This window comes from Balaenoptera physalus (genome assembly GCF_965194825.1).
Source record: "Balaenoptera physalus genome assembly, chromosome: 13".
NCBI classification, from domain to species: domain Eukaryota; kingdom Metazoa; phylum Chordata; class Mammalia; order Artiodactyla; family Balaenopteridae; genus Balaenoptera; species Balaenoptera physalus.
In genome coordinates, this window is record NC_138892.1 from 4,375,717 (window position 1) to 4,645,746 (window position 270,030).

The window sequence follows — 270,030 nt, forward strand, 5'->3', positions numbered from 1 at the left end:
CCACCCATCGGCCGCAGGGGCGGGCTGGGTAGCAAAGGTTAGCTCCGCCCGACTCCGCCAAAAGGGAAGTCAGGCGGCGAGGGGTCCCCAGGGTCGGAGGCGCCTTCTGAGGGAGAATAAGGGTGGTGACCATTCGGGGGGCTCCCTGTGGGACCCGGTCCCCGAGTAATGCCCCGAACCCGCGGTCTGCGGGTTTCGCGCCTTCTCCAGCCCTGCGCGCGGGTCGCCCGAGGCTCTGCAGGTCGGTGGCTAACTCCAGGTGTGTCCCGGGCTGCGACCTGGCTCTGCCCTCAGGGGACCGCCAGTGGGGCGGGCAGCGGACAGACTCCACCAACATCCCAGCGTCCGTGGAGGGGGATGAACCCGGGAACCCAACCGCGGGGAGAGATTCTTTTTGCCGGAGAGGAAGCAGCCTTTGCGCTGGGCCTGTGTAGGAATTCATGGCTGCAACCAGTCGGTGGTTACTGAGGATGAATTAGTCCGTTGGGACCATAAATAGATTTATTTAAAAGAAGAAGAAAAACAAAAACAAAACGTGTGCGGGTGAAGATGGGGAGCAATGGGGTGAGACCCACAGGAACACCATTAGCCAAGTGTAGGGGTCCCCTGACCCAGCAGAAAGGCATACACGTGTCGTGCAGTGTGCACCAAGAGACAGAAAGTCCTGTACCAGAGTGTTCACTGCAGCGTAGTTCATAACGGCTTCCAACAAGGAAGGCCCCAACCTCACCAGCAGCATAATGAAAGCACTGGGCAGTCAGGTTGGAGCACTACACAGCCCTGAAAAGTGAGAGCTCTACAACCCAGGCAGCTACAGGGAGGCTCTCAGACACGTGCCAGACACTGAAGAACGCTTCCTGCAGGATTCTGTTGTTATGAAGAACAGGAGCAAGTTAGAAGTCAGGAAAGTGATGACCCTGGGGATGGGTTAGGCACTGGAAGGGGTATGAGGCAGCTTTCTCTGGGCCAGTTAGGATGTTTTTTAAAATCTGTGTATTGGTTTCAAGGTTGGGTTCAGTGTGTGAAATTTTATGAAGCTGCTCACTTATGACATGTGCCCTTTTCTGAATGAATGATAGATTTAAAAATCAAAAACAGAAAGACAGAGCTTCCCTGGTAGTGCAGTGGTTAAGAATCCACCTGCCAGTGCAGGGGACACGGGTTCGAGCCCTGGTCCGGGAAGATCCCACATGCTGCAGAGCAACTAAGCCCGTGCACCACAACTACTGAGCCCACGAGCCACAACTACTGAAGCCCGCGTGCCTAGAGCCCGTGCTCTGCAACAAGAGAAGCCACCGAAATGAGAAGCCCCCGCAATGAGAAGCCCGGGCACCGCAACGAAGAGCAGCCCCTGCTCCGCAACCAGAGAAAGCCCGCACGCAGCGACCAAGACCCAACACGGCCAGAAAACAATAACAACAACAGAAAGACACAACACTCATCTCCCCACAGGTTACCTCCTAAGTTTGAGGTTTGCAAAGAGCCCAGAAAAGCTCATGAAAGGGGCCCGCTTGCTAATGGCCTCCCTGGTTAAGGAGGCTTCCCAGAAAAGGGACGTGGGACCGGCCCTTGAAAGACGAGCAGTAGAGGGAGAAGGGTTTCCTGGGCAGAGGGAGTAGCATCTGCAAAGTGTGGAGGCACCAGAGACCCTGGGCAGCTCAGGAAGATTATCCGGTCCATTTTGACTGGACGATGTGGGTCCCTGAAGCCCACAGATGTGCTATGGTGAGGCCCTGAAGGCAGTTGGATAAAGGGTGAGTGGGGAGCTCTAAGCTGGAGGCAGATTGGAGACTCATTAGTACTTTAATATTAATTTGATGTTTTTAAGCCACGGGAGAATCAGGGTGCCATGGAAGGAGGTTAGAGAACCAGGGAAAGTGTAGTGTGTGTAGCAGATTATATGCTCTTATGTTATTTCATTAATACAACAGCCCCAGGAGGCTTTAGTACCCCTATTCTGCAGATGAGGAAACCAAGGCTCAGAAAGGTGAGGTCATTGGTCAAATTCTCATGACCAGTGATTGGCAGCTCTGGGATCTGAATCCAGGCCATATGACTCCCAATCCCGGGCTCATCTGTATCCAGGGTTCTGTTTTTCACCGAACATTATAGCATAAACATCCCCCCTCTTATTAGAAATCTACATTATACATCCAGTGAGTGAATAGTATAAAAGTTGTACACACGTTTACTTAACCACTCTCCTATTATTGGACATTTAGATCATTTCAACATTGGGGGTTATAAATCATGCTGCAGTGAAACCTGTGTGCTCTGGGCTCAGCTCCCCACAGGGATACACTAGAAGAGCAGATGCTACACCCAGGAATGGGCTAATTCACATCCCCAGAGAGAGACAGGAGCTGAGCCGTGGGTGTCTCCACCTCCTCTCCAGCACGAATATCTTTGTTTAAGCTGGGCTATTTCCACAGTCAAAAGGACGGGTGTCTCGATGTTTCAATGTATATCTTTAATCATCACAGAGGTTGAACATTTTTCATATTTGTATTTCTCTTTCATAACTTTTATTCATTTATTTTTTATAATAGCAGAATTGTTTATTCCAGTGAAAATCTAGAAAAAATGCAATGTCCGACAATAGCTTATTTATGGTATGTACGACTGAATTCAACAATGTCAACAGTCAGTGATTCAACAGAATATTGTGCCATAGTTGAAAGGGCTGAATACAATGCTTTAGTAGAAATATGATCTTTGTGAACTAATATTATGTAAAAAGAAAAACAAGATTGAGTGTGAATGTATAGATTCACACTGCAGTTATGACTCTGTAAAAGCTATAGTCATGCAGCTAAAGATCAAAAGGGAGCTAAATGAAAGTGGACGTTGTGTCTGACTAGTGAAAATGTTGTTATTTTTAATTTTTATTTTTTAGGATACAATTGAGACAGGGAGGAATAATTGTACCAGAAACCTGGAGTGATATAACTCCTGCACATAAACTTGACTCTGAGTTTCTTGGCAACCAAAGCAAAAATCAAATTATGATCACTTATGCAGTCCCTGTTTTCTGACCAAAGGAAATGTATCATTTTATCTGGAGAGACAAGTTTCTTTCTGGCACGAAATTCTAATCATTTTCTTTCTGGGTCTTGAGGTAAGAGTCAGGAAACTTGCTGAGCTGCACATTTGCCTGTAGTTTGTGGAAGATGGGATGGTCTTCAGAGAGGTTCCACGGGGGGAATTAGGGACCAAGGGGGCCCCCCGCCACCTGGCCCCCAGTCCAGGACAAGATGACACACACCCCTCGGATTCTGCTCCAAGCAGGAAGTCATCCGTTATGTCCCGTTGTGACAGTCCAGCTTTCTCCCATCTCTGAGGAGCAGAACAAATGCTTGCCCTCCTCCCCATAACAAATAATTCTCCATTTTGTTTGAAAGATCGTTGTTGGCACACGTGGACTGTTTTTCCCTAAGTCAGAAAGCAAATGTCTTTGACACTGCCCAGCCCCTGGAGGACAGGACCGCTATGGTTTCTCGCATGAGGTGCTGCTACCCAGCCGGGTGGTTTTCTCAGGGCAATGGCTGCCCTGGCCCCTGCCCACCGCTCCACGCTTATCTTGGCCCTGCACCCCTCACGCCCTGGCAGCAGCCCCCTGGCCTTTGCATGGCTCCTAGAACACCCCAGCTCCTCCCCTCTCTTCCTGCCTCTCTGCTGGGCCAGCCCCGTCCGGTCCTTCAGGTCTCAGCCAAGATGCCACCCCCTTCATGACACCTCTCCCTTTCATACTCCTTTCTTTCTTTGTTAAAGTGTTGGTTTTCTCTCCGCCCACTAACCCACTAGCTCCCTGAGGGCAAGGACTGTGTCTGCACACCTTGGGTGCTCAATAAATCCTGTCGAGGGACTTCCCTGGCGGTCCGGTGGTTAAGACCCCGCGCTTCCACTGCAGGGGGCGAGGGTTCGATCCCTGGCTGGGGAGCTAAGATCCTGCATGCCACAGGGCAGAGCCAAAAAACAAATCCTGTCTAGTGTGTGAATGGAGAAGCGGCCTTTCCAGCAGCTGGCAGTGCAGCACGGAGAGCAAGCAGGGCTCTGAGTCAGAGCCACGCCCAGCATCACAACCTCCACTGAGATGGGCATCCTCTCCCCCACGTGACGGCTGGGGAGACTGTGGCTCAGGGGGGTGGCAGAGCTGGCGCCCAGTGTGGCCCCAGACGCCAGCCTGGGAACTGGCCCAGGGCTGCCATCCAAACACCTCCGCTCCTGAGCCCATTCACCGCCCCCTCTGGGTCCCTTCTCCACTCCACTAGCGTCTTTCCTCATACAGAAGGTATTCCTCAGAGGCGCAATTGTGTGACTAGGGGGACGAGCGCAAAAAGTCCCAACCCTTCAAGTGGGCTCCCAAAATGAGAGCTTCCAAATTGTGCCAAGTACACAAGCTGTGGAGAAGCCCTGGGCTCTCCCGGGCCTCCCACAGACGCCTCTCTCTCCTGACTCTTACACTTCGAACCTGTGCCCCCCACGCAGCAGGGCAGCCCCCGTCGTCAGGGCCGCCAGCGACTGGGAAGTGACCGGAAGTCCCTGCCTGGGCCCGTCTCATTCGTCCACCTCCCCGCTGACGGCGAAGGATGTAGTTCCCATCTGTCCTGCACCTTCGCACGTCTCCGCCTTTGACCCCATTTCACTCTGCATGAACCCTCTTTCACAGCAGGGGGGGGCAGGACCATAGAGGAAACTGCCAGCCTCACGTGGGCCAGCAGCAGGGCCAGAACGCTCCCAGGCATGCCTGGGTCCTGAGCCCACACATTCATCACCAGCCCACGGTGCCCACCAGCACGGTGGCAGGTAGTTGGTGAGTGAGTGTCCTGGGCTGAATTGAGTCCCCCACAAAAGTCACAAGTCCTAACCCCCCGTACTTCAGAATGTGACTGTATTTGGAGACCAGGCCACTGAAGAGGGGATCACATTAAATGAGGTCATTAGAGTGGTCTCGCATCCAGTAGGACTGGGGTCCTTAGAAGAAGAGGAGGTGAGGACACAGACACACACAGAGGAAAGACCATGTGAGGACATGGGGTGAGGAGAGCCGTCTACACGCCAAAGAGAGAAACCTCAGAAGGGACCAGCTCTACCAACACCTGGATCTCGAACTTCTGGCTTCCAGAACTGTGAGGAAATACCTTTCTATCTTTTAAGTCCCCCAATCTGTGGTACTTTGTTATGCGGCACTAGCGGGCTGATACAGTTAGAGAGGGGTTTGGAAGAGGTATTCCGTGTCTGTGGTCGGGGACTCTGTAAATAGGCGTTGGGACCAGGGAAGGAAGCAGGTGGGGGCACAACAAGGTCCGAGGGACTTTTATTACCTCAGCTGTCCTGGAACTCTCCGTAGATCAGAAGAAGAATTATCAGGGCAAATTCAAATAAAAACCGCCATTGTTTAATTTTCTGTGAAAAGATAGTTCTCGAGGAGCTGTACTCTGCTTTGCAGACGATATAAAGCTGCTGCCTCGCACAAACGAAAGCCCAGCAATCAGAAAAGCCCGTGATGAGAGCCTGACGTTGGGGGTAGGGGTATGATATGCGGCTGTCCTGAGAGCAGGGAAGTGGAAATGGGAAAGGTGATTGTTATAAAGATTAAAACCATTGGAGCCCCTGTGGTCAAAGAAGAAGAGAAGGAGGAGGAGGAGGAGGAGAAGTCATTCCATGGCTGAAGCACATGTAATTTTGTTTTGACAAAATGAAACTCTAACTGCTGAGTTTCTGGAAAACCTCTCTCCGGATGCCCTGGGGGCAGCAGTGGAGGTTGGGAAGACTTGAGTTGGGATTTTTGCTTGCTTCAGGGCAGATTTGCATTTCTTTCGTTGTTGGCCGCACACAAAAGAATGATGATCTTTAAATTTCCTGCTAGTCCAGAAAAGTGAATGGGATTATAATAGGCATCTATCCGTTTTCCACCTTTGTTTGAGAGATTCCCCACTTTAGAGCCTCACGGGGAGGCACTGCTTTCTTCCCACTGCAGAAACTAAACCCTCACGTCCCCACAGCAGCCTCCCTTGAAGCTAGGGTGCTGGCCTGTGACCAAGGCGAGCCAATCTCATGGAACTGCCCCAGATTTTGTAGAGGCAGCTGGTGATGGAAGGAAACGAGGCTGGTGGCGAATCCATTTTGTTAGCAGTTAAAAGCAGCAGCAGCAAGAACATGGAATTTCTAGGGTCAGTGCTGGAAGCAGAGCAAGCCGTGGCATCCGGTGCTGAGTGGCATGGTGGTAGCTGGCAGTGACATCACCTGACTGGTTTTGTGCCCTGAATTTGGCTGTAGCCCTGGCTTTACTCCAAGTGTCCCCGGTCTAGCCCAGGTTTAGGCTTGGTCTGCAGTATTTTTGATAATTCTACAAGCTACCCAATACCATTTCGAAAAATTTGTTTCTATTTACTTCAACCAGAGTTGGTTTCCACAGCTTGCAACTAACAGTCCTGATTGATACGGGGATTGTTACAGAATTAGTGGACAGTCCCCTAAGGATGGTGGACGCTGAACAGGGGCCTTAATTTGATTGCATCTGGGTGTAACATCTGGACATGAGGTTGGTTGCCTCTGGGTGGGGGAAAGGTAATAACTTTGTAGTGGAATGTGAGATAGTTGGGTTGAGTTAAGCAAAAACGAGTTTGTATGTAGAGAGCAAGGGGATATGGGTGTATTGAGTAGCCAAGGGGTGGAATGTGGTAGGCACCTTTGAGAAATGAAGCCCAGCCCATGACTCCCTCTTCTTTGAGAGCTGCAACTTTTTTTTTAATATAAACTTTACTATTTTAACCTTTTTTTTTTTTTTTACTTTTTTTTGGCCACGCTGCACAACTTGTGGTATCTCAGTTCCCTGACCAGGGATTGAACCCAGGCCGCAGCAGTGAAAGCACTGAATCCTCACCACTAGACCACCAAGGAACTCCCTGAGAGCTGCAGCTTTTATTAAAATTTTGCAGTTTTTTTTTTTAAAGTGCAGATCTTACATCTTAATTCTTTAGTTCTGAGCACTTTATATTTTTTATTGTCATTCTGAATGGAATATTTTTCCCATCACGTTTTCTAATTTGTTACTGCTGATGGAAAGGAAAGCTATAAGTTTTTACATATTCATTATGGACAACCATGTGTACATTATGTACAATTATATTTATTACCATGAGATTTATAATAGAAACATAAACACAAATGGAAACATAATAACTAGTGTGTAGTATAGAGGAATAGTTAAGTAAATACATGACAGATCCCCACTATGGAAGATCATGTAATTGTTTTTTTTTTTTTTTTCATTTTTATTGGAGTGTAGTTGATTTCTCAGGGAACTATTAAATTTAAACTATGAAGACTGTTGCAACAGAGGTGCTTGTTTTTTAAATAAAATTAAAAAGCAGAACTTAAAATTGGATATACACCAGACTTTGTTTTTCTGTGTTTTTTTTAAATTAATTTATTTTATTTATTTATTTATTTATTTTTGGCTGTGTTGGGTCTTCGTTGCTGCACGCGGGCTTTCTCTAGTTGCGGCGAGTGGGGGCTACTCTTTGTTGGGGTGCGTGGGCTTCTCATTGCAGTGGCTTCTCTTGTTGCAGAGCACAGGCTCTAGGTGCGCAGGCTTCAGTAGCTGTGGCACGCAGGCTCAGTAGTTGTGGTGCATGGGTTCAGTTGCTCCGTGGCATGTGGGATCTTCCTGGCCAGGGCTCAAACCCGTGTCCCCTGCATTGGCAGGTGGATTCTTAACCACTGCGCCACCAGGGAAGCCCCAGGCTTTGTTAAATTGTATATAAATATGAAGACTACTGGAAGAAAAAGGCAGTGTCATTAGGACAGTGGCATTTGCTGGTCTTTCTGCCCTGCATATTTGTTCCTCTGTACATGTATCACTTTTACATTAAAGAAAAAAATCTAAGGCCACACGAGTGGTTCTGTAGAACTTGTTTTTACAAAGTTGGATGTTCTATCTCTACCCTAAGAAAACCAGCCATTGTTTCTTTGTTTTGAGTTTTTTAGGTTTATAACATACTTTTAACTGTAACCACATTGCAGAAGATTGGGAAGACGGAGAAAAAATTTACCCATAATCTCATCCTCTTGACACAAGTAGAATGGTGGTACATTGAGTTCCAGTGTTTTATATGCACAGTTTACGTAGCTCGTCTCGGGGCACATGGTTTGCAGCCTGATTTCCTTAATTAACCTCCCCAGCCATCCTTGCCAGTGGCCGATAAAACGCCATCAAGTTGGGGAAATATCATCAGCTCATCCCCTGTTGGACAGACAGGTTGAGTCCAGTTTCTTTGCTGTTATAGGAAATACTGCAAGGACTGTTTATTTGTTCGCGAGCCTTTCCATATTTGGGGTTATTTCTTTAGGACAGATTCCCAGAAGTCAGATGAACAGGTCAAAGGGCACATGCTGCTCTAATGGGCATCTCTTTCTAAGTTGGCCCAGACACCTGCCGTTCGCTGGAAGGACAAATGGTTCTAATTAAATAAAGGCCTGAACTTTCTTCATAGGTTCCAGCTGCGTGTACGGGGGAGTCGCCGGGGTCTTTGTGACCAGAGCAAACTTGTTAAACTAAAAGGTGGGGGCAGGGTATCTCTGTAGGTAGTGTTTTTCTAAAGGAACACAACAATCTTTTGATTGTATGGATTCATATTTTAGGACAATCTGTATAGCTGTGAGCCTTACCAAGTGTCTGCTTTGCTTAACAAGGAGCAGACCCACCAGGCCTTCCCTGAAGCCACCATCATTCCTACTTACAACTCAAAGTTTATGAAGTGCTTCCATCTCTCTTTGCCACAAATTGCCCCCATTCTATGGATGAGAAAACTGAGGCCAAGATAGGTGAAGGGACTTGGGAGCACACAGCAATTAAGTAGCAAAACCAAAGCTCAATCTCATCCCTCCAGCTCCAGGGCCACTTCAGAATCAATCCATGTGGGACTGGATTTGTTCATTCACAAACACTGAGCACAAATCTGTGCCAGGCCTGGAGGTGTCCGGCCCGGCTCCCAGGAGCTCACGGTCTGGGGGAGGCCACAGGTGCCCTGAGAAGACGCAGGATGCAGGGAGCAGGGGGGCTCTCAGGCATGCCCAGCAGAAGTTTGCCGGGTGGGCAAGGAAAGAAGGAGGAGAGTGGGTGGTGCATTTGGGCAAGTGGGCCCTGGGCCTGGTTTTCAAGAAACTCAGCTCCAGGTCTCCCGGATGGAGACAGTGTGTGAAGCAAACCCTAAAGGAAGATGGTCAGGATTCCCCTGTACACATAGAGCACCAAGGGACAAGGTTAGAGGACGCCGCAGCCCTGTCTAGCCCCGTCTCACTCCTGGCAGGGTCTCCTGATGACTAAGAGCAAGCTTTGACCTCACAGACCTCTGTTAAAACACTGCCTCTGGGACTTCCCTGGTGGCGCAGTGGTTATGAACCCGCCTGCCAATGCAGGGGACACGGGTTCGAGCCCTGGTCCGGGAAGATCCCACATGCCGCGGAGCAACTAAGCCCGTGCGCCACAACTACTGAGCCTGCGCTCTAGAGCACGCGAGCCACAACTACTGAGCCCACGTGCCACAACTACTGAACCCGCGTGCCTAGAGCCCGTGCTCCGCAACAAGAGAAGCCACTGCAATGAGAAGCCCGTGCACCGCAACCAAGAGTAGCCCCCGCTCACCACAACTAGAGAAAGCCCGTGTGCAGCAATGAAGACCCAACGCAGCCATAAATTTAAAAAAAAAAAAAAAAAAACACTGCCTCCACCCCTCACTGGCTGGATGCCCTTAGGCAAGTCACTTACCTGCTCTGAGCTGCAGAGGCTTCTTTATAGAAAAAGGATATTGACATCACCCTCATACCGGTGCTGGGAGGATTAACTTGGATACCATTGTGAAGCTTCTAGACCTGTGCTTTGCACACGGAACCATCTGATAAGTGTTAGCTCTGATGGAGGAGGAGACGAAGGGGGTGGGGGAGGAGGATGTAGCAGGGAGAGCTGGTCTTGGAAGACTTCATGGAAACTTGAGCTGGGGAGAGGATGAAGAATTCCATGGACAGAGATGGGAGGGGAGAGACGCCCAAGGCAGAAAGAACAGCAAAGGTTTGGAGAGAGGCCTCGGCCTCTGCAGGTGGGCCTGGCGTCTCTGTATGTCTACATCCTGGTGTGTCTTTATGGAGCCCTGACCAAGGGCCACGTCCTGTGCCGCGTGTTGGCACATCATCAGCTCAGGTCCTGCTAGAAGCCGGTGCGCTGCGGAGCTGCCGTTTTACAGAGGGAGGCCCTGGGGGTTGGGTGACCGCCGGCATCCAGGCGCACGCCGTGCTCACGGCACAAGGTGGCCTCCTCCGATGTCTCCACCTTGGCTGCTGGGCCTGGCCCCTCACCTTCCTTCGGGCAGCCTGGCTTTGCTCAGGATGGCTTCCCGCTTCCTCTTGCCGTGTGGCCATGTGGTAGGGGTGGCCAGGAGAAGCCTTGCACGTACCACAAGCTTTACAGCAAGAAACCAGGCCAGGCCCCTGGGCTGTCCTGGAGGGCTGCGATGTTTGCGGCTGTGGCCATGGCACTGCCCAGGGTCCAGTCAGCCCCACGCCCGCTGCTCCCCGCCACAGTGTCGGGACAGTGGGCAATAGCAAAGAGACCTTGCTGCATCTCTGCTAGCTCCTCACTGTCTGCAGGACCACGTCCAGGACCTCAGACTGCCAGATGAGGCCCCTGGACAACCTGCCCTGTTTCCTTCAGTTTCCTCTCCAGCCTCTTCTCTCTGCACACCCAGCTCACTCATCCATTCACTCGCCAAGTATTTTATTGAGCACCTACTACTACGTGCCAGGCACTGTCCTAGATGCAGACATGAGCCAAACAGACAAAATCCTGCCTTCGTGGAGCGGCTGCTATGGGGGAGGGAGTTTCCATTCAGACACGAAATATCCCTCCTTTACCTGAGCTGACATTCCCTCCCCTGCAGGCCCTCCTCCTGGCAAGCCCATTCTCATGCTTCAAAAGCTACCCCATGTGTCCCGCCGGTCTCAGGAACAGTGTAATGAGGGGGTGGGCCACCTCAGCACCGCCCCTCCTGGCCCCCCGGCCCTGGCCACAGACAGAAGCTTCGGGATCTGAGAGAGACATCTGACAAGGCACCAAGTGACCGCTGCAGGGGGCTCCGACTTTATCTTGGGTTTTAGTTTCAGTCTTAACATGAAAAGCGCAGTGTTTACCCCAACATGGGAAAAAGTCAGCCTGTGTCTTGGATTTCACAATTTACGAGGCTGACTTCATTTATGAACACACTTTACATGCTCTCGTGTTTCACACCACCAAACACCTTTCACTCCCTCTGGGATTTTGGGGTTTGACATCGGTCGAGGTTGGGTGGTCTGTGGGCCTGGTGGGATGCAGGCCTCCTCTCCCCCGGCCCTCCTCGGGATATCCCCGGGTCCTCTGCCCTGGCTCTCTCACTGGCCAGCCTGTCCTGGCGCCGACCCTTTGCCCATCTCTCTCACCACTGGGTGGGGCCCCCCTCTGCTCCTCCCAGGGACCCCAGCTCAGGAGAAAGTGCACGTTTGTCCTGCGATCACCCATGTGTAGTGTCCCGCGCAAGCGTGGGGCGTGAACAGACGGGCCTGACTTGTGGATGTATCTGATCAGATCAGCCCAGCACGGCCCGGACCACCTGTGCGTCCCTCCACCAGCGGCCTGAGCCTCAGCAGCTGCCATCCGCTCACGCCCGTGGATCCCAGGGCTCGAATGCAGACTCAGACAAGCTCTGGCCAGCCGCACACAGCGTGGCCCTGAGTCCTCACCGACACTGTGAGATAGGGATACTGTGCCCACTTTACAGATGGAGAAACTGGGGCTCAGGAAGGCCAGGGGCTCGCCAGGCATTGTGCAGCCCCTGAGAGCCACGCCTCGTGCTCCCCTCTCCCCAGCTCTCCTGGCTCCAAGCCTAGAGTTCCGTCTACTAAAGCACCAGGGAATGGGCAGGAGACCCACTGGGTCAACGAGGTGACTTCTCCCCAACTTCTTTAAGAGTCTCAGTGAGGAGGAAGAAGGGGCCAGACAGGTGTCCGAAAGAGCAGGGAATGGATGGGAGGTGACGGAAGGGGCCCATTTCCAAGAACCTGGGACACCATCTTGGAAGCAGACCTCAGGCGGAGCTACACAGCCAAGCGTGGATTTCCAAAATAATATTTTTGAAAATTCTATAAACCACATTTTAATCATATTAACAGAAATCAGAAGGCCAAGAAAAACGGACAACCCCACTGCCCCATCCCATTAGGCTCATTTTTCTGCATTCCTCTCTAGTTCTTGTTCACTTGCACGAAGGAGTTTTACAGCTGTAATCACAGTGTCGATACAATTGCGTATTTAGTTTTTTCACTTAAGCATGACTTGTATTTTTAAAAAAAGCAAGTATGTGGATAAACTACGTAGGAGACATTCTTTTTCTACTTTTTAAACTGGAGTAACAGGCCAATGTTCCCATCGCCTCAATTCGAAAAGCTGGATAAATTGCAACAATCATATTTTTAAAGGCACCAGAGAGTCATGGAAGCAATGAGGCTTAGATTAGATTAAATTCTAGCGCCGGGAGACCCTGAGAGGAGCTGACAATCTCTAACCATTGTTCTTTCTGAGGACTGAGGATGGGGCTGCTCTTGGCTGGGAGGCTTGGCCAGAGGAAGGGGAAGCCCATTAGTATCCGGTGGTCACATGGGAGAGCGGGGCAAGGAAACTTGAGGGGGTTTGGATTCACAGCCCATTTTTCCTGGGGGGGCGCATTTGCTGAGTTCTGGGGCTGTGCAGGGGTCCAGGGAACCAGGAGGAAATTGGAAAGGCAGAGTGAGGCTTAGAACACAAAAGCCCAGCGTGGGAGGAGACCTACGTCCAAAATGCAGCCAGCCTCCACGTACCATGTAGTAGTGGATGTTGAAGCTACTTGGGCAGGATGTAGGAGAGCTGACTGTCCAGTAGTCTCTCGGGGCTGGGAGACAAAGCCCAGCAGGTGGCGAGTTGAAAGTTCAGGAGGGCATGATCTGGGAACAGGGACGCCGTGGAGACAAACTGAGTATGACTCAAACTGCAACTCAGCCCCTTCCCTGCTCAGTTTCTGGTTGGATTGAGGTGAAAAGGCTCTCATACCATTTATCCAATAGGGAGAGTTTTTTGGTTTTTTCTTTTCTTAATAAATTTATTTATTTATTTATTTATGGCTGCGTTGGGTCTTCGTTGCTGCGCACGGGCTTTCTTTTAGTTGTGTTGAGGGAGGGCTACTCTTCGTTGCGGTCCGTGGGCTTCTCATTGTGGTGGCTTCTCTTGTTGCAGAGCACGGGGCTCTAGGCACGCAGGCTCAGTAGTTGTGGCTCGCAGGCTCTAGAGCACAGGCTCAGTAGTTGTGGCGCAGGGGCTTTGTTGCTCCGAGGCATGTGGGATCTTCCCGGACCAGGGCTTGAACCTGTGTCCCCTGCATTGGCAGGCAGCTTCTTAAGCACTGCGTCACCAGGGAAGCCCAGGGACAGTTTTGTATTTAGTTTTTTTTCACATAAGCAGGAATATTTTTAAGAGGTGAGGAGAAACCATCCCTAGAGGAGAATAAAGTCACTTGGAGCCTCCTTGCTTTCCAGACACAATGTTCAGCTTTCAATTAAAATTACTATACCTGAAAAGAGTGAAGAAAATATGACAAGGAATGAACAGAAAAGACAAGCAAAGGATACATAACCACCGTTGATGCAGATATGGAAGTTAGCTGACAAGAACTTTAAAATAATAATTATGCATATGTCAAGGAAACTGAAGGAAAACATAGGAAAAATAATGAAAGGTAGATTTTCAATAGGAAATTGGACTCTTTAGAGAAAAAAGAACCAAATAACCAAACTGACATTCTAGAACTAGAAAATTAAGAACTCAAGGGAGAGACTTCCCTGGTGGCGCAGTGGTTAAGAATCTGCCTGCCAATGCAGGGGACATGGGTTCAATTCCTGGTCGGGGTGATCCCACATGCCAAGGAGCAACTAAGTCCGTGCACCACAACTACTGAAGCCTGCGTGCCTAGAGCCCGTGCTCCGCAACAAGAGAAGCCACCGCAATGAGAAGCCAGTGCACCACAACAAAGAGTAACCCCCGCTCGTCGCAACTAGAGAAAAGCCCGTGCGCAGCAACGAAGACCCAACACAGCCAAAAAAAAAAGAACTCAAGGGAAAGGTTCAACAACAGATAAGACATAGTAGAACACATGAAGAATGAAATCAAATATAAATCAATAAAAGTATATAAATTGAAGCATAGAAAAAAATAGAAGAATGGATTTTAAAAGAGGATAGAAGACCTATGGGACATAGTCAAAAGGTCCAACATACATGTAATTGTAGCCCCAGAAAAACAGGGGTGGGTGTGGGCAGCAAAAGCAATACTCAGATTATGGTCAAGAATTTCCCCAAAACAATGAAGGATGCCAACCCACAGACAGATTCAGGAAGCTCAATTTATCCAAAACAGGGTAAACACAAAGAAAACCACATTCTAAATACCGAATAGTCAAACTGTTGAAAAACAAACACAAAGAAAAATATTTAAAGCAGCTGTGGGTATGAGTGGGGATGGGGGAAAATACATTATCTTCAATAGAACGTTGATAAATTGGGGTGGGCAGAGGGAGGGGCAGTGGGGACCCAGGAACACCCTGTTCTGATCACAGAGACACAGTGATGCCTGGAGACATGGTCCCTCCCAAAGGAGCTCACAGGCTATGAATGCAACAGGATTGCAATATCATGTGATTTGTTTATGGTAGATGGACACATGGGGAACCAGGAGACCCAGAGGAGAGGAGACAGGTAACCCAGACTGGGGGACAGGGTAGTCTTCCCAGAGAGGGAGCATCTGACTGGAGTCCTGAAGAACAGGTGAGAACCACCTGGGGAAGAGAGAAGACTGTTCCAGACGGAAGCCACCAGCAAGTCCTCTCTGCACCAACCTCCAGGCAGTAATCCCCACCCCACCGCGAAGGGCCTCCTAGAGGGTAAGGTCCCTCCACTTCAGCATTCCCCAGAACTTCCCTTGGGATTCCACTGCCCCCAGCGCGTTCTGAGGGAGGAACGGGGAGTGGCGCCCAGGCCCCACCCAGGAACTCAGCAGCACCAGACTCTCTTCTTGCTTTTCTGGAGTGCCTTCCTCCAGGCAAGGCAGCTTCTTAGATTTCAAGGCACTACCTCTGCTCAGAGTTCCAAAAGTCCATCTTGGAAGTGAAAGACAGCACAGCATCCTTTGCCCTGGGGTATGAATCCTACTCTTGGGGACCCATCCTTTTAACACGCCTCTTAATGTCACATGCTTTCAAATCATCCATTCAGCTGATATCTACTGAGCATCTAACGTTGTCTGATACTGAGCTAGGGACTTCAAATTAAGAAATGAGGGCTTCCCTGGTGGCGCAGTGGTTGAGCATCTGCCTGCCAATGCAGGGGACACGGGTTCGAGCCCTGGTCTGGGAAGACCCCACATGCCGCGGAGCAACTGGGCCCGTGAGCCACAACTACTGAGCCTGCACGTCTGGAGCCTGTGCTCCGCAACGAGAGACCACGATAGTGAGAGGCCCGCGCACCGCGATGAAGAGTGGCCTCCGCTCACCGCAACTAGAGAAAGCCCTCGCACAGAAACGAAGACCCAACGCAGCCAAAAATAAATAAATACATAAATTAATTAATTAATTTTAAAAAAAACTAAAAATAAAGTTAAAAAGAAAAAGAAATGAATGAGTCCTAGTCCTGCCCTTGGGGAAGGTACTTAATGAGAAACATTTAGAGGCCAGTCATTGGGCAGATTGCTTTCAAGCCAATGTGCTGTAATGCTATTTCTTTTTTTTTTTTCTTTTCCCCTTAATGGGGTTAAGCTTTAGAAGTATGTTTGGCAAGTACTTTTAACAACCTACACTGCTCCCAGCCCATGATCATTACTGGCGTTAAAGAACGCTGGAACTGAGACTATCCAAAATGCATGAAAAACTTTGGAGGTATATGATCTCATAATTTTCTGCCTAACCTCAAATACCAGTTTTCCATGTTTAAGTTTTGGCAATTTAGAATCACAGTGGGGACATAGGCCAAACACACAAAAAACAAGCCCAAACCAAAAAAAAAAAAAAAAAAAAGTGTATAAATTAAAGACTATCATTATCTATGCAAGAGTGAACCCTGAAATCAAATCTGAGACATTCCCTGGAGTATGTGTGTACTTTTTACGGCAGGTTTTATACATGTCTAATCTTTTTCTGCACACAAAAATCACTTTAATAAAACTTCCCCGCACACTCACGTTCTAGAAAGAGAGCATCTGTTGGCAATTCTGAGGTCTTATGACTTCATTCTGAAGCCAGGGAAAATTCAAAATATATTTTTTAAACTGCGATGGAGAAATGAAACAACCCATAAAGATAGGAGATGTACTTTAGAGAGACAGGTAAGGATTTGTTCAGAGTTATACAGAATTAGTAAGACTTTAGATCTGATCTGCCCCACCAAAAAAAAATTTTTGTTTGAAACACTGAAATCACCACCAAGACTTAAAACTACGGGCCATGGTGCCCTATGACCCTCTGTGCTCTAGTAGGACAACATTTTAACTCCCTTTAAAAACACCACGCAGTAACCACTCATCGATCAAGTGTGTTTGGAACAAAGCCAGTCCCCACATGAGCTATTTTTCCCCAGTTTTGAAGCTTATCCCTTCCAGCAACAAGACTTTGCTTCTTTATTTTGACAGTGTTGAATGGAAAGATTTCCAAAATGTAGAACACATTTCCTTCCTTTTAGAAACAGAGCATGAGTTAATTTCATCATGTTTTTCTTTGATGGTTTCTAGTCTTTATGTTGATGATACCCAGTTCTGAGTTGTCAAAAGCAGCCAAAGTTTGTGGATTGACCCTTTCTATGAGTGAGACTCAGAAGATGAAGAGACAGGGGAGAGTCGCTCCAGCAGCCTAGGAATGAATGACTACAAGTACTGTGACCTCTTCTCAATGAATCTGCCCCCCAAACCCTGGGGGGGTGTGTGAGCAAAGGCACCAAGAGAGAGAATTCCAGCTCATGCGCACTTGTGGCTGGCTAGCCAAGAAATGCTGCCCCAACACTTTACACTGCCAGCAAGAATCCTAGCTGGGCCTGGATTGATAAGAACATCACCAAGCATTTCTTATCTCTCTATCCCTTTAGATAAGTCCCTAACACTTTGCTGGGCAATGGCTGCATGATGTCATAACTCTCCCCTCCCCAACTTTCTTTCTAAACATGCTCATGCTTTATTGGAAGCCTGCAATCCCAGGGTAGGAAGAGTGAGAGAGACGAGAAATGAGGCAAGATAAGAGGGTGAGTCAATGTGAGGAGAGCACCAAACAGAGCCACATCTATACATTTTAAATTTCTCAGTATGATTCAGCTCATACTCTGTCCTCTACCGTCGTCTCCATGTCTTAAGAAAATATGGAATTAGAAGTGTTTATATGAGTTGCAAACCAAAGGTCTACAGGCAAGATCCACAGATAAGTTTTTTAAAGTTTGAATTTGTTTTCTAAAAAATTTATATTTTTGAAGTATAGTTGATTTACAATGTTGTGTTCATTTCTGCTGTACAGCAAAGTGATTGTTATACATATATATATTCTTTTTCATATTCTTTTCCATGATGGTTTACCCAGGATATTGAATAGAGTTCCCTGTGCTATACAGTAGGACCTTGTTGTTTATCCATCCTATATATAATAGTTTGCATCTGCTAATCCCAAACTCCCAGTCTGTCCCTCTCCCAACCCCCTCCCCCTTGGCAACCACAAGTTTGCTCTCTATGTCTGTGAGTCTCTTTCTGTTTCGTAGATAAGTTCATTTGTGTCATATTTTAGATTCCACATATAAGTGATATCATATGATACTTACCTTTGTCTAACTTACTTCACTTAGTATGATAATCTCTAGGTCCATCCATGTTACTGCAAATGGCATTATTCCATTCTTTTTATGGCTAAGTAGCATTCCATTGTATATATGCACTATAGCTTCTTTATCATTCATCTGTCGATGCACGTTGAGGTTGTTTCCATGTCCTGGCTATTGTAAATAGTGCTGCAATGAACATTGGGGTGCATGTATCTTTTCTAATTATGGTTTTCTCCAGATATATGCCCAGGAGTGGGATTGCAGGATCATATGGCAACTTTATTTTTAGTTTTTTGAGGAACCTCCATACAGTTTTCCATAGTGGCTGCACCAATTTACATTCCCACCAACAGTGTAGGAGGCTTCCCTTTTCTCCACACACTTTTCCAGCATTTGTTATTTGTAGATAAAGTTTGAATTTGAATGTTTTGCTTTTTAGCCACAGACCCCACCACTCCCTATAGTACTCAGCTGTTTCACCTATTTGTTACTGGCCCAGTCTTGAAGTCATCTGAACTTGCAACCCTTGGTCTAGAAGCACAAATTTATTCATTCCACATGTACTAAGTACCTACCATATTGACAGAGGGATGGAGGGTTAGAGGGAAGATTCAAAGATTAATAAGTGAATTATATCAAACATTTAAGGAAACAATAATATCAATTTTATACAAACTCTTTCAGGAAATAGAAAAGGAATGAATACTTCTCAACCCATTACTCTCTTACCAAACCAGACAAGGGCACTACAAGAAAAGGAAATTGCAGCTCAATATCCCTCATGTATATAGACACAAAAATTCTTAACAATATACTATCAAATCAAATCCAGTAATATATAAAAAGTATAATGCATCATGACCAAGTTGGAATTATCACAGAAATACAAGATACGTTTAACATTTAAAAATTAATCAATATAATTCACTACATTGACATAAGCCATATAATCATTTTTATATATATGTGTATATATATATATATACACATATATATATATAAGCATTTGACAAATTCAGCATCCACTTATGATAAAAATCTCAGCAATCTAAACAGGAAGGAAAAGGAACTTCTCAACCTGATAAAGATCATCCACATAGACTGACAGTGAACATGCTCAGAGAAGGTTGAAGAACATCTGGGCTGTTTCTGGGTTCTGGTCATTAAGAATAAAGATGTTATAAACATTGGTGTACAGGTTTTTCTGTGAACAGAAATCTTCATTTCTCTGGAATAAATATCCAGGAAGACAACTGTTGGGGCATATGGTATTTGAATATTTAATTTTTTAGAAAACGGCCAAATTGTTTTCCAGAGTGGCTGTACCATTTTACATTCCCATCAGCAATATGTGAGTGATCCAGTTTCTCCTCATCCTCACCAACATTTGGTGTTGTCACTCTTTTTTATTTTAGCCATTTTTATAGGTATGTAGTGAACCATCCCACTATGGTTTTAATTTGCATTTTCCTAGTGGCTAATAATGTTGAACATCTTTTCATGTGCTTATTTGTCTTCTGTATATTTTCTTGTGAAATGTCTCTTCATGTTGTTTTTCCATTTTTTAAAATAAATTTATTTATTTTATTTTATTTTATTTTATTTTTGGCTGTGCAGGGGCTTTCTCTAGTTGTGGCGAGTGAGAGCTAGTCTTCGTTGTGCTGCACAGGCTTCTCATTTGAAGTGGCTTCTCTTGTTGCAGAGCATGGGCTCTAGGTGAGCAGGCTTCAGTAGTTGCGGCACACGGGCTCAGTAGTTGTGGCTCATGGGCTGTAGAGCGCAGGCTCAGTAGTTGTGGCGCACGGGCTTAGTTGCTCCATGGCATGTGGGATCTTCCCGGACCAGGGATCGAACCTGTGTCCCTGAACTGGCAGGCGGATTCTTAACCACTATGCCACCAGTGAAGTCTCTTTTTTCCATTTTCTAATTGAATTGTTTGGGTTTTTTTACTGTTGAGTTTTGAGAATTCTTGATGCATTCTAGATACTAGCCCTTTGTTGGACATGTGGTGTGCAAATTTTTCTTCCAGTCTGTAACTTGTCTTTTCAGCTTTTTAACAGGGTTTTTCACAGAGGAAAATTTTAAAATTCTGTTGAGTCAAATTTACGAATTTTTCCTTTTCTGAATAATGCTTTTGGTGTCAACTCTGAGAACTCTTTGCCTAGTCCTAGGTCCCAAAGATTTTCTCCTATGCTTTTTTCTAAAAGTTTTATGTTTTACATTTAAGTTTGTTATTCATTTTGAGTTAATTTTTTGTAGGTGTGAGACTCAGGATATGGGGTATAATTCTTTTTATATGTTGTTAAACTCTACTTACTAGTATTTTGTTAAGGATTTTTGCACAAGGGATTTTGGTCTGTAGTTTTTTGTTTCATTTTTTATTGTACTGTTTTTATCTTGTTTTGATATCAAGATAATATTAACTTCATAAAATGAATTGGGAAGTGTTCCTCCTTCTATTTTCTGGACGAGATTGTGTAGAATTAATATTAATTCTTCTTTAAATACTTGGCAGAATTTTTCAGTAAAACCATCTGGGCCTGGAGGCTTCTTTTTTAAGGAGTTTTAAACTCATGAATTCAATTTCCTAAATAGTTATAGGGCTCTTCAAATTATCTATTTCATATTGGGGGAGTTGTGATAGCCTGAGTTTTTTGAGACGATGACCCATTTCATCTAAAGTGCCAAGTTTATGTGTGTAGAGTTGCTCCTAGAATTCCCTTATTATCCTTTAGATGTCTGCAGAGTCTGTAGTGATATTCCCTATTTCATTCCAGATTTTGGTAACTTGTGTAGGTTCCCTTTTTTTAATTTGTCAGTCTTGCTAGGTTTGTCCGTTTTATCTTTTCAAACAACCAGCTCTTTGTTTCATAGAGTTTCTCTACTTTCTTCTATTTTCAATTTCATTGATTTTTGCTCTTTATTATTTCCTTCATTCTACTTGCTTTGGGTTTTTTTTTTTTTGCTCTTCCTCTTATAGAATCTTCAGGTGGACTCTTAGATTATTGATTTAACACTTTCCCTCTTTTCTTTCTTTCTATCTTTCACTTATTTTATCTATTTATTTTTGGCTACTTAGGGTCTTCATTGTTGCGTGCGGCTTTCTCTAGTTGCAGTGAGCCAGGGCTACTCTTCATTGTGGTGCGTGGGCTTCTCATTGCGGTGGCTTCTCTTGTTGCGGAGTACGGGCTCCAGGCATGTGGGCTTCAGTAGTTGTGGCACGCGGGCTCAGCAGTTGTGGCTCATGGGCTCTAGAGCACAGGCTCAGTAGTTGTGGCACACGGGCTTAGTTGCTCTGCGGCATGTGGGATCTTCCCGGACCAGGGCTCGAACCCGTGTCCCCTGCACTGGCAGGCAGATTCTTAACCACTGCGCCACCAGGGAAGTCCCCCCTCTTTTCTAATGTATGAATTTAGTGCTATAAACTTTCCTCTCAGCACTGCTTTAGCTGTTCTCACAAATTTTGATACATTGTATTTTCATTTTAATTCAGCTCAATATAATTTTTTAACTTCCCTTGAGACTTCCTCTTTGACCCATGGGTTATTTAGAAGTGTGTTGTTTAGTCTCCAAGTGTTTGGAGATTTTCCTGTTATCTTTTTGTTATGAATTTCTGGTTGGCTTCCATTGTGATTAGAGAACATATTGTATAATTTCAGTTCTTTTAATTTTTTTTGAGGTTTGTGTTATGGCCCAGGATATGGTCTATCTTGGTATATGTTCTCTGACTGTTAAAAAAATGCGTGTTATGCTATTGCTGGCTGGGGTGTTCTCTAAATGTTGTTTAGACCGTGTTAGTTGACGGTATTGTTGAGTTCTTCTATATCTTTGTTGACATTCTGTCCAGTTGTTCTATCAGTTGTTGAGAGAGGAATGTTGAAGTCTCCAGATGTAACTGTAGAGTTATCTATTTTTCCTCTCAATTCTATCAGCTTTTGTTTCAAATATTTTGCAACTCTGTTCTTTGATGCATACACATTTAGGATCGGTATCTGTCTTGTTAGTGGATTTGCCCTTTTATCATTATATAATCTCTATCTCTAGCAATTTGCCTTGCTCTGAAGTCTACTTCATCTGATATTCATATAACCATGTGATTTTTTAAATTAATCTTTGCATGATATATCTTTCCTACCCTTTTGCTTTTAAGCTGCCTGTGCTATTGTACATGGGTTTCTTGTAGATGGCACATAGTTGGGTCATCTTTAAAATTCACTCTGCCTATTTCCCTTTTTTAATTGCCAATTTCTGCCTTTTAATTGTCCTTAAATGATAAATGACCATTTACATTTAATGTAATTATCGATATGTTAGGGCTTAAGTCTGCCGATTTGTTTTTTGTTTTATATTTGTTCTATTTTTTGTTTTTCTGTTTTCTTTTTCCTGTCATTTTGTGGGTTAACTGAACTTTTTTAGAATTCCATTTTTACTTATGTATAGTGTTTCTTTATATAACTATTTTAGTAGTTGTTCTAGGTATTGCATTATGTATACATAACTTATCCGTCTATTGGTATCCGTCAGTTGGAGTGAAGTATAGAAATCTCATCTCCCTTTAGGTTCCTTTACTCTTTCTGTTTACGGTTGTCTTAAATATTTCCTCTACATATATTTAGAACTACATCAGACAGTGTTACAATTTTTCTTCCATGTCAAACATAATTTAGAAAACTCAAGAGGAGAATGAAAACCTATTGTATTTTCCTATACTTTTTCTCGCTTTCCTGATGTTCCAAGGTTCCTCGTTTCCTTTCTGTTTACAAAAATTTCTTTAGCAATTCTTTTAAGATAGGTCTACTGACAAAAAGTTCTCTTAGTTTTCCTTCAACTGACGATGTCTTGGTTTTCCTTTAATTTCTAAAGAATATTTTCTCTGAGTATAGAATTCTGAATTTTTTCTTCCAGCCCTTGTTAAAGTCGTGCTACTTCCTAATGACCTCCATGATTTCTGATGAGAAATCTGCTATAATTTGAATTGTTTCTCTTATTGGGAAAGTGTCATTTCTCTCTTGTTGCTTTCAAGTTTTTTTCTTTGTCTTTAGTTTTCGGAGTTTTGACTACGATGCGTCTTGGTGTGGATTTCTTTGGGTTTATCATATTTGGAATTTGCTCAGCTTCCTGAATGTATAAGTTGACATCTCTTGTCAAATTAGGGAAGTTTTCAGTTATTATTTCAGCTCCACCCTCTCTCTCTTCTCTTCCCAGAACTTGATGTAACGAATATTAGATCTTTTGTTATAGTCCCATGGGTCCCCAAGGCTCTGTTCATTTTTTTCCTGTCTGTTGTCTCTCAGTTATTCATACTGAGTACTTTTTATTGTCGTCTTCTAGCTCACAGATGCTTTCCTTTTTATATCTTCTATTTCTTTGCTGAGACTTTCTATTTTTTCATTTGTTTTCAGCATATTCATAATTGCTTGTTGAAGCATTTTTATCATGGGTGCTTTGAAATCTTTGTCGGATAATCTAACGTCTCTGTCATCTCAGGGTTGGTCTCTATTTATCATCTCTTTTCATTCAGTTTTAGATCTCTCTGGTTCTTGGTATGCTGAGTGATTTTCATTTGAAACCTGGACATTCTCATATTGCAGATGAGATTTGGGGTCTTATTTGAACCTTCTGTTTCAGCTGGTTTCCTCTTACTCTGCTCTGGAAGGGGTGGCGTGGCCTGGGCCTCATTCTTGCCAGATGGAGATAGAAGTCCTTGTTTCCCAGTTGGCCTTCACTGGCACCCATGGTAGAGGTGCTCCTATTACCGCTGGGTAGAAGTGGGAGTTCTGGCTCCCCACTAAGCCTTCCCTGAAAACTCCCTGGCTGGGAGGGACAGAAGGGCTGTTTCTTCTCCTCACCTGTAGACATGGGGTTGGGGGAGGGGTGACCTTGTTATCGGGCCAAGGTGAAAGACCTGACTCTCTACCAGTCCTCCTCTGACAAAACCCTGTGGGGAGGAGGAGAGATGCCTTGTTACCGCCAGGCTGGGGTAGAGGTCTGGACTCCCCACGTGTCTCTACGGGCACCACAGGAGAGGAGCCTCATTTCCAGCTGGTAGGGATGAAAGTCCTGGCTTCCCACTCAGCCTCCTCTGACACCAGCCCAGTGGGGATGTTGGGACACCTCATTACAGTGCGGTGTGGGTGTGGGCGGGGCCGTGTTTTCTTCTGTGTGTTTAGCTAAAGTAGGGCAGTTATTGTCTAAAAGTTTTCTGTCTTGCTGGGCTTCCCTTTCCTGGTCTTTTGGCCAGAAAGAGAAGGTTTTTGTTTGTCTGTGCCTCTTGGCATTTTTAAATGCCAGCTTCTCCTCCTCTAAGTCTAGGATGTACGAGGCAAAAGAAAACCCAGGGAACTTGCCACTGTGCAATTCCTTGGGTCCTAAGGTCCCTAGTCAGCCCACCTGTTTCTCTCCACCTTTCAGAATCTTCTTCTATTTGTTTTGTTTTTTAATGAAAGCTTCTTTCTTTCTTTATTTCTTGATTTCTTTTTGGCTGTGTTGGGTCTTTGTTTCTGTGCGAGGGCTTTCTCTAGTTGCGGCAAGTGGGGGCCACTCTTCATCGCGGTGCGCAGGCCTCTCACTGTCGCGGCCTCTCTTGTTGAGGAGCACAAGCTCCAGACGCGCAGGCTCAGTAATTGTGGCTCACGGGCCCAGCTGCTCCACAGCATGTGGGATCTTCCCGGACCAGGGCTCGAACCCGTGTCCCCTGAATTGGCAGGCAGATTCTCAACCACTGCGCCACCAGGGAAGCCCCTTCTATTTGTTTTATATAAAACATTAAGAGTTTTTAGTTGTACTTAGTGGGAGGAATAGGGAAAAGTACATCTACTCCAGAAGCAGAAATGTCTCTCTGTGTTACTTTTGCAACTTCCTGTGAATCTATATTTATTTTAAAATGAAAAGTTTAAAAGAAATTCTAACATAGGCGTCTCACCAGCTTGTTCAAGTATTAGAATCCGAGGCAAATAGTTACTCTAGGAGAAGAAGCCTGTTCATGGATTCACGTCAAAGTGTGATAAACTCCAAACGACAGCAGCTCAGAGGCGGGGCAGGCGCGGGGCTGACGTCACCGGGAGTGGGTTACCCAGGCAGCCGTGCCCAGAGCGCTGGGGCTGGGCGGGCAGCTCGGGGCGGACGTGTGGGGTGGCGTCTCGGAAGATCACGAAGCCCTTTGCAAATAAAGGGCCTCATTACCGCTCACCCTGCGGGGGTCCTCGGATGCCTGACTTTGATTCCGAGGCAGTTGCCGGCCCGGAAGACACACAACTGTTGCCTGTTAGCGCTGGAAGGGTCCTTGGGGACCATCTGCCCGGCCCCCCGCCCCACCCCCGCAGCAGGAAGCGAGGCCACAGCCCCACAGCTCTAGCCAGGCGGGTGGAAGCCGGGCCTGAGGAAGGCTGTCTGGCTGCACGGGAGGCTGGGCTGAAGGAGAGGCCCGCAGCGGGGCCCAGCTGGCCAGCCGGACTCCTGGCTGGGGGAAACTGGAGCATCTGGAAAGCATCATTCACTTTGACCAATCAATGTTTAAAGACCAAACAAAGCCACAGTGAGCACAGCCGGGTTTTTTTTTCCCCCCTTCCAAGTCGAACAGCACATCTGGGTGTTTCATTTTAGCTCACAGTCATTTGCTGCCACAAGATTGCCTTGGGGGGGGGGGTACACGAGCCTCTTGCCACTAGAGGACACGTTTATCCACCTTTAACTCCCAGGAGTAGACTGATTTCACGAAAACAGAAACTCACACCTGCCTAAGGAAAACTGGAAATGAATATTTCCATACTTCAATTTTTATTCTATTCCTGAACCAGGCCCTGGGGTGAGTCGAGGGTGGGAGTGGGCTTGGATAAAAGCAAAACTAAGCCCCTGCCCCAAGCTGTCTGCCATCTTGTGGGAGACATGAAACAGAATGAGTGTCAGATAGAAAAAAGGGCACTTCCTGTTCAAAACGATGACCACACCCTCTTCCTTGAAGCAATCCCTTCCTTGGGGTCCCTTCTGTGACTCCACTCTCCCCTGGATCTTCTCCAGTCCCACCGGCCACAGCTTCACCCGCCCTTCCCATGTTGGGTTCCTGGATGGCTGGTCCTGAATCTCCTCTCATCTCCCTCCACTCTCTCTCCTGGACCGATTCCTCCTCTCCTGTGGCCCCAATTACCATCTCCTTGCCAGCCACCCCCAAATTCACAGCTCCAGCCAAGCCCTTCCCTCTCAACCCAGAAGGACACATGCAACATGGCTTGCGTGTCTGCGTGGTTTTCAGGACTCAACCTGTTTAAAACTACATGCATGCTGTTACGGACTGAATTGTACCTTCCCAAGACTGATCTGTTGAAGTCCTAATCCTCGGTACCTCAGAATGTGGCTGCAGGGACTTCCCTGGTGGCACAGTGGTTAAGAATCCTCCTGCCAATTCAGGGACACAGGTTCAATCCCTGGTCCGGGAAGATCCCACATGCCGCGGAGCATCTAAGCCTGTGGGCCACAACTACTGAGCCTGCGCTCTAGAGCCCACGAGCCACAACTACTGAGCCCGTGTGCCACAACGACTGAAGCCTGCGCACCTAGAGCCCGTGCTCTGCAACAAGAGAAGGTATCGCAATGAGAAGCCTGCATGCTGCAACAAAGAGTAGCCCCTGCTCGCAGCAACTAGAGAAAGCCCGCACGCAGCAATGAAGACCCAATGCAGCCAAAAATAAATAAAAATTTTTAAAAAAGAAAAAAAAATGCATTTACCTTTAAAAAAAAAAAAGAACGTGACCGCACTTGGAGAGGTGATTCAGTTAAAAAGAGGTCATTAGGGTGGACCCTAACCCAATATGACAGGCATCCTTATAAGAAGAGTAGGTTAGGACACAGACACAGAGGAATGACCATGTGAGGACACAAGAAGAAGATGTCCATCTGTAAGCCAAGGAGAGAGCCCTCAGAAGGAACCAACCCTGCTGCTACCTTGACCTTGGACTTCCAGCTTCCAGAATCATAAGACGATAAATGCCTGTTGTTTAAGCCCCCCAGTCTGTAGAACTTTGTGATGACAGCCCTAGCAGACCGATACACACGCTTTCACCCCAACCTGGCTTGCCTCCTGTGCTCCCTCCTCTGTGAAAAACACGTCCACCAGGCAACTGCCCAAGCCAGGAGGAAGCTCAAGATTCCTCCGATCCTTCTTCTCTATGTCTTCCACAGTCGTCCACGGCCACACCTGGGCACTTGGGCTCCTAAACAGCTCTTAAATCCATTAACTTCTTTCCATCTTCTCTTCAGCCACGCCCCCTCCCTGCTCCCACCCAAGGCTGACTGACCACAAAATAGGCAGAACTGCCAAGTTCAGTGTTTCTCAGGAGCTGTAGCCCCAGTGAGCACGACCACACGTGGCCACAGTTGGGTGAGCGCTTCGTGGCTACAGCGTCCTGCATGTGGGTGCCACCCAGACGTTGCTTCCCAGGATGCCACGCTCCTGTGGTATTCAGAAATCGCACCAGGGACTTGGGCATTACACCAGTTCACACGTTTTGCAGCCACAGAAGGCAATCATGCTGCAATTTCAGAGTGAGGTGCTTAGGAGTGTAAGAGGTCCCTACTTTGGGCTCCTCTCAACTCAGAAATCCCCCCACCCTGGACTCAGAGTGCTGTCACCATTAACCAGAAAACGTCTCCCAGGAGGAAGTGGGAGGCTGAGGCCCCGTGCTCACCAAGCATCCCCCACCAGGCCTTCCCTGGGTGCTTTGCCAAGAACGTGGCCTCTGGGTTCACTGAAATGAACAGAATGTCCGCAAGATTTATGTGTCTGCCTGCTTTCTCCCCAGGCCTCGGCAGGATCATTTCACACACGCCCAGGACACAAGCACCAGGGGCACCAAACAAGTATGAAAAGAGACAGGCTAGAATCTTGCAGCCATCAGATGTAGAAAGACGCTATTTACACAAATATTAGGTTCGTGGTTTGAATCACCAACGGGAGCCTAACCTGGAATGCTGGGCAGGGGCGGGGAAGAGAGGGACAGGGCCCTTCCCTAACACTCACAGCCGGACCCTGCTCACAGCAGCCACACCTGTCTCCTAGGACCCACTCTCGACTGCAGGAGGTGGACCCTGAACACGCAGAAGCTGCAAGGTGTCCTGTGACAGAGGAATGCAGCGGGAGCGGCAGGACCCAGAGGAAGGAAGGAGGGAGCTGCTCTTGAAAAGAGACCAAAACCACCGATGCTCAAGTACGTTTTGAAAGATGAAGGAGAGGTATTTGCCAGGCAGACCGGGTGGGACCGACAGCCCAGGCAAAGGTCTCGTACGGGGTGGGAGGTTTCGGTACAACTGGAGCAGAGTACGTAGGGGCGCCCAAGAGCAGACGTGGCTGCGGTGACAGGCAGGGGCCTGACCATGGAGGGCTTTGGAGCCACACCCACCTGCTCTGAGGTTATACGGAGGGATGCCCAGAGGACTGAGTGGAGTGATCAGGTCAGATTTGTGTATTTATTTACTTATTTATTCATTCATTCTTTCTTTTTGGCCGCACCATGCAGCTTGCGGGATCTTAGCTCCCCGACCAGGGATCCAATCTGTGCCCTCGGCAGTGAAAGTGCAGAGTCCTGACCACTAGACCACGAGGGAATTCCCAGATTTTTTTTTTTAAAAGAAGCTTGGCCCCATGGTCCCTGTATTTTCAAACGACGACCTCAGTTTCCCCATCTCTCAAATGGGGACAATAATAGAACGTACCTCATGGGGCTGTGGTGCAGATTAAACGAGTTAATACAACCAGACGTGCTTAGCATAGTGCCTGGCACATGCATCATAGCTACAGATCAGTATGACCTACTTTCTTGTCGTGTCACTGTTGTCATCATTCGTCAGGCCCGGGATGGCAGGCTCAGGAGCACATGGCCTGTGCACTTGTGTTCATGGTGTACTTGCTAAGGAAAGTCAGTGCTGCACAGTGTGAAGCTGTTTACTGCACACGGACGCCAGGCCAAGGGGTGAATGGTGGCTTGGGCACCGCCCCCTGCAAGCTGGCCAAGCCGCGTGCTTGGACATGGGACCACACCCATCCAGAGAGCCAGCCGACGCCCTTTTCCAATTCACCAAGCCCTGCGTTGGGAAAGGGGGCTGGGGGCTTTTCCTAATTCGTGCCTGATGTCCTGGGGTCCCCCCGGAGAGGTGAAGAAGACTTCACTGTTGCTGCCATTTGGGGTGAGGGCTGGAAGCTAAGTGACATCTCAGAGTGGTGTTGGGGGTAGGGGCGAATTGGGAGGGAGGTCTGCCCCCTTGATCCCCCCAGGTCAAGGCCCCTTCCATGGAGTACACTTCCAGGGTCAGTTAGAGGCTGATGGAATTCCACATTAAAATAGAACCCACAGAACTTCAGAAGTGAATGTCCCCAATGTGTGTCTCCTCCAGCCCCAGCCTGTGCGTCGTGTTCAGCACAGAACTTAGAGTCAAATAAACCTGTATTCAGATCTCAGTGACCCCAAGCCCCTGTGGCTGTGGCTTGACGCCCTAGGGCTCGGCTTTCTCATCTAGAACATAGTGCTAACAGCTCCCCAGCACAGGGTAGACAGGAGCCCGACATGAACAAACAAACACGCAGATGGCAACTAGCATGGTGCCTGGCACAAAGCAGACACCCCAGAAATACCAGCAACGTGCCGTCCATCCAAGGTGGGGGAACATGCACGAATACTCTCCACCGATACCTAAAATATGAAGGTCGTAATTTGGACAGAGGTTTATTTTAATTAGCTAGCAGTGGGAAAGGTTGCTTCAGGAATGTGAGTGCTTGATGATTTCCCCAGGTGGTAGGGAAAAATATGAAATGACAAAAACAAACCGGGAAACATTCTTGAGGGAAAAAGAGAGAGAGAGTCCTGTTAATAGCGCCACCTAAATACAGCAAAGTGTATTTTTGTAGATGGCAAAAATGGTGCCCAAGCTGGGGAAGAAAATGCTGGTTCTCCCCAAATTTTCCAGCTAGCTCTTTCTTGAATCAAGGTGGCCAGGCACATCTGGAAGCTCCAGCTGAGGGAGTGTCAGTCTGTCCAGCCGACTGCTGGGCACCGTCCAGCGCAGAGGGACAGAGCTTAACAATTTTCCAACCCTTCCCATAAAATCCAATATAGCGGCCCGACTGGGAGACCTTGTTCTTTCTCACCTGGTTGGGGAACTAAGATCTCACAAGCCACCTGGTGTGGCCAAAAAAAAAAAAAAAAAAACTTAAAAAGGAAAAGATGAACACGGCTCCACAAAGGGCCTTCCCCTTTGACCAATTTTGAGGCAGAATTTGGTCAAATCGCTTCACAAACAAATGGGAGGCCTGGAGCCCCCCAAGCCCCTAATTGGGAACAGGTTAGCGGAGACGTCCGCCGGGAGTCGCCATGTGGTCCCCAACAGCGGCCTTCCCCACCGAATTCTTTTGCTCTGATTTCCACATAAGCCATAACAACACCATGCAGAACCAATTACGCCCGGCTCCGCAGAGGAGGCCGCGACTCTGGTTGGGGTGGCTGGAAGGGGACCCCCTGGGACGGCCTCCTCTGTGGGGGGCCACCCTGCTGTCAGTCCTGTGACCCGCCTGTGCCCGGAGCCCGCGCCTGCCCTCCCAGAGGAAAACCCCACAGCATTTATCATGAGCTCGCTGAAAAGCTGGAGTGTTCCATGGGTGGCCAAGAAATTGATGACCCCAGAGCTGACGGCTGGTCGGGAGCCACTGTGGCATCAGCTGTTTGGAAAGGGTGGGTGGTGGGTCCATTTATATTAAATGAGTGGAGAGTGGGGACTTCCCCTTCCAGATATCAATTTACCGCTGCAGAAAGGACCTTTAGTGCTGAATCCAAAAGAGGTGTGGCATGGGGAGGGCGGGGTTTGGATGGGTGGGAGCTGCTGGGTGGTGGGAGCTGTCTGGCATAGGATTAAACAATGCATCCGAGTGCTCTATCAGCAAACATCCGCGGGTGCCAACGTCAGGTTCAAATCCTGGCTCCACCGTTGACCGGCTGTGCGACCTTGGGCCAGCGACTTAGCTGACTAGGGCCTCGATTTCTCATCCGCAAATGGGTGTAATCATAGTGTGCAGCCCACAAGCTGTTGTCAGGATTACATGAAATAATCCAAGCAAAATGCTTAGGATACGGCAGGGATGCAGCAAGTGTTAGCTGCTATTGAGATTCTACTGGAGGGATCACCAGGTCAACAAAACCACACTGAGCTCGTTAGCTTTGCCCTTTGGGTGTCTTGGGCAGACTGGTAGCAGCTGGTTAGGGAAATGGGGATATGCACTCACCCAGAAAATATTTAGTTCCTAGCTGCCTTCTAAGAACAAAGCAAAGAAGCAAATGCATACAAGTTTGTTATTCATCAGAGCCCCCTGAGACTGCAACAGGCGGGTCTCCCAGCACTCGGAGACACTGGTCCAGTCCCAAGGTGCCAGTTCTAGGTGAGGGGGGGGTTGGGCCAGGGTTGGCTGTGCCCCCCATCGTGATTTCCAGACGCAAAGCCCAAGTGAAAGGCTATTAAGAATTGGAAAGGGGGTGCGGGAGAGCTTGCGGCATGCCTCATCCGTCTGATGCCCAGCTCTGCCCGTCTGCTGTCCTGCTAATGCACTGGCGGCTTCCCCAGACCACAGGCATTGGTCCATCCTTTTGGCCTTTTCAAGGCTCAAGATTTTCTCAAGCTGGTCCTGCCCCTCTCTGCTCCCTCCTTCTGGAAACTTTCCTTTCAGTCATTACTAACTATCCATCCTGGAGCCCCACCTGGCACGGACTGCATCTGGGTCATCTCCATTTGCCAGAATCCTGCCACCAGACCATCAGTTCCATTATCCAGGACGTGGTGGACCAGAAGAAGGGGTACAGTCTCCCCCAGGGTGTCCTCCTCTCAGGGCAGTTCCTGGAAGGTCCCCTCTTGTGTTAAATCCTAGGTATGAGTTGATATTGTTGTTATTTACATTTTTCTTGGAAGGTGGAGTTCAAGTGGAGAAACCGATGGATTTGCACTCCAGTTCAGTTCTCAAAAAGGGCCACGGCCAAATTGAATCTATCTGGGTTTTTCCAAAGATCACTTTGGCTGGAGGGGTAGGGAGTGGCTGTCAGAGGTGGGCAAGAAGAGGCTGCTGCAATGCTCCAGACTCTGGAGGAGGACCGCAAACCAGGACAGGGACCAGGGGACTGGGGAGGAGGGGACCAAATCAGAGAGAAAAGGGCCAGCACTTGATTGATGTGAGAGCAGCATGGGCGGTGGACGGGGGAGGCAGGGAATGATTCCCAGCTTTCCTGTCCAGGACGAGGTAGTGCCTTTCATCAATGTGGAATTTGAATATAGCAGAGCAGTTCTGGAGAGAAGGATGAGTTCAGTTTGGACGTGTTGAGTCTGAGATGCATGTGGATATCCAGGTGGCGAGCTCTAGTGGCAGACGAGGAAAGCTGGAGGTGGGTGCTGGAGGTGTAATCTGGGCTGTGGGATATTTACTACCAACTGGTGATGCCTTCCCACCATCCACTTCATCCCAGTCTTCTTGATGCCTGGATAGAGGAGTGTTGCAACATCCCGAGGTGATTTATAGGGAAAACGTCTTGTGTGTTTGTTTCTCAGCACTGCCTTCCAAGTGGGAATCTAAAACCCCACATTCTGATCCTAAGTGTAATTTCCAGTCATTTCCACCGACAACATTTGGTTCTTATTATCAAAAGATACTCACACAGATGTAGCATTAAAAATCTTGGCTTCAATGGATAAAGAAAACAAGATAATCTAAAGTACTGCAGCAACTCTCAGACATTTACGATTCCAAGAAATGGTTGTTGGATAACTGCTCTAGAATATCCATTTTCCAGTGTGTTTCTGGGTGGAAGAAAGCCAGCCACTTTGTAAATTTCAGGCCGTTCATCTGAACCTTCAATCAGGAATGTCCTAGGGCCTTAGATGGTGAATTAGGCATGGGCATTTCCCCTTGGTATCCCCAGACCCGACACACATCCAGGCACACAGACAATGCTCACTAAGGGTTTGTTGACCGAAAAAGAAACAGCTGAATACCGTTAAGTCAGGACATGCTAGGTTTTCTCCTTTGACGTTTCCTTTCAAATGCTCCGAGGGCTTAAATTACAGGGAAAGGAAGCTTCTGTAAGTCAGAAATGGAAACATATTTATACGGAACTGATGTTTTGAACTTTAATGGAGAACTTTATCTTTCCTGTGTCAAATTCTATATTAGTGGTTTGGGGTCCCCTCAGGCATCAGTAATTAGTAGAGGGTTCCTCGTACATGAGTCCTGGTTATCCCCAAAGTATATTTTTTATGTAGTAATAGCTAACATTTATGAAGTACTTCTTATGTGCCAAGCACTTTAACAAATTATCTGGTTTAATTCTCACAATTCTGGGACGGTGATATGTTTATTATCCCCATTTTACAGTCGTGGTGACTCGGCCTTGGGAAATGCAGGCCATTTTTCCAAGGCCCACGGCTAGTGAGAGGCAGAGCTGGTATTTGAGCCTAAGGAATGCGACCCCACGGCCCAATTACTGACTGTTCCTGGCGCTTCTGAGCCAACAGTGAGCCGGGGGTGGGTGGGATGGGCCTTCACGAACATTCATCTGCTTATTCCTTTCGGGAACCCTGAGAGATAGGTCGTGTTCTGAACCCACTTTACAGCTGGGGAAACTGAGCCTCACAGAGGTGAAGCCGCGTGACATGGCAGAGGCTGAACCTGGGTCCAAGGACGCCAGCATGCCCCTTTGTCTTCCCACCATTCCCAGGACTCTGCTCCTCCCTTTGCAGCCCCTGACTCTCCCCATTGCCCGAGGCTTACACAGTCTCTGTTAGACAGCCGGTCTCCATCGGGTCCCCCAGGGGCACCCAGGCGGAGAGGGGTCAGCCTCAGCCCTGGGAACCTCCAGGACCCTCCGGGGCCTCAGTGCAACTGTGGCCGCACCATGCACGGCTCAGGGGGCAAAAGAGATGGACCACGTGCCGCTGATACCACGTGAAGGGAGCCTGGATCCCAGTACCCACCCTTCCTTCCCACATCTCCCGTGCTGTTCGTCCTGTGCGCACGGCCACATGAACAGAATCGAGAGACTGATCCAATCCTGTCCCTCTTAGGAGGTTTGCTTGCTTAGCAGGTCTGAGTCAAGGGAAGCCTCTCTTCCTCCCCGTGTGGTGCCCCAGGGACCAGCCAGTCCCCTGCCCCACCCACCCAGCCCAGCCTGCGGCTTGCCAATTGCAGCCCAGGAGAGAGGACTGGGCTCCCCGAGAACAGCCTGAAATCATCCGGGATGCTGCCAGCTGCGGCTCGAGCACCCAGAGCCCATCCTCACTGTCTGCCCTCCACCTCATCGTGGTGTCATGGGATCCGGGAGCGGCGGTTTACGGAAGCCTCTGTGGACCAGGCCTCTGCCCATCAGCCCAGCCAGGTGAGCAGGTTTATCTCCAAATTACAGATGGAAGGTGGAATCCAAAGTGGGCTTTGGGACCACACAGGCCAGATGCCCATCCCGGCTCGGTACTGCGTGGCTTTGAGCAAATCCCTTCACCTCTCGGAGCCTCAGTTTGTTCATCTCATCAGCAAAATGGGTGCAATTCAGGGGTTCTTCGTCTGGGTCCACAGATTCCTGAGACATCCTTGGAAAGGATGGAGGGGGGTCCATAAAAGAGGATGGGGAAAAGTTACCTCTTTATTTCAACCAACCCATAACTGAAATGTGGCATTTTCTTCCACCATGAATGCACAGAGCTTCCAGAGGAGTATTAGCAACACCTGTGACCTGTCATCAATTAATGGCTGTGGCTACTTCGAAATTACAATCACCGGGCTTCCCTGGTGGCACAGTGGTTAAGAATCCGCCTGCCAATGCAGGGACATGGGTTCGAGCCCTGGTCCGGGAAGATCCCACATGCCATGGAGCAACTAAGCCCGTGTGCCACAACTACTGAGCCTGTGCTCTAGACCCCACGAGCCACAACTACTGAGCCTGTGTGCCATAACTACTGAAGCCCACGCGACTAGAGCCCATGCTCCGCAACAAGAGATGCCACCGCAATGAGAAGCCCACGCACTGCAACGAAGAGTAGCCCCCGCTCGCCACAACTAGAGAAAGCCCACGCGCAGCAACAAAGACCCAACGTGGCCAAATAAGTAAATAGATAATTAATTAATTTAAAAAAATTACAGTCACCATTAGATCTGTCACCGGGTCTTGCTGTTTAATGCATTAATTTGTCAGTGCCCTTCCTGAAGTGTGTGTCTCAGAGGAAATGAGCCCTCAGCTGGCCAGTGGGGTCTGTCTCAGCTCCTCAGCTGCATGAGGTCCCTCTGTGCACACAGCCTGCCCACCTGATCAGTTAAACCACCTGTCGCCCAGCGTCTCCTGCATGGAGGGGAGGGTTTGGACAAGGACTAACTCTTTTTTTTGATTAATTGAAGTGTAGCTGATTTACAATGTAGTGTTAATTACTGCTGTACAGCAAAGTGACTCAGTTATACATATATATACATTCCTTTTCATATTCTTTTCCGTGATGGTTTATCCCAGGACGTTGAATATAGTTCCCTGTGCTGTACAGTAGGACCTTGTTGTTTATCCATCCTATATACACCAGTTTGCATCTGGTAATCCCAAACTACCAGTCCTTCCCTCCCCCATCCCCCTTCCCCCTTAGCAACCACAAGCCTATTCTCTATAGGATTGACTCTTTAATGCCCAGTGCAGGCCTCTCCTGGTAGGCTCAGCCCAACATCCTTTTAGAGGAAGGCATCAATTTTTGTAACAGAAACTCCTTCAAACAGTTACTCGGTTCCCAAACCTTGGCGTCACCCTTGACCCCTCTTCCAATCTGTCATCATGTCTATTTGCTCCATCTCTAAATTTGTCCAGAGGCATGTCACTTCTCTCCACGTCCGCTGCTTCACCTGGGTCTGAGCTACCATCGTCGCCTGCTCGGATCATGACCGCGGGCTCCCTGCTCGGCTCCCAGCTTCATCATTGCCCCCCCTCCCCATGCTTGTCTCACCACAGCAGCCAGAGAAGCCATTCAACAAGCAAGTCAAACCGTTCCTCGCTAAAAACCCTCCAGGGGCACCAGTCTGACTCCCAGTAGGTCACAGTCCTTGCAACCTGGACCGTCACTGAGAATCCAGCTCCCTCCACCCCTCGCCCTCCCCCACTGTGCTCCAGCCATGCCAGCCTCCTGGACCACCCGAGCACCGTCCCTCCTCAGGACCTGTGCGCTTGCTGTTCCCTCTGCCTGGGAAGGTTTTGGTCCTCACACCTTCAGGTTCTTATGTCAATGTCTTCTTGCTAAAGCCTTCCCTGGGGTAGTGGCCACTGTGATGTGTGGTCCTGACCCCTCTTCAGGAGCGAAGGACTTGTCCCCTGGCTGCTGGGAGGTGCCCTCGGCTCTCAGCCCCTTTGAGGATTGTCTCAGCTGAAGAAAACCTCCTGTTCAAGCACATGCATCCTTCCAAGGCAGCCTCATCCGATGCCGGTCAACATGGGGGATTTGAGACAATTCTGAAGACTCATCTGTGTCCAGAACTCCATGGGGCGCTGGCTGAGTTCTTCAGCTTGAGTCACAGCTCAACTCCTCCCAAAGCCCAATCCTGCTTCCTTCCCTTCGTCCTGCACACGTGGATTCCAACGGTCCTCCCCAATAAATACCCCCACGCGAATCCCCAAATCAGCATCTGCTTCCCCGGGAACTCAGTGACCCTGGTCACCCAGCCTAAAATTGCAGAGCTTCTCCCCAAATACACGCTCCCTCAGCCCTTCCTTCCTTGCTCATCAGCACCCATCACCACCTGCAACCACAGATTTACTTGTTTATTGTCTTTCCTCCCACCAGAATGTAAGCTCCATAAGGACAGGAACTTGTTTTGTTTTGTCATTTCATTGCCCAGAACAGTATCTGGCACCATAATCATCCACTCAGAATTTGTTGAGTGAATGAGTGAGTGAACAGCTACACCATCCTTGACCTGCAGTCAACAAAATCCTCCAAATCCTTTTCTCACACTCCGTCGACTATGACATTCCGAGTTTGTGTAATTGATTTCGGGGCCTGATTCCAGATCCCGACAACTTGTCACGGCTAAATTCCATCCTGCTGATTGGATTGGTCCTGGTTCTGGCTCTAATCCCCTGAAGAACTGAGAAGCATACATTTTAGAGCTTCATCCAAGTCACCATTAAAAATGCTGCATAGAACAAAATAGCTCTCATAGGCACTTTCTTGGTAGCATTTCTGTCTGCTTTTGTTGATCTTGTCTGCGTACTGATTTGCTTGTTTATTCCCATCCCCTCATTAGCCTACACATCTTGTTAACGGCTGCAGCCCAGAGCCTAGCACTGTGCCTGGCATATTATAGGCTCTTGATAAACATGCATCAAATGAATGAACGGCTCTCCGCCTTACAGAATGTGAGCTGTCTGGGGCAGAAGCCACATCCAGTCACCTTTGAATCTGCCAGGAAGAGGCTTTCGGCATTAATACGTGAGTTACCAGGGCTGGGATATGAGCATGAGGGTGGCTGCGATTGAGGTCGTGTTGTGCTGGCCTCTTGGCCCTTTCACCCCCGGGAAGTGGGTGTCACATTTCCACACCCAGGCCTGGCTGGTTATGCTCTCTGACCCCTTGGGGCACCTCTCAGGGACCACTGTAGGGACATGCTGCCTGGTACTCCCTTTGGCTCCCAGGGATGCTGGTCCTTGGACTTCCAGTACCATCCCCTGGATCTCTAACAGGAGCGCCGTGGAGCTGAGCCGCGGATCTCTCTGTTATCAACCAAGCCGCTATGATTAGGAAACACCGTGTGCCTGGACTGTCATTTTCCCCACACTGAGTTTTTCCCCAGCAACTCCTCAATCATCACACAAACAAGACCCCGGTGGATTCACCCACTTGCTCTCTAGACAGGCCCTGAGTATGTCAGAACACTGGGTGGACCAGCTCAGGCTCAGGCTATGAAACTCATGCCCCACACTACATCAATCTCATTCAGCAAATACATGTCATGTACCGTTCAAGGATCCGGGAACAGTAGCGAATAAAGTCAAGTCCCTGCCCTTTAGGGACATACATTTTAGTGGCAGGGGAGCAATGTACACATCAGGTGATATATGCCATGGAGAAAAGTAAAGCAGGAGAGGAGGGAGGAGCCATGGCGGAGGGGTGTTGCCATTTTACTTAGGGGGCAGGAAAGGGCCTCACTGAGAAGGTAACTCTTGAGATGTGTCCCTAAGGAAGTGATACAGTTGGCCACAGGGATACTCAGAGAAAGAGGATTTTAAACTGCGGGAATAGTAGGTGCAAAGGCCCTGAGGCAGGAGTGTAATTGGCATGCTCAGTGAAGAGCAGGGAAGTGAGTACGGTGGAGCAGAGTGAGCAAGGGGGCGGGGGGGCAGCTCAGGAGAGGAGGTCAGAGAGACTGCAGACAATGGGGTCAGATGGGGCTCGGAGACAACCGGCTTCACTCTGAGTGAGCTGGGAGCCACTGGAGGGTTTGAGTGAAAGGACAGACGGACGGTCTGACTTGCATTCTCACTTGGTTTCTGGGGCTATTGTGTTGAGAAGGAATGTGCACAGGCAAGGGGAGAAGCAGGGGTACCAGTGAGGAGATAAGGGCTTGGACAAGGGGTTAGCCATGAAGGTGGTAAGAAGCAGTCAGATTGTTTATATATTTTGAAGTCCAGCCAACAGGATTTGCTGATGGAATGGGACGTGGGATGTGAGAGAGAGAAAATCCAGGGATGAATCCACCCTTTTTGGCCTGAGCAGTTGGAAGAATAGGATTGTCATTGACTGAGCTGGAAAAGAGTGTGAAGGAACAAGTTTGGGATAGAGCTGCTTGGACACATTCATTCTGACCGCCTGTTAGACATCCAGTTGAAGCTATCAAGTCGGCGTTTGATGCTGAGCCTGGGATTCAGGGCCAAGGTCGGGCTAGAGAGATACATTGGCAAGCTGTCCCCCATCTCCAGTTTCTGGGGTTCTGCTAATCATACTTCCGGGCACTCTGTCGGGGGGTCAGCCTGTGGGACTTGGGGGTCAATGCCTGGCTCCACGTTTAACTGGCTCCAGGACCTTGGGAAAGTCAGTCCCATTCTCTGAGTCTCAGTTCCTCAACTGGGAAATAATACTAGCAATAATACACTACAGTTTCATGAAGGTTTTAATCACCGAATATAGGCTGTGCCAGTGTTGTGCTGACCTCAAAAAGCAGCAGCCATGGATGCTATCATATTTTGCTGGGCGTGTTTATTGTTGTTGCAAACCCACCGCCCTTTGGGCCTCTGGTTAACTCTGAGCCGTATCCCCCTGGCCACAGTGATGGGGACCAGCGATGGGGCCTTGACCTCTGCACTGCTCATTTGAAAGGATGACCTGGTCTCATCAGACTCCCTGGGCATGAATTTTGAGTTGGGGATGAGGAAATTGGGGCCATCAGTGGTGGGTCTGGAGCCGAAAGGCCATTCTGGGTCACTTCCTATGTGAGCAAGCCAAGGACAGAGTGACCTTGAGTGAGAGACTTCATGGTGGCTGGCTGGATCCTGCTCTCATCCCAGGGAGGCCCAGATGGCCGTCAGGCCTATGCTCAGCCTCCTTGAATTCCCACTGGACATCCAGCCAACAAAGGCGTATCTGTTGAGCCCAGGAGCCTCAATGGGAACCATACGGGGTGATGAGTTCACGGCTCAGCCTGCTGTGGAGGAGATAGGCCCAGCCGCTTCTTTCTCCAATGGACTCTGGAATGTTCCGCCCCCAACAATTGTGGATGATGGGGTTGAAGTCTCTTTGGGCGCTGTTAAAACAAGTGTGTTTTGAAAGCTTTCTAGAACTTCTGGTAAAAAGAAAAGAGCCGTAAAATCACAGGCATTCCATTTTCCCACATCTCTCTCCATGTCCACATTCTGGGGCCATAACCAGCACTGGGAATTGGCCACGGAGGCACTGGATTCATCCCTCGCTTGGCAAAAGAAAAGAAGGAAGGCAGGGACTGCGCTGGTGGCGCGGTGGTTAAGAATCCGCCTGCCAATGCAGGGGATACAGGGGTTCGAGCCCTGGTCCGGGAAGATCCCACATGCCGCAGAGCAACTAAGCCCGTGCGCCACAACTAGTGAGCCTGTGCCCTAGAGCCTGTGAGCCACAACTACTGAGCCCGTGTGCCACAACTACTGAGCCTGCGCTCTAGGGCCCGCGAGCCACAACTACTGAGCCCACGTGCCACATCTACTGAAGCCCGCGCGCCTAGAGCCCGTGCTCTGCAACAAGAGAAACCACCGCAATGAGAAGCCCGCACACGGCAACGAAGACCCAATGCAGCCAAAAATAAATAAATAATAAAATATATTTTGAAAAAAGAAGGAAAAGAAGGAAGGCAGACCTAACAGCGACAGGATGGGCAAAACCAGCTTGGCCGGCTCTGGGCAGAGGGGTGGCTAGTTTCCAAGATGGGGCAGCGTGAACCTGCGGGCGACGCCGGGGCCTCTGCGCGGTTGTGGAAAGCGCAGAGGGAAGCCCCACCCTGCAACTGCTTCCTCCATGTAGCTCAGCCTTGCTCTCACTAGGCTCCTTCCAAATGCTTTCATCAATGTCTTAACATCATGCGGACACATTGCACGTGATCAGGAAGACGCCTCATTTGGAAAATGTACCCGAGGCGCCTGCTCCATACTCCCCACCGCCGCGCCCCGCCAGGTGCCTGCCTGTGACCAGGAGAGAAGCATGGGGACCAGCCACCGCCTCAGTGCACCGACGCTGTAAAGTGGCTGTCGCAGCCCGTTACACCCACAGCCTCCAGAGCAGCCCCGTCTATCTGCCTGGAGAGACCAGAGGCACACGGGGAAACGAGGCGGCCGGGGGTCGGGGCCCTGCGGAGGGCTGGTGCGTGCGAGGCAGAAACGCCACCTGCTGGTGGACTTCAGCATGGGCAGCCGGCAGCCAGCTCGTTTCCCACTGTCTGGTAGCAGGTGTGTTAAGGCCCTTCATTTTGCTGTCTTGCTGGGGGTTGGGGTGGCGTGGGGTCTTGGTGCTTTTTTCTTTACATTTCCATCATTCCCCAAAAAATTGCCTCGTGCCCTTTGCAGCCAACCCCCATCCCCTGACCTAGGCAAACACAGAATACTTCAGCGCACTGTAGAACTTCACATATAGACAATTGTATTTGTGTACTTTTGGGGGTCTGCTACAATGTTTCTGACTACAGTTTCTGATTCATCCATTTTGTTGGGTATATTAGTAATTTGTTTCTTTTAATCAGTGAGTGGTATGGGTGTCACATTTGTTTATCTGAGCACCTGGTGATAGACATTTTTGTTGATTCCAGTTTGGGGCTATTATGAATAAAGATGCTACGGACACTTCTGTAAAAGTCTTCTTGTGGACATACGTTTTCATTTCTCTTGGAATAGTTGGTCATAGGGTAAATGTATGGTTACTTTGTTAAATGTTAACTGTATGGTTAAATGTATAATTAAATGTTAGCCTTAAATGTTTATGGTTAATTTTGTGAAAACTGCCTCTTTTCCACCAATAATGGATTAAAGTTCTCGTTGCTCTGCATCCTGGTCATCATTTGGTATGGTTGTTTGTTTTTTTTTAATTTTAGCCATTCTAGTGCCTATGTAATGGTATCTCATGGGCTTTTGAAACATTGAGATATAATTCACAGACCATAATATTCACCCTTTTAAAATGTACAACTCAACGGTTTTTAATATATTCACAGAGTTGTGGAACCTTCACTACTATTTAGCTTCACAACATTTTCATCACTCCAAAGCCCTTTAGTTCCTGGCAGAACACTAATCTACTTTCTGTCTCTATGGATTTGTCTATTCTGGACATTTCATATAGAGGGAATGATAAAATGTGGCCCTTTGTGTCTGGATTCTTTCACTTAGCATACTGTTTTCCAGGTTCATCCACATTGTGGCATTTAACAGGACTTCATTCCTCTTTATGGCCAAAGAATATTCTGTTGTATGAATACACATACACATCTTGTTTACTCATTCATTGTCGATGGACATTTGGCTTGTTTTCAGTTTTTGGCTATTGTGAATAAAGCTGCTCTTAACATTCATGTACAAGGTTTTTTTGGTGGTTTTTTTCTTTTCTTTTTTTTGTTTTGGCTGCACTGTGCAGCATGCAAGATCTTAGTTCCCGGACCAGGGATTGAACCCTCGACCCCTGCATTGGGAGCACAAAGTCTTAACCACTGGACTGCCAGGGAGGTCCCATGTACAAGTTTTTGTATGGGCATGTTTTTACTTCTCTTGGGCATATACCTAGGAGTGGAACTGCTGGGAAACATTGTAACTCTGCTCCACAAATTCCAGCTTCCCCAACTCTGAGCGCTTCCTCCTTAGCTCAGTGAGGTGAGTGTACTCTGCTCAGCCACCCCTCCCCCTGCCAACGTACAGCAACGCCTCCAGGGAGAAGTCCTGGGCGATTATATAGCTCACCTTGTTCCCTTCCCTCAGGAATCACGGTCCTGCGCTATCTGTTGTCCAATGTCTGAAAACTGTTGTTTCATTTATTTTGTCCAATTTTCTGATGTTTATAGCAGAAGAGATAGTCCAGTTACTCCACCAAGTCTGGAAGTGCAAAACCCATACACTTTTCCGATACCTATATCTGATAATTTCATCATCTAAAGTTCTAGGGAGACTCAAATCTGTCTGGTTGTTTCCACTGACATTTACTCATGGCAGGCTGTTGCCTTATGTGTTTTATATGTTTGTGTGAGCTTGTCTTTGATTGAATTTAATCTGGGAGAATCATGAGAAGTTTAAATTGGCACTGCTTTCTTCCAGAGACTATTTGTGTCAGCTTCCGTTAGGTACAATGGATGCAAAATTAATCCGAGAGTACTTAAATTTAATTTTTCTGCTGGGGATTTTTCTCACGTGTTTGAAAAAATTAAAACTCTGGGGTTATGTAAGAGTGAGCATACGGGTGTGAATTCTCAAAGACCACCATCATCATCACTATCACCACCATCACCATCATCATTACCAGCATCACCATCATCATCACCATCAACACCACCATCATCACCACCATCACCATCATCTTATCACCACCATCATCACCACCATCATCATCACTATCACCACCATCACCATCATCATCATCATTACCATCATCACCATCATCATCATCATCATCATCACCACCATCATCACTATCTCCACCATCACCATCATCATTACCATCATCACCATCACCATCATCATTAGCAGCATCACCATCATCACCATCAACACCACCATCACCACCACCATCACCATCATCTTATCACCACCATCATCACCACCATCATCATCACTATCACCACCATCACCATCATCATTACCATCATCACCATCATCACCAACCATCATCACCAGCATCACCATCATCACCACCATCACCATCATCATTACCATCATCACCAGCATCATCACCATCAACACCACCATCATCACCACCATCACCATCATCATCATCACCACCGTCATCACTATCACTATCTCAGCCACAGTGAAGACTCACTGGTTTCTAGCAATCTCTCTGTCCCTAAGAGTGTAGCCACCTTCCAAGTTTTCAGATTAATGCTGAGGTCTCAATTTTGATGCTCACCCTTTACGAGGGTCTCTCATCTTCCTCCTGATTATTAGTCCCCAGAGCTCTGGGTTTCTGTTATCAGCCTTTGCCACCAGGGCAGCCCCAGCTTCTATTTTTTGTTACCGTTCACTGTTCTGGTTTCAACGCATTGTTCCTTCTTGTGTGTGTGTAACTTTTTTCATGGTTTCATTTACCCTCCTGTGAGCTCAACAATGCATATAAAATGCCGGCTGTAATTTGTTCAGGATCTAGCTGAATTGCAGTGGACAGACTTTTTAGGATATTTAATCTGCCGTATACATCATTCCTCTGGAAGCAGAAATCCTCCACCTCGGTGACTTCATCTGTGAAGAATGGGGACGATAATCCTGACTTCTGAGGATTGTTGCAAGGAACCGAGATATGTACAAGGAATGTACTTAGCGTAGTGCTTGTCACAGATGCAGCCTGCCTGCAGTATCCAGTCTGAAGTGGGAGGTAGACCAAAGCACTAAATGCAACACGATGCACTGTTTACTCTTCAACACAGACAAAAGTTAGGCCAGGTGCCCAGGACAAAAGCACCACCTCAGTCTGGGGGGTTTGTGTGCTCGAGCTGGGCCTCTCTGCGGCTGGATGGCCTGAGCGCTAAAGCAGGAGTTAGCATGACCCGGGTTTGGATTCCTGCTCTTCTCTTCTCATGCTGTGACATTATTTCTCTCTCTAAACCTCAGTCTCCTTAACTGTGAATCAAAGTAATCGACAACTGCCTGTCTCACAAGTTTGTTGCAAGGATCCAATGACGTCATGTCAGTGACACTTGTCTACAATGCAGCATGTAGATGTCAGAGGTTATTAGGCAGGTAGAACTGGAGAGAGGGAGGTGGCTTTTTGAGGCTTCGATGCTCTGTGTCCATGAAAGGGGTCTGGCCGGTAGTGTTACCAAGTCCAAGCTCATACTGCCCACAGCTCGATGGGCCAATATATTGAGAGACAAGTTGTTGGGACAGGGAATAGCAACTTGTTTGAAAAGCCAGTGTATTGAGAAGACGGTGGACTCACGTCCCAAAGACCCATCTTGCCTGAGTTAGAATTCAGGCTTCTTTTATACAGAAAGGGGAGGGGGTAAAGTCAAACATTTCCTGGTTCCCATCAGCCCCCAGAGGGGATGTGTTCATTTCTTCCTGCCTGCAGTCATTCACAGGTGGGCCTGGGCAGGAGGTTTCCTGTGAGCTAAACAAAGGTATTTTAGCTTAATGCTCATGACCTGGGAGGCAGGGTTCCCAGAGATGGGCCACTATGTATAATTTAAGCTTATAGGCAACATCCCTTTAGTGATGAACTTGTAATAGAACACAAAGTTTCTTCCCCATTACAGTAGCAAGGGTGGTAGGGAACACTAAGGGTAGGGAGATTGATGGTGATTCAGCTTATCTGGGTTTGAAACCAGCTCCCCCGCGTTAGCTGTTTGACCTCCAGCAAGTTGATGACTTGTCTGCTCTTCAGCTTCCTCCTCTGTAAAACGAGGATAAATAGCGACCATGCGGTTGTTGAGACGAGCTGATATTCCATGTAACACACTTCACTGAGTTCCTGCCTGGCACATAGTAGGTGTTGGATTAGCAGGAACCGTTCCTATAATGGGGGCTATTTGGAAGCCAAAGGAGTGTGGCGTAAGCATAACTGGGCTGTCAAAGATTATGGAGGAACATTTTACACTTTAACTATGTGAAATAAGTGTAAAATTGGATACGCCTGCTGCAATTTGCATATTTGGAAAACAGACAAAAGCAAGAGAAAAACACTCAGCAGGGGCAAGAAGAGTCGCCAAAAGTTTTAAAAATAATTGCATCAAATGATTTCGTACCAGTCCCTTATGCTGAGGATATATGCTTTTCCCTTAGAAGATGCTTATTAAAAACTCTGGAGTGAGAATCTTGGAAGACCAGATGATATGAAAGGGCCAAGTTCTGCATGAAATGGTGTGGGCAAGAACCAAATAAAATTTTATCTTCCTTTGGATCACAGTTACTAGAGGGTACAAACTGCTGGACAAGTTATACACAGGAAGTCTGAACAGGTAAGGAGGCACTGACAAATAAAAAATGTTTCCAAATTATTTCTTTAGTCAATCTACCCTTTAGCAAAGTCAGAAGCGCTGACCCTTGAGTAGTGACTAGTAATAGTAACATAATTTTGCTAGGTTTTCCTAAAGGAGGGCAGTCCAAAGAAAATAGGCAGGGAAAGATACTAGTAAAAACACTGAGAACCAAAATGAAGTTTCTGATGTGTGCAAAGATACACACTATTGAACACACAAACTGTGTTGTGTGCAATTTCTGTTTATATTACCTCATCAGTAAAGATGTTCTATTGGTGAAACAATGACCCAGGATTTAAATATTCGTATTTGCCATTAAGATACTATGCAGTGTTCAGGGTCTTGATCATACAAAGGCTCTTGGTTATACAACACCATCCACAAACAGATACTAGGACAGGGCTTCCCTGGTGGCGCAGTGGTTGAGAATCTGCCTGCTAATGCAGGGGACACGGGTTCGAGCCCTGGTCTGGGAAGATCCCACATGCCACGTAGCAACTGGGCCCGTGAGCCACAATTACTGAGCCTGTGCGTCTGGAGCCTGTGCTCAGCAACAAGAGAGGCCGCCATAGCGAGAGGCCTGCGCACCGCGATGAAGAGTGGCCCCCACTTGCCACAACTAGAGAAAGCCCTCACACAGAAACGAAGACCAACACAGCCATAAATAAATAAATAAATAATTAAAAAAAAAAAAAAAAAAAAAACAGATACTAGGACAAAGGAGGAACAGGGCAGTGGGCCCTAGACAGGAATAAAGGTGCACAGTTCACTTCTACATTATGCAATCATGAAACGCTGCATGTGCTTTTTCTCTGTTGGGCCACCTGTAAAGTAGGGATAAGAAGATAGACAAAGGAATTCGGTTCTAGGATTATACCCCCTAGTCTGCAAATGAATTCAGTTTCCACATACTCAACTAGAACAGGCTGGCAAGGCCAGGAGTAACACAGAGGCTACAAAGGAGAATCCTTGGATTATTTAGCATAGGGCTAATCCTTCATTTTTCAGTTTTTCCCTCCATCGTTCTGAACACTAGAACTTGAACTCAGAATAAAGATAAAGAACAATGTGCAAGTGACTTTTTCCCCCTTCCTAGCTATTTTATGGCTTCTTCTATTTTCTTTTTTTAAATTCTGATGTCATTTATTGGCACAAAAATTATCCAGATACAACATGGTGTCTAGACATGGCTGCACCGTATACTTCATGCATTTAGTTTAATATTTCTTTTGCTCCTAATTCCCAACATGTACTAGACCTTCCCCCTCTGTGTCAGCACCTCCGTGACAGCATTTCTGTATTCCATGGCTTCTTCTTTTTTTATAAATTAGACTTTATTTTTTAGAGTCTAATTTTTTATAAATTAGACTTTATTTTTTAGGTTTACAGAAAAATTGAGTGGAAAGTTCAGAGAGTTCCCATATACCTACTTCCCCACTCCCCAGTTTCCCCATGTTACTAACACCTAGCTTTAGTGTAGCACATTTGTATAAATTAATGAGTCAATAGTGAAACATCATTATTAACTCAAGTCCATAGTTTAATTAGGGCTTGCTCTTTGTGTCATACGTTCTATGGGTTTAGACAAATGTATAATGACCTGTATCCACCATTGTAGCATCATACAAAATAGTTTTGCTGCCCTAAAAATCCTCTGTGCTCCCTTTATTTACCACACCCGCCCCCCAACCCCCAAATCCCTGGCATACATTGATCTTTTTACTGTCTTCACAGTTTTGCTTTTTCCAGAATATCATAAAGTTGGAATCATACAGTCTGCAGGCTTCTCAGATTGGCTTCTATCACTCAGTGATATGCATTTAAGGTTCCTCCATGTCTTTTCATGGCTTGATAGTTCACTTCTTTTGAGCAAAGAATAATATCCCACTGTATGGCTGTACCGCTGTTTGTTTATCCATTCCCCTACTGAAGGACATCTTGGTTGCTTCCAAGTTTTGGCAAGTATGAATAAAGCCACTGTAAATATTCATGTGCAGGGTTTTGTGTGGACATAGGTTTTCAACTTATTTGGATAAAGTCAAATGACTTTTGAATCCTCTTATTTTAACTTTTCTGTGCTATTTTGTTTCAGATGTGTCTTTTGTAAGCATCATATAACTGGAATTTTAATTTTTTTAATTTTTTAATATATTTTTTTAAGTTCAGAGTGATTTTATTAGATCAAATATTCTTTTTTTTAAAACATCTTTATTGGAGTATAATTACTTTACAATGGTGTGTTAGTTTCTGCTTTATAACAAAGTGAATCAGCTATACATATACATATATCCCCATGTCCCCTCCCTCTTGTGTCTCCCTCCCACCCTCCCTATCCCACCCCTCTAGGTGGTCACAAAGCACCGAGGTGATCTCCCTGTGCTATGCAGCTGCTTCCCACTAGCTATCTATTTTATCTATAGTGTATATATGTCCATGCCACTCTCTCACTTCGTCTCAGCTTACCCTTCCCCCCTCCCCGATAACTGTAATTTTTAAAAGCCAGTTTGTAGAGAGATAGACAATGAAGCAAATATTAGCAAAATATTAATTGTAGAATCTAGGTAGTAGGTGTGTGAGTGTATTGTATAATGATTTCAATTTTTCTGTATGTGTGACATTTTTCATAATAAATGTTGGGGAAAAAAGTGAAAAACCAAGAAACAAAACAAAACCCTCTGGAGTGTGTGTGTCTGTAAAATCATAATGGGGCCATTCAGAGGAGCCATGGAGAGGGTCCCACACCTGGAACCTGGCTCTGCCTTCCAGGTGGAGGCAAGTTACTCAACCTCCCTTCTTTTGTCTTCTCTCGGCAGGATGGCAATCACAACATCCAGGGATGCACGGGTGTTGCAACAACCTACCCAGCACTGGGCCTGGGAGGCGGTAGTTGAATTAGTTGAATTAATCCCTGGGGTTCATTCATTTTCCTGCCTGAGAACCACGGGGAATGTGTTGTGCTGCTGGTCACCAGCAGAGGGCGCACTTAAAACAAGCAAATGTCCGGGTTTCCCGCCTCGCCTTCCTTTCGGAGTATTTTTTATAATGATGCGAAATTCAACTCTACTCAATGCTCTGTGGTGACCTAAATGGGAAGGAAATCCAAAGAAGAGGGTATATATGTATATGTAGCTGATTCACTTTGCTGTACAGCAGAAGCACAACATTGTGAAGCAACTATACTCCAATAAAAATTAATTAAAAAAAAAAGATGCGAAATTCAGAGTCAAAGCAAGCCTCTCCACTTTGGGCCTGTGATTCCAGGCATATAACTGGTATTACTGACGACTGCAGGGTCCTCCTAGCGCCATCTCCCTCCTAGCCTGTGCCCAGCAGCCCGGTGTATGATTCCACCTCCCACTCCTGTGCAAGGACCTACTTCCATAAATGGGTCGCCCACTAGACTGTGAGAGATCCTAGCCCAGGGCCTGGCACAGCGTCCAGGATTTGAAGAGCACTCAATGTGCACGGAATGAACTGACATCACCTCCCATCACTCACTTTATCTCCCTGCCCAACTGTAGGAGGATTAACAATCTACACAGTGTGTCACTCATCCAGGGCCCTCCCCGAAGCGTGGCTTCTTCAGCCTGGGCAACAACATTCTCAATGGGATTATCCTGGGAAGCAAGAGGGCAGGTGCCCCTCTGCATTCCCCCCATTAAGGGTTGAATTGTGCCCTTCCCCCCAAGAAAAGGTATATTGGATTCCTAACTTCCAGTACCCCAGAATGTGATCTTATAAATAAGGTCATTGTTGATATAGTTTAGGTAAAGTCATTAAGCTGAACCCTAATCAAATATGGCTAGTGTCCTTATGAACAGGGAAAATTGGGACGCAGACACACAGGGGATGAGAATGCCATGTGAAGATGAAGGCATATATGTGGGTGATGCAGCTACAAGCCAAGGAACACCAAAGGTCATCAGCAAATCTCCCGAAGCTGGGAGACAGGCCAGGAACAGGGTCTCCTGCAAGGCCCTCAGAAGGAACCAGCCCTGTCGACACCTTGGTCTCGGATTCTGGCCTCCAGAGCTGTGAGGAACTGTACATTTCTGTTGTTTAAGCCCCCCAATGTGTGGTACTTTGTTATGATAGTTCCAGGAAACTATACACCCTCAACATGCTTCCCTAAAGGATGTTCAGCTCCAACTGATCCACCTGGGAAAACCCTGCCAATCCTCAGGCTCTGGTTAAACATCAGCCAGTGAAGGGTTTCCAGCAGGGGAGAAAGTGTTTAGAAGAAGAGGGATGTGGGCTAAGCAGCCAGCACTGGTGTATCCAGCTCCACCCTGGCTAATGATGAAGTGCCACCAAGAGCTGCATCTTGTCACTGGCCATATGGATATGGTCCTGCAAGAAGCCTACACGGAGAAGGCAGAGGTAACCGGTCGGGACCCAGTCACCTGGGCCTGGGAGCTAGTGACCCCGTTACTGCTGGACATACTCTCCCCCTCCCCCCGTGTAAATTGCCTCCCTACTGGCAAATTCCAAAGCATGGTTCAAGACTCCGCAGACTGCTAGTCGTCCCCCACTCTGTGTTCTTTCATCTTTTATACCATTGTGGAATTATTGCCTGTCACGTGGTTAGCCAGCAAGGCTCCCCAGCCTCCACCGCAGCGAGGCATGGTCACATGACTAAATTCTGACCAATAGGGTGTGAGCAGAGGTGAAATGTACACTTCCGGAGCCAAGGCCTTGCTGCTGTGCTGCGTTCACCCACCCCCTTCCTTCCCGTTTTCTCCTGCCTGCTGGCCTGAATGTGATAGGATGGTGGGAGCTGGAACAGCATTCCGGGACCACAGGATGCGAGATGGCAGAGCAATGAGGGAGCACTGCTCAGCTGGGGCTCTGACGAGAGGAGGAAGTAAACTTGTGCGTTTTTGGCCACTCGTGTTTTGGGTCTTGTTACCGGGAGCCAGGAGAGAGAAGTGGTTGAGAGCCAGACACCCTGGGTTCAACCCCAGGTCCACCACGTCCCGTCAGCGTGACCTTGGGCAAGTCACTTAACGTGTCTATAGCTCAGGCTCTTCACCTGGAGAATGCGAGTAATAAAAATACCCACCCCGGGCTGCTGTGAGAACCAAATTAGTTAATTCCACGTGAAGCGGTTAAAATGATGCCCGTGAGTATTGGCGATTGCACCAGCTGAACCTAGAGTCTAATACGCAGGCTTTCATCCCTGTATCTACAGCACCAGAGCTGCTCTAGAAATAGTCTGAGCTGAGTTGAACAGACACTAATGCTCCTCATAGAAATACAGGAAGGGGTTTAATCAAGTTTTGTCTACGGTGGAAAAGTTAAGTTCAACAGTACTTCTGGACCAAAGAGCGCCTTTTTTTTTTTAACAGATGGGACTCTTCAAGGTTACTGCCCTTTATAGGTAAACGATTCAGAGGGAAAGAAGGTGCCTTTTTCATTATCGGCTTCTTGTATTAAATTGTGAGAAATAATCTTCTGTGGGATGATTTGTACAGATTTCCTTCATATATTTTTTCCTGATAATAAAACGAGAAAAAGAAATCAGGAAATGCCTGACTTCCTAAACATTCTACTGTTTAATTGGTGTGTTAACCGCAGGATACAGAGTGCATTCCAGCTCTACGAGCTAAAGGGGGAGGAAGGGGGCATTTCGTCACTGCTTATTAGTTTAGGGACCTGCGCACGTGAAATGTGGTGATATCTTAAAATTCCATGATTGTAAAGACATTTGCTCATCCCATTTGATTTCTGTGAGATTCTCTCTTAATTCTCCTTATTTAGGCCCCCAATGATGGACCCACCGATAAACAGACATTGGAAAAAATACTGGTGGATCCCCTCCATGTTCAAGCCAGAGCTTGATGAATAGATAGATAAATAAGTAAATAAATAATGGGTTTTGTTTTTTTTTAGTGACGAATTCACCTACTGATCTGCATTTGACATTTTCTGTAGCTGGAACTCTGAACTACTCCTGGGGCCTGTCTGAAATGAAGAAGAGACTCCAGACTTGTTCTTGGCAGCCCAGGAACCCCTTCCTCTCCCCGGAGAGCCCTCCCTGCAGTGGGCAGCTGGCACTGTCCTCCCCCACGTCTGAGCCACGCAGCCTCCTCCCGGAAGCCCACCTGGCGCCCTCCCCTGGGACTCCTGGTGCCCTCCGTGTACTCCATCACCAGCACCCGTGTCCGAGCCTGCTGGGGTCCGCCAGTGCCCAGGTGAGGACCGTCCAAGGAGGGATGTTTACAGGTTGAGGGCACAATGGAATCTCAATCCCTGGTCTGTGGGGGGGCCGATGGTTTCCTAGCACTTAATTTCTAGCTTCTTAGCTCTGAGTCCTTCTTCCCCTTCTCTTTACCAGGAGGCTATGCTATAGCCCCAACCACTGCTGCTACAGGGCCTCTGGTGAAATATACCCCAAGGGTCCCGAGCCCTTGGGTGGGAAGGATTCAGGGAGGGTGAGCCAGGGGTCCAGGAAAGGACGGTGCCTGCTCTATGGGCCCTTCAGGGCCAGCGCCTACCCCCGCTTTCCCCGAGCCTGATTCCCTCGATGATGCCCCCAATTCCCACCTGCCCCCCTTGACCCTAACCTGATCCCAGCCCCCTCTGCCTGCCCTCCCCACCTGTACCCCCATCTCCCCGCTCCCGCCCAGGCCCCCGCCTGGCACTGACTGTGAAAGCTGCTCCTTGGCCAGGCTGAGGTTGCTGCAGTCCAGGGCCCTGCGCAGGTCATGCCGTTGGCACTGCTGCTGCCGCTCACACAGCAAGGCAGCGCGAGCCCGCTGGACCCTCTGCCGGTCCCAGTGCATGTCTCGCTGGCGCTCTTCCTCCTGGAGCCTCTGGAGAGAGGAGAGGTGACTCACCACCGCCTGTCCCCAGCAGAAGAGCCCCAGGGGATTGTCTCTAGGAGCCGGCCTTTCATTGTACAGATGGAGAAACTGAGGCCCAGAAGGGGGCAGGTAGGTGAGCAACGTCATGCCGGAAATCAGAGGAGAACCCCCCCCCCCACCTGCCATCATGCTGGTGGCCCAGCTGATTCCCCCTCTTGGGAGGCCTGCGCTGGCCCTCTGAGCCTGAAGGGACAGCAGAGTCTCGGTTCCAACAGTGGCTCCCAGCCCAGACCTCCGTAAGCAGGGCCCACGGGTGTCAGGTCCTCTGCATCTGGGATGCTACCAGTGGGCAGTGGCACCACCTGGCTGGACACTGGGGTCCTCTGGTCACTTCTAGAATGTGCTGATGCCACAGCCCCACCCCGGGACAATGGCTCAGGATCTTGGGGGTGAATTTCTCTGTGCCCTTTACAGCAGAGTGCCTTGAAAGTATTGTCTGCACTTGCTGTCTCCTTGCCCTCCTGCCTGTTCTCTCTCCAGCCCATTAAACAGGCTGCCACCACTCCACCAAAGAGGTGACTGCCCAGTGCTGGGTCCTGCATCCAGCCAGCAGCCCAGCAGTGGCGTTTGACCCAGGGGTTCCCACACTCCCTCTGAATTCACCACTGCTTGCATCCCTCCTACCTCTCTGGCTGCTCCTTCTCAGGCCGCTTTGCTCTTTATAAACGATGGGGGTGAGAGGGGAGGGTCCCTCTGTCTACACTCACTCCCTTTGTGATCTCCAGGTTCCCTGCTTTAAATACTCTCAGTGCAGTGATGACTTCCTGTTTATGTCTCCAGCCCAGATCTCATTCTGAGCCCCAGACTCTACATCCAGCTGCCTGCTGGGCTTTACTTGGAAGTTGTGTCAGAAAATATAACTTGTCCACCAGTAGCCATTTTTCCTTCTTCCTTAATAAAAGAATCACCAGCACTTCACTGCCTGGAATAAATACTACATTTCTTCTTTATAGTTAGGGGCAACCTAGTGACTGAGTTGTCCAACGAAATGTAAATGGAAATGTCTTGTGAAACTTCTAGGAAGTGTCCTTAGCATTCTTCCCCCTTCCTTCTTCCTGCCAGCTGGAATATGCATATGATGACTGGAGCTCAAGCAGCCATCTTGCACTAAGAGGTGGGAACCAGGTGCTGAGGATGGCAGAACTTTAGTCAATGGTCGTGGAGCTGCCATGCCAGCCCTGGGCTGTTTTCTTGAGGATTTAGTCTACATGCAAGAGATAAAGTTCTATTTTTTTTAAGATGGTGTTATTTGGGATTTTCAGCTGAATCCTAGCAGATATAGATATCTAAAGAACATTGCACACAACATATCCAAAATTGCGCTTGTGATTTCCATTCTCCCATGAACTTCCCTCCTGGACTTGTTTCTCCCACCATCTTCCCATCTCTGTAAGTGCCAACTCCTTCCTTCTCGTTGCTCAGGCCAGGATGCCTGGAGTAATCCTTAACTCCTCTGTCTCTCATATGCCATGCCAAACCCTTCAACCAATTCTGTTGACTCTAACTTCCAAATACATCCAGAATCCGACCACTTCTCAGCACCCCTGCTGCCAGCGCCCTGGCCTCAGCCAGCACCATCTCTGACCTTGACCATCAGCCTCCCCAGTGATCTCTCTCCTTCCCGCCTTATCCCCCTAAGTCCACCCTCAACACAGCGGCAGGAGGGATCCTGTTAACTGTGAGATCTTGTCTCTCCTCTGCTCAGAACCCGCCAGAGCTCCCCATTTCGGTCACAAAAAAGGCAAAGTCTTCCCCAGTGGCCTGCCAGGCCCTCAACCCTCTGCCTCTTGGACTTCATCCCACCCTCTCCCCTCCCTCCACTCCAGCCACCAGATGCCTCCCTTCTCTGAACAGGTCAAGATGGCCCTTCCTCAAGGCCTTTGCCCTTGCTCTTCACCCCGCCTGATCGTCCTTTCCCCAGACACGTGCAAGGTCCCTCCCCACCTTCAGCCCTTTGTTCCAGAGCCATTGGTCCCCTGATGACCCTCTCGCGCCCAGCAATCTCAGCCCCTTCCCCAGCCTCCTCCCCTCCCTAGTGCTTGTCCTCCTCTCACTAGAACACAGACTCCTTGAGGGCAGCTTCTAGGGCCGAGCGTGACAGTGGCTATAACTAGATGCTTGAGGAAGGTGGCAGGGAGCACAGGGCCCCATCTGCGGGCTCGGGGGGTGGGGGGGTGGGGGCACAGGCACCAGCTTCTCCTGGACTTGCTGTTTCTGAGCCAGGCGGATGAACTCCAGCTGCTCCCGGCTCATGCCCTTCCAGCGGTCGGGGACCACGCGATGGGGCCCGAAGGAGCTGGCTGCCTGCTGGGGGTTCTCCAAGAGCAGGTCCCCACGCAGCAGGTGGGAGATCTCGGCCAGGTTGTCCTCTTGGTCTTGTTTTTTCTCTTGAATTTTCTTTTCTGCTGACTCCAAGGCCTGAGCAGGGCAAGATATTAAGGGAGATGCCCTGAGTGACCCCGGGGGGACTGAGGCATAGGCTGGCAAGTCTCACTGGGGGCCCTTGAAGGAAGAATGTGCTAAAGGGCACCGGGGATGGGGGGAGGTGTAGACTCATCAGGCATGGATGTGGGGAGGCCCTCAGACCCCCAGCTGCCTGGGAGATGCTGGGTGAGCGGACTGGGCTCGGGGAATCACTGCCTGTTGGTCGAACGCATAATTGCTGCACGTCTTTGTTTGCAGTGATTTGCCAAAGCAGGGAGCTGCCTCCCCCTGTTAGGCTGCCATCTCCCCTCGGCTTGGCCTCACCCACCCCAAGACAGGGCTGTGTACCCCTCCGTGTGGTCCTGGTCACCCTTGGACGGCGGCGGGCCACAAAGAACAGCCAACCAAGTGATTCACAGCAGTGGTGATTTCTAAAAGGTGCTCCCACTGCCCGGCAACCTCAGCCCCAGGGACAAATAAATTCCTGGCCAAATCCCCATTCACATGAGGATGATGGGTGGAGGGAACGGGCCCTGGCTGTGTGACCTGGAGCAAGTCACCTGCCCTCTCTGGGCTGCAGTTATTTCTCTGTCAAGTCAAGAGACGGATTAAGAGACATTTGTCAGTGTTACCAGTTCTCTTTAGTAATGAATGGACAGGGCACTTTTTGAGGTGCCCACGCACAGCAGGTGCTCACAAGGAGGCCAGCTCAACTACGTTACGTAAGCCCATGCTTTGCAGCTGGACAGGCTGGGATTTGAATACTGGACTCGCGGTATTTGGAAGTCCAGTATTTGAATCTGCCAAAGCAAATCAGATTAGTACTTAGGCATCCCAAAGAAAGTCAGTTCCCCACTCTGAGCCCGTTTCTTTATCAATTAAATTGGGTTAATCGTGCCCCTCTGAAAGGGTTGTTGAACACAGTGACTAATAAGAGCAGCCGATTGTTGCAGGGATTAAAAAGAACTGCTATCATTGATGAGTCAAGGAGGCTGGGGCCTGCCGGGGAGGTGGCTGTGTGTTTGTCTTCCCCTCCAGACAGAGCCTGGGGTATACACCTGCTTCTTGTTGAATTCTTTCACAGCTGCACAAACCGCCTTTCTGGTGGTGCTTTCCAGATTCTGTAAATGCTTGGCTGTTTCGTCAAACTGCAGCCTTGTCTTCAGGTAGAGATCCTCTGAAAGGAAGCAAAACGCAATCAAACCTTGCGTGCCTGCCCGGAGACCCTGCCGAGATGTGCAGAGCACGCTGCGGAGTATCTGTCTCTCATCACGGCCCCATCCAAAGAAAAGGGGTGCGTCGGAAGGCTGTGGGAGATTGACACGAGTCAATTCAAGTAAAGCTCTTAGATGGGTGCCTGGCAGTGTGAGCAATCACCACTGTGGCCTGGTAATGTCTGCTATGGATTGGTAATGTCTGCCGTGGAACCAGGGGAGAGGGGTTTAGAGAGCAGCATAGCAGGAGGTAAGGTCAGACTTGTTGGTCCTTGAAATAAATTTGGCTTTTATTGAGTAAACTGAGAAGCTATTGGTTTTGAGCATAGGATCCAGCTTAACTTTTTTTTTTTTTTAAAAGCGCTCCTGACTTATTTATTTATTTATTTATTTTATTTTTTTGGCTGTGTTGGGTCTTCGTTTCTATGCAAGGGCTTTCTCTAGTTGTGGCAAGCGGGGGCCACTCTTCATCGCGGTGCGCGGGCCTCTCACTATCGCGGCCTCTCTTGTTGCGGAGCACAGGCTCCAGACGCGCAGGCTCAGTAGTTGTGGCTCACGGGCCTAGTTGCTCCGCGGCATGTGGGATCCTCCCAGACCAGGGCTCGAACCCGTGTCCCCTGCATTGGCAGGCAGATTCTCAACCACTGCGCCACCAGGGAAGCCCCAGCTTAACTTTTAACGGCATCATTCTGGCTGCTGGGTTGAGAAAAGACTATGGGGAGACAAGGGCAGAAGCAGGGAGACCAGTTAGAGGTTACTGCAATGATCCAGTTGGGAGATGCTGGCTGCTTAGTCCAGAGTGGTAGTGGAGGACATGGTGAAGGTGGTTGGAATTTGGGATGACTTGCTGCTGGACTGCGTGTGGCATTTGAGGGAAAGGAAGGAGTCAAGATGACTTGGGTTTGGGCCTGGGCAACTAGAGGAACAGAGCTCCCATTGATGGAGGTGGACGGTCAGGTTCAGGGGATGATCAGATTTTCTTACTGGACACGAACTGATATAGGCTGGACCTATGTCTTGGCCCACACACTGAGGGCCGGGACCGATGCTGAGTTACCCTGAACTCCAGCATCCCACTGGGGCCCGGACAGAGCACAAGCTCAGAAGGTGTTTCCTGCATGACAGGCACGTGGCTGAAGATATTTAAATCCTGGAACCCGGGTTCTCATGTCTCTTTTTTTGGCCACGTGGCCAAAGCAGCATATTAGTGAGACTTAAAAGACAAAATGAAACAAGAAAAAAAAAGGGGGGGGGGATTGATTTGTTGAAGAAAGTATTGAGACCCATCTGTCTTTTTTGTTCCATTACCTGCACATTTTTGGTTGGCACGGGCGATCTTCCATTCCCTTTGCTGTTGCAAGGACCATTCCCTGTTTTGTTCCTCTTGGAATTTCTTCCTCTGATAGAAGTTTAAATCCTCTCCCATGAATTTCTGCATTCCTGATATTGTATTCCGAGCATCATTATCTGACTGCCGGGCTGGAAGATCTTTCTTAAGGGCTAGGGGGTCGGAGAGGTCAAATTCACAGCGAGTTTCTGGCTTCTGAAAGCTCTGTTGGAAATCATTGATAGCTTTACAGAGATTTTTCCTATCTCTCCTTTCCCGGTTTTCTGATATGCATGTGATCTTGTCATTTTGCCTCATTTCAGCAGCTAGAAGAGATACAGCATATTCATCAGCTTAAGATTCAGAGGAAAGACATAAATTTGAATCTGAGGCAGGAGATAGATGGGCCCCAAGCTAGGCATTTACAACTGGCCTCCCGTGTACATTTCATGGAGCAGGAAAAAGTGGGCTTCGGGCCAGACACTTACAACTAGTCTCCTGTTTGCATTAGGACATAGATGGGCTCCAGGTTAGACATTTAAAATCAGCCTCCTGTTTGCTCTCCGAAATGGATGTAAGAACAGAAACAAGGTAAATAGCCAGGCTTTGTCTCCTGAGGATGCCTGAAGATAACAGTCGTGGCAGGAACAGAGAGGGGCTAACCTTTGTTTGGGTAAAGGATCAAGAGGTCACATATTTCCCATCCTTGGGGCAAGGGAGACATTGCACATGCGCAGAAAGGCTCCTTGGGGGTCAAAAAGGAGGAGGCACCACCCCATAATAGGTGATGCTAAGGCCGTCCCATAGGCCTCTGGGCTGAAATCCCATCTTGGAAAAAAATTTGCGCACGCATGCTGGGGAGGGGCCTAGGGCAGGTCACGTGTGGAAAAAGAAGCCAGGTAATTGGCCAAAGGTAAACAGAGACCCAGAAGAACTGCCCTATATGAATGACTTCACCCCCTCTTTACTGGACTCCTCCTCATTAGCGGGGACGCCCACACCTTTCCTCTCCGGGTGTGCATCTCTGCCCTGCTTCTGTCTTAACTAAGCAAACTGTTTCTCTGTGTGCTCTCCCACTTGTTGTGCTGTGTCTCTAATAATTAACTTTGTACCTGTTTTTACAGTTTTTGCCTCCGTGAGAAATGAATTTTTCACCGGGGTCAAGAGCCAGGGGGTGTGGTGGCTGGGATTGCTGGTTTTCATCCAAGCTCCCCAGGTTCAATTCCTGGGCAGGGAATTAAGATCTTGCTTCACGCCACCACTTACTGCTGCCTCTCCAAGATCAAATCCACTTAAAGAATGATTTTTAGTGATTCTAAAGTAATCCAACCTTCCAAAAAGTTAACACAACCATTAAAGGATTAGTATTCTGAATATTTAAAAAGCACCTACAAATCAACTTAAAAAAAAAAAACAATAAACAACCTAACCAAAAAGGGGGCCAAGGAGAGGAAAAGGCAAATCAATATAAAGAAACCTGAATGATCAATAAACTTGTGAAAAGATCATCAACCTTACAAGATGGGAAACATCCAATGAAATGGAGAAACATTTCAAATGCGAATAATAGCAGGTATTAGTAAGGATGTGGGGAAACAAAGATTTCTCGTTTACTGCTTGTGGGAGTGTAACTTTTATAACTTTGGAAAGCCATTTGCCAACATCCCGTAAAACTGAAAACATGCACATACTATGACCTATCAATTTCATTTCTAGGTACACCAGGGACATGAACATTGGGACATAATGCAGGACAGTCATTAACATTGTTTGTAATTATTTTAAAAAACTGGAAAAAATCTAAATCAGCCACCAGTAGAGGAATAAAAAAATTGTGGTTAAAATTCATATGACAAAACATCATAAAGCAATTAAAATGAATATTCTGTACATAGATCACCTCTAAATTCCAAAAATAGATTGGTGAATTTTTTAAATGTTGCAAAAGGATACATTCAATATAACATCATTTATGTAAAATTTTAAAACACACACACAAATTTTATATTGTCATGGATGTACATACCTAAATAGTACAAGTACAAAAACATGCATGGGAATGATCACACCTCTGAGAAGGGAGGAAGAGGAAAATGGTAAGATGGGGGAGAGCTTTAGCTATGTCTGTATAACATTTAATTTTCAAAAAGCATTTCTTAAGATATCTAAAGCCGGTTTGGCAAAATGTTCATATCTAGTCTGGTGGTGGGTATGTATATGTCTGTCACGTCGTTTTTGTACGTTTGAATTACTTTTTAAAAAAGAAATTTTACTGAAGTATAGTTGTTTTTTTTTTTTAAACATTTTTCTATTTTTTTACAATTTAATTTTATTTATTTATTTATGGCTGTGTTGGGTCTTCGTTTCTGTGCAAGGGCTTTCTCTAGTTGCGGCAAGTGGGGGCCACTCCTCATCGCAGTGCGAGGGCCTCTCACTATCGCGGCCTCTCTTGTTACGGAGCACAGGCTCCAGACACGCAGGCTCAGCAATTGTGGCTCACGGGCCTAGTCGCTCCACGGCATGTGGGGTCTTCCCAGACCAGAGCTCGAACCCGTATCCCCTGCATTGGTAGGCAGATTCTCAACCACTGCGCCACCAGGGAAGCCCGAAGTATAGTTGACTTACAATGTTGTGTTAGTTTCTGCTGTACAGCAAAGTGATTGATTCAGTTATACATACATATATTCTTTTTCATATTCTTTTCCATTATGGTTTAACACAGGTTTGAATTACTTTAAGCTAGAATTTTAAAAGGTAAAATGTTTAGAAAATATGAAACAGTATAAAGAAGAAAATCAATTTCACTCATCATGCCATCACTCCAACTTTACCACTGCTGACATTTTGGTATATTTCCTTTCTGTATTTTTCTAAGCATATTTTTATGTATTTTAAAACATATATATTTATATATGTATTTAAACTTAATTGATAACCCACTGTATATACAATTTTGTACCCTGCTTTTTTCTATTTAAAAAATCCTTATAGTGCTTTAAAAGAAATTGCTAGACGTGATGGGGGAAAAGGAATACTATTTGAGTATTTGATCTAAGAGCCAGAACACTATTATTTGAACCATATCTGGTTCTGAGTCAGCTCGGGGGTATGAGCTCAGGCTACTGTAAACAGCTGTCCCCGGTAGAAGGTCTTGAACTTTTTGGCAGAAAATGTGTGTGTTTAAAGATTTTCATACCCAGTTTTTTAAGAAAACAGAGAAAAACATACATTTATCCTCACAATTTATTTCCTACAGCTCACATAGAATTCAATAGCTGTTTTTTTTTTTAAGTGAGGAAGCATCAGTGCATTAAGTTAATTGAGCACAAGAAATTGTGAAGTTTTAAAAGGAGGAAGAGCATGAAAATTGCAACTTTTTTCATATGTGAGGAAATGTGAACTGGGGTGTAAAGGCACACAGCCCTGAACTGCTAGATGGCCATTCAGGGAATGCTCACCAAAGGTTTCCTGTCTAGCTTTTTCAGTTGCTTCTTTTATCTTCTGGTCACAAACCTGAACATCCCAGGCTTCTGTGTCTCCCTGGGAAAGGAAAACAAAGGGAATTAGAGCCAGATAATTTGATTCAGTTGATAACAGTCCTACTGTAAGCCAAATCTTGTCATACCCGGATGCTTTTGCTTATAGCTGGTTCTTCAGCCTGTCTTAAATTTCCCCAGAGCTTCCTTCTCCCCTTTTCAGTCAATAGATCCTCATCCTCAGAACACTGCTTAGGCATCACCTCCTCTGGGGAGTCCTCTCTGATTTCCTCTCCCAGCCCCAGTTGGTGCTCCCTGGCAGCCTTTGCTTGCCTCCCTCACAGCACTGACTCCACTGCATTATAATGTGACCATTTTAATGCCTGACTCCTCCACTCTGGGCTATGAACTCCTCAAGGTCAAATATTGCCTTGTTCCTCATCTCCTGGGCCCAGCTCAGGCTTGCCACAAAATAGGAACTCCACTGGCATTTGTCAAATGAACGGACTGGAGGGAATTCCTGGCAATGTAGAAAATCCGGCTCAGAGAGAGGAGAATCGCGTTCCAGTCTCTGGCCATTAACTCCAGGCAAGCTCTCTCCCCACTGCAGGACTCAATTTGCCTGTCTGGCAAGGGACAGGGGGCATTATTTGGTCTGTTAAGGTCTCTCCCATCCTCAGCAAAGTCAATACATGGAACAAGTCTTCCCGGCAAAGCCTGGAGCCGTCTGCAGCGGTGCCTGGATCAAAAGTTTCATTCCAAGGGTTCATCTCCTCTTGTTTCCCGCCGCCCGCCTCACTCGCCCCCAGCCGCTCCTCCACATTCCCTCCTGGCCCCTTTCCCTTCCGGGCTGGAGGATCTCACCCCGATGATCCTGTTCCTGGCATTGAAGATCCGTTTCTGCCTGCGCAGCTCCGCATATCTCCTTTTGGCCAGACCGAAGTCCTCCTCCAGGTCCTTGGGCTGCGCTACCTCCATGACTGCGAATCGCCAAGAAATTCTGAGGTTTTTAAAACTTGTGAGATTAAAAGAAAAGACAACAAACATAAAACAAGCTCAAGCCAAGCGAGGCTGGCTCCCTAGGAGGTTGGGCTGGTGGGATCCGAGCCTGCTCCAGAGGCTCTCAGTCCGGCCTTCTCCCACCGCTCCAGTGGCGAGAAGACCCGGTTCCTCGGAAACGTAAACAACTTCGGTTGCTAAGAAACATCGCAGGGCTCGCCCGTGTTCTCGCTTTCCTCTCGCGAGACAGCACGAGGCCCTTCCCGCGCTTTTCTGGCCGGCGTGTGAGAACGCGGCTGAGGAGCGGAGGGCGCAGCCATGGGTCGTTTGGAGCTGCTGTTTGTGGAGAACTTCAAGTCGTGGCGGGGCCGCCAGGTCATAGGCCCCTTCAGGAGGTTCACCTGCATCATTGGCCCCAACGGCTCCGGTAACTTGGAACCTAGAACGCCCCCGCGCGCCGCGGTCGTCCGGGCCTCTTCCCCCCTGAGGGGACGTGAGGGTGGCCTCGCGGCCTGGACTCGGGCTCGACCCTTGCTGTCCACCCCGGGGACGGGGGATGGGGTGGGAGGCGACCCTCAGACTCCTCCCAGGGCGGGTTGGAGGTGGCAGGGAGCCGCTGCTCGCCGTCCACCCTAGGCTGACCCTCGCCCTCTGCCCCGGACCCCCGACCCTCGGACGGCACCCCCAGGGGCCTGCGCCTCGCCCTCTGCCCCGGACCCCCGACCCTCGGACGGCACCCCCAGGGGCCTGCGCCTCGCCCTCTGCCCCGGACCCACGACCCTCGGACGGCACCCCCAGGGGCCTGTGCCTCGCCCTCTGCGCCGGACCCACGACCCTCGGACGGCACCCCCAGGGGCCTGCGCCTCGCCCTCTGCCCCGGACCCCCGACCCTCGGACGGCACCCCCAGGGGCCTGCACCTCGCCCTCTGCCCCGGACCCACGACCCTCGGACGGCACCCCCAGGGGCCTGCGCCTCGCCCTCTGCCCCGGATCCCCGACCCTCGGACGGCACCCCCAGGGGCCTGCGCCTCGCCCTCTGCGCCGGACCCCCGGCCCTCGGACGGCACCCCCAGGGGCCTGCGCCTCGCCCTCTGCGCCGGACCCCCGGCCCTCGGACAACACCGCAGGCCAGACCCCCGCCCTACCCCCCACCCGAGAGGTTCCACCCTGGACCCTCCTCTCTTCCCCCCGCCCCGCTCCCCTCCCCCACCCCCCCGTGGGCTTCTTCTGCCCTCCGCTTTGGTCACCTCTCCTCTCCATCCCCTTCCCTTTCCCATCCAAAAAGATTAAGTGGGAGCGAGATCGGGAGGAAGTCATTGGTTCCAAGGAGCCCGAACAACCATTTGGATCCAAGGAAGCTTCGCAGGAATATTGTGAAAATGGCCGCGTTTGTTGAACTTATTCCTGAGTTCCTGGCCCCGCTCTTTTTGTTTAATCCTCACAAATGGGTATGATCCCCATTTTACAGTGGAGGACACTGAGGTTCAGAGGGGCCAGATGACTTTCCAAGGTTGCCCAGTAAGTGGCAGAGTCTGGACTGGAGTTGGGGCCTGGCCAGGCTCCCTTTGGCTCCGTGATGGGAAACAGTGGGGTGATGAGCAGAGCAGGTGGAGTGGGGCCTCAAAGGATAGTGACCTGGAGAGTCTTCTGAAATCTGGAGTCTCCGGTTTGGCTCTCTTAGCCCAGCTTTCCTTTCTTAGCCTCAGTAAATCAATTTATTTGACAGACGTGAATAGGACACTTGAATGTGTGCTTTCCTGCACACCAAATCTGGAATATAATTATTGTGGAACTGTTGTGAAATTTCTGTTGCCTTATAAAAACAGCTGCTGTTGAAGGTTTTTTGCACGTAGTATATGCGAAAGAATACCTGAGCTTAGATGCATTCACATATTTGAAGATTTCCTTGCCTCTTCTGTGTAATATATTTCCTCATTTTCACTTTATTCTGTTATCAGAAAACATTGAAAAAATAATTACTGGAATCACTCCTGCACTGTTACCCTAACTAATCTTCTCCACTCTTTTATCGGGAAGTTGCTGAGCCCACCACCAGGGAATTTTCACCTTTTAACTGGTGATTATGTGAAGGGTTGCTCAGTTACATTTTGCAACTCCAAACAGTGCAATACTCGGAATGAGTATCTGCGTGACGTCTTGAACATCATTTAGTCCACTTGAACTACATGCCCGTTACCATTCAAGATCCTGTGAAAGTGGTGCTTTGAACTTGTGTAACCTAGTGCCAAACGAGTTTCAAAATAATATTATTTCTTTTCCTAATTTAGAAATACTTTTTGTGATTAACAACATATCTTAACGTGATTGTGAAAATGCCTTTACAAATCCTCTTGCCCTCCCTAGATCCACATGCCCTGGAAGCTCAGCTCCCCTCTAGAGAATCACTGGTATCCTAGAGACTATGCTTAGAACCGGGTAAAGCCAGTTGTGGATCATTTCAGCAGTGTCTTCAATACCATCTCTCCACAACAGAAATTTCTGGTTTACTTGTTTTTGAATTTTGCCTAAAGTGTTCACATTCTTTTTGCTATATGAAGGCCCAAACTCAATATAGTACTTATCCATGACCGATTTAATGGGTGATATTCTATTTTTGTTCATTTGAACACTTGTTGGTAGATCATCATTTTTTTAAATCTTACAGAATTACTGGCACATTCAGATAGAATTTGTTAAGCCAATTGATAATTTCCCATCATGCTCATTTCCTGTTATAGTTTAATTTAGTTAGTCATACTTTTTGTAATAATTTTCTATTGTCACCACCTGCCAAAACTTGACATGTTCTCATTTGTTTGTTTTTATCTATTTATTTTTTAATTTTTTTACTTTTTCAATTTTTTGGCCACGCCGCATGGCACGTGGGATCTTAGTTTCCCAACCAGGGATCAAACCCGCACCCCCTGCTTTGGAAGCATGGAGTCTTAACCACTGGACCACCAGGGAAGTCCCTTGTTTGTTTTCAATAAAATCTAATTTGGGGCTTTTTATGGGTAGCAGAAATTTTTTATTTTTAATTTTACATTCGTGTTTTCCACTCAGATGCAGCAAATGGTTGTTGCCTATATATAATGTTAGGAGCAGAAGAAGATGTGTAGATTAAGACAGCTCCTGCTCTGAAGGTATAGGGAGTATAAGAAAATGACACACTAATTGAAATAGAAAGCCAGATAACACTGTTTATGAAACTTTAAACACGAAAAATACAACATCTGATTTGGGGAGTTTTGGACAGGAAGAGGTGAAGATTAGGAAAGCTTTTCTAGAGGAGTTGGCATTTGAGCTGGGCTCAAAGCATAAAGAGTATTTTTCCAGGGGTTTGTGAAAGTCTATTTGTGGGGCAGTTAATAGTCCAAATTGGCCAGAATATAGTGCATATGTAGGGAAGTGGTGGGATATAATGGAATTCTGTTGGATAAGTCCTTGCCAGAGTGAAGAGTTTATATTTAACTTTCTGGAAAGAAAAGTTAGACTTTGAAGGATTTTTATCAGTGAACTACCACGAGGGTGCCTGAGTCTGTCTAAGGCCATCCTCTCCACTTGTGCTTTGGATCCTGTCCCCTCCTTAGTTCTTTGCTTTTGTAATTATTATCTTTCTCTCTTGGATTGTATCTTTCTCCCTTATTGGATAATTTTCATTGGCATAAATACATACATGCCTTATGAACACTCTCAGGACATTGAGGATCAGTGGATGTGTGAAAAGCAAGTATAGTACAATGTTAATTATAGAATTTAGTGGTAAATATATGGATTTTTACTGTGAAATTCTTTCAACTTTCTTGTATGTTTGAAAATTTTATAATGAAATGCTTGGGGGGAAATCCCTTGAACCTCACCGTTTCCTTAGGCTATTGCCCCATTTTTTTTTTTTTTAATCAGTACAGCAAAACTCTTTGAAACCATTGTCTGTAGTTCCATTCTCTTCTCAGCCCCCTTGATTCAGTTCTCAGCCTCAAAGTCTACTGAAATGACACTTATCTAGGTCACTATTGTGCTATATCTTATAAAAGACAGCGGTTAGTTCCTTCTCCTCATCCTGTTTGACATTTCAGCAGTATTTCATTCATTTAAAAATAATTGAGTGCCTACTATATGCCATGCACTGTTCTAGGTTGTTGGGGATTCATCAGTGAACATGATATAAAAATTCCTGCCTGTATAGAACTGACATTCAAGTGCAAAGAGACAGACAACAAACTAAATATGAAAAGTATATAGAATATTAAAGTGTTAAGTTTTAAAGAGAAACAAGGGAGGAGAATAGGAAATGCTGGGGGTGTTTTTTAAAGAAGTTGGTCATGGGAAGGCCTTGCTGTCAAGGGGGCAAGGTAGACCACATTTCATCTCTCCCTCCTTTCCCCAGGTGGTCTTATCCAGTCCCATCCTTAAGCTACTGACTTTCCAAATTATATTTCCAGCCTATAATATTTAGCATTTAGTTTCCTATTTCCAGTAGCCATCTAAAACAATATAATCAGGAAGAGTAGTTAATTTCCTCTCCCCCACCACTACCAAACAACAAACCTGTTCGTTCTTAGGTCTTTACCAGCTCAGTAAAGGGCACAATTTACTCATTTATTCAGACAGAAAGCCAGAGTAATTCTTTTCTTTTTTTTTAATTTTTTATTTATTTATTTATGGCTGTGTTGGGTCTTCGTTTCTGTGCAAGGGCTTTCTCCATTTGTGGCAAGTGGGGGCCACTCTTCATCGCGGTGCGCGGGCCTCTCAGTATCGCGGCCTCTCTTGTTGCAGAGCACAGGCTCCAGACGCGCAGGCTCAGTAGTTGTGGCTCACGGGCCCAGTTGCTCCGCGGCATGTGGGATCTTCCCAGACCAGGGCTCGAACCCGTGTCCCCTGCATTGGCAGGCAGATTCTCAACCACTGTGCCACCAGGGAAGCCCCAGAGTAATTCTTGATTCCTCCTTTTACCTTCTACACCCCACTTTCCTCATCCAGTCGTCTATAAATCCTAATGACTCTACCTCTGAAATGCATCCTGAATCCAATTGTTTCTTGCCACTCTTCACTATTACAGTTGAAGCTGCTAGAGCTCTCATTTGGACTATCGCTATAATCTCCTAACAGGTCCTTCTGCTTCCTTTTTTGTCTCTGTGCAGTGCATTCTCACTGCACTTGGAGTAAAATCCATATTTCTTACCATGATCCACAAAGCCCTTTATAACCTGACCCGTGTATGTTTCTCTTCTCAAATATTCTCTTCCTACACATTTACTGTTCTCTGGTCAGAATTGCTTTTTTAGCTTTCCTTACACAGACCAAGCTCATTGCTATTTCTGGGTTTTAGCATTTTCTGTTCCTTGGACTTAGAATGCCTTTCTCACAGGGTTTCATATGGCTGCTACCTTAATAAATTCTCCATCATCCTTGATAAATTCTCCCTGTCACAGCCAATACATTACCCATCATTCCAATCCTGCCTCCTTAATAACCTTGTCCTCTTCCCTCTGTTGCCACTGCTATCACTTTATTTCACACTCTCATCATTTCTTCCTTGGATTAATGCAGTCACCTTTTAGCTAAGTTCCCAACCTCTGGTCTTACCCTACTTTAATCCATGTGGCACACTGCTGCCACAGTAATCTTCATTTGTTCCTGCAAGAAAGAAGATTCATTTTATTTTTTTGAGGAGAAGGCATTTGACAAAATTCAATATCCATTTCCATCAATAGTTTTTTCCAGATGGGGTGATTTTTCAGGTGATTTTTAAAATACTTTTTTGTTTTCCAAAACCCTACATTGAATGGTTTACTGTTATAATCAGGAAAAAAAATGTTAGTTTTAAAAACCATTTTAGATAATCCAGAATGGCAGCTGAATTCTTAAAAATAATATTGTATTATCACAAAAGCACTATATATGAATTGTAAAAAATTAGATAATAAACGAGTAAAAAAGTAAAAACGTATTCCCACAATCCAGAGAGTACTATTGTAATACCTTAGGACATGTCCATGTAGATCTTTTTCCGTGCAAACTTTTTTTTTTTTTTAATGAAAATGAGGTTATACAATACATACCGTTGTCTAACTCACTCTTTTCAGACAATTATCCTCACCTTTCTTTCTTAGTGCATTTCATCTGATGCACAGCTCACATTCACATTTCCTCAGTTTACTCCATAGTGTTCTTTGACCAAACCATTTTCCATCCCAGAATCACATATTGCATCTGATTGTTATATCCCTTAGATCTCTATTAATTTAGCATAGTTCTTTTTTTTATTTATAACAGACTCATTGAAAAGGTTGAAAACGTTTTTCCATAGAATGTTTAGATGTGTCTGATTGCTTCCTTATGATGTAGTTTAGTTTGTTCCTCTATCCCCTCTATTTTTTTGAACTGGAAGATGTCTAGAAAGTTGATGGTTTCAAATTGAAGATTTTTGGCTAGACTTCATTTTAGGTGCTGTTGTATACTTCACATTACCTTATATCACATAATATCTGGTGATGCTAAGATTGACCCCTGGATTAGGGTGGTGACAGTGATCTCTCCATTATACAGTTAGCTGTAACCTTTCTCTCTAGCCTAGTGTTCTAGTGTTACTTTGGCATTATACAAATATTCTCTATCAACCATTTACCCGAATGGTTTTAAGGCCAATTAATAATCTTGCCTGAGTCAGTATTTCATTCAGGTTTGCAAAACCAGGTTTTTCTAATCCTGTCATGCTTTCTATATTCATTGGATGATATTCCCCTATTTAAAAAAAAAGTTTTACTTCATTAATTGGGGTTATTTGATTAACATAAAATGCAGTTTGCACTGTAAAATCAGAATAAATGCGTGCCCCTTTTAGTTAGTATTTTCAAAGAAAAGAGTTTTAATAGGGCAAATAGTGAAAGTGAGTTTTTCTTTTTTTGTTGGTATCATTATGGACACATGGATTTTTTTTCACCTTTTATTTTATTTTTTTTTGAATTTTATTTTATTTATGTTTTTATACAGCAGGTTCTTATTAGTCATCAATTTTATACACATCAGTGTATACATGTCAACCCCAATCGCCCAGTTCATCACACCACCACCCCCACTCCCCCACCGCTTTACCCCCTTGGTGTCCATACGTTTGTTCTCTACATCTGTGTCTCAACTTCTGCCCTGCAAACCGGTTCATCTGTACCATTTTTCTAGGTTCCACATATATGCGTTAATATACGATATTTGTTTTTCTCTTTCTGACTTACTTCACTCAGTATGACAGTCTCTAGATCCATCCACGTCTCAACAAGTTTCCCAATTTCGTTCCTTTTTATGGGTGAGTAATATTCCATTGTGTATATGTACCACATCTTCTTTATCCATTCGTCTGTTGATGGGCATTTAGGTTGCTTCCATGACCTGGCTGTTGTAAATAGTGCTGCAATGAACATTGGGGTGCGTGTGTCTTTTTGAATTATGGTTTTCTCTGGGTATATGCCCAGTGGTGGGATTGCTGGATCATATGGTAATTGTATTTTTAGTTTTTTAAGGAACCTCCATACTGTTCTCCATAGTGGCTGTATCAATTTACATTCCCACCAACAGTGCAAGAGGGTTCCCTTTTCTCCACACCCTCTCCAGCATTTGTTGTTTGTAGATTTTCTGATGATGCCCATTCTAACTGGTGTGAGGTGATACCTCATTGTAGTTTTGATTTGTATTTCTCTAATAATTAGTGATGTTGAGCAGCTTTTCATGTGCTTCTTGGCCATCTGTATGTCTTCGTTGGAGAAATGTCTATTTAGGTCTTCTGCCCATTTTTGGATTGGGTTGTTTGTTTTTTTAATATGGAGCTGCATGAGCTGTTTATATATTTTGGAGATTAATCCTTTGTCCGTGGATTCGTTTGCAAATATTTTCTCCCATTCTGAGGGTTGTCTTTTCATCTTGTTTATGGTTTCCTTCGCTGTGCAAAAGCTTTTAAGTTTCATTAGGTCCCATTTGTTTATTTTTGTTTTTATTTCCATTACTCTAGGAGGTGGATCAAAAAAGATCTTGCTGTGATTTATGTCAAAGAGTGTTCTTCCTATGTTTTCCTCTAAGAGTTTTATAGTGTCTGGTCTTATATTTAGGTCTCTAATCCCTTTTTTTAAATAATTAATTAATTAATTTTTTTGGCTCTGTTGGGTCTTCGTTTCTGTGAGAGGGCTTTCTCTAGTTGCGGCAAGCGGGGGCCACTCTTCATCGCGGTGTGCGGGCCTCTCACTGTCGCAGCCTCTCGTTGCAGAGCACAGGCTCCAGACGCACAGGCTCAGTAGTTGTGGCTCACGGGCCCAGTTGCTCCGCGGCATGTGGGATCTTCCCAGACCAGGGCTCGAACCCGTGTCCCCTGCATTGGCAGGCAGATTCTCAACCACTGCGCCACCAGGGAAGCCCTCTAATCCCTTTTGAGTTTATTTTTGTGTATGGTGTTAGGGAGTGTTCTAATTTCCTTCTTTTACATGTAGCTGTCCAGTTTTCCCAGCACCACTTATTGAACGGACTGTCTTTTCTCCATTGTATATCCTTGCCTCCTTTGTCACAGATTAGTTGACCATAGGTGCGTGGGTTTATCTCTGGGCTTTCTATCTTGTTCCATTGATCTATGTTTCTGTTTTTGTGCCAGTACCATACTGTCTTGATTACTATAGCTTTGTATAGTATAGTTTGAAGTCAGGGAGTCTGATTCCTCCAGCTCCGTTTTTTTTTCCCTCAAGACTGCTTTGGCTATTCGGGGTCTTTTGTGTCTCCATACGAATTTTAAGATTTTTTTGTTCTAGTTCTGTAAAAAATGCCATTGGTAATTTGATAGGGATTGCATTGAATCTGTAGATTGCTTTGGGTAGTATAGTCATTTTCACAATATTGATTCTTCCAATCCAAGAACATGGTATATCTCTCCATCTGTTGGTATCATCTTTAATTTCTTTCATCAGTGTCTTATAGTTTTCTGCGTACAGGTCTTTTGTCTCCCTAGGTAGGTTTATTCGTAGGTATTTTATTCTTTTTGTTGCAATGGTAAATGGGAGTGTTTCCTTAATTTCTCTTTCAGATTTTTCATCATTAGTGTATAGGGATGCAAGAGATTTCTGTGCATTACTTTTGTATCCTGCAACTTTACCAAATTCATTGATTAGCTCTAGTAGTTTTCTGGTGGCATCTTTAGGATTTTCTATGTATAGTATCATGTCATCTGCAAACAGTGACAGTTTTACTTCTTCTTTTCCAGTTTGTATTCCTTTTATTTCTTTTTCTTCTCTGATTGCCGTGGCTAGGAGTTCCAAAACTATATTGAATAATAGTGGTGAGACTAGTCATCCTTGTCTTGTTCCTGATCTTAGAGGAAATGCTTTCAGTTTTTCACCATTGAGAATGACGTTTGCTGTGGGTTTGTGGTATATGGCCTTTATTATGTTGAGGTAGGTTCCCTCTCTGCCCACTTTCTGGAGAGTTTTTATCATAAATGGGTGTTGAATTTTGTCAAAAGCTTTTTCTGCATCTATTGAGATGATCATATGGTTTTTATTCTTCAATTTGTTAATATGGTGTATCACATTGATTGATTTGCGTATATTGAAGAATCCTTGCATCCCTGGGATAAATCCCACTTGATCATGGTGGATGATCCTTTTAATGTGCTGTTGGATTCTGTTTGCTAGTATTTTGTTGAGGATTTTTGCATCTATATTCATCAGTGATATTGGTCTGTAATTTTCTTTTTTTGTAGTATCTTTGTCTGGTTTAGGTATCAGGGTGATGGTGGCCTCATAGAATGAGTTTGGGAGTGTTCCTTCCTCTGCAATTTTTTGGAAGAGTTTGAGAAGGATGGGTGTTAGCTCTTCTCTAAATGTTTGATAGAATTCACCTGTGAAGCCATCTGGTCCTGGAATTTTGTTTGTTGGAAGATTTTTAATCACAGTTTCAATTTCATTACTTGTGATTGGTCTGTTCATATTTTCTGTTTCTTCCTGGTTCACTCTTGGAAGGTTATACCTTTCTAAGAATTTGTCCATTTCTTCCAGGTTGTCCATTTTATCGGCATAAAGTTGCTTGCAGTAGTCTCTTAGGATGCTTTGTATTTCTGCAGTGTCTGTTGTAACTTCTCCTTTTTCATTTCTGATTTTATTGATTTGAGTCCTCTCCCTCTTTTTCTTGATGAGTCTGTCTAATGGTTTATCAGTTTTGTTTATCTTCTCAAAGAACCAGCTTTTAGTTTCATTCGTCTTTGCTATTGTTTTCTTTGTTTCTATTTCATTTATTTCTGCTCTGATCTTTAAGATTTCTTTCCTTCTGCTAACTTTGGGTTTTGTTTGTTCTTCTTTCTCTGGTTCCTTTAGGTGTAAGGTTAGATTGTTTATTTGAGATTTTTCTTGTTTCTTTAGGTAGGCTTGTATAGCTATAAACTTCCCTCTTAGAACTGCTTTTGCTGCATCCCATAGATTTTGAATCGTCATGTTTTCATTGTCATTTGTCTCTAGGTATTTTTTGATTTCCTCCATGATTTCTTCAGTGATCTCTTGGTTATTTAGTAACGTATTGTTTAGCCTCCATGTGTTTGTGTTTTTTATGTTTTTTTCCCTGTAATTCATTTCTAATCTCATAGCGTTGTGGTCAGAAAAGATGCTTGGTATGATTTCAGTTTTCTTAAATTTACTGAGGCTTGATTTGTGACCCAAGATGTGATCTATCCTGGAGAATGTTCTGTGCGCATTTGAGAAGAAAGTGTAATCTGCTGTTTTTGGATGGGATGTGCTATAAATATCAATTAAATCTATCTGGTCTATTGTGTCATTTAAAACTTCTGTTTCCTTATTTATTTTCATTTTGGATGATCTGTCCATTGGTGTAAGTGAGGTTTTAAAGTCCCCTACTATTATTGTGTTGCTGTCGATTTCCTCTTTTATAGCTGTTAGCAGTTGCCTTATGTTTTGAGGTGCTCCTATGTTGGGTGCATATATATTTATAATTGTTATATCTTCTTCTTGGATTGATCCCTTGATCATTATGTAGTGTCCTTCCTTGTCTCTTGTAACATTCTTTATTTTAAAGTCTATTTTATCTGATATGAGTATTGCTACTCCAGCTTTCTTTTGATTTTCATTTGCATGGAATATCTTTTTCCATCCCCTCACTTTCAGTCTGTATGTGTCCCTAGGTCTGAAATGGGTCTCTTGTAGACAGCATATATATGGGTCTTGTTTTTGTATCCATTCAGCAAGCCTGTGTCTTTTGGTTGGAGCGTTTAATCCATTCACGTTTAAGGTAATTATCGATATGTATGTTCCTATGACCATTTTCTTAATTGTTTTGGGTTTGTTTTTGTAGGTCCTTTTCTTCTCTTGTGTTTCCCACTTAGAGAAGTTCCTTTAGCATTTGTTGTAGAGCTGGTTTGGTGGTGCTGAATTCTCTTAGCTTTTGCTTGTCTGTAAAGCTTTTGATTTCTCCATCGAATCTGAATGAGATCCTTGCCGGGTAGAGTAATCTTGGTTGTAGTTTCTTCCCTTTCATCACTTTAAATATATCATGCCACTCCCTTCTGGCTGGTAGAGTTTCTGCTGAGAAATCAGCTGTTAACCTTATGGGAGTTCCCTTGTATGTTATTTGTCGTATTTCCCTTGCTGCTTTCAGTAATTTTTCTTTGTCTTTAATTTTTGCTATAATTTTTGCCAATTTGATTACTATGTGTCTCAGCATGTTTCTCCTTGGGTTTATCCTGCCTGGGACTCTCTGTGCTTCCTGGACTTGGGTGGCTATTTCCTTTCCCATGTTAGGGAAGTTTTCAACTATAATCTCTTCAAATATTTTCTCTGGTCCTTTCTCTCTTCTCCTTCTGGGACCCTACAGTGCAAATGTTGTTGCGTTTAATGTTGTCCCAGAGGTCTCTTAGGCTGTCTTCATTTCTTTTCATTCTTTTTTCTTTATTCTGTTCCGTGGCAATGAATTCCACCATTCTGTCTTCCAGGTCACTTATCCGTTCTTCTGCCTCAGTTATTCTGCTATTGATTCCTTCTAGTGTAGTTTTCGTTTCAGTTATTGTATTGTTCACCTCTGTTTGTTTGTTCTTTAATTCTTCTAGGTCTTTGTTAAACATTTCTTGCATCTTCCCGATCTTTGCCTCCATTCTTTTTCCGAGGTCCTGGATCACCTTCACTATCATTATTCTGAATTCTTTTTCTGGAAGGTTGCCTATCTCCACTTCATTTAGTTGTTTTTCTGGAGTTTTATCTTGTTCCTTCATCTGGTACATAGCCCTCTGCCTTTTCATCTTGTCTATCTTTCTGTGAATGTGGTTTTTGTTCCACAGGCTGCAGGATTGTAGTTCTTCTTGCTCCTGCTGTCTTCACCTTTCTTTTAAATCCTATTATTTTTCTCTCTGGTCATCTATGCAACATTCCATTTCTGAGTCTAGAGCAGGGGTCAGCAAACTTTTTCTGAACTTGGCACAGCTTAATCAGGCATTGAAGAACTTCCCAAGCCATCCTCCCTTTCTTGCTGCCTGCTCAGCTGAAGACACTCATTTTGCTTCACAGATGTATTAGCTTCTGTCCTACTCTTGAGCAAGGAGAAGCAGAGAAAACTGAGCAGCTCACAAGGTGGATACTGTTAAAAAAGAAAAAATAAAAAGGACACCTGGATTTTCATTGGTACAGTGTGGTTTTTTTTTTTATAAATTTATTTATTTATTTTTAGCTGTGTTGGGTCTTCATTGCTGTGCGTGGGCTTTCTCTAGTTGTGGTGAGCGGGGGCTACTGTTTGTTGTGGTGTGCAAGCTTCTCATTGTCGTGGCTTCTCTTGTTGCTGAGCACGGACTCTAGGCATGCAGGCTTCAGTAGTTGTGGCACGTGGGCTCAGTAGTTGTGGCTCATGGGCTCTAGACCTCAGGCTCAGTAGTTGTGGCTCATGGGCTTCGTTGCTCCGCAGCATGTGGGATCTTCCCGGGCCAGGGCTTGAACCCGTGTCCTTTGCATTGGCAGGCAGATTCTTAACCACTGCGCCACCAGGGAAGCCCGGTTCAGTGTGTTTTAATCCACCAAAATCATTCTTTTTGATGCTCAGATTTTCATAACTTTAATCAGTGGGAACTCCTTCAAGCTGCCTCCTGTGTCCTTTGGTCATTACCTCATTAATATTTGAAAGCTTCCTTGCTTTCTAACATAAGATGTCCCAGTTTTCAGGCTTATCTTCGGTTTTCTCTGCCTCAGACTTGGAATTAGCCACTTCTCCAATGATTTCTGCGTTTGTTTAGAAGGTAAGGTATTAAAGACTGCCATCTGGGAACTAGAATATTCAGTGCATTTGGGTAACAGTGGCTCTGGGTCATTTCAGAGGATGGGGCTAGAAAATGCGTAAAGTGCTTTTTTCAGATTTGTTCTTTTTTTTTTTTTAATAACAGCTTTATTGGAATGTCATTTGCATATCATAAAATTCATCCTTTTAAAGTGTACACTTCAGTGATGTTTAGTATATTCATAGAGTTGTATAACCATCATCACTATCTAATTCTAGAACATTTTCATTACCCCAAAGAGAAACCTTGTACCCATTAGTAATCACTCACCATTATCTCCTCTCCACCCAGTCCCTGGCAACCACTAATCTACTTTCTGTCGCTATGGATTTGCCTGTTCTGGACATTTCGTATAAATGGAATCGTACAATATGTGGCCCTTTGTGTCTGGCTTTACATTCCCATTGTCAATGAATAAGGGTTCAGATTTCTCCACATCTTCACCAGCAGTTGTTTTTGTTTGTCTTGTTTCTTTTAGCCATCCTAGTTGATGCGAAGTGGTATTTCATTGTAGTTTTGATTTGCTTTTTCCTAATGACTAATATGATTTTGAACATCTTTTCATGTTACAGTAATTTTTAAAATTTGAGTTCATGCTGATATTTTGCCATTCACTTTTTTTAAATAATTAATTAATTAATTAATTAAGCTGCGTTGGGTCTTTGTTGCTGTGCACGGGCTTTCTCTAGTTCTGGCAAGCAGGGGCTACTCTTCGTTGTGGTGCGCGGGCTTCTCATTGCGGTGGCTTCTCTTGTTGCAGAGCACGGGCTCTAGGCACGAGGGCCCAGTAGTTGTGGCTTGTGGGCTCTAGAGCACAGGCTCAGTAGTTGTGGTGCACGGGCTTAGTTGCTCCGCGACACGTGGGATCTTCCCGGAGCAGGGCTTGAACCCGTGTCCCCTGCATTGGCAGGTGGATTCTTAACCACTGCACCACCAGGGAAGTCCCTCCATTCACTTTTAACTGTGTTTTCACTGTTCCTTGATTTTTGTCATTGTAAATATTTTTTCTTACTCTGAAAATCTTATTTCCTAACATGACTAATATAATTACTTATTTGCTTTAACTTAAAATATAAAGAAAACTGTCTTAAACTACCAATACCAATAACATTATAAATGATAAAGCAACTGAAGGAAATTTAAAATTCCTTTGTACTTCTTTTTGGTTCTTAGAATCGATCCCACTAAGAATGTACAGTCAGAATTCTGTGATCTGAAGTCCGTTGAAATAAATCATTTCTCAGTATGCCTATGTTACCAATTTAATATTCAGTTAAGTTTACTTGTTTCTGATTGTTTTCATTTATGGGATTTTTTAAATTTAGATTTTTTTTTAAAAATCAGGAATGCATATACATACTTTAAAGGTCAAAACTCTATGGAAAAGTATACACAGAGAAATCTTGCTTCTACCCCTGCTCCCTGTATCTGTCAGGGTCCCAACAGGAAACAAGTGGCACACTCAAATTAGGACAGTTTTAGGAAGATTTATTTACAAAGGGACTAATTACAAAGGTGTGGGAGGGCTGTAGAGGAATCCCAAGGAATAGAGGGATCACACAGCTAGCAGCAGTGGAGCTGCTGCCACCCCAAGGCTGAGAGAGGAAGGAACCTAGAAGGAACTTCAAAAAGCCAGTGACATTCTGTTGAAGGGCACAGCAAGTCAGAAGCCACCTTACAGAGAGGAAAATAGGGAAGTAAATACCCTGACCTCACTCTTTTCCCTTCTTCCCTCCTGCCAGGGCTCTCCATTGGCCAAATCCAACTAGAAGCTCAAAGGCATGAGAGCTTGTGGATAAAGGCAGAAGCAGTGTGAGGCAAACAGAAGGGGTCCAACTCAGTTTCTGTGTCCTGCTCTTCTTCACCTTCTATACATAACCATTAATTTCTTGATTATCCTTCAGTGTTTCTTTTTGCAAATGCTAGCAAATATGTGTGTATTGTTATTCCCAACCCTGCACTTTTTCTTTAAGTAAAAGTTCGTATTTAGTTTTTTGCTATATATGCTGTTACGTAATTTTCTTTTTTCATTTCCCACTTCCTCTTCTGTTCTCTTGTTGCTGTGTAATTCTCCATTGTGTGGCTGTTACATAATTATTTCAAGTGGTCCTTTAATTTTTGGACACCTAAGTTGTTTCCAATCTACTTCTGTTAGAAATGACTTATAATTGTATAATTGTGTATTTGCCATTGTGTAGTTTTGCACATGTATCAGGGAGATAGATTTCCAGAAGTGGTATTGCTGGTTCAAAAGCTAAGTGAAGTTATAATTTAGTTAGCTATTGCCAAATTACCCCCCATAGTGGTTGTATCATTTTGTACTCCCAACAGTAATTTAATGAGAGGTCCTGTTTAAGAATATGTTTTCAAAATTTTGGATTTTTGCCAGTCTAGTAAGTGAGAAATGGTAGTCAAAACAGTTTTAATTTACATTTCTCTTATTATGACTGAGCTCAAATGTCTTTTCGTATGGTTAAGGGCCTTTTGTATTTCTGTTTCTCTGAATTGCCGTTTTATGTTCTTTGCCCATTTTTCTGGTGGGTTGTTGTCTCAGAAATCCTTATAAAATGTATGTGAAAACGTCACTGCTATTCCTAAAATCCTTCATGGCTTCACATAATCTTCAGCATGAAGTTTAGTTCTCTCTTATCATTTCCAACCTTGTAAGCTTTGCTCCACCTCTATATCATTAGTTACCCTTTTCTCACTGGAATGGTACCTTGCTTTCCCATTTGTACCAATGATCAAGCTATCCTCTTTTCCTGGCATGGTTATGTTTACCTTCAGCACTGCCTCCCCAAACTTCTACTTACTCTTTAAAACTTAGCCCAGAATTACCTCCTGCAGAGTCTACTCAGAGTCTCCAGTAGTTAGTGCTTCTCTTAAGTGCTTCATAGTTCTTTGTGTTAATTTTATCTTAGAACTTACTATAGTAAGTTATAATTTCCTCCTTTTAGTGGGAAGAGTATAGATTTTGGAATCAGACGCCTAACCCCAAAACATGATTTGTTTGACTTTGAGCCTCTGCTTTTTTACTTCTGAAATGCAAATTAAATACCTATCTCATAGGATTATTGCAAAGACTGAATAAAGTAATAGATGTGGAGTGTCTGGCACAAAATGGGGTCCAATAAAAATTGATCATATTTCCCACTGTAAGTACCTTAGGGGAAAATCCTACATACTGTTTCTTTTTAGCTTGAGTACTTAGGAGAATGCCTGATTAATAGGTATTCCATAAATGTTTGTAGAATGAATGAATTTGAAGAGGCAAGAGAGTGAAGGTTGAGTCCAGCTAGGAGGTTCTTGGAAGTAAGGAGTACTTGAATAACTAGAAGGATGGTAAAGAAGGAGCAGATTGGAAGAGATATGCAGAGCTGAAATCAAAAAGGAACTTACCAGCTGTTGGTAAGAGGGCAGATGAGTGGCAAATATTGAGGTTTTGAGATGGGAGAGTGATACTGTAATTTTTATATCTTGTGAATATTTGGTTCATCTTCATCAAGTGATGATAGTCTAAAAGGTAACTCTTCCAGAGTTATTATTTTCCTGATGTTAGTTTTGAATTATTTATAGCAGAGGTTCCTGCTCTGACTATTACAAAACTTAACTTGGTTCATTAATTCGTTCATTTTTGCCAACAGGCGGTTGTTAAGCTAGGCACTTAACAAATGTTTCCTGACCATGCTATCTGAAGTTACCTCTCCCAGTTACGCTCTATTTCATCACTCAGTTTGTTTCCTCATGATACTTATAATATATAATTTTTTTTCTTTATTGTTTGACTTTCTTAATAGATTATAACATTCGTTAGACAGAGTTGTATCTCTCTTGTTCTTTTACTGTATCCTTATGACCTAGCACACAAAAGAATTAATGTAATGAATGAATTTGGATGGGGAAGTGTTTATTTTAGGCAGACTTTCAATAAGGATTGACCAAAACCAGTTTCTGTTTAATTCTGTTACTGTCAGACTTAATAATTCAGTTAATGTTCGTTTGGTCCTATATACATAACCATCTTACAATAGCTTTCAATCTGCAGATTATCAATTAACCCAGAAAAGCCATGTTTCATACCTGTTAGTTAACTGAGACTTAGTTAAATACATTTGCAGCATTTTTAACCACTTCTAGTTCTTTTTAGAAAGATCATTAACTTCTAAAACTAAGCCATATTTCCAGTGATTGGCAGTATTCTCTTGTTTATGTTTCTTTCCCTGCTTTTGGCACTAGAAATTTAAATTGCTTGTGGATATGAGGGAACGAATGTGAAGAAGAAAGAAAATTAAGTACAGATGGTAGTAGCTGAAATGACATTGCACCTTGGAAATTGTCTTAAACTATCGGCTCATGGTTGGAGAACAGTTTGCCATTTGAGTTGGGAGTCCCTAAGACTACCCCCAGTTTCAGTGATTCACTAGGAGGACTCCCAGGACTGAGCATATAGTTGTACCCAGGACTGTTACTCATAACAGCGAAAGGAAACAAAGCAAACTCAGCAAAGGGAAAAGGCACATGAGGAACTCTGAGGAAACCAGGTGCAAGGTTCCATGAATCCTCCCCCAGTGGAGTCACACAGGACAGGCTTAAGACCTCCAGCAACAAGTTGTGACAACACATGTGAGATGTTGTTTACCAAAGAACCTCATTAAAGACTCAACCCCCAGGGTTTTTACTGGGAAATGGTCACATAAGCACCTCTGCCTAGCACATACCAAAATTCCAGACTCCTAGAAAAAAAGCAAGTATTCAGCATAAATCATATTGTTTATATAAACAGTTTAGGCACAGTGAGACATTCTTATCAGAAAGTGGTGGAAACCCTCACAGAATCCAAATCCCAATCCCACGATGCCAGCTAACCTTGTAAGCAGGACTTTCAGCGGATAGCAAGCTTGGACATGCTATGTAACTTTTCTGCACTACCAACACATACCAATCATAAATATTCTAGCAACCCTAGTCTAGCCTTTGGGAAAATCCTGGAGGTAGCCATTTTTTAAAAATATGTGACACTTAAAATTTATAAAGTGGGGATAACTGAAATTCAGAGAAGTTAAATGATTTGCCATGGTATAATACTTAATAGTGGGAGAGAGCTGGGGCTTAGATCCATGTATAGATCCTTACATTTAGATAACTTAATACTCTACCATAGCTGCATAGAAACCAGTTATCTACATAAAATTGTTCCGTCACATGCATTTTGAATATAGAAAAGACAGTACTATTTAGATATGTGTATTGGCCCTTGGTAGCCTGGTTTCTTTAGCTCTGGGCAAGGTTTTTTATCATTAAGAATAACTTTTTCTCTCTTTCCTTCTCCAGGAAAATCTAATGTAATGGATGCACTTAGTTTTGTAATGGGAGAAAAAATAGCTAATTTAAGAGTGAAAAATATTCAAGAACTTATTCATGGAGCACATATTGGAAAACCTGTTTCTTCTTCTGCAACTGTAAAAATGGTATACGTGGAAGAAAGTGGAGAAGAGAAAACATTTGCAAGGACTATCCGAGGTATTTTTTTTTATCTTGAGTAGCAAGTAATAGAACCTGTTTGATTCTACACCGGACTTTTCTTTAAGCAGACATATTTATTCAAATTCCCCTACTGTCAAGTAGCATTTTTCTCCCTAGTTATTCGGTTAAAATGAAGGAGGGAGTCTACCTCAAAGACAGTGATGTCATAAAAGTCCTTCCTGAGGTTCTTTGTTTATGTTTATATGGTTTTCCTAGTGATAAACTAACTAAATGCATATTTTTGGTTTGTTTAGAAAGTTTTTCCTACCACCAAAAAGCAAATTGTGTGAAATATTTGACTTTGTGTTTTGTTATGATTTATTCATGAATCCCTGTATTTCCTGAGTAAACAAGATTGAGAGTTATGTATATATATATTTTCTATTTATGCTGGGAGTTTACAGAGCCTCTGTAAGTAGACGTTTCTTGGTTTTGTTTTTTGTTGTTTTCAATCTGCCACTACAACATGGTTCTAATGTTCTAATGTATACTCTTATTAACTTTCCTCAACTTCAATCACAGATAATTTTAGAAATACTTATTATTATGTACATATACCTTAGTGCATAATTTAAGTATTTCACCACTTTATCACCTAGATATTTTCATTGGTTAGTTTTTCACTTTCTTGGAGTTTTTTATCAAAAGTCTCCATCTCAGTCAGAGTCCCTAGCTTACTCTATTTACTTAATAAACCATCATAAATTTATTTTTTCCCATCTTTATTGAGGTATAATTGACAAATAAAAATTGTATATGTTTAAATTGTATAACTTGATGTTTTAATATACATTGTGAAATAATTGCCACAATCAAGCTAATTAACATATGTGTCACCTCACACGGTTACTATTTTCTGTGTGTGTGTGAACACTTAAGATCTACCCTCCTAGCAAATTTGAACTATACTATACAGTATTGTTAACCATAGTCACATTGCTATACCTAGATCTCCAGAACTTACTCATCTTGCATAAGTGAAACTTTGTACCCCTTGACCCACATCTCCCCATTTCCCCCTCCCCCAAGCCCCTGGCAACCACCATTCTACTCTCTGCTTCTATGAGTTTAACTGTTTTAGATTCCACATATAGATATCATTCAGTACTTGTCTTTCTGTATGTGGCTTATTTCACTACAATAATGTCCTCCAGGTTCATCCATGATGTCACAAATGGCAGGATTTCCTTCTTTTTTAAGGCTGAATAATATTCCTACATTTTCTGTATCCAGCCATCCATTGAAAGACATTTAGGTTGTTTCCATATCTTAGTTACTGTGAATAATGTTGCAGTGAACATAGGAGTGCAGATAACTCTTCAAGGTACAGATTTCATTTTTTTTGTATATATGCTCAGAAGTGGGATTGCTGGCTCATAAGGTAGTTCTATTTTTAATTCTCTTAGGAATCTTCATACTGTTTTCCATAGTGACTGTACCAATTTATATTCCCACCAGCAATATTCAAGGGTTCCCTTTTCTTCACATCCTACCAACACTTGTCTTTTGTCTTTTTGATTCTAATAGGTGTGAGGTGATACCTCATTTTGGTTTTGATTTGCATTTTGCTGGTGATTCCTACTATTGAGCACCCTTTAATATACCTGTTTGCCATCTGTATGTCATCTTTTGAGAAATACCTATTCAGGTTCTTTGCCCGTTTTTAAATTGGGTTATTTGTTTTTTTGCTGTTGAGTTATATGAATTCCTTATTCATTTTGGATATTAACCGCTATCAGATATGTGGTTCCAGAATATTTTCTCCCATTCTGTAGGTTACCTTTTGCACTCTGTTGTTTGATTCCCTTGCTGTGTAGAAGCTTTTCAGTTTGATACAATTCCACTTGTCTATTTTTGCTTTTGTTGCTTGTGCTTTTGGTATCATATCCAAAAAAATCGTTGCCCAGAGCAATGTCAGGAAGCTTTTTCCCTGTGTTTTCTTTCAGTAGTTTCATAGTTTCAGGTATTACATTTAAGTCTTTAATCCATTTTGAGTTAATTTTTGTGTATGGTGTCCATTTTGTATAAGGGTCCAATTTTATTCTTCTGCATGTGAATATCCAGTTTTCCCAACACTATTTATTGAAGAGACTGTCTTTTCCACATTGTGTGTTCTTGGCACCTTTGTTGAAGATCAGTTAACTATAGATGCTTAGATTTCTTTCTGGACTCTCTGTTCTGTTCCATTGTTCTGTATGTTTTTATGACAGTACCACACTGCTTTTGATTACTGTAGCTATGTAATGTAACTTCAGATCAGGAAGTGTGATGCCTCCAGCCTTGTTCTTCTTCCCAGCTCATCTGTCTTAGTCCATTTGGGCTATTATAATAAGATACCACAGACTTCATAGCTTGTAAACTATAGAAAGTTATTTCTCGCAGTTCTGGGGACTAAAAGTGCAAGCTTAGGGTGCCAGCATGGTTGGATGAAGGCTCTCTTCTGTGCAGACTTTTCATTGTATCCTCACATGTGGATGGGACTAGGGAGCCTTGTAGGATCTTTTTATAAGGACACTAATACCATTCATGAGGGCTCCACTGTCATGACCTAATCACCTCCCAAAGGCCTCACCTTCTAACAACATGACCTTTGGGGTTAGGATTTCATCATATGAATTCAGTGGGGACACAAACATTCAGACCATTACACCATCCTATTTAAAATTGCAATGCCTCTTTCTCCTACACAGAGACTACCACACCCCCTTCCACCTCTACTTTACTCCTTAGCACTTAACACTTCCTCGCATGATAGTCATTTTACTTACATATCTCATTTTTGTCTGTCTCCATTATGAGGATATAAGCTCCTTGAGGTCAGACGTCTGTTATGTTCACCACTGTAGAGCACTCCTTGGCATGTAGTAGACACTCAATATTTGTTGACTGATTAAATGCATTTATTAACATGTATATTATTGCATAACTGGCTATTTCAGTAAGAAAAAAATTTTATTAAGCTTTCAATAGTTGTTGATATATGTCTGGTATTTATACTTCCTGTAACAGCCTTTATTCTTTTATTTTAGGGGGATGCTCAGAATATTATTTTGATGATAGTCCTGTGAGTCGTTCTGCTTATATCACAGAGTTAGAAAAGATAGGCATAATAGTCAAAGCACGGAACTGTCTAGTTTTTCAGGTAAGTAGCTTGTAGTATTCTATTTTATTCATGATTTTGAAAATATATCATTATATTTTATATGTTGGTGTGCTTAACAATTTTTAACAGGGAACTGTGGAGTCAATTTCAGTGAAAAAACCCAAAGAAAGAACGCAGTTTTTTGAGGAAATCAGCACTTCAAGAGCGCTTATAGGAGAATATGAGGAAAAGAAAAGAAAGTTACAGAAAGCTGAAGAAGATGCACAGTTTAATTTTAATAAGAAAAAAAATGTAGCTGCAGAGCGTAAACATGCAAAATTAGAGAAGGAAGAGGTAAGGTGTCATGATGTAACCAATTAAGTGTTGGATACAAAAACTTTGTGTTAGAATTTTAAGTATTGGTGTGGGGTTACTAAAAAGATGCTTTTAATAACATAAGACAAAGTCCAATATTCATCAAAGATAAACTTTTTGATGTATTTTCCACTCTTCGGGTTTTTTTCTCCCAAATAGGCAGGACAACCTGCACTGCAAAGATGTCTGATTTTCCCAACTAAAATTAAACTTGAGGGATTTATATCTTATATTGCAGAGGCTCTCAAACTTTTGGATCTTGTCCTCTTATACTTTAAAAATTATTGAGGACCCCAAAGAGTTTCTGTTCATGTGGGTTGTATCTATTTATATATATTGTATTTAAAATTAAAACTGAGACATTTTAAAAATATATTTTAATGATTAGTGTAAAAATAACAATAATAAACTCATTTCATATTAAAATAAGTAACATATTTTTATGAAAAATAAGAGTTTTCTAAAACCAAATAATTAGAAGAGTGGTATTGTTTTACCTTTTTATAATCTCCTTAATATCTGGCTTAATAGAAGACAGACGAATACTCATATCTGCTTCTGTATTAAATCTTATTTGTGCTAAGACCTAGCGGCTTTACCCTCCATTGGCTTTTACAGCATCAGTGCAGATGTCAACACAGTGAAAAAGGCAAATAAAATCTGAGTATTATTATGAAAATAGTTTTGACCTCAGGGGCTCCGTGAAGGAGTAAAACTGTAAAACTCTAGGAGGCCATAGCCACACTTTGTGAATGCCATTCTGTGGTAGTTCTTTTTTTTTTTTTTTTTTTTTTAAATTAATTAATTAATTTTTTGGCTGCGTTGGGTCTTCGTTGCTGCGCACAGGCTTTCTCTAGTTGTGGCGAGCGGGGGCTACTCTGCGTTGCAGTGCGCAGGCTTCTCTTGCTGCAGGGCAAGGGCTCTAGGTGCGCGGGCTTCAATAGTTGTGGCTCGTGGGCTTAGTTGCCCTGCGGCATGTGGGGTCTTCCTGGACCAGGGCTCAAACCCGTGTCCCCTGCATTAGCAGGCGGATTCCCAACCACTGCGCCACCAGGGAAGTCCCTCTGTGTTAGTTCTTGGTGCCCTTCACAATGTCTAATGTAGTGCCTTGTATATTGTTGATAACTGTTTGCCTTTAGAGTAATCTTTTTCAAATACAAATCAGATTCTGTCTTTGTCTTGCATAAAACCTCTTCCAGAGCAGTGCTTCCCACTGCACTGAGAATCTAGTCTCCCTTTCCAGCCTGCTGATCTGCCCCTTGTTCACCTCTGAAGCTTTAACTTCCTCTACTCTCCTACCACACTGACCTTTATTATTTATTGGAAGCACCATGCTCCCTTCTATCCTGGAGCTTTTGCTATTTCCTCTCCCTAGATAGTTGTACGCCTGATTTTTACATGGCTGGTACTCTCATTCAAGTTTTCATAAAAAAGCCATGTACTCAGGCAGGCATTTGCTGTCCACGCCCCCAATCTAAATTAGCATCCCTTCCCTGGTACTATTGCATTACTCTATTTTGTTTCTTTTGTAGCATTTTTTTTTTTAAAGATTTATTATTTATTTATTTATTTTGGCTGCGCCGGGTCTTAATTGTGGCATGCAGGGTCTTTTTTTTTGAGTTGTGGCATGTGGACTTCTTAGTTGCGGCATGCATGCAGAATCTAGTTCCCCGACCAGAGATCGAACCTGGGCCCCCTGCATTGGGAGCACAGAGTCTTACCCACTGGACCACCAGGGAAGTCCCTATTTTGTAGCATATTTTGCTGTATGAAATTATCTTGTGTATTATTTGTTTGCTTATTTAATCTCTGACTCCTCTTCTTCCCTCCCTGCCCCATTAAAATAACTAGATTATAAACTTACAAGAGCAGAGACTGTTTCAGTCTTGTTTTCTACTATATTTCCAGTACATAGAAGAGGGCTTGGCACACAATAGGCAGTTAATAAATATTTGAAGAAATAAATGAAAAGTGGATGTGTTCCTTATTAGTGATGTTTCTCTGTTTTCTTCACATTTTTGTATGTATGTGTATGTCCTTGGTTTTGTCAGAAAGGGGTGGTGTTAAGTGAAAGTCAAACTATGGTATGCATAATATGCTCAAACAGCTTACAGCAGTGTGGAATTGCAGACCTTTAAACATTGTAAGGGCGGTTAGAGTAGTCCACCTTCCCACTTATTTTTTACAACATCCTGGCAGATGGCCGTTTACCCATTACTTGGAATATTTCATTGATTAAGAGCTTTCCTCTTCAGGCAGCACTTTCCTTTATTTCTTTATTAATAGCACAAATACTAAAGAAATTCTTCCATCTCACATATAATTTAGAACTTTAAAATAGTCCTATTAGTTCTATTCCTAGAAAAAATTACATCCTATAGAAGGAATTTTACCTGGAATCATTGAATTTAAAGTCTCTAGGGACCTTAAAAGTCATATAACTTCCTTCAGTTTACAAATGAGGAAGTTGATGTCAGACATGCTTGCCAAACTCTGAGGTCAAGACAAAAATGGGACAGGACTCGGTTAGTGGGTGGCCCTTCATGGTTCTTACCACCATACCACTGAGTGCACGAATATAAAATCCTTTACTGGGCTTCCCTGGTGGCACAGCGGTTAAGAATCCGCCTGCCAGTGCAGGGGACATGGGTTCGTGTCCTGGTCCAGGAAGATCCCACGTGCCACGGAGCAACTAGGCCCGTGCGCCACAACTACTGAGCCTGCTTTCTAGAGCCCGTGAGCCTCAACTACTGAAGCCCGCATGCCTAGAGCCTGTGCTCCACAACAAGAGAAGCCACCGAGATGAGAAGCCCGTGCACCACAACAAAGACCCAACTCAGCCAAAAATAAATAAAGAAATTTTAGAAAATAAATAAATAAAATCCTTTACTGGTTTATTGTAGAAGCATATGCAGAAGCCTTCTCCAAACAATGGTACTTTTGGCAAGAATAACATTTGTTAATGATGTAAATAAAAATTCATTAGAGATCATTTGTTGGCACTCTGGTTGAGTTTATGGAAAGGTCAATGTAAAACACACTCCCTTTTAACTGTTGTTGAATTGTACTGTTTTATAGGCAGAACGTTACCAGAGTCTCCTTGAAGAACTGAAAATGAACAAGATACAACTGCAGCTTTTCCAACTGTATCACAATGAGAAAAAAATTTCTTTTCTAAACAGTGAGTTAGAGCGTGTGAATAAGGATTTGAGTGTCACAAAAGAGTCTCTTTCTCGTCATGAAAACATAGTTAAAGCCAAGAAAAAGGAACATGGAATGTTAAGCAGACAACTGCAACAAACAGAAAAAGAATTAAAGTGAGTTTTCAAAATAGTTATTAACAGTTGGATTTTATGTAGATTGATAGAAAAAATAAAAATATAAGTGACACTTTGTAAGTTGATCTTTTAAATAAACTTTTTTACTTTGGAATACTTTTAGATATACAGAAAAATTCTAAGGATAGTACAGAGAGTTCCCATATTCCCCACACAATTTCTCTCACTTATAACATCTTATATTTTTAGTATGATACACTTGTCAGAATTAATTAACCAATATTTATACATTGTTATTAAAGTCCGTACTTTATTCATATTTTTTTAGGTTTTACCTAATGTTCTTTTTCCGATCCAGTATACCATATTATATTTAGTCATCATGTCTTCTTAGGCTCCTCTTGGTTGTGACAGTTTTAGACTTTCCTTGTTTTTGATGTCCTTGACAGTTTTAAGAAGCTTTGGTGAGGTTTTTTGTAGAATGTATCTCAATTAGGATTTGTCTGTTAGTTTTCTCATAATTAGACAGCATTTATGGGTTTGGAGGAAGAAGACCACAGAGGTAAAATGCCATTATCATCACATTATATCAGGGATGTCAAATATCATATATGGGGAATTCCCTGGCGGTCCAGTGGTTACGACTCTGCACTCTCACTGCTGAGGGCCCCGTTCGATCCCTGGTCGGGGAACTAAAATCCCACAAGCTGCATGATGTGGACAATAAATCAATAAATTAAATAAAGTGGCTATACCAAAATTTTAAAAATATATATCATATATGTTATATGACATATCATCTATCTAAGATATCATAGTATCAGCATGACATCATTTTTTGTTTGTTTGTTTTGGCTGCACCACGCGGCATATAGGATCTTAGTTCCCCGATCAGGGATCAAATGCATGCCCCTGCATTGGGAGTGCAGAGTCTTAACCACTGGACCACCAGGGAAGTCCCGTATCGTTATTGATGTTGACCTTTTCTTGCTTATCTGTAACCTCCTATTCCAACAGTAAGAAATCTGGGTTCCACAGTCTCCCATCCATTTGCTTAATTGTTCAATTCCAGTAATCATGTATGGCAGTATCAGAATTATTAACCCATATCCTTGTGGGAAGCAACTTTATCAACTGGAGTACAAGGCTTATGTACAATCCCTTTTGCTTTTAGTTTTATGGACTCCACTCATTTCCAGAGTTACTTAGGTTAGCACGTTTCCCCCCACCCTCTTCAATAAGGTTGTTTCATACATTTGTAATACAGTTAGATTCTTTAGTCACATTCTACATTCTGTCTAGGATCCCTCGGCCTCCTAAGTGATTTTTTTTTAATTTGATACATTAAGATTCACTCCTGCTGCTGTAAATTTCTGTAAGTTTTGACAACTGCATGATGTCATATGTCCACCACTACAGTATCATACAGAGTAGTTTATCACTCTTAAAAAATTCCCCTGGGACTTCCCTGGTGGCGCAGTGGTTAAGAATCGCCTGCCAACGCAGGGGACACAGGTTTGAGCCCTGATCCAGGAAGATCCCACATGCCTCAGAGCAACTAAGCCTGTGAGCCACAACTACTGAGCCTGCGTTCTAGTGCCCGCGAGCCACAACTGCTGGAGCCCGTGTGTCTAGAGCCTGTGCTCTACAACAAAGAGAAGCCCGCACACTGCAACAAAGAGTAGCCTCCGCTCGCCGCAACTAGAGAAAGCCCATGCACAGCAACGAAGACCCAACGCAGCCAAAAAATAAGTAAATAAATAATAAATAAATGTATTAAAAAAAAATTCCCCTGTGCTTCACCTATTTGGCTCTCCCTCGCCATCTGGTAACCACTGATCTGCTTATAGTCTCTGAAAGTCAATTTTTATCGTTTCTTTTTAAATGTATAATTTGATCAAAAGAACTTCCCTTTATATACTATAAAATTAAATTTCCTTTAAAGCAAACTTTATTTTTCTTTTTAGATCTCTTGAAGCACTTTTAAATCAGAAGAAGCCTCAGTACATTAAAGCTAAAGAAAACACTTCTCACCACCTCAAGAAGTTAGATGCAGCTAAGAAATCAATAAAGGACAGTGAAAAACAACGTTCTAAACAGGAAGATGACATAAAGGCCTTAGAGACAGAGCTGGTTGATTTAGATGGTGCATGGAGAAGTTTTGAAAAGCAGATTGAGGAAGAAATTTTACATAAAGGGCGAGACATTGAACTAGAAGCCAGTCAGGTGAAAAAGTTGACATATGGGAAATCATTTGTTTCTATTGTTTCAGCTTCTCCTTTTAATTAGAAAAAAATTAAAGGATGACCTCTCTTTCTGATATTTTAAGAGATTTTCCTCAGAATTTAAATTATGAGGATTTAAATTTTTCAGCCTGTATGTAGAATCTAAATTTAATCTTTACAGTAGGCTATTTTTCCTTCATAAAATTAGATGACATTATAACATTTATGAGTTAATTAAAGTCATAGAAAATACTTCAACAAGGTTACATGGTATCATTTTGTAATAAAAGTTAGGTAATTATATTCTTATGTTTTTAAGGTAATCATTTTTTTCCTCTCATGAATATTGTAAAAACTTAAAAGTCAGATAATATATGGCTTTGAAGAAACATGATCACTTAATTGACTGAAGGGAAATTGATTCCTTAAGATTATTTAAAATGTTAAGTGATTAATTAATATCCATTTAGTACATAAGATTTAATTATAAGTCAATAGTAGATATCCAAAAATTTATAATTGAGTTTTCAAACATTCCCTCAACTAAATTTCTGTCATTTATCTCTTTCATTAATTTTATAATAACCTTATATCACAATATATATACTAAAATCATTGTGACTGTATAAATAGAAAAATACACAATTTTCTCTGAACTCCTTTCTTTTTTAAGAATTTTAATGAGTTTTAATGTTCTTTCTCTTTTAAGAATTTCTTACAGAGACCTTATAGAGTTGGTTTTGAATACCTTATTGATCTATCTAAACAGTTTTAAATAAGACGTTCATTTTACGTTCATGCTATCTTAGCCAGAGAAAATGGCTAATTATGGTCTAATTCATATAAAACATAATTTTGACAAGTTTAATTATCTGCTAGTGAAGGATAGCATATAAAGAATTTCCTCTCATGCTTCTTTAAGTGAGTTAGCAATGTTTAAATGCTCTTTATACAGCTGGATCAATACAAAGAACTTAAGGAACAAGTAAGAAAGAAAGTGGGTATAATGACCCAACAATTGAAAAAGCTGCAGTGGGAACAAAAGGCTGATGAAGACAGACTGGCATTTGAAAAGAGGAGGCATGGGGAAGCTCAGGTACCTTGGTTTGGGCAGTAATGATTTAGAATTATTTTTCATGAAATTTTATCCCCATTTTTATATTGGTTTTTCAGTATATAAATGGATTTACATCAGACATAAGGAATTAATTAAATTTTCTGGATTACCTGTTAGGCTGCTTAGTATTGTATCATTTAGGTGCTCTTTCATGGTCTAAGATATAAACAGACAGTATCTTCATACATATAGTCAGTAAGCATTTTATGTGTATAATGATAGGTGTGGGCAGAAGATATTGTCTGTTCTTACATGTAGGTTAGTCCAGTGAGGTTAGGAGGAGGGTTGATAAAGGAAAAAAACAAGTACCATAATGTAGGTGAAAAGTCATTTGGAAACATTAAGGACATAGCCCAAGAGGAGCTTAATAGTCTACATGAGAGGTAACCATCAAGACAGCATTACAGTGTTCTGCCTTAGAGTAAGGCAGACCTGGCTTCCATCCAGTCTTGTCCTGTCACTGACCTGTGCTCGTATAAATAAATCATTTCACTTCTCTGAACTTTGATTTCTTACTTTGAACAATGAGGTTAGGTATGTCATTTTTTATGGCTGAGTAACATTCCACTGTATATATAATATACCACAACGTCTTTATCCATTCATCTATTGATGGACACTTAGGTTGCTTCCATATCTTGGCTATTGTAAAAAATACTGCAGTGAACATGGGAGTGCATATATCTTTTTTAATTATTGTGTTTGTTTTCTTTGCATAAGTATTCAGGAGTGGTATTGCTAGGTCATGTGGTAGTTCAATTTTTAATTTTGTGAGAAATCTCCATACGGTTTTCCATAGTGGCTGCACCAATTTACATTCCCACCAGCAGTAGGAGAGTTCACTTTTCTCCACATCCTTGCCAGCACTTGTTATTTGTCTTCTTTGTAATGGCCATTCTGACAGGGGTGAGGTGATATCTCATTGTGGTTTTGATTTGCATTTCCTGCTGATTAGTGATGTTGAGCATCTTTTCATGTGCCTGCTGGCTGTCTATATGTCTTCCTTGGAAAAACGTCTATTCAGGTACCCTGCCCATTTTTTAATTAGGTCTTTCTTTTTTTATAAATTTATTTTATTTTATTTATTTTTGGCTGCGTTGGGTCTTTGCTGGGTGCAGGCTTTCTCTAGTTGCAGCGAGCGGAGGCTACTCTTCATTGTGGTGCACGGGCTTCTCATTGCAGTGGCTTCTCTTGTTGCGGAGCACGGGCTCTAGGTGTGCGGGCTTCAGTAGTTGTGGCACGTGGGCTCAGTAGTTGTGGCTCGTGGGCTCTAGAGTGCAGGCTCAGTAGTTGTGGCACATGGGCTTAGTTGCTCCACAGCACGTGGGATCTTCCCGGACCAGGGAGCAAACCTGTGTCCCCTGCATTGGCAGGCAGATTCTTAACCACTGTGCCACCAGGGAAGTCCAGGTCTTTTTTTTTTTTTTTTTTTTTAATAAATTTATTTATTTATTTATCTATTTATGGCTGTGTTGGGTCTTCGTTTCTGTGCAAGGGCTTTCTCTAGTCGTGGCAAGCGGGGGCCACTCTTCATCGTGGTGCATGGGCCTCTCATTATCGCGGCCTCTCTTGTTGCGGAGCACAGGCTCCAGACGTGCAGGCTCAGTAGTTGTGGCTCACGGGCCTAGTTGCTCCGCGGCATGTGGGATCTTCCCGGACCAGGGCTCAAACCCATGTCCCCTGTATTGGCAGGCGGATTCCCAACCGCTGCGCCACCAGGGAAGCCCCAGGTCTCTTTTTTATGTGGAATTGTATGAGTTCTTTCTATGTTTTGGATGTTAACCCCTCATCATATATATTGTTCGCAAACATCTCCCATTCAAAGCTGCTACCTCAGTTTAGGTCACTATAAACTTCCCTCTTAGAACTGCTTTTGCTGCATTCCATAGATTTTGGATCATTGTATTTTCATTTGTCTTGGTGTTTTTGTTAATTTCTTCTTTGATTTCTTCATCAATCCATTGGTTGTTTAGTAGTAATTGTTTAGTCTCCACATATTTGTGTTTTTGGCAGGTTTTTCCTTGTAGTTGATTTCTAGTCTCTGTTGTGGTCAGAAAAGATTCTTGATATGATTTTAGTTTTCTTAAATGTATTGCAACTTGCTTTGTGGCCTAGCATGCAATCTATCCTGGGGAATGTTCTAAGTGCACTTGAAAAGAATGTTTATTTTGCTGTTTGGGGATGAAATGTCATATATATATCTATTAATTTCATCTGATCTAATGTGCTGTTTAAGGCCAGTGTTTCCTTATTGATTTTCTGTCTGGATGAATTGTCCATTGATGTAACTGGAGTGTTGAAGTCTCCTCCTGTTTTTGTGTATCTGTCAATTTCTCCCTTTATGTCTCTGTTAATATTTGCTTTATGTATTTAGGTGCTCCTATGTTGGGTGCATATATACTTAAAATTGTTATCTCTTCTTGTTGGTTTGATCCCTTTATCATTATATAATAATGCCCATCTTTGTTTTAAAGACTGTTTTGTCTGATATAAGTATTGCCACTTCAGCTTTCTTTTTGTTTCCATTTGCATGGAGTACCTTATTCCATCCCCTCACTTTCAGTCTGTGTGTGTCTCTAGATCTGAAGTGAGTCTCCTGTAGGCAGCATAAACATATTTTTAAAATTCATTCAGTAACTCCATGTCTTTTGATTGAAGCATTTAGTCCATTTACATTTAAAGTAATTATTGATAGGTATGTACTCATTGCCATTTTGTTCATTGTTTTTGGGTCGCTTTGTAATTATTTTTTGTTCCTTTCACCTTTTGTCCTCTTCCCTTGTGATTTCATGACTATTTTTAGTGTTATATTTGGATTCCTTTCCTCTTTTTTTGTGTGTATCTGTCATAGGCTTTTGGTTTGTGGTTACCATGAGGTTCATATATAATATATGAACATGTTATGTTATATGTAACATGTAATATATATGATTCATATATACATATGATTATTTTAAGTTGATATCTTAAGTTCCATTGCATTCTAACAACCTCACATTTTTACTCCCTCTTTAAGTTTAATGTTCTTTTGTTTTTGGTTTTTTTTTAAATAAATAAATTTATTTATTTATTTATGGCTGCGTCAGGTCTTCTTCGTTGCTGCGCGCGGGCTTTCTCTAGTTGCGGTGAGCGGGGGCTGCTCTTCATTGCTGTGCACAGGCTTCTGACTGCGGTGGCTTCTCTTGTTGCGGAGCACAGGCTCTAGGCACGTGGGCTTTAGTAGTTGTGGCTCGTGGACTGTAGAGCACAGGCTCAGTAGTTGTGGCGCACAGGCTTAGTTGCTCTGTGGCATGTGGGATCTTCCCAGACCAGGGCTCGAACCTGTGTCCCCTGCATCGGCAGGCAGATTCTTAACCACTGCACCACCAGGGAAGTCCCACGTTTAACGTTTTTGACATCATATTTTACATCTTTTTCTTTTGTATATCCTTTAACTACTTATTGTGGTTACAGATGATTTTACTACTTTTGTCTTTTAACCTTCCTACTAGCTTTATAAGTGGTTTATCTACTTCCTTTACTGTAGGTTTGCCTTTACCAGTGAGGTTTTTCTTTCCATAATTTTCAGATTTCTAGTTGTGCCCTTTTCTTTTCCATTTTGAAAAGTCCCTTTAACATTTCTTATACAGCCAGTTCAGTGGTGCTGAGCTCTTAGCTTTTGCTTGTCTGTAAAACTCATTTTCACTCTTTCAAATTTGCATGATAGCCTTGCCTGGTAGAGTTTTGGTTGTAGGTGTTTCCCTTTCATCACTTAGAGTATATTGTGCTACTCCCTTCTGGTCTGCAAAGTTTCTGCTGAAAAGTCAGCTCATAGTCTTATGGGAGTTTCCTTATACATGACTAGTTGCTTTTCTTTTGCTGCTTTTAAGAATCTCTCTTTATCTTTAATTTTTGCCATTTTAGGTGTAAGGTTAGATTGTTTACTTGAGATTTTTCTTGTTTCTTTAGGTAGGCTTGTATAGCTATAAACTTCCCTCTTAGAACCGCTTTTGCTGCATCCCATAGGTTTTGGGTCGTCGTGTTTTCATTGTCATTTGTCTCTAGGTATTTTTTGATTTCCTCTTTGATTTCTTCAGTGATCTCTTGGTTATTTAGTAACGTATTGTTTAGCCTCCATGTGTTTGTCTTTTTTACGTTTTTTTCCCTGTAATTCATTTCTAATCTCATAGCGTTGTGGTCAGAAAAGATGCTTGGTATGATTTCAATTTTCTTAAATTTACTGAGGCTTGATTTGTGACCCAAGATGTGATCTATCCTGGAGAATGTTCCGTGCGCACTTGAGAAGAACGTGTAATCTGCTGTTTTTGGATGGAATGTCCTATATATATCAATTAAATCTATCTGGTCTATTGTGTCATTTAAAGCTTCTGTTTCCTTATTTATTTTCATTTTGGATGATCTGTCCATTGGTGTAAGTGAAGTGTTAAAGTCCCCCACTATTATTGTGTTACTGTCGATTTCCTCTTTTATAGCTGTTAGCAGTTGCCTTATGTATTGAGGTGCTCCTATGTTGGGTGCATATATATTTATAATTGTTATATCTTCTTCTTGGATTGATCCCTGGATCATTATGTAGTGTCCTTCCTTGTCTCTTGTAACATTCTTTATTTTAAACTCTATTTTATCTGATATGAGTATTGCTACTCCAGCTTTCTTTTGATTTCCATTTGCATGGAATATCTTTTTCCATCCCCTAACTTTCAGTCTGTATGTGTCCCTAGGTCTAAAGTGGGTCTCTTGTAGACAGCATATATATGGGTCTTGTTTTTGTATCCATTCAGCCAGTCTATGTCTTTTGGTTGGGGCGTTTAATCCATTCACGTTTAAGGTAATTATCGATATGTATGTTCCTATGACCATTTTCTTAATTGTTTTGGGTTTGTTTTTGTAGGTCCTTTTCTTCTCTTGTGTTTCCCACTTAGAGAAGTTCCTTTAGCATTTGTTGTAGAGCTGGTTTGGTGGTGCTGAATTCTCTTAGCTTTTGCTTGTCTGTAAAGCTTTTGATTTCTCCATCAAATCTAAATGAGATCCTTGCCGGGTATAGTAATCTTGGTTGTAGGTTCTTCCCTTTCATCACTTTAAGTATATCATGCCATTCCCTTCTGGCTTGCAGAGTTTCTGCTGAGAAATCAGCTGTTAACCTTATGGGAGTTCCCTTGTATGTTATTTGTCGTTTTTCCCTTGCTGCTTTCAATAATTTTTCTTTGTCTTTAATTTTTGCCACTTTGATTACTATGTGTCTCGGCGTGTTTCTCCTTGGGTTTATTCTGTATGGGACTCTCTGCGCTTCCTGGACTTGGGTGGCTATTTCCTTTCCCATGTTAGGGAAGTTTTCGACTATAATCTCTTCAAATATTTTCTCTGGTCCTTTCTCTCTCTCTTCTCCTTCTGGGACCCCTATAATGCGAATGTTGTTGCGTTTAATATTGTCCCAGAGGTCTCTTAGGCTGTCTTCATTTCTTTTCATTCTTTTTTCTTTAGTCTGTTCCGCAGCAGTGAATTCCACCATTCTGTCTTCCAGGTCACTTATCCGTTCTTCTGCCTCAGTTATTCTGCTATTGATTCCTTCTAGTGTAGTTTTCATTTCAGTTATTGTATTGGTCATCTCTGTTTGTTTGTTCTTTAATTCTTCTAGGTCTTTGTTAATCATTTCTTGCATCTTCTCAATCTTTGCCTCCATTCTTATTCCGAGGTCCTGGATCATCTTCACTATCATTATTCTGAATTCTTTCTCTGGAAGGTTGCCTATCTCCACTTCAGTTAGTTGTTTTTCTGGGGTTTTTTCTTGTTCCTTCATCTGGTACATAGCCCTCTGCCTTTTCATCTTCTCTATCTTTCTGTAACTGTGGTTTTTGGTCCACAGGCTGCAGGATTGTAGTTTTTCTTGCTTCTGTTGTCTGCCCTCTGGTGGTTGAGGCTATCTAAGAGGCTTGATGGGAGGCTCTGGTGGTGGGTAGATCTGACTGTTGCTGTGGCGGTCAGAGCTCAGTAAAACCTTAATCCACTTGATTGTTGATGCGTGGGGCTGGGTTCCCTCCCGTCTCACTGTGGCTTCTCCTCTGTCCTTGGACGTGGGGTATCCTCCTTGGTGAAGTCCAGGGTCTTCCTGTCAATGATTGTCCAGCAGCCAGTTTTGATTCTGGTGCTCTCGCAAGAGGGAGTGAGAGCACGTCCTTCTACTCCGCCATCTTGGTTAATCTCTTTCAATTTTTGCCATTTTAATTATAAAGTGTCTTGGTATGGATCTCTTTGGGTTCATCTTGTTTAGGACTCTGTGCTTCCTGGACCTGGATGTTTGTTTGTTTCCCCAGGTTAGGGAAGTTTTAAGCTATTATTTCTTCAAATAAGTTCTCTGCCCCTTTTTCTCTCTCTTCTCCTTCTGGGACCCCTGTAATGCTAATGTTAGTACACTTGATATTGTCCCAGAGGTCTGTTAAACTATGCTCATTTTTTAAAATTCTTTTTTCTGTTTTGCTTGGGCAATTTCCAGTACTCTGTCTTCCAGATTGCTGATCTGTTCCTCTGTATCATCTAATCTTCTGTTGATTCCTTCTAGTGAACTTTTTTTTTTTTTAATTTATTTTATTTTTGGCTGCATTGGGTCTTCATTACTGCATACAGGCTTTCTCTAGTTGCAGTGAGCAGGGGCTACTCTTCATTGCAGTGTGTGGGCTTCTCATTGCAGTGGCTTCTCTAGGCACACGGGCTTCAGTAGTTACAGCACACGGGCTCAGTAGTTGCAGCACATGGGCTCTAGGGCACGTGGGCTTCAGTAGTTGTGGCGCATGGCCTTCGTTGCTCTGCAGCATTTGGGATCTTCCCGGACCTGGGATCTTCCCGGACCAGGGATCGAATCCATGTCCCCTGCATTGGCAGGCGGATTCTTAACCACTGCACCACCAGAGAAGTCCCCTAGTGAACTTTTTATTTCAGTTATTGTATTCTTAATCTCTTTGGTTCTTTTTTCTATTTGCTAACTCTTTGTTGAAATTCTCATTGTGTTTGCCCATTCTTCTGCCTATTTTGGTGAGCATCTTTATGATCATTACCTTGGAGCATCTTTATGGAGTGGATTGCTCCTCTTCATTTCCTTTAGTTCTTTTTCTGAGGTTTTGTCTTTTTATAAAAAAAAATATTTATTTATTTATTTGGTTGTGCTGGGTCTTAGTTGCTGCTTGCAGTTTCCTTAGTTGCGGCTTGCCAGCTCCTTAGTTGCAGCACATGGGCTCCTTCGTTGCAGCACATGGGCTCCTTAGTTGTGGCTTGAGGGCTCCTTAGTTGCAGCTCGCCAGTTCCTTAGTTGCGGCATATGAGCTCCTTAGTTGTGGCACGTGGGCTCCTTTGTTGCAGCAGGCAGTCTCCTTAGTTGCGGCAGGCAAGCTCCTTAGTTACGGCATGCAAACTCTTAGTTGCGGCATGCATGTGGGATCTAGTTTCCTGACCAGGGATCGAACCTGTGCCCGCTGCATTGGGAGCACGGAGTCTTAACCCTTGCGCCACCAGGGAAGTCCTCTGAGGTTTTGTCTTAATCCTTTATTTGGAACATATTCCCCTGTCCTCTCATTTTACCTAATTCTCTGTGTGTATTTCTATGTTTTAGGTAGATTGTTTTTGCTTCCTAATCTTAAAGAAGTAGCCTTACGTAGGAGATGTCCTATGGGGCCCAGCAGCACACTCCCCTCTGGTGCCCCCTGTGTGGGCTGCATGCACCCTTCTGTTGGCAGGGAGGTAACTACTTGGGCATGCTGGTAGGTGGGGCAGGCCCCTGGCCCTGTTGGCTGCAAGGCCCTACTTTGTGCAGTGGTTGTGGCTGATGGAGGGTGAGATAGGCTTCCATGTGGTTGGCTATGTGGCCTAAAGGATGCAGAGCTGCTACTGGCCCACTAATAGGTGAGGCCAGGTCCTGCATGGCTGGCTGCACAGCCTGGGAGTGCCCAGGGCTGCTGCTGACCGCTGGTGGGTGGGGCCCGGACTCCGCATGACCAGTGTAGGCTTGCTGATGGGTGGTTTTAGGCTAGAGGGAGGCTTCCAAAACAGTGCTTGCCAGCACTGGTGTCATCATAATAGAATGAGCTCAATGAGCTCCCCCAAATGGCTGCCACCAGCATCTGTGTCCCCAGGAAGAATCCCAGTTGCCTCCTGCCTCTCCAGGAGGTTCTCCAAGATCTCCTGGATCTGACCCAGGCTGCTTTCAATCTACTGCCTCTGTGCTGGAACTTAGAGCATATGAGATTTTGCATGCACCCTTTAAGAGTAGAGTCTCTGTTTCCCACAGTCCTCTGGCTCTCTGGTATGTAAACCCTGCTCATTTTCAAAGCCAGACGTTCTGCGGGCTCACCTTCCTGGTGCAGAACCCCCAGGCTGGGGAGCCCGATGTGGGGCTCTGACCCCTTGCTCTTTGGGGAGAACCTCTACGATCATCATATTTTTTCTGTTAATGAGTCCCCAACCCGGGGGTATTGGTCCTGACTGTACCATGTCTCTGCCCTGCTCACCTGTCTCGTGGTTCCTTCTTTATATCTTTTTTTGTGGCAAGTCTTTTCTGATAGTCTTCAGGTTTTTCTCATAGTTACTCTATAAGTAGTTGTAATTTTGCTATGCTCATGGAAGGAGGTGAATTCAGGGTTTTCCTACTCCTCCACCTTGGCCATACCCTCTGTATTCTTATAGCTTTAAATACCATCTGTTGATGACTCCCAAGTTTGTATTTCTAGCTCACAACCTCATATATCCAGCTGCTTCCTCATCATCTTCATTCTGGGTGTTGAATAGATATCTTACGTCCCAAACTGAACTTCTGCTCACACCCAAATGCACCCCAAACATAGTCTTTCCAGTCTCTGATGATGACAAATCAGTCTTACTCGTTGATGAGGTCAAAAATCTTGGAGTCCATCTTTGACTCTTTTAGGAAATTGTGTTGGCTCCACCTTCAAAGTATACCAAAAATCTTACCACTTCTCTCCATTTCTGTTGCTACCACCATGGTCCAAGCCACCATCTTTTTGTTTTTTGTTTAGATCAGTGTAGTAGCCTGAAAAGTTTTCTCTCTTGTGTCTCCTTCATAATAGTCTCAGCACAGCAGCCAAAGTGATGCTTTTAATATCTAAATCAGATCATGAAACTTGCTCTTTTTGAAGTCCTCTAGTGACTTCCCCTTGCACATAAAGTTTAAGTCAAAGTCCTTGAGTGCTCTGCATAGACTTACCTGATCTGCTTGCCCCTTCCACCCCAATTTACCTCTCAAACCTCCTGTTTTTCTATTCTCCTTCTTGTTCTCTGTGGTCTAGCTGTAATGGCCTCCTGGAACGTATCAGACATGTTTCTGCCTTAGGGCCTTTGCACTGGCTATTCCTCTGCTTGGAACATGCTTTCCCTACATTTCTTAGTTTTTAACACTCTCATGTCCTGTAAGTCTTTGCTCAAATGTTGCCTTCTCAATGAGGCCTGCTACCCTGACCAGCCTATTTAAAACGGTAGTCCCCGGTGCACTTCTGCTCCCCTTACCCTAGCTCTGTTTTTCCCAGTGCTTATCTCCTGACATACTGTTTAATTTGCATATTGTTTGTCTACTGTCCCTCTCTAGAATGTAAACTGCACGAGAGCAGGGATGTTTGTTTTGTTCACTGGTACATCTCAAGCACCTAGAATAGTTCCTGATCTAGAGCAGATAATAAGTATTTGTTGGATTAATGAATTTTACAAATGAAGGAATCAAGGCACGAGATAGTTAACTTGACTGAACTAGTAAGTGGAGGAACTGGGATTTGATTCTAAACACTTTGTCTCCAGAATGAACCTTCTTAATCCTACACTGTATGCCTCTCATTGTAGTCTCTTTGTGAGTTGGCAGATGAAAATACAAACAAATATGAAGGGTAGTATATGATAATATACTAATATATATATTGATAATCATATGAGTAGAAGAAAGGACATTTTGTGGAAGGAGAAAAATGTAGTAACATATCAGTAATTACTTTTAAAACACTGGTATAATTTGTATCACATTATAAAATTATACACTGATTTCTGCAAATACACTGATTTCTCATTGCACATTTTTGCCTCTGTGCATGCTAATTTTGGAAAAACCTACTCATCATTACATGTTCAATTCAATAGTTACCCACACCACGAAGTCTTCCCTGGTTTGCCTTTTCTCCCCACCCCACCAAAAAAAAAACCTGAAAAATAGTTTCTTCCTCATCTAATCACCCATTGTTCTTAATCTGTTTCTGTCTAAGGGCTTTTATCAGATTGGAGGAAAAGTACAGTTAATGATATAGCTCTACTAGGCTGGAAGCTTTTTAAAGGCAGGATTCGTAATAGTGTCCTATTGTAAGTCCCATGTACTTGGTAGATGGCGGTAAGTGTTGATTGAATCTCTGTTGTCTTTTGAATAGAAAAACACTGACAGAAGAAATAACATATCAGGGTGGAAAGAGATGAAAAAATCTGTACCCATACTTGGTTTCCCACAGTACAGGTGGTTCCCAGGTGGAAAGGGCTATAACTTTCCACAGATCCAAGATCACTAAGGGCTGGGCAGGGGTTGGTTCTTCTAGACAACTAGCATGATCAGCTGGCATCTTGAATCCAGAACGCCTGGTGTCAAGGCAGTCTGATTATCCCCCATGACGTGTCCAGTGGAGCATCCAGGCCCTGACACAAGCCCTGGGACTGGCCAGGGTAAAGGCAGAGGCAGGTGTTTCCAGTTGACAAAACTTGGTCCTTGATGTTAGCTAATCTTGTTCCTGTCTCTTTGAATGGAATTCTTTTTTTTTTTTTTAATTTTATTTATTTATTTTTGGCTGCATTGGGTCTTCATTGCTGCACGCAGGCTTTCTCTAGTTGTGGTGAGTGGGGGCAACTCTTCGTTGCGGTGCACGGGCTTCTTACTGCGGTGGCTTCTCTTGTTGCGGAGCACGGGCTCTAGGCGTGCGGGCTCAGTAGTTGTGGCACACGGGCTTAGTTGCTGCACGGCATGTGGGATATTCCCAGACCAGGGCTTGAACCCGTGTCCCCTGCATTGGCAGGCGGATTCTTAACCACTGGACCACCAGGGAAGCCTGAATGGAATTCTTAAGTGAGATAACAGAATTTCAATATGGGGACTCTAATTTCAAAATGTGGGAGTCCCTGGGGCTTCCCTAGTGGCACAGTGGTTAAGAATCCTCCTGCCAATGCAGGGGACATGGGTTCGAGCCCTGGTCTGGGAAGATCCCACATGCTGCGGAGCCTGTGCGCCACAACTACTGAAGCCCACGTGCCACAACTACTGAGCCTGTGCTCTAGAGCCGTGAGCCACAACTACTGAGCCCACGTGCCACAACTACTGAAGCCCGTGCGCCTAGAGCCCGTGCTCCGCAACAAGAAAAGCCACCGCAATGAGAAGGCTGCGCACCACAACAAAGAGTAGCCCCTGCTCACCACAGCTAGAGAAAGCCCGCGTGCAGCAACTAAGACCCAAAGCAGCCAAAAATAAATAAATAAATTTATTTAAAAAAAAATAAGGTGGGAGTCCCTGGAGAAAAGGAATTGTATCTTAATCATTTTTTTAGCTGTTGGCACCTAGCATAGTAGATGTTTGTTCAGTGAATTTCTGTGATAAATGAGTAAAATGAGATCATTAACTTCATGGTATATTTTATCCTTTACCACTTGAAAACTGGTATTTCTTCTCTTTTTTGCTGTTGTGTACTGAAAAAGAATTGTGTTTTTTACTTTTGTACACTCCTGGTTTTAGATCACTTAGTGATGAAGTAAGACAGATTAATCTTGCTATAATGCACAGGATGAATTAGACAGGGAGAATGTTAAAGATAAGCGAATTGGAGACGACCACAATCCTTGGACTTAGTGATAAGGTGAATGGAGCAAGACTTGTGAAGTTCCACAAGCCTATAGTTGCCTCATAGATTCCTATACAATTATAGTACTGAGCCACTCTATTGGAATTACTTATTTGTCTGTTTCTCTCACCAAACCTTAGTCCTTGAGAGCAGGGACTCTGTCTTCTTCATTATTATAGCCGTAGTTCCTAGCACATGGTAGCCAGTGAATAAATATTTATTGAATGAGTTAGTTTGAGAGAGAGGTAAGAACTGTATATAGATATTTGAAAATAATCCCCCTGGGGTTTGAAGTTACCAAAGTAAACTTGCTGGAGATCAGATATCTCCAGCCAGGACATAAATGATGGAGCCAGGATTTGAACCCTGATCTTGAAACCTCAAAGCTCTGTACCATATTGCCTTTTCAAAATTAAAATTTGCTCTTATAAGAATTTTCATATGGTTATATATATTTCAAATTTAGAACAATGTATGCTGTTATAGTAAGTTCTGGGCATACAGTGAAAAGTAATCAATTTTGTTTGGATTTGCTGTAATTGATTTCAGATTTCATTTCCTATTTTAGGAAAATCTAAAACACATAAAAGAACAAATAGAAGATCATAAAAAGCGAATAGAGAAGTTGGAGGAGTATATAAAAACATGCATGTAAGTATAGTAAAAAAAATATTCCTTGCAGCTTTCTTGTATCTCAGGGGTCTCGATGTTTGTGGTATAGTCATCAGATGAATGCTTCCACTGTATCATAATGTTCTTAGTCCTCCATTGTTTTTTTATTTCATTGTAGATAATTAAAAATTATCCTTGACCACTAAGGTTTAAGTTTTGAAAATATAAATGTTTAACAGTGGTGAAACTTAAAACTCTCTTTTGGTATCGATATTTTATAATAAAAGTATGTCATGAAAGCTAGCACCACCTAAGTATTCTACCACGAAGAATTTCTTTTTAATTGGCATTTACTTACCATTAAGCTTATGATGATTGCTCTGGTTATAGTGACCTATCCTTTCTTTTTCAGAATCCAGAAATATGTATCTTTTGAATCAAGAAAGAATGATTAAAATATCTTTTGCCCATGTTTGGTGCTAGGTTTATTATATTGTATTTTTCATCGTTTAAAATTGATAGAGCATTATTCCATTCCCCTGCAATGCCAGACTAGAGTGTACTGTATCTTGTAATTCCTAAATTTTGGTTTTTCTTTTTGCTGTATAATGTATTATTGTTACTGTTGTGTAGGAATTGCTTGAAAGAGAAAAAACAGCAAGAGGAAACCCTAGTGGATGAAATTGAAAAAACAAAATCAAGAATGTCTGAAGTTAATGAAGAGTTGAATCTTATTAGAAGTGAACTGCAGAATGCTGGAATTGATACCCATGAGGGAAAACGTCAGCAAAAGAGAGCAGAGGTTCTGGAACACCTTAAAAGACTTTACCCAGATTCTGTGGTAATTGAAATAAAAAGGCTAAGCTTTCTTATTTGGGATTAACAATTTGCCATTAATAGGAAGTAATATTATTTCAGAAATCTATAGGTTTTGTGTTTTATTATTTATATTTAAAACATAATAGTAAATAACTGAGGTAAAATGTAAATAACTCCCAGTGATGTTTATAGATAAGTAATTATTGGGGAGAAACATTGACATGAACACATTACCCAGAAAGTCCAGGTATGGCCATCATCCCCAAAGGACACAGGTGCATGAAGTAGTCTGTTGCCCATAGACACATGGCCTCAAACCTCATTTTCTTCATGATTTCAGGTTTTTTAAAATATTTTTTTCAGTAGACATTGTTGGCATACTTTTGAAACGGTGAATTTTTATTCTCCAAATGTGACTGCCATCCAGTATTACTAGTGTATTTCATTAGCCCCAGTACAGCAATATCTACTAACCTGTTGCTTGAGGGGTCAGCCTCACAGAATTGTTTCCTTTGGAATTGGGGTCTGACATCTCACTCTCTTGTCACTGACACCAGTGTACCCTGTGTTAACCGCTTGCACTCTTTGGAAACATCTGTCCATTGGCCTCCATGATACTACACTCTGTTGGTTTTCCTCCTGTCTCTCTGGCCTCCCATCTTCGTTTCCTTTACAGCATCCTTTCTGCCTTTCTGACTCTTAAGTGTTAGTCTTAACTTCTAGACAATGATGGAGGAATAAGGCTGGGTCACAGAATTCTTCCCCTAATACCAAGGAAAATGACAAAAACTAGTGAAAAACTAGTTCAACAGCCAAAAGAGGAAAGGGGCTCATACATCATGCTATAACCTTCAGAAAATGGTAATAGTCCAGAATTTCTTAAAAAAGATTGAAGTATATATAGCATTGCTTTTTCTTAATTCTGCAGAAGGCAAACTGATAAATCGATTCATTCCTGAGAATTCTCACTTAGTATCCCTTAATCTAGAAAGAAGCAAACTCATATGTTTGTTTCCTTTAGAGTAAAAATCTATCACTAAAATAGAATCAGAGAACATGGACCTCTGCTTCTCTTAGATGGAAGTGAAGGCTCTAGGGCTCCTTGTTAAACTGAGAAGCCAAATCAAAACCCTCTCTCCAAAAATGGGATTTGTTATCTTCCCCCAAGGAGAGAAACCTTGGTATGGGATATTAATTAAAAACTGAGAAGAAAGAACAAAACTCAGGTATTCAAATAAAGCACATGCACAGCCTTAGCATACCTCTCTTACCCCTGCCGTCCAAGCCCTTAGATGATGGGAAATAGATCAGAAAATACTTAGAATAAAAAAAAAAAAAGAAAATACTTAGAATATAGAACAGAAAATACTTGGTCCATCATCTGTTGCTCAGAGGAGATAACCATCTCAGTTTTAGGTGAGACAATCAAAAAAAGTTATCCGTCACAGAAAATAAAAGGTTTGCCCAGAGCTGCCCACATTAAATATAGGGAAGGTGAAGAGAATCGATATGGCAGCTATAGGTACATATAATAATAAAAAGAAAGAATAATTTAAAAGGCTTTTAGAAGTCAAAGAGCCTTGTGGAAGAAGGTTACAGAACAGAATCCCCCGTAAGTGTTCTGTGCTGTGGACAATTTAATAAGAGCTTGAATTCATAAAATCAGATTCAAATATGAGCTAAAACAGAATAAAATAAAAAGAAAAATGTAGAGCTAAGGAAACAAATCAAGAACAAATGTTACTGAACTAATAATGAATTGCAAATAACAAGGAATGGATTACATAGCTGAAAATCAAATTACTGACCTAGAAGTAAGGCTTGAGCTAGTCATAGGTAAATTGAGAAGAACAAAGACCAAGGTAATAAATATTAAAGACGATGATCTATCTTGAAGAAATTGGTATTTCTGAAGTAGAACCTAACATTGAAGAAAGAGTCTAAAGATGTAAAATTGAATCTGCAGACATTCTAGGGAGCATTGGTACAGGGCGGTTGGCACTGTGACATTTAATAGACTTTTTGAACTTCAGTCTGATTCTTGACCAGTCTTCAGATCCCCAAAAACACTTCTCCACGGGAAGCCTTCCATGGCTTCTCAGGTCAACCTCGTCCCTGTTACATATTCTCAGAGCTCTCTGTGCTTAATCACAGTGTCTGTTATAACTCTACTTTGTACATGCATGTAATTATTGATTATTTATATCTTCCTTCCCTACTAGTCTGAAAGCTCTGTGAGGTCAGAGAGGATGTGTTTTATTCAGGCATGTTTACCCAGTGTGTGGCTCAGTGCCTGCAAATAGTAGGTGCCTCAACAGTTTCTTATTTAATAAGTAAGGGAATGAATGAATACTATTTAATTGCTAGCTTTGTAAAATATTTTAATACCTTGGTATGACTAATCCCTCCTTATTACTCTTTTGTTGAATGAAGTGTGACACACCTAAATGGATATTTCATAATGAAATTTATTTCCATTTGAATGAGACTGTTAAATTATCATGTTTATAATTTTAGAAAATTAGTTTTTGGTCTATGCTGCTTTGTTACATTAGAAAACAATGAATTATATGTTCCTCATTAATGTATTTGTTTTTCTCTCCTTTTTTGAAACCTGTTAAGTTTGGAAGACTGCTTGACCTGTGTCATCCTATTCATAAGAAATACCAGCTGGCTGTTACTAAACTTTTTGGTCGGTACTTGGTTGCCATTGTTGTAGCCTCTGAAAAGGTAGCAAAAGATTGTATTCGATTTCTGAAGGAGGAAAGAGCTGAACCTGAGACATTCCTTGCTTTAGATTACCTTGATGTAAGAAATTTATAATCCTTAGTATTTAGTAGTGATAAAATTCTGTCTTTTAAAGTGTGTCTTTATTGCCTGAGACTATGGTAGTGATTGAAAAAATCGTAAGTTGGATGCCAGTTAGTCATTCATTCAAATGGCTGGTGTTAATGTATTGGCAGGCAAAGAATAGTATCAAGTGGGTGCTATCTTTCTTGCCTTCATATCATTTCTTCCTAATCTAGTTTTGCCATAATTTACCCTGATGATTTCAAGGACATTGCTCTAGCAGTGCACCACTCTGCCTACTAGCCAGCAATTTATTTTGTCCTATAGCAAAGTATAGGAGATGGATAAGACATATGTTCTGTCAGTGAAATGCCAACCCAGAGTCTCAGTTGTAAATATATGGTCCAGTAAATATACGTGTCAGCTCTTGGTGTGGAGCAAGCCAAATTTTGAGCCTTGAGGTATGTATTGAAAGGCCTTAGAGCATCCAAAGTTTAAATTCCTGAGGCAGGAACTCCGTCATTATCACAGCTGATATCCTTCGGTGATCTTTTCATTGCTTAATAAGGAAAATGTTCTACTTGGTCCAGCTTTCAAGTCCCTGAACTGCAGGCAGTGTGCATAGTGGTTAGGAGCACATGCCCTAGAGTTGGACTGACCTGAGTTTGAATGGCAGCCCTCCTTCTAATTAGTTCTCACTGATTTGTCCTTAACTTTTCTGAGTGTCAGTTTCATCATCTGTGAAGTGGAGAAATTAGTCCTTACCTTATTGTATTATTGCAAGGAATCACTACATGTAGTACACCTAGCGCAGTGCCTGGCACAGAGGAGGGGCTCAGCAAATGCTAACTGGGTATTAATGGTTCAGACTTGGCCTTTTGTAGTTTCACACTTTTGTTTATACCTTCTGCCCACTGAAACTATTTAACCTAGTTCATTTGCCTGTTAAAATTCTGTTTTATGTATTTCATGCTTAAGATTTTTTTCAAGGCACACTCATTTTGTAAAAATATAATACAGAAGTGTATCAAGTATAAAGGAAATACTCCTACCTCATCTCAGTGCTCAATTCCTTTATCACAACTATTTTAGATTGCTTCCATCCATACAGATTTATATAAATATATGCTCCATATATATGTGTGTGTATATATATGTGTGTGTGTTTGTGTGTGTGTGTGTATATATATATATACACACACACATACTTTGGTTGTATATAGGGTTTTCCCTTTGTTTTATTTTACAAAAATGAAATTATACTTGCTGTTTTTCAGTAATATATTGCAGACGTCTTTTGATCTCTTTATCGACCCAACTTAAAAGTCATGTCAAAGAAGGTGTAAAAGCTTTCCTGATCGTTTAAGCCTAAAATGATTTTCTGAGTTCCATGCTATTGTGCCACTCTTTTGAAAGTATGTAAATGGGTATTATCTCCCACTAGATTTTATGATTTTGAGAGCATGAAGGGCTTCTCATCTATTGCTTTATCCCAACTAGTTAGTGACAGAGTTGAATCTAGAAATTATATCTTCTGGCTTTTGATGAAGTATACTTTTAAAAAATATTACACGAGCCAAAGGTGGGATATTGTTCATCAGGTTCTTGTCAAACTTTTATTGTGTATAAGTGCATACTACTAATCATTTGCTTTCATGCTTATGTATGTTCTTTGAAAAATAATGTACTGAGTGTTTGGTTTTTATTTTAATATACCTAATATATCAAGTATATTTTAAACCTTTTAGATCAAGCCAATCAATGAAAGATTACGGGAGATTAAAGGCTGTAAAATGGTGATTGATGTCATAAAGACTCAGTTTCCTCAGCTGAAGAAAGTAATTCAGTTTGTGTGTGGAAATGGCCTTGTCTGTGAGACTGTGGAAGAAGCAAGGCATATTGCCTTCAATGGACCTGAAAGACGGAAAGTAAGAGGCTTAGATTGTACTTTCGGATAATTTGAAGCAGTATTTATAAGACTAACATATTACACACGCAAATATCTCTATATGCTTTCGTATGTTCTCTTATGTAGGGGAAACTAAAATAGAACCTAAGATGTTAATGGCTTCAGTAGTTTTTATAATGTTGAGTTTTCAAAAAATTAATTTCTCTAATACTTCCCCAAATCATAAATCATATTTTGGAAGTTAGATTTATTGTAGTGAGAGCCTAAAGCTGTTAATTTTTTTTTACTCTATATACAATAAATGTCCCTGTTGAATCTCAGATTTTCCCTGTACTTACATATATAATACGTGTGTTTCTGAATACCAGGAAAGATTTTAGGTGCTTATTTTACACTCTGGGTTAATTCTTCCATAGCTTAATGGAGATATTAACTGTCCTTTTACATATTCAAGGTTTTAACACATTTTGAAGTTGTAGAAATAGCACAATTGAAATGAGGTTACTAGATACCAGTCTCTCAAGGGAATAATTTTGGTTTTAAAAATATTGTTTTACTCTCAATTGAAATAGAGTTTGTATTTAGTTAAGCAGTGTTAAATTCTTCAAATTATCTGACATAGTTTTTTTTAAAACTACATCTGTGATGAAGTGTAACACAATGCCTAAGGGCATAAACTATGGAGTAAGACCAGTGATACTACTTAGTAATTAATTATGTGACTTTAGGCAAGTTTCTAAACCTCTAATTTTAGTTTGTTCATCTAAATTTGGGGAAATAATAGTACTTATTTCATAGAGTTATAGGATTAAAATAAGTAATAACATGCAAAATGCTTTTATAGTGCCTAGCAAATAGCTCTCAAAAAGTGATAGTCATTTTTAATTTACTAGTCATTTTACACATTTGATCTGGAATGTCCAGAATCGCAAATTAACACGAAGCGGGGTGGGGGTGGGGGTTGGGCTATTCTTATGAAAGATAGGAATTTCCAGTATTAAATGTATTGACTTGTCTAATATGATTAACTTCTCATACATTTTAGTAGTTATATCTATAATTATCTTAATGATAATGTGATCACTGTCTTAGTAATCACTGTCATTGATTTCTACATATTAAATTCAAGCAGGTGTAATAAGTGAGCTAATACAGTATCTTCCTTACTTTGCTACCTAATTAACTATGCTAAAATTGATTTTTGTATATTTGTAAAATGTATTTTGTAAAATTGATTTTTGAAGATTTGTGTGGTCAATTTAAAGAAGTCACAGGAAAATAAGATTGTGTTTAACGCTTCCTTCATTCAACATATATTTATGGTTTATATCTTGTCCACAGTAACATGCCGTACCCCTTTAGGCTGTATTTTGTTCTTATCGTTATTTCAAAATTTTAATCAGGTTTATTTGTCGTATTTTTACGTTAAGTATATTCCAGGGACCCTTATCTTCTTCCTATTACTATTATTCCACTTGAAGAATATTCTCTGTGTTTTAGGATGCATAAAACATTTGGATAGGGAGTTCCCTGGTGGTCCAGGGGTTACGATTCTGTTCTTCCACTGCCGGGGGTGGGGCGTGGGGGGCGTGGGTTAGATCCCTGGTCAGGTAACTAAGCTCCTGCATGCCATGTGCGTGGCCAAAAAAACGACCAAAAAAACCAAATATGGGAAATGCCCATTAAAACTACACTGAGATACTATTTTCACCTGTGAGATTGATCAACATAAAAAAGTTTGATAACACTTTATGGGGAAAGAGACCCTTGCATTCACTTCTGTGGGTGTGTAAATTTGTACCAGCTCTGTGAAGGGCAATTCTAGCAGTTGTACTTCTTCAGAACGTTACATACACATGTATATGAAATGATATATATAAAGATTTATTCATCGAATCACTGTATGTAGCAAGCAAAATTGGAAACAATTTGCACAAGACTATGTTCAATAAAATTATAATGCGTTCATAGAATGGGACACTATGCAACCTTAAATAAGAATGAAGCTCTTTATATACAAGTGTCAGACAATCTCCAAGATATATTCAGTTTAAAAAAAAGTAATAAGTAGAGTGTAGTATGTTACCATTTATGTAAAAAATGGGGAAAGAAGAGATATATGTGTGTATTTGCTTATGCAAAAATATTTCTGGAAGAATACATAAGAAATTGACAGCATCAGTCACCTCTGGGGAGGATAACTGGGTGCTGGGGTCTCGCAACGCCAGGGAAAGTCTTCACTCTTTACTCTTGTATCTTTTGGATTTTGAACTACATGAATATTTTACCCATTCAGAAATAAAAGAAAAAGTTAAAGTATATTATTTCCATATCAGTGAAAGACAACTTTAAAAATATGTATAATCTGCATAACACAAAAATTATAGAAGATCTACTTGTAACACTGAAAACAGTATTTCTTGAAACAGTTGAAGTTGGTTCAGTGGAATGATTGGTTAGCCCTCAGGGCAAATTTTTAATGCCAAAAAATTTCTCCTTTTCCTAAGCCATGTTCTCTGGAACTTTTATTTAATGCGATTTAAAAATTCCTCCAACTCCTTATTTTGTATAAGATCCCGGTTGTGCCAGCCATGGTATTTTTTCAGGAATGCAACCTCCAAAGTAGGCATAGGATTACTGCCCTAAGCAACCGTTGTAAGCTATAAGTTAAGGAATTTGCAGGCTGGAAATAGAAATTATAGTCCTTCCAGAATAGGAATTTGATTGTAAATCAAATGTAAATAGGTTATTTGATACTAAATTTACTTTCAGTAAATTATTTTAATAAACCTAGAAACTATAAAAAAAAACGCCTATAATTCTATGAATTGCTGCCCATTGCACTTTTAGAATTGAAGGAGGTCTATAACATGGTGGTTATTGAGAATATGGACGTTAAAAAAAAAAAGAACATGGACATAGATGTTTGACCAACTTTTGGTTTAGGAATTTTAGTCCCTGTGTATGACTTTAGGCAAGTTTCTTAATATCTTTAAGCCCCAATCTATAAAATGGAAATCATATTTACCTCACGGGGTTGAAACATAGAATCAAATAGCATAAATGCACTCTGTCAAGCACAGTACAGTAAATGGTTGCAATAACAACGGCAGCAGCCAACCAAGCAATGAAAGTAAAAAGAATCTCAGAAAATCGTTTGTCCCTCTGCTCTGAGAGGGGAAGTTGAGTTGCCTAAGTATCATGGCTGGGAAGAGAGAGTTGGCATTAGAACACCATGTGTATTATGACAGATTCTTAGCTCAAAGTTCTCAATACACTTCTGTCTCTTCTCTCCAAGCCAGCCCATGGATTTTTTCCCTTTGTGTTACATTTGGCTTTTACATATCGGAAACACAAGTTAATAAATGTTCAGTTTGGGAAAAACAGCTCAAAAATGAAAATAACCATCCCTAACATGTCCTCTAGAATAGAGTTGCCAGATAAAATGTTTGGACATACATTTAAAAGTTATTCGTTGTTTATCTGAAATTCAAATTTACCTGGGCATCCTGTATTCCTATTTGCTAAGTCTGGCAACCATACCCTAGAAAGATCTAGTGAGTATTGTGGTATATATGCCATATATTTGATAATCAACTATATTACTCTTAACCTTTATAGGTATTTGGTATATGTATAATTGGGTCTTTACTATGAGATCAAAATATATTTACTTAACTTCACATTTTTTTAATGGTATCACTTTTATATTTTAATTTAATCTAGAATTAATTTTAATATGTATTATTAGATGTAGGTATTAGCTTTTTCCCCCTAAATGGTTAATTACCGGTCCCAACATCATATATTGAATAATTTTTCTTCTTCCTACTTATTTGATTGAATTTACTGATTTCTCATCAGAGTCTAAATTATTTATACTTTGTTCTTTTTTCACCTAGTTTAATTTGTTATCTCTAATTATTATTTGTAGCTATCTTACTGTATATTTATATTTATTAGAATAATCTTTATTATAATCTATAAAAGAATAATTTCTTTTAGGAAATAGTCAAGATATACATTATAAATAAGTAAACTATTAGCCCACAAGCACTGTAAAATCATCATGTATAAAACTACACTCAGGTTCTTCTTTCTAGATCTTGATCCCTCTCCTGTATTCTTCAATTCTTAGTACCACTATTCTAACCAATGAAATTCTGTTTTCTCCTCATGGATTTCCTTGTAACCTCTACAATTCCCAAGGCTTTCTGATTATACCACCTAAATATTTCTCAAATCTTTTTCCTTTTCTTCACTGTAGGTATTGGCTGATTTCATACTATCACCTCTGGCTTCACTTGGACCACCCCATTTTCTAGATACTTGCCAGATTGGTCTACTTAAAGTTCGTATCTGACCATTTCGCTCTCCTGTTTGCTGTTAGACTGTTCAGTGCTAATCCCCCAGCCCCCTCCACAAGCCCCATCTGTCCTCATTTGTATCTGATCCACATTCTTCCTGTGATGACGTACAAAGAACTCTGTGATCTGCCCTGTCTACCAGCCTCATTCTTTCCCTTCTTTCTTGAAATACAGACACATAGCTAGAGCTCTAGGAGTCGTCTTGGACTACAAAATGACTTTGAAGATTGTCATATAAGAAACACTGACACACTCATCACTAGTGACACACTGTAGATGTAAAGTAAGCTTTATTTAGAACAACTTAAAAACAGAGAAGCAGTGGAGCCTGTGTATTTCCTCAGCTTTCATTCCACAGAGGTGGGCTTTGGCCAGGCAGAAACAGCGTGAGCTAAAAGTGTTCCAGGAGGGGGAAGCTGCCTCAATACCACTTTATATTTTTATGGGGAGGTCGGAGGAGTAAGCTGATCACGTAACAGTGGACTTCCTGGTCAGGGAGGCTGCTTTCCAGACCAACCAGAGCTTATCTACAGGAGTTCAGTTTCCATGCCATGGCTGTTGGTATCCAGTAGAGATCTAGTGTCCTTCCATAGTTCAGGCCTGATTAGAAAACTCATTGCCAAGCTAACAGTTGGGAGGGAAGGGAGCCCCCATGGCCTTCCAGAAAATAAGAAGCCTGTCTCCCTTGAGTAATCCAAGTACTAAGGATGGTAGAGCAGTATTATAGGAGTCTTTTTTAACTATGCAACCACCATACATACGCTGGAATGTTTACCTCTGTAATTGCAAGAGAGAAATAAACTAAGTTTTCTGTTAAATATAATTAATCTACTTCTAACTAGTACCTCTGATAAGATACAGTGAAAGCCTTCAACTCCACTGGAAGCCTTCTGTGAACCTTCCAGGCTGGGTTGGAGCACCCAAGTTTTAAGCTTCCAGATTACTCTATGTTTCTATTGTCTCATACTTTACATTGTAATGATATGTTTATATGTTTCTTTTCCCTACCAGCATGACTCCCTAAGGGTCAGTACCATATTTCACTCCCTTTTGGTCACTCCAGTCCCCAGTATAGAATGTTTCAAACACAGCAGTCATAAAGAGAATGTTTGTCTGAATGCAGGAATGAATGAGATTCCTGTCAGCTTTTTTTAAAAATTAGTTCACATTACATGGTTTTAGTCCTCCACGAGCTGTCTCCTCTGCTTTGACTAATTAATTAGAAACATTTGCAAAACACTGAGAATTGCTTTCATTTATTCTATAAAGCATATGGTTACTCATAGGACTATAAACTTTAAGCTATTTTATACCTTAAAAATACCTTTAAGCTATTTTTGACTCCATTTAAATTTTTTTCTTGGTCCCAGTTTCATATTCATTTTAGAGAACGTGATATTTTTGATATCCTAAAGTAACTAAGGCTGTTTTCATAGTATGTCTTTGACATGTGATGTCAGATTCTTTAAAATACAGTATTATATAATGCAGACTGTGAGATATTAAATACAAATACTCTTGGTTTTTTCTTCTCTATATTGAATATGTTTAGAACTAATGTATAATTTTATTTTGAACTTTTTAAATTGCTGCTAATCTATTGCCTAGAATTGTTTGGGCCTTAGCAAAACAAGGTTTTGTATTTGAGTTTGTTGGCTGGTGTCCCTCATAAGCTAGTTATCTTATTAGTGGAGTTCAGTAAGTAGTTTTTCTCATCTGCAAAGTCTCAGCTGTGAAAGTTGTCGTATTATGTTCTGTTTTTATCTTTATGTACATTTCTCCAAGGTAAAATATTTTTAATTTTACAGACAGTAGCTCTTGATGGAACGTTATTTTTAAAATCTGGAGTCATCTCTGGAGGGTCAAGTGACTTAAAATACAAGGCTAGATGCTGGGATGAGAAAGAAATAAAGAATTTAAGAGACAGGAGAACCCAACTAATCCAAGAATTAAAGGTAAATCCATGTTGTAAAAATTGTAGAATACCAAGTAGAGCAATTGTGTTTTTAAGCTAATTTCTTGGGTAATAAAAGTACCATGCCTATAGTTTAAAAGGTTCAAATTATGCACAATGGAATAAAGTAAAAAATAAAAATCTTTCCCTTACCCATCCTTACATCTCAGTGGTATTTGTTAAACATAGTTTGATGCATAGCCTCCAGAAATGTACTCTGTGTATGCAAGCATATGTGTTATTTTTCTGATTTGTTTTATAATAGACTTTTGCTATTGATATTGTTTACAACAAGCTTTTTCACTTAATATCATAACGTGGACATGTTTTCATTTTAGCATATAGAGAACCACTTTATTTTTAATGAATCCTGCCTGGCATTTCATTATATAGATTTTGCTTATTTAACCATTGTCTAATAATGGACATTTGGTTTTTGCTATTACAAATGATGCAGCATTAAACTTTCTTTAGAGAGGGAAAATAACACAGTGCCTAAGAGTATAAATCTTATAGCCACACTGCCTGAGTTTGAATCCTGACTCTGCCACTTACCAGCAGCAGTATGACCTTAGGCAACTTACCTTACCCCTTTGTACCTTAATTTCCCATCTGTAAAATGGGGATAATAAAAGGACCTTCCTTTTAGAGTTATTTTAAAGATTAAATCAGATATTCCAGATAAAATACTTAAAACAATGCCTGGCAAAACTCTAAGCACTATATAAATGTTTGTTGTTATATCTTTACTTGTATCTCTAAGATGATTTCCTACATGTGGAATTTCTGGGTCTAAGATGTGTGTATTTAAAATGTTGATAGATACTGCTAAGTTCCCATCAAAAGAAACCTGTAGTAGAGTGTGTATGTTCCTAGATTGCAACACTAGATACTAGCAAATATTTTTAATCTTTGCCAATCTGGTAAAGAAAAAAGTGTAATCTAATTGTTTGAATATGTAATTCTTATAACTGAGGTTGAGCATTGACTCATGTATTTATTGGTTCTTTGTAATTTTTTTCTTCTGTGAACTTTTTTTTTAAATAAATTTATTTGTTTGTTTGTTTATTTTTGGCTGCGTTGGGTCTTCGTTGCTGCGCACAGGCTTTCTCTAGTTGCAGCGAGCGGGGGCTACTCTTCATTGCAGTGCGCAGGCTTCTCACTGCGGTGGCTTCTCTTGTTCCAGAGTGCGGGCTCTAGGCACGTGGGCTTCAGTAGTTGTGGCACACGGGATCAGTAGTTGTGGCTCGTGGGCTCTAGAGCGCAGGCTCAGTAGTTGTGGCACCTGGGCTTAGTTGATCCACGGCGTGTGGCATCTTCCTGGACCAGGGCTCGAACCCATGTCCCAGGCATTGGCAGGCGGGTTCTTAACCACCGCGCCACCAGGAAAGTCCTCTTCTGTGAACTTATTTATTTCCTGTGCATGTTTTTCTATTAGGCATTTGTTATTTTATTACCTGCTTTAAGAATTATTTGTATTATAAATAAATTACCTTTAGTCATGTATGTTGTAAATATATTCATGTTCATGTTTCAATATTTCATGTTGTAAATATATTCTCTCTTCAACTTTTTTTGTCGGCTATATTGAAATGTAATTTATATACAATAGTGGTCACCAATTTTAAGTGTATGATTCAATAAGTTTTGACATGTGTGTAGTTGTGTAACCACCACCAAAATCATGATATAGAACATTTCCATAACCCCCCAAAATTCCTTTGGGCTCCTTGGTAGTCAGTACCCTTCCGTGGACCCTCTGGACCCTGGCAACCCAATCTGCTTTCTATCATTGTAGCTTTTCCTGACTTAGAATTTCATATAAATGGACTCATAGAGTAAGTAGTCTTTTGTGTTATGCTTTCTTCATTTAACTAGTGCTTTGAAACTCATATTGTGTGTATCAAAAGTTTATTCCTTTTTACCGTTCAGTATCTGTTTGACATTTGACTTTATCATACATGTATTTTTAATCTTTATGTAGCCAAATTTATTAATCTTTTATAATTTCTGGATTTCAGTGTCATGCTCAGAAAGACCTTATTCTTTCTGAAAATGACAAAAGAAATTCAATACTTCCTTCCAAAGTATCATTGGTTGAATATTATAATCCCACACACACACTTACTTGAAATGTCAACTTTAACAGATACTAAGTCAGTAGAATGCTTTTAGATTATTTATTTTTCCTATTTAGCTTTCTTCTTTTGTGTATACAAATGACCAGTTTTTGATTCAAGGAGATATTCTGGCAAGGTTACTCCGCTAATTTTAATCTTTTTCTGTAAGCATAAGACCACAAATTATGTTTTGATCTAAGTAAGGTATATAAATAAATATTCAGCTTTTAAAGGTTTTACAAATTTAGGCCTAGGCACAGAGAAAGTTCTAGGAAGGTGGCAACTTGAAATGAATCTGGCTTCCTATCCATGTTTATACTAAGCTCTTACCTGTGTGTCTCACCTGAACCTAGTGGAGAGTTGGGTGCAAATGATGTCTTGGGTTCTGGGGGGGGCCACCAGGGAAAGCTGATGCAGGGCTTCTCTTGATCTTTGAAGAGTGCTGGGAGAAGAATCAGGACATAGGGGAATCCTGGGGGGAGGTTAAATATTTGTCGCATGTGAATATGCGTAGTCTTGAACCCCATGAAGCTAAATATTAGTAGGTTGTGGCCTCCCTATTCCTGAGTTTGGGAGAGGCCAAAGAGACCAGAGAGACGTCTTTTCCTCCATCTCAGAGTGGGACACTGACAGTTTTCTGTTGTAATTGCTGGCCTTTGGGTGTAGAGAATGTTTGTGGGGCAGCTGCCATTTAGGATACCTTAATACCCAGACCTGATCCTCCGTAGGGAAAGAAATGCACAAATGCATTTGAGGTGTTCCAGGAGCCATCAACACATCAACAAAAAAGTAGCAGTAAGGAAACGCAATGTAGTGTCGACCCTCTCTCTGTCCCCACACACAAAAAAAGACTTTCTGGCACTAATAAATGTATTTCTAAACTATAGAATGCAGTAGATGGATTGAGGGATGGGATTGCCATTGTTGAGAACCAAATTAATAACCTGGAAGACCAAGTGGAATAGTATCTCAATGAGGGGGAAAAATTACAAAGATAAGGAAATCATGAGAAAAATAGAGACTTAGGTAGACTCAGGAGACTTGGCGTGAGAATAATAAAAGTTTCAGAAAGAGGAAGGGGAGCACAGAGGAGAGGAAATAATTAAACAAAAAAGAAGAAATGTCTCTAACTGAGGATCCACCCTAATTTACCAATTGAAAGGACACACGCAGTTCCATGTAGGTTTAATGAGAAAAGGCACACATTAACACAGAAGTCCTAGGTTTTAGAGGCAAGGCTAAAATACGAAAATACGCCACCCCCCTTTAAAAAATATTCCTTGTATTTTTTTTTTTAAATCAAGTTCGTATCAGGCTACAAAACTAGATGAGACTGGAATAACAGCTATAGGCAACTGAGGGAAAAGGACTACATCCCAAGATATCGTTTACCTTTCAGGAATCTGCAGATAAGCAGATTCAGAGATAATGTCATGCACATACTCCATGTTACAAAAATATCAGAGAAAGTACTCTAAGCAACACATGGATTAGAACAGACCTAATTATAATAAATGAATAGTGCTAAACTAACTCAGCAAAACCTGGGAACTAGAGATGGAGAGAGAAGTAAATATGTTCCAGAGGTCTTATCTGTGAGGAAATGAAGAAGTAAGAATATTCTAAAGATTGTATCTTGGTGGGTGGGGGGACATGGGTGGGACTAGAGTGTTTAAAAGTACACTAACACAGGAACAAATAACAAAAATAATGCATGAAAAGAATAAAAGATAAAAAGTAAGATGGAGGAAATAAAATTTTTGTTTATCAGTCATTACAGTAAACATGAGTGGATTTAAGTTTCCCATTAAAAGACCAAGATCATCATAGCTTAAAATAAGGCAAAACTCAGCTAAATGTCATTTGTAAGAAATTGTCTTAAAATTGAATGTTGAAAATTATGGGATGAACACCTGGCAAATGCAAACAAAAAAGAACAGGAGTGACAAAATCAGACAATGTGAACTTTAAGGTTAAAAATCCTCACCTATAGTAAGCTTTCAATAAATATTTATTGAATGAATTGAATAAAGAAGGACATTATATATTAAAAAACAAGATTTCCATTTTAAACTTCTTTGCAGCACATAGTACCTAAATATTTAAAGCAAGGATAGTTAATAAAAATGAAACTATAGTGAAACATTTCACTATATGTATGTCTTTCAAAATTGGACAGATCTAGTAGACAAAAACAGTAACTTAGAGGAATTGGTAATACAGTCAATAAGCTTAAATCCAGATTCTATTTCTAACACTTATTAGCAGTGTGACTCTGAGTAAGTTACTTAAATGCTTTTATGCTTTAATTTTCTCATCAATAATAATGGGGATAATAATAGTACCTATTTCATAGCATTGTTAAGAGGATTAAGTAGGTTAATGTAAACTTTACAAAACAATAAGTGCTCAATAAATGTGAGATATTATTTAAGATAACTATGAAACACTAAAAACTGATCATATGCTTGTCCACAATGGAAACTTCAATAGTTTTTTTTAAAGTAGAGATTTTTATAGGTCATCTTGATCATAATTTAATGAAATAGAAATAGTGACCAAAAAAATCTTTGTCTACATAGAAATTCAGAAATGTACTTGTAGATAGTTTGGGGATCAAACAAGTAATCAAGAAGAAAGTTACAAAATGTCTTGAAAATGGTGAATACAAAATCTTTGAGATACAGTAAAGCTACATCAAAAGGAAAATACCTTCATTATTAAAGAAGAAAGATGAAATATAAGGGAATTTATTGCTTTAAGAAATTAGAACCACCACAAAATAAACAACAATAACGGAAATTTTTAAAGCTGCAGTTAACTAAATAGAAAACGCCAAATAGAAAAGGGAAAAATGAATCTAAAGCTGGTTCTTTTGAAAGACTAATAAAATAGATAAACTCTTTGCAACTCTAATGAAGGGAAGAAAAGTTAGAAGTAATCATGTACAGATCAGGAATGAGAAAATTAAAATAATTTTAAGAGAATCTTACAAGCAAAAAATTATATAGTAAAAAAAATTGAAAATCTGTAAGGATGATGTTCAGAAAAATATAAATTGCCAAGATCGACCAGAAAAAAAGTGGAACATTTGAAAAATGAGGCAGTGGCAGGCAGTGGTGTAGTTGGTTGGCCCAGTACCTATCCACAACCTTTTCCTTCCTTGCTTGCCTCTATTATAGAATCATAAAAAACTAAAACAACTTGATTTCCCAAGTTTCCTTGTAGCTAGTGGTGGCTCTGTGACAGTTTTGGAGATATAAATGGGAATGTTGGTATTATCTTTTGCATTTTCTTCTTCCTGACTGGAACGCATTCAAGAGGCCTGGAGATGCAGCAGCAGTTTTGCACCAAGAGATAGCAAGCTTGAGTATAAAAACCATTGTATTAAGAAGCTGAAAGTTAGATGCCATTGTTGAGGAGCTGCATCACTGTAGACTGCTTTTGTGTGAGAAAAAAAAACCAAAACACATTTTTTTAAGCCACTGTTAGTTGAATGATCTCTCATTGAAAAAAGACTCCAGGAATGTAAAATAGTGACAGCAGCTATGGAAAACAGTGTGGTGGCTACTCAGGAAATTGAAAATAGAATTATCATATGATACAGCAATTCTGCTTCTGGGTATATACCCCAAGGAATTGAAAGCAGGGTCTGGAATAATACTTGTACACCCATGTTTATAACAGCATTATTCACAATAGCCAAAAAGTAGAAGCAACCCAAGTGTTGATCAGCAGATGAATAGATAAACAAAATATGGTCTATACATATAATGGAATATTATTCAGCCTTAAAAAGGGAGGAAATTCTAACACATGCTACAAAATGGATGACTCTTGAAGATGTTACGCTATGTGAAGTAAGCGAGTCACAAAAAGACAAATACTGTATGATTCTACTACTTTTATGAGGTCCCTAGAGTAGTCTCATTCATAGAGACAGAAAAGTAGAATGATGGTTGCCAGGGCCTGGGGGGTTAGAATGGGGAGTTGTTTCATGGGTCTAGTTTTCAGTTTTGCAAGGTGAAAAGAGTTCTGGAAATTGGTTGCACAACAATGCAAATGTACTTAAACACTATTGAACCGTACACTTTAAAATGATAAAGATGGTAAATTTTATGTATATTTTGCCACAATTAATAAAGAAAAAGACTGGGACCAGATGGGTTTATAGCTCAGTTCTGTCTAATATAATTCTAATGTTACATAAGCCATTCTAGATCATAGAAAAAGATGGAAACTTCTCAGTTTGTTTACTAAAGGTAGTATAACTTTTTTTAATATAAATTTATTATTTATTTATTTATTTATTACTTTTGGCTGCGTTGGGTCTTCATTGCTGCACGCGGGCCTTCTCTAGTTGTGGCGAGCGGGGGCTACGCTTCGTTTCGTTGCAGTGCGTGGGCTTCTTATTGCGGTGGCTTCTCTTGTTGTGGAACATGGACTCTAGGTGCGCAGGCTTCAGTAGCTGTGGCGCACGGGCTCAGTAGTTTTAGCTCGCAGGCTTTAGAGTGCACGCTCAGTAGTTGTGGCGCACAGGCTTAGTTGCTCCACGGCATATGGGATCTTCCCGGACCAGGGCTTGAACCTGTGTCCCCCGCATTGGCCCGCGGATTCTTAACCACTGCGCCACCAGGGAAGCCCCAGTATAACTTTAATATCACATATTATAAAGATACTACAAAAAATAAAACTAAAGACTGACTTCCTTTGTGAGTATAAATATGTAATTTCTAAATTAAATATTACTATAGAGAATTTAGCAATGTAGTAAAAGAAAAATACATCTGCTGAACAGAATTTCTTCTAAGAATACGTGGGTATTTCAGTATTAAGTGATCGATCAACATAATCCATTACATTAACAAATTAAAGGCAGGAGAAAAATCATATGATCATACATAAAAAGGCATTTGATAAAGTTCAGCAGCTAGTCCTAATTTTTCTAAGTAGAAGAGTAATTGGTGGAAATTACTTCAATAAAATAAAAAATATCTCTTACCCAAAACTAACAGAAATAATTGCTTAAATGGTGAAACATAAAAACTGTTTTAGTTAAAATCAGGAAATAGAGATATCGGCTATCACTGTTATTATTTAACATGATCTTGGAAGTTATATTAAATATAGTTAGTCACAAAATGAAATAATTTGTATAAATTTTTGAAAAGAAGAGAAAAACTGACTTTTTGCTGATAATAAGACTGTAGTTTAAAAACTACTAGATTTAATAAAATAATGGAAGGGCAACATAAACAAAACTGTGTAGTTTTTCTCTATACTATCAAAAAGCATCTAAAAAGGGAAAAATATTCTGCTCACAATAGGAAGAAATATAAGTATAAAGGCACAGTACCTATTAGAAAACTAAATCTTATTGAAGGACAAAACAATTGAAAGGAAAGACATACTATATTCTTGGGTTAGAAGTCCTCCAATTAATATAACTTGAATGCAAGTTCAATTAAAATATTACCAAGAGGGGGACTTCCCTGGTGGTGCAGTGGTTAAGAATCCTCCTGACAGTGCAGGGGACACGGGATCAATCCCTAGTCCGGGAAAATCCCACATGCTGCAGAGCAACTAAGCCGGTGAGCCACAACTACTGAGCCCACGTGCTGCAACTACTGAAGCCCATGCGCCTAAAGCCCGTGCTCCGCAACAAGAGAAGCCACAGCAATAAGAAGCCCACACACCGCAACGAAGTGTAGCCCCTGCTTGCCGCAACTAGAGAAAGCCCGGGCACAGCAACGAAGACCCAACGCAGCCAAAAATCAATAAGTAAATAAATAAAGTTAAAAAAAAAAACACCAAGAGGACTTCCCTGGCCTGCCAATGCAGGGGACACGGGTTCGATCCCTGGTCCAGGAAGATCCCACATGCCGCGGAGCAGCTAAGCCCGTGCGCCACAACTACCGAGCCTGCGCTCTAGAGCCCGCGAGCCACAACTACTGAGCCCGCGTGCCACAACTACTGAGTCTGCGCTCTAGAGCCCGTGCTCCACAAGAGAAGCCACCGCAATGAGAAGCCTGCGCACCGCAACAAAGAGTAGCCCCCACTCGCGCAACTAGAGAAAAGCCCACGCAGCACCAAGGACAAAATGCAGTTAAAAAAAAAAAAGATATATATATATATATATATATGTATGTATGTATGTATAAAACCAAGAATTTTTTATTTGATAAAACGATCCTCTAATTCTTACAAATGAAGAATTTCCTGAGACTAGTCAAAAAATAGGTAACGAGAGAGTGTGGTAGAACTTGTGGTAGTATTCTGTATGTTACCAGCATACAAAATACTATGAAAAGCCATTGTAACCAAGCTGAGGTAGTACTGGCATAGGGATGGACAGATTAATGAAAAAGAATAAGGACTTCAAAAATATGGCCCAGTATATGTGATAATTTAATATACAACTAAAATGATGTTTTAGTTTGGTGGGAAAAGGTTAGATTATTTAGTGAATGGTATTGGCACATCTAGGAAAGTAATTTTGTGCCCCATAATATGACATATAAAAATAAATTCCAGATAGATTGAAAACTTGAATTAAAAAATATTTTAAATGAGGATACATTTTTTTAAAAAGTTTAAAATGAAGACTATAGGTTCTGTAGTATCAAAGAACTCTATAAATTGACTTGAAAAAGACATGATAGAAACATCGGGGCAAAGGATAAGAGTAGTCAGTTCATAGAAGAAATCCATATGGCTAGTAAACATGAAAAAATGCTCACTATAGAATATAGTACTCAGGGGAACACAAATTAAATTAGTGTTACTTCAGATATATCAGTAAGACTTGGGAAAAATATATATGCTGGTAGGGTTGTAAAGAAACATACTCCCTCATAACATTATTTATAGAAATGTGAATTGTTGTAGCCTTTGGGAAAGCAGTTGGTACCAGCTAGTATAATAAAAACATGAATACCTTTGACCCATTAAGCTCACTCTGGGGAATCTATTGCATGGAAATAAAAACACCAGTATTTAAGGGTATACATACAAGTATGTTATCGCAGCACTGTTTGTGGTGGCAAGAACCTGGAAACCAAGTGAATGCCCATCATTACAAGAAGAGTTAAATAATTTTGTTACAGTCACACTGTGGAATAATACACAGCCATTAAAAGACTGAATTTAGAGCTTTATCAGTTGACCTTTGTGAGTAACTGAATGAGAAAAGCAGGAGGCAGAAAAGCATGTTTAATGTGATTCTAAATTTGTAAAACAAGACTGAAAAAAACAACATATATAGGTATGTATACACATGTTTTCATATACGGACCTGGAGTAAAAATACAGAAGAACATATACTAGCGAGTTAATTTGGTTGAGTAATAGGGTGGGTGAAGGGAGAAGGAAATGGATGAGGCAAGACAAGGGTGCACTAAAAACAAGGCAGCACGTATCATATGATCTCATTTATGCCATTTTTGTGCCTTGGGTGGAACATGCACTCCCCATTCCTCATTTTCATGCCTGTTTCCTGTTAGGAAGATAGATTTTTGAGGATGTTGTATGGCATCTTGGTTACTCCAGATGACTTATGTACTTAATTGCCCAGTATCAGAAGAAGGGAAGGTGGAGTGTGGATGTGGTTATATGTAAAAAGCAGTGAATTATGACGTATGAAAGCACTGTGAAAAGTAAAAGTGTTGTCTGTTATAAAATATTTTTATATTTGCCTTCCTTTTTAGGATTTAATGAAGACACTTCGCAAGGAAACAGATTTGAAACAAATACAGACTCTAGTACAAGGAACTCATACACGACTCAAATATTCACAAAGTGAACTAGAAATGATTAAAAAGAAGCACCTTGCTGCCTTTTACCAGGTAACATAGACTTACATAAAATTTGATGGAAATTAGAACCAGGACATAGAATTTCAGGAATTACATTTATAAAGCACCATGTAGTTTTTATACTCTTCCCCATGATTGAGGTACATTATAGTTCTTTAAGTTACTTTATTTTTATGGTTGTTAATGTTGTTATCCAGTTGTACCTGAATTTACCTTATCTCACAGATTCTCTTTTTATTCTGAAAGATACCTATCATGTTTTTGGCTTCACTATATAAAGCTAAAATGACCATGTTAAAAAGACATTTTTTTCTCTTTTGTAATCAGGAACAATCTCAGCTACAAAGTGAACTACTAAATATTGAGTCTCAATGTACTATGCTGAGTGAAGGAATCAAAGAACGGCAACAAAGAATTGAGGAATTTCAAGGAAAGATACATAAGGTTATGAATGATATATTATTACTAAATGGCATGTGGAATATAGTTCTAGACCAGATACCAAATTTAGGGCTTCTTCAATATATGCTAAAGCAAAGTTTGATAAATGCTAAGTTCTATTGGTTTGCCAAATTAATTTCCTTGTGTTTTTTTGAGAACCACTATTGCTAATCTCAAGAGAAAATGACTAGTATACATGGTTATTCTCTTCAGCTCTCCAGCCTCTCCTTGTCCATTGTAAAATTTGCAGCCACTTTCTTTCTCTCACTGCCCTTAACACCAGGAAGGAAAGAACTTTGTCATTTGTGTCATTTTTAAGGTTGTGTATTCACTCAGTAATTTTTTCCTGAACATTTATTATATGCCAGGCACGGTTGCTTGGCTCTGGGGCACCAAAGATATGATCATCTAGCCTCTGCTTATAAAGTGACAGACACTTTCTGGTTTAATTCATTCCGCTGTTGCTTATCTCTAATCCTTAAAAAGTTGTTTGTCACACCATCACTCAATAACTTTCACCCATTGTCTCTAGTTCTGCCTTTTACCACATGATTTGAAACTACACTTATGTTGCCCCTTAATTATCTTTTTCCAGGTTAAATACCCCTAATTCCTTAGTTATTTACATTTACTATGGATCTAAGACCAGTTCTGGTAACCAGCCTTTGGGTACTCTGTTATTTGTCAATGCCCAGAACAAAAAATAATGTAAAAATACTATCTGACCAGTTCAGGGTACCCTGGAACTCTGCACACAGAACTATAACTTTCCATGGCTTGGATTATCTACTTATACAATTTATAGCTTACTGTTGTGTCAATCATATCACTTTCATATTTAATTTATATTAAACTGAAATCTGAAAGTTTTTTAACATGTCCTGTTGTTAAAACAAGTCTCTCTTATCCTATAATAGTGCATAAATGCAGGGCTTTAAAAATATTAATGTTAAATGTTATTTTGTTGGATATGGCTCATTCTAGTTTTTCCAGGTGTTTTGAGTCTTAATTCTATGCTTCAGTCCTCTTGGTTTTACACTGCTTAAGACTCTAAAGTATTACTCAAATATAAAGAATATTTTATGTATTTATGTAGAATGTTATATTTTGGTGAATGAAATACTTCCGATTTTGTATTAAACACTTCATAAGGCCAAAACACTTAAAAGGCCAGCTATGCGCTTTCTTATTTAGTTTTCAGAATAAGAAATTTGAAAATAAGTAAGCGTAGTTTATGGAGTTAAAGAAAGAGAAAGCACTGACTTTTCAGAGTACAGTGATGCTTGCTGGGATTAGTCTTTGGCCTAATCCAGGAAAATCTTGGTGGGAAAAACATAGATTTAAGCATTGTCTGTGTATTTTCTTAAAATTAATTATTAAACCACTTGGTTTAAAATAATTTAAAAGGTTGAAGATGATATTTTTCAACACTTCTGTGAAGAAATTGGTGTAGAAAATATTCGTGAATTTGAGAACAAGCATGTTAAACAGCAACAAGAAATTGATCAAAAAAGGTATTTTTATTAAAAGATGTTGGTAAGCAGTTACTTATATATAAATGTAACTATTATTTCATAATTTAAAGGAATTTGCCTGAGGTAGTCTTTATTTCAGTTCGTCAAGAAATAGCTAGTAAACATTCCTATTTTAATAAAGAGATCTAATTCTTTTATTCCACAATTTTTTAAAGAGAGAAAGCACAAATATACAAAATAAGAAAATGGGGAAATAATTACACAGTGGTTATTAAAATTTACTTAGTTTTCTGTAAATATCCATATATGGATAAAATTGTATAGCCTTTCTATAAACAAACTACCAGGGAGACAATATATTAGGTGAAAATATCCCAATTATAGTGGAGAGGAAAAAGGTAAAATACTTAGTACTTAGAAATAAACTAAGATGTGAAAGCAATATATAAAGAAACCTTCAAACAAGACTGAGAATTATATATAGAAATGTGAATTAAAAGGAAAGGCAAACTAGTTCTTTCATAGGAAGGCTCAATGTTGTAAGGAAGTTGGTATTCCCTAATTTAATCTATAGTGTACTTTAAATATCATCTCAATACATGTATGGACAAGATTTTTTTTAACTGGATAGGTGATTCTAGAGTTCACATTCAGAACTAGTTAAGAAAAATATGAAAAAGGTAATGAAAAAGGACTAGAACTCCCAGATTTTAAAACATAGTATAAAGCTATCTTAATTAAATCTTGAGGTACTGGCTCACAAACAGAGTCCAGAAATATACTCAGATCTGTAAGGGAAATTTGATTTAAAATAAAGGTGCATTTCATCAGTGGAGAAAAGATATACTTTTCAGTAACTCAGTTGGAATACATTTGTTAGCATCCTGGGAAAAAACCTACTTGGATCCCTACATCATTCCTTAGACTCAGATTAATTCCAGCTGAATCAAATATTTTAATGTAAATAAAATGAAAGCATAAAAATATTACTAGAATAAGTCATAAGGAAATTTTTAAAAATAATCTCAGATTAGGGAAGATCTTTCAGTATGACAGACCCCAGAAGCCATAAAAGAAAAGATAGATAAACTGCAAATGTATAGAAATTTAAAAAAAATTTTTGCATGGCAAAAGCATCTTGAAGAAAATGAGAAGACAAATGACAGTAAGGGGGAAAATATACATACACATGCATGTTTATATGTTCCTTTCCAATTAGTATGCCTTCTATTTTCTTGTCTTATTGCACTAGCAAGGCCCTCCAGTACAGTACTGAATAAAAGAGTTGAGATTGGACGTCCTGCCTTATTCCCAGTCTTAGGGGCAAAGCATTAAGTCTTTACCGTTTAGGTATGATACTAACTTTAAGGTGCCCTTTAGCAGATTGAGGATGTTCCCTTCTATTTATAGTTTGCTGAAATTTTTTATCATGAATGAGTGTTGAATTTGTCAAATACTTTTTCTGCTATCTTTTGGGATAATTGTATGGTTGGGTTTTATTTTGGGGGGATAGCTTATTAATATGGTAAATTACATTGATTGATTTTAGAATGTTAAACCAACTTAGCATACCTTGGGTGAAGCCCACTGGGTCATGTTGTAGTATCCTTTTCAAATATTTTTGGATTGATTTGCTAAAATTTTGTTAAGGATTTTTGCATCTATATTCATGAGAGTATTGGTCTATAGTTTTCTTTTCTTGCAATGTCTTTGTCACATTTTTGTATCAGGTTAATGCCAGACTCATAAAATGAGTCAAGAATTATTCTCTCCTCTTTTCTCATGGAGAGTTTTTATATTATTTCTTTCCTAAAAGTTTGGTAATTTTTCAAGTGAAGCCACTTGGGCTGCCCACCTTTCTTTATGGGAAGATTTTTAAATTACAAATTCAGTTTCCTTATTAGACACAGGGCTATTCAGGATATCTTTTTTCTTGAGTGAGTTTTGGTAGTTTGTGTGTTGGAAGGAATATTTGTGTATTTCATGTGAGTTATCAAATTTATTAACAAAGTTATTAATATTCCCTTTTTATCCTTTTCAATTTCTGTAGGATCTGTACTGATGTGCCCTCTTTCATTCCTGATATTGCTGATTTGTCTTGTCTTTTTTCTTCTTGATGTCTAGCTAGAGGTCCTTTGGATCCTTGGATCCTTTCTAAGACCAGCTCTTGGCTTCATTGGTTTTCTCTGTGGTTTATCTGTTTCTATGTTGTTGATTTCTGTTCTTAACTACATTATTTCCTTCCTTCTACTTATTTTGGGTTTAATTTACTCTTCTTTTTCTTGCTTTTTAAGGTAGAAGCTTGCTTTATTTATTTTACACTCTTCTTTTCATGTAAGCTGTTTATTTCCCTCTAAGTACTGCTTAAGCTGCATCCCACTGCTTCTGATATGTTTTATTTCATTTTCATTCCATTCAAGATATTTTCTAATATCCTTTGTGATTTCTTTCTGTGACCTATGGGGTGTTTAGAAGTGTTATTTAATTTAACACTTGGTGGAGGGAGGATTTAGATATATTTCTGGTACTGATTTTTATTTTAATTCCATTGTGGTAAGGAATATATTTTGCATTATTTAAATCCTTTTAAATTGATTGAGACTTATTTGATAGCATGGCATGTATTGTATCTTAGTAAATGTTCCATGTACACTTGAAATGAATATGCATTGTGCTGTTGGGTGGAGTGTTTTCTGGGTGGCGCTTAGGTCAAGTTGATTGGTGTTGCTAGGTCTTCTGTGTACTTACTGATTCTCTGTCTAGTTGATCTAGCATTTCCTAAGAGAGGAGTGTTGAAATTTCCAAGTACTTTTGGATCTCTCATTCTCTTCTTCCAGTTCTGTCAGTTTATACTTCATGTATTTTAAAGCCTTGTGACTAGGTGCATACATATTTGGGATCATTATGTCTTTTTGCTGAATTAATCCCTTTATCTTTATAAAATGCCCGTTTTTGTCCCTGTCATATTCCTTGTTCTGAAGTCTGCTTGAACTTCAATATAGCTTCTTGCTAAAGAGTTCTGCCTATCAATCATAAAAATACAACTGGAACTCTGATTGAGATTGCATTGGATTTATAGATTTATTTGGGGAGATCATCTTCAAAATATTAAGTCCTCTCATCTAAGAACATAGAATATCTCTTCATTTATTGTAATCATCTCTATCCATTATTAAAATTTTAAGGTTTTTTTCCATAAAGATCTTGTGTGTTCTTAATTTCTAGATATTTTGTAGTTTTATTCCTCTTACGACTAGTATCTATTTTTAAGATATTTTCCTAGTTGCCTTCTACTGGCTTAGAAAAATGGTATCAAATTTTAAATTATCTAACATCTGATAACTTTGCTAACCCCTCTTATTACTTATAGTAGCTTATCCATTATGTATCCCAGGTATTAAGTTTGAGGTGCCTGTGACATCCAATTGAAGGTGTAGTAGAGTAGACAGTTGAATATACAAGTTAGGAATTCATGGGAGAGGTCCAGGCTGGAAGTATAAATTTGGGGATTGTCAGTATACAGATGGTACTTAAAGTCATGTGACTGGATAAGATCACCAAGGGAATGAATGTACATAGAAGAGAGAAGAGATCCTAGGCTATGTAAGCAAGTTGAGGAGTTAAGAAGGAACTATTAAAGGAGCAGCCAGTGAGGGGAGAGGAAAGCCAAAGTGGTATTCTGGAGCCAAGTGAAGAAGTGTTCCACTCATACACAGCCTGTGCGTCTTCCTCCTGCAGCAGAAATAAACCCCTGAAGGGTTTGTTCTTAACCACTCGTACAAGCAGCATGGTCAGTGGTTAAGAGCAGGGATTCTCTGGCCCTTGCCTGAGTGTGTCATGCCTGGCTCCACCACTTCCTAAGTGGGTAGCCTTGGGCAAGATACTTAACTCTCTGTGCCTTGGTCTCCCCAACTGTTAAATAAGGATAGTGGTATTACCAACTTCAGAGAGTCATATAACTTAAGTGAGTTAATTCATGTAAAAGCATTTATAACGGTGTCTGGCATATAGTAACCTCTCATTAAATATGACTCTGTTTTTATCATTATTGTTGTTGCCTTTATATTACTAGTATTTAGCACAGTATCTGATACAATTAGTGCTTTAAAATGTTTCTTAAATGAATGATTCTATTAGCAGGCTATGTGAGGGAGAGTGGATGGAGAAAGTATGAGCTACAGTTGATACTGAAATTCTTTTTGTTTAGAGATACGGCTTTTTTATTGAGTTATAGTTGATGTACAATATTATATATTATAGGTATATAATATAGTGATTCATAATTTTTAAAGGTTATACTCCATTTGTAGTTTTTATAAAATATTGGCTATATTCCCTGTGTTATACAATATATCCTTGTAGCTTATTTTATACCTACTAATTTGCACCTCTCAGTCCCCTCCCCCTATATTGCTCCTCCCCCCTTTCCTCTCCTCACTGGTAACTACTAGTTTCTTCTCTATATCTATGAGTCTGCTTCTTTTTTGTTATATTCACTAGTTTGTTGTATTTTTTAGATTGCACATATAAGTGATATTATACAGTATTTGTCTTTTTCTGTCTATTTCACTTAGCATAATACCCTCCAAGTCCATCCATGTTGTTGCAAATGGCAAAATTTTGTTCTGTTTTATGGCTGAGTAATATTCCATTGTATATATAAACCACATCTTCTTTATCCATTCATTTGTTGATGGACACTTCGTTTGCTTCCATATCTTGGCAATTGTAAATAATGCTGCTATGAACACTGGGGTGCGTGTATCTTTTCGAATTAGAGTTTTTGTTTTTTTCAGATATATACCGATAAGTGGAATTGCTGGGTCATATGGTAGTTCTATTTTTAGGTTTTTTTTTTGAGAAATCTCCATATTATTTTCCACAGTGGCTACACCAATTTACATTCCCACCAACAGTGTACAAGGGTTCCCTTTTCTCCACATCCTTGCCAACATTTGCTATTTGTGTTCTTCTTAATGATAGCCGTTCTGACAGGTATGAGGTGATATCTCATTGTTGGTTTGATTTGCATTGCCCTGCTGATTAGCAGTGTTGCGTGTCTTTTCATGTATTTGCTGGCCACCTGCATTTCCTCTTTGGAAAAATGTCTATTCAGATCTTCTGCCAATTTTTTAATCTGGTTGTTTGTTTGATGTTGAGTTGTATGAGCTGTTTGTATATTTTGGATATTAACCCCTTATCGGCCATATCATTTGCAAATATTTTCTCACATTCAGTAGGTTGTCTTTTCCTTTTGTCAGTGGTTTCCTTTGCTGTGCGAAAGTTTTCAAGTTTAATTAGGTCCCATTTGTTTACTTTTGCTTTTCTTTCCTTTGCTTTAGGAGACAGATACAAAAAATATTGCTACAATTTATGTCAAAGAGTGTTCTGCCTATGTTTTTCTCTAGGAGTTTTATGGTTTCTGGTCTTACATTTAGACCTTTAATCCATTTTGAGTTTATTTTTGTATATAGTGTTAGAGAATGTTCTAATTTCATTCTTTTACATGTAGCTGTCCAGTTTTCCCAGCATCACTTGTTGAAGAGACTGTCTTTTTGATGCTGGAATTCTTTGTGGGGACTTTATGAAGCTAGCAAAGTAGGAAAGTACATCAGGAAGGAACATGTTCTTAAATTCCCAAGTTTGGAGTTTGTGAATGAATAGCTATTTGAAAAGACTGATTGGCTAATTAAATAAGAATAAACATATAAATTGTTACTTAAAGAAAAAGATAAGGGAAGGAAACTATAGGTTTTAAAGGATTTAAGAAACATATTCATATGCAGTGTATGAATCCTGATGCAGTTTTTTTTTTAATCAATGAGACCCAGGAAATTTGGCAGTGAAAGCATTTTGATATTAAGGATGTTATTATCATTTCTACTTATAGTAGTTTATGGTTATGTATCAAAAATCACTTCACTTTTGGAGATACATGTTAAAATATTTATAGACGAAATTATATGATGTCTGAAATTTGCTTTAGGTAATCCAGTGGTGGGAAAGAGTGATGAGTGGGATTATAGATAAAACAAGATTGACCGTGAATTGATACTTATTAGAGTTGGGTGATAGCTATATGGGAATTCATTATAGTATTCCTTTTATGTTTGTATTTGTTTGAAATTTTCCATAATAAAAACTAAAAAAGAGTTTAAAAAATAATTGAAGGACTCTGTTTACCTCTTGTAATGCTTGACTTTATTATACTAGATTAGAATTTGAGAAACAAAAAACTCGGCTTAATGCTCAACTTGAATATAGTCGCAATCATCTGAAGAAAAAACTGAATAAGATTAACACATTAAAAGAAACTATCCAGAAAGGTAGAGAAGACATCGATAACCTAAAGAAGGTAATTAATGATGGGTGGCTGAAGTCATTGAAATGATGACTTTCTTCCATGATTAAACATTCGTTGAGTTCCTGAAAAATTCTAATAGTGATAGAAGGTGGGGGCGGGGTGCACATTTGAGAAATACTTGAAGTACAGTCCACACAGCTTCATGAATTATTAGATATTGGGAGGGGTGTGACACGGGTGAGTCCTGAATTCTAACTTGGGTGATTGGTGGATAGGAGGAGAGATTAAGGAGAGAAAATTCTGGACCTGTGGAGCATGACTTCCCTGTGTGACATCTAAATAGCAATTTCCAGCAAGTAGTTAGAGAGGACGTAGATAACAGAAGTCTAGGCTGGTTTAGGGGAGTAAACTGAATCCTTATGTGAGTGGGTGAGGCTCCAACCAGGGAGGAAGGCAGTGAAGAGCAGTGGGGTGAGGATGGAGTTCTGGAAGGAGAGGCCACATAGGTTATGAAGAGAGCTCGAAGGGGTGGTGTTACAGAAGCCCCAGAGTGGGAGGGAGAAGGAAGTGAGGAAAGTTGCCGAAAAGGTAAAGTCTGGAAAATGTCCATTTTCAAGAGGTCAAAATCTGGAAAATTGCCAATTAAGAGGTCATGGTAGCAAGAACATTTTCACTGGACAGTGGAAACAGAAGTCAGATGGCAGCAAACTGAGAAATGAATTCAAAGTGAAAGAGAGGGGCTTCCGTGGTGGCGCAGTGGTTGAGAGTCTGCCTGCTAATGCAGGGGACACGGGTTCGAGCCCTGGTCTGGGAAGATCCCACATGCCGCGGAGCAGCTGGGCCCGTGAGCCACAATTACTGAGCCTGCGCGTCTGGAGCCTGTGCTCCGCAACAAGAGAGGCCGCGATAGTGAGAGGCCCGCGCACCGCGATGAAGAGTGGCCCCCGCTTGCCACAACTAGAGAAAGCCCTCGCACAGAAGCGAAGACCCAACACAGTCATAAATAAATAAATAAATAAATAAATGAATGAATGAATGAATGAACGAACGAACGTGAATTTCTTTAAAAAAAAAAAAAAAGTGAAAGAGAAAGGTAGGTAGTGATTACCCGGAAGTGTAAACAAGGGTGGGTCACGTTCTGTGATAGAGGTTCAAGCAACCTACAGGATAGGGGTTTACCTTGGAATGGCTGGGTTTGTTATGTTAATAATAAAATGATCTATTGACCTTATTAATGTAGAAGATGGTAAATCTACAATGTAAATCATCTCCATTCAGGCTGAAGAAAATTGTCTGAAAGTTGTGGATGAACTCATGGAGAAACGGCAGCAACTTAAGGACATATTTGTCACTCAGAATACCAACATTGAGAAAGTCCAAGCTCAAATTGAAGAGGAACGGAAGAAGTTTTTGGCTGTTGATAGGTGACTAAGAAGTTTATCAGAGTTTAAAAGATGTTTACCATCAACTTGAAATTTATTATAGGAAGTTTTATTATTTGAATATACACCCTTCATTGCTTTTGGTCCCACATCACACCTATCAAGCACTGCAGTTTGGGGGAAAACCAAGAGAGGTGGTTAGTTGTTTAGAGTGAATAGTTCCTTTTGGTGGGTGAAAACATGGACCTATATAAAGAGTTCCTTACCCTAAATCCCCTTGACACCAGTACCTTCCTACTGGGGAGGCTCCTGCTAGTCTGTCTGTGTGACAAAGCATAGCAGGTGAGACGTAGAATCTGGAACTACACTGCATGGTTCCATGCCCCAGTTTTGCCACTTATTTACTGTGCCTTCGTTTTCTCATCAGTAAAATGGGGATAATAATAGTGCCTACCTCATAGAATAATTGTAAGGATTAAATGAGTGAGTGTTTATATGGTACTTAGAACAGTACCTGGTACACGATAAGCAGGTATGTTTGCCTGATGACCAATAACGCTTTGAGTCAGCTGGCTTGTTGCACCACAATGACATCTGCTTTCCTGTGTGACTGACACAAACATAAGTGATCAGATGAAATGAGCTCTGTTTTTGTTCAACTTCTTGGCATTTCACAATTTCCCACAATGTTCAAAGACCTTTAGTATTTCAAGATACAGCCAGAAAATTCTTTGTCTAAAATTTTTGAGTGGAATTAAGTTCATTTACTCTTGATTTTTTTTTAACTCGTATTTAAACAGATCCACATCTCTGTCATCAGATTTTTAAAAACCATATAGTTCTTATTTTATTTTATTTCTGGTCCTGTTTCTGGGTCCTCTTTAACGTCCCACCTTGTTTCAACTGGTAAAACTCCCAAGCCCTCAGTAAGATAGAAGGCATTACATTAGTGGTGGTAGTAAAAAAAGTTGAGACTGTCAGGTGCATAATGACTTAACTGGCAAGACATTTCTCTTGCTAAGAGACTCTTTCTCTTGGTTTGATGTTCTAAAATGTAGAACTTACACTGAAAGAGAAATGCAGCTTGAAAAATTGTACTGATTTAAAAATAAGGTAAGTAGGGCTTCCCAGGTGGCGCAGTGGTTAAGAATCCACCTGCCAATGCAGGGGACACGGGTTCTATCCCTGGTCTGGGAAGATCCCTCATGCCGTGGAGCAACTAAACCTGCGTGCCACAACTGCTGAGCCTGCGCTCTAGAGTCTGCGAGCCACAACTACTGAGCCCGCGTGCTGCAACTAGTGGGCCTGCGCTCTAGAGCCCGCGAGCCACAACTACTGAGCCTGCGTGCCACAATTACTGAAGCCCGCGTGCCTAGAGCCCGTGCTCCGCAACAAGAGAAGCCACCGCAATGAGAAGCCCGCGCACTGCAACAAAGAGTAGCCCCCGCTTGCCACAACTAGAGAAAGCCCATGCGCAGCAACGAAGACCCAACACAGCCAAAAATAAATAAATAAATTAATTAATTTAAAACAAAAATAAGGTAACTAGGAAAGGGCTGTATTGGTGCTAGCCTGATTAAAGTAATAATATTTATTATTGAAAATCCTCCCTTGGATTAAATAATTATATGCATGGCCTTTGTCAGGAGTGTTAAAGTTTAAATTACAAGCATCCATGGGCTAACTCTGCAACTTACAGCACTCATAAGAAAAAATCTTTTTTTTTTCATGTAAGTTTATAACATGTTTTTTTTCCTTGGTGCAACTTTACATAATTAGTAAAATATAATCACTTTTTCATATCTGTGTATTTACAGGGAAGTGGGAAAACGGCAAAAAGAAGTTGTAATGCTTCAAACTTCTCTGGAACAGAAGCGGTTAGAGAAACATAACATGTTGCTTGATTGCAAAGTTCAAGACATTGAAATAATTCTTTTGTCGGGGTCATTGGATGACATCATTGAAGTGGAGGTATTCTAGCAAATGATTTTAAAATATGTGCAGTTGTGTGGAACTTAATGTAGGGCCTTTGGCTGCTTAGTGAAGTTGCATCTATGCAGATTCTTCCTCTTGTTCTAAAGCTCCTTTAGGGGCAGAAAAGACGTCTCTAGGAGGGAAAAAGGGCAGGATGGTCCTCATGCCAGAGGGCTGGGCATTTTGTGCAGTTCTCTTATTTCTCTTGCTAATCCATGTCCTTTGAGCCCCACAGGATGGACCAGAGTCTCTTACCTGTGCACAGATGCCCAAGAGGGGTCAGAGACTTGAACCTGTTGGAGTTAGGGGCGCTGGGGAGGCGGTGTGAGCCACAGGCCAGGTGCCATTGGCCTGCTGGCGTGAGCACTTCTCTGTACTCTGGTAACGTTGTCCGCGGTGTGTGGAGGGGTCTTGCTCTGCACCTTCACCGACAACCTGAGGTGGTTCTCAGCAGAAACGTGCCTCACTGAGTCTGTCCAGGTGGTGAGAGTGTGGAGGAGGCAACAGCAGGCCCCACGGAGCCACAGGACGAGACCAGCGTCAGCCAGCAGTGGACGTTTCTGTTTGCCTCTTTCCTTTCTTCCTCGTCACATTTGTATCGCACAGTACTCTTTAGGCTGGCTGGAAGTTTATACACCCTTAGTTCTGTCACTCATGTTAAGAAAGATATGACTATACAGTTCAGGAAGAATATCTTACTGTTAGCCAATCCAGAGGATGGTGAAAATAGTTATTTCTTTTACCTCTCAGATTATCTCTGAGTTCTTTAGTGAATCTCTGTGGTCTCCCTTCCACATCCCTCCTCCCCTTTCTGCTCTGCCCCCAGTCAGAAATCCATGCATTTCCATCCAATTTCTACTCCAGAAGAGGCCTTCAGTCCTTTGGGTTCTTCAATTTGAAGTAACTATAAAACAATTTTTCTCTTGCTAATATTGACCACTTCTCATAGCATAATTCTGGTGTGATATTATACTCAGACATCCTTTTTCTTGGGAATTCCCTGGCGGTCCAGTGGTTAGGACTCAGTGCTCTCACTTCTGGGCCCCCGGGTTCGATCCCTGGATGGAGAACTAAGATCCCGCAAGCTGCGCAGCTCAAGGCATCAGATGACTCATATAGAAGCTTAATACAAAATACGATGTTGAATCACATAAATAGGAATCGTGAGATTCAGGATTACATTTTGTATTCAAGTTCCACTTCTTTGTGAACCATTTTAACATAAATATATTACATAAAATATAGACTTAATTCCAAAAGTAGTTTTATGGGTTTGTTTCAGCTGAGAACATCTAGAAAAGAGTGAGTAACAAAGGGGTTTTTTTCTCTTAATTTGTAAGTCTTTGTTTTTGGTATCAGCATTACACCAAAGACCAGCCTACAGGTTAGTAAGTGCTCATGTATTTGTCCCTTCTTTCCTATTCCTCTCTCCATTCAGAGTGATATATATTGAAATTGAAATATATTGCTATGTTGTCAGCATTGCATCAGGCACTGAGACCACAGCAGTGAGTATAACTGCCAAAAATCCCTTCCTTCACATTCTGCTAGGGGAGAGATAGGCACAGAAACAAAATGGTAAACAGATAAAATATTTATGTATTTGGTGATGCTGTAGGCTAAAGAAAATATAAAGCAGGGAAGGGCATAGAGAGTATTGGTGGAGGAGAGTTTGCAATATTAGATGCAGAGGCCGTGGATGTCCTGAGAGAAGGCAGCTGGTTAGCAGACAAGGTAGAAAATGAAGAGATGCAGACATCTAGGGGAAGGGTGTCCAGGCAGAGGGCAGTGTGCCAGCCCTAAGGTGGACGTGTGCCTGGTCTGTTCAAGGAGGCCAGTGTAGTGGGAGCGGAGCGAGTACCAGGAAGACTGGCACAAAGTGAAGTTAAAGGGGAAGGAGAGGCCAGACCATCATGGCCTTGCAGGCCAACATAAGGGTTTTAACTTTCAATCTGCATGAGGTGGCAATCAACTGGAGGCCTTGGGACAGACAGATGAGTAGAGATCACCATTTCAGATAACAAGGAAAGGGCTTCATATGTTTTTCAGTTGGGACCTGAAGCAGAAAGTACCCAGGCAACAATGGATATATATGAAAAAGAAGAAGCCATTGAGGTAGACTACAGCTCTCTAAGAGAGGATTTGAAGGTAATTGAAAGATTTCTGTTGTTCATGACTAACTCATGGTAATAGTGAATATTTAAATACTGCAGAATAATTTTAGATGATAGAGCATAAATTTAGGGGAAAAAGTATATTTCCTAATGATTTTTTAAGAAATAGTCTAAATAGGTTACACATAAAATGTTTAAAACATTTAAAGTTTTTCATATCATCGTTTCTCACTGTGTGTTCTGTAGAACACCAATACCATGAAATGTCTTGCCAAAGAAGAAAAGTTTCTGTCAGTGTTTTGAAAGTCTATTCCCTTCTTGGAGATTCAGAATGAATAATAAAGTCTTTGAGGAGTCCTGAAATAGACAAAAGTAGCCAACATACTCCAGCATCCTGAATTGCCCTCTCCGTGTCCCAGTGCAGTACCCTCAGGAGGTGACAAATCCTTCACAGCTACAGAGCACAAACCTGGAATCCAGTTTCATGGTCTCATTAATTTAGCAGCTCTTACTCTTTCTCTTAACCCTATAGCCATATTTTGCTTTGTGTTTTGACTTCGTCCTGAAGCTGCTTCTCTCATGAGGGCAAAATGACTGTAGCCTTTCTTGGCCTTCCAGCCACCTAACCACAACCCTCAGAGAAGAGAGAGGCTGCCTTTTGTAGTGGTTCTGTTCTAAAGATTGAAGAAAGGCTTTTCCACAAAGCTCTACCAATTGTCCCCTAATCACACTGGCCTAAATTGGGTCACATGTTCATTCCTGACCAATCACTGTTGGGGGTGGGATGGACTTAGCTTTAGACCAAGCAGGGTTCATGGGACGTATAAGGGAGAAATGGTCAAACATGGGCTCTGTTAGAAAGGAAGAAATGCAGAATGGACACCAAGTAGCAGTAGCTACCACATCTTTTAATTTCAGATGTTTCTAATGTATTTTGTTAGATTTGTTGGGCTCTTTTCATTGTACTTGTGGTACTTTTGGCAATCAGAAAAAAAGCTCTTATCTATTTTATAGTCTATTCAGTGCCTTCGTATTTAGGAAGTCCTTCCCCACGACATTACTGAGTAAATATTTATAAATATTTTCTTCCTGTTAGTGATTTTTTTGTTTTCACTTACCTACTTAATTAATCTGAAATTTATCTTTATATATGGTATGAGGTAAGAATCTGTTTTTTAAAAGGTACGTAAGTTAACCAGTTTACTCAACATCTAAATAATTCTTTTCCCAATGAATTAAAATGTCACCTTTATCAGATATTAATTAACCCCCTCTAGGGGGGGGTCAAGAAAGTTTTCCTGGAAGGTGATGCCTACATCACTTTTTCCCTTCTCTCTTCACTCAAGTTAGTTCTGCTCATTGTTTAGGTTTCAGCTTAAGTGTTACCCCTCCAGTTGGGTTGGATCCCTTCTGCCTGCCCCATAATACCTGTGCTTGCCTGGTGGAGGGTTTCACGCTGTTGCAGACGCCAGTTTGCATGTCTGACTTCCCTGTGAGCTCTTTAAGGGCAGGGACAGAATAGTTTTCATCACTGAATCCTCAGTGTCTAATACATAGTAGATGATCAATATTTTTTAATGAATAAGTAAATGAAGTGATACGTGAATTGTTACTTTTTTAGCCAGATTAAGAAAGATGAAGGTGCAGCGTGTTCCAAGAGAGCAGCATCTATGACTCTAGAGCTATGAAAGAGCACAGCCAACTTCAGGAAGCTACAGCAGTGTGACCTGACCACACTGCAGACTCAGAGAGGGCTGCAAAGGAGGGCAGGAGTGGATGCGGAGGGAGACAGGCCAGATCCCGAAGGGCCCTGTGCCTAATTATTGTACCTTAGCAGTTTGGATCTAAATGGCATGCTAACCATTGCTGTTCTTTGCCAATAATAGGCTCTACAACCTGATAAAGAAGTTGAGGCCCACCTTAGACTCCTACGGCAACAAGTAGCATCCCAGGAAGATGTCCTGCTGAGGACGGCGGCCCCAAACCTCAGAGCCCCGGAGAACCTAAAGACTGTCAGAGACAAGTTTCAGGAGTCCACAGATGGTGAAATGAAGCTTTAGTTGTTAGCAAGATCATATTCATGGGTGTTAGGGGTTTTGATTTCTATAACATTTACTAATAATCCCCCCTGAATTGTACCTTTGTTTTTATTATGTATATATTTTTCCTCTGTTATCTTATAGTAATGTACTTTTAATACTGAATCACTAATACATTCCTTTTTGAAAAGCGTTCTTCTTTAATTTAAAAACAGGTGTATTGATTATTTTAGAATAGTGTCTTATTTCATACCAGCATAAGAGGCATATTAGATACTCTGTTGGAGTTTGTTATTATTATTTAAAAATCAGCCCTACCAGAAAAAGGGCTCCTCAATTTTAAGTCATTTTCCTGGAATTAATAACAGTTGAGGTGTTTTGAAGGTAGATTTTACTCAAGACAACCAAACTCAAAATCTAGTTTAAAAAGTATTTTATGCTTTAAAGTTGAAATAAGAGAAGCCCTTGGTGGTCTCCAAAATAAAGAACATTGATTCTCTCTTAGCTTTTGAGGCCAGCAGAAAGGAAGCCAGAATACGTAGGCAAGAGTTTGAACAGGTGAAAAAAAGGAGATACGATATTTTCAGCCAGTGTTTTGAGCACATCTCAGTCGCAATTGATCAGATCTACAAGAAGCTCTGCAGAAACGACAGTGCCCAAGTACGTATTTTTCACCTCAAATATGAGTGGGAACTTTGTGTTATTGGTGGTGTGTTTTTTTTCTGGTGGGAAATCACCACCACACTATCTGAATGACCCACTTACCGGGCAAAGTCAGCTCATGAAAATTGGTTATTGCAGTGACCTGTGTTCTAGGTCCTACTCATTCCACCACTAACCAGCCTGGACAAGTCAGAATCTCTCTGGTCCTGCTTCTTCATCTGCAAAATGAGTGGGTTAGATCATTTGGTTTCCAGGTTCTCTTTCAGTTCTGGAATTCTGTCACCTGTACTAATTTGATTTTATAGAGCCGTCTCTGTAGTAAAGTTAGGGTAATGTAGACGATCTGGGGAAAATGGTTGATATGGGGTCTGTGGAGTTGCCCAGAGTAACAAAGGAGAGGGAAAGAACTAAAGGCAGCGTTCAAATCTAGATACGCCCCTTGTACTGGTAATCTCTCCATTCCGTGATCAGCATCCATAGCAAATACTGTGGACTTGAATGTGGACTACAGATGTAGATCTGATCTTATGTATCTCCTTTTCCCTCTTTCTCATGGTATTCTTTTATGACTGAGGTAATCCTGAATCATATATTTAGAATTTCCACCAAAAATAACTTATTTTCAGTAAAGTAAGACTAAAAGAAACCCATTAACTCCTTGAGGGCAGGATTCATCAATAAAGATTTGATGAAAGGACCAATGAAAGAACTGAATGAAGATTGTTTTGGTAAGACTGCAGCATATGCTTCTGAGCTTTGAATGGTAGCCTGGTGGGAAGGCCTTATCCTTTGTGTATGTTAGAATGTTTTCCCTCTACTCCCTGCCCCAGACACCGTTGCTGTCTCTGATTACATATAGAGCTAAATACATTATTTACAGGCATTGATATTTTTCCATCAAAATGGAGGAAAATCTAACCAAGAGTATTTTGTAAACTCTGTTGCAATTCCAAGTTGAAATTTACTAATAGCTTTTCTGATGCTGCTAAATAAATAACATGTGTTTCAGGCATTTCTTAGCCCAGAAAACCCAGAAGAGCCTTACTTGGAGGGAATTAGCTACAACTGTGTGGCCCCAGGCAAAAGGTTCATGCCAATGGATAATTTGTCGGGGGGAGAAAAGTGTGTGGCAGCTTTGGCTCTCCTGTTTGCTGTGCACAGGTAAGGTCACAGTGAGCTATATGATTTTGCATCAGGGCAGAAACCAAATAGACCTTCCTACAGAAGACCTGCTAATTACTTGTCTTTAGTCATATTTAGCATATGTGATACAAAACTGTTTTTTTCAGCCAGACAATTCAGGTTATGCTGTAGGCCTGTAACAATTTAGACAGCAAATCTAAGAGAGAATTCAGTCTTTGACAGATTTTTATTCAATTTGTTATTATCAGTAGCTACTAATATTCCAGCTTCATAGAAAAGAAAGGAGAAAAAGGAGGATCAAATGGCCAGATGTGAAATCAGGATTGCCAAAAAACAGTACTAACAACAAAGCCAAACAAAATAAAAACACCTAACTTGTATATTATTTTCCTTGTCCCTATTCAGAGATCTGCTATTTAGTAAGGAATGTTAAAGTATTTCTTCTGAAAAAAATGTTTAACCTCCTCATTTCCACTGATGATGGTGACACACTTATGTTTGTAAAATAAAGGGAAAAAATGTTAGCTAAAATTAAGGCAATTAACTTTTGACATTCAAAGCATTAGATGAAGAACTAAGGTATAGATGATGCTGCCTCTCTATTTTCATGATCAGAAAGATCAACATAAAAGTTTTACAACTGTTTTCTACTGGTCTCAAGAAGGAAAAGGAATTGGCAATTACAGGAAAGGAAAAGAAAATGCCATTAATGCAGGAGGACTTTGGGAAAAGCAGGAGGCAGGAACTTAAACAGGAGCCTGTGTGAAGTAAATCTTAGCAGAATAAGACTAATGCTAGGTGTCACCCCCATCCATTTATTCAACAGATATTTATTAAATATTTACTGTGTGTCGAGTGGTGTTAACAGACATTAAAGGGACTTCCCTGGTGGTCCAGTGGCTAAGATTCCATGCTTCCAATGCAGGGGGCCCGGGTTCAATCCCTGGTCAGGGAACTAGATCCCACATGCCGCAACTAAAGATCCCGCATGCCACAACCAAATAAATAAATATTTTTTTAAAAAATAGACATTAGAGACAGCAGTGAAGAAAACAAATTCCCTGCCTCAAAGATGCTTCATTTTAGTTGAGGAAGACAGATGATAAATAAGGTGTATTAGTAAGGTAATTCTCTAACATAGAGACTATTAGAAAATGACAGATGCTATAGAGAACATTAAAGAAGGGAATGGCAATAGTAACAGGGAAGGGTTTGCCATATTTAAGTCTTCTGGGGAGGCCTATTTGAAAAGGTAGTATCTGAGCAAAGATTTGAAGAAATTAAGGGAGCAAGTCACATGGATGGATGTTCTAGGGGAGAATTCTAAGGGAAGAATGTTCTAGACATGAGGAACAAGTGCAAAGGCCCTGAGGCCAGAGTGAGCCTGGCGCCTGTAGAGAATAGACTGTATGCAGCAGTGGCAGGCACAGGGTTAGGAAACTCCTGTAGCAGTCAGGATGGAAGATCATGGCGGGTTGGACCAGTGTGGGAGCAGACAGGGCGTGGGGTAGGAGGGACCCTAATCAGCTGGAGTGATAAGAGCTGCCATTCACTGAGCTGGAGAGGACCACAGGAGGGATGGGTTTGAGGGGTAGGTGAGGAGTTTGATTTTGCACGAGTTCAAGCTAGACACCCACATGGAGTTGAGGAAGCTGTTGGACCCATGAGGCCAGGGTTAAAGAGAGAGGTCAGAACTATCAATAGAAGATCCTTAAAACCTTGAGAGCAGATGAAATCACCAAGGGAGCTAATCAGATAGAGGAGTGCTCTAAGCGCTGAGCCCCGAAGGCACTGCAGTGTCAAGAAGTTAGAGAGATGAGGAGGAGCTGGTAGGAGACTGGGGCCTGTAGCAGTGGGTGAGGCACGGGGAGTAGACCATGTCGCTGTCCTTGACGTCAGAGGAACGGGGAGGACCGCCCCCTGGTACCATCTGCAAAGGTCACCTGGGATGTGGACTGAGAATTGAGCGTTGTATTTACTGACATAGAGGTCATTGGAGACCTAGACGAAAGCATCCAAAAGGACGTGTTTTATTTATTTATCCTGAATACTCTTAGTCCTCTCCTCCAAGTCTTGTAAAACAAAGTTGTAACTTAAGCGATTATAATTTTTTTCTAGTTTTCGGCCTGCTCCATTCTTTGTTTTAGATGAAGTAGATGCAGCCCTGGACAATACTAACATTGGCAAAGTAAGTTCCTTTCTGCTTTTAATTTCCAGTACAGTGTCTACAATTCAAGGATCATGATGCAGTCAGGAGGCAATTTACCCTGAACAAACATAGTTGATTTGATAGTTGCTGGTTAAAAGTAGATTTTTCTAAGTTAAAAATCTAAAAACAAGATGATTGAGGGTAGCAGTTTTCATTCAAGGTTTAGGGGACCCTCAGTGAGTTGCTGGGGAGTCAAGTGAGAATCACTATACTGGATCCACAACATTGCTACTGGGTGAGTTGCTTTTCCCTAAATCTAGGTTTTGGGACCTAGAGCGTCCTTAATAGTAGGCCACATGGCAAACAGGACCAAATTAGTGTTTAATAAAGTCCAAAAATAACATATCTAAATAAAATTCCAAAGGAATTAAAGTTCAAAATTCTGCTCCCCTTCATTTATTAAAATTTATACAGTCATTTACTACACTTGCACTGTTTTCAGTATTTGAGACCATGAGGGAACTAAGGACACAACTGAAAGTCAGCCTTAAAGATCAGTGCATAGATACACAAAGCCACCTGAGAGACAGGCTCTCAGACCACACATCCTGACTGTAAATTTTTGACCTGAGAATGGGGTTGACCATGGACATGTGACCAAAGGATAGAGGCAAACACTGGCAGTACCTGTCACTGCCCAAGGCTGGGACAGCTCCATCCTGCAGAGTCCCTGTGTTGTGGTCCTACTTCCAGAGCCATCCATTTCCAGAAATGGATGAATGAAACTCCTGGTTCTGATTCCCGGTTCATCCATCTTCCAGAAATGACTGGGCTTTGCATTTACAGCTGCTTACAAGGAGGCTGCTCTGGTCATGCTGACAGAGATATCTGTTAATTTGTAAACTGGCATTCTGGTTTATACCTTAGTCTTATGAGCTTGGTTAATGAGTCCAGCCCCGAGAGATGTATTCAGTCTTGGGGTGCCACCCTGATAGGTTGAGTCTCTGAAACTGACCTCCCTGATTCCTTACTCTGTTGAACCTCATGTGTAATGCCTGGGAGAGTCAGGGGATTTTTCAGGAGCTGCAGCCTGGGGTAACTTCTAATTTTAGGCAACAATGTCATCTTTCAGATTTCCCAGGCTGTATTCATCTAACCCAAACCTCTCTAGGACCTTATTTATTTTTTTATACTTTTTTTTTTTTTTTTTTTTTTGGGCTGCATTGGGTTTTTGTTGCTGCGCTCTGGCTTTCTCTAGTTTTGGCGAGTGGGGGCTACTCTTAGTTGCGGTGCGCGGGCTTCTCATTGCGGTGGCTTCTCGTTGTGGAGCACGGGTTCTAGGCGTGCGGGCTTCAGTAGTTGTGGCTCGCGGGCTCTAGAGCGCAGGCTCAGTAGTTGTGGCGCACGGGCTTAGTTGCTCCGCGGCATGTGGGATCTTCCCGGACCAGGGCTCGAACCCGTGTCCCCTGCACTGGCAGGCGGACTCTTAATCACTGCGCCACCAGCGAAGTCCCGGACCTTGCTTTTTAAACATGTCACAGTGTACATAAGAATAGCACATCAACACCACACCCATAGAAGTTAGAAAACAAGTCCAAAGTCCCCTGAACCTTGTAGAGAACAGGCAAGAGCCACATTCTGTGACCTACCAGAGACTTCAGGATTACTGGGGGAAGAAGAAGAAAACACGGGAAGAAAAGAAAATCTTGATTTGTCTCTCTTGAATGCCAGCCAGTCTGCATCAGCTAACTGGACTCCATAGCCTCAGTCATTTGGGAGAAATTTCCCCTCAGAAGGTTAATTTTAGTACTTTGTATCCCATACCCTTTGTGTGTGGGCTGGGGGTGGGATCCATCACTGTGGACTGCCCCTTCTCTCTGTAGCGTTTAAGGGATCCGTATCTTCTAGCAAAATTTAGATGTTCGTATTAGTGGCATCTTCACATACTAGGTCTTTCTTAAGACTCTTTTCTATTTGCACCTATCCTATGTATTAAAAACCTCTAAATTTCCAGCCTCCCTTTGAGATTTACGTTCCTGGCACCCCGTTGCTGAATTGAGTATGAGCAGTGATGTAATATGAGCAACTGTGAAGGAGCTTCCACTCCCTCTTGTGATCATGGTGCCCAACACTTATCGTAGGTAACTTTCCTAGCAAAAAAATGCATGCCTTAACGTATTTGCATCCCATCTCTTCTTCCATTCTATCAACATCCCAAGACTTTTTAAAGACCTGAATCATAGTGGCTGCCATTGCCTCTAATGCGGCAGTTCCTTCTATGAATTCAGCCTCTTAGCCCAAAGCCGTTTCCCTCCTCTCTCATCATTCACCTCAACTAGTGACTCATTCCTCAACTGAAGCTGCCATTCCTGCTTCCAAAACTTGTGTCCTTAGTATCTTGGGTGCAATCAGGACCAATACACATGGAGAAGACACCCTCTGGGCTTGCAGAGAGATCCAGGGAGTTGGCAAGTATCTTGTTAAACTGTGGTTTGAGTCTAAGTTCTTTATCAGTCATTCTCCAAATTCTGAGTAGTTTGTTCACCAAGACCCATTTCTATCCAGTCTTTTCTTGTTCTTATTCTCATTCCTTGGAATTAAGCCTCCTGAAGGAGCTGTTGAGCTCCCCTCTAACCAAATGAGTTGATTATGGATTATGAATACATATATAATCGCCATATTTTTCCCATCCTGAGGCTTTGCTGGCAATGTAGGTAGTTGGAAGTTTAAATACCAGCCCTTCTTCACCCTCATAAAATATCTGAGTGGTAGTTTTATCTTGTTGTAAAGGTTGATTGCATATTCACATGATAGTATCTTAAGTTAGAGCTTTATTCTTAAAAAAATATTCTTCCAAGTTTTCAGTTATAGAGTTAATGAGATTTATATTTTTTTACTAACCTCTTATTTTACAATCTGAGCTATTTCCATTTCTGCAGTTGTAGTGGATTTACTGAATTAACAGAAAGGGAAGTTAAGTGCCTTGTCACCTAAAATGGGCAGATTCAGAGACATGCAGAATCACTGTCCTCAAGACCCCGAGAAAGGAGGCCTTTCTTTACTCATGAAATGTGTGCTTTCTGTTTCCTCCCAGGTATCAAGTTATATCAAAGAGCAGACTCAGGAACAGTTTCAGATGATAATCATTTCCCTAAAAGAGGAGTTATATTCCAAAGCTGATGCACTGATAGGCATCTATCCACAGGTAAAGATAAGTAAATGGGGGAGAGGAATAAGAACACCTTAGAGTGTCCTGACAGCACAATTACAAGTTCCTAGTGAAGTCTATAGATAGTTTGATTTCTGCAGTTTATAAATATAGGCTTAAATGATTTTTTAATCAAATAAGACTTAACAGTAACTACTCAGATATTTTTCCATGGCAGTACACAGAAATTTAAGATATATTTTAAGTGAAAAAGCAAATCGAAAATTGCAGAACAGTATGATAATTGTTTATAAAATAATAGTACATATTAACTTAGAATAAATTGTCGATATTGTATTTCATATTTCTGTAATGTTTGAATGTTTTAGGCAAAAACAAATGCATTGTGATAGAACAAGGAAGCATTTATCTTCCAAAACTAACAAAGGAAAAAAAACAAAGAAATTGACAAGTTCCAAGTTGTAGAGTAACTTCTAGAATTCAAACACACCTTTCTTGAGCCACTGAAAATACCTGAGCTAATGGAACAGGGCAACTCATTCAAATCAATTCTTGGACAATTAGGTTTTATTTCCTGCGTTTTCCTTTAAGCTAAGATAAAAATTAATTTCCCTTCCTGTGCCTAATTAATGTCAGGGGATCACTGGAAATATGCTGCCGGAGAGAAATGGAAATTCTCGTTACCAGTGTAGGAGAGGGATAAAATCTTTTCCTACCCAACTCAGGTTCTCTGGCTGGGGCCCTGTAAGTTAGACCAGCAATAGATAGATTAACAAGAGAAAAACAGGTTCTTAATGTGTGCATCATGTGTGCACACAAGGGTACACCCAGTAATGAGTAACTCAATGGGGTGGCTAGAACTTGGACTTATATACCATCCTAGGCTAAAATAAGGAAAAGCGTCTTGGGGCTTCTGGGCAGGGGAGGCAAGTGATGGGAAGGTGACCAGGAAAAGTACAGTAAACAAGGGCTGTTCAGTCAGATTTGATCTGCAGATTCAGGTGCCTTCTCCACTGATAAAGAGTTAAGAGTGGAAAGGGTGTCATCTTTTACATAAATGTAAACTTCCTTTACAAAAGGAAAACTTGTGCCTGGTTTTTGGAGCTTTACCTACACCTGCTGGTTTTCAGTAGCCTCTGGCTCAAAACAATCCATATGCAAAAGAGGCATGTTTTCGGGTGGCATATTCTGGTACCCTTTACCAGATTAATACAAAAAATAAGTAAAGCTGATGTAAATGCAGAGAAGTAATACCTTTTTAGGTGGCTATAAGGAGGTTCCTTTTTAAATGCAAATCTAGACTCACTAATGGCTCTTATTTTACATTTAATAGCACTTATTCCCTAAGTAAAGGAACTGACTTTTAACTGTCTTCTCTCCATTTCAGCATGATGACTGCATGTTCAGCAGAGTTTTGACCCTAGATCTGTCTCAGTATCCAGATACTGAAGACAGAGAAAGCAGCAGGAGACAGCAGGAGGCCCGTTAGGACGCAGAGTGACCCTGGGCTGTGAGAGCAGTCACGCAGCGGTCAGGCCAGTCACTGTTCTCACTCTGCCGTTCAGTCCCACGCCGCTCCTGAGTAACAGACTTCTGGAGCAAAAGCTAGACAGCCTGTGTGCCATTTATGGAAAAGCTTAATTTGCTACCAAAGATGCTGTAGCTCACTTCCATTAAGGAGTGCTCAGGCCCCATTCCAGTAGGTAGTATTTCTTGTGAGAGTTAGCTCTGAATGAGCTTAAAAAAGAAACCACCATAGTTTTAACTTCCATTTTGAAAGCCAGTCAGAAAGTTTTCAAATCCTGCATCATCTTTACTCTGATCTCGCCTTGTATGTTTAAGTAATCTTTAAGGGAAACTCTTAGTTCCTAAATATGCTAGTTATAAGGTGTTAAACCTGTGTTTTATGGAAAATTATTTCAGAGGAACTGAAGTCAGTATTGAAAATGCCAATAAAAAAGTCTAATTTCAAATGTCTACCATCTACAGTTTCAGAAACAAAACTTTAAGGTGAAATTATGTCTGCTTCAATGCAATTTAAATTTTTCTGAATATAATTTCTGTTAAGGAAACATTGAAGAACACAGGTTTTCCCAAGTAACAACTGACTTCTCCACTTAAACAGTCGTCCTTATTATCTGTGGGCATCACGCATGCCAAAATCCAAGCACGCTCAAGGGCCTTATTTAAATTGGTACAATATTTGCATATAACCTATGCACATCCTGTCATATACTTTAAATCATCTCTACATTATTTATAATGCCTAATACAATGTAAATGATACGTAAATAGTTGCCTGTATGCAGCAAATTCAAGTATTGCTTTTTGGCATCTTTTTTCCCCGACTATTTTTTTTTTCTTGGCTGCACCATGCGGCTTGCAGGATCTTATTGCCCCAACCAGGGATCGAACCCGTGCCCCCTGCAGTGGAAGCACGGAGTCCTAACCACTGGACCACCAGGGAATTCCCTTTCCTATTTTCAATCCAAGGTTGGCTGAATCCACAGATGTAGAACCCATGGATACAGAAGGCCCACTGCTGTACATTGTTAGGGGTAGGAAAGAAAGGTGCAGAGTTTTCAGTAGTACTTCATTTCCATTTAAAAATGGAATTAAAGTATTCTAAGGTGCTGGTGGTCTTGTATTTAAGGCTGCTTTGGGCCCAAGTGCTAATTAATTAATCAAGGAGTGGCCTTCTGAAGTAATGGCATCTCTTTTTTTTTTTTAAATATTTATTTATTTATTTATTTTTGGCTGTGTTGGGTCTTCGTTTCCTTGTGAGGGCTTTCTCTAGTTGTGGCAAGCGGGGGCCACTCTTCATCACGGTGCGCGGGCCTCTCACTATCGTGGCCTCTCCTGTTGCAGAGCACAGGCTCCAGATGCGCAGGCTCAGTAGTTGTGTCTCACAGGCTCTAGAGCGCAGGCTCAGTAGTTGTGGCTCACGGGCCTAGTTGCTCCGCGGCATGTGGGATCCTCCCAGACCAGGGCTCAAACCCGTGTCCCCTGCATTGGCAGGCAGATTCTCACCCACTGCGCCACCAGGGAAGCCCAATGGCATCTCTTTTGAACAACATTCATTATCTCAGGTAAAACTTGCTTTCCTGTGCTCCATCAGCTAGTCTCTAAGAACTTGAGATAGCAGAAGCCACTAGTCCTTTGTTCCTTGTTTTAGTGCTGGTAATACCAACTAAATCACCGCCGCCTTCTGCCTTGAAAGGCATCAACTTTACATTGAAATGTCCCTTCGGTGACACAGGAGCTCAGTGTAGACCCTTTTCTCTGCCTGGGCTGTTCTCTCTGTCTTGTAACTTGGACTCGTGGATTGCCGGTGATCCTTGAGTAGGATCACTGTTCTGTTATAACGCAGTACCCCCATATTCCTGAAAACCCCAGCGCCATGCCAAAGTACACAATGAAAACCACCTGGTGATGGGAAACATGGGGTCCAAAAAAAAAAAAAAAGACAGGAACTTAAAATAGCTGGTTTTATACACACTAAATAGTTAAGAGATTCACAGATACTATAGCATATATGGCACTTCATCTCAAAAACACTCAGCCGTTGGCTTGTGAAATGGGCAACCCATCGGGTGAAGCTTGCTGCTGAGGTCGAGTGGGGGAAGGAGGCTTGTGTGAGGGAGCTGGCCGGGGGCTGAGGGCTGGGCGGTGTATCCCCCGCAGCTCCACGCAGCCGGCTGCAGTCTCCCGCTTTCACCTAGAGCAGGTCCAGCAAACTTCTTTAAGGGCCAGAGAGTAATACGTATTTCAGGCTTCGATGAGGGAGCAAGGAGACTATTGTGTAGGTGTCTGTATAACTAACTATTATTTAAAATATAACCATTTAAAAATGTAAAAGCTATTCTAAGCTTGAGGCAGCAAACAAATCCATACTTAGTCACTCCCTGACCCAGTGTTTCTCAGAGACAAAATTATAAATAAGTGAACGAGTTATGCTCAGATTGTTTCTTTCTAACATATCAATCTTGTTGGAATAAATTTGCATTTTAAAATAAGAATCACAGCAGAACTGACTAGATATATTCATTCATTACAACAAGAAGGCCTCCGATTCTTCAGCATGGTACTCAGAGCTCGTCTTGAACTGGCTCTACTTTTCCAGTTTTATATCCTGTTTCACATCATTTTCCATGCTTGTAATATTGCTACACCCTATGTATTCACATATCTTGCCCGGATTGCACTTTATAAATGTGTCTCTTTTTAAAAAGCCAACTTAGTTTGCTTTTCAAAAAGTTTAATAAACACATTCAAGTAATCAGTTTCACAACTGAGTGGCAACTCAAGGTAAAAATTCTCATTAAGTACATGATACCACACCTTGTCATAACTAAAGAAAAGTTAAGCAAACGGAATTGAAGATAAAATTTTATTTCTGACCAGAATAACATAAAAGATTTGTTTTCCATGCTTCAAAAAGAAAAAAACAAAAAAGGTCTTAAGCAACTCTCTGGCTTTTCTCTCATTCCCTACACATCCGAACTTCATGCTTCACTTTCCCTAAACCCGTGGGGAGCTACAAGACAGGCAGCCTTGACACAGAAACCAAGCAGGGACAGCGCCAGGGCCACAGAGCAACTCCCTGGGCACGAGCACGCAGCCCAGCATGCCAGCTGCCCTGCGCGAACCCTGACAACGTCTAAAGTGTTAACAGGCCCTTGACAAGTTTTGCCTACTTCACTCTGTGCAAATCCTTTAATATGGGCTGTGGGGAGAGGATTTTAAGAGACAAGAACAGAAAGGTTGGACCTTAACCCATAGAATAAAGGCTTGGAAAGCTTGGAATTGAACTAAAAGTTTAAAACTTGGTCTTGTGCTCCACTTGTAATTTCTCAGTTGTCCATCGCATGACACACTTGGACACTGACCTGTGCTTTTGAAAAGGCCCTCTGGCTCCTGAAGACTTCACTTCTTAGTAACAGTTAGACCTGCCATTCTTTAGAGACGAAGTACTAACTGAAATTACACAACTCCAAAGAAGCCTACAGGTCAAGTCATTCTTAAAACATACCGCTCTCACTGGCGGACTCAGTGCCTCCAGTTTCCATTCCTTCTTTACTATTTAACAATGTAACAAACACACTTCTAATTTTTTTTTCTACACTAATGGATGTTTCCACAAAAATTATAAGATTTAAGTGTCTAGTGTCTTATTTTCTCTTTGGCAACTACTGTTGCTTGGACAGTCTTTACTTTCCCCCTTTTATTAGAGAAAAAAAACCACCTGACAGGGCATATCAAATGGGAGTCGGGAATACCAGGTACGTCCCTGCCCATTGATTTGGTCCCTGAGGTAGTTGTGTATCTGTCCTCACAAAGGATACCTGCCGTGTGTATGCGTCACCTCCCAAGCAGTTCAACACAACGCGAAACTCCCTCACCCAGCCTCTGAGGGCCACACACCCACATGGCTCTTTTGGGGTATTTGACGGTTCAGGATCAAGAGGTCCTGTGTGGAGTTCTCTAACATTCCTCATCGTTTGGGATGGCACCGTGGTTACAGAAGGCTGGTTTTCAAGTTGCAGGTTTTATTGGTTTTAAAGATTTCAAGACCCTCCAGCATCATCTGTTTAAACAAAAAGAAAGGAATACCAAAACATTAAAGTTGATCTTAAAAAAGTATCTGCAATGGGATTTTTATTTCAAAAATTGATTATGGTTTTTCTTATGTGCTAAAGACTTTGAAAATACCTCCATGATGGAAATAGTGGCCACTGTCTAAAAATGGCTTTCTGAGTTATAAATACCACCACGGGACAAAGTAAATGATAATATTAGATTTGCAAAGCTCCATGGAAATCTCGACCCATGAATGTGCGTGCTTTTCCCCTTCTCAGTGGACTGGAAGAGGGGGCGGCTGTCAACAGTGAGGGGCAATTTCAGCACACAGGGCGGGAGCCTGCTGACTTGCAGAGAAGAGTGAAGGCTCAGGGTGTGTGCACAACGGGACTGCCTGCAGGTGGGAGCCTGCTGTGCCGCTCTGAGCCCTCCCGCCTGCAGGTATGGCCAGCAGCACTGAGAAGGTGAACCTTGGTCTCACCCACATGCACAGCAGGACAAAGCTTTCTGTAAGGAAGACCAGAGGGCGCTCTCTACACAGACAGACCTGCTTGGAGAGGAGGCTGCCAGTGTGGGCGCTGGCATCCAGGGGATCCCCGAGGAGCCCACAGACTGGCTTGCCCACTGCTCTGGAGCAAAGTCCACCCGGCAGTCCGCTCTGCTGCCCTATACACACACCACCAATTCAGAGGGTGGCCTGGGACAGGAAAGCTGTGCATATGCAGCGGCGGCGGCGGCAAATCCACACAGCCGACTGCGGAACAGTCACCCGGGCCCACCTTCTAAAATGCCGGCAGGCAGCTGAGGAGCCCCAGACATGGGGGAAACACGCAGCAGGAAGGAGACTAGAGGAAGAGAATCTCTTGTCCCGGAGGGAACAACTCAAAGAACACTAGTTTTGGGCTTCCCTGGTGGCGCAGTGGTTGAGAGTCTGCCTGCCAATGCAGGGGACACGGGTTCGAGCCCTGGTCCCGGAAGATCCCACATGCCGCGGAGCGGCCGGGACCATGAGCCACAATTACTGAGCCTGCGCGTCTGGAGCCTGTGCTCCGCAACAAGAGAGGCCGCGATAGTGAGAGGCCCGCGCACCGCGATGAAGAGTGGCCCCCGCTTGCCGCAACTGGAGAAAGCCCTCGCACAGAAACGAAGACCGAACAGAGCCATAAATTAAGTAAATGAATAAATACATACATACATACATACATACATACACTAGTTTTATTTTTTTAGTTTAGTTACAGATGTCCCTAACTACTGGATTCACAATCCAAATATTTGCTAAAAGACTTCAAAGAATTTTATCCAAAATACTATCAAAATGGAATTCTTCCTCTAAAGATACGTGCACTGAAGTTGTACAGAATGTAAGGGGGGTGGGCGCAGTGTCAGCCGCAGTTGGAACTCAGCCGGCCCCTCAAAAGGCTCACCGACACACACTCACGGCCACCACCGCCAGCCAGCAGGAGCCAGCACCTCCCCTGTCTCCTCCTCCCACCGGGCCCAGCTCACTCTGCAGGCAGCCACTGAGAAACCTGCCGTGTTTGCTTATTTGTTTAACGTTTATTATGAATTTTTGTATCCATAACAAACTATTTCAACAGTACACGTTCCTTGTGGTGTAGAAGGAAAATGCAGTATCACAGTACTGCTCAAACATATGCACTGAGGACCTAATTTAAATGTTAGGTAAGTAACTGGTGGTATGTTAAATGCTTCATAGCTCTCCGAAATTCTTGGTAGATTATTATATTGGTGTTTAAGAGTGTTTTACTGAGGTTTTCTTATCTAATAAAAAATAAACTCTGTTATCGAAAAATCCTCTATTCTAATGTTTTCAGGAATAGAGTAGTCAGATAACCAGGGAAGTCTCTGGTATCTCTAGAGATTTGAAAAGATACCATAGTCCTAGAACAACAGATGCTTTGAGAAAAACTAAATCAGAAAACAAGAGCTCTCAGAAATGAACAATAACACCCAAAATAAAAATTTAACACCCAAAATTAAAAAGAAAAGGGTGGAACATATTTTGAGAATCCTCCAGAAAGTTTTTAAAGAAAATGAAGACATTAGAGAAAACACAGTAGAAATGAGTCCAGGAGGTCCCAACTAATGTGACTGAAGGAAGAGGAAACAGAGGAGACAGATTATTCCAGAACTGGAGGGAAGAAAAAACTGAGCAAGGTATATAAAAACCTTGCTCACCTATAGACATCCTCAGGAAGTTTCTAAACATCAAGAAAGAAGAAGATCCTAAAAGCTTCCAGAAAAGAAAGAATAGGTCACCTACAAATCACAGAGATCTGGGTTGCAGCAGACCCTCTTCAACAGGAAACCTGGCCGCTTAAGACAGTGGAGTTCCAAGGGGGAGTCATGAATGAAGAATCCCATGCTCCAACCAACAGTGACGAGCCGGTCCTCGGGGGGCGGGGGCCGGGGGAGCTACCGGAGGAGGTTCTGGCAGAAGTGGGTGCGGCGGGCAGAAGGCAGACCTGGCGGTAATCCAGGACAGCAAGGAAGGGGGCTCCAGGGTGACACGGCTGCAGCAGTCCAGGACGAGCAGGTGGTCAGGGGATGACTCGGAAAATGAGAGGCAGTATGACTGAGAGAATACGTACATTTAAAAACGTTGTGAAATGTGATTTTTTTGGACAACAAGGAGAAAAGAATCTAGAAACTCCCCCCAGAAAGAAAAGCAACACAAACACCACCAATACACAACAACCAAAAATGGGAGCATGATTAATGGAATGTTAAGGAAAGAAACACACTGGACTAAGAACACAGCCTGCAGCTGGCACAGCAGTCATGGCACCGGACCCATGAACACAACACACAGCTGGCTAACCAGGAAAAATACTTCCTGTGTTTTTAAGCAACTATTGTTTTCCAACTTTTAGAACCGACCTATAGACAAACTGGAGGGCTTCTTTCCCCTCAGTCCGTGACCATGACGATCAACACTGACGATATAAAAGCTGGTGGGCTTCGGAAAGTGAGACGAGGAAGGGGAGGCGAGAAGGGTAGGGGCCATTACAGCTGCATCTTCATATTGAGAAGTCAGAAAACATAAGTGCACTATTTAAAGAATGAGAAAGTACAGACTATGGAAACCTGCAAAAAGGAGAGGGAGGGAATGGTAAGAGTGAGCTAGATCCCCTTTCCTAGGGGTGACAGAGATTGTCTATTTAAATAAACGGTTCAACTAAATATTTAAATAGTTTAAATAAATCTCATTCAGTGATAGAGGTAACAAAAAACACATGATTTAAAGTGGTTTTCTCTGGAAACTAAGGTGACATAAATCAGGATAGTGGTCACCCTCAGGTGGTGAAGGAGTGACTAAAAAGTGATGGGGCTTGGGGCGGGCGGGGGGCAGGCTCCTGACACCGTTTCGTTTCTTGAACTGGAGGTAACCAGTGAGTTTTCGCAATCGTGTATTCACTTTGTGAAAACTCACTGGGCTGCTTACAATTTGTGTACTTGGCGAGTTTTTCTTCAATAACATGCTAACTTAAAGAAACAAATTGTTAAAGTAGGAACCTCTGGGCAGTTGGAATGATCTATGTATCATTCCTTCGACCAAGAGGCTGGGGCATTAAAGCAAACCACTATGACTGAAAACACCTCCAAATAAGGCCAATCTGCAAAATAGAAAAGACATTACAGGGCTCCCCTGGTGGCGCAGTGGTTAAGAATCCACCTGCCGATGCAGGGGACACGGGTTCGAGCCCTGGTCCGGGAAGATACCACATGCCGCGGAGCAGCTAAGCCTGTGCACCACAACTACTGAGCCTGCACTCTAGAGCCCGCGAGCCACAACTACTGAGCCCACGTGCCGCAACTACTGAAGCCCATGCACCTAGAGCCCGTGCTCTGCAACAAGAGAAGCCAACACAATGAGAAGCCCGCGCTCGCTGCAACTAGAGAAAGCCTGTGCGCAGCAACGAAGACCCAACGCAGCCAAAAATAAATAAATAAATAAAATTTTTTAAAAAAAGAAAAGAAAAGACATTATACCAGTATCTGATTGTCTGAGTTTCTTTGAAACTTCAATTTCATTTTCTTCTAACTTCCTCTTTGCACAGTCCTGGCATGCATTACCTGAAAGATGAAAACTTTTATTAAAAAACTTATCTAAGAATGGCTATCATCAAAAAGAACATAAACAACAAATGTTGGCAAGGATGTGGAGAAAAGGGAACCCTTGTACACTGTTGGTGGGAATGTAAACTGGTGCAGCCACTGTGGAAACAGTATGGAGGTTTCTCAAAAAACTAAAAATAGAATTACCATATGATCCAGCAATCCCACTCCTGCGTATATATCGGAAAAAAACAAAAACGCTAATTGGAAAAGATACATGCACCCCAGTGTTCATAGCAGCATGATTTCAATTGCCAAGATATGGAAGTAAGTGCAAGTGTCCATCAACCGATGAATGGATAAGGAAGACGTGGAATACATCTTGGAATACAATGGAATACTACTCAGCCATAAAAAAGAACAAAATTTTGCCATTTGCAGCAACATGGATGGACTTGAAGGGCATTATGCTAAGTGAAGTAAGTCAGACAAAGACTGCATGGTATCACTTACATGCGGAATCTAAAAAATATAACAAACTAGTAATGTAACAAAAAAGCAGACTCACAGATATAGAGAACCAGTGGTTACCAGTGGGGAGAGGGAAGGGGGGAGGGGCAACATAGGAGTAGAAGACTAAGAGGTAAAAACTATGAGGTGTAAGGTAAGCTACAAGGGTATATTGTACAACACAGGGAAAATAGCCAGTATTTTATAATAACTATAAATGGAGTATAACTTTTAAAAATTGTGAATCACTGTATCGTACACCTGTAACATATAACATTGTGCAGCAACTATACTTCAATTTAAAAAATTGTTTTAATTTTAAAAACACTTATCTGATTTTACTGAAGCACTGACCAACTAATCCCTACCATATGCTACAGATGTCTATCAAGTTAATGCTTTTTTCAAGAGAAATGGATGACTCTGGGAGTCAGAGAACGCAGCTAAAATAAATGTGTCCTTTCCCACGGAGATAAGGCAGAAACGGAAAGCTGAGCACGCCTGTTTCACGATTCCTTAACTGAAGCCCGTGCAGCACTATCAAGTTTCTATCTGTGGCTCTGCTGAGAGGGGCAGGGAAACCGGGGCTGCAAGGTCCCCGGCTCCACTGACCAGAGCCCCTTCTAACCCAACTGACTGACCAGCGTGGGGAAACCTGGCACTAAGTTCACCCCAGGGTGGACGCTGGGAGCCTCTGAGCGCAGTCGTACCTCGTAACTCATAAATGGGCAGAGTCGAGCCCTGCAAGATGAGTATGGACATTTCAACCACGTAGTAGATAGAAAATTTTACACCAATGCTTAGAACCTTTGCAATTAAAATCTCTGAAGGGGATGGGTCAAATTATACACTACCATGTGTAAAACAGAGAGCTAGCGGGAACCCTGCGGTACAGCACAGGGAGCTCAGCTCCGTGCTCTGTGATGACCTAGGTCGGGGGGCGGGGGCGAGGGAGGTCCAAGAGGGAGGGGGGTATGTGTATACATGGAGCTGATTCACTTCATTATACAGCAGAAACTAACACAACACTGTAAAGCAATTATATCTGATAAAAAAAAAAATCAACTACATCTTAGACCCAATGGTATGATACAAATAGACTCTTGTTCTAATTCCCCCGGACTCTTGGTTCCAGGACAGGAAATTATTCCTGGCACCAGTGGATGGCCCACGTTTGACAGAGCTGCTTCCCAGTTCAAGGGACCGTCACGCAGGTGTTGCCATCTATCATCTCTGGCGGGGATGTCTTGACACAACACGGGCTAAGTATTCAATGTGAGAAACACATCTATGATTTTAGAAGTAAGAGCAGGAAAACACTGGAACATGTAGGCAAAAAACAGGCTGGCAAAATCAAGATCTGCTTTACCGAACAACGTGGTGCTGTCCACTCGATCGGCATCTGGGGAAGAGAGGAGAACAGTCAGCAGACCCGACTCCACAGCGCTTCCTCGTCAGGCCGGCGGTGGAGACGGAGGCGAGGCCGGCTGTGACGCAGCGGGGGAGGCCCGGGCCAGCCCGAAGCCTGCTCTGCGCGCCGGGGCAGCGGCACCGGCTCCCGCCCCTCCTCTCCACCCCCAGGGCCGACGTGAGGACTGAACCCCGACGTGTGAAGCCCCCGACAGCCCGGGCGCGGGGAGCTGCCACCACGACTGCCGTTGCTGCTGACCCAACACCCTCTTCCAACAGGAGAAGCACCTCAAGAACTCGCGTACAGATGTCCCTGAGGAAACGGTCACACATTACAAGTCCAAACGGCCTTCAGCCCCCAGCAGCCTGTCAAATGCACTCAGCGGCCAGGGTCTGGAAAAGGGGCCTGGGTGGGGCCCGGAGGGCCCCACCATCGGCGGCACACGCGGGAGCCCCGGCTGAGGTCCTGTGGGACGGCACGCAGGCCCGTGCAGGGACACCCTGAAGGCATGTTCCACTGCTGTCGGTCCAGGACCCCAGCCCCAGCTTCAAAATACCTGGGCACTAACTCTCTGAGCCTGTCTCATCAGCTCTAAAATCATCTACTTAGTAGCAGTGGATACTGTGACGAAAAGTGAAATAAGGTCAAGAATGTAAAATTCATAGCAGTGTGTAACACAGCGCAAGGGTCGGCTCCCTGCTCTTTCCCTTAGTAAAAAAACTTGACTGCCACCCTAATGACACTTTTATTAATGTAAATGCAACTTAAGTCAGTCCATCTTGCTAATTATTAGCAATTCGGAAAAGGACTAGTGGGAAGAAGCTAGACTGCTGGATTATCTGTGCATTTGGTTCCCGTGATCTTCGCATTATCTCTAGTCTTCAAGTTCATGGCCGGTCACATGCAGGCAGCTTTGTGGTTAACCCAATTCCACTGTGTGGGTGACCACGTCTGAGTTTCCTATTACCGTGACATGACAGCCAATACAGACCTCTTGAAGTTTGCCGTCATCCATGTTTTATGACACCAAACTCAAAGCCATGAACTGCCCTTATGGCAAGATGACCAGTTTAAGAAGTGCTCACTTCTCTTGGTCATTCCTGGCAGATGATCAATTCCCCAAAGAAGGGCCAAGGACAATTACTTAAAAGGTGTGTTGCGCTCAGCAGAACAGGAAAAAGATGTTATTTAAAAAAGAAATAAAAGTCTTCATGAAATCATTTTGTGCTGCTGTGTTTTAACTTTTAAAAGGTAGTGACAGGATAAAGGCATGAGGTTATCTGCATTTTTCAGGTTGTCACTATCCCAGCTGATGAAGCTGGCTGCGCAGTTTTCTTTCTCGGTTAAGGTAATCTGAAGCATGGCATGTCATCTGTAACGAACAGACGCGTACAACTATATGCACAGCTTTAACTATAACGTTCTATTTATATGCTATTACTATCATACCAATAACCCTAGTCTTCTATTTTTAAAGTACCCAGAGACATTAAAAAAAATAATAACTAGAAGACTGGTGAATCTAATGGTATGTAAAATTACCTTTCAATTTTATTTTATGGTATGTAATTTATATCTACAAAAAAGGGGGAAAAAAAAAAAACAGAAGAATCCTATCAGATTTGTATATTGAAAAGTGAAAAAAAAATCCCATACCTGGACTTCGCTGTTTGCAGATCTGAGTGGCAAGGTCTTGCACATACCCCGGAAAATAGTCAAAACAGTCCCCGTAGGACACGACTTTGATCCCATGCAGAAGCATGTCTGCCTGATGCTTAAAGAAATGGTCTTCGTTCTCCTTGAGCACAACCATGTAGTGCTCCAAATCCACCTTGTTCGGCACCGAATAAAGGAAGAGGGCCTGGAATATCTGATCACGAAGGGTCTCTCCGCAGCCCACAAACAGAAAAGATTTGGTGCAGTACAAGTTCTGAAGAACTTCCTGTGAAAGAACCAACGAGGAGATCGACATGCTCATCTGAAAGTGAGTGGGATCTTATGATGTAAAGCTAGATATTTGCGATTTTAAATCGTTGCTCCCTAAGCAGCCTTTCCCAAGAGCCACAGAGGAGCAAAGTTAGAAAAGCAGAAAGGAAGGGGGCCCCTTCCTCTCCAAGCCAGGATAAACAGCCCAGGCCCCAAATCCACGTCCCCAAATCCGTGCAGATGCGCTACTGCCCACCCCTCCCCACCCACCATCTCGTCAGTGTAGTCACTCAATTCAAATCTTCTAGAATTATGTACAACTTTAAATGATTAAAACATAAAATAAGGGCATGAAATTTTCTTTCAGCTCCGAGCTGTGCACATGTAACGCCCTGGAATTAACCTCTGTCTCAGTGAATCACAGATGGGAACTCCACGGAGAGGGGCCTGGCCTCGGAAAAACAGGGTTTTGGGGAGTGCGGGCAGGAGAGCTGAGGAGGGGACCAGTGACAATGACCCAAGGGAGTGGGCGTAGAGGGAAACGAAGATTGTTAGTGGGGTCACTCAGGCACGCAGCAGAGAATCACCAGTTCAGACACCCAAACACCTCAGAGAGAGGTTCAGTATCGGCAAGGAACTTCTTCCCACGCAGTACTGGTGCCACTGAGGGGCGTCACCCCTGTGCCCAGGGCGTAGGGGCGAGGGAGGGAGGGCCTGATGCTGAGCTCAACAGCGAATCAGTGAAGGCCCGTGGCTTCTTAAGTGCCATAATAAATGAGTTTATTAAAAGCTAGCAGGCAGTTTCTCCACACTTCATTTTGTCCAGGATATCAAAAAAGCCTCACAGAGAATGAAATTTTAAAACTAGGTTTTGAAAGCTAAAAGAGATTGCGAAATAGAGAAAGGGAAGAAGATGCCTGAACGAACACAGAAAAAAGACGAGTAGAGACGAGTGGCCAGAGAAGAGCGCTGCCGACCGTGCGGGGGCCTGTGAGTCACGCTGAAGAAACGGAACTGTGACCCTGAGCAAGAGGATCACGGAACGTTCGCTGAGCATCTGTGCCAGGTGCCAGACCCTGTGCCAGACCCTGTGCCGGGCCCTGGAGACAGCGCTGAGAGCAGCGGCGTGACCCAAGGGGCAGGAGGCCTGGAGGCCAGGAACCTGCTCAGACCGCCGCCACTGCTGGCTAGCGGCCGCCACGCAGCCCCAGGGGTACAACCAGGGCCTAGTCAGGATGGGCATACCATGACTTCTGGGTCTTGAGTAACGTCTTTGTATCCCGATGGGTCCAACACCATCCCGCAGGGGTCTGTGTATAAGCCGTGAATGTGAAGAACTCCGTACTTCATGTGTCCTCTAGCCCACTGAAGGACCTAACAAAGAGCAAGCCAGACAGGGGAAGAACGCTGGTAGGTAAAACAGGTGTAAGAGGAAATATCCACAGTGACTCATGGCCTCTCAGACCTACCTGGGACACAGTAAGAGAGATGCTTCAATTTATAATTATACCTTTAAACCTAAGAGAAACTTAGGTGTTAAATGCTACTTATTCCTGTCCTGCCATGTCGAAAAGAACTTCTTCAGAGACCAAGACTGTTAGGTAGAAAATACCTTTAACATCTCAGCTTATAGCACACTGTCAAGACTGATGACTTTAGGGAGATGATGAAGGCTTTCACTTCTAAGTCACATGTTTTATTTTAATTACTGCTAGGTATACATTGTTTGTACACCCAGAAAAATACACATATACAGAAAAAATAATTTATCAAATAGCTCTAAATTGGCTTCATTTCAAGATACAGAAGATGCACATCACGTATATTCCTTTTATCTCCAGGCCAGGGGCTTTCACGTCAGCGGGCCGGACTGACAACCCCAGACAAATGGACTAACCCCCGCCCCCAGCCCCCCCACGAGCAGGCGGAGGAGCCAGCACTTCTGTTCCCTGCCACGTGCAGTTTATCTCCAGGGGCCCTCGGTACAGCAGGGAGCAGCCCCGCACATGGGGCCACGCTGCTCCGACATGGGAGCAGGTGTCCTGCCACGTGTCACGGCGGGAGGGGGGCCTGCTCGCGGCGTCGGCCGGGGCCCCGTCACAATTCCTCAGCCAAGCGCCGGGAGACAGGCCGCCTAAGGGCAGCTCCCACACTTCCCCGGGTCCCGAGTAAGACAGCATCGCAACGGGCCTCGGTGTCCCTGCGTGTGGAGCGGGGCTGGGACCCCCTGCCCGCCAGCAGTGAAGCAGGAACAGGCAGCAGCCGTAGCCGGCAGCGATCGTACAAATCCACAGGCACACACGGCGCACAGGAAATACAACCGATGCAATCAAACTGTGGTCAACCTTAGCAATAAAAGAAATAAAAGCGTAAAATGTGCACCTATCCGATGGGAGAAATGTGTTTTGTTAGGTTTTTTAGTAACGCCTCGTGCTGGCAAGACATGGGGGACGGAGTCCCCCTCACACAGCTGCAGGAGTGTAAACTGGAAATCTTCCTGGAGAACACGCAGGTGATTTACATCGTTTGTCTTTAAAATGGTCATACCCTTTGACCCTAACAGTTCTCCAGGAACTTATCAAAAGTGTAGGAATTTTCACTGTAGCGTTATTTATAGTTGTGAAAATATGCTCACAATGATAACTATAATCTAGTCTCACAATGAAATTACATTTAAAACCATGCTTTTAAAGACAGCTTGATGACAGGAAAATGCTCACAGTATAATATTAAGGGAAAAAAATCAGCCCAAAAACTTGACGTGTATTGCAATCCCAGTTTGTTAATTAATAAATAAATAAGCGAATTAACCAAAATTCACAGCAGTAGGACTATAGGTGATCTTGCTTTCCTGAACTATAGCCTCTATCACCCACATCTCCTACGATGACAGAGCCCTTGTGGGTGTGCAGGACAGAAGCAAACCGGAAGCCAGAGCAGGTAGACGAGGGGTCCTGAGGGGCTGGCGGCAGCGCCCTGTCCCAGGCCCTCCGTGCCTCGTTCCAGCGGGGAGAGGAGCCTCCGCGAGCAGACAGCACCTTTCCTATGACGGGCCCTCTGCTGGGAGGTGACAGCTCGTGCCACACCACAGCAGCAGTGCAAACATGCCTGCGCCTCTGCCTCTACCCCGCCTCCCGCCCCGGCGCCCGGCCCGCACCTTGGTCTTGTCCTTCAGATCCAAAGACTCCATGGGCTTGTTGTGCTGCTGCCCGAAGATCTCCAGCAGGTTGTCGTAGTTGGTGGTCAGCACCATGGTGCCCCTCTCCATCAGGCTGAGGATGGACTGCAGCACCAGCGGGCTCTGGATGTGCTGCTCCAGGTTGTCGAAAACCTCCAGCAGGCAGTCCTGGAAGAAGTTGGGCTTGGTGTCGCCCGTGCGCTACGGAGAGGTGGACCCGGAGTTACAAAACCGCCATCTCTCAGTCACCACTGAGCACCTAGGCAGGAGACAGTACTCTAGGCGCCAGGGATGCAGTGGTTTTTTTAAAAAAGAGAGAAAACGGCTGACCTTGTAGAGTTTACTGAAACCCTGGGGGAGGGAGGCAGGTAACGTGCCAACACATCAGCAGTGATCAATGCTGCGGGGAAGCCCAGCAGAGAAGGGGGCTCGCTGCCGCGCGGCAGAGGGTAAACAGGCCAGCGGGCCCCGGGACGGCCTCAGCAGAGCGCGGAGGGAGGGAGGCAGCTCTGGAGAGGGGGGTCCAAGCGGGACAGGAGCCAGCGCGAGGCACCGAGGTGAGAGCACAGGTGGGGCTGAGGGTGGGCGAGGGGCCCTGGTCTCCGGAGAGGAGTGAGGGCACGTGTCACAGGTGAGGCCAGACAGCTGACCTGGAACCAGATCACGTGGGGCCCTGAAGACCGCAGTGAAGACCGGGGCTCCCTCCCCCTCCGCAAGAGCCACAGAGGCACTGGTCTCCTCCTCCTTGCTGCTCTAGGGAACTGGATGAAAGACAGCGTGTCATGCTGCTGAGAGGCCCAGCAGGGTTAGGAGTGGGACTGGGCCCCTGGATGCAGCACCAAAGGTCACTGGTGGCCTTGACCAGAGCGGCTTCGGGGGAGCCTGGCTGCACTGGGTTCCGAGGGGAGGCGGGCAGCGGGCAAGAGCGAACACAACAGCCCCGGAAGAGCTGTGCTGTGACAGGATCAGAGAAACGGGGTGTGGCGCCAGGAGGCTGCTTCATGCGCTCCCAGCATGCACGCCCCTCCGCCAGCCTCGCCCCGGGGCCAGCAGCACGGGCGGGAGAGCCTGACCCGTGCATTCCCACCAAACGCCTCTGCCGGCCCCTGCCCCCCCCCCTGCGCCCCCGTCACCACCGCCATCAGCCTCGGGAGCGTCCACCAGAGTCCCCCACGTCCTCCCAGGTGGTCGCTCATCCCAGGGCTCGGCGCTCCCTCTTCCGACTCTCCTATCCCTGCCCGCTCGGGAGACCCCCGCTGTTCCCGCTGTTCCCGGGGCCGTCAGTGAGCCCTCATCTTCGCGCGCTTCTGTGAGCCTTCGCCTCATTCTGCCCTGAAGACCGGCTCCCCACGTCCCTGGCACCCGCACACTGCGGACCAGGGAGGACGCGAGGGTGGCACCCGCTCGCTGCTGAGTCTCTGCAGCTGCGCGTCTGTCACAGCGCACGCTGGGTTCACACCCACGCAGCTGCTCCTTCCTATGTCACAGCCTCTAAACGCCTCCATCACCCTCCTCCAGCGACCTTGTCCCATCTCCGCCATCCACACCCCAAACCTTATCATGACCCGCAGCGGGACCCTTTCCAGGACCTCTGGCCCGCCTCTCCCTCCACCTGCCCAACTCTTAGCACCCCGGCTCCCAGGGGACTTCACCCCGCCAGGACCCATGGCACTGACCCACTGTCTCTCCCTCCCCCGCCAGCCTAACTTCCCCCATTACGCAGCCTAGATTCCATAATGTAACACTACAGTTACTCCTGAAATTCGCTTTCATCTTCCCCGCCCTTCCCTGGCTTTGCTGGAATCCTTGGGCAAAACCCCAACCCTGAGAAAACCAACTCTCCACTTACTCCGTACCTGTTCCCAACCCACTGAACACGAGGAAAACAACCATTCTGACTGCCTCACTTGAACTCTTTTTTTTTATGGAAGTTCTCAAAAATACACAAAAGTAAAGAGGAGAATAAGATAAAGCTCCAAATATTCATCTCCTTGATTAAACAAGCGTCAACCTAGCTGGCCTCTATTCGAACGAATGGCCTCATCCGAGGGGTCCTTCTCTGGTCCATCGACTCTGCCCCTTCCTCCCCTGACAGGGCTCAGCAACTTCCTTTAGAAAGGGCCCGAGAGCAAACTATTTTAGGCTTTGCGGGTCACACAGTCTCTGCTGTCAGTACTCAACTCTGCTCTGAAGCATGAAAGCAGCAGCCCTAGACATTGTGTAAAGGAACGCAGAACTTTATTTACAAAAACAAGCAGCAGCCAAACCCTGCCCTATGATGCTAGTTCCCCTTATTAATACGACACCCATACCTGGCATCGTCACCCAGCTAAAACGACTTCCCAGACTCTGGTAAAGCCACGTATGGCCACATGTACAACTCCGGCCAATGCCATGAAAACAAAGTGACTTGCATGTCAGCCCCCGTAAGGGAGGACGCACGGCCCCTCTGTCCCCTTCCCACTAGCTGGCAGGCACACATCACTTACGGCAGGAGTCGGGGCAGCTAACCTTGAGTACGAGGTGCGGGCTGCACGGTGAAGACGGCGGAGCCATAAACGGGGGCCCGGGTTCCCCACACCGTCAAGCCCCTGCGCTCCCCTGGGGCTGCCCACCCAGATGTTTATGTGAGAAATGTAAACACAATCACAGTCAAGCCACATACTTTTGGGTTTCTTTCTGCAGCAGCCGAAGCTCTGCGTACTAGTTTTCAGGCTTTCTTCTCGGTTAACTAACCCTCAACATCTCCCCACCCCAACTCTCAGATGACAGCTATACTTCTTCAACAAACCTAAGGGGAAGAAAGCGGCCTCGGGCCTCGGCCACAGCGTCTAGCTCCCTGCCTGCCTGTGCGATGGCGACCTGGCTGTGACCTGTGTGAGCTCAGCCCTTTCTGCACCCGCCCCACTGGCTCCAGGGCATCACTCAGTGAGTGTCCCCTGTATCACCAACCGCTCTTCCTCTGCTAGGTCCTTCCCACCTGCAGACAAAGAAGCTCCATCTTCTCCCATCTTACAATGTTTGGGAAGCCCTGGTCGTGTGAAGGGATGCGGCTGGCCTGCTTGGACCAAACGAAGACCTGGCTGCTCCGTCCCTTCGCTAAAAGAGGGTGAGATCACCAGGCTGGTCCCCAGAGCAGCACGGCGACCTCCCTGAGACAAGCCCCCTAACCAGGTTCTGTTTAACATGGACTGTTTTAGGAGCCCACACTGTGCTCGGCACCCCGTCTGTTTAAAGGGACGATATTCTGATGAACTGAAAGATTTCTGGCTTGTCAGCCCAACTCGGTGAGAAACAGACACGATGCAGGCTTGGAGAAATCTAAACGCTAGACTCATTCACCAACCTGGCCCAGAGCCAAGGCGTCCCCAGTGAGACCTGACGCACTTGTGTGAAAAGACTTACAGGGGACATCTTCCGGATCAGGTCATGGGCGACAACCAGCAGGTCCCCGTCCTTGGTCACCTTCCTGCGGAACTCGGCCACATCCCCGGGGTGCAGCACCTCGAGCTGCTCCGCGGCCTCGATGATGGCCTCGATGCAGCTCCTCCACGAGCACAGGGCGGGGATCCCTGGGGCCACGGCGGCACTGACTCCCGTCCCGATGACCAGGAGCAGTTCCTGGGGCTGTTTCCGGATGAGGCTTTTTAAAAACTTTCTACTAAAAACAAGGGAGGCAAAGAATGAAAGCCAACATGGAAGTACTGCAACCACGAAGAAAACAGTGTAGTGTGGGAACATCCGTGAGGCGTCCGGTCAAACACAGCCCGTGCTGGACACAAACACACACGCATCGCCCCCCCAGTTATACTAACCGCAAGACGGAGCCTGTGCACTTTTCTTTTTGTGTATTAATCTCACATGTTCTATCCTCTTTCCTAAGGGACTTGGGACAGTACTGTCTTATTCATCTCGAGTCCCCCATAGTGTTGAGCACACGTTTAAGTGATATGTATTTGTGAACAAGAAATCTCAGCAATTTAAATTCCTTTAAAACTGCAAAGAGCTTGTAAATACAAACTATGATAATAAAATGATCCCTGATTACAGGGACAGAAAAGAAAATTCCTGGCAAAATGCTGGTCCTCTGCAACCCCCTCCCCGGCAAGCACCTCCTTCTCCTGCGTCACTTTACAGAAATGTAACCCGCCCACTCCCAGTCAGAGGTTTCTTTCCTGTGAAACGTGGCACCGCCAGCCTTAGATGTGACCCTCTGGTCACCTGCTGCTCGGTATGGAGGCCAGGCGACAGTCGCCTCCTTGGGCAGAAAGAGAGCTGCCTCTGCGAACGTTCCTTACTTTGGAGCAAAGGGTAGTTACCTGGCCCCGGAGATGCCCTCCCCAGCCGGTGTTCTCACTGCACTCACCCTCCCAGCTACCAAATAACATATGAGGAGACTTGTGATGGAAGCTATACACCTGTTTGAGGGTGCAGTTGACTTCATTTACCTTGATTTTTGTTCACTTCTCTTTGTTGTCTTTTCCACGGAATCCATCTGTGAGTCCTAAAGAGATTCAGAAGCAATCGGTCAGAAGCAACTTCTACTTCCCAGATGAAAGTTCTTTTATTAGTACCCTGGAAGAGAGATGAGGTGGAATTAAAATCAAAGGTCCTGGAGCTTTCTTTAAATTAGAATAACTGAAAAGCATCGTATACAAAAACGTACATCCAAAATGATTCCTAAGCCCCCATTCCTAATTCTGTGACTTGACAGGCCAGGCAAAGTCTCAGACCCAGATTCTGCGAAGCTCGACACTGGAGGGAAAATGAAGGGAAACTAGTGTGAGGGAGCGCAGGTGGTGCAGTGGCTCACTGGGTGTGTTCACTGCCCCTTCGTGACTCTGCTCCAGAACCGCTTCCAGGTGACTCGAACACAAACGACTTATCACGGAAGGAAGACAACGCAATGGCACGATAAAGTAAGCCACACACGGGTTTCCAGGACTATCCGAGCTCTCGAGGGTACCGAGCGGTGCACTAAGACGGACCACGACATGCCCAGCAAGTCTTCCAAGGAGACGCCAGGCCTCCCCTCGGCCGTACTGAAATCCAGTCCAAAGGAATAATCGAAGTAAAAGGTCAATTCTTAGCTTACATAAAACACGGCTCTCGAATCAGCTAGGTCTCTATTGCCAAACTATCTCCATGTTCTATCATTTTTCCAGAATCATATTTCCCCCCCCCAATTCTCTTCCTAACATTTACTGCAAAGAAGGAAATATACAGAAAAATAAAGATTAAAAAGCCCATAATCCTACTACCTACAAGCAATGACTGTTAGCATTTGTAGAGTTCCCTCTAGACTTTTTCCTTTAAAATTTTTACATCATTTGAGACCACAGGTCATATTCTACTATTTTCATGCATTTTAATAAAAGCATTTCTCTTATGTTATTCAAAACTATTCCTAAATATAAATGTAATAGCAACATACATGAAAGTCTATCTTACTGATATGCTATCATTTACTTTACCTACCTCCCCAATGTAGGGCATTACTGTAACACTCTGACAACCATCTCTGTGCACAAAGTTTTCATCTATTTTGAAATTATTTATTTAGGAGAGATTTCTGACAAGCAGAATTGCTCAGTTAAAGAATATGAACTCTGTAACATATCTCAGCACATTACCGCCAAACTGCTTTCCAGAAAAGTGATCAGCAGAATACGTAAGTGCCTGCTTTGCATAGCCTAACCAGCACTAATTGAAAACCACCTTTTCACATGTATAATCTCTTTTTTTCCCCCCTAAATTAGAATTAGGTCACCAAAAATAATTTTCCAGGGGAAGGAAACAAGGCTTAATCAGTCTATGAGCATCTTTAGATTTTAAAGCTAAACAGGATCGTAAGAATATCCCCTGGAAATGTATACAGAACTCTGTGTAGGTGCCTGCGCACATTTCCCTCCCACTCATGGGAAAGGGTTCAGAGCGCCCTTCAAACTCCCAAAGGTGTCTGTGACCTTTCCCCAAATGTTAAGAGACCAGTCTGTAGGCAAGGAAAGTGCTGTTCCCTGATGCCTGTCACCTGCCCAAGGCTGGTGCTCAGCCCTAACCCCTTCCCGCTGTGGAGTTACTATCTGAGTCATCAAAGGTCAGACTGTTTCATTTTTGTTTTTTTCTACTAGATATTTTCTAAGGAAAGGAATAAATATTGAGGTTTTCCACTATATTATATAATCCCCAGTATAAGCAACCTTGGGCCCCAGCCTGGAGATTTCAATGACTGACCTAACTATTCACCGATCCTCAGTTTTAACAGCTATGAAATAGGAAATCTTGCTAACTGACCGAGTGTTGAAAGCTTGGGAACCTCCCACAGGAAAGATGCTCCGGATTCAACCTCTGGAGTCACAGAGCTCAGGAGGCCGCAGACTTCCTTTCTCAACCTCCCACTGCAGGACGGAACTCAGGGTTCTTCCTGTTCAATCCTATATGAAAGGTTAATACGAGATGCTTACGGCTGACTAATCCAATTGCCCCCCAATCCTGCTCCCCCAAATAATCTACATCACTTGAAAATAGTTACTCCTTCCCACCTGGAAAGGAGTCTTTTACCTCATCCTGCTCTACAAAACATTTTAGAATTTTTTTTAAACAGTCACTGGTCAACCAATGACTTAAGAAATCACATGCCCCAAACTGTCACCGTTGTGAAGAACTTTTAAAAATCTCTCTCTAGTTCTTTCAATTATTGTTCAGCTGCTTTCGATGCCCCATATATGTATGAAGATAGATACAAATGGAAACCTAAACATTGAATTTACACATCTGCAAAAAAGTATGAACAAATTAAACTTTTGTGGGCTGGACTTAACTCCAAAATTAAGTGATTTCAAAGTTTTCCAAAAGAACAAGTTACCACTATAAGTACTGAGCACTTATATAACAGGTGACAGCCTGCACTCCTGGGTGGTGGTTTGCTGGCTTAAGCGCTCAAAACTCATTCTCCTCCTGAGCGTGATGGAGGCCTGGAGCTGGCTGCGCAGCACTTCCAACAGAACCGCACATGCTCCAAACTCAACAGGCAGGTGAGCCTCTAGACTTTAATACCGATGGGTGTCTTTAAGGATCAAAGTAGCCAACACAGAAAGTACCCAAGTACATTAAATCTCAACACAATAACTATGTAATGATGAACTGCATAGCTGCCCATATTTAGACATTTACAGTTCATTATAACACTGCATGTTGAAAGACATTACCTCATTTCCTGTTCTTTCAGCAGCATAATTATCCGAGCCAAATCTCACAATGACTTAGAAAGTACCCCAAATCTCTCCTTGTTTTTAAACCAAGGGCCAAGCACGAGGTCTCCCTCCAAAGCACTCAGTGCCCGATCCTAGAAGTTTCTGTAGGTGGGCAAGCCTCTGGGGTTCTGCTCCCATCCCCAACACCATTCCTCCAAGCCAGTCAGGTTCCAGACAACAGGAACAAAAGCCTTCAGAGACCTTTTAGACACTGCATCTTTTGGTTTCCTTGGTGATGGTGTCGTCACCACAGTGTGCAGGCCCAAAGCCAAGTCATCATGGCAACCCATTTTCTTTTTCAAGGACCTATCAGCATTTTCTGAAAGCAAAATCAGGCCCCAACACAGATTTGTATAAGCAGTTCCTGTCCTTTTTATTTAAAGCCATGAATAAAAGTCTGAATAGGATATTTTCTGCTTAAAATCTGAGATCATGAGTATTTTATGAACTTCAGAGTAGCCAGAGACTGCCTTATCCTTTGAATCCCTAGCGTCCAGCACTAAATAAATGTTCACCAAACTGAGTCTAATGCAAAACAGAATAAACTACAAACACCAAACTTGTTATTTACAGCTAGCAAAACAAAGTCCCGCTCCCCAGCTCCCTAACTCCACCGCGCCGGACTGTCAGTGACCTCCCCGCCCCCGCTCCATCGTGCCTCCTGGTCCCCTGGCCCTTGTATAGTCAGTCCTGCTCTCACTGACTCCGGGCTTGGTCATATGACTTCTTTGGCCAATGGGATGTCGGCAAACAAGCAAGCAAGCATTTGATAAGCACGTTGACACTGGAGCCTGCCCTCTTGGAACTCAGCCTCCTAAAGCCCGGTCTAGCCTCCTGGACGGCCACCGATGGAGGGCACGCCAGCTGACAACCCAGCACCATCCACTCGACAAGCATGCAAGGCTATGAGGGACCGCTCAACGCCAGGCAAGCAGCCAGATAACCACAACTGCGTGAGCGACCCCAGCTAGGCCAGCCGGAGTCCTGCTGAACCAGGCCCAGGTGCTGATCTACAGAACTGGCCGTTCTTTGAAGCACTCATTACCGTTCTACACAGCCAGAAAGAGCAGAGGGATGGGAAAAAAGACAAAAGTATCAAGACCAAAAAAAAAAAAAGCACAGATCAATGAGTGAAAGGGTCCATAAAGTTTTGAGGGGGAGGGAGAAAATATTCGTCAATAATAGTATTTTAGGGACTTCCCTGGTGGTCCAGTGGGTAAGACTCCATGCTCCCAATGCAGGGGGCCCGGGTTCAATCCCTGGTTGGGGAACTAGATCCCATGTGCATGCCGCAACTAAGAGTTCGCATGCCACAACGAAGATCCCCCATGCCAAAACTAAGACCCAGTGCAGGCAAATAAATAAATAAATATTTTTTAAAAAAGAAGAGTATTTTATTACAAGTAGCATAATAAAAAACTTAAAACGAATCACTTTCTATTATAAATTACACCTTCACTTAAGTACAAACCCTGAATTAGAAGTTTCCAGTCTGTGGGACCCTGAAAAATATTCTTAAGAAAACTTCTTAACTTCTTCCTATAAATAATCACATGGGTTTTGAGTGGTATAAAAGAGCATGGAGATGACAACTCCCAAGTTGTACAGCCCCAGATTACAATGAAGGAAGAGGGGCCTACAGTAGACATACGCTCAAAATATATTCCTTACACAGGGACATCGCAAATGTTCATGAAAATTTCCAAATGCTCGCTTTGAACTCACTTGAACCCAATCCACAGTGATGGAATAAGATCCCCCAGAATTTGTGGAAAAAGTCAGGTCACTGTGACTACAAATGACTTGATTAATGTAAAGGCCTGGCAACACAGCTAGCTCTGGTATTACCACTCTGCTACTGTTACAGAAGTAACCCACACTAAGAAATGATTTATAAATCTGCTACTCACAGGAGACAGGAGACCTGAAATATTAATACTAGTATTAAATGTAATCCCTGTAGCCAGTGTGGTTCCTAAGGACTGGCATGTCCTTAAATAAGGCCAAACCAATTGCCCTGCGACTACACCCAGGCAGGTGTGGAGGCCTCCGGCCATAAAGCAAGCTCTTCCCGGCTCCATCAGCACATCGCAGAGGAGTGCCTGGGGCCATAGCTCACTGACACTGACACACCTGGTCCTTAACATCATCCTCCTTGCCCTTCACACTAACTTGATTCCCTCAAACTGCCTTTTTCATGGCAATCTGGTTCCCCATGTTGACTTGGGAGGGGGGGCCACAGAAGCAGAAATCATTGGGCAACAAGAGGAAGTTTTCAAGTACATTTGACAGACTTCTAACCACTAATGAATCATCTGGGATCTGGTTGGTAGAGGTATTTCTGGCGAGTTTGGTTAGCATAAGTAGGTTCACCTGAGCTGAAAACAAGGTGCAAATGGACAAAAATTAAGCTTCCAGAACTGCAAAGGAGAGGCTTGCCCTGAAACCACAACACCTGGGGCTCTGGTGGAGAAAACACAGGATCTGGAGACAGGAGACACCACCATATCCCCAGCCCTGAGATCGCTCTGAACCTCAGTTTCCGAATCTGTCAAATGGGAATGCCACCATCCACATCACTGATTGTTGTGAAGATTTTGAGTGAGTCCGATATCTGAAAGGCACTTAACCTTAAGATGTTTATCTATTACTATAAACCACCTCAGCAGCCAGCTGCTCTCCCTCAGCAACAGGAAGCTTTCGGTTCAACACTACTTCTCCACAATGACATATTCATTTAACCTGGATTCTGGTAAAACTTAACCCAGTCATTACTAGTAAGAGATCTTCAGGATGAATTGTTTTCTTCAAGTTACAGGAAATACAAAACCTTAATTTGAAAACATGCTACTTAACGAATCACTTTTTATTCAGTCAAAATAAACTGCAGGGGGAAAAAAATCCTTATTTTGTAATGATCAAAATGTGTTCCTTTGCTTCTTGAAACCAGTGCCTCCAAACAGAGTTGCTTGGGCACATAAGCTCAAACCAAGAAAACAACAAAACCCACCACTAGTAAAAAATTTAAAGGCCACAATTTAGTTCAAAAAGCAACATTAATTACTGACGCTTTCTACGCCCCTATTAGATTCAAGGGCAAACACTAAGCACTTTACATGCATTCTCATGTAAAGCTCTCAACAACCCTGTGACGTGGCTCTTATTATTACCTCTCACCTGGCCAACACTGACATTAAACCCTTTTAAGAGGCCAACCACCATGCTAAATGGAGTCTTGCACGTTTTCTCCAATCATCAGTGCAGCTCAGGAGGGCAAGCAAATATACCTGACATTTTACTAGGAACACTGCCAACATGTGAAGTGGTCACTGGTTAATAGTTTGTCCATCAGATATGACATGCTGCACAACTCAAATAGACACGTTACTTAACAATAAGCCAATAATGGCTTATTAAAATGCACCAATGCAGAGGCCAAATGCTGAAGCACCAGCATTTATCCATCCCAAGAGGAATAAGAGATGTTCTAGAAAGTAAACCTCCAGTGAAATCTAAAATTATAGAATTTTAGAGCTGGAGGGATCTTAAAAGGTTCTGCGATGTCAAATACCCTAAATAACAGGTGTGAAAATTGAGACTGAGAGGCAGTGACTTGGTCAAGGTCCCCTAGGGAGTCCGGGGACAAGCTATAAACTCATTCTTGGCTTATGTCCCATAATCTTGCCACTATCCCGGGCACCAGCTGGTCCACTGTGACCCCAAAACTTCATGTAAGGTACTCATTTGTACCTCTTTTTACGACCTATCTTTACAAATACCAAGCCACAGAGTTTGGCTGATCTGCAGGTTCACCTGCTTCCTAGCTCCATTCATTTTCCAGAAATGCTAAGAGAAACAGCCATTATTAGGAAGATACTAGAGGCAGCAAGAAGCAGCCTCGGGCAAAACAACTAGCTCACAAGAGCTTTCTGTTTGCTCCCGGCTGGCAGCTTATCACACAGCTGTCCGTGTTAACTTTAGCAGGGAACAGATAAGGAGGGCTCAGCTGGGAAACAAAGCCACCACTGGAGAGGACTTCATTCTCCTGGGAAAGAGACCTTGAGGCTCTTTGAGGGAGGAAGTAGGATCCAGCAGAAAGAGTCCAGGCTTAGAAGTTAAACAACCGAGTATCAGCTGTACTACTTAATATGGGGTTGAGTTACCCCGTCTCTCTGAGCTGTATTTCCTTCATCTGTAAAAAAGGAATAATATCGTACATCTCAGGGTTGCTGCAAACACTAAAAGGGGTAACACTTAAAACAGCAGAGCCCACGACAGTGCGATCCCCACTACACCATATGCACGCGATGGGTATCCTTCCTGGATTTAATCAATTGAAATGAAATAAAATTTAAAATTCAGTTCCTCGGTCACACTGGTCACGTTTTAAATGCTTGACAGCCACACGTGTCGAGTGAACTGGACAGCACAGATCCAGAACACTTTCATCATCACAGAAAGTTCTACTGTACAGCGTCACTGTACCGGGCGAGTCTCCCTGCCCCTCACCCAAGTCCAGACCTCAGCAAACAAAAGTCCTGTGGATTTATTCTCAGTCGATCTCTAATCCCTACCCTCTGCCATGCCTTGCAGTCCTCACAACTTGTCTGGGCTGACAGCCACCCTGCTTCCGGTTTCAGCCCCTCTGGTCCCACACTGTCTCCAAAGTGACGTTTCTGACACAACACATCTGAACTCGTCTCTCCTTCAAGGGCTTTCCAGTTCCTTCAGGACCCCCAAGCCCAGCTTCCAAACACTCCATGATCTGGTTCTACTTCTGAGACCCAGCCTCTCCCCTCCCTGCCCACTGTGCCACATGTGCACCTCCGGGGTGGATGCTGGGCTCACTCTGACACACAGTCACCCTGATGAAGTCCTAGGTGACCTATGGGCAAAAGACCAAAACCTCCCCTAAAAGGACTAACAAGTTCCCAGCGTCAGTCCCCAGGCAGAAGATGGTGGGCTGAAACAAGAAAGAGCTGGAAAGGTCTTTTGGGTCTAGACTTTAAGAAGCTTAGCCATGCTTGAGGAAGCCGAGGTCCTTGCTGGCACCACCCTGGTCCAGGTCACCTCCACCTCTCATGTGGTCTTGCTTCCTCCAAACAATTCTCCCACACCAGACCCAGCAATTGTTCAAAAACACAAAATCCCTCTTCACTCCCCTCCTCAAACCCCTCGATGGCCCCCCACTCCCTTCAAATACCAAATCCTCCACCGGGCTTCAGGAGCTCCTCTTGCTTTGGTCCTGACTACCCTGGCCCAGCCCGTTCTTGCCACTCCACGCCTGAAACCCCGCCCTCTGCCAAGCTTCCCAGTTTCCCCCATTCTGGTCTCCTCTATCCGGAACACCTCCCTCACTCCTCTCCACTGACCAACGCCCACCTTTCTTCAGCTGGGAGCTGGACCATCACTCGCTCAGGGGGATGGGAGAAGCAGTAATTCAAGAAAGGGCCAAGGGCATGGAGGGCCTCAGGGAACAAAGCTGGATTCTTCCCACTCAGGATTCCCTCTAATAGCCCCTGAGGACCTTGCTCATTAAGGAGGTATTACATCTCCAGCCACCCCCCCCCAGGATGAATCTATGCTCCAGCCCACCTCTTGGTTTCCAAAATCTCATGTGCTTTGTGGCATGCCTCTCCTTTTCACATACTGTCCCTTTGCCTGGAGTGACCCTGGCAAACTTCTTGATTTCAACCTTCAAGAATCAGCTCACCTATTACCTGTCACTTTTCCTCCCCTCCAAGAAGCCCTCCATAACACCCCTTCCTAAGAATCTGACCCTCACCCCAGCTAAGTTCAAGGCCATATAAAAACTACCTATGTGCTTAACTACCCCCCTCCATCGTGGCCCTGAGAGCAGGGGCTGTGTCATCTCTGGCTCCAGTGCCAATTCCTGGAAAGTTAGTCTTTTGGGTCTAGACTTTAAGAAGCTTAGCCGTGCTTGAAGAAGCCACGGTCCTCACTGCCACCACCCTGGGTCGAGGTCACCTCCACCTCTCATGTGGTCTTTCTTCCTCCAAACAATTCTCTCCCACCACAGCCATTTAAAGAAAAAAAAAAAAATTAGCTCCATGAATGACAAAATTAGGAGACAAGCTCAAAGCGTCCTGGTCCGCCCCGAGCCCCTCACCTACTTAGCTGGGCCACCCTGCACCACATCGGATCTGTTTTCTAGGCGCTTCTGTGGAGCCATGAGTCTCACCGCAGAGCATGAAAATTAACCCCTGTCCTGCTCTGGCCTCAATGCAACAGTAAACACGACGCCACGGCCCGCGCTGAGATCACACCCCCTACCTGGTTACAAAGAGCCATCAGGTGACTCATATGCCTCTACTTCTTTTATATTATCAAGAATTCACAAACCCCCAGGAACACTTTCACGGACGCCCCATTGGTCCACGGACCTCAGGTTTGAGAAACCCAGCCTCGAGACCAGCGAGGAGAGGGAGCCAAACGGCAATTGAACCTCAGGGCAGGTGGTAGAGGGCAGGGCAGACGCCGAGGGTGGGGACGGCGGCCCAGGGAGCCGGGGGAGATGGCGCGGAAGGCCTCGCGGCGCAGCGGGGTTCTGAGGGGACCCGGGGATGGGAAAGTCAGGGACGGTCTCGGGGGTCCTGAGGGAATCTTGGGGGGTTTCTGGAACCGAGGATGCTAAGGGGTCCCGGGGCCCTGAAACGGCGGGAGGGCCTCAGGGGGTCTCGGGGTCTAGGGGAAATCCTGGGTTTGGGGGCTCGAGAGTCCTGAAGGTGTAGGGGCCAGAGGTGGCCGGGGACTCCGAAAGGGTCTCGGGGGCTGGGGCTCCCGAGGGCGGGTGAGACGGGGGTCTTGGGAACCGAGCTCTGTCGGGGTCCTTGAGGCGGCCGTGGATCCCGAGAGAGGCCGGGGGTCTTGAGGGGCTCTCCATCCGGCACCGCCGGGCCTCCCCAACGAGCCAGCTCACCCGCGGCGCCGCCGAGACGCTGGTCGGAGCTCGCGCTCCCGCCGCCTCCTCCCGCTCAGCGGTCCAAGTCTCCGGGGGCTCCGGGAGGCCGCGCGCCCCTCGCGCTGGGCGGGGCCGGGCGGAAGTCGGTCTGCGGGTGGGAAGACGGCGCGCGCACCCGGAGCCGGAGCCGGAGCCGGAGCCGGAGCAGACGACGCGCAACCCCCAAGCCGCGACTCCCACGGAGGCCGGCCGCGGCGTTACGGCGAAGCCTTGCCTCGTGCGCCCGCCCTCGCCGCGCGGAGGTTCCGCCCCAACACCAACGGCTCCCGAGCCACTGGCCCCGCCCTCCCCCGAGGCCCCGCCCCATCTCCGGCGCAGGCGCGGTCGAGTGCGCGGAGGGCTCTCGCTGGGCCGAGACTTCGTCCGCGCTCTGCCTGCAGCTGCTCACAGCGCGTTCTCAGTTTCATCTGCAAAATGGGCGCACTTTGCAGGGACATAGAGACCATTAAGTGCAATCGGAGGCGCCTCTCTGCAGCCAGGCTCTGCATCACACTCATGCACAGCTTCTATTCTCCAACCCGAGTTGGGTCCAGACCCGGGCCAATGTCGGGTCTCCACACACGCCCTGCTTGCCAAAGACCCTGCGGACCTAAAATCGCCAGTCCCCTCCCCCAGCCCCGCGTTCTTTTCTTTCAGAGTTCTTACCACTCTGAAATTACGTATACTTGTTATTTTTCTCTCCCCAGCTCCCCGGGAGAGCCGGGACCTTGTCCGCCGTGTCCATCCCTGGGTACCCAGAAGCTAAAACGGGGCTGGGCACACGATCGGTGCCCAAATGTGAATGAGTGAGTGTCCACCCGTGCTCTCCCCTCATCAAGAAATACTCTCACCCGGAAGCTGAGAATGGGACCAGCTTGGGTTCGGATCCCGTGAGTCCCTGTGACCACACGCCCGTCCGTGTCCCAGGTTCCGCGTCTGTAAAACCTGTGATGCTAGTGCGCGCCTTCTGGGGTGGTTGAGAGAACCAAATGAGATCGCGCATAGATGGGCTCGGCACAGAGGTACGCAGCTGGTTTAGTGTCCCCTAGTGATCTTATTATTCTGGTGGCCCCCTTCTCCCATTGTCTGCTTCTGGAAGCCCTTCCCTTCCCTGAAGAAAACCTAACCGGATCAAAAGCCGCTTCCTCTTGCCAGCTTTCCCGTCCTTCCTGAGTCCGCCCTCCCTGCCCTGCCCTGCCAGCCAGAGTTAATGGCTATTTCCTCTCTCCTCAGCACCTCCCCCCATCCCCCACCCACCCCCCCGCGGGTTTTAAAGTTGGCTAACAAACCCCACCCCACCCCCAGCCTACAGGGAGCCTCCCATTCGTGAGGGAAGTCGTGCTTGTAAGTTTCAAAAGCCTGTGAACTTTGGGGCCCCAGAGCCCCGAACACCGTGGGGGCCAGTGAGTCAGGGGTGAAGGAGGAGCAGAGGTGGGCTTCCTATGTGGTGCCAGGCACTTGCCTGTGTTCCTTTAGTTCTCGGAACAAGGTGAGGAAGTCGCCATCGTTATTATTCCAGATGGGGAAGCTGAGGCACATTTAACCACCACTGCCTGCAGCTCCTAATGCCCTGTACCCAGGGTCGGAACACAGTGCAATTCAATTCCTGGGCACCTGTGCTGAGTGATGGGCACCTGTGTTACCCGAAAACCGGGTTCACCTCTTGGTGAATGTGGAGCCAAAAGACACAACTAAGCCAAAAAGCGTGTGAAGGGACTTCCCTGGTGGTCCAGTGGCTAAGATGCTGCGCTCCCAATGCAAGGGGCCCGGGTTTGATCCCTGGTCAGGGAACTAGATCCCACATGCAGCAACAACCTATCCCACAGGCTGAAACTTAAAAAAAAAAAAAAAAACCCACATGCTGCAACTAAGACCTGGCACAGCCAAATAAATAAATAAATATTTTTTAAAAAGAAAAAGCAGGAGAGGGAAGGATTTATTATTACTTGCAGCAAGTAAGGAGAACACTGGGGATCTTTCCCAAAGCAGTGTATCCCTAGACCACAAAATTGGGAAAGTTTTAAGCTAAGGGTGGGGAATTCCCTGGTGGTCCAGTGGTTAGGACTCCGTGCTTTCACTAACGAGGGCCTGGGTTGGGAACTAAGACACCACAAGCCACGTGGCACGGCCAAAAAGAAATAATAAACTAAAGACGCATGCATGTTCACGAAGGGGCTTGAGCAGAGGAGAATTCTGCATAGAATTGGGGCAAAGGTTGACAGAGTCCAAGCTTTAGTTGATTGAAGTCAGAAGGGTCAACATCATCTTTCTGTCCTCCACTTGGATGGGGGCCTTAGTTCCTGCAGAACTCAAAGACTGTATTGGATTAGGATGTATATCTCTTGAGGAGGAACTGGGACTCTTTTTTATCACTGACTATTGTTTCTTGACTGCTTTTACTTTGTTCCTGCATTCCCTCACTTCTCTTAATATCATAAATTACTGAGACCTGTTCAAGGGCAAGCACTATGGCCAAGCTGACATCCCAAAATGGCTTAGGCCAAAAACAGCTTCTCTTATGTCAAGAAAGCCATGCCTGGTTCTCTTTCTCTGGGGACCCCCTAACCTATCTGCTTACACCTGTACCTGTAGGAGACAGCCCCTGCCCTCAAGGGCCCCAGGCCCCAGCGTGGACCTTGATAAACAGAACCCTGTGGGCTCGGTGCTGTCAGAGGTCAGACCCAAGGCGCAGCGGGGCCCGGGCAGGGTGTGCCAGGATGGTGGAGCTGGAGTAATCAGTTCAGCTCTAGGCGAGGTGCAGGCTGGAAGTCTCGGCCCCTCCACCCAAAAGCTCAGCCAGGCAGCCTTACAAGGACAAAGCCAGCAGAAGGGACACCTTGGGAACAATGCCTTCCCCTCCCCTCCCCCATATCCAAGAGAGACACAGCTTCTCTCAAGCTGTGGAAAATTACTGGGAGGCACTGCCACCTGGCCGCGTTGCACACTCTCAGAGCAGATAAGGCAGTGGCGGGGCAGGTAGACAAGGAGCCGGCATGGTGCTGGGGTGCGGGCGTATGTCACACAGTGTGGGCCCTGCAGGGTGTAGGAGTCCGCATCCCAGCCCCCACCCCACGGGTGTGAGCACGTCTCATTCAGCGTGTACTGAACACAGGAGTGAATATGTGTATGCGTGAACCCACAAGGCTCGGTTCCCCGGACAGACCCCGCTCACTTCTGTGCAGAAGTTGCTCTCGTGGACATGCTTTTGTGTGTGTGTTTAACTACTGTTTATTGAGCACCTACCACGTGCCACGTGCTAAACTCTCCATACGCATCTTACCGCACCCGTCAGTCGTCCTATGCGGTAGGTATTATTATTCCCCTTTAACAGACTGAAAAGCAGACACTGAGGACTTAACGGTAACCAGGCCAAGCTGGAAGGTGGGCATCTGCTTGGAACTGCTGCAGGACATGCCTGGCTACAGAAAGGGTGTGGTGTTGGCAGAATGGAGAAAAGGGACAGAGTCGCAGGCGGGGCCCCGGGAGAGGGAAAAGACATAAGGGATGAGCTGACAATCCTTCCATCCCAGAAAGGAAGTTTTTGCTCTGTTGCCACGGAAAGACCCACATCATAACACAAAGATGCCCTGCACGGGTGTAAAGCCCTGATGTATGCATATCGTATACCTCTGGACCACACCCTACGTGGATAACACACACACTACGCCCCCGTGTGGCTTGTGGGATTTTAGTTCCCGGAGCACGGGTGGAACCGGAGCTGTTGGCAGCAAAAGCGCAGAGTCCTAACCACTGGACCGCCAGGGAATTCCCCTACGCCCCCCCCCCACATCAGTTTCCTGTAGAAACTCCTGGTGCTGTACCTGTGTCTGGGCAGACTGGCAGGTAGGACTGTGACGCCAGTGCTGGGCAGCCAGTGGGGGGTGTGTAGCTAGCAGGACGGCTTTGCTGGCAGGAGAAGGGAGGAGGGAAGCTTGGAGAAGTCTCTCTGGCCCTCCTCCGCTGTTCCGTCTGCCCCCCACCCAGGCCCCAGCTCAGGCCTCCTCACCCCTGGCCTGGAAGTTTGCAACAAGCCACACTGAGGTCTCGGCTCACCAATCCAGGCCCCTGCTCCCCAGCAGCCATGATAAGGCCAGGGGGACCAGCATGAATACCTCCTAGGAGCTGAGGACACAGCAGGAAAACAGCCCCTGCCCTCATGGAGCTGACGGTGCAGAAGGGAAATGGGCAATATACACATGTGTCACGTGCCTAGGCCCATGCTCCGCAGTAAGAGAAGCCACCGCAATGAGCAGCCCACACACTGCAAGGAAAAGTAGCTCCCGCTCGCCACAACTAGAGAAAGCCCGTGCACAGCAATGAAGATCTAATGCAGCCAAAAATAAATAAATTAATTAATTTTAAAAAACATAACCATTATTAAAATTTATAAAGAAAAAAAAACACGTGTCAGGGCGTGGGGAGGCTATAAAGAAAAGGGCAGTTGGGTCAGGGACAGACACCACTATGAAAATAAAAGGGCAAAACACAGCCTGGGAGCAATTTGCAAACACATATCTGACTAAGGACCCAATCTAAAATATACTAAGAACTTATAACTCAATAATAAACGAACAACCCAGTTTTTAAAAACTGAGCAAAAGATTTGAACACGTTTCATCAAGGAAAATATATGAACGGCAAATAAGGACCTGAAAAGATGTTCAACATTATTATGGGGAAATGCAAATCAAAACCACTACACACCACCAGAATGGCCAGCATTTAAAAGCCTGACCATACCAAGTGTTGCAGAAGATGTGGAGGAACTGGAACTCTCACACTGTTAGTAGGAATGTGAAGGCATACAACCACTGCACACCTATCAGAATGGCTAAAATAAAAAATAGTGTTGTACTTCCCTGGTGGCACAGTGGTTAAGAATCTGCCTGCCAATGCAGGGGACACGGGTTCAAGCCCTGGTCCGGGAAGATCCCACATGCCATGGAGCAACTAAGCCCGTGCGCCACAGCTACTGAGCCTGCGCTCTAGAGGCCGTGAGCCACAACTACTGAAGCCCGCGCGCCTAGAGCCCATGCTCCGCAACAAGAGAAGCCACCACAATGAGAAGCCCGAGCACCGCAACGAAGAGTAGCCCCCACTTGCTGCAACTAGAGAAAGCCTGCGTGCAGCAACAAAGACCCAACACAGCCAAAAATAAAAAGTAAAAATAAAAAAAAGTAAACATGCACTTCCCATGCAACCCAGCAATAGCACTCAGGTATTCGTCCCAGAAAAATTAAAATTATGTTCATGTAAAAACCTTACATAAATGTTCATAGCAGCTGTATTCATAACAGCTAAAAACTGAAAACAGCTCAAATGTCCTTCAGTGGGAGAACAGATACACAAACTGTGGTCCATTTACATCACGGGACACTTACTCAGCAATACAAAGGAATGCACTGTTGATACCTGCAACAACTTGGATGGGCCCCAAGGGAATTACGCTGCCAGAAAAAAAAAACTCAAAAGGTTATATGTTGAGAAAAGTTGAGAAAAATCACCTCCTCCTCCAGGAAGCCCTCCTGGCTATACCAGCCCTGGTTGGGTGGGGAGAGTAATCCTATCTCTGATTCTTACGGCACTTCTAGACTGACCTGTGTGTCGAAGGCCAGACCATGCTCTGTCCAGGGTTCTGCTCTGACAATTCCTCTGTACATTTCTATTCTGACCGGAAGGGTGGCTCCGAGTTTTCCCAAGCCTGGGGCTCAGGGTTAGGTTGGATTTAACTGAATGACATCACCTCGTGATTGATTAGATCTCAGAAAAAATCACCTATTTTGGAGCAACCTTCACAAGCATTCTGACTCTCTTTGCACAGATGAGGTCAGAGGAGCCCAGAGAGGGTACTTCCTTGCCCCAAGTCACACAGCATGTCTACAGTGATCAGCTCATTGATGAACCATGATTGAGATGGGAGAGAAGGTGAAGCAGCATCTGTGTGGAGGTGGAAAGCTCAGCTCTGAAGGCCCTGCCAGCTCAGTCATGGGAGGAGAGGATCCTTCAGAATCTGAGAAGTGAGCTAGAAAAATTGCTTCTGTGGGTATTTATAATTAGAAGTTTCCGTGAAGCTTGAGTCCAGCCCAGAATCCATGAGCCAAGCCCAGCCTCTCCCACCCACCCCCGCCCACCAGCTTGGGTTAATCTGCAGACTGGAGAGAACTGGCTGGAAGCTGGCCAAGGCTTGGCTTCTGCCTTCGAATCCAAGCTCACCCCCCAACCCCATGCTGCCCAAAGATGAAGGTTTACCCTCCTCTCCCCTGTGCTGCACAGAAGGGGCCTGAATGCCATTCCAAAGGGGCCAAAGGCCTCCTGCCTTGTCAGCTATGGCCCCCTCTGGTGCACCTGGACATGTCTCAGCATCTGTGATCTGGTGCCCTGAGAGCCCCATGAGCCTGCTGGGACTCTTCCTCACAGCTGTCAGGTAGCGTTCTTGCTTTAACCAACCCTGCTCTGACAAACCTCTTTTTTTTTTTTTTTTTGGTCGCACCGCTTGGCATGTGGGATTTTAGTTCCGCAGCCAGGGATCAAACCTGCGCCCCCTGCACTGGAAGCACGGAGTCTTAACCATTGGACCGCTGGGGAAGTCCCCTGACAAACCTCTTCTTCTTTCAGTGATGGGAAGTGGGACTGACTTGTTTTGCACATCCCAGAAAGGAAAGCAGTCTTGCTACCTGGCTCAGAAGACAGAATTGAGTTATCTGTGCGGAGACTCACAGACCCAGGACTGGGAGAGCCCGTCTGCCCCCCAAGAGGACTTGGTGCCCCTCCCCTGTGTCCTGCAGCCTCTTTTGCCTGCCTGTGGTGGGGTCCTCAGAGAAAGCTGTGAAGGGACCCAGAAGTGCATGGCCCTGAAATTAACTGTTTACATCAGCCCATTTTACAGATGAGGAAACTGATCCCCAAAGAGAAAGAGCTGACTACAGGGTTGGTGGGGGGGACAGGACGAGCTGCCAGCAGAGCCGTAACCTGGGCCCAGATCAGCTTCTGGTACCTCACAGCCAGCAAACCCAAAAACAGCATCTAATAATCCCTAAAGCTCACGCGAAGCCCTCAGGGGAGGTGCTGATTTCCCATCTTCCGGAGGAGCCTGAGACTCAGACAACCCCGGTGCCCTAACAGCCCTGATTTCCTTACCCTCTCCACCTTCGCTTTGACTGAAAATTAGCCCCCTACCCCCACCCTCCAGAGAAACAATGCAAACCCTCAAAATGACGACTCATTCATTCATTCAACATCTCACTCATTCATTCTGTAAGTCTTTATTGAACTCAAAATCTTGGGAAGATTTTATTAAGTGCTTTCCTGCAGTTGGACCAACAGGCCCTGTGTTCGCCTTGGATGGGGTCAGGGTGTGAACATGGCCCCCCGCAGACCCCTGAGCAAGCCCCTCGGGGAGACTGTGGCCGCCCAGAAGTGGCATCCGGGCTCAGTCCTGGAGCTTGCTGGCATACACCTTGGCCCTGTCCAGGGGCGGTCCCCGGTTCACAGATGTGTACGAGGGCTCCGAGGTCCCCAGGGACTTGGGGATGGCCTCCTGCGTGATCTGGGAGTCGTGGGCTGTTTCCCCGTCAGCACTGCCCATGTCCCTGACGGAGGACATGAACAGAGCCGGGGTTAGGGGCGCAGAGCAAACCCCAACCCCTCAGCTGGTCAGGGACCTTTCTACTTAGACATTGCTTTCACGGAGGTCACCTTAGGCCTTCATTCAATAGACCAATCTTTCCAGAGCACTTACTGTGTGCCAGGCCCTGGGATAAGAAAAGTGTCACTCTTTTGGAATTGTGTGAACAATTTACAGGTCCTACCATGAGCTGGACAAATGTCCCCAAAGAGCTAAGATTGTATGGGGAGACAGACCACAGCACACAATGACCAGACAGAGTGGATGAGTCCACTGGAGGGCTTCCTGGAGGAGGGGGCAGTTAATCTGGCCTTAAAGGAGGAGAACGGAGGCACAGAAAGGTATTCCAGGCATTTGATAGGAAGGACTAGGGAGTGTCTGGGGCAGGAGTGCAAAGTTGGGTGCAGCTGGAGCTGGGGTGGGGATGGTAGGAGGGACGAATGGAAGAGCCAGGCTAAAGTCAGATAACAGGACCTTGGTGCCAGATTAGGGTGCTGCCCAAAGGGAGGGAGGGACATCACCACATCTAGACTGCTCCCAGGTCTGGCCAGACAGACCAGTCTCTTGGTGGCTAATCTCATCTATTATCTGTGTTTTTAACTTAAATGTCAGAGGGCAATCTGATTTCCAAGTTCACTGCCTCCTCCCTACTCCATCCTTCACCCACCCCACGTCTCCTCCTTCCTGGCTAATCTCTACCTTTCCACGTAATTTCACCTACTCCAAGGAGCTTTTCCATCCGCTGCACCCGCGCTGGGACAGGCACCCCCACCCCGCCCCCCATCTTTAAAGCCGCCTGGGTCTCCTGCCTCTCTTGCTGAGATGCACACTGCATGTGAGTTTTCAATTCATCCCAGTCCTGATAAAAATTTGTTCCTGCTGTTCCTTCCTCCAGGAAGCCCACCCTGATGCTCCAGGTAGGATCTGCCCTGCCCTCTTCTGGATTATCATGGCACCTGCACCTGCGGCTGCCTTGATTCACCCCCTGCTCCATCCTCCCAGGATTAGTGGATTGCTGTCTTCCCACAAGGCAGCCCCATTAGCTGCTCCAGACACCCCATGGGACACCTCCAGTCCTGATCTAAATAGACGCACATCAGAGTTGGTAGTGGCGTCAGGAGACTCAGGAGCTCTGGTCCAGCTCTGTTTTACCTGGGGGTGTGACCCTGGGCCACCCTTCCCCCCTCAGGCCTCAGTTTCCCCATCTGTACTGCAAGCGAGTGAATTATAATGACAACAGAAGCTAATACCCATTTAGTACCTGGGTACTGCCCTGAGGACTCTATAGGGAATATTTCACTTAACCCTCGCAACTCCATGGGGCAGATAATATTGATTAGAATCTCCATGTTCCAGAAGAGGAAACTGAGGCATAGAAGGATAAGATACTGGCCCAAGACACACAGCTGTGTGAGAGCTCAGATCTGCCCACAAAGCCCCAGTGCTCAGCAACCCCCTACCCAGCTGAAGACTTGACCTTGGACACCCCAGGACCCTGCTCCTCTCTCACTAGACCCCACCCCACCCAGGGTGGAAGGCAGCTCTCTTGCTCCCGGGCTCCCCCCACCTCAGAAGACCCTCCTGGTGGAGTGTGTCCCCAAGCCCCGCCCGCGCCCCTCCCAACTGGCGGGAACTCACGCGAGGCTGAGGACAATGGCGCCAGCAAAGCCAATGAGCAAGAAGAAGGGCAGGGAGCCCAGGATGGACGTGATGACGATCATGCCCCCGCTCCGCCGGCCCGGCCACGTGTCAATCGCCGAGTACGGAGCGACTGTGGGATGCAGGCTGGTTACTCTCCAGGTGCTGCACCCCCCAGCCTCCTCCCAGGGACGCACAGGGAAGCCTTCCCTGCCCTGGAAGCCTAAAATCTCAGGGGTGAAGCAAGGACCCAGGTCAGTGCCTCTCCCTGGGTTTCAGGTGTAATTATCTGACTTGCTACCACATCCCACTCCCCAACTTTCTCTTGCGTGTGTCTGCTCTCACCCTCTTTTAACCGTCTTTTTGCATAATTTTGAATTATGAACTGACTCAAGTCTTCCGGTGAGACGGATGGGATACAGATTATAAACAAAATAAAGGTGGAGCAAAGGTCCCCAGTCTAACGGAGTCAGGGGGACTGTGCCCTCCCTCTGCTCTGGCCAGTGTCACCCTTTTGGAACTAAGTGGACAAACCATTTATAGGTCCTACTGTGAGCTGGCTTTTCGTCCAGTGTCTCCTGTAAATCCCATGAGACCCCCGTTCTGCAGATTACTCCCTGCAGCTCAGGGAGATTGAGTTCCTGTTCAAGGGCACTCAGACTCCAGCCTCAAGCCTGTAGGTCTGTCTCCCTGCCCCAAGAGAGCTGGGCCTGGTGCTTTTATCTGGATTACCCGAAGGAACCCTGCTGGAGGAGCAGAGCAAGGATTCTTCTTCCCACTTTTCAGATGGGAAAACTGAGGTCCCACCCAGCAGTGAGGCTCAGACGCTGGGCTTGAACTTGGGACTCTCGGCCCCAGGGCAGTGCTGTTTCAGTGGGACCACAAAGCATGGGCGTGCCATTGGAGGGGTGAGCGGGGACAGAGGGTAGGAAGGAGCCCCCAGCCACATGCACGCCTGCCCAGCTACACCCTCACTAGCCGTGTGACCTCAGGCAACCTCACAGAGCCCTAACTGGCCCATAAGATTACCATGGGTGGCAGGGGAATTGTTTTTTTTTTTGGCTGTGCCTGCAGCTTGTGGGATCTTAGCCCCCCGACCAGGAATCGAACCCAGGACAGCTGAAGTGAAAGTGCGGAGTCTGGACTGCCAGGGAATTCCCAGGGAGTTCTAAAGTTAGGGTCACAGGTTGTCAAAATTACCGTAGGAAATCTCTTCTGTCGCCCCTAAGGTTCAGCAGACATGATTTGGTGTGTATAAACCTGGTATCTGTGTTGAGAACTCAGATGGAGGCTTGAGGGGGACAGGGCAGGACCACCGGCAGATGCCTGGGCCTGCAAGACCCCCCATTTCAGAAAAACCATAGGAGAATGGCACTCCTGCTGCCGCCAGGGCTCATGCCCCTGTGGCTAAGATGCCTCTGGAACCACCCTACAGGATAATGATGTTGTCCTTGTGAGGGCTCAACAAAGGGGCTCGTTAGGGTCTAAATGCAGGATAAACGCTGAGCCCTTTGGAGGCAAATGCACCATCAGGGCTGGAAATGCCGGCTGACTCTGTCTTCAGTTACACCATCCACAGCCAGCCCAAACACCTGCAAATCCTCCACCGGCCTCTGTCATGACACCTGGTCCTCGAGGGAGGGAGGATGAAGTCTTGGGTTAAACTATTTTAAGATGCATTTTCCTCATAACCCAATAACCTGCCTGTATCTGGGGAGACTTTTCCAAGTGACAGCATGTGTCTGCTTCCCTGGGTTCCCTTGAGGACCACTCCCAGCTCACCTCCACCACTTACGTCGGTTGGTGCGGATGGGGTCCGACCACAGGGTCTGGTCCTGTACCAAGCCTGTGGACATATTGACCAGGACGTACTTGAATCTGGAAGGAAATGGAGCAGGGATGACTTCCTTCCATCCTGTGAGCCTCAGCCACAGGGAGGGGGAGGGACCGGGGCAGAGGTGGGACTCGTAGGAGATGGAGATCTAGGTGGCCCCAGTGGGTGGGGTGGGGGTGGGGGGGCTCTGGCAACAGGATGCTGCTGGACTTCGCATTAGCAGCACCTTTGCCCAGGTGTTTCCACAGCTCAGATGCCACCTCATCCACAAAGCCGTCGGATGCTCTCCCTCTGGGAGCCCCTCTGTTTCTCTGCCGTATATATTGTGCATGTAGCAGACTTGCTGAGTATTGACCCATCTGTCCTTCTTGCATTTTTGCCTTCCTCTATTCCCAGCCTGGTCCTCGGTCTCACAAAAGAGACTTTAAAAAAAGGAATGATATCCATTTGCAACCCCGATGCCCTGTGATAAAGGCTAACGTTATATGCAGAAAATCCCAATCAAGTGTTACAAAACATAAAGGAAGAGCAGGTGACACAGTACAGAATACCCATGGCCTGCTTTAGGTCTTCTTCACCCTCAGTTAAAAATGATGGATGTTCTGAGATCAAAGAAATCAACAGCCTCTAGTCTGACACACAAAAAAATGAAGACCCTTAAAATCTTTGTAGCATCCAGTGTTTTACTTAATCCCTGCTTCTCTAGGTTTGAAGATGAGAATTCCAGAGGCTGGGATGTATGCCCTGTGTCCCCTAGGTAGGGTGGGCTCAAGTAGGAGGGAGAGGTTTTCCTACATTAAGAACAAGGTCAGAGGTAAGGGTTGAGGGTGGGGCAGAGGACAGCCAGGACTCAGGTCCTGCCCAGTGGCCGAGGCCAGAGGAGGGGTGAGCCCTGTGAGAGGATGGAGGTAAGGGATGGCCTGGGCCCCAGATGTGGCCTAGAGGGTACAGAGGCCCCAACCTAGGCATCTCCATGGTAACAGGGGTGAGTGTAATCAAGGCTTGGCACTGGGTGAGACGCCTGGCCCTGGGTCAGGGCTGAGCCCCCAGCTCGGCACAGAGCAGATGCTCAGGAAATACGCGTGGAAATGAACCAGGGAGCTGCTCTGCGGTGCACTGCAGGAAGGCGGGAGAAGTCTTTGCGCTGAGCCCCAGCTTTTCTCGAGGTGACCCCCTTCCCTCTCTGGACCACAGCTCCTTCCCTGTCAAACGAACTGCCACGTGGGTGATGGGCCAGGACCAGGTGCATAACTTGTAGGGCCCAGTGCAAAAAGGAAAATGTGGCCCCTAGTTTAAAAGTTAAGAATTTCAAGATGGCAATGGCAGAGCATTAAGCCAGGAGGGGGTCCTTCTGAGCGCAGGGCCCTGGGCACGGTCACGAGCCCAGGAAGCCAGGAATCCTTTATGGCACCCGGGACGGTCCTGGCATGTGGTAGGCTCCAGAGAAATGTGGGTTCTCACACTTCACCGGCTCTACATCCCCCCACGTCGGGGCTGGGGCACACCTGCCCCTCTCCCGCAGCCGTTCACACCCACCTGTATTCCGTGGCTGCTGACAGGGGTGGGTTGCAGAGGCCCCAGAAGTTGGGGTCAGACAGGCAGGTCCCATTGGTGCCCACCCTGACCAGGTATGCGTTCAGGATCTCCGAGGCCCGGGACACATCCCTGACAGCATCCAAGCTGGGCAGGTCGCTGCAGGGGGTCAGGTCAAAGGCCGCCGCCTTGTAGGGGCCTGTCCTCCCTCCCTCTGTTTGCTGGAACGTCGAGCTGAGTGGGGCCTTGGTGCTGTCCTGCACAGAGGCGTTCCTGAAGCTGGCTGTAGAGGCAGTGCCGGGAGTGAGGTTCCTGGCCACCCCAGCTTAGTCACTCACTCAGTCATTCAACAAACGTCCCTAAGCATCCTCTCTGCGCCAGCGCTCTACTGGGCCCTGGGGTCTCTTCCTTACTTGCTGGGTGATCTTGGACCACTCACTTTACCTCTCTGGACCCTCTGTGAAATGGGAGGAAAACACCTCGCCGTGCCTGCAGATTGGGATTGGGCACAGGTAGGCAGTCAATACTTGCTTGCTGAAAGAATAAAATGATGACCCCACAGGAGCTGCTGTAAATGGCTGCTGGCTAGAAACGTAAGAGGTTGTCATCGGATCCCTACTCTCAGATCCCAGGGTGGCTGCCAGTGAACAGGTCGGGGCTGGCCCAGAGCCCTCAAGTCCGAATGCGTGGCTTCCATCCCAAACACCGATCTTGAACTACCGCGGGAAGCCTTGGGCAGGACTTGAGCTTGAGGACCAGAGAATCTGATTTGCTCTCCAGCTCCGGGAGCTCCCATGAGTTACTCAGCCTCTCTGAGCCCCGATTATTTGCCCCCGTGATGAGCATCCTAACGGCTACCTTGCAGGCAGGTTGTAACTATTAGCTCTAAGGTGTGCGAAGCACGAAGCACAATGTAAGTACTCAGTGATTGATGCTGTTATTATTTCCCCCACCAGACCGGATGTCCCTCCAGGGCAGATGCACGTCTGTGACCGCAGGCACCGAGCCCAGGGCTGGCACAGAGCGGGCACCAGTGCGTGTCAGTGAGGTGCGTGGGGTGGTTTAATTGCAGGCACGGAGCATCCCTCTACCTGTCTCCGTCCCGCCTGCCTGCAGACAGGTCAAAGCCCCTTTCAGAGCAGCCCAGAGGAAGCAGGGCCCTTACCCGAGTCGACCAGGACATAGAGGTAGACCTCGCAGGTGCCATGGAGGGCCGCTGAGCTGTCAAACACGCAGAGAGGCTTTTCCAAGGCCACGGTGGTGAGTGTGGGGTTGCTGGTGGCAAAGGTCACACTAGCCAGCTGGGGCTGGAGCTTCACACCTGGAGGAGCAATGAGGCCAGGAGCTGACCCCCAGCAGAACTGTCCACACCCACGGGCACCCTCTGCGCGCGTGCACGCGCACGCACATACGCACACACACACACACACACCCCTCTGCAGTTACTGAACATCTGCGGTGAGCCAGGCACTGGGTTTCACTCTCCCTGTGGGCCATCTCAGGAACTTGTCTCAGACACGGGCAGCATCCCTGACCCCACCCAGCCATCCTGACCAGAACCAGGAAATCCAGCTGAACTACTTCTCTCTCGCTCCCGCCAACAGACATTCAGTCACCGAGAACCCCATTGCCCCGCCTATGCATCTCTCCACCCCGTCAGCCCGGTCTGAGTCCACCCTCTTCACCTGGACCCTAGCAAACAGCCCGCCCCCATCCTCTGCGCTCTATCGTGCAAATCTGACTGCGTCCCTCTCCTGCTGGGCCCCTTCCTGGCTCCCCACTGCCCTCCAACACAGTCCAGCCTCTCTGGAGGGGCAGTGAGGTCCTGAAGCTCTGGGCCTTGCCTCATGGGTCTCCGGCCTCCCCTCCATGCACACCCCCTGACCTCATGCTCCGGTCACACCGATGGACAATGGGTGGGAGGTTCCCAGGATAGACAATGCCACCGCCCTCCTCCCTGAACTTGCCCATGCTGCCCCTTCACCTGAAATATCCCTCCGTGTCCCGAGTCCAAGCGTCACCATGAGTCTAGTCCTGTCCCTCCTCTGCTCTCCCACAGTCCCCTGTGTGCTTGTCTCTCGCAGCACCCAACACAGAACCCTCGAATCCCCATCAGAGGAAGCTTATTATCAACGTTGGCTATTATTATTAATATCTGGGTCCCCAGAGCCTGCACAGGGCCTGGCACAGAGCAGGCATCTGTGCCCATTCCTGGAGGGAATAAGTTCCCATCCCTGATGCCACTTCCCATCCAGGCTCCTCTGGGGACCCTTCAGGAGGATCAGGGTGCAGGACACGCCCCGGGACACAGCTGCCCGCCCTCCCCGGGCACAGCCCCCTCCTCTCATCCGCCGTTTACCTGAGCCAAGTCGCAGGCAGCCGAGGGCCAGCAGGACCCAGAGCGGAGGCATCGCCCGAGAGAAGCTGCGACAGGGCGGGCGGTCCAGGGGGCGAGCGTGCACCGCGCCTCTCCCGTCGCGCGCACCTGTCGGCCCTGGGCCCCGGGCGCGCCCCGCCCCCGCCCGAGTCAGCCAATCTTCGGCCTCCTCGCAGGATATTTACATAAACCCCGCCCCGGGCTCCCCCGGACCGCGAGGTGCTCAGGGCACAAATCCATCCCCGCCGGACCTTCCCGTTCCCTGACCGAAGCTCCTACTGTGTGCCGAGGCTGGAGCGGCGCTTTCAGGGCGTCTCTTGCCTAATGAGACCTTGGGGGCAAACCACTGCCTCTTGGAGCCTTAGTTTCCACACTGTAAAGTGAGGACACTGATTCCTTTATAGAATTCTATTTATGGAAACCCTACTATGTGCCACTCACTGGGCTCTTGTGAAGATGAAACGGGTTAACGGGTGAAAGTGGTGTCATGGAAAACCTCGAAGTCCTGGGTCTGTGAGCTGTCTGGAGACCTCTGGTGTGGCCCTTCAGTTCACAGGTGCAAATCCAAGGCCCGGGGAGGCCAGGGACTCGCCAAGGCTGCAGGTGGGCTCCGGGGCTGGTGGAGAGCAGGACTGCTGCCCCCCAGCCCAGGGCTGTTTCAGAAGGGATGGATCAGGGTTTCAAGGCGTGCTTCCTGGCGGAGATTTTGAAAATAGTGTTGGGGTCTTCACCTGGACCAGATGGTTCCCTCCAGCATCAGGAAGCGTGCACATCTCCAAGTACACCTTAGATATTACATTTTAAAAATAAAAGTAAAAGGATGGGACATTTTTAAACTGGAGCCCAACAGTAACTAGTGAATCTGTGTATGACATTGATGGTATAACCACTTGAAGAAAAGGACTGTACCTGAGGGGCTTTGGAACAGGCTTGCCTGCCTGTGCTCCCTTGGTGGAGAATCCTCTAAGGACAAAGAGACCCTGGTCCTCACTGGTGAGGCAGTGGTGACGGTGGGAGACAGAGCAGCTGGGAAGTAACTTTGGGGCACCCTAGGACTGGTGCTGTCAGCACCCAGCTTCCCGCCATAGGATGAAGGGGATTTGGAGTGGGGGAACAGGGAGTATTTTCAATTAGCAATATTATTATGAAAAAGTAACAAAACGACTCCCAAGCTCTGTCTACTGAGAGGACATAGAAGGGATGACAGCCTGTTGCAAGGAGCTCACTTAGCACTCTTGGACCCGAAACCTCATCCACCAGCAAAGCGCACCAGGGCCCCTAGAGAGATGGCGACTCCAGGGCTGGGACAGTGAATGTCCAGAGGAGCCTAGAAAGTAAAGAAGCTCTCGAAGAACGATGGCACAGAAGGGGCTTGAAAGGGCTCCCAATGGTCAGATTGGGGAAAATTTGAGCACAAAATAAATAACCAAAGTAACATATTTAGCCCATTGGATAAAATCCAAATCCATGAGTCAATACTGATACTTTTAAAAAATATTTATTTATTTATTTGGCTGAGCCAGGTCTTAGTTGCAACATGTGGGATCTTTGATCTTTGTTGTGACATGTGGGCTCTTAGTTGCGGCATGCATGTGGGATCTAGTTCCCTGACCAGGGATCGAACCCAGACCCCCTGCATCGGGAGCATAGAATCTTAGCCACTGGACCACCAAGGAAGTCCCAATACTGATACTTTAAAAAACGTTTCATAAGAGAAGGGAAAATTCTTCTTTAAAGAAGAACACCAACAAATAAATGTAGAGAGAATGACAAAACCAAAAATCACTCTTTTACAACCATCCTGGTAATAACTGATTCGAGAAGGAATCATCTCAGAAGATGTTAAAATCATAGGGTCAAATATTTTTAGGGAACAAGATACACAGAAATCTGGAGACACCAACTTAATGAAACAGTCAAATCTGATGTCACCAATAATGGGACGGACTGACCTCACGTGCTTCCCGGCATCATGGCTCTGGGAAGGGCTCAGCATCACCTATGGATTTCCTGGCCAAAAAGTCTAACCGGAATCTAATCAACAGCAAACAATCAGACACATTCAAACTGAGGGATCTTCTGCAAACCAGCTGGCCTGGATGCTCTTAAAATGTTACTGTCATAAAAGGCAAAAGCAAAAACAAAACAACAAAACAAAAGGCTGAGAATTGCTGTGGACTGAAGGAGACATAACAACTATTGTATAAAGGCACTGAGTGACCCTTGAATTCTTGGGGAAAAACAAAGAAGCTCTATGAACACTGTGGTAGTTAGCATGACAAAGAGAGAAATTTGAATTACGGAATGTGTATTGGATAATAATATTGATTAGACACTAAACTTCCTGAGTGTGACCACCTTATTGTTGTTCTGTAGAGGGAGATGCATGCTGGACTATTGTGGGTGAGGCGTCGTGATATCTGAAACTCACACTCATATTTAGGGAGAGAAACAGGGAGAAAATAAGAGACAAAGCAAATGTAGCATAATGTTAACAATTGGTAAGTATGAATGTTCACCATACTCTTCTTGAAACGTTCCTATAGATTTGAAATTTTTCAAAGTAAAAGCGTTGGGAGAAAAAGATTTTATCCTCAGCCACAAACGCACTGATCCCCTCCCAGGGCCTCAGTTTCCCCTCTGTAAAATGGGGCGGGGGTTTGATGGCCTCTCAGCTCTGACCTGCCAAGAGTGGAAGAACAGATCCTTATCTCCAGGGAACAGAAAATGCCCCGAGATAAGGAACTCTTGAGCAAGGGGTGGGGTTTTCCTCCAGGAATTTTTATGGACTGACATTTCTTGCCCAGCGACTGTGTGTGTGTGAACCAGAGTTTGTCAGAGGCCAGCAGAGCTGACCTTGAAGGCTCAGCCCAGAATCCCCCATGAGAGAGAGAAGAAGCAGGCAGGGACTCACTGTCTTCTCCAAGACACTGCAGTTTCTTATGAAAACACAAAGAAAAATCCTTAGCCTCTTGCCTTGCCCAAATATGGAGAAAATATTTGGGGGAAAAAGTTAAAATAATAATCTACTGAGGCCCAGAAACATTCTGCAAAAAAAAGTTTTGGATTTATAAACAAGTTTCCACTTCAAAGTGCTGACTTTTGTTTGGCAGATTCTGAAGAAGGGAAAAGCGCAGGAGATACGAGCCGTTTGCCTGGGTGACACTCACGCTGGTGTCAGTGGAGGGAAACTGGGGTGCCAAAGAGGCCCTGACACTTGCCAATGCTTCAGCCCAAACGTCCCATGTGGACATTCCAAACATTTTTTTTGCAAATACCAATTTTTAAAAAATTTCCCCTTTTGATCAGGCCCATTCCAGGGCCCTGAGTCTTCCGTCTGACTTAATATTTTACTTCCAGTTTTATTGAGATATAATTGGCGTACAGCCCTGTATAAGTTTAAGGTGTACAGCATAATGATTTGACTTACGTACATCATAAAATGATGATCACGATAAGTTTAGTGAACATCTATCATCTCACATAGACACAAAATTAAAGAAGTAGGAAAACAATTTTCTTTTTAACATCTTTATTGGAGTATAATTGCTTTACAATGCTTCGTTAGTTTCTGCTGTATAACAAAGTGAATCAGCTATATCCCCTCCCTCATATCCCCTCCCTCTTGTGTCTCCCTCCCACCCTCCCTATCCCACCCTCTAGGTGGTCACAAAGCACTGAGCTGATCTCCCTGTGCTATGCGGCTGCTTCCCACTAGCTATCTATTTTACATCTGGTAGTGTATATATGTCAGTGCCACTCTCTCACTTCGTCCCAGCTTACCCTTCCCCCTCCCCGTATCCTCAAGTCCAGTCTCTACGTCTGTGTCTTTATTCCTGTCCTGCCCCTAGGTTCATCAGACCTTTTTTTTTTTTTAGATTCCATATATATGTGATGAGAACTCTTAGGATTTATTCTCTTAACAACGTTCATAGGTAACATACAGCAGTGTTCATTATATTTATCATGTTATACATTACAACCCTAGTACTTATTTAACTTATAACTGGAAGCTTGTAGCTTTTGACTGAATTCATCCAGATCCTTCTAGCCCCTACTCCCCACCTCTGGTAACTACAAACCTGATCTCTTTTTCTATGAGTTTTTTTGTTTTTGAAGTATAATCGACTACAGCACTATGTTAGTTCCATCTGACTTTAAATCCGTTTGTGTATTTCAATCCATCAGACCATCTTTCTGAACCCTGGCCTGGACTACGTGCTTGCTAGGAGGCCACGGAGCAGGAAGTTCTGTGATGGGAAAGGTTATACAAACCCAGCCCTGCACAGACCTCCTTTGAATTTGAAACATGGGGAGTTTATAGGTTGGAAATTCTTGACCCAGAAATGTTTCTCCAAGGGCCAGAGAGGCCAGAGAGGCCTGAGCCGGTTTCCACAACTCTTTTCTTTTGATGTCACCCCAGCAAACACTTGGTCTTAGTCTTGGCCACATCTGAGAAGTCCTGGAAGCCAAGCTTTTAGCTGCGGTGAGATTTAGTCACTTTCAAACAAAATGAAACAAAACAAAATGTGAGCAAAGAAACCCCAGCCCCCAGGAGCTCACCCATCAACCGCCAGCTCCAGGTTGCTCTGAGCAGCCCTCACCTCTCTCCGCGTGCCCCAGACTCCTCTCCCCCCCCCCCCCCATCCTGCAGAACAGCCCCAGCAGGGCCCTGAAGGGCCTTGGCTCTGGTTCTTTCTCCAAAGCCTTAGTTTCTTTCTCAGTGAACTGGGGGTACTCAAGGTGCCCCCTGGCAGAGCAGAGGCGTGAAGTGCGGTCGTGGGGTGAACACGACTGGGGTGCTGGGCAGTGTGGGGAGTTAGAGCCTCCAGACCTTCACCCTCCTTCTCCAGGCCATCAGAGGCCTCCCTTTCAGTGCCCGCTCAGGTAGAATCCAGCCTCACTCTGCAGGTATTTATTGAATGCCTACTACGTGCTGGCCACACCAGTCTCCCAAGTGACTCAAATCCATCTGTTCCTTTCTGGTCCTGCTCCCGCTGCCTGGCACAGGCTATTACTTTGCTAGGGCTGCTGTAACAAATACCACAGACTGGCGGGGAGGAGGCGGGGTTGAAACAACAGAAACTTAGTTTCTCACAATTCTGGAGCCTAGAAGTCTGAGATCAAGGTGTCAGCAGGACTGGTTGCTTCTGAGCCTCTCTCCTTGGCTTGCAGGTGGCCGCCTTCTCCCTGTGTCCCCAGATGGTCTCCCTCTGTGTGTCTGTGACCTAATCGCCTCTTCTCATAAGGACGCCTGTCATATGGATCAGGGACCATCCGAATGACCTCATTTCACCTTATCACCTCTTTAAAGAGCCTGTCTCCAAATGCAGTCACATTCTGAAGTACTGGGGCTTAGGACTCCAACTTTCACCCATGACACACATACTTGGCTCTGTCTATGCCTTCCTGCCTGGACTAATAACGTAGTAACAACAGTTGCCCTTATGTGTCAAGGACTACGCTAAGTGTTTCACACACGTTAACTCATTTATCACATCCAGTCTGAGAGGCAGGTATGATTATTACCTCCATTTTACAGATGAGGAAACTGAGGCTCAAAGAGGTTGAGCCTGTTAGACTGTAAGCTCTGTGGAGGCAGGAACCTTGTCTTTAACCCCAGCACAGTGCCTGATGCTGTTATGCAGGACAGACAGACATGCCCAGCGTCTCCCAGGTAGGAAGTAGGGAGAGGATTTTAAACCCATTTCGTGGGACCCCGTCATCCATGCCCTAACCACTGCACAGACCTGCCTCTTCCTTGGTCTCCTCTCCCCCAGAAACCAGAGTGGCATCTCTAAAATGCAAATCTGGGCGTCACTTCCTCATATAAAACCCTTCAGAGGCCCTGACCGTCCTCAGGATAAAGTCCAAGCTTCTTACCCAGGCATCCAAGGCCTCACGTGGCTGGTTAGCTCCCGCCCACCTCTCCGCCTTCCCTCTCTCCCCCAACTCGGGGCACTACCCCTCCTGAACATTGGCATGTCCCCAAGCTCACCACGCTCTCTCTTGCCCTCTGTTGCTCCAAAGATGCGGCCTGTTGCAGCGTCCCCCAGCTTTGGTATCAACAACTGACGTTTTCTCAAGACTGATTTTGACTGCTGCCCTCAGACGGCTGCCCAAGGCCGTCTGGGCACGTGTTGTGCCCACTGCTTGGACTGCCTGTGCTCCACACTCTTCCATGGAAACCACCTGTCCTCCAAGGCCCGGCCCAAATCCCTCTTCCTCCAGGAAGGCTTCCTTCCATGGCTCTCCACACGTGCCATGGCTACTATGATGACATCATGCCGGTGGTGTGTCTTTCTCCCTCGAACCCCAGAGTAAGAGCCCATCCCGGGCTGTGATAGGATCTTCTTTGTTACAGTGACTCCCATGCCCTGCACAGGGCACATGCCCAGCAGTGTTTGATGAATGAATGAATAAGTGAAAGAGTTTTTATTTATTTTATTTTATTTTTAAGAAAATTAATTGATTTATTTGGCTGCGTTGGGTCCTAGTTGTGGCACATGGGATCTTGGTTGTGGCATGCAGGATCTTTCCTTGCGACCCACAGGCTTCTCTCTAGTTGTGGTGCACGGGCTCCAGAGCGCACGGGCTCAGTAGTTGCAGTGCGTAGGCTTAGTTGCCCCGCGGCGTGTGGGATCTTAGTTCCCCTGACCAGGGATCGAACCCGTGTCCCCTGATCTGGCAGGCGGATTCTCAACCACTGTGCCACCAGGGAAGCACCACCGTGAAAGAATTTTGCTGTACAGGAGAGACTGGCACAACATTGCAACTGAACTATACTTCAATTAAAAAAAAAAAGACGGACTTCCCTGGTGGCACGGTGGTTAAGAATCTGTCGCAACTACTGAGCCCATGCTCCGCAACTACTGAAGCCTGCGCACCTAGAGCCCGTGCTCCGCAACAAGAGAAGCCACTGCAGTGAGAAGCCTGTGCACCAAAATGAAGAATAGCCCCCGCTCGCCGCAACTAGAGAAAGCCCGCACGCAGCAACGAAGACGCAACACAGCCAAAAAAAAAAGAAAAAGAAAAAGAAAGAATAACAGCAGTAGGGAGGGTGTGGGGAAACCAGCACGTTCAATTATCCTTATAATTTGGTATAGCCTAGTGGAGATGGTTTTGGTTTTTATTTAATAAAAATTTTTTATTTAATAAAAAATGTTCTATTTAATAAAAATCAAAATGTAAAATGTAAAAAAACATTTTAATGAATATAAGCAGAAGAGAGGTGGCTCTTTGAAGGCGCCAAGTTCATCTCGGTTCACACCAGACGCCCTCTAGGAAGGAGCCGTAGCGAGGCGTGCGGCCGGCTGGCATCACTGCAGGCAGGAGGGGTGTTCACACCGCGGACGTATTTTGCAGGCTGAGCCACCAGGATGCTGCTGGGATTGGATGTAGAGTGTGGGTAAGGGAGGAATCCAGGGTGGCCCCAAGCTCTGGCCCGAGGAGCTGGAAGGATGGAGTTGCCCTTAAGCGAACGGGGAAGGCGCTGGGAAGAGCAGCTTTGGAGGGGAGAGGGAATCCAGACGTCAGTTTTAGACCTTCTCATTCAGTTGAGGCTCTGGAGCCCAGAGAGGGCGAGTGGCTGGGGTAAGCCACCCAGCCACTCGGAGGCGTGGACAGACCCTGGTGATCTTCCCGCCCCTGGGGGTCTCCGCTTTGAGGTCTATGAGGCCGGTTCTCTGACGAAGGCCCCATCCCCGGGCTTCAGAGAGTTTATGGAGCCAGTGGCAGCTTCTCCCACCCGGTGACACCGGAAGGGTGGCAGGAGGGGTGTGGCGGGGACTGACTTACAACCTGAGAGTAACTGACATCCCCCAGCGCCGCCAGCTAGCTGCCCAGTCCCGTGCGGGGCACAGCGGCCTGAGGGCCGTCAGACCCACGGGTCCTGGAGGAGCTCCTTGGAGCCCCGGTGCCAAGGCCGAAGGGGGTACTGTGGGGCAGAGCAGGGTCAGGGGTGCTCTGACGTCACACCCACCCACCACCTCCCCTGCCTCGTGGTGGGCGAGGTGAGCCTTCTCCAGATGAGTGGTGACAAACTGGTTTGTCCGTCTCTGGAACGGAGCCCAGATTAGACATTAACCTCTCCTTGTCTGTGTGATCTGGAGGCTGGAGCCCAGATTAGACATTAACCTCTCCTTGTCTGTGTGATCTGGAGGCTGGCAGGCATGGGGGGCCCTGAAACGCCTGGGTCGGCTTGTTCTCTCTCCGTCACATGGCCACGGGCAACCCGGTCACTCCCCAGTGGCCCCTCACCCTGGTCAACCCTGTGAGTCAGAGCCTGGAGGGTGACAGCAGAACGGGGGGGCACTTTACAGCTCCCAGGCTCCTCCCCCTCCATCACGTCCCTTCATGCCTGCAGGAGCTTGGGGGGGCATCACCCCCACTTTACAGAGGAGAAAACAGGGGTTACCAGCTGCAGTGCCTTTCCCCAAGTCTCCTGCCCGAACTGACCCTGCGCCCCAGGCTGCCGGCTCTGCCTCGCAGAGGCTGTGTTTCAGGGGTTCAGGAGGGATGGGGGCTATGGATGGAGGGGATGGGGTGGGGCCTCCCCAAGCCCTGGGGAATGAACAGCCGGGCACTGGGAGCCTGGACTCCAGACCTCTGCCTGATCGACTACTGCTCAGCCCCCCTTCCAGTCCCATCCATCCCAGGACGGCCCGGCCAGCCGGGAGGGGCCTGCGAGTACATCCAAATCCACCCCCTGGCGGGCTGGTGGGGACACGGAGGCCTGGAGGGAAGAGCTGAGTGCAGCCAGCCAGTCAGGCCCCAGCAGGGTCACCTCAGAAGCCTGTGTCCTTGTCCCATCTCTGCTCCCATTTCCATCGACATGCAGGCCGCAGCCCCAGCCCCTTCTCGGCCTCTCCCAGAAGATATAGAGCAGTTCCAACCTGGTCTTTTCTGACGCTGCCCTTTGGGTACCAGTGCCTGAATTTGAACACCCTGCCAGTAACCTCAGCTCTCAAATGAATTCTCTATTTCGTGTTTTCATCCTACCCAACCCTCTAATGGTCACCACTCTAAAAGGCCTGAAAAGCTAGGTCACATGACTCTGTGAACATCTGGGTGGGTGGGAGGGTCCCTGGATAGTGCCCCACAGAGGCTGGGAGGCATTCAGCTCAAGCCCCCAGATTTGCTGTCAGTCTCTGTAGCCTTGGGCACGTTGACTGTACCTTGCGCTGTGTCTTATTTGCAAATGATCTTAATCTCTCCCTCACGATCTGCTCTAAGGATTAAATAAGCTAATGTATATAACAAGGACTCAATGGCAAGGATTAAATAAGATGGTGCAGATCATGAGTACTTGATAAATAAATAAATGAGTCCTGGGCATTTCCTTGTTTAGCAGAGTCTTACTGCAGACAGGTAACCCCACTGGGGGCTTTAGAAAGGAGCCCATCAATGCAGCCCATGGAGGTCCGAGGGCGCAGGCAGGGTGGAAAGATGGAAAGGGAGTCGGGAGGGACACACGGAGAGAGCCTGGTCTTTGCCTGGTCCGTGTCCAATGGCTGAAGGTACCTTGGAGCAGTGACCACCTAAGGGTGTCGTCCCCAGCATTTGAGCTTAGCTTGTAAATCTTAGATTCTAATGATGTACGACTCTATCAAATGTGAACACCGAGAAAAGATTCACACCACGCGGCTTGCGGGATCTTAGTTCCCCAACCAGGGATCAAACTCGGGCCCCAGGAGTGAAAGAGCCGAGTCCTAACCACTGGACCACCAGGGAATTCCCAGAAAAGATGTTTTTTTGCTATGGAAATTTAAAACACAGACAGAAATAGAAAGAATAGAATATACGTATCACTTGGCTTCATCAGTGATCAGCATTTTGCCAATTTTGTTTCATCCATCCTCCTGACTTAAAATAAATTTTTATCCTGGAAAACTGTAAATATGTTACAAAAGTAGAGCAATGGAACAATGAACCTCCAGTACCAGTCCCCCAGCTTCAACAATTATTAGCTCTTTCATCAATTATTTTGTCTATACTCACACACATTTGCCCGTCCCCAGAGATGATTAGGAAGCAAATCCCAATTTACAATGAATGGAAATTACGAAATATTGGATTATTCCATTGAGTCTTTGCCTTGAGTTGGAAAATGTCTTCAAACAAATGTATTCCTTATCAATATAATAATTAAATGAATGATAAGAGTCACAAGTACATTCTATTAGGGTCACCTTCTGGGAATATTATGGTAACTTTTTTTTTTTAATTTTTTAAAAATTTTATTTATTTATTTATGGCTGCGTTGGGTCTTCGTTGCTGTGCGCAGGCTTTCTCTAGTTACGGCGAGTGGGGGCTGCTCTTCATTGCGGTGTGCAGGCTTCTCATTGCAGTGGCTTCTCCTGTTGTGGAGCACGGCCTCTAGGGCGCATGGGCTTCAGTAGTTGTGGCACGCAGGCTCAGTAGTTGTGGCTCGCAGGCTCTAGAGTGCAGGCTCAGTAGTTGTGGTGCGCAGGCTTAGTTGCTCCGCAGCATGTGGGATCTTCCCGGACCAGGGATCGAACCTGTGTCTCCTGCATTGGCAGGCAGATTCTTAACCACTGTGCCACCAGGGAAACCCTGGTAACTTTTTATCTTATGTGTCACTATGGAGTCATGGTATTTCATAGATTCAACGTGTTTCAATCAAGCACAGTCAATTTACTTCTTTTAGTGCTCAAACTGCCAGACCTTTGGCCAATGGGAGGCCCTTTAAGTAAGCTGTTGTGTCCTCTTGACATGACCCCAGTGAACCTTTTTTTTTTTTTTTAATTTATTTATTTTTGGCCGTGTTGGGTCTTCGCTGCTGCACGCGGGCTTTCTCTAGTTGCGGCGAGTGGGGGCTACTCTTTTTTGCAGTGCGCGGGCTTCTCATTGCGGTGGCTTCTCTTGTTGCGGAGCACAGGCTCTAGTCGCGTGGGCTTCAGTAGTTGCGGCACACGGGCTCAGTAATTGTGGCTTACGGGCTCTAGAGTGCAGGCTCAGTAGTTGTGGTGCACGGGCTTAGTTGCTCCGCGGCACATGGGATCTTCCCGGACCAGGGCTCGAACCCGTGTCCCCAGCATTGGCAGGCGGATTCTCAACCACTGTGCCACCAAGGGAAGCCCCCCCAGTGATCCTTAAAAGCTTCCTTGCCCTGTGACTCATCAAGATGGCCCAGGTTTACCAGGAGGCTCCTGGCCCACACGTGGGGATAAGGAAGATATTTATATATCATCATTAATAATTGCTAATGTAGTTATTTCAAATCATGAGTTTGTGTCAATATTTCCAATATAGTTCCAACATTAGAGTACTCCCACTTACATTATTTGATTCTGTAATTGTTACTTACGTTCTTATCTGAAAATCTTGACTCCTAACATATGAACATATATACTTAGTTGTTTTCGCTTACAATACAATAAAATAGTTCCAAAAGAACTCTGCCGCATTCATACAGGAGAAAAGAAAAGAAAACTACTGAATCAAGTTCAGAATTTTATAAGAAGTTCCTTTTTACGCATCCCTTTGTGATGGTTAATTATATGTGTCAGGTTGGCTGGACCATGGTGGCCAGATATTTGGTCAAACATTATTCTAGATGTTTCTGTGAAAATGTTTTTTGGATGAGATTAATGTTTAAATTGAATGGACTTTGAGTAAAGCAGATTACCTTCCATAAAGTGGGTGGGCCTCGTCCAATCAGTCGAACGCCTGAACAGAACAAAAGACTGACCTCTCTCTGCCGAGCAAGAAGGAATTCTGCCTCCAGATGGCCTTGGACTTGAACTGCAGCTCTTCCCTGTTGCTCTTCTGCAGTGTCCAGTCTGCCAGCTGCCCTGTAGAGTTTGGACTTACCAAGCCTCCAGGATCACATGAACAAATTTATTAAAAATAAATCAACCTCCCATCCAAGTACTAACCAGGCCCCACCCTGCTTAGCTTCCACAGTAATTAACACAACATTGTAGTTCAACTATACTTCATTAAAAAACAAAACAAAACAAAACATAAATAAATCAATCCCTCTCACGGTCTGGAGACATTGTTGGATGTCACAACCAGGGTGATGGGGAGGGGTGCTGCTGGCATCCACTGGGTAGAGTCCAGAAATGCCAATATACATCCTGCAATGCACAGGGCAGCCCCACACAGCAAAGAATGATCCCGCCCCAAAGGTCCACTGTGCTGAGGTGGAGAAACTCTGCTCTAAGGCATATGTCATCCACACTCCGTGTAGCCTGTAAGCAGTCACTTAACAGACAGCGACTGCCACGTTCCCTTTTGCTTCCCATTCGGGTGGGTAATATAATGGTAGTTCAGTTCTGGGTGGCTTTCAGCTTTGGGCAAAATACAGCACCTGGAGGAGAGGGGCGTCTGCTCTAGCGGTCCGCTTCGGGGTGATGCAGCGGAATCCTGAGCGTGCAGCGTGCTGGACACCAAGGGATGAGAATGACCAGCTGTGCCAGGTGCTTCCAGAGGCCACATAGCTCGGGGCTGATGAGCGCACATTAGATTTGGTGACGTGGGAGCGCCCGGGGGCCTTATGCCAGCCGGCTCAGAGGATCAGGGGCTGCTAGCCAGGATGCAGGAAGCAGCGGAAGAGGGAGGAGGAGGTGAAATACGGGCAGAGCTTTCAAGAAATGTGGCCGGAAAAGCGTGAGAAACAGGGAGGGGGAAGCTGTCGTGCAGGGAAGAGCCCACAGGGGGCCGCGTCCAGGGGAGACCTGGCGCTGGGGTGTCGGGGTCTCAGGGTCTGCTGTGGGGCCGTGGAGGGGGCGGGGCGATGAGCGTCGGATTCGAGAGCTCGCCCAGCGGGAAGGCTCAGGGCAGCCTGTAGGCTAGGAGGGCGAGTCCCCCCCACCCCCCGCCCGCCTCCCCCGATCTGGAAGAGGAATAATCAGTCCTCAGAAGTTACAGACGGAGGTGATGGGTCCGGGCTGGAGGCAAGGAGCCCAGTTACTGAGCATCTGTGCCCACCTAAGCATGCGTGGGGTGGGGGGCCAGGACCTCCACCACCGACCACCCAGGAAAGCTGCGTGGGCCTCCCAGCTCCCAGATTTATTCACCTGAAAACCATTTCCCAAGTGGCCATACTGGGGTCATGCGTGACCCAGGCGCATCCCTGCCTGAGGACTCACCGTCCACTGTCTTGGGAGAAGGAAACAGTGACTGACAGTGTGGACAGGGCCCCAGGGCGCTTTGGGAGCTCAAGGGAGGTGCCTGGCCCAGCCAGAGGCCCAGAGGACTTCCTGGAGGCGGTGGTACCTCAACTGGGTCTTATAGGGCGAAGAGGGGCCATGAGGTGCATGGAGTGGGTTTTTGGTGCAGCGGGGACTGTAGGGAATGGACCGGAGCCCCCAGAGTACCGCCCTGCCTGCGGAGCGCTGGCCCCTCCCTTGTCTCCTTCCCGCTGTCAGCGGGGCCGCGCGCTGGTGTCGGGCGCCCCCTGGCGGCGCCCCGCGCGCGGTTCGGACAGGGACCGGGCGGGGTGGTGGCGGTGCTGGGAATGGGCCAGATCCCCCAGGCTGACTTACCCCGGTTCTATTCGAATCAGAAGGAAGAGAACGAGCTTTTGGAGGAGGAAAATATTTTAGCGTATATCTTTGATATATTTGTGTCTATACTAACGCAGTCGTAAAATAGTTTTAATTAATGATGAAGAAATGTTTACATACTGAGGTTTAGGGAAGTCATTCTGGCATATACAAGGCTTAACTTGAAATTCATGCTGCCTTGGCTCTCTCCATCTCTCCTGGGATAACCGGATCAACTCCTTCCAGGCCCTCCTGCTTCTGCTGCTTCCTCCGTGTGGCAGCAGGAAGGACCCAACGTGGACATGTGAGTCTAGACATCCCACCTCATTCCTTAGGGCTCAAAAAGAAGCAGACCCAGGAGTAGATACGAGAGCTCCTCCATCGTTCCTAAAGTCAAGGAGAAGTGCCTTGAGCTTCCCGGAGACCAAAGCGCAGAGGGAAATAGGGTCCGTTTCTCTTATGGGTTCAGTGCTCAGGAATAGTGAGGAGTCAAAGGTGAAAGATTCCTCTGACTCCCCAAGATTCCTGGGGTCCCAAAGTTCCCCCAGAGTGGATTTGGTTGGACCACAAGAGCACAGAGCTTCGGGCAAATTCTGGGTCACAGGATGGACCTTCAAGGAGTCATGTTTCTGATCTCGGCAATTAGCAGTTCCGAGGAGGAAGCGGTGAAGAGGAGGTGCATCCTCAAGGAATCCTGGAATATCATGGCCCCTGGAAAGCATCAAGCCTTCCTCCCCCTTGGAGGTGGGGAAACCGAGGCAGGGAAGAGGGGAAGGGATGTGGCTGAAGCCACGTAGGCCAATTCTGCAAATATTTACCGACAACTGGACCCATTGAAGCACTGAGTGGCAGGCCTGTGTAAGGCCAGTCCCCTGCGTCCCTCAGGAAGAGGGGAGAAGGCATGCAGGCAGAGCTTGTCTCACAGCGACTCCAGACCAGCCTGGCTCCGGGCTTTGCATCACAGACCCAGAAATAATGACCAAAGGGGTTCCCACACAATCCCTGCCACCCTCCGCGCCTCACCCCATCAGACGGTCCCCCTCCTAGGATCTTCTGTGAAACAGGGTGATGATACTGCATTCTGGGGTGTGATGTCTGTCATGAATGAAGGGAGCTCTCACTGTTCTAGGGTGAAGTCCAAAGCCTGGCATTTAAGGCTCTCCTTAACCCCCCCTGGCAACCCTCAGCTGCAGCCAGACTGAGAGGGGCCTTGCTGGGCCACCTGACAAGGGCCTGGAGGAACAAATCTGTCCCCTGCTCAAAATCCACCCCCAGCTCCCTGGTGACTCCCCCCACCCCCAGCTCTGCCCAGGCCACAGACTCAGTGACCGGGGAGCCGAGAAGTGGAGAGAAAACTGGCAGGTGGGGACCAAGGCCAGCTGGGGAGCCCGTGCCGGGTCCAGAGGGGCCCTGGGTCCTCTCTTCTGGCCGATGGGCAAGGCACATGCAGCCGGTCAGTCACGTTTGTCAAGTAAAATCAGAAATACGGATTTTTTAAAAATTGGAATCACCTATTTTTAATCTACAGGTTTTTGAGGTATAACTGACATATAATAAAGCTCACATGTTTAAAATGTATGATCTGATGAGTTTTGACATATATATCAAGTTTGACATATCTATCTATCTATGTATATGTGTGTATATATATATATATATATATATATATATATTTGTGAAGCTACCACTACAATCAAGACGATGACCATTTCCATCACCCCCCAAAGTTCCCTCATGCCCCTTTGTAATCTATCCTCTTCGTCCTCCCGTCCCTTCTACCCCACCCCCAGCCAACCACAGGGCTGCTTCTGTCACTATGGATGCAATTGCATTTTTTAGATTTCATGTGAATGGAGTCATATGGATTGCTCTCTTTTGGTGCCTGGCTTCTTTCACTGAGTATAATTATTTTGAGCTTCAGCCATGTGGTTACACGTATCGAGTTCGTTCCTTTTTACTGCTGAGCAGTATTCCATTGTAAGGATGGACAATTTGTTGATCTATTCACCTGTGGTGGACAATGGGTTCTTCTCCCTTTTGTTCTTTCAGCTGTTACACATAAAGCTCCCGTGAACACTCATGTGCACCTCTTGTATGACCGTGTGCTTTCATTTCTCTTGGGTAAATCCTAGAATTGGAATGGCTGGGTCATGTGGAAGGCATGTGTTTAACTTCTTAAGGAACTGCCAAATTGTTTCCCAAAGTGGACGTACGTTTCCAGTCCCACCAGCCACATATGAGGGCTCTGGTTCCTCACATCCCCACGGACACATGGAACAGTCAATCTTTAATTTTGGCCATCCTGGTGTGTGTGCAGTGCTACCTCGTCATGACAGCTCATTCCCTAATGACTAATGCTGTTGTACTTCTCTTCTTGTGCTCATTTGTCATCCCTGTATCTTCTCTGGTGAAAGGTTTATTCAAATCTTTTGCCTGTTGAATGAAAATTGGTTTGTCTGCCTTCTTACTGTCTAGTCATAGAGTTCTTTTTATATTCTAGATCGTACAGTTTCAACGGGGGCAGTATTGCCCCCATGGGGGTGAAAATTGGTTCTGAGGGAGGGAGTGAAAAAAATCATGTCCTTTTTATGCAGAAAGCATGACTATACATACAGTACAGAAGCAGTATCTGTGCTATTAAAATTTCATGGGGGCAATTAGGGGAAAAAAAAATGCCTAAAAAGTCTCCGTGAGGGAGGGAGGGGTGAAAAAAGGCTGAAAAACGTCGTTGTAGATACAAGTCCTTTGTTGGCTATTTGTTTTGCAAAGAGCAAAAATTTTAAATTTGGGTAAAGTCCAATTTATCAACTATTCCTTTCAAGGTCCAAATTGATCCAACACTATTTGTTGAAACACTTTTCTTTCCCCACTGAATTGCTTTGCTTTTTGACCTCTGTCAAAAATCAATTGACCAGGGCTTCCCTGGTAGTGCAGTGGTTAAGAATCCGCCTGCCAATGCAGGGGACACGGGTTCAAGCCCTGGTCCGGGAAGATCCCACACGCCGTGGAGCAACTAAGCCCGTGTGCTACAACTACTGAGGCCGCGAGCCACAACTCCTGAAGCCCGCGCGCCTAGAGTCTGTGCTCTGCAACAAGACAAGAAACCACAATGAGAAGCCCGCACACCGCAACGAAGAGCAGTCCCCGCTCGACACAACTAGAGAAAGCCCGTACACAGCAACAAAGACCCAACGCAGCCAAAAATAAATAAATAAATAAATGAAATAAATTGACTGTATATGTGTGGGTCTATTTCTGGACTTTCAATTCTGTTCCAACTAACTCAAATATTTTCAGCATATGGTGCAGACCAGAGAGAAGCCCGTCTTTGATCCAACTGCTATGGGCCCTGCCTGTCCTCTGTCTCCCGTGCAGACCTCCTGGCCTGCCTTAGCCAGGCACTTCCTGCCTCAGGTCTGCAGCTGCACCTCCGTCCTGGCCCAGAACCCTCTGCCCCGAGATGATCTCCTGGTCAGTGTCTCCTCCTCTGAGAGGGAGGCCCCTCTGGCCCCTCTCTGTGGCATCACTCTGTTGGTTTGGTTCTAGGAGAGCTCGGCAAGGTCTGCAGGCACCGGATCACGCACAGGGCCATGTAGACAGAGGTGGAGAATTGGGGTCTTATTCTATGTGAGAAGGAAGCAGGAGTGACAGGATCAGACTTCAGGTCTGGGGATGTCGCTCTGGCTGTCACACGGAGGTGGACTGGAGAGAACAGTGTGGAGACCCCGGCCGGCACACGGACCCCGCTGGCCACTCACACTGCCTGCAATCCCGTCATCAGAGCCATCCCGCCCTTTGAGAGCAGCGCCCGCGAGAATGAAAGTAGCTCTGGTCGGCCTCGCTCTGGGGTCTCAGGTGGTGGGAATCAGGAGAAGCAGGGGCTGGGTGTCCTGAGGGGGTGCGGTGGGCCGCTAGTGTCCCCTGCTGCCCGCCGGAGTAGCAGCACTCCTATGGCTGTCCCTGTCCCTCGGGGTCACGCCCTTCTGTCATCAACTCCCCTCTGGCCAGCGGGGCTTGCAAACTCCTCTGATGATGGCACAGTCCTCACCCTCACCCTGGTCCACTCACGCATCCACAGACTCAGTGCGTGTGTGTGTTTGTTTTTTTGTTTTTGTTTTTTGGTTTTTTTTGCCACAGCACACGGCTTGTGGGATCTTGGTTTCCCGACCAGGGATCGAATCCATGCCCCCTGCAGTGGAAGCACAGATTCTTTTTTTTTTAACATCTTTATTGAAGTATAATTGCCTTACAATGGTGTGTTAGCTTCTGCTTTATAACAAAGTGAATCAGTTATACACATACAATATGTTCCCATATCTCTTCCCTCTTGCATCTCCCTCCCTCCCACCCTCCCCATCCCACCCCTCTAGGTGGTCACAAAGCACCAAGCTGATCTCCCTGTGCTATGTGGCTGCTTCCCACTAGCTATCTATTTTACATCTGGTAGTGTATATATGTCCATTACATTCTCTTACCCTGTCACATCTCACCCCACCCCCTCCCCATATCCTCAAGTCCATTCTCTAGTAGGTCTGTGTCTTTATTCCCGTCTTGCCACTAGGTTCTTCATGGCTTTTTTTTTTTTTTTTTTCCTTAGATTCCGTATATATGTGTTAGCATACTGTATTTGTTTTTCTCTTTCTGACTTAACTTCACTCTGTATGACTGACTCTTAACTCTATCCACCTCATTACAAATACCTCCATTTCGTTTCTTTTTATGGCTGAGTAATATTCCATTGTATATATGTGCCACATCTTCTTTATCCATTCATCTGTCGATGGACATTTAGGTTGGAAGCACAGATTCTTAACCACTGGACCACCAGGGAATTCCCTCAGAATGTGTTTATTGAGCACCTACTATATGCCGGCTCTGGGCCAGCTGGTGGAGCTACACCACCACCTGATGGCAAGCAGACGTGTCCCTGCTCTCAGGGCCCCAGGCTGGTGGGGGGTGAGAGAGTAACCAACGAAACACACCCTGAGTGGGTCGTTGTGAATTGCGGTGGGTGTTCCGAAGCACAGGACTGGGTCAGGGCAGAAACAGGGTTCCAAGAGATCAGATGAGACAGGAATTGGACCTGGTTCAGGGATTCCTGGGGGCTTCCCGGGGGCTTCCCTGGGGAAACGATGGCTGAACTGGATGGGAAGGATGGGAAGGTGCAAAGAAGTTCCAGGTGGAGGAAAAGGCAGACGTGTAGGTCCCGCAGCTGGAAGGACGATGGCTCACGGAGAAACAGAAAGAAAGCCAGTGAGCAGGAGGGCAGGGGGGAGGAGAGGGACCCAGGGGCCTGATGGGTCCTGCCGCCTTCAGGCCAGGACTTGGGCCCCTATCCCAGGGCCAGGGAGAGCACACAGTGCTAAGCAGGGAAGTGACATGTTCACATTTGGATGTTGGAAAGATCACCCTGGTCCTGATTCTCAACACCCAGCTTGTAAGGAACATTCTTCTAAGAGAAATATAAATGTGACTGAGGTTTAGAAAGGATTAGAGGATTAATACTAATTTCATTAGGGGTGATGATGATGGTATTGTGGTTATGGAGAAAAATATCCATTTTTAAAAGTCAAGGCACATATTGAAGCATTTAGGATTGAACAATCACCATGTCTGAAATTGACTTTAAAATATTAAGGAAAAAGACAAATGAAGAAAAATGGCAAGATAATTAACAATTGTTTAAATCTAGGTGATAGGTACGAGGAGTGTCCATTATACTAGTCACTCTACTTTTGGGTTTATTTGAAATATTTCATATTAAACAGAAAAAAAAAAGAATAGCAAAGAAAGAAGAAGGAAAGTCAAATAGATAGATCAATGATAGATAGATGGGCAGATAGACAGACAGATAGGAAAGATAACCCTGGTTGTCCAGGCTGGGTTGGAGGGGCCAGGCCTTCCAGGCTGGTCAAGCCCATGAGGACGCTGTCCATTGCAGGTAAATTCTAAAATGACCACCAGTAGCCTTGTATAATCTCCGCCCTGTGAGTGTGAGTGAGACTTATAGATATGATGGGAGATCGCTCCCATAATTATGTTATGTTAGATGGCAAAAAGGAACTTTGCAGGTGTAATTGTAATTAAGGTCCCTAATCAGTTGAGTTAATCAAAAGGGAGATTTTCCGAGGTGGGCCAGACCTAATCAGGTGGCTCTTCAAAGCAGGAGTTTTATTTTTTTATTTTTTAAATTTTATTTATTTATTTATTTATTTATGGCTGTGTTGGGTCTTCGTTTCTGTGCGAGGGCTTTCTCTAGTTGCGGCAAGCGGGGGCCACTCTTCATCGCAGTGCGCGGGCCTCTCACTATCGCGGCCTCTCTTGTTGTGGAGCACAGGCTCCAGACGCGCAGGCTCAGTAATTGTGGCTCACGGGCCTAGTTGCTCCGCGGCATGTGGGATCCTCCCAGACCAGGGCTTGAACCCGTGTCCCTTGCATTGGCAGGCAGATTCTCAACCACTGCGCCACCAGGAAAGCCCCCAGCAGGAGTTTTAAAGACAAGGAAGTCAGGAGGATGAGCTCCTGTAGCCTTGAAGGCACAGCTTCCATGAGTTCTACAGCTGCAAGGAAATGCATTCTGCTGATAACAACATGAACTTGGGAAAGGACCTGGAGCCTCAGATGAGATGACAGCCCCGGCTGACACCAGGATTTCAGCCTGTGAGACTGAGCAGAGAGCCCAGTTGTGCTGGGCCTGAACTTCCGACACACAGCAATTGTGAGACAACAAGCCACTCAATTAGTGATGGTTCGTGACGCAGCAACAGGCAACAAATACACTGTTAAAGAGTTTAGGTGAAAGAATCAGAGGCTTGGATTAGGGTAGTGACAGTGGGGATGGTGTGAAGAGGGTGGACTTGAGAGTGTTTAGGGGTTCAAATCGCCAGATGGATTAGATATGAGAGCGAGGCAGTGGGACGTCTGGAAAGACTCCTAGGTTTCTGGCTTGAGCAATTGAGAGGCGGGCCTGCAGGAGGACGAGACCAGAGGGACAGCCTAGGTGTCCCTTCAGGCATCTAAGAGAGCTTGCCGAGCAGGCTGCTGGGCCCGGGGAAGGTGAGGGCTGGAGGTGAGGCAACGTGGGCAGTCGCTGGTGTGCGACAGAGGCTAGTGCCAGGGGAATGAGGAGATGGGCCCAGGATGGAGCCTTGGGGATCTGACTCTGAAAGTGCCTGGAAGGGCTGATGGTGGAGGTATGGGTGGTGTCCCGAAAGTTGGGGAAGGGAAACGCCTCAGGGTGAGGGACAGGGGCTTAGGCTACACGTGACACGGGCCACCAAGGCCTGCCATCATGACCTCTTCATGACCTTTGCACTCTGTCTTCTCCCCTTCCCCGTTACCACTGGATAACTCCAGCCCAGGACTCCTGGCCCTCCCCCGACCTCCTTCAGCAGCCTCATCCCCCTCACCGGCCTCCCTGACTCCAGTCCCTACCAATTCTCCAGGGTCCTTCTTATACACTCATGTCTGAGATCACATCCCTGCTTGGGACTCCCTGGGCTCCCAGGGCAGCTCTGGGAGGGCAGGAACCAAGTCTGACTCACCTGCTACTGGGTCCTATGTGGGTGCTGGTGACAAAATTGCAGATATTACTGTGGCTTGTGATATTTCTGTGGTCTGCAGCCTGCAACGCTACTGAAAGGAAAGATAATTTAAGATAGAAGTTTGTGAGAGTGAAGATGTGATTTTTTTCCCCACTCAAGCCCACAGACCTCCTGAATGCTAACTACCAACCCCAAGATGAAGGGTTGGAGCTCCATCCCTAACGAGGCATGAATTGGTGCATCGCCAAGAAGGAAGACAATGTCAACAAGCAGTGGCAGCAGATTCAGCAGGGCCACTTTGAGTGCAGGAGGACATATTGGGCTTAAGCAGGAAGACACGTTCATTGACAGCCAGCCCGCCTGCAGGAAGAGTCAGCGTGGGAGGGCCTGGGCTGAGTTTGAGGGTCAGAGGGCACCCCATGAGGGACCCCAGGCAGGTCCCACCTCTCTGGGCCTCCGTCCCCCATCTGTGTGATGAACAGGTTGGTCCCCAGGCCTCTCAGGGCCTACAGTTCATCTCTGGTAAGGAGGGCCCTGACAACCAACGTGCCATCCAAATGCCCCCCTTGGTTAAGCGAGGGCTCATCGTGAACCTGCCCTCAGACCCACGGATAAGCAAGAACAGAAATGCCTCTCAACTGGCTCTGGTGGGAAGGGGAGGGTATTGGCTCCTCTACCTGAAAGGCTGGGCTTCCCTTTCCATCCCTCAGCCCTGCTCTCCTCTATATGGGCTCCGTTCTCCGCCCCTCCTGCTGCCCGGGTGGCTGTCAGAAGCTCTCCTCAGGCAGCCCCACTGCGAAGACAACCCAAGTCCTGGGATAGGCTCCGACTGGACCAGCCCTGGACCAATCACTGCAGCCGGGGAGATGCTGTTTTCTGACAGGCAGGCCAGGTCAAGTGCTCACCCCACATGGACTGAAACGGGGGCTGAGTGGGCCCCAGAGGAAATTCTAGGACCGTGGTAAGAAGAGGATGGAATGGATAGGTGCTTCACCTACAAAAGTAGCAAAAGCCACTGCAAGGGGTTGAACAGTGGCCCCTCAAGTGCCCCCACCCCAAGTTATGTTCACCCAGAACCTGTGAATGTGAGTGACTTTATGGGAAAAAGTCTTTGCAGATGTAATGAAGTTAAGGCTCTTGAGATGAGAGCATCCTGGGTTTAGGGTGGGCCCTGAATCCAATGTCAAGTGCCCTTATAATAGGGAGGTAGAGAGAGATTTGAGCCACAGAGGCGCAGAGGGGTGGAAGCCATGTGACAACGGAGGCAGAGACTAGAGTGACACAGCCCCAAGCCAAGGACTCCCTGGAGCCACCAGGAGCTGGAAGAGGCAGGAGGGATTCCTCCCTTGAAAGGGAGCGCGGCCCTGGCGACAGCTTGGTTTCTGATTTCTGGCCTCTAGAACCGTGAGGGAATACATTTCTGTTGTAAACCACCCAGTTTGCGGTCATTTGTGACGGCAGGCACAGGAAACTAACACACCCACCCCAGTCTCATCGTGAAGCACCTTGTAACCCCAAGGGTTGAGAGTCTACACGGGGGCTGGGCCTCAAACATGCCCAGACTTTCTCTCTGATCCAGCCCCTTACCTGTCGCTCTCAGGATGTACCACTGTCCCCAACACTCCCATCAGAAAAGGACAGCAGTGGATGTGAACAGCTGTTGGGCTCTAAACATTCTGCAATGAGCCTTCGCAAAGTAGGTGTTAGATAAATATATCAATATGATGAAGTGAGGAATTCCCTGGCAGTCCAGTGGTTAGGACTCGGCGCTTTCACTGCCAAGGGCTGGGGTTCGATCCCTGGTTGGGGAACTAAGACCCCACAAGCCACCCGGAGTAGCCAAAAACAAAAAAACAAACAAGAAAACCCCACTGAAGTGAGATCTAAGTATACAAATACAATCACTGCCTTCTCCTCAAGGCTCAGGGGCACAAATCCCAGCTGTGCGGCACCCTGGCCTTGTGAATAAGCCACTTGGCATCTCTGAGCCTCAGTTTTCTCACCTGAAAAATGGGGATGATGAAATTGCAGTCCTGGGACTTCACTGGTGGTCCAGTGGTAAATAATCTGCCTTCCAATGCAGGGGACGCGTGTTCCATCCCTAGTCGGGGAACTAAGATCCTCCAGTGCTGTGGGGCAACTAAGCCCCTGCACCACAACTACAGAGCCCATGCACCCTGAAGCCTGCTCGCCACAACTAGAGAGAGAAAACCCGCACGCCACAACTAGAGAGAAGCCCACGCACTGCAACAAAGGGCCCACGCGCTGCAACAAAAAGATCCCGCATGCCACAGAGAAGCCCCAACACAGCAAAAAATAAAAATAAATTAATTAATTAAATAAATTTTTTTAAAAAAGAAAGAAATTGCAATCCTGCAGTTAGAGTGGGGGTTAAACGAGCTGGATACAATGAACTCGGCCCATTGCTGGGTGTTTAAGAAGAGCTGTCAGGACTTCCCTGGTGGTGTAGTGGTTAAGAATCCGCCTGCCAATGCAGGGGACATGGGTTCGAGCCCTGGTCCGGGAAGATCCCACATGCCATGGAGCAACTAAGCCTGTGAGCCACAAGTACTGAGCCTGCGCTCTAGAGCCCGCGAGCCACAACTACTGAGCCCACGCGCCACAACTACTGAAGCCCGTGCAGCTACAGCCTGTGCTCCGCAACCAGGAAAGCCATTACGATGAGAAGCCCGCGCAGCACAACGAAGTATAGCCCCTGCTCGCCGCAACTAGAGAAAGCCTGCGCACAGCAGCGAAGACCCAATGCAGCCAAAAATTAAATAAATGAATAAATAAATAAATTTATTAAAAAAAAAAAAAAAAGAAGAGCTGTCTCCCTTCTCCTTCCCCCACCCCCGTTCCCGCCCCCCAGTGGACCACAGCCCATGCTGGGGTCTGGGAGGACAGCACCATTTTCAGGCATTTGTTGGCCTCAGTCACTCTTGCTTTTGGAGGCTCTGCTCACATCATCCCAAACATGAATGTACCCCTATAAAATGTAATTTTTTTTCCAAAATAGATTCTGAAAGGGTTTTTATAATTTTGCTCTTGAACTGACTTGGCTCCTTGACTCTGCCTTTGATGACCTTAGAGCAGATACCTAACCTCTCTGGGCCTTAGCTGGCTCATCTGTGCAAGAGCGATAACGATGTGTTCCTAAGTCACGGGGTCCAATGTCAACATTTGTAAAGTCATAAGACAGAGCCCGACACATAGCAAGTCCTGCAGGTACGTCTGCTAAATAAGATAAAATGCCAGTAACTCTTCATTTCTGATTTCTTATCAATGACCCCAAATTCTCAGACTTCTCACTACTTGAGAGTTCTCCACTGCGGTGAAACTTTCATAATTACCACATTGAAAATAATGATGACATAATGTCACATCCTGTAGGTATTTAGTGAAGCACCTTTTTAATTTCGTCATTTTATTTTTGCATTTTGCAGTAGTACACAATGTTGGTTGCTAATACAACTTCTATCGCCCCAAGGGGACAAAGGCTGTGTGTTCATGGGCAAGGAAAACAACTTCCAGCAGGACCTCTGAGAGCAGGAGGCTGGAAGAGCCGGGAAAAGGAGGGCAGGCTCTCCAGCTCTCTGCCGGGCTCACCCGACCTGTCCTCGCATCATGTCTGGGCTGGACAGGCCCGAGGGGACATACAGTTCAGCCTCCTCATTGACAAATGGGAGGCCCGGGGCTCTGGAGCAGAAGGGACTTGCCCAGGTTCAAACTGTATGGTCCCAGGTCTCCCTCCGATGATCAAATTTCTTTCCCTATTTCAACCCCTCCCACGTTTAGCACAGCACCCCCTCCTCCTTATCCCGGGGTACAACTGTTCTTCCCAGGAACAGCCTGCTGCCCTGCAGCTCCATGAAGAAGGGCTTCTCCTTTCAAAACTTGTCATCCCACGTCTGTTCTCCAATGGGCCTTCCCTCCTGAAACTAGAAAAAGGACGAGCTAATGCCAGATGGTGTGTGGGTGGCTGTCTCTTCCTTCCTGGCTCCGGGGTTCGAATCTGGCCTCCAGGTTTAACTTGCTGTGTGATTTTTGAGTGTGACTCAGCCTCTCTGGTTTTTGCTTGTCTCACCTAACACAGAAGACGACACCAGTTGCCTTCTGGGGCTCAGGATTATTCTTGTCCACATTCGTGAATCTTCTGGCATAAAGCAGTTCCTCAAGAAACGTTAGTTATGTATCTCCCCAGCCCCCAACCCCATCGGGCACTTCCTCTTTCAAAACCTCTGAATCCTTTCTTCTCCCCAGTGTGTCAGTGTCTAATAATAATTTTAAGGTCATCCCCTCTGGGGAAGTTTTAGCAGAGATCTATTCAAAAATAAAGTGGAGGGCTAAAGGTAGAGTTTCTGCCAACAGCTGAGGATGAGAAGATATTTCGTGTGTCAGGCGGACGGTGGAAAGGGTCAGAGGAGGGGAGAATGAAGGCTGTTGAACCTTTCCAGGTGGCTCCTCGGCCTTGGTAGCACGTGAGAAGCACCCAGTGTTGGAGAAGCTGTTGCAGTCTTGAGCTGGGGGCGGTTGGATTTAATTTTCCAGATGAAAACGAAGGCTGAGGAACAGGGATTCCAAGAACCTGAGTCACAAGAAGGGGGTAAGTCAGGCTGGGAAGCTGCTGACGACACATTCACGTGACCGCAAAAAAATGTCAACAGATTATCGGGGTGGATGCGGAAGCCTTTGAACCTGCCCCTTGGACCGTCTGCTCATCCACCCCAGGTGAGGCTATTTACTCCTGACCTACTCCCAGAAATTGTCTTTTCTAAGGCCAGGTGGGTTCTCGGAGATCACCCAGCCCCACGTGCCATTCTGTGGACAGTAAACAATGCTCAGAGAAGAGGAGGTTGGCGGCCACGCACTCGTATCGGAACTGGCGGCTTCTCTGACCAGTCCCTGGGAGAAGAGCTCTCTGGCAGCATTTGTTTCTAACACTGACTGGCTCTTTGAATGAGATCAGCCCCAGACGTTTAGAGAGAAAGACATGAACCATCAATGCTGTTGTCCCTCATACACCCAAGCATGGTGTCCAGGTCTATGGTGCAAGGATGTCGGGGAATGAAGCAACAGACCTATTAAAGCAGATGGGTTGTGGTTGATTTTTCTTTTCGCTGAACTTTGCCTTATTGCTGCTGCTCTAGGGCTGTTTGCAAAATAAACCTTGGGGAAAGAATCGCTGGAGTGGAGAGCTTACATGATTCCCTTCATCTCAGGTTTGCCCATTGTCTTGGTTTTCTGTTGTTGCCAATAACAAACTAACGAAGTAAGCACCTTAAAACAACACAAATTTATTATCTTATAGTTCTACAGGTTAGAAATACGACTGGAGGAGGTGGGGGTGGGTGGCACTCACCGGGTTAAAATCAAGGCGCAGGCAGGGCTGTGTTCCTTTCTGGAGGCTCTAGGAGGGAACCTGTTTCCTAGCCTTTTCCAGCTTCTAGAAGCTGCCTGCATCCCTTGACTTGTGGCCCCTTCCTTAACCTTTAAGACCAGCAGAGTTGCATTTATCTGATCATTCTCCTGCTGTCACGACTCTTTGACTACAGCCAGGAAATCTCCAATTTTAAGAATGTATGTGATTACACTGGGCAAACATGGATAATTCAGGATACTGTCTCCATCTCAATATCTTTAATCTAATCACATCTGCGAAGGCTCTTTTACCATGTAAGGTAGTATATATTCACAGATCCCAGGGATTGGGGTTGGACATCTTTGGGGGCCATTGTTCTGCCTACGTATTCTTTTCTTCCCCTCAGTGGTCTCTCTAAAAAAATACATTTCACTTCTTTGCAGAAAAGAACATTTTCACTGTCATGGGGAATATGGTTAAACCAGATTTTTTTCAAGGATTTTAAATCTTTTTATTTTTAATTCTATTTTACATTCTGCATATATACAGAAAAGTGCATAACTCAAAAAGTTACAGTCTGATTTTTAGAAACTGACCACACCAATGTAAATCAGCACTCAGATCAAGAAACAGAACGTGCCCTGGGACCCCAGAAGCCCTGCTCATGCCCACTTCAAGTCCAAAATATTATTCAACATTTGTTGACATTAAAAAATTTCCTGGGACTTCCCTGGTGGTCCAGTGTTTAAAAATCCGCCTTCCAATGCAGGGGACGCGGGTTCGATCCCTGGTCGGGGAACTAAGATCCCAAATGCTGCAGGGCGACTAAGCCTGTGCGCCGCAACTACTGAGCCCACACGCTCTGGAGCCCTCGCACCATAACTGGAGAGCCTGCATGCCACAACGAAAGATCCCGAGTGCTGCAGCTAAGACCCGACGCAGCCAAATAAATAAACAAATAAATAAATAAATATTAAAAAAAATTTCCGATGTGGGCAATACTTGGAGTATGATTGAATAAAAAGGAAAGAGCCCAAGTGCTGTTCATTTATTCATTCAACGAATATTTTCTGGCACCTGTCCTGGGCTGGATGCCAGGGAAAATGGGACGAGCTGATTCGATGAGGGTCCTCTGGCACAGAATCTATGGAGGTAACTGTGTGTGTGTGTGTGTGTGTGTGTGTGTGTGTGTGTGTGTGTGTGTGTTGGGGGCGTGGGGAGGGAGTTTGTGAAAGACATAAGAATACAAATGCATTGACCAGCCCTAACCAGAAGGCTTCCCAGGGAAAGTGGGTCCCGAAGATGAACACAGCTGAGGAGAAGAAAGGATTTCCAGCAAGGGGGAGAGCACAAGCAAAGGGGTGGCAGTGGGGCAGGCAGGGTCATGGTGCAGTTTGGGGAAACAAAGAGAGAGATGACCCCTGGACTTGCCAGCCTCTGGGCCCTTGCTCAGTCATTCCCATTTCCCATTTTACCAGCCCAAATCCCAGCTGTCCAGACTCAGAACCAGAGGCCATAGCCCTCAGGCCAGTGTCTTCATTTCACAGATGCAGAAGCAGGCCCAGAGGAGAACATACACGCACGGCTGGTCATTGGCTTCATTACTTCTCTCACTCCACACTTCTCTACAGAGCCTCCCAACCCCTCCCCTCCCCTGTGCCTGGTGCTGGGGACACAGAGGTGTCAGGCTCCGACCCTGCCCTGAGGCACGCAAGGCCTGGTGGCACAAAACAAACCATGAGGCCTGAAGCACGATCCAGGCCACCCATTTCTTCCTCCAGGGCGGTTGCCATACCCCACGGTCCCTTACTGCCTCTTCCACTTCCCTGCTTCCCTATCAGGCCTCTCATTCATTCTTCATTTGCACATCCCACATGTATTTATTGGGCATCTACTTCGTGCTGGGCAATGTTCCAGGCACCGGGACTACAGCTGTGCAGAAGACAGACCCCTTCCTCAGTGGGGAAGTCAGACAATGAACAGAACATGTAGCTATATAATGGGATGTCAGCGGAGGTAAGTGCCGTGCTGTGAAGAAAAAGAAAGCACGGTAAAGGGCTAGAGGGGAGGGAAGCTGGTGTTTTAGGTAAGGTGGTCAGGGCAGGCTCTTAGAGGAGGTGACTCTGGGACCCAAAGGAAATGAGGAAGCATGTGTTACAAGGATGGGGGAGGAGGGAAGGGGGGTGGGGCCTGGAGGCAGGCCCCTCCTTGATGGGTCTGTGGACGGAGGCTAGCGTGACTGCAGGGGGATGTCCTTGGCCATTTAGCAAGTTGGGAGATCTCAGCACTCTCCCTCCATCTGCATCTCCAGGTCCTTAGAAATGGGCCACGGGGGCTGAGGTCTGGGAAGGGCCTCTAGCTGCCTCTCACCTAGATCTTCCTCTCTCAGTGGAGGCCAGCACGCGGACGGATGCCCACTGGACCTTGGCCTTCATCAGGAGCATGTGCCCAGCTGCCCTCATAGCTCTCCACCCCTCAACACCCTCATACCTAGTTAACACTCAGAGCGAGACCCCATCGTACAGCTGAGGAAACAGGCTCATAGCCTTTCTCAACGCCCTGCGCTGTGCCAGGCGGAGGAGTCTGGGGGCAGGAAGGGCTCTGCCACCGTCCCCCCATGAGACCTCTTTATGGGGGAGGGTGACCTCTTTCTGGGTTCCGAAGAGGAAGTTCCCAGGGGAAACCGGTCCTGACAACTTGACTGAGGAGAAAACGAGGGTGGCAATGGGGAGGGCAGGAGACAAAGTCAGTCTCTCGCGGGGCGAGGCAGGGCGGGGGGGAGGGGGGGTACGGCCCGGAAGGGGCGACTGGAGGGGCTCAGAGACGCCAAACTGCCCGAGGGGGTGCAGGGGCCGAGGTCAGTCTTGGGGTGGGCCTTGGGGGGAGGGTCTGGAGAAAGTGGGCGCAGGGGTGGAGGGGCCGGCGAAGGTCGAGGCGGAATCCCGAGAGCCGTTTGAGGAAGAGCTTGGCCGGAGTCGGAGGTCACCGGAGGCTAGACGCTTGGGGCGGGCGGGGCCGGAGCGGACCGGGCGTTGGAGGGTGGGGAAGGGAGCCAGCCCGGTAGGTCCGGGGCCGGAGGTCAGAGGAGGGCGGCCCGGGGCGTGGCCTGGGGCGGGTATGGGGTGAGGCCTGGCGTGCCAGGGGCGGGGTCTAGCTGATCGGGGGCGGGGCCTGGAGCCGGTGGCGGGACCTGGATGGCTGGGGTGTGGCTTGAGGGCGGGCAGGGGCGGGGTGGGCAGCTACCGGGGGCGGGGTTCGGATGGCCTGGGGGCGGGGCCGGGCGAGGCCGGGCGGGGCAGGCGGCGGCCTGGAGGCGGGCGGGCGGTGTTGGCGACGCGGAGGTGCGCTCGCCTCACTGGACTCGGCAGGAGGCGGCGGCGGCGACGCGCACAAAGGCGGATTGTGGCTTCACTGGTGCTCGCGGCGGGCGGCGCCGGGGCGGGGGCGGCGGGGCGCGCCAGGGGCCCCCGCGGGCGCGGCGCGGGCGATGAGCCGGGGCCCGGCATGGCCTCCGCGCGGCCGCCGGGCCGGGCCTGCGCCTCGGCGCCCGCGCCCGCGGGGCTCCGGGCCGGGCCGCCCGCCCTCCCCTCCGCCGCCGCCGCCGCCTCCCCGGAGCCTGCGGGCGGCGCGGAGGCCGAGGAGCGCTCGCTGCAGCACATGCTGCGCGCCATAGCCGAGGAGCGCGGCCGCCTGAGCCTGCGCCGCGAGGTCTGCGGCCTCGGTGAGTGGGGTCGGCCGGGGTCGAGGCCGGGGCCGCCGCGTCGTCGGGGTGTGCGCGCCTCTGGGTGTCTCTGCGCGTCTCTGTCTTTGCGTGTGTCTCTGTCTCTGCGTGTGTCTTTGGGGCTCCCTGCGTGTCGCATCCCCCTCACGCCCCCGGCTCCCCGCGGCCGGCTGTTTCCTGTGCCTCCGCGTCTCCGTCTCTGATTTTGGTCCCAAGAGCGGTCCGGCACGCTCGCGTCCCTGTTTGTCTGTCTCCCGGGTCACTCGGCGTCTCCCTCTGTCTGTCCATCCGGGCGTCTGCCCGTCTCCCTCCTTCCCCTCCGTGGCTCCGCCCGGCCTCTTCCTTCTCCAGGAAGCCCTCCCTGGGGCCTCAGTGCCGCTGCAGGGAGTGCGGGCGCTGGCTCTGGGGAGACCCGGAGCCCGACATGGCAGGGCCGGGGCCCCGTGGGCTCCGGGCAGACCTCCCTGCCAGCTGCCCCGGCCACCGTCCCAGCTCGCCGGGAGGGCAGGTCTCCGGCGTCCCAAAGCCTTTGTCTTCCCTCACCGTTCTCTTTGCACATTGGCTCTAACTGGGGACCTGTTGGACCGTCGCCCCCTGAACCCACCCGCTTGGCAGCGGGAGCGGGGCCGGCCGCCTCTCTGGGTGTGACGCTGGTCTACGGAGGCCCTAAGTCCTAGATGGGCCGGTGACATGGGGTGGAGGTGCCCCGTGTGGTCTGCGAGAGCCTGGGGCTCCAGGTGTAGGTGGGGTCTCCCGGCGTGGCTGGGCGTGAAGTGATGGCTACTGACGGATCGTGTTCAGACTAAAGCCCGAGGAGGCCGTTTTCTCTCTGAAAAGACCCCTCCCTTCTTCCTGCGGGAATGACTTCATACCACGTTCTCAGCCACCCCCCATCCCCACCCTCATCCCCAGTCTGGGCTGGGGCTGTCTGAGGGGGCGACAGCATTTTGTGGAGAAGGGAATGTCAACGTTGGAGATTCTGCCAGACCCACTCCCCTTCATTCACCATTGGGGAAACTGAGTCCCAAAGAGCCAGCGCATCCCCACCTAAGGTCACAAGGCATTCCAGGCCCCTCAGTAGGCCACACCCTGGAGGTTGGAAGACGAGAGGAAATAAATTTGCGTCCTCCTTTTTGCAGGAGGCAGACTTGGTACAAGACATTTCCCCTCAGCAGGTCTCAGCCCAGCCTGCCCTGGAACGAAGCTTTCTTCAAGCATGGGGGTGGGGGCATCTACAGGCCGGGATGGACGAGGACAGAGGTTCTCTGGTCTCTTCTGAAAAGGTGTCACTAATTAGTTTCGAGCAGAAATGGAAGGGTCCTCATTCGTTCATTCAGCACATGTTCATGCCCGCCTGGCAGGCCGCCTGTCACCTGGCACAGAGTGTCTGAGAGGGGAGGGGTCGGAGGGACCATTGCTCAGGCCCCTCAGCCCTGTTGGCTCAGCAGCTCCGGGCACCCCTCCTCACTCCCCTGTCAACATGGTCCTACTGTCCTCTGAGCATCTCTCTGCCCTGTTAGACAGTCCCTGCCCCCAGGAGCCTGCAGTGCCACCCCCTAAGAACAATAATTTGCTGTAGCACCTGGCATTTCCTGAGCACTCAGTATGTGCCAGGTGCTTTATGCAGGCTCTGTCAATTTGATACTGACCTTGCCAGATACAGGAACATTATCTCCACTTCACCCATGAGGAGCCTGAAGTCAGAGAGGCAAGAGACTAGCCCAGGGGCAGTCTGCGAGGAAGCTGTATAGCTGGGATTGACCCCTGGTCAGTGTGACCCCAGTGCCTGTCCCCCCAGATGTCCCAACCAGGCCTTACTGCACCTACTGCGCTGCATCTGGGGAGGGGACCTGCCCATAGTAGGCCAACGGCACAGCCTGGTGGTTGCACTATTGCTGTGTCTTCCCTCCTGCCTCTAGTTCCCCCTCACACACGAGCTCTTCCCATCTTCCCACCCCCAGCCCCTCAGAACTCAGTCCCTGTAGTGCTCTGATGCGCTGCACTTTTGTTTCTGCTCTTTTCTGCGCCTGGAAAGCTACCTCCTACTTAACCTGCCCTGCAAACACGTGCAGGTCTCCCTTCAGGCCTCAGAGCTCATGCTGCCCCCCGGGGACCCTTCCTCCACACACTGTCCTGCTGCCTGTGCTCTCTTTGTACCGGGTTCGCGTCCGGTGGACGAACGGACGACTGTGGCACTGTGATGGTCTGTGTGGCTGTCTCCCCAGTTAGCAGGTGACCCCCCCCCCCCCAAGGGCATTGCCCAAGTCTGAGTCTCCTCAGTGCCCAGCACGGGGCCCATGCAGAGCAGAGCCCCAGGGCACACTCAGCAAATGAATGAGAGGATTACTTTCTGGACTGGGGAATGAAGGGTGTGGATGGGCAAGGAAGTTGGAAACCTAAAGTCTTAGAAGGGCTCACGTTGCCCGTCTCTCTCATTTTTCAGATGAGAAATGTGTTCAGAGAAGGGCAAGCTAAACAGTGACTTCACGCCCAAAGTAGAGTTAGGACAGAATGACTGGCCCGAGCGCCCAGGCGTGAACCCAGAACGCCCTCCCCAAAGCACTTGTACCATGTCACCTGCTCATCTCCACTTTGCAGCTGGGACAACCTGTTACATTTATGAATTAACTTAAACCTCCCAGATTTTTGTTGTTGTTGTTTAATTAAAGCTTAGGTTGTTCAGAACTAACTTCAGGTATTTTGAAGGTATAAGGGAGCCTCTGGGGGAGACGCTTGACCCTGGACAATCTGTTGTCATTTCTTTTATTTATTTATTTATTTGGCTGTGCCGGGTCTTAGTTGCAGCATGCGGGATCTAGTTCCCTGACCAGGAATTGAACCCGGGCCCTCTGCATTGGGAGCACAGAGTCTTAGCCACTGGACCGCCAGGGAAGTCCCTCTTTATTTAAAAAATAAATTTATTTATTTATGTATTTATTTTTGGCCGCGTTGGGTCTTCGTTGCTGTGCGCGGGCTTTCTCTAGTTGTGGCGAGCGGGGGCTACTCTTGGTTGCAGTGCGTGGGCTTCTCACTGCGGTGGCTTCTCTTGTTGTGGAGCACAGGCTCTAGGCATGCGGGCTTCAGTAGTTGTGGCTTGCAGGCTCTAGAGCGCAGGCTCAGTAGTTGTGGCACACGGGCTTAGTTGCTCCGTGGCATGTGGGATCTTCCCGGACCAGGGCTCGAACCTGTGTCCCCTGCATTGGCAGGCGGATTCTTAACCACTGCGCCACCAGGGAAGTCCCGCTGTTATCATTTGAGTCACAGTGTCCGTCTATGAGATGGGAGAAAGCGACTACCCCCCTCTCCCTGCCCGCATTGTCTCTTGGTTGCATGATGAAAAGTACCTTGGAGATCCAGACCTGATTTTTGAATCTTGTCTACTGTGGCCTCTGCAGTAGAAGCATTTTTTTGAGGACTTGCTCCGTGCCAGGTGGGGGGATCAGCCTTGATCCGTGCTGCGTGGGGTGTGGCTGCAGTTGAGCGGGGAGAGAGAGCCAGATAAACAGGTGACTTGGCTGAAGTAAAAATCCTGCTGGAAGCAGCCAGGGCTGTGGACACTCTGAGCCGGATTTTGGTGTTTTATCCACAGGAAACTGCCTGTGATTCCAGGTAACAGGTGAGCCAGGCTGATGGCTGAGGCGGCCTTTGCGGGGCTCCAGAATCTCTGAGTTGGGAAGAATCAGGTGGTCCAATGCCCAGTTGTTGTGTGATGCAGACGTCTGGACCAAAGGTGGAGATAGCCTGACACTTCCTCCTGGGGCTCGGGCCTTCTAACGGGCCCTGGACGTCAGCGCACGCGTGCTGTGTGGGCAGGCTCCCTTCAACGGGCAGCACGCCCCTGGCGTTTGGTCAAGTCACATGGACACGACCCGGGTCTGAGTGGCGGAGGGGCGCTGTGAGTGGAGGGGCCTTCCGCCTGCTGCTTGTATTGGGCCCTGCCTAGGCTGAGCGTTTTATTTTATTTTATTTTTTCAATTTATTTTACTTTATTGTTTTTTCCCATGGCCGCAGCTGGCTTGCGGGATCTTAGTTCCCCGACCAGGGGTTGAACCCGTGCCCTTGGCAGTGAAAGCACAAAGTCCTAACCACTGGCCTGCCAGGGCAGTCCCCAAGGCTGAGCATTTTAGAGCTGTTTATTCTTGGGCTCTCGCCCCCGTTTAGGTGGCCTAGGGAATTTTCTCTCTCTTTGGAGTGCTGTGGGACAAAAGGAGTGTTTCACATTCACCATTTCCTTTTATCGTCAAAATAATCCTCTAAGGTAGGTATCTTTAAACTGTTCTCTTTGTCCTGGTGAAGAAGCACAGGTTTAGAGGTGAAGTAACATGCCCCCAGTCCCATGGCCAGTAAGTGGCAGAATCTGTTTGAGCTCTTAGCAGGGGTGAAGCCCTCACACCTGGCCTCGGGTGCGTGTGGCCTGGCCACCATAGGTGTGCTCAGCTGCCTGGCACGAGGTGGGCTGAGGAAGGGCCCAGGTCGAGGTGTGAGAGGTTGTGAGGGGCACAGAGAAGGGGGCCACCTCGGCCGACCAGGGGGGTTCGTGTAGGCGTGGCCTTTGAGAGGGGGCTAGGGTGGGCAGGACTTGCCTGGAGGAGCGGGGAGGCTTGAAGCCTGGCTGTGGGAGTTGAGGCTGGAGCGGTGTTTGGGGCTCCGAATGCCCGGCTGGGACTTTGGTGTTCGCTTGGCCTGGCCTTCGGCAGCTTGGCGGGTGTTTGACTCGTGGACCGACCGGCACTGGAGAGGCCGTTAGCACGAGGGATGCTGCTCACGTGCCGTGTGCCAGCCCCGCTGGACCTGCAGCAGCACCTCCTATGGAGGCAGGTTCCGTTACCAGCCCATTTTGCAGATGAGGAAACCAAGCTTCAGAGGGGAAAGTGACTCACCCAAGGTCATGTAGCTGGGAGGTAGCAGAACTGGGGTTCCTGGGGTTCCAGCCGAGGCATGTCAGGTGCCAGTAGCCATCCAGCAGAGAGTTCTGGAATGAGCCAGAGGAGTACGGGGGAGACTGCCTTCCTGTGAGCCTCGCCTCTGTGCTGAACACCTACACGTGCGAGGCACCTGACACCACCCTGTGAATCGGGAAGGGGACCTTGCATGCTCGGCCCAGCCCTCTGTCTTGCTCGGTGCAGTGTAGCTGGGCTCAGTGGTGGGCGGGGGATGTTCATGGGAGGTGTGGCTGGAAGGGAAGACCGGGGGCCTAAGCACACCATGCCACTGTTTGGAGCTTCTGGGTCCTCATCTGTAAAGTGGAGACAGCAGAGTCTGTAGGGTCATGGAAATTGTCTGAGAAGTGACAGGCACAGCCTCATGCCGCCCCGTGAGGACTGCAGGAGACGCGGCAGGAACAGACCCAGCACAAGCCCTGGCACGGCGTTGATCCTCTATGCTGTTGTTGTTATAAAGGACACAAACATCTGGCCCCGTGCCTGCACGTGGAATCAGGGTTGGATTCAAGCTCTGAAGTTCAGACTGCTTTGCAGTGGCTGGGGCCAGTTTCTCTGGGCCCTCTGTCCCCAAGGCAGGCAGAGCTAGTTCTGGGGCAGTGCAGCGGGGAGGAAGTGTGGCCGTTTAGAGTGGCAGTGGTGTCTCTTTCGGTTCCTGCGCCTATTTTTAAGGCCTGTGGGTTCCGGCCTCTATCCGTTTCTGGGGCTGGAGCAGCCCGGGCCGCTGCCGGTGTGGTCCTCTCCCAAGGCAGGGACTCTGCAGCCTTCCAGAGAACGCTGAGGACTCTGGACCTCGCACTCTAAGGAGACTGAGGGTCATGGCTGCAGGGATTCTTGGCAAAGCGAGAGGGCCATCAGCTGTGTTGGCACCCTCGCCCCTCCCCTGGCCTGGGCGCCAGTGCCTGCTCTGCCCCTTCCCTGAGGCCTCGCACAAGCCGTGCCCCCTCCTTGCAGCGTTGGCTCCTTATTTACATCTGCCTCCTTCACTGGGCCGGGCGGCCTCAGGAATACCAGCCAAGCCATGAGACCACTGCAGAGAAGCCCCGAGCAGGACTCTTGTTAAAAAAACAGCATCAAAGTTCCCAGACAGATTTTTTCCAATTAGAAAATGTTACATGTACAATATGGAAACTGGAAAATATAAGAGAATGGAAAAAAATTACTCATCGTTCCAATCATGCAGTCACACTATTAACTTTGCAGCATCTTGCTTTCCAATCTTTTTAAAGCCCCTTTAAAGAATACTTGATATTCTATGCATAAAGTTTCTTAATCATGCTTTCTCACTTAAAATTCCTAAAACATTTTCCGTGTTGTTCAAACTCTAAACATTATTTAAATGATACAGGATAGTTGAGTGGATGTGCCATAATTTACTTAATTGGTTTTGTCTTGTGGGAAACTTAGCTTGGATCCTGTTTTTCACTCTTATAAATAGCTTGCAACAGGCCTCTTCATTTGTGCGAAGCTTTCTGCATTTGGATGACTTCTTTCGGCTGCCAACCTGGGAGGCCATTTCTTAGAGGCTGCTGTCTGACCCCCAAGGCAGGACTAGGGCCATAGGTGGATGTGACGGGTGGCAGACAGATGTTTACCAAACTCATAGAGAACTTTGTTATTTATTTATTTATTTGTTTATTTATTTTAATTTTTGGCCATGTCGGGTCTTAGTTGCAACATGCGGGATCCTCTGCTGCAGCACATGGGCTTCTCTCTAGTTGCAGCGTGTGGCCTCAGTAGTTGTGGCGCGTGGGCTTAGTTGCCCCGCCCGCGGCCTGTGGGATCTTAGTTGCCTGACTGGGGATCGAACCTGCATCCCCTGCATTGGAAGGTGGATTCTTAACGACTGGACTATCATGGGAGTCCCATGGAAAACTTTCTGAATCATTGGCATTGGCACAAACAGGAAGAAAGGTGAGTGGTGGGTGACGGCTTCCTGGCACCCGGGTGTGCCAGCTGCTGAGAGAGGATCCAGCCTCAGACGGGGCTTGGGGCCGGGTGCCCGCTGGTCGGTGATTCTCCAGGCCCGTCTTCTCCCTGGGATTCCAGGCTTGCCTGCTGAGCGGGGGAGGCAGGGGCCCTTTGTCCTGCAGCTGGGGACGGGGAGGCCTGGGAGCTGAGTGGACCCAGGCTGCTCCTCCCCTCCAAGACCCTCTCACTTCCAGCTCTGGGCGGCCCCTGCCCGCCCAGCCTTGGGGACAACAGACGGTGGCCCCCGGGTCAGCACGGGTGCCAGGCTGCCTGTGCCCAGGCCCTGTGGGTGCAGTGCAGGCCTTGGTCCTGGCTCTTACCCTCCGGGGGCTAGTGTGGGCGGGGAGACAGTGCTGGGTGTGACGGGCAGCCCTCCAGTCCGTCCTCTCGCATGCTGCTGCGCGGCTTTGGGACAGGTGTTCTTCCGAGAGCGGACCTGACGTCCCTCTGCCTGACGTCGTGCCCTCCTGGCGTCGGGGCTGATCTGGCAGTTTGCTCCCCACCTCCTGGTTTTGGCTTGGGCAGCAGAACATCCTCAGGGTCACAGCCATCCTGGGGGAGCCGAGATGGACAAGAAAGATCCAGAATTCAACCAGCCTGTCACTGTTGCTGTGCGGACAGGTGGGTGAAGCTCAGAGGGGGCCCTGGCAGACTGAGCACGAGAGCCAGAATGCCTGATGGGCCCTCCCGCCTGTTGTCTCGGTTCAGGTAAAGAGATCGAGGCCCACTGGGGGCAGGGCAGGGTGTCCTTATTTTCCGTGGGCAGTGACCGGGCTGGGGTGTGGAGGGAGAGAAGCACAAGGAGGCCCCTCAGGGCCCAGTTGGCCGCAGCAGGAGCTGAGAGGTTGTTGGTGAACCTGCAGACGAGGGGTCAGAGCGTCTGGGGGCCGAGGTAGGGGCCGCCCAGCTGGGGTAGGACCCTCTGCACGGTCCAGGCCGTGCAGGATGAGCATCAGCTCACTTGGGAGGAACCGCCTTTTTAATATTTACTTATTTATTTTTATTTATTTGGCTGCGCCGGGCCTCAGTTGCGGCATGTGGGATCTTTTTTAGTTGTGGCATGCGGGCTTCTTAGTTGCGGCATGCGGGATCTAGTTCCCTGACCAGGGATCGAGCCCGGGTCCCCTGCATAGGGAGCGTGGAGTCTTAACCACTGGACCCCCAGGGAAGTCCCTAAAAAGGGAGTCTTGTGTCTGATGGGATACAAGACAAATACCCGGTTAGCCTGAGTCTTTTAAAGCAACGGTCCCCAACCTTTTTGGCACCAGGGACTGGTTTCATGGAAGACAGTTTTTCCATGGACCGGAGTGTGTGGGGGGGATGGTTTGGGGATGATTCAAGCACACTACATTTATTGTGCGCTTTATTTCTATTATTATTACATTGTAATATATAATGAAATCATTATACAACTCACCATAATGCAGAATCAGTGGGAGCCCTGAGCTTGTTTTCACTTGCCACTCGCTGATAGGGTTTTGATATGAGTCTGCAAGTAATTGATTTATTACGGTCTCTGTGCAGTCAAACCTCCCTGCTGATGATAAGCCGTATTTGCAGCCACTCCCCGGCGCTAGCGTCACTGCCTCACCTCCACCTCAGGTCACCAGGCATCAGATTCTCATAAGGAGCTCCCGACCTAGATCCCTCACATGCACAGTTCACAGTAGGGGTCGCGCTCCTACAAGAAGCTAATGCCGCCACTGATCTGACAGCAGGCGGAGCTCAGGCGGTAACGCGAGCGATGGGGAGCGGCTGTAAATACAGATGGGGCTTCGCTCACTCACCTCCTGCTGTGCGGCCGGGTTCCTAACAGGCCACGGGCCTGTAGCAGTCCATGGCCCGGGGGTTGGGCCCCCTGTTTTAAAGGATATGTTCTTTGCCTCCCTTGAATGACCAGTGGATACGTGAGAAGTGTCTCTTGGCAAAGTGAAAAGGAGAGGGGCTTAATTTTTAGTCCTGTAGTTGGAGGTGCTGTCGCTGTTTATCTGTAGTGTAAAAATCCTTTGGTTTGGGACAAGCTTTGAATCTTGACTGTTTACACTTGGGACAACGCTTATGACAGAACAAATGAGAAAAGCAGAGTACAAACTATCCTTTACGAGGAGCGGGTCTATCAAGATCATCAGGAAAAAGCCCGACTTTTACAAAGGGCTCTGCTGCGTCCTCACTGGTGCTCACAGCTGCTGAGCGGAATCGTGGGCGGCTCTTGTCTCTGTTTACAGAGGGGGATTGAGGCTCAGGGTGACGGGGACCTCGAGTGAGGCGGGCCTGGGCTTCTGCCTTCTCATTCTTTCTGGAATGTTGCTCACGGGCACCATTGCAGCCGCACCACCACCCAAGACCCAGTTGATTGCTCACCTTTTCTGTGCTCTCCACCCCTCTCTCCGTGTACATTTTTAGGTAACTGTAGTCACTGTTGCCTCCCTCGTGCAGGCCATAGTGACTGAGCATCCGGGGATGCAGAGCTGGACTGGGCTTGGCCCTGCATCCTGGGGCTGAGAGCTTCCCCGGGAGATGGTAGTGGCAGGTGGGTAGAGGGTAACCGATCATGCTGCCCCCTGATCCCGCCCACACCCATCACGGACCAGCCCCCACTGCTGACTGCCCTCGGACACCCGTCTCCCCAGAGTGTGTCACCTCCAGCTCAGCCTGACCAAGACTGGGCAAGGGTCAGCCCTTCTTCACCCGCACCTCCAGGTGTGGCCGAGTTCTGTCTGACCTGAGCCATCCCTCATCCCCACCTGAGTCACCTGTGGGCTGGACTGCACCAGCCCCCGCGCCTGGTCCTCTGTCCCACCACGGCTGCCACTCCTGACTGTCATACTCTGCTGCTTACACCCCTAAAAACCTCTGAGGCCTACAAGTCAGAGTTCAAGATCCTCTGTGACCTGGCCCTGCTGACAGCTAAGCCCCAGCCGTGCGAGTCTTCTCGCGGGGCTCCTCCGCACTTTGCCACTCTGTCGCCCCGTCTCTCAGGGGAGCCTCACCTCTCAGTTCTCGGCTCAAGGCCCCGTCTGGCCCTTTCCTGACCCCTTGAGAGGATCAGCTGGGGCCCCCCCACCTTTGTTCTTGACGGCGCCTGTACCGATTTCTGCCATCAGTCCTGTGGCACTGCATAAACTCCTGTGTGTGACTTCCTCTCCATCACCCCCTGGGGTCCCCTGCAGGGTCATTGGCACTGGCTCTGCATCCCCTGTGCCAGCTCAGGGGGGGACTGATGGTGGAGCGAGGCCCAGGGAAGGGGCTGTGAGGGGAGTGTGGGTGATGAATCGATGGGTTGGTATCTGTTGAGTGAAGAGGGTGGTCATTTCTTGGGGAGGTAGCCCTCAAGTGGGGCAGTCCTCACGGGGGGTCCTGCCTGGGCAGAGACAGAGCAGGGAAGAAGGCAGAGGAGGCTCAGAAATTAATTTTCCCTGAATGCTGTGTCACGTTGGGGAAGTCACTGCAGCTCTCTGGGCCTCCGTTCTCCTGGCAGAGTAGGACTGATTACTGCCCTGCGTCCACCTCGGGCAGAGGTCAGCCTCCAGACCTAGAGCATCAGAGAGTGTCACGGAGGCTGCCTGTGACAGGTGACGGCCCTGGGTCAAGTCCACGGGGCCTGCGGGAGTCGCTGTGGGCAGGGCCCTTCCCCCTTCCAGCTCTCAGTTTCCTCTTAGGTAAAATGGGGAGAGGAAGGTTGACATGGACCACTGTTCACAGCCCCTGGTTCTGGGATGTGTGGTCAGCAGTCCACAGGCATTACTGCCTAAAACCGAGCCACTTGAGAAAAGCAGGGCCAGTTACACTGCACCTCAGGGAGGTCAGTGCCGCTCTGTGCTCTGATTCAGGGACAAGGGAAATGAAATAGGAAGAAGCAGAAGTAGGAAGAATTGCATACGCCACCCTGCAGCCCACAGATGGAAATAAGAACCGGTCGTCCCACCACCCAGAGCTACGCCGTCACGCTCGGGGCTGTAGGTTTCATACCCGCCGAGCCCCCCGGCTCTGTCTGCAGGTCCGTCCTACCGATCCGCAGCATCTGGTGGCGGGTGCTGCCTCGGGGGGTCCCCGAGACTGCGCCCCCTGCCAGGAGGGGGGGCCTGGCGTTCCAGCTTCCCCTGACCCGGGGAGGAGGGAGCTGCCCCCCAGCGGGGCTCGTCAGCTCTTGCTCAGCTCCTGGGAGCCCTTGTCCCGCCCCACTCCCTGTGGCAAACCCCAAGGAGTCCGCTTAGGCCGGAGCTGCTGAGCCGCGCAGGGAGCAGGGATGGGGTCATCTCCGGCCGGGCACGTGTCTGGGAGCCTCCCTGCAAGTCCGGCTGCCGCCCGTTACTGCAGGCCCAGCACTGGTCGTTCCCATAGCAGCCCGTGGTGAAGGGGGGTGTCACCCCTGCCGGCAGACGAAGAAGATGAGACCCAGAGAGGGGAAGGCCCTCGTTCAGCGTCCCAGGTAGTCAGTCTGGGTTCTGGGCCCAGCTCTCCTGGACTCGAGGCTGTGGCCTGTCCCTCTCACGCTTGGACATCCATCTCTCCAGGTAGAGGCATTTGGCGCCTTTTTTTCCGTGTGGCTTCGCCCCGGTCTAGTGTATGAAGAAGAGTCCCGCCCCCTGGTTGTCACAGAGAAGAAGGTCTTAGAAGAAGCGAGAATAAAGGAGGGAAATGAAAGAGGAGGCAGGCTTGGGAGTGGGCCTTCCTGGGGAAGGAGCTGCGGCTGGAATTGAGCAAGGGAACCAAGACCCCAGGAGCGAGGAGAAATGAGACAGGCGGCCCCTGGGGGAGGGGTGGGACGTGTTTGGAGGGACTACGCTAGGTGACATTGAAGGGAGAACACCTGAGGGGCAGGTGTCCTTTGGGTCTGCCCGGGGGCTGGGGGGAGGGGGACTTGAATCCTAGCTTCACGCAGTGTGTCATCAGCTTTGCATCCTGGCACATTGGAAGCGCTTGGTAAACGGCCTGGAGCCCGAAGCCTGCAGGAGTAGGCGCTGGGGCACAGCGGTGAGCAAGACAGTCTCTTCCGCCTGGACTCACTGGGTGGGCTGGTCCAGCTGTGCCTGGTCCCCAGCTCTGAGCCTGGTCTGCGGGCCAGGATGGGCGCACCAACACGGCCTGGGGTTGCTGGGTTTCAGCATCTGCTGTGGTGCAGCGGTGGGAGCGGGTGGGCTGTGAGCCTCTTGCGGTGCTGGCCAGGCTTCTGGGCTTCTGTCACGCGCCTCGTGCTGCGTGGCGCGGTGGGGTGGGGGCAGGAGGAGGTGGAACAGGGACCAGGGCAGTGATCAGGGCGGTGACCAGGTGATCGCAGCCCAGGAAGGTGGGGAGGGTGGGCGGGAGGCGGGAGCTGCAGTGGCTGGGTGGCGGCTTCTTTCGGGGCTGGGGCACCTGTGTGGGTGTCCACCGAAGATCCCTCCGGAGAACGGCACCTCGTCTTGGAGGCCCGTTTATGTGTCACAGCAAAACAGTGAGTCAGGAGTTTGAATAAGGCCACGTCGGTGACGAGCTCCTAGGAGATGGGAATTTGAATGTGGAGCTCCTGTTTTGGCCTGATAACTGCTTAGGCAAGATCGAAGCCCTCTGGGAACAGTTGGTGGGGAGCGAAGTGGCCGCAGTTCTGTGACGGTGGCCGCAGGGCTGCAGGGGTTTGCAAGCATTGCTGTTCTGGAGAATGCAGAGGATTGCTTTTGGGAACTGTGGGCCGTGGGAACTGAAGCCTCACCCTTGAAAGTGACCTTGAGGTCGGGGTCCGGGTTTGTTTCTCACTGCACCTGCGGCCTCAGGTAATGCCCAGCACAGAGCAGGCTCCGAGTGGGTGCTGAACCCGACTTGGATTCCAGTGCCAACTCCCATTGTGATCTTGCTAGGTAACCAGGACCGAGGGCCTCCTGGGGGTGACCTGAGGGCTGTAAGGATTAAGGATTAAGGATTTTGCAGCATGGCTTACATTGTGAGAAGGGACAGTGGCTTTGGGCTGCGTTTTAAAGCCGATGTGGTGCTCTCTGAGTAAACTGGAAAACCAGAGTGTGTTACAGTCGCGCGGTTATTTGTTCAACATTCACTGACTCCCCGCTGTGGGCCCTGCCCTATGGTGGGTACCTGGTCACCCTGCCAGTGAGGTGCCTTGTCATGGTGGGAAGGGACACATTAGTGTGCTGGTGTGACAGGCTTAGAAGGCAGCTCTGGGCCGTGGTCTGGCTCTGCCACCTGCCAGCAGTGCGACATCAGACAAGTGAATCAAACCTTGAGCCTCGATTTTCTCATCAGTTAAATGAAGGTAGTAACGTTATCTCACAGGGTCTCTGTGAAGATCAAATGAGGTAAAGTGGCTCAGGTGCGTCAGGGGAGGTGCGTGGGGCGGGTGGTGGGAACAGGCCCCAGGGACGTGATGGCCGAGCTGACGTGCACAGGCCGGGTTGGGACGCGCCTAGGGCCCCGTGGTGCGGTCCAGGAAGACTCCATGGTGAGGGGCGGGGTGGCCTGAGGATGCGCAGGGTGTTTGGTCAGGGATGAAGGGAGGGGCTGCAGCATGGGGGACCACAGCGCAGACTGGAGGGGCTGTCTGGAGGGCCTGGCTCATCTGGGGAAGGAGGCTCGACTTTTTCCTGGAGAAGAAGGGGGCCAGGCAGGTGCTGGGCTCTCCTGACCCGGCCACCTTGCGTCCTTGAGACCCCGTGCTTCCCTTAGGCTGGAGCGGAGGACCCGCCTGGCCTGTGGGATTGCTCACGTGGGGACCCGCCTGACCGGTACTTCTCCATCCAAGTGCCTCATCAGGGCAACCCTGGGCCTCCCTGGGCAGCTTCTTTGTCTTTTGTGCCCTGAGGGAGGGTCTCCAGCCCACGAGGGGCACTGAGAGGCACGAGTTGATGAAAGGCCTATTGAGGGGCCACAGAAGCCTATTCATGCTGCCCTGGCTGCCGGGGGGCGGAAGCGGCCAAGGGCTGCCTTGGACTCTCCCCAAAGAGGCCAGTTGACCCCCAGCCTTTGGGAGGGGCCAGGCTGAGCCGAGGCTGCTCCTGAGCCAGGCGGTTCTCAGGAGGTCCCTCTCGGGGCCCTTGGCCCAGGTGGCCCTTGGACAGGCTGGGCATCGGGCATCTACAGGCCGCGGGTCATACCTCTGCCCCTTCCTTCTCCCCACAGCAGAGAGACTCTGTCTCAAACCCTTCAGGGGTCCCCAGTCCTCTGAGGATAAACACAAAGCCCCCAACCCAGCCAGGAGGCCCTGTGAGGTCGCGTCCTCTCCAGCTCGGGCTCCCACGTGGCATCCTGGCTTCTGGACCCTTTCCCTATCTCGGCCTCACCGGGAGGACCTTGGATGCTGTTCCCACCCCCCCACCAGGAAACTCCCCTCCTCAGGGCACGCTCCCTGACGCCCCAGCGAGGCGCAGCGCCTGTCGTGCAGGCTCAGGGAACACAGCCTGCCCTCCCGACCCTCATGAGGCAGCCGTCCTAATTGTCTGTGTGAGTTGTTGATAAATCCTCCTCCCCCTCAGCGCCAGGTAGGCGGGGTCCGTGCTCCATTCTGCTCCCCGTCCCACCCAGCACTGAGCACCCCGCCTTGAGTGGCGGCACTCGGGAAATGTTTGCTTCAGCTTAAGCAAGATGTGGATGGCTGGGTTCAAGTACCAGCTCCAGCCGAGGTGAGGATGGTAGGTGGTTAGCACGGTGCCTGGCACACGGTGAGCCCTCGGTGCTGTTTAGATGCACAGCATATTATTAGTACACTACAAAATGTTTGAAAAACAGGAAAAAGTTGTAATTCCACCACTCTCAACACTAATCACTATGGGCGTTTGGGTTCAACTTCCTTTCAGTCTTTCTTCTTAGGCATTTTTTTAAAAAAGCAATTTCCTTCCTTCAAGCATTGTGTACAGTTTCTGTGGCCTGCTCTTCGTTTTTTGGTGTTCTTTTTTTTTTTTTTTTAATTTTTTTTTTTTAAATTCACCAGTTTTTTTTTTTTAAATAATTAATTAATTTATGGCTGTGTTGGGTCTTCGTTTCTGTGCGAGGGCTTTCTCTAGTTGTGGCAAGTGGGGGCCACTCTTCATCGCGGTGCGCGGGCCTCTCACTATCGCGGCCTCTCTTGTTGCGGAGCACAGGCTCCAGACGCGCAGGCTCAGTAGTTGTGGCTCACGGGCCTAGTTGCTCCGCGGCATGTGGGATCTTCCCGGACCAGGGCTCGAACCCGTGTCCCCTGCACTGGCAGGCAGATTCTCAACCACTGCGCCACCAGGGAAGCCCTTGGTGTTCTTTTTTTTTTTTTTAGCTTTCTATCATAAGCATTTTCCCAAGTAACTGCATTGTGATTAAAAATGTTTGTTACTCTTGGAATAGGTAAACATGGTCAGGGCACAAAATTCAGAAGGTCTGAGGAGAGTCATAGAGAAAAGGCCAAGACGCCTTTCTCCTCCCTGGCCTCTCTCCAGAGGCCGTGATAACACTGGCAATGATGTAAATAACACTTGCTGACCCTGGGCCCCTGCTCAGTGGCAGCCTGGTTGGGCTTCGAGGGTATCAACTAATTAAAAACTCCGAACAGCCCCGAGGGTTGGGTTCCATTATCCCAGTGCCCCAGCCTCTCACCCCACAAGCACTTGGGTCATTATGAACGATTCACTTTTATATGAAAAACCTCTAATATTGTTAGCTCCTCATATTTTCCCTCGCTTCATTTACCCGAGATCTTTCCTTAGCAGCACAGATAGAGCTGCTTCAATTCATGTTTGAAAGCTACACTGTATCCCATTCTGTGAATGATCTCTCATTTATTTAGTTACTTTCCTGTTGATGGGACCATTCCAGTACTTTGTAAGCAGTGCTGTTGGAATTACAGAATTTCACACAGGGCGGATGGAAGACTAGGAAAAACCCCTCAGGGGAGGAATTGCTGGGTCAAAGGGAGAAGCAGTTGTGGTTTTGTTGCCCAGCGGCTCTCATTACAGATTTCATCAGTTTATTATCCTGCTGCCTGATATGAAGTCCCCATTTCTCCACACCCTCTTCGGCGTGGAATGTTGTCAGGTGTTTTGATTTTTTTCACATCTGATAGGTGAAAAATAGAATTGTGTAGTTTTCATTTACATGTCTCTAATTGTGTGAAGCTGAGCATAGTTTCCTGTCTTAGAAGACATTTATATCTCCCTTTGCCTTTCCGTCCTGTTTCATTTCATTATGCAGTGTATGAAACTTACTTGTTAAGAAAATTAACCCTCATTTAAGAGTTCCAGTGATTTTTCCAGTGTGGTGTTTTTTTTTGCCTTTGTTTGTGGTGTGTGGGGTTTTTTTTTTCCTATGGAAATTTTTTATGTTGTTTGATTTATCTATCATTCTTTTTTGTTTTTCTTTTATTTATTTTTTGTCTTTTCTTGTTTTTTTTTTTTGTTTTTTTTTTTTAAATATCATTCTTTTCTTTGACAGCCTTTGTGTTCTACTCAGAAAGGCTTTCCCCTTTCTGAGAGAATAAAAAAATTCACTCAAGGTTTATTTGATTTTCTTATGATTTTACTTTTGGCATCAGAAGTTTTTCTTTTTTGGAATTGGTTTTGACATGACCAGGGGCCCAACCTTATTCTTTTTCCTCAGCTGACCAGTTGTTCCAAGACCAACTGTTGAAGAACTGTCTTCATCCTACAGATTGGAAGGATGAATATTTATATAAACTAAATTACCATGTATTTTCATTCTGCTTTTGTACTTTCTATTCTGTTCTGTTGATCTAATTGTGTACCAGTACCACCTTGCTTTCATTAATCACTTGGTTCATTTCATTCATTCACTTAATTAGCCAATATTTATTGTTTCCTATAGGCCAAATACTATTCTAGGAGCTAAGTGTACAGCAGTGAACAAAACAATCAAAGAAGGAAAATGCTCTGTTAAAAGAGATCTGTTCTAGTAAGGCAGGTGCTGGCACACGATGGCCCCAGGCCACCTCCAGCCTGCTGCCTCTTTTTGTAAATAAACTTTTTTTGGGACATAGCCATGCCCATTTCTTTATGTATCGCTATGGGTGATTTTGTAGTTGAGACAGGACCGTGTGGTCTGCAGAACCTAAACTATTTTCTATCTGGACCTTAACAGAAAAAATTTGCTGGCTCCTGTACTCAGGAAAGACTGAGAGCAAAGAAGATAGGTAAAAAATATATGATGCTATAGAGTGATAGGTGCTATGGAGAAAAATAAAGCAGGAAGTGGGGTAGGGACTGTTGGGGTGGATTTACAATTTTAAACAGGGTGGTTTGGGAAGGCCTCCCTGAGAAGGTAGGTGTTTGAGAAAGGAGCCAAGGGGAGGTGAGAACATCAGCCTCATGGAGGATTGAGAGCAGGGGCGTGGCAAGAGCTGATTCAAGCATGGGGGCCAGTTAGGGAGCTGGGCAGGAATAGAGGCAGGAGATGGTGGTGCTTGGCCCCGGTGCCAGAGTGGTTTGTGAGAAGTGGTTGGATTCCAGGTACATTTAAAGGTAGAATCAGTGAAACGATGCAGAGATGAAGTCAGAGAGTTCTGCAGGAAAGCAAAAAACAAAACCATAAAACAATGGTAGAATTTAACAAATCTGTAAATTAACATATCTGTCCAAGTAAGAGAGGACTGAAAACTTTCCGCTGGAGACAGCTTCTGGTGAGACAGTAGCTAGAGGTGATGTGGGATCAAGGGAGGGTTTTTGGTTTGTTTCCTTAAAGTTGGGTGACTCTTGAGTTCTTTAGGGTTGGAAGTGAAGAAACTAATCCATGGTAGCGTAGACAAAAAGAAATTTATTAAAATAACCAACAAAGGGGCTTCCCTGGCGGTCCAGTGGTTAAGAATCCGCCTTCCAGTGCAGGGGATGCGGGTTCGATCCCTGGTTGGGGAACTAAGATCCCAAAAGCCGCGGGGCAGCTAAGCCCGCGCGCCGCAACTACTGAGCCCACGCGCCTCGACTAGAGCCCGTGTGCTGTAAACTACAGAGCCCACGCACTCTGGAACTCGCGCGCCACAACTACAGAGCCCATGCACCCTGGAGCCTGCGTGCCACAACTAGAGAAGAGAAAACCCACATGCCACAACTAATGAGAAGCCTGCGCACCACAACGAAGAGCCCGCATGCCGCAACGAAAGATCCCGCGTGACTCAACGAAGATCCTGCGTGCTTCAACTATGACCCAACGTAGCCAAAGCTAAATAAGATAAATAATTTTAAAAATTTAAAAAAATTAAAAAAATAAAATAACCCACAAGGACCTACTGTATAGCACAGGGAACTATACTCAGTATTCATAATAACCTATAAGGGAAAAGAATCTGAAAAAGAATATATACACATATATATGTACATGTATATATAATGGAATCACTTTGCTGTACACCTGAAACTATACTTCAATAAAAAAATTTGAAAATTTTAAAAAAATTTGTAAAATCAACTATACTTCAATAAAAAAATTTAAAAAAATAAAATTTTTGGCTAACAATCTGTAGAAGAGTTGAAAACTAAAGCCTCCAGAAGACTAGGAATGCCGAATACTAAGGACTTGAGTGGCCCCACTGTCTCCATCTCCTATCTCCGCTCTCTCTGGCCCTTTTCTGTCTTGCAAGTCGCCCTCGTCCACGTGGCAGGACAGGCAGACAACAGTCTGTGGGTTTTTTGTTTGCAACACTGAAGGGTTGTGTAGTTTGGGTTGATGGTGACATGAGGATTTAGCTTTCTAGTATGTTTTAATATCTGATAAGAATCACGATCCCACATCACTCTGAATTTTCCTGGCTGTTCTTATTTTAAAACATCTCTTGGCATTTTCTATTGGGTCATGATAAATTAATAGATCAAATTAGGTAGAATTGCTCCCTCTGTGATTTGAATATTCTATTATGCGTGCCATGGTGATCTGTGATCAGTGATCTTTGACGTCACTACTGTAAAAAGATTATGACTTGCTGAAGACTCAGATGCATATGCCTACATCTAGGACCTTGGAAAGAATATGAGTGGCAGGGTTTGAGCCCCAGATGCTATCGAGCCACTGGATTCCCAAGCTTCAGTTGCCTTATTTTTAAACCAAAGACTGAGGTCTTAAACTAAACTGAGGTTATCCCCACCTCATCAAGTGGCCATGAAGAGGTAACAGGTGAAAGGGCTTTATAAACTGTAGAGTGCAGGGCAAATGTGAGCCGTCATCACTGTCCGTGCTGTTGAACTGTTGGCACGATTACATCCCCCATTCAGTGTCACGCAGAATGAGGTAGAGAATCTGTGGCCGGGTGGTTGTAGAACCCGGAGCTGGGCGCTGGAGGCACGGGTCCTAGTCCTCACACGGCGGCGTGCCTTCTCCCACGCGGCCCCAGAGTCACTAGTCTATAACGGGCTCTCCCAGTTCTGAAGTTCAAAGCCGGTAACTTGTGAAAGCAAGTCACTCACTGCAGGCAGGGGAGGCGGCTGGATCCCCGTAGTCCCATTTGGAGCTGGCAGATACCAGTTTTTCTGATACAGCCCATCCTCATTATTCATGGATTCTGTATTACAGATTTACCTACTCACAGAAATTTATCCATAACCCCGAAGTCGTCAGTACCTTTGGTGCTTTTGTGGTTAATCGCAGACATGTGCAGAGTGGTGGGAAACTCTGAGTCACCCGAGGTAGGTGCACGGTCCCAGCTGAGGTTGAGCAAGGTGACGCCTCGCCTCCTTGTTTCAGCTCATCATTTTTGTGGTCTATTTAGTGCCATGTATTTGCATTTTTGTGCTTTTTGGTGGTGATTTTGCTGTTTAAAGTGGCCCCAAGCGTAAAGCTGAAGTGCTGTATAGTCCCAAGCAAGAGAAGGCTGTGATGGGCCTTATGGAGAATATGCATGTTAGATAAGCTTCGTTCAGGCACGAGTTATAGTGCTGGTGTCCTGGAGTTCAATGTTAATGACCCAACTGTATATTAAATAAGGTGTCTTTAAACAGAAACACACGTAAAACAAGGTTATATATATTGATCGGTCGACGAAAATGTAACCAGAGACTTGCAGGAACTCAACCCTGTATTTCCCTAGGAGCAGTGGTTCGGTATTTGCTAAGTCAGTGTTTGTGGCTACTTCATAGAACATAACTACCATGGATTATGAGAACAGATTGTGAGGACCACAGCCCAGCAGGGAGCAGCCTGGGGGCATGGAGCTGTCCGTGGTGCTGCCCCAGTGAGTGGCTCAGCATCTGGGGCTGCATCTCTCCCATAAGTCTATCATCCACTGGATTCAAGGGTCCGGAAACTTGCTGCCCCTGCGGCCAGATGGCAGGGAGACAGGGACGGAGAGAGTCCTGGAGATTAGGGAGCTCTCTGCTGGACTGGCGGCTCCCAGGGTTTATGACCCAGGGGATTTCTTGCCGGACAGGTATTGGGAAAAGCTGGTACTGATTTCACAGGCCACACAAGGGTCCAATTACCCCTCATGTGTCTGTTCACACAGTTACTGCACCACGTGGTTTAGGGGCACGGGCAGGTTTGGGATCCATGACCTCATCTGAGCGAGCCACACTGCCGACAGAGACACACAAAGCAGCAGTGCAGAGGGTCCCCACGAATGTACATGTGGACAGAACTTTACAGCTTACAAAGGACTTTCGTATTGGCCTCTCCCCCCGCCCCCCGCGTCCTCACCGTTGGTTCTGGGAGGGTGGCAGGTTAGAGCCCTCTGACAGATGGAGTTCCTGGGATCCAGAGGGGTCCAGTGGACACCTGGTTGGGGAGGAGGAGAGTCAGGACCTGAACTCAGATATGTTTGGCTGTAGATCCGCACACTGTACTGTGCTTCCACGAGTCTGAACTCTCTCCCTGACCTTGACCCTTCCGAGCTTTTGGACTTGGACTGTCTCCTATCCCACCCTCCTCTCCTCCCTCTGAAGATGGGGAGTCCCTTCTCTATCCCCCTCCTCTCACTTTAATGAGCCTTATGACATTCATCAAAAGTCGTACATTCATGGGAAAAAGTGGTATCATCTTACTATTAAAAATATTAAAAGTAAAAAAAAAAAGAGGGACTTCCCTGGTGGCGCAGTGGTTAAGAATCCACCTGTCAATGCAGAGGACACGGGTTCGAGCCCTGGTCCGGGAAGATCCCACATGCCGCGGAGCAACTAAGCCCGCGTGCCACAACTACTGAGCCTGCGCTGTAGAGCCCACGAGCCACAACTACTGAGCCTGCATGCCACAACTACTGAAGCCTGCGTGCCTAGAGCCCGTGCTCCGCAACAAGAGAATCCACTGCAATGAGAAGCCCGAGCACCACAATCAAGAGTAGCCCCTGCTCGCAGCAGCTGGAGAAAAGCCCGCGTACAGCAGTGAAGACCCAACGCAGCCAAAAATAAATAAATAAATAAATAAATATTAAAAAAAAAAAAGAAGTAAAAATAAAGAAAAAAGAAAACATATTTCCTGTGAGGTTCAGCAGCTCCTGCCTTTCGGGTGTGTGATGTATGTAGTTGTGGTCAGTGTGTGTACAGCTTGAGCTTCTGCTCTTTCACCAAACGTTGTATTACACGCATTTCCATGTACCTACTTGCCTTCATAGGCATCCTTTTAAAAGACTGATGGAGGGCTTCCCTGGCGGCACAGTGGTTGAGAGTCTGCCTGCCAATGCAGGGGACACGGGTTCGAGCCCTGGGCTGGGAAGATCCCACATGCCGCGGAGCAACTAGGCCCGTGAGCCACAACTACTGAGCCTGCGCATCTGGAGCCTGTGCTCCGCAGCAAGAGAGGCCACGATAGTGAGAGGCCCGCGCACCGCGATGAAGAGTGGCCCCTGCTCGCGGCAACCAGAGAAAGCCCTCGCACAGAGACGAAGACCCAACACAGCCAAAAATAAATAAAATAAATAAATAAAATACTGATGGAGGGGCTTCCCTGGTGGTGCAGTGGTTGGGAGTCTGCCTGCCAATGCAGGGGACACGGGTTCGAGCCCTGGTCTGGGAAGATCCCACGTGCCGCGGAGCAGCTGGGCCCGTGGGCCACGGCTGCTGAGCCTGCGCGTCTGGAGCCTGTGCTCCGCAACAAGAGAGGCCGCGATGGTGGGAGGCCCGCGCACCGCGATGAAGAGTGGCCCCAGCTTGCCGCAACTGGGGAGAGCCCTCGCACAGAAACGAAGACCCAACACAGCCATAAATAAATAAATAAATAAATAAATTTATTAAAAAAAAAAAAAGACTGATGGAGATTAGATTTAGTACATACAGCATAATTTACCTAGATTAAATGTCAATAATTGCAGAATATTATTTTCTTTTTCTCCTTCCTTATTATGATTATTGTTGTTACATTATTTGCTCTCATTAATACAGAGGGAATGTCTTTGTGCATAAGGCATTTACTTACTTTACTCCTATTTTTTCTTTTCCATAAGATAGAGTCATAGAAGCAGGAAAATGCTCATTTGCTTTTCACAAAGGATATAGTGATTTTTGTTCTCTAGCCATGTATGAGAGTTCCCAGTTCAATGTACTCTTGCCAGCTTTGGCTGTCATAACTTTTTATCAACTTTATTGGAGTATAATTTATGTAAAGTAAACTGTGTCCATGTAAAGTAAGTAATTGGATGAGTTTTGATGGTTGTGAAAGCACCACCAGAAACAGAACGTTTTGGGGCAACTACCAGTCTGCTTTCTGTCACTATAGTTTTGCCTTTTCTGAAACGTCATATGAATGTGGTCTTTCAGTGTGTAGCTTTTTTTATGCCTGACTCCTTTCACTCAGCATGATGATTTTGAGATTTATCTGTAGGGCAGTGTGGATCAGTAGTTTGTTCTTATTGCAGCCAGTAACATTGAGTGGCTATGTCACGTTTCACGTGTACCTTCTCCAGGTTTCCAGTTTGGGTTTACTAGGAACAAAGTGTCTGTGAACACTTGTATACCAGTGTCTGTGCCAGACACATGCTTCATTTCTCTTGGGCAAGTACCTGGTAATGGCTGAATCACTGGTAAATATGTGTTTAACTTTGTAGAATCTGCCAGTTTTCCTAAGTGGTATTTTTTTTTCTTTTTGCACTCTTCCTTTTTTAAAAATTATTTATTTATTTATTTATTGTTTTTGGCTGTGTTGTGTCTTCGTTGCTGCATGCGGGCTTTCTCTAGTAGCAGCGAGCGGGGGCTACTCTTCCTTGTGGTGTGTGGGCTTCTCATTGCAGTGGCTTCTCCTGTTGCAGAGCACGGGCTCTAGGCACGCGGGCTTCAATAGTTGTGGCACACGGGCTTCAGTAGTTGTGGCACATGGGCTCAGTAGTTGTGGCTTGCAGGCTCTAGAGCACAGGCTCAGTAGTTGTGGCACACGGGCTTAGTTGCTCCGCAGCATGTGGGATCTTCCCGGACCAGGGCTTGAACCCATATCCCCTGCATCGGCAGGCAGATTCTTAACCACTGCACCACCAGGGAAGTCCTAAGTGGTATTTTTTTTTAATTAATTAATTTATTTTTGACTGTGTTGGGTCTTCGTTTCTGTGCGAGGGCTTTCTTTAGTTGTGGCGAGGGGGGGCCACTCTTCATCGCGGTGCGCGGGCCTCTCACTGTCGCGGCCTCTCTTGTTGCGGAGCACAGGCTCCAGATGCGCAGGCTCAGTAGTTGTGGCTCACAGGCCCAGTTGCTCCACGGCATGTGGGATCTTCCCAGCCCAGGGCTCGAACCCGTGTCCCCTGCATTGGCAGGCAGACTCTCAACCACTGCGCCACCAGGGAAGCCCCTAAGTGGTATTTTTAAAATACCAAATTTGCCTTCTTAAAAGTGACAACTTGGGGAATTCCCTGGTGGTCCAGTGGTTAAGACTTCATGCTTTCACTGCCGAAGTCCTGGATTCAATCCCTGGTTGGGGAACAAAGATCCTGCAGGCTGCGGGGCGTGGCCAAAAAAACACAAACGACAACTTGTTCTTTCAATGTGAATTTTTAATTACTAGTGAGATTTATATTTTCCCACATTTTTGTTAAGTGGTTATGTTTCCTTTTTGGTAGTTACCTGTTTTGGTGTTTTACCCATTTATCTATTGGGGTCTTATGCATTTTCTTTCATAACTTGCTATGATGTGAATTCTTTATTTTTTTTATTTTTTTGGTTTGTTTGTTTATTTATTTAGGCTGCGTTGGGTCTTCATTGCTGTGCAGGCTTTTCTCTAGCTGCAGCAAGCGGGGGCTACTCTTCGTTGCGGTCCGCGGGCTTCTCATTGCAGTGGCTTCTCTTGTTGCGGAGCACGGGCTCTAGGCACACGGGCTTCAGTAGTTGTGGCACACAAGCTTCAGTAGTTGTGGCACGCGGGCTCAGTAGTTGTGGCTCGCGGGCTCTAGAGCACAGCCTCAGTAGTTGTGGTGCACGGGCTTAGTTGCTCCGCAGCATGTGGGATCTTCCCGGACCAGGGCTCAAACCTGTGTCCCCTGCACTGGCAGGTGGATTCTTAACCACTGCACCACCAGGGAAGCCCCGTGAATTCTTTATTACATGGACATTAGTTATTTATTGTGAATTTCCCTCCCCTGGTTTTCATGTTCCTTTTGATTTCAGCCATGCTTCTCTTGGGCATAAGGGGAATTTTGAGTGTTCGGGGTCGGGGGCAGCTCTTGACCTTTGCGATTTCCCTTCTGGCTTTAAACTGGGTGTCCTGGGTGTGGCCGTGGTCTGCGTGTCTGTTCTGGCAGCATCTCTGGGTGTGGTGCCCATGGCTGGTCCTGGCGATGGTTCTGGCAGGCCTCTCCCCACCTCATGGGTGAGAGAGGCAGGTGCGTGGGGTTTCCCTGAGAGAGTAGAGTTTCTTCCTCCTGAGTTTGTCATTGGTACTGAAGTAGTTACGCTAATGATAACATCTGTGTGGTGTCCACAGCCGACAGCGAACGTCTAGCCCCCCGTTCCTTTCGGAGCGTGTTGGCGCTGGGTCTCCCAACCCACACCTGCCGGGCGCGCAGGGGCTGCAGGTGCTCAGGAAGGCGGGGTCGGGGTGGGCCCTGTCCGGACGCCCAGGGGTCTTCTTAGCACACGTGACAGGCCCACCTGCCTGTGGAGCCATTGCTCTGAGGCCTGGGCGAGCTAAGTGAGGGGGCTTCAGCCCTTGTGTCGTGTGGTGTTTGGGGCGTCTTCGGAAGCTCTTTCTAAGTCAGGGCCCTTGTGACTGAGATAAAGTGGCAAGTCCACGCCCTGTGTCCTGCGTGGGGCACCCAGGCCTCAGGTGGACCGCGGCTGGGCCACGTCCCTGCTGTGGTCACCTGGGCAAGTCACCCCCCTCACTGAACCTGCTTCCTGTTCACTTGGGACCACGCATTTATTCACACAGCATTTATTGAGTGCCTGCTGTGTGCCTGGCTCTGCTCTGGGCACTGAAATCTGACGGTCATCCACACAAGTCCCTCCTCCTGAGATGCTTTCATGCAGTGGGGGACAGACAGCAAACAGATATGAAACACCAGTGGTGATGATGGCAGTAAAACAAGGTGATGTGACAGGGAAGCCCCTTGGGCCACATTTAATGTGGTGTCCAGAGAGGCTCTCTGAAGAGGTGAGAGTCGTCTAAGCTGCAGCTGGAATGACAGGAAGGAGACGCCTGTGCAAAGGCACGGGGGCAGAGAATCGGAGGGGGAGGGGCCAGCAGCAGCACGGGGAGGGGCTGTCATGGAGAGCTTTCTCAGAACTTTGGCTTTTATTTCGAATTCCTTGGGAAGGTTCTAAGGGGGGCAGGGAACGATCTTTAAATAAAGATCCTGTGGCTGTGGTGTGGAGGGCAGACTGTCGGGTGGGAGTGGAAGGGGCAACCAGTGCATTCTAGGGGTGATGGCACCAGCCCGGGTGGGAGGCTGGCAGTGAGGGGGACTTTCTGATGGCCATGTGGGCTGGAAGTGTACGGGGGGTGGGCTGGTCCCCTCTGAGAGGTTGTTTGGGAGTGGCCCGTCGAGGCGGGGGCAGCCGGCCCAGGGTGACCTTCGGGCTGGGCCCCAGCAGCCCCGGTGTGAGCTGAGCCTTCGCGTTAGGAGGAAGTACTGGCAGGCAGTCTGCTTCAGACTCTCGGGACCCGCAGACTCCCTCACTAACCGGGCCGGGTGAGCAGTGAAGAAAGTGATTTTTCAGCATTTAAAGCAGGGACATGGGACCCCTCGTGTGGCCCCCGCCAGGCCTGGCGGCACGTGGAATCCTAGAGAAGACAGTGGCATGTATTTTGTGCCACCTCCAGCACTCCACTCCTGCACGCAAACCCTGCATCTTCCCCCAACCCCAGAGCCCCTCCCTCATCGCTCTCCCGGGGTTGCCAGCTGCCTGCTAAGCGCTTTGCATTCATTATCTGGGTCCAGCATTTTCCAAGAATCTCAACGTGGGGGTCTGACAGGTCTGAGGACTTGGCGGTTTCTAACTCTGTGATCTTGGGCTCCTTTTTAACCTCTTGAGAGTCAGCTGCTTCTGTGAAACGGGGCAGTAGTCATAACAGAATGCAGGCAGAGTTTAGTGAGATGATCTGCATAGCTCTACCTGGTGCTCACTCAACATGGCAAATGTGTAACAAATCGTAGCCATCTGGGTGCCCGAGGTACCATCAGGCTCCTTCTGCTTGCAGAATAAAAAGAGAGTGCCGCCCGAGGGGGGCAGTGCTTGATCCTGAGTGATGCTGATGGTGAACTTGTACTTCGCTGTGGCAGGTGGTGGGGATTGGAGACCTGACCCACTGCTTGTCACGACCAGAGCTGCTTCTGTATCCCCCGCGGGACCAGGAAGCAGTCGGCATGGGCAGTCTTTGAGCATTTCGCCTGATAGGCCTTCTGCTGGGCTTTGGGCTCAGAGGGAGCTGAGAGTAAACAAAGTCACGGGGGAGTTCCTGTTTTGTTTGGAATAACACGGCCCCTTTGCTTAATTTTGTAGGGATCTGTAAGGGCGTGAATTGGGCGTTGCCTGTCATAAAGGTGTGGCAGGAATGTCAGGGCGGTGATGCAGAATGATGTGGACAGCTACATTCCACCTGGTGCCTGCCAGCTTGGGGATGCCGCTGTCAGTCCTGCGGCCTCTCCCAGCCTTTGCCCCCAAGGCTGACGGGTGGCCTTTGTCTTAATCAGGCTCGCTGACCTGGACGCCTGACTGATGAGGCCCCTTCTTTTTCCCTCGCATGGGAGCCAGGCAGGGCGTGGGAGCGGGTGGGCTGCAGACTGCCCGTGGCAGCCCGGCAGAGGGCAGAGGGCAGGAGCTGGTGTGGAGCCTGGGTCTCTGGTCATGGTGACGTAAGCAAAGGCTGGGGTTTTCTGCCTGCGGCTCAGTCTTCCAGAGCCTGATGGCAGACTCCCCGGAGGAGGGGGCATGAGCTGCAAGTCAGGGGGCCTGGCCAGTCCCTGCACCGCCTGTGAGGACAAGGGAGAGCCCCGCATCAGCGGCCCCCAGGTTCCCGCCTCCAAGGTTGGGTTAGGTCAGGTCCTTCCAGCACCCAAGTGCGAGGACTCAGTCACGGTGGTAAAGTAGTTTCCGGAGAAGAGAAAGAAACCAGGAGCAATTTAATATCTTGGGTTTCTAAGAAATAGCTCTGCAGCATATCTTGGAATTTTGTCGGATCTGTCTAGACACCTGCCTTTGTGGGTCCCACTCCGTGCCAGGCGCGGGCTCTCCACGCCCATGGTCTCAGTCTGTGTTCACCCCCAGAAACCTGGGGGTCAGAGAGGCTGCGATGCTTGCCCGCTGTCGCATGGCAAGCACAGAGCTGGAGTGGAAACTCAGTCCTTCCTACCAGAGCCTGTGGGCGTTTTCTCCTTGTGTGGGAAAGAGTACCATAAAGATTTATCATAAAGAAATCCTGCTTGTAATAAAAAGAAGAGTCAGTCTGGCATGCCGAAAGGCTCCGTGGTGCCGGGGTGAGGGTAGGGGTGGACGTCCTCCCTGCTTCCTGTCTGCAGCTGAGAGTGGTTGGCAAAGGGGCAGCTGTTCCTTTAAGTCGGATTCTCCGTGGGAGCTGCCGCAGCCTGGGGTGGGGATGGGGGGAGGGAGGTGCCTGCCTGACAGATCTCCCCTCCTAAGCCCTTCCGGCTCCCAGCCAGACAGCCTGCCCAAGACATTCCCTCTGATTCCGTCTTTCCTTCCCCACCGAAGCTGCTGATTCATCCACAGGCTGGAGTCCGCTGTGCCGTGGGGGGGGTCTCGGGCCACCGCTGGGTGGAGGAAGGGGGCCTCCCGGGAGGTGGCCTTGAGCCTCTTTGGGTGCCCCATGGTGGGGTGTGAGGGAAAAGGGGGCTCTGAACATCACAGAGCCCTGGCCGCTTTCTGACCAGAAACACAGGTCAGGGGCGGGGTGGGGGACAGGGCCCGGGCTCGGCCAAGGTCACGGGGCTGGGGCCAGGTTGACCCATCCTTCCTCACTCCTCTCTGGCCTCCCTGTGCAGGGTGCTTCAAGGATGACCGCATCGTCTTCTGGACTTGGATGTTCTCTACCTACTTCATGGAGAAGTGGGCTCCGCGGCAGGACGACATGCTCTTCTACGTGCGCCGGAAGCTGGCGTACGTGGGCAGCGAGGGCGCCGTCGACGGGCGGAAGGTGAGTGGCCCCTCGGGGCCCGACCAAGCCTCCCTGGAGGTCTGCTCTTGGTGTGAGAGAGGGGCCTCCCTGCAGTCCTTGTGCGAGTCAAGAGGGGAACATGGTGTTCATTTAGCACCTGCCAGGCGCCGGGAACTGTGCGGGGAGGGCCACACCCGCGTCCGGTGGCCGGATGCGCTGGGCTTGTGTCGATAGACATCATTATTAATCTTCACCACGACCCTGGAAAGCAGCGATTATTATCACTGTAGTACCTTGGAGGAAACACGGACAGAGGCTGGGTGATTTGGCCAGCATCTCATAATTAGTAAATAAATGGGGGAGCAAAGATTTTGACGCCAGCGGGCTGCGGCCCTCCCTGGCTGCGGGCAGTTGAGCCGGCTTGGTGATGATGCTGGTGCCTACCAGCCCCTGAGCCCTCACCACGCACCCGACACGGTGCTGAGCTCCCTGCCTCCCGGTCTCGTTGTGTCTTCCCAGCGACTCAGCAGGGCAGGGGTTATTATCCCCTTTTTACAGAAGAGGAAGCCGAGGGCTCACAGGTGAAATGAGTCGCCTCAGGTGTTTCATCTGCTAAGTTTGTGCAGAGCAGTTGATGGAACAGACTTTGAATGTTTTTCAGAAGCTTTATTTAGTATTTTGTAAAATGTTTAAGCAACCTGTATGCCAAACATGGAAACACATTGCTTCCCTTTAAATACACAGAAACGGGAGGGCCGTGGAGGCAGGTCTTTGCAGCGTGCCCACCGCAGGGCCTGCAACCCCGGGCCGGGGCTCGTTACCTGGGGCTTGTGCCTTCCCTACCGTGTGCCTGCTCTTTGAGCTGACGTGTGATGGGTTTTCTGCAGATGGACAGGCCTGGTGCCCGCTGCAAAGGAGGCACGGTGGCTTGCATGCCGGCAGCCATATGGCTGGTCTGGCCGGGCTGCGTGTCGTGCAGGAAGGCCCAGGGGTGGGCCAGGGTCCTCTGGTGTCCATCTGGTGTCTGCAGCAGCTGGCTGTGTGGCTGTGTTGTCACTGGGGCCAGTGGGCACTGGGAGCCTGAAGTGCATCACGTGGAGCCAACACAGTGTGGCAACTCTAGTGACCAGAAGGGAGGGGCGTGGTCAGCAGAGGCCACCTGGGTGAGGTGAGTCTGGAAGGGAAGGAAAAGGTGCTCCGCAGCAGAGGGGCTGATGGCCAAGCTGTGGGTCTGAGCACGTAGCAGCCCCGTGCGTGCAGGTGGTTGCCAGTGGTCTGTGTGGCTGGGTGTAGAAAGGTGGAACCCGGCACGTCAGGTGGGCGGGGCCAGATCACGTGGGCACTGAGGGTCATGCCCAGGAATTTGGGTTTTATCCCCAGAGCCCTAGGAAACCACTGAGCCTGATAAACCGAGGAAGGGGACGTGGTCAGAGTTCCATTTAGCAGGCTCTCGGGCATAGGCGGAGGAAGGGCTGGAGGGGGTCAAAGTAGACGTGAGGAGCTGCCGGTGGTGGGCCGAGCCGGGGGGAGGGAGGGGTGTGGAGGAGGGGTCAGCTCCGAGGAAGGTCCAGGAAGTGGGCTTAACTAGCAGGGCTTCAGGTGATTGAATGTGGGGCGGAGGGGAGACTCGGCCTGGCAGCCAGGTCTCTGGCTTGGGCCTGGGGTGAATCTGGAGAGGACACAGGAGGAGGGCAGGTGTTGGACGGGTTGAGTCGCAGGTGCCTGTGGGACATCCAGATGGCAGCGTCTTCCAGGCAGTGGGTTTCCTGTCTGAAACTGAGCAGAGAGGTCAGGGAGGAGCTACAGATTTGGGACCATGGGCACCAAGATGGCATGGGAAGAGGAGGGAGCCTTGGGGGAGTAACAACGAGGCCTAGGACAGAGCCCTGAGCCAGCCTGGCATGGGAGGGACCAGCTGGAGACCTTGAGCGACTGGCTGGAGAGGTGGAGGGCTCCAGAAGTGGGCGGGCGTGGGGATGCAGGACGAGAAGGGGGACGGGCCATTGGATCTGGTGACCAGAGGCTGTGGCACAGGCCTCGCCTGCACGGCCTTGGTGCTGGGTGGGACCTGAGCCACACTCAGTGTGGGCTGGGGGAGCCCTGGGAGGGATGAAGGGGTGGAATTTGGGGGCAGGTATTGGTGGAGAGATCCTGAGTTGAGCACCTTCGGGAGCCTGGCCCAAGGTCCCTGGTCACACCCGCCCTTCCAGGCCAGCATTGTCTCCCCCAACTGGCCTTGTAACCTAGTCAAGTCAGCTCCTCTCTAGGGCTCAGCCTCTCCTGGAAAAGGGGGCCGGGTTAAGGCCGTCCCATCGCACACACCTGGGGGGCCAGAGGTGTGGGTGATGTGACCACACGAGTCCCCTGGCAGAGGGTGGTGAGAGGCTTGGGAGCCTCGGAGCTGGCGACTCCCGTTATGGGCACGCTCTCCTCTGTCCTCGGCGCGGCCCTGGGGGTGCAGGCACTGCTGCCTCCACGGTTCGCCAGCGAGGAGACTGGAGCCAGGGAGCATCTGCCTGAGGGCAAACAGCCGGGAGGCAGCAGGGCTGTGGCCTCCGACTTCTGTCCCCCACCTCTCCGGCCTGTTGGCATCTGCTGGGGTTCAGATTGCAGATGATGGGTTTTTTTTTTTGCAAAATCTTGGTGTTTTCTCGAAGGCAGGGAGACCAGAGGCTCCAGTAAGGACTGGGCACATCTGAGGCTCTCAGCTGTGCCTTGGGTTTCGGTGCCTGGAGAGGCCCCGGCTCTAGTCAGGGAGGGTTTTCTTAGCCCGACTTGGCCTTGAATTCTCCAGGCGGGCAGGCGGGAACAGGGAGAGGTCAGGTCTGCGTGTTCCCAGAGCGGCCGGGAAGGGAGGCGAAAGGAATGGGCAGACGATGGCTCTTTCTCGTGGGGAAAGAACCCTGGACTCAGGACGGAGGAGTTTGGAGCAGGAGGCCCGGGGCCACGTGTGAGCTCTCCTGAAGGTTGGGGGGTGTTGAGGTCGGAGGGGAGCCTGAGTCCATGGGAGCGTGTGGCAGTCTAGCTGTTCATGTGCTGGAATGTTCCATCGAACACCTGCCGTGGGCTCTGTACAGATGCCTCTCTCCCAGCACTGGGAGCACAGAATGACTCAGACTTGGCCCGGCCCTCGGGGAGCCCACAGTCTGTTGGGACTGACAGACAGCGTGGCCAGTGACACGTGGAGCCGTCGGTGCTGTGATGGTGGGAAGAGTGTGGGTGTCTGGGGACCCACAAAGAGGAGGAGATGACATCTGGCTGGAATGTTGTAGGACAGCGAGAGGGGACGGCGGTGGACTGAGGACATTCGTGTGGAGGGACCGGCACACACAGAGCGGGAGGGGCGTGTCAGGCGCACACATGACGGCGCCCTGCCGGGGTGGGCCGTGTCACATCTGCCGGTAGTGTTTGGAAGGCAGCCGGCGGGCAGCGATGTGGGGAGACCCCACAGGCCTGGGGGTGCGAGGTGGGCAGGGAGGGGGAGTGGGGAGACCACACAGCCGTTCCCAGGCAGCTTCTCTGCCCGCACTGCTCAAAGGAACAGAAAGGCAAGCCCCTGGCAGGCGTGCTGCGGGCCCTGCCGCAGCGCCTGCGCGCTGCGGGTTCTCTGCGGCAAGCCCGGGCTGCCTCCGGCCCCCTCCTCATCCTGCAGCCTAGCGGCACCCGGTCACCATAGCAACCCCAGGGCTGCCTGCGCTCGGCCAGTGGTGGAGGGTGGCTGGGTGGACGGGCCGCCTGTAGGCGAGGCGAGGAGCAGCAGCGTGGGCAGCACAGGATGCTGGGACCCCCCCCACCCGCTGCAGGGCCTGAGGGACGACCTTGGAGGCTGAGTTCTTGGTGAACTCTGGGTCGCATCGCTAGAGGGCCCAGGAGTAAGGTTGGAGCCCACATCTGCGTGAACACCTGGCGGGTGCAGTGGTGAGGGAGAAGGTGCCCCCGTGGGGCTGGGACTCACTTCCGCCCTGGGCCTCGCAGCTGGCCGAGGCCGAGCCCGAGGTGGAGGTGGAGGTGTACCGGCGGGACTCCAAGAAGCTGCCGGGCCTCGGAGACCCTGACATCGACTGGGAGGAGAGCGTCTGCCTGAACCTCATCCTGCAGAAGGTACGGGGCTGCCGCGGGGCGGGGCTGCGGGAGGGGGGCTGTCAGAAGGCGCCGAGGGACAGCAGACCCCTCCACAGCCCCGTCCTGCGCTCTCTTCCAGCTGGACTACGTGGTGACGTGCGCTGTGTGCACACGAGCTGATGGGGGCGACATCCACATCCATAAGAAGAAATCCCAGGTGAGCCCTCTGGCCGCCCCGTGTTTATTTTGGGAGGCAAGTCCTCCTCCTCCCTTCCCTGCCGCGAGGTGAGCGTCTGGCTCCAGAAATCCATTCAGCCCCCGGGGGCCTGTGTCCTGCTCAGGAGCACTGAACCAGTCATCCCAGACGGCTTCCTCCCGAGTGGCAACCCTGAGCGTGGCCTGGCCCTGGGCAGTGTGACCGCGGTGACCTGTGCCTTGGGCAGCACACCCCACCCCACTGAGTGGCTCCGGGTCTGGGTGCAGGGCCGGGGCCCCACTCAGTCCTTCGCATCTCCTTTCTTTCAGCAAGTGTTCGCATCCCCCAGTAAACATCCCATGGACAGCAAAGGGGAAGAATCCAAGATCAGCTACCCCAACATCTTCTTCATGATCGACAGCTTCGAGGAGGTGGGCTCTGTCTCCCTCTAGTTCCCCCTCATCAGGGAATGCGAGGGAATACGAGACGCTTTTCCCTCAGGCCTCACATGCCTTCAGAAAGGCCGTGGGCGCTGGGCTGGGCTCCCGCTCTTCCTGCTGTTTGACTCGGGGCAAGTGAGTTCACCTGGCTCAGAGCCTCGGTTTTCTCATCTGTAAAATGGGCACCAGGGTTGAAAGATCAAAGAGCTCATGAATAATGGGAGAATGCGTCGTAAACGCCTATAGAGAGTGCTTCCCAGGCAGGAGGAATCATTGTTAATGGCCCTTAAACTCTGAATCAGGGCCTCCACACCTTGGGACCCTAGGATGTCCAAGATGGCTGGGGCTCTAGAAGTCATGTGGACCAAGCTTCTATTTTAAAGTTGGGAACACTGGGGCCCAAGGCAGGTGACTTGACTGGGAAGTGTGGGCTGCCAGGGACCCAGCTGCGTCCCACCTGCGACCCTGCCAGCCCCTGTCCAGCCACCCTCCCCTGTCGAGGCCCTGGCAGCGGTGCCGGTACCCACCGGAGGGGGTCGGGGCCATGGGAGGACTCAGGAAGAAGGGGGCCTGTATTTCAGGGCTCTTCTCGATTGGGTTGGTGTGTTGAGGCATCTCAGGCTCACACGGCTCGTCCGTGGCAGAGCTGAGATTTGAACCTCAGTCTGTATGACCTCAGAGCTCGGCCTGTACCCCGGCCCCCGGGAGCGGTGACTCGAGCAGGGGCGGGGTGTGGAGTCCCCCGCAGGCCACCCCGGCGGTCGGGCGGTCCGTCCGTCGGGCTCCTGAGCTGGTGCCTGCACGCGAGCCGTGAAGCTTGGGGCGGGTGGGCCGAGCGCCCACAGCCGGGGTGGAAGAGATCCTAGAAAGCGGGCCAGATGGTCCCCGTGGACCGTTTAACTCCCTGGCGTGAGGAAGAGTGATGGAGGCAGTGTCCTTCCAGTGGCTATGGCGGGTGCGTCCTCTTCCGGTCCCAGAGTCACTGTTATCAACCCCACCCCCTTGTAGCTGCCCCCGCCCCGCGGTAGCCTGTCCGCCTTCCTGTGCTGGTCTTGGTGGAGCCGTGGGGGGCCTTGAGCAAATACCCTGAGGTCTGTGGCTCAGCGTTCCCACCTGCAAAGTGGGAGTTCCTGAGCAGTCCGCCCTGGGCCAGTGAGAGGGTGCTGGGCCGGGAGCCGGGCTGCGGTTGGGTGGTGGCAGCTGGCAGGTGATGAACCAGTCTCGGCCTCGTGCCCCACCCCAGGTGTTCTGCGACATGACCGTGGGCGAAGGAGAGATGGTCTGTGTTGAGCTGGTGGCCAGTGACAAAACCAACACGTTCCAAGGGGTCATCTTTCAGGGCTCCATCCGCTACGAGGCGCTCAAGAAGGTGTACGACAACCGCGTGAGTGCAGGGCGGGCGCAGGGCCCAGGGGCGGGCACCCCCCAGGCCCCCTTCTGCCCTCGCCCGGCTCGGAGCTGCACCTGCCCCTCCTCGGAGCACCGCAGCCCCCTGGAGCCCCCTTAGGCGGTTGTGTTGTGCTCTCTACAGCACGCCTCGGCCCACTCCGGCCCACTCCGGCCCCCGAGGGAAGACCCTCCTGGGATTGGCCCCTGCTTGACTGAACTGAGGGGAGAGGAGTCCAGGTGGGCGGGCCGCTCGCCCGCAGCTGAGCGCGGTCCCGAGGACGTCCTCTCTCCGGAGCCTGGGAGGAAGGGACGGGGGAGGTGGTCTCAGGTCCCACTGGGCTGGGGCTCTCTTCCCGGCCTGTGCTGGCCCTGCGTGGGGCATGGTCATCGGGCTGAGAGGGGCATCAGCCAGGGATCCCTAGCGCCCCGGCACCGCCCTGCCTTGTGGGCGAGCCCGGGTCAGCCGGGGCTCGGTCCGCCTGGAGGTGGGCTGGCAGTGCTCAGGGGCTGCTCGTGCCCCCAGGGAGCGGGCGTCCCGACCTGCCTGGCTCAGGCCCTCTCCCACCCGTCCGCAGGTGAGTGTGGCGGCCCGCATGGCGCAGAAGATGTCCTTTGGCTTCTACAAGTACAACAACATGGAGTTTGTGCGCATGAAGGGGCCACAGGGCAAGGGCCACGCTGAGATGGCGGTCAGCCGTGTGTCCACCGGTGACACGTCCCCCTGCGGGACCGAAGAGGACTCCAGCCCGGCTTCGCCCATGCACGAGCGGGTAAGGGCCGCGCAGCTCGGGGAGGGGCCTCCCGCCCCTCAGATCTGCTTCCCACCGTCTCCCTGACCCTTACAGCCCCCGCTGAGGTAGGTGTCATCGCCCCCAGCCTTCTGGGGAGGAGGCCGAGGCTCAGAGAGGGCAGGTGACTTGCCCAGCGTCGCACAGCAGGTTATTGCCTGGGCCCTGAGCTGCCGCTGCAGCGGGGCTCAGTCTCCAGGGTCCTGGCGCCTGCCTCAGTGGACCTGCTGGGCGAGTGTGGGCACGTGACCCGCCTTCCCGGAGGGTGAGACAGGGGTGATGAGGAGCGAGCCTCCCCTCCTGCTCCAGCAGGATCCGCCGGGGCGCAGAGGCCCTGGGGCCACCCAGCTCTTCTCTCTGCCCCGGCCACTTGTTTACAAGGTGTTGTGCACCTGAACTGCTGGGAGGCCGCCAGCAGCCCGTGGGTGGGCCTGAGCTTTCCTGTCTGCAGGCCTGGGGACCCAGGCTTGCCCGATTTACTTGCCCTGTCCCAGGTCACGTGGCTCTCGTGTGACAGCACCGAGCCTTTGAGCCCTGCTCTTTCTAGGCCACTGTCCTTCCCCAGGGGTGGGAAGCTGAGGTCAGTGGCAGCTTTATTCGTGGAGCCTCCAGGGGGCCCCAGGGCTCAGGCAGGGGAAAGTCTCCAGCCCACTGGCTGCTTTGCCCCAGTTGGGTCTTCAGAGGGGGCTGCTCGGAGCTGGGCGTCTTGGATGAAGACAGGGCACTGGGGGCACCTCCAGGAGAGGGGCTGCTGGGGGGCTGGAATCCGGGTGCTGCTGCTTGCGTGACCTGGGACCGGTCTCTTCTCCTGAGCCTCAGTTTGCTCATCCAGAAACGGGGTGAAAACACCTGCCTCCTGAGGTGTTGGGGGCTCAGAGGAGCCGCTGAACATCAGATGGGGCCCTCAGGTTCCAGCCGCTGTGGGGACGGCTGCTGATCTGCTTGGGAAAATGGCTTCCGAGCGTGTAAGTCACGCATCACTGCTGGCGTGCCCGAGACGGGGGAGCGCATACTTGCGATACTTTTAATTCTGTAAAATTACGTTCACCTTGCACATCTCCAGGTAGTCAGATGGCGGTTTTCCTTCTTTGTTTGTCTTTTTTTGCTTTGAAGTTTCTGCAATGAATGTGTTTTATAAGCAGAACAGAAGCAATAAATGCTCTTTTTTGTGATGATCGGTGAGAATTCCAGGCAGGGGCCTCTGTTGTCTTGGGAATAGAGGTGGTTTACAGTTGAGATAAGGAGCCTTGTTCTTCTCCTTGGTCCTAAATTGCCCACTGAGGCCCTAATGAATGTGTATGTGAAACCCCTTGTGAAGACGTGGCCTGGGCTTGGGCCGGACAAACCTGGGTGCCAGTTCCAGCCACTTGTTTGCTGAGTGACCACAGATAGGTTACTAGACCTGCCCGGGCCTTGATTTTCCATCTGTCAAATGGGGGTGATGATCTTTCTCGCTCAGGGTGGCTGCGGGGGTGAAGGAGACGGTGCCTGGGAAAGTCCCTGGCCCATAGTAGCAGGGAGGCCTGGGGTCAAGGGGAGGGGCTTGCCAGGGTCACGCAGCTGTCAGTGGCAGGCCCTGACCTCCCAGGACTGCATGGGCCCCCTCCACCTCTGTGCTCACTGTCGCTTGTCCCTTCCCTTTTCCAGAGGGGTTGTTTGTAACCAGTGCATGACAAATGCAGACTCTGTGTGTATTGTGGTTTCTGGTGTTTGTTTTTTATCTTTTAAAAACCTTCCCTGGATTGTGGGAGGACCTTCTGGAGCCCAGCGGCCGCCGGGACTCTGGTGGATGTCGGAGCCATGACGAGGAGGCTGATGGGGCTCCCGAAGTCTCAGTCCCAGCTCATCTTGTTCCTCAGATTCTTGTTTGCATGGGGAGGAGGGAGGAGATGGGCCACGTTCCCTCTGCCTGGAACGCCCTTCCCCCCCTTCTTCACCTAGCGAACTCCTACTCGTCCTTCAAGACCCAGCTCGAGCGGCATCTCCTCCAGGAAGCCTTTCCTGATTTCCCAGGCTGTTGATTCCTTTTGCCTCTGTGCTCCCCTGTATCCTGTGCTTCCCTTTTTCTGTCTCAACAACCAACATTCGGTCTGTAGTTGTCACTTTTGGGTCTCTTGCCCCCAGCAGACTGTGAGCTCCTTGAGGGCAGGGACCACTGTCACGTGCCTGTCTGTCCTTAGTGCTGCCCTGAGTGGGTGTGGAGAATGGTTGGTGAGTGGCAGTGTGGCTGGAAGAGAGGAGAGGAGGAGATGGAAGCATGGACCGCTTGGCCACTGCACATCTATGAAAGGATGCTGGGAGAGAGGGGGGATGGGACATGGTAGCCGAAAGAAGAAATCAGGGTGAAGAGCATGGCCTTAGGGGCAGAAGACCTGGGTTGCAACCCGGTGTGGCCACCATCCTGCTGGGTGACCTCGGGCACGTCAGGGTCGCTGTCCCGCCTTAGTTTCTTCTTTGTCAGATGGGCTGATGCCGGTTCCCGTCGTGGGTGGTGGGGAAGGTTCGGTGCCGCGGCAGCAGCCAGGCTTGCTTTGGGCTCTGACGACCCTCTGACCAGCGTCTGAGGCCCACAGGAGGGCAGCCCCGTCCCTCCCGGGGCGGCGCTGGCGGCTAGTGCCCGCCGGGCCCCGGCAGGGCGGGTGTCCTCGTCATCCGAGGCGGGAGATGGGTGGGCGCTGGGACCCCGGGTCGGTGGGCCGCTCTGGTGACTCGCCCCTTGTTCCCAGGTGACCTCCTTCAGCACTCCCCCAACGCCCGAGCGCAACCACCGGCCCGCCTTCTTCTCCCCGTCCCTCAGGAGGAAGGTGCCCCGGAGCCGCATGGCGGAGATGAAGAAGTCTCACTCGGCCAACGACAGCGAGGAGCTCTTCCGGGAGGATGACGGGGGAGGTGACCCTGCCCCTCCCCGGGCTCCTTCCTCCCCTCCTCTGCAGTTAGAGAGCCGGCAGGTGCCGCGGGCCGGCCGTCCCGGGTGGGGGTGGAGCCGTGGACAGACAGACAGACAGAGGCCCACCGAGAGGAGCCCCCAGCCCGGCGCTCTCAGCGCTCAGAGTGTGAGGCACAGCTGGCGGTCTGCACTAATTTCAGGGGTGCAGGGCCTTCCCGACGTCACTGGTCTGACCGTTTGGCCGAGCGGGTGGGGGAAACGCCCTGGTCCGCGTGCACATGCTGTCACCTCCCTCCCTGGCTTTTCTTTTTTTTTTTTTATAAATTTATTTATTTATTTATTTATTTATTTATGGCTGCATTGGGTCTTCGTTGCTTCGCACGAGCTTTCTTTAGTTGCGGCGAGCGGGGACTACTCTTCCTTGTGGTGCGCGGGCTTCTCATTGTCGTGGCTTCTCTTGCTGCGAAGCATGGGCTCTAGGCGTGCGGGCTTCAGTAGTTGTGGCATGTGGGCTCTGTAGTTGTGGCTCACAGGCTCTAGAGCGCAGGCTCAGTAGTTGTGGCGCACAGGCTTAGTTGCTCCGCGGCACGTGGGATCTTCCCAGACCAGGGCTCGAACCCGTGTCCCCTGCATTGGCAGGCGGATTCTCAACAACTGTGCCATCAGGGAAGCCCTTCCCTGGCTTTTCTTCTCTGGTCGCTCTGGAACCCTGGGGGGGGGGGGGCGGTCCCTCAGGGTCTCTCCTTGCTCTGTGCGGTCCCCTCAGGGCTCACCTGCCCTCCTCCCCGAGCCCGCGGGCCTGTCTGTCTGGCGGCCCGCTGAGCGTCTCGGCCCGGATGTCGCAGAGGCCCTGGTTCTCACCCACTCAGTCTGCAGTGTCCCCCGGCCGGCCTGCGCCTTCCCACTGCTCTCTCTGTGCACGTGGGCCCCGCCGTCAGCCGGCCGTGCGGCGGGGCGGCGGGTCCGTGTTCATCAGAAGAGCAGCAGGAAGCCGTCTGGAGGAGCTGGGCTGTGGCATTGAACGGTCCTGACCGGCAGGACCCAGAGGCAGAGGGCCTGCTGGACGAGACCCTGGCCAGGGCCAGGAGACGCCGGCACCGGTCTCGACCTGCTCTTGAGTGAGCTTGGGCGAGTGCCTTCCTCGCCTCGGCTAACTTCCAAACTAGCAGGAAAGCACTCGTAGCCCCCAGCCTGCCTTCCTGGGCGACCCGTAGATTGGCTGACGGTGACAGGTCATCCCAGCCTCACCCCCATGTCCTCCCAGTGACAGACAGTAGCAGAGGGGAGCAGCGAAGTGACACAGTGTGGCGATGGGCCAGACCCCACACAGGAGACTCTCCAGGACAGAGAAGGGGGTGTCAGGGGGAGCTCGGAGGGGTGGGCCCTGAGGGGTAGGCTCGGGCTGGATAGGCAGGCAGGGGCGCTGGGCGTTGCAGGCCGGGGCGATGGGGCGCCCAGCAGAGGGTCGAGCTGGGCGAGGGAGGAGCCACCTGGAACGGGAGGTGTCCTCCCCGCTGCCTGGGCCTGACCGGCCTTCTCCCCTCCAGCCGACCTGCACAACGCCACCAACCTGCGGTCTCGGTCCCTGTCCGGCACGGGGCGCTCCCTGGTCGGGTCCTGGCTGAAGCTGAACAGAACAGACGGGAATTTCCTTCTTTATGCACATTTAACCTATGTCACTTTGCCGCTGCACCGGATTTTAACAGGTAATTCTGACTTTGCGTGGGACCTCTGGGAAAACCATGGCCCCTGAAGGTGTCCCCTGGGGCCGTGCTCTGGCGCCCACCCCGTTAGTCGAGGGGGAGGCGGCTCTCTCGCTGGCGGGCCGCAGGGCGGTGCCGGGCAGTGGCTCCAGAGTCCCCGCGTGAGCCCCGTTCCCCGTGGCCTCGCCAGGCGGTGCAGCTGCTCCAAGCGCATCCGTTCCCCGTCTGCATGGAGGGTGGTCACAGCACCGCAGTTCCCCGAGGGTTGGAAGAGAAAACGCCCGCGAACGACGTGGCGCGCTTCCTTCATAAACGGAGCGCTGGAGGTGTGACCGCCCACGTCTTCCCCGCCGCCCTAGACATCCTGGAAGTACGGCAGAAGCCCATCCTGATGACCTAGCCGTGTGCGGAGCCCACGCGGAGCCTCCAGCCCTGCCCAGGCCTGGGGGTGCTGCCAAGTGCCTACCTGCCCACCGCCACTGGGGTCTTCCGGGACCACCCAGCGCCGCAGCCGGAGCCAGGCGGGACCACTCGACTCCCGGGGCCGGGGCCAGCTCCACCAACACCAGCCCAAACTGAAGTGCCTCGTTCTCCTCCCCGCTGGCTCTGCTCCTGCCCCTGCGCCCACCCACCCGGCACCCTCCGCCCTTCTCTGGAGAACCCTCTGCACCCAGAGAGGACCAGAGATGCCAAGAGGCGTAAGAGAGAGCCGAGGAGCAGCCAGCATCCAGAAGAGTCCAGCCCTACGGACCCGATGTGTGCGTCCCGACAGACAGCAGCCCTACGGACCCGATGTGCGCGTCCCGACAGACAGCAGCCCTACGGACCCGATGTGCGCGTCCCGACAGACAGCAGCCCTACGGACCCGATGTGCGCGTCCCGACAGACAGCAGCCCTACGGACCCGATGTGCGCGTCCCGACAGACAGCAGCCCTACGGACCCGATGTGCGCGTCCCGACAGACAGCAGCCCTACGGACCCGATGTGCGCGTCCCAACAGACAGCAGGCCCAGACCACTGGCTGGGGGCGCGCGGTGTGTCAGACTGTCAGCACTTAAGGAACAGCGGTTTCAGGTTTTGTGACACTGTACCGATGACCTTCAGCGTCCAAGTTAGTCCCGATCGTCTGTCCTCCCTCGTTTACTCCTGGTTGTAGATGGGTTTCCGCGGGGAGCGGGGAACACGGCTGTCTGATGGTGTTGCCCTGGGCTGGGAATACCTCGCCCCGTGCCCGGCCCCAGACAGGCCCCCACCTGCCAGCATGGCCTTTGCTTCCAGCCAAAGAGCATCATCACCAACACACACCCCTCCAGCGCGGGGACAGCCATCCCGTCCGCGCCTCAGCTGGCGTGGCCTGCACAGTTTGGGTTCTGAGGGCAGGAGGGAGGGCTTGGTAGCCAGACAGGAGAAGGGTGGGGTCCCTGCCAAAGGGCGAGGAGGGGTCTGCGTTCTCCCAGGAAGGTTCCAGGCAGAACCTCCGTCCCCTGGGGCCGGGGGAGGGGACAGGGTGTTTCATCTTCCCTGGTTTCCTAGAGCTCATTTCCTTTGACTGGGCGTGCTGGTCCCATTTCTCAGACCAGTCACTGAGGCAAAGGGGAACTGGCTTCCACGTGGCTTGTCAGACCTCGTTCCAGCTTGAAGCGTTTCCACCTACGGTGACACATTGTGCTGTTCTCAAAACCGCGAGCCTCCTCAAGAACAGAAGCGTTTCCCCAGCCCACGGGAGTCAGCCGTCATCTGGGTCTCTGCTGCTCTGTTTTGCTTGCGTCCTCAGGAGTGTTTGTTTGAAGGGTTCCTGGTGTACTAGGGTTAGAGATCCTCTGGGGGAGAAGAGGGAGAGGAGGAGGGGCTTGTTTTCCCGTCCGTTTCCATTCTGCGCGTTCTGAGGGTTTGCGCTGGGCTCCAGGAACCGGGGACTACTTTCGGGCTTCTCCAGATTTTGTATGCTGTTATTAAAAGCGAGCTACTGCATTTCATTCTGCCTCAGTTTGCCCACCTGTAGATGGGGCTGATACCACCTACCTCACCGCAGTCTCCAGGGTTCCGGTGCACGACCGGGTCAGGGCGAGATGGCCAGCTCTCCTGCATAGCTCACCTCAGGTCAGGTGGCAGACCATCAGGACACTTACCCTACCCCACCCCCCGGTCACCCAGGCCAGGGAGGCGAGTGGTGGGGTCTGGGCGAACGTCCTTGCGTTCTCTGACAGCGCCTGGCTCGTGCTCGGCTGCATCTCAGCTCCCCGCACAACTTCACGTTCCAAAACTGTGTCTTAGGGCAGCACAGAGTCAGGTCACGCCCCAAAGTGTTGGAGCAGAGCCTCAGGGAGCCGTGAGCCTGGCCCGGTGTCCCCAGATGCCGGGTGAGGGTTCTCTGGGGAGCCCAACGCTGCCGCCACGTCTGTGTCCGAGGCGGCGGAATTATAGCTTTTCTTTCAGGCTCCTTTTCTTCCTGGTCTTCTGGGGTCTGAAGACTCTGGCTCAGTTCTTGGGAGAAATGCAGCGCTAACGTATCTGCCGTGGAAGGATGAGGTCGTTCTGCACACGCACGGTGCAGCTACCCTCCCCGTTCTCATCGGGGAGGAGCCCGAGAAAGGTCCTCCCACACCGGAGCCAGAGATCGATCGGCTCCTCCTCAAACCTAAGTCTGCCTCGAAGGGTAACTGAGGGCCAGTTGCAAGGAACGCGTGAACGTGCTTTGCAGAGCTTAGACATGCGGGCCACGGTGGTATTAGAGATCACACCTCACTGGTAAAGCGCGTGAACGTAGGTAGCACCTAGCATGTGCAGGACTAGCATGTGCAGGACTAGCATGTGCGGGCACCGTGCTAAACGTTTAGGTGCTGTCATCACCCGCTTCTTACAGATGAGGGAGCAGCCACACGCAGAGAGGTTGGGACAACAGGAGCCCAACCCAGGCGTCTGGCCCCAGTCGACACTGAGCCTCGACACCGTGCTGCCCCAGGACTGATGCACAAACGTTCCGTGCAATCGACCTTTCTCAGTCTTAAATCCTCCAGAGGCTACTTCTGACACTGAATTTAAAACATGCTTAGAGGCACTTGGTAACTAGGCAGTAAGCTGTTACTCTGAGTTCTGCTTTTCTCAAAGTCACAAATGACATCAGTAGCAGAGTGACAAGTGATGGGACCCGAACCGGGGCCCCGACATCCCGGGGCATCCTGGTGTTGACACATCGTACTTCCTGTAGGGCCATCTTTCGTTTTCTGGGAACATGCCTGTCTCTTGTATAACGGGACAGCCAAAGCGCGTGAACATCTCTTAAACGGGAATTGGAATTAAAGTGCAGTTTTCCTTTGAAGAAACCTGTAACCTCTGAGCTTTTTAGGACATTAATAAGAAAGTTATCTTCGTTTTAGAGTCAGACCCGTGTCTTCTCTGTTTCCATCTCCTTCAGCACCTGAAGGTTCAGGCAGTGTTTAGTCTCCATTCCGATGTCTGATGGAAGGAACTTTCAGTTGTCTGTGAAAACGGCTGAGGCTTGTTATTTCAAAAGAAGGATATTATTTTTAAGTAACAGAGAAGTAGTCAAAGAGAAGAAAAGGCAAAATATTCTAAAGCCAGTCAACTTGGAGATAGCGTGGGTTTTCTGGCGAGTCAGAGCCTTGCTAACGTTTGGGCTTTTCAAGGACTGTGAACAAATCATCGGAAATCAATTAGGTTTCTGTCAATGATAGTAACGACAGACAGGCATGTTCCTGATGTGATTTTTTTTTTTCAAAGAATCTAGCTAGAATCGAACCAGGATCTATTTTTGCCGTTTTAATCACAGATAAACTAGTCAGTAGAGATTTTTGAAGAATGATGTGAAAACTTTTTTATTTCTTAAAAGACATTCATCAGAGGCAGTCTCTATGCAGTTGGTACATTCTAAACGACTGACTTCTGAAAAACATTCGACATTATCATAATGCGGGGGTTTTAAATTGCTGGCCAAAATTCTTCAAAGATTTACCTATAAAACTGTCAACTTTCTAATGCGCCTTGGTGATAGGTTTCACTCTGATAATTCTGTTCAGTTTTCCAACGTAGCTGGAATTTAGTTACAAAAACCAAGTGTCTTTTGCTAGAACATTGATTATTCCTGTTCAGGCTTTCTCTCTTCTGTGTATGAGACAGCAGAATTACTTCCCTTCCAAAAGATAACCGCCCTAATAGGACACAGCCTCCGACAGGGATGTGATGCTGGCCGACGTCGGGCCCTGGAGCTGGAGTGGAAGTAGCCTCTGGAGGCGTCAGCAGCCCTTCTGGCAGCGCTGCTCTCTGGCCAGTCTGCCAGAGTCCCACCCCGTCCCTCCAGGAGTCGGGTGATGGGTGCACCGGGGCTTCTTCCCTTTGTTCCTGTTCACTGACGGACGCGATTCTCAGCGGAAAAGGACTCCTGCAGCCCTTCGTCTGAGCCCCGGGAACAGACAGCCCTGGAGAACTCCTCGGGACACGGCACAGAGGCCAAATCACTTGAACACCGAGTGGCCTGGGGCTGGGTTCAGAGTCCACAGCGGGTAGAGCTTCAGAAGCAGAGGCAGCCGGCCGTGTGGAGGCGTTGGTGTTTGCAGTTTTCTACTCTTCCCAGGGCAGGCGGGCATCTTCGCGGCTGCGGTTCCAGCCCTGAGCTCAGTAGATGAAAACCAACAGCGACACTCCAACTCTGCTGAGCGGCTGCCAGTGTCCAGTCTTTCGTCCCCCACTTGCTAGAAGGTTGGGCGATTTAGGTGTAAATAGCAATCTTTTATGGTCTCCAGACGAGTTCTGTGTGTGAGAATATGTAAACCTGTGAAGAAAACCTGTTGAGATTTTTCACTACTTTGAGGCTTAACTAAAATTTCTACAAAATATATTTTAGCAGAAACACCAGGACGGCATACACTGACTATATTAGGATCTAACTGGCAGTGCTGTTTCCGTAAGCGCTGTCAACAGCTTCTGGATTACCCATCTTCCACGTACAACAGAAATAATTTCTAAGCAGTTGTTGGTGGTTGGCTGCTAGCTGTGCTTTATGATTTTGCATTTCTTTTGAAAGTTGATTTGCATGTTGGGTATTATTTATTTCTTCTCTGATGAATCTGTACCTATTTTTTTCTCCAGTAGGTGTTTCAGATTACAGGTATTACAGCAGTGTGCTAATTTACTGATTGAACCTTAATTTCCCCCCAGAGGTGTCTTAAACTTCTTTTGGAGCTTTCATACAAGTTACTTCATTGAATGACAGAAGCGACCCCATACCCTGGCTTTGGCAGGCCTGGGAGTCAGCAAGGGGCTCTGGAGGCCAGCAGCTGCAATTTGGTCAGATGCTGTTATTTGCAAAATGAAATCAGAGATGTGTTTCAGGGTCAGCTCTCTCAGCCCCTATGAAGTCAGTTACACTATAAAATTCCCAAGCCTTTGCCAGAGAACCTCTGCAAAGGCCCTGAGAGAAGTGGGAAAGTGACTGGAATAAAAGGAGTCGCAAGTTCATGCTCTGGCAGGCTTCGCGTGAGCTACTGGTCTTCTGGAAGGTGGTTTTGGAGCGTGGCTGGCTGTTGCCTCCCGGCCCCGGTTCATCGGGTTGACACTGAGAATGCTCACAGCCCCTCGGGCTGACTCTGCCAGAGCCTCCTACTCCGGTTCCTGCAGGTGGAAGCACTGCTCAGGCAGCGGGCTTCTTCTTTCCGTGGTCAGGTGCACTCTTATGTCATAGGGGGATGGGCACAAGTAAGGCCTAAGACACTGTAGAAGGTTATAGAAAATGACAACAAAAAGGGGGGCGGTCTGCGAGGAACACTTCCACAAATCTAGAAATGGAGTAAAGGTCACCACAGTACATGACATCTCTCAGAAACACCGGAGCCAGGATTCTCTGAACTGGCGTCACCAAGGGCAGCCTGTACTTCGGAAGGCGTACAGACGGTACCTAGAAAGGAGGCAGTTTAGTGGGTAAAAAAGGTGACTTCCTTCTCATTCAGATCAACCCCCTTGTTGTTAATAATTAGGAAGTCCTTTTAAGACAGTCACCTGATTAGTAGACATGTGGGGAGAAAGTCTGTACCCTGGAAGCTACCTGCAGTAACTGCATTCCTGTTCACTGCCTACTCTTCAAGGCTATGCTGCTGTTTGCGTTCCTTTATTCTGACCTAGATGCACTTTTAGGAACTAATGTCATGCCCTGGCTTAGGAAAAAAATGTTGACTGGAAGGGAAAACCTTTGGGAATTTCATACCGGCAGAAGGGGTAAATGTAAAATAACTGAATCCAGACAATAACATGGTTCACTGTATATATACTTGTTGAATGTGTAAACATGCTGTACTTTGTGCTCGATTGTTAAAATGACAGAAC

The 270,030-nt window shown here is 46.9% G+C and overlaps 5 protein-coding genes and 2 long non-coding RNA genes across 20 annotated transcripts; 3 read left to right on the plus strand and 4 right to left on the minus strand.

The window, feature by feature from the left end:
• Positions 1 to 47,507: 47,507 nt before the first annotated feature.
• Positions 47,508 to 61,919, minus strand: RIBC2 (RIB43A domain with coiled-coils 2; the record flags this gene model as incomplete). Its single annotated transcript, XM_082421635.1, has 7 exons — positions 47,508 to 51,060; positions 52,214 to 52,380; positions 54,622 to 54,849; positions 55,914 to 56,032; positions 57,378 to 57,722; positions 60,855 to 60,936; positions 61,737 to 61,919. The coding sequence occupies 7 exons, from the start codon at positions 61,917 to 61,919 to the stop codon at positions 50,982 to 50,984; spliced, it is 1,203 nt and encodes a 400-aa protein (XP_082277761.1). The 3' UTR covers positions 47,508 to 50,981.
• A 270-nt stretch (positions 61,920 to 62,189) lies between these two features.
• SMC1B (structural maintenance of chromosomes 1B) lies at positions 62,190 to 150,590 on the plus strand (the record flags this gene model as incomplete). Its single annotated transcript, XM_082421634.1, has 25 exons — positions 62,190 to 62,298; positions 80,497 to 80,685; positions 83,718 to 83,830; positions 83,921 to 84,124; positions 87,224 to 87,462; positions 89,391 to 89,649; positions 90,604 to 90,744; positions 103,189 to 103,271; positions 103,866 to 104,073; positions 106,674 to 106,859; positions 108,590 to 108,769; positions 114,926 to 115,072; positions 124,898 to 125,035; positions 125,333 to 125,449; positions 126,854 to 126,960; positions 133,135 to 133,276; positions 134,504 to 134,649; positions 136,425 to 136,578; positions 138,631 to 138,729; positions 140,582 to 140,738; positions 141,240 to 141,394; positions 142,407 to 142,558; positions 144,659 to 144,728; positions 147,784 to 147,894; positions 149,246 to 150,590. 25 exons carry the CDS (start codon positions 62,190 to 62,192, stop codon positions 149,345 to 149,347), a joined length of 3,708 nt encoding a protein of 1,235 aa, XP_082277760.1. The 3' UTR covers positions 149,348 to 150,590.
• Positions 150,591 to 152,234: 1,644 nt separating this feature from the next.
• Positions 152,235 to 178,975, minus strand: FAM118A (family with sequence similarity 118 member A). 9 transcript variants are annotated; one of them, XM_082421626.1, is made up of 12 exons: positions 171,755 to 172,381; positions 170,841 to 170,980; positions 169,213 to 169,301; positions 168,995 to 169,121; positions 167,952 to 168,207; positions 164,526 to 164,747; positions 162,614 to 162,742; positions 161,099 to 161,384; positions 159,401 to 159,433; positions 157,456 to 157,539; positions 155,726 to 156,549; positions 152,235 to 153,445 (listed from the first exon to the last, which is right to left on the minus strand). In XM_082421626.1, exons 4-11 carry the CDS (start codon positions 169,039 to 169,041, stop codon positions 156,518 to 156,520), a joined length of 1,089 nt encoding a protein of 362 aa, XP_082277752.1. In that variant the 5' UTR covers positions 169,042 to 169,121; positions 169,213 to 169,301; positions 170,841 to 170,980; positions 171,755 to 172,381; the 3' UTR covers positions 152,235 to 153,445; positions 155,726 to 156,517. The 9 variants fall into 9 exon arrangements, with proteins under 9 accessions (XP_082277752.1, XP_082277751.1, XP_082277750.1 ...); XM_082421625.1 differs by lacking the exons at positions 169,213 to 169,301; positions 171,755 to 172,381 and adding an exon at positions 178,740 to 178,969; XM_082421624.1 differs by lacking the exons at positions 169,213 to 169,301; positions 170,841 to 170,980; positions 171,755 to 172,381 and adding an exon at positions 178,740 to 178,968 and having other exon boundaries at positions 155,726 to 155,975; positions 156,343 to 156,549.
• On the plus strand, positions 172,462 to 185,908 carry LOC309641551. Of its 2 annotated transcripts, none has more exons than XR_014252683.1 (3): positions 172,462 to 178,208; positions 179,468 to 184,777; positions 185,273 to 185,908. It is a non-coding gene; the product is annotated as an uncharacterized lncRNA (long non-coding RNA). The 2 variants fall into 2 exon arrangements; XR_014252684.1 differs by lacking the exon at positions 172,462 to 178,208 and having other exon boundaries at positions 179,160 to 179,782; positions 184,582 to 184,777.
• A 98-nt stretch (positions 185,909 to 186,006) lies between these two features.
• UPK3A (uroplakin 3A) lies at positions 186,007 to 194,039 on the minus strand. 2 transcript variants are annotated; one of them, XM_082421632.1, is made up of 6 exons: positions 193,749 to 194,039; positions 192,555 to 192,734; positions 191,393 to 191,672; positions 189,818 to 189,900; positions 188,023 to 188,155; positions 186,007 to 186,349 (listed from the first exon to the last, which is right to left on the minus strand). In XM_082421632.1, the coding sequence occupies exons 1-6, from the start codon at positions 193,798 to 193,800 to the stop codon at positions 186,190 to 186,192; spliced, it is 888 nt and encodes a 295-aa protein (XP_082277758.1). In that variant the 5' UTR covers positions 193,801 to 194,039; the 3' UTR covers positions 186,007 to 186,189. The 2 variants fall into 2 exon arrangements, with proteins under 2 accessions (XP_082277758.1, XP_082277759.1); XM_082421633.1 differs by having other exon boundaries at positions 192,555 to 192,710; positions 193,749 to 194,034.
• Positions 194,040 to 203,727: 9,688 nt separating this feature from the next.
• On the minus strand, positions 203,728 to 211,359 carry LOC309641836. Its single transcript, XR_014252783.1, has 2 exons — positions 206,813 to 211,359; positions 203,728 to 206,316 (listed from the first exon to the last, which is right to left on the minus strand). It is a non-coding gene; the product is annotated as an uncharacterized lncRNA (long non-coding RNA).
• A 12,130-nt stretch (positions 211,360 to 223,489) lies between these two features.
• Positions 223,490 to 264,470, plus strand: KIAA0930. 4 transcript variants are annotated; one of them, XR_014252548.1, is made up of 10 exons: positions 223,490 to 223,907; positions 252,117 to 252,268; positions 256,205 to 256,330; positions 256,431 to 256,508; positions 256,817 to 256,918; positions 258,171 to 258,311; positions 258,892 to 259,086; positions 261,831 to 262,052; positions 263,539 to 263,697; positions 264,054 to 264,192. XR_014252548.1 is itself a non-coding variant. In XM_082420933.1 (10 exons), exons 1-10 carry the CDS (start codon positions 223,691 to 223,693, stop codon positions 264,271 to 264,273), a joined length of 1,608 nt encoding a protein of 535 aa, XP_082277059.1. In that variant the 5' UTR covers positions 223,491 to 223,690; the 3' UTR covers positions 264,274 to 264,470. The 4 variants fall into 4 exon arrangements, 3 of the variants coding, with proteins under 3 accessions (XP_082277059.1, XP_082277060.1, XP_082277061.1); XM_082420933.1 differs by having other exon boundaries at positions 223,491 to 223,907; positions 261,831 to 262,048; positions 264,054 to 264,470; XM_082420934.1 differs by having other exon boundaries at positions 223,494 to 223,907; positions 261,831 to 261,993; positions 264,054 to 264,239.
• The last annotated feature ends 5,560 nt before the right edge of the window (positions 264,471 to 270,030 follow it).

What these genes read in the sequence shown, in the direction of transcription:
- FAM118A (XM_082421625.1), bottom strand. Translation starts at nt 169,041, where the DNA reads ATGGATTCCGTGGAAAAGACAACAAAGAGAAGTGAACAAAAATCAAG. An exon ending in TGATCCGGAAGATGTCCCCT is followed by an intron (nt 164,748 to 167,951) that starts GTAAGTCTTTTC and finishes ACCTCTCCGTAG; the next exon opens with CGCACGGGCGACACCAAGCC. An exon ending in ACTCAGACAATCAGATACTG is followed by an intron (nt 156,550 to 157,455) that starts GTATAATGTCTT and finishes TCCTTTTTGCAG; the next exon opens with GTTTCCATAGTCTGTACTTT.
- KIAA0930 (XM_082420933.1), top strand. Translation starts at nt 223,691, where the DNA reads ATGGCCTCCGCGCGGCCGCCGGGCCGGGCCTGCGCCTCGGCGCCCGCG. An exon ending in CCGCGAGGTCTGCGGCCTCG is followed by an intron (nt 223,908 to 252,116) that starts GTGAGTGGGGTC and finishes CTCCCTGTGCAG; the next exon opens with GGTGCTTCAAGGATGACCGC. An exon ending in GCTGCACCGGATTTTAACAG is followed by an intron (nt 263,698 to 264,053) that starts GTAATTCTGACT and finishes CCGCCGCCCTAG; the next exon opens with ACATCCTGGAAGTACGGCAG.
- UPK3A (XM_082421632.1), bottom strand. Translation starts at nt 193,800, where the DNA reads ATGCCTCCGCTCTGGGTCCTGCTGGCCCTCGGCTGCCTGCGACTTGGC. An exon ending in TCAGCAGCCACGGAATACAG is followed by an intron (nt 189,901 to 191,392) that starts GTGGGTGTGAAC and finishes ATTTCCTTCCAG; the next exon opens with ATTCAAGTACGTCCTGGTCA. An exon ending in GCCATTGTCCTCAGCCTCGC is followed by an intron (nt 186,350 to 188,022) that starts GTGAGTTCCCGC and finishes GTCCTCCGTCAG; the next exon opens with GGACATGGGCAGTGCTGACG.